Source organism: Leucoraja erinacea, chromosome 5, assembly GCF_028641065.1.
Source record: "Leucoraja erinacea ecotype New England chromosome 5, Leri_hhj_1, whole genome shotgun sequence".
NCBI classification, from domain to species: domain Eukaryota; kingdom Metazoa; phylum Chordata; class Chondrichthyes; order Rajiformes; family Rajidae; genus Leucoraja; species Leucoraja erinaceus.
The window spans coordinates 30006993-30249762 of NC_073381.1; the positions used below are offsets into that span (position 1 = coordinate 30006993).

Here is a 242770-nt window from a genome sequence, read left to right on the forward strand (position 1 = left end):
CTCAATTAAGTAAGAAACCTGATTAAATTAGCACTTCCATCTTGTACATGCTGTAGAATGAAAGCAATGGGAAGCAAAGATTTTGTTTTATCTGGAATATTTCATGTTCCTTTCAAAGCCTCTCAAAGCCCTTTAAACCTAATGAAGTTCTTTTGAAGCGTATTCATTATTGTAATAGAAAATACACAACAGCCAATTTGACACCCCAAATAATACAATGTCAATCATTTGTTTTTGTGATGTTATTTAAGGCATTAATATAAACCAGGACACTGGGGAAACTGTGTAGCTGCATTGAATTTTTTATGCATACTTGAAAGTGAAACAATTCATTTTAATGTCTCAGGAATACAAAACTCCCTCACCACTCTGCTGGAATGGAACAAAGGCTTCAAAAGTAATTAAAGAAGATGTTCGGGCAAGTACCTGTACATTCATTGCTTTGTCATATGTATAGTCTTATTTATTCAATACATAAAATTTTGGGGAGTTTTTTTGTTTTATTTCGCAAATATTTTAAAGATTATGTTAGTAGGGGCTTTACATCAGGGACAAAGCTAGAGCATCTGATTTTAACACAGCAACAATAAAACGCATTTTAAATGGAGGTTTTATAAAGTTTTTAAAAATTTTAATCCAGAGTTCTCTGTGTGTTTCAGGTCTTGAGGACCTGGCTAATAAAATAAAGTGAGAATGGCCAGAATGTGCAGATGGGGTTAGTGCCTCAGGAGCAAAGCTGGAACCACTGGAAGTGTGAACCTGTAACTCTTCTCTCCAGCATGTCCCATGATATACTATCTGTCCAGTGCAAGATCTCTGATCCTCTGGACCATAATCATGCCAACCCAACACCGGACACACGTTAAATAAGCTCGTCCCTGTTACCAAACTGTTGGAAAGCAGTCTCTTCTCTCCACCTCCCACTATCATTTCCTCCTAACTGGCTGGCAGCAAGACAGCAAGCAGTTGGTCAGCTAGTGCTGGGGTGGCACTGTGGCACAGCTCGAACTACCCAGGTTCAATCTTGGCTTCAGATGCTTTTAGTGTGGAATTTCTATGTTTGAAAGGGGGGGGGGGGGGGGGGGGGGGGGGGGGGGGGGGGGGTGAAGGGGGGTAATGAGCATGTGAGAGAGAGAATAAATGACAGGGAAATAAGTGCGGGAGCTGGGTTAATGGGATTGCTATGAGAACGGGCATTAACTCGATGGGCCAAATGGCCTTATTCTATGACGTGTGGATATATTAACTATGAGAACCAATGGTCAATCGGGCAGAAAATCAGCAGAAAGAAACTTGAAGATATCATGTGACATTAAAATAATCGTTCTTCCAGTTCATAGCTCCTCCTTACATATTCTGAACTATGCAATCTGGTAAATATCAAATCCACTCCTCTTCCTCACTTGCAATCAACCCTTTCTGATGTTTACTTTACTTTGCTTCTCTTTCCTTGCTATATTTCTCTCAGCTTGCATGGTTATATATTGGCTGATGAAATGCCAATGGCAGCATTTACTGTGGATTAATCATTGTCCCTAAACCAAGGGTGTAGTGTGAGCCAATCTGATTGATGATCTGGAGTCACACAGTCAAACAAGAGGTACGCTTATTAAACTTCCTTTTCTGATAGATGTTACCAATGCGGGTTTTTGTGGTTACTGTAACCAGAACAAGCTTTTCTTAAAAAATAATCCAAGGTTTTATTTAGTTACTTGAAATTAAATTGTTCAAGTGGCACATTCAATCTCATGTCTCCGGATCACTGGTCCAGAAATCCGGCTGTAAATCCAGAAAAGGAATTGCCAAGAAATGGGATTTCAGGCATTGTTGGTTTGTAATTGGATATTGCCTACATCATGAATGCCCCTTTGCAAAAGAAGGCACTGGCGGGGAGGAATATGAATGAGGGGAGAAGATGAAAAGAAGAGTAAGTGTCTGCACATTCTGTCATTAAACGTGACACTAGACGGCATCAGAAGAAGACACAAAGTGCTGGAGTAACTCAGCGGGTCAGGATACCTATCTATGTTCTCCAAAGATGCTGCCTGACCCATTGAGTTACTCCAGCACTTTATATCTATTTTGTAAACCAGCATATGCAGTCCGTTGTTTCTACTTCATAGCAGCAGCTCAGGTCAGCACCATCAGGCGATAAATTAGTGGTCACTGCTTGAAAATAAGGGACCTCCATTTAATTCAGAATCAAGGTGACTTTTTTTTCTGCTTAAGCATCAGGACTCGTGGGAATTCTCTTCTGATAGGGCAGTGGAAGTAGATTCTTTGAATATTTTTAAGACGGAGTTAGATAGAGTCTTGAATGATTATTCCTTTTGAACTACAGGTGCACAACCTTTTATCCGAAAGCCTTGGGACCAGACACTTTTCGTAATTCAGAATTTGTCGGTCTTCGGAATGGAAATTATTTAGCGTAGATTTTAATGGCTGGCTCAGTGGTAGAGTGTTCGGCTCATATCCGCAAGGTCGCGAGTTTGCGCCTTGATCCCGGCAGTTACTCGGTCGCGAGTTTGAGTCTTCAATGTCGTTTTTTTTCTTGCAGAATAAATGTTTGTATGAAATGCAGTGTAGGAGAGGTGTACTGACTGTGTGGGCAGAACTTTGGAAGTGATTGCCCACCAGTCTAAAAAGCCGCTGTGTCTCCCTGTCCCTGGGATAGCAGGGGGCGATCAAACAGCACAATACCCCCCTCCCCCTCCAACTCCAGAGGAATCCGCTCCCCGATGGGCCGCTACGGCGCCAAGTGGCAGTTTGCCCACAGCCCGAGCTGCGCCACCCCAAGAACACCTTGCACACCATCAGCTTCTGCCCCTACGTGTTCCTCTGGAGTTGGAGCGGGGCTGGGCTGGAGTTGCTGCTGGCTGTGGGTCTCTGGGATCTCCGTGCTTGCAGTGGGCCTGGGGGTCGCTGTCCCATTGGTCCTGACGTCTCCGGCCACCCCCCTGGACTGGAGCTGAGACTGGGAACTGTACCGCCCTTGCCCCCTCCCTCTGCAACTGCAAACAACCCCACTCTCCTGCAAGGGCGGTACAGTTCCCGGAGGATAGCAGGTGGCCGGAGACATCAGGACCAACAGGAACCTGCTCCTCGATGGGCCCCTACGATGCCCCGAGCTGCGCCCCGTCATCCGCAACCCAGGTTCCTCTGTAGTTGGAGCGGGGCTGGGCTGCTGCTGGCTGTGGGTCTCTGGGTACTCCGTGCTTGCGGTGGGCCTGGTGGTCGACGTCCAATTGGTCCTGACGTCTCCGGTGACTGCACTGACCTGCTGGCTGCCATCGCCGACATGAAGACAGTACAAAGCCACCGCGCCGGTGCAATGGGCGGGGAGCTGGAGAGGGGAGGGATGGGGTCACACACATGGCCGGGGAGCAGAGGGGTGTAGGTGGGGTGAAACTGAAGGGAGCGACAATCTGCTGCTGCCTGCACGCTGAGTTAAAAAGTTCCCACGCAAGACTCACGATACACTGTGTATCGTGTCTACCGTGGGAACTTTTTAACTCAGCGGGCAGGTAGCAGCATATTGTCAATTATTAACCCTCCCGTGCAATATACCCTCACCTCTTTTATGGATGGGGATTTAGTTCCCCTTTCTTCGAGGACCGACCGGAGGTTCCGCTGTCACCTCTGCGGGCCGCCCTCGGTGAACGTCCTGCCTCCCTGTCCCTGGAATAGTAGGGGGCGATCAAACAGCACAATACCCCCCTCCCCCTCCAACTCCAGAGGAATCCGCTCCCCGATGGGCCGCTATGGCGACAAGTGGCAGTTCGTCCACAGCCTGAGCTGCGCGACCCCAAGAACAAGACGTACCCCTTGCACACCATCAGCTTCTGCCCATACGGGGAGCGTGTTCCTCTGGAGTTGGAACGGGGCTGGGCTGCTGCTGGCTGTGGGTCTCTGGGATCTCCGTGCTTGCAGTGGGCCTGGGGGTCGGTGTTCCGTTGGTCCTGACGTCTCCGGTGACTGGCACTGTGCTGCTAGCATCGCGACGTGAAGACAGTACAAAGCCCCCGCGCCGGTGCAATGAGCGGGGAGCTGGAGAGGGGAGGGAAGCAGAGGGGTGTAGGTGGGGTGAAACTGAAGGGAGCGACAATCTACTGCTGCCTGCACGCTGAGTTAAAAAGTTCCCACGCAAGACTCACGACACACTGTGTATCGTGAGTCTACCGTGGGAACTTTTTAACTCAGCTGGCAGGTAGCAGCATATTGTCAATTATTAACCCTCCCGCGCAATATACCCTCACCTTCTCTTTTATGAATGGGGATTTAGTTCCCCATTCTTCGAGGACCGACCGGAGGTTCCGCTGTCACCTCTGCGGGCCGCCCTCGGTGAACGTCTTCAAGGACCGAAAAAATGTCGCTATTCGGAGGTTTTCGTTATTTGGATCTTCGGATAAAAGGTTGTGCACCTGTACAACGCCATGCACTTGTTGAATAGCATAGCAGTTTTGAAAGGCTAAGGGCCTAGGATCATATCAATACTGAAGGATAGATCTCCCTATGTCACAGGCTTTGGCATGTGGTATAAAACATGTGGAATTTTCTTCTTGCGTATGGCGTGCACAGCCTAAAGTTGTAGAACAACTCGTTTTATTTGATCTTATTTGATTGCGCACACCAGGTTGATTGCATTTGTCGAAACAGGGCAGACCACATGAAGGTTGCAATCTCCCACCCCGGCATGTGGAATTAAATGTGTAGATTCATTGTTGGGGAGTTCAAGTGTCTGTACTGCCCTAGAGAAAGCGGGTGAATGCTGTGACTGTGGTGCATGATGATGCCCATGAGTTGGTTAGTGCATCATAGGCACATGACACACAAGAGGGTCCATCTGCATGCTCTCTCAGTGATTTCTTCAGAGTGAGGAAGCAACAAGTGTCTCCCTGGAGATAGTGATAGTTTCTTTGCAGGTGCTCTCAGCCAAACCCTCACCCAGCACCACGGAATCAGGTGTCAGCATTTGTGGATGCACAGGTCGAGCCCATTTGAACACTGCATTGTGTCTTTATAATTTTATACTTTATCCAACTGGATATTTGATCTCTCCTGCATGGTTTCAGTTTAATGATCTAATGGAACAGTAACCTGCCACCAGATAACAGCTTTATTGAGCTGAGAGAAGCTTTGGGTTAGTAAAACACTGTCCACATGGAGCAATGCGATTCCATTCATGGACAGATTGCTCTTTTCCCAGGACTCAGGGATAATCCCCCTGAACAGCTCTGTGTTCTCCTCTGATGTTTCCTTCTCTCTTCACAGTTCTATGGGCATTCCTTCCTCCAGAATGTGTTGCTACCCGCACATGACTTGAGAGTGCAGCACACAGCACACAATGATGAAATCAGAGAAACTGCTTCGGTATTGGAAGGTGTTCACAAACTGACTCAGACATCAAAATCACACATTGAGAATGCAACGATTTTGAGATTTCTTCAGCTGTCTGTAGCTCTGTGAGTGCTACATACAGGAGTGAAGAACCAGTGTAGGTAGGTCATTGTCTCTCAAATTCCTACCCTTGCCTTCCAAAAAGGGGAGATGCAACGAGACCTGGGTGTCATAGTACACCAGTCATTGAAAGTAGGAATGCAGGTGCAGCAGGCAGTGAAGAAAGCAAATGGTATGCTAGCATTCATAGCAAAAGGATTTGAGTATAAAAGCAGGGAGGTTCTACTGTAGTTGTACAGGGTCTTGGTGAGACCACACCTGAAGTATTGCGTACAGTTTTGCTCCTAAACTCAAATCCTCTCGCAATGAAGGCCAACATGCCATTAGCTTTCTTCACTGCCTGCTGTACCTGCATGCTTATTTTCAGTGACTGATGTACGAGCACATCCAGGTCTCGTTGCACCTCCCCTTTTCCTAATCTGACACCATTCAGATAATAATCTGCCTTGCTGTTCTTGCCACCAAAGTGGATAATCTCACATTTATCCACAATTCAGAGATCACATTGTGTTTCCAAAGACTCTTTAGGAATGTCTTCTTTGAGCAAGAATGTACTTCCTGGAACCCCAATCCAGCCCCCATACCCAATATTAGTCATATCGAATCTCCCAGTAATAAACAGCTTCCATTAATATGACTGCTGATTGCATGATTGATTGAAATATTAAATGCAGGGGAAAAACATTAATCGTGGGGTTCAGCAAAGTCAATGGCTTTGGATGGTGTTGAACTGTGTTTTTTTTTTAAGGTGGTCATTCAGATATCTCAATGTCAACATTGTGGCTTGAAATTGCAAAGCAACAAAGGCATGCAATGCATTCATAGTTAAACTGTGAGTGAATCTTGATAGTAAATGCACCCAAAAATACCAAAGCTGGAAAAGGGAGATGTACATGGTGATGGAGTCATTAACACCATGAATCATTTTCTGCTACAAGGTGAAAAGTGCATGGAATTGTGCACTACTAATGCATGAAAAACGGGCACAAACTGCCCAACTTTTAGATGATAATATGGCAATTCCAAAAATGTACATTTGTCAGGTTTTAGAAGAGCATACATGCACATCCTTAATGATTCCTTGCACATGTTTGTAATCTAAAAGTTGGATATATTAAGCAAGTCAGGAGGGACACATGGTGAGGGAAACAGAGTTTATGCTTCAGGAAATTCACCTTTTGTTGGAGCCAAGGAGGCAACAGTTTAAAACGAAATCTCTGATGAAAGGCTATCAACCTCAAACAATAACTATTTTTCTGTCTTCACAGTTGTTGCCCAATTTGCTAACTATTTCCAGCATTTTGTGTTTTTATTTCAATTTACAGTAGCTGCATTTTAATGTTTGCAATATTGGAATCTGTGATGTTCAATGACAGGTGAGATTAAATGACAAAAGAGAATGATAATGAAAGGTAATAGGCAGTGGGAGCGATGTAGCCTGGATGTTGAGGGGTGACTGTCAATATCTTCCCACATGGTCCTGTGCATGCAGCAGCACTATCTGAAATTGCATTGTGTGCATTCAAATGTGCAAGCCTATCATAGATGTCAGCAGTTCACAACAGGCGAGCAGTCTGCAGTACAAAACTGAACTTTTTACAGCATTCAGCAAAGGGAGCAGGAAACTGTAGTGATTCTCCAATTCCTGGGGAATATTTCCAACAATGCTCTGAAAGTTCTTGATTTGAATGCAAAAGTCCATCTGGGGGAGACTGAAGTAAGTATTTTAAATTTTTTAAGTGTTTCAAAGAATCGTTAGTTGTTTGCAACAACTTTTTACATTATTTAATTGCCTTAGTTTTCTGATCTTGGTAAACATCTATTCAATGGTAATTCTGGTGCAGTCAAGGTGCAGTTTACCTGCCTGTCAAATATTTTGCCAATTTTGATGCACATGGTTACTTACTCCTTTCATGTCGTTAGAACACACAACCTTCCAGTCAACAGAATCATTCAATCAATGATTTTTGTCAGGCACAGAGGCCGTGCAGTTGCATGGCCATGAATCATAACTACTACACCAAGGCTGTGTCTGGAGAGAATATAAATGACTAGCTTTGAGCCATTACCAGCACCTGTTGTCTAAGAAAAATTTGAGCAGTTGTTATCTTATGATACAGTTAAATGCAAATGTTGAGTCCAGTAGGCTGTATCGTTCCTAACTGGTTATGGTCCTTGAGCAGATACTGAGCAACGTCTAACAGTGTAGATGGCCATGGACAGAAAGGCGAGTTGAAATGAAGCAGGGAATTAAAATGTCATGTAACAGAATATACAGATCTTGAGAGGAAGTTGAGAGGATAGTCCAAAACGAGCAGTGAGTAATGAATCTGTCAACCGCAACCTGAATTTGGAAATCATGAAATAGTTACTAGCAGATTTATCACATCTAACATGAAGTATTGCAGTAGAATTCTTTCCTTACCCGTGACAAATTAAGATAGGCTTATGACCTTGAATGCTTGTAAAGAGAGTCTGGAGAAATGAGATAAACATTAGGCTTGACTGATGCAACAGTTGGATAAAAGGGACAGTGCAGGGTATTTTAGAAAAGGCATAATATTTACAGTACCACTCCAAGTGCACTGATTGATTTAATGCACATAAATCAAACAAATATGGAAATGGCTTAGCAAAATGATGAAATTGAAATGTATTAATTTAATTGTTTGCCAAATATGGTAAGAAAAAATAGTTGGAATACTGACAATCCTGCTGAAGGGGAATGCTTCTACATAATGGCACTTTGGCAAACTTTCAAATATTGACATTGGCTTCTAAAATGTGTGCAGAGGTGGAGAAACGGTGAGGAGGAGAATATTAAGCTTCACTTGCAGGCCAAGATCTCCAGAGCAGGGATTTTAAATCTCAAGCCTCATTCCGTATATTATTTCTCAGCTTCCTATCGAACGAAAGATTGCACTAGCTGATGGGTGTGTGTGGAATGGATGATAAAACAGCTTTGGAATGGTCTCCTAGAAGCGGTGGGCATGTTTTTCGAAAGTCAGTGGCTTACCCTATGCACCATTCATTCCCCTTCACTCCACAGCAGACCCCAAACTGGCTGTGCCGAAGGTAGCCATTATGATCGGCTCCTCAGAGGAGAGAAAATCAGAAATACTCCTCCCCCGAGCCCTCATAAAGCAATCATAACCTGCAGTATCCTCAAACACAGTTGCACACTCAATACAGAAAAAAAGCTTCATACACTCACTTGGGGCTTTCTTGACACTGTGTTCCCTTTTGGAAAACCTGTTTTCTGCTCTCTGACCACGGTGAATTTAAAATCCAAGAGTGAGTCACTGGTCATCATGAGTGTTTAATTGTCATGTATTTCTGACAAATGAACAATGAAATATTTACTTCCAACAGCAACAGGCATGTAAACACAATAGACATAGATAATATATAATAAACAAAAAATGAATAAATTGATAACCACAATACTAATGCAAAATCCCAAAGTCCTTAACGCAACCAAAGATAGTCTATTGAGGTTCATAATAGATGTTAGGGCTGTGGTTGGCATATAGAGCCTGGTGGTTGTTGGAAAGAAGCTATTCTTGAATCTGGTGGCCACGGTTTTCAGACTGCTATAGCTTCTTACCAGTGGTAGGAGTGGATTGTGAGAATGGCAAGGATGATGTGGGTCTTTGTTGGCATTAGCTATCTTTTTGAAGTAGTGCCTCTATAAGATCCCTTCAAAGGTGGGAAGGTCAGTACCTGTGCCTACCGCTCCTTGTAATCTCTTTTGTTCCTATGCATTCAAGTTACCGAACTTACGTTAAAGTGACCCCAATGTACAAACATGTATGATGCTTCTGTTTTCTGCCAGTGGCCATTCTGTACACATGCATCACTCCATCTACCATATCAGCCCCTCTCACCTGATGAACTTTTGGAAAAATGGCAAGCAATGGCATATTTATCTGACTTCTTACATTCACCACACAATGCAGACAAAGCAAGCTGAAAAAATGATGGCCAATGTGATTCTGGTGGGACCAAGCCATAAGGTCACTGCCGAATTTTAAAAAGCTCCAATCTGGTTCCAGCCCACTTGGGGAAGGGATTCAAATACTCAGAAAATGTTGGTTCAATACACTCCTCCGACTCTCGAGGTTTAATACATTTTGGTTTTAGAATACAAGATTGCCAGTTGCAAAGTTTCAGGTGCGATCCATACAATTGTGATAGGTTAGATTATTTCACCAGAAATGTTCTTGCAGAAAGCACTTTATTATTTTCATGCATACACCAGAGACAGACTTCCCCAGAATCATTAGGTCTTGAAGGAATGATATCAACTCAGATTGCTGTTGATGATCGCTACCTAGTGGTGTTCTATGGTATGACATGTGCATAATGCAAACTACTCAGTTATTGTGCCTGCAGAGTGAAATTACCATCAGTATTGATATTGACACTAATAGTGACACTAAGCCTGGAAGCCCTAATATTTGTATAAATTAGCAAGCTTATGAGGGAAATAAAATACTTTAAAAACATTTGCAGATGCTGGAATCTGAAATAGAAATAGGAAATTCTGGAAACAGAATTCTGAAAATTCTGTCAACATCTGTGGAAGAAGGAACAGTTAACAGTTCAGGTCTGTGGCTCTTCATGTAGGACATAACACAAGTTTGGAAAGAAAAATTGCAGTATCGCTTGATAGACTGTACAAATGAGTTAATAGGAATGGATAGAAGGATAGACTAGAATAGAATGCCTTTTATTGTCATTCAAACAGCTTGATTTGAACAAAATTGCATTTTCTACAGTCTTAACATTACAAAAGAAAAACCAAGACCCACACTTAACACAATTTACACAAACATCTATCACAGTGGATCTCCAACACCTCCTCACTGTGATGGAAGGCAAAAGCCTTTGTTCTTCTCCCGCGGTCCAGCAGTCCAACTGCAGCGTCGAGGTGACCGGGGCTCCTGATGTTAAAGCCTCTGCTGGGCGATGGCAAGTCCCGCGGCCATTAAGCCGCGCGGGGTTATGTTAGGCCACGCTCCAAGTCATTTAACCCTGCGATTCCAGCGGGAGACGTTGCCGTTGCAGGAGCTCCGAAAAGTGGTCTCCCACCAGGGACCTGCGAGCTCCCGATGTTACCATCCACCGGGCCTGCGGCTGGAAAGCATCCAAAGCTCCGAAGTCGGGTCGCAGCCGCGCACCACCACAGCTCTCCACGCTGCAAAGACGGCCAGCTCCACGATGTCAGATCCGCAGGCTCCACGTCTGGAGCCCTCAGGTTGGTCCCGGATGGAGGCCGCTGCCGGCTCCACGATGTTGGGCCCAACAACATCAGAGGCCCGACAGGGAAAAAGTCGGGTCCCCGTACATGGAAGAGATTAACGGTTTACCCCCCCCACCTCCCACATATACACAGCTAAGAAAATAATAAAAGCTAAAACAGCTAAGAAAATAATAAAAGCTAGAATCAAAACATACATTTAACGGGACAAAATGAGTATTTCCAGCCTTTTCTGTTTCTTGGTGAGATTTGCAAGGTTTTGTGAAATGTCCCTATTTCAGTTTTTACTTCCTGCTACCTTTCATAAACATGAATTCTATATTCTACAATATTCATTTTGGTGAGGACACTGTAGTTTATGACACAAGCAGTCTTTCCAATATTAAACTGGATGATTCTGCAGACTATCTGGGCCAGAATGTCGCTGTGATAAAAAGGAGACAGGGGTTGAACAAATGGCTGAGATGTAGGATTATCCGAGTACATGTGTAGCCATCTTCACTGTCTACTTTAGTGTCATCTGCCAATTTACTAATTGTACATACCCATCCAAATTGTTGATATAAATCACAGACAGCATTGGGCTAAACACTGTACCCGGAGGCACATCGCTAGTCACAGGACTCCAGTCTGAAAAACACCCTTCCACCACCACCCTCTGCTTCTTCTTTCCATGAAGGCAATTCTCTATCCAGTTGGCTAGCTATCTTTGGATCCCTTGCGATCAAACTTTCCAGAGCAGCCTATCATGCAAAACTTTCTCAACAGCTTTGCTGAAGTCCATACAGATATCTATGGCCTTGCCCTCATCAACTATTTGTTACTTCTTCATCATTTGATAAATGCCCCAGAATTTCTCTGGGAAGTGTGTTATTGTATTGATGGGTCTACACCACTGAAAACATCAGGAAGCATCGCTTGACATAAAGGCAATTGTGGTTTTGGTAGCTTGTGTGTTATTCTGCCATCTTCTTCTTATCGAGTCCACACACAGGATTAGAAGTTGTTCAGCCAGAGCTGAACACACCTCTCGGCATCTGTATACAATGGTGTCTGTCTTGTCGCTTCTTGTGCGTGGTGGTGGAAAGATTGGTGGAAACAGGGCCGCGACGTGAACTCTCTTTCCTTGACCCCTATTCTGCCATAAGGCTTCTGGTAACACTGAGATTCATTATTATACTTCCCCAAGGCAATTAAGATTGGTGATGATCTCTAATGTCCTGCATCGACAAAACTTTTATCACCATGGCTAATGAACTTTAAAATAATGGCACCTAATGTTACCTTGCATCTGTGTGATTTAAGAAAAGATAGATTTTGTCATTAAACCTATATATTTTTTTTCGAAATCAATTACTTTGACTCCCTGCAGATCTGAGACTGATTTTAAGGGATTATATTACCTTGATAAATCAGTCCGTTTTATCATTATATTTAACCAAAGCATTCAAAATATAACTTATCACTATGATGTTTAAGTAGTGGCCACCCACGAGAAGACCACTTGATTCACAGGGAGGATTATCTTCCAATGAAATGGTGGCAATTATAAGAGTAAGTGTTAACACTTTGGATTTTCTCCGTAGAAGATAGACACACAGGCTGAGTCGCCTTTTACACCATCTTCAACAAATTCAGTGGTGCAATGGTACATATCGTCTCATGTGAGATGCACAGTGAAATTATTTTCTTGCAGTCCAGGAATTACCATACTTAAAAGTATTCCCGATTAGCAACTTGATCAGAATGATGCCGCATGCAAGAGACACCATGTTTTGGTGTCATTTTCAAAGTCCAGTCCTTGCTCTAATTGTCAGTGGTGTCCATTCCAGGCAAGCCCCAGGCTGTTGCGGTCCTCCAACCATCGCCTTCCCTTGGACGTGCGGATCGACCAGTGAACCGATGTCCTCTCCTCGCCCATCCACCTTTGTTCCCCAGGGGCACCTCCTGCTGCTGACCTGGAGCGCAGGGTTAGGTCAGACCCAGCTCCCTCTCCTGTTGGTTTCCTTCCTTGCTCCTCACCCATCACACCTGTCCTTGTCGTAGGCTCTATCCTGACGATCTCTGGTCTTCAGGGGACAAGCAGGGGCCAGTTCCCCCTTCCAGGCCACGGTCCGCTGGGAATTGAAATGATCTCCCATTGTGGCCTCCACTGAACTCTCCACAATGTCAGCAACATTGCACAATTTTCTGCTTCTGCTTTGCATCATTTTTTCCAATTGGGGATTTGCACCCAATGCAACAGGAACCTCTGAACTTCCCTCTTGTCCTCCAGCTGAACACTGAATCTCTCAAACATTTTCCACCTCTGTTTTTCCAGGCACTGTCCTGGTACAGTAAAACATGTGAGAGTGAGTTGGAATTGGGGAATAAAGATAGCTGCTTTCACAAGTTCTATAAAGATTGCAATATTCCCTGATGATGTTTTAAAAACAGAACTATCATGCTCCCTCAATTACTACCTCAATTCCATTGCATGCCATTTTAATAATGTGCTGAATATCGTATTTACTGTCAACACCAATAACGTCTGTAGTAACAGCAGTAACTGCAGCCACCCCTCAAAGGTTAATGTATGCAACATGACCAGCATACGCCAAGCTAATAGTGAGTGATACTTTATATTAAATGGCCTGGTTTTCCATGAGGAACTGAGTGACATTGGTTGAAAACATAAATCACTGGAGGAACGTTATATGTGAGGAGATTGTGCAGATTCTCTGTCGCCAGAGTCAGGCATTTGCAAGGTAGGTCCCTAAGAGTAATAATATCTCTCAGGTTGCAGTCTCTCCTGATCCCTGGGACATGTCACAGTGAATGTTCAGCATTTGATCTTTTCATTAATATCTAGTCATACCATGCTAACAAATATAGACTCTCTTTCACAAGAGACAATAGGTGCAGGAGTAGGCCATTCGGCCCTTCGAGCCAGCACTGCCATTCAATGTGATCATGGCTGATCATCCCCAATCAGAACCCCGTTCCTGCCTTCTCACCATATCCCTTGACACTGCTATCTTTAACATAGAAACATAGAAATTAGGTGCAGGAGTAGGCCATTCGGCCCTTCGAGCCTGCACTGCCATTCAATATGATCATGGCTAATCATCCAACTCAGTATCCCGCACCTGCCTTTTCTCCATACCCCCTGATCCCCTTAGCCAGAAGGGCCACATCTAACTCCCTCTTAAATATAGCCAATGAACTGGCCTCAACTACCCTCTGTGGCAGAGAGTTCCAGAGATTCACCACTCTCTGTGTGAAAAAAGTTCTTCTCATCTCGGTTTTAAAGGATTTCCCCCTTATCCTTAAGCTGTGACCCCTTAAGAGCCCTATCTAGCTCTCTCTTGAAAGTACACAGAAAACCACCGCCCTCTGAGGCACAGAATTCCACACTCACCACTCTCTGTGAGAAAAAGTGTTTCCTCGTCTCCATTCTAAATGGTTAACCCCTTATTCTTAAACTGTTGCCCCTGGTTCTGGACTCCCCCACATCGGGAACATGTTTCCTGCCTCTAGCGTGTCCAAACTCTTAATAATCTTATACGTTTCAATAAGATACCCTCTCATCCTTCTAAACTCCAGAGTGTACAAGCTCAGTCACTCCATTCTCTCAGCATATGACAGTCCCACCATCCTGAGAATTAACCTTGTAAACTTATGCTGCACTCCCTCAATAGCAAGAATGTCCTTCAATATGATTCACTCTCATCCTTCTAAACTCCAGAGTATACAAGCCCAGCTGCTCCATTCTCTCAGCATTCTCTCACACATGCAAGATACATCTAGCACTGTTGTAGCACCTCTCCTTGTTCATTGGTTTCCTTCCCTGACTTTCTCTAACTCTGCCCCCTGCATATGCCTCTCATTGTTTCCTCCACACACAGTAATCATTCCTAAAAGAAGGTGGAAACCTCAAGAGGAATAACGTGCACTGGTTATAGGAAGTCTGCAGCTAGGTTATGGGCTAAGTTATGAAGGGCCGAGGTGTGGGGAGAATTGTGATTTGAGCAGTAGAGATCTGGAGGCAGTGGAGGGTTTCCTGGGGTGTGGGGGAATAGATGTTGGTTTGGGAAGTGATGATAATGGGTTGCACAACATGAAGTCAGGGCAGGGAGTGGGGGGTTGCATTTGATGGTGCTGGTGGGTGAGCAGTGGTGTGTTGTACAAAACAAAGCTGCAAGGTCTGGGGAGCAGTTGTGAGATGCTCAACACAGACAGAGCTTGTGGTTGGGGATGGTGATGTGAAGTTTATATTGCTGGGACTCAGCTGGGGTCTATCAGACAGGGTTATGTTTGTAAGGTCAGGAATTCTCAAAACAGGAAGAAGAAAGGTTCAAAATTTGGAACTCACACACCATTTTATTTCTCCATCTCTCAGTGAGAATCCATCAATCTCATTTGGACCCCTGAGAAATCCGTTTCACTCTCTTACAAACAAATAGACCCAAGACACAACATAATTTACATAAACATCCATCACATTGCTGTGATGGAAGGCCAAATAAACTTATCTCTCCACTGCACTCCCCCCCCCATGTCACAGTCAAAGTCAAAGCCCCCACTTTCCCGCGGCATTAAAGCCATGAATGATGCAATGTCGCACACTAACCCGGCGTCTCAGAGTCCCTCGGCAATTCCAAGCAGCTCAAATGCTGTACCCCGCTCCAGATAATAAATCTCGGGATGCAGAGGTCTTTGCGGGAGCCCTGAAACGCTGACCTTCACTTGGTGCCGCCGTCCGCAGATGCTCCTATTCCAAATCTGAATTCCGCACCAGCAGCAGCAGCAGCGCTCCTTGTGCTCCGGACTCGGCCAGCTTCCTGCACGGTGTGTCGGCACCAGAGCCTTTGGAGGCTCTATATAACGACAATGGAGATTCGACAAAGAAAGGTCGGGCCACCTTTCACTCTCTTCCTCCTTTAACAACCCCAACTGTGTGCTTATCTGACATTCTCTCTCACTCTCACACACACTTTCATGCAAGCTGAATCTCCCACTCTCATCCCTCCAATATGCAGCTCATCCCATCCCTAAAACTTGGCCTCCGCAGATGCTCCTTATCCCTCTGAATGATGAAGGTGGTGCCTTTTGTCTCTATTTTAACCACTTCATCCCATCAAAAACTGATGAAGGGATTTTAATTCAATTGACATAGCATATTATTAATCAATTTTATTCTTCAATTACTTACTCTTATTTAAATAAGAGACTGCATTGGAATAATTTTGCAGGTGTGACTGCAGAACACAAGATCAATGCATCATCTGCACATGAATGTTATTTGCACCTTTATGATCATGTGCTTCCTGAATGGAAGATTATATTCCAGTGCCGTCCTTGAACATTTCTCTTGTATGATTAACGTGCATCGTTAACATTGCTAATTATTTTTATTCTTTGGCTCCTTCGTCTTGTTTCACTAAGTGACTGCATTGGAATAATTATGCAGGTGCGATTGCAGAACACAGGATGAATGCATTTACATATGAATGCAGTTTGCATCTTGATGGTATACGACTGTAGAGTCTGATCCAAAGATCATAGTGGAGCTCTGCTCTATGATCTTTGGTCTGATCCTTGCGTGATCGTTGAGCATTTAATGGGATTTTTCAATTGAGAATAGGATAGCAATTGGTGCTCTATGCAATCATTCAACGCCAAGAACCCACTTTGAGTAACCATTTGGAAACAGGCAGCAGAATACAATCAAGGTCATCAGAACCAGCTTGCTTTTTTAAACTCTCCTGGGTCACTATTATTTAACAATGACAATAACAGTGAATTGATGCAGATGCTTGAAGATTTATGAAGGGAATTTACTATAGGAGGTCATGTGTCCTTAACAATCTTACAGTTGTATAGAGTGGCACATCCATGAAACTGACCTCGTAAACAAGAGACACTAGTCATTGAGTTAACGTGCCTTTGGAAATGAGGGATTGATTTTCATTAAACCAACATTTTGCAAGATGCCATATATCAGAATATTTTTGCCAGTGGATTAAAGTTGATCAGATTCACAGAAGCAGAGAGATAGATATCTCTGTACACAGTATATTTTCTTTTTCTTTCATAGCAGCCTCATGAGAGCACCAGGGACTGAGAATGGCTTTCAGCGCATGACTCTTGGACCTAAATGTCAACAGGACTAAAGAGCTGGTTATTGACCTTAGGAAGCAAGGTGGACTAGACACACCCTTCAGCATCAATGGTGCCGAAATGGAGATGGTCACGAACTTCATGTTCCTAGGTGTAAATATCACCAATAATTTGGCCAGGGCCAACAAGCCATGGCCAAGAAAGCACACCTATGCCTCAGGAGACAAAGGAAGTTCAGCATTGATCACCAGGTGGCACTGATGATGGCTGCCTTGCCAATCCAATTGTCTGTCATCTTTTTCCTTCTTTGTTGCTTTTATTTTTTTGTAAAATGTATGTTTTAGTGTACTTTTAGTTTTGTATTATGTGGGGGGTGGTGGGAGAAACTTTTTAAAACTCTTTCTTCGAAGGAGATGCAACTTTTTCCATGTGGTTTCTCCGTCCGCACTGCGATCTAACATCGTGGAGCTGGCGGCCTTTTGCAGGGGAGAGACTTTGAGATCTCCAACCACGGGAGCCTGCGGACTTACCATCCCGGAGCTTGCGATCTCTTTACCAGGGATTGACTTCAGGAGCTCCAACCACCAGGAGCCTGTGGACTTTAACATCATGGATCTCGCAGTTCCTTGGTTAGGGACCAACTGCGGGAGCTCCAAGCCGCAGGAGCTTTAACCACCCCAATCACAGGAGTTTTCGATCACCCCAACTGCGGATGGTTTGACTCCCCCGACTGCGGGAGAAAAAGGAGGAAAGAAGATAAGACTTTACTGCCTTCCATCACAGTGAGGAATGTGGAGGAGCCGCTGTGGTGGATGTCAAATTTTATGTAGGTGTGTGTCTTGTTGCTTTTTTTGGTATGACTATGGCAAATAAAATTCCTCATATGTTGCAAAACATACTTGGGTAATAAATTACAATTATGATTATGATTTCTCCAATTTAAACATCCACTACAGAAAGCACAACACTGCTTCCATTTCCTCAGGATACCAAGAACGTTCAGCATGTCTCCAATGACTTTTACAGATGCACTACAGAAAGCATCCCATTAGGATGCATCGCTGCTTGGTTTGGTAACGGCTCTGCCTGAGACCCCTAAAAATTGTAGAGTTGTGAATGTAGTGCAATCCATCACATAAACCAGAATCCTCAGGAAAGCAACCAACATAATATAGGACCATTTTCATACCAAACATTCCTTCTTCTCCCCTCTCCCATCTGGCAGAAGATACAACGGCTTGAAAGAACATACCATTAAATTCAGGAACAGCTCCTTTCCTGCTGTTGTTAGACGACTGCATGGTCGTTCCAGAATTTAGGGTCCTGATCTTCCAACCTACCTCATTGCAGACCTTGCACTGAACTTTTTTCTAAACTGCACTTTTTTTGTAACGATAACACTATAATGGTGAAACATCAAATTCTGAATGCTGTACTTTAGTATTTGCACTGCCTGTTGTTCTTGTATATGGCTCGATTGTACTCACCTGCCGTACGATGTGATTTGACTGGATAGCACACAAAGAAAGCTTTTCATGGTAACTCAGGACATGTGACAATAATAAACAATATACTTAGATAGTTTTATCAGCTAAGTGGGTTGCAATGCAATGTTAAATTGCAATTTATACAATGACCAATATTGTAGATATATGATAATGTAGACCAATAATCTAAATATATCATACAACGCGAAACCAGACAGTCCTGTTCATCTAAGCCGACCAAGATGCTTGTCCCAGTTGCCGCATTATAAATATGAATATCGCCATTGTTTTAAAGACACGTTTGACCAAACAAGTTAAGAAAATGCTGCCGAATTTTATAGAGTTGCTACGCATGTTTTCAGTGGGCTTGTTGTGAACTAAATCCAAATGTGCATAATGCCATCACCAATGCACAAGGCATTGGGGGTTCAGTATTAATGTGGATAGAGAACTGGCTGGCAAACAGGAAGCAAAGAGTAGGAGTAAACGGGTCCTTTTCACAATGGCAGGCAGTGACTAGTGGGGTACCGCAAGGCTCAGTGCTGGGACCCCAGCTATTTACAATATATATTAATGATCTGGATGAGGGAATTGAAGGCAATATCTCCAAGTTTGCGGATGACACTAAGCTGGGGGGCAGTGTTACTGTGAGGAGGATGCTAGGAGACTGCAAGGTGACTTGGATAGGCTGGGTGAGTGGGCAATGTTTGGCAGATGCAGTATAATTTGGATAAATGTGAGGTTATCCATTTTGGTGGCAAAAACGGGAAAACAGACTATTATCTAAATGTGGCCGATTGGGAAAGGGGGAGATGCAGCCACTAGGTGTCATGGTACACCAGTCATTGAAGGTAGGCATGCAGGTGCAGCAGGCAGTAAAGAAAGCGAATGGTATGTTAGCTTTCATTGCAAAAGGATTTGAGTATAGGAGCAGGAGGTACTACTGCAGTTGTACAGGGTCTTGGTGAGACCACACCTGGAGTATTGCGTACAGTTTTGGTCTCCAAATCTGAGGAAGGACATTATTGCCATAGAGGGAGTGCAGAGACGGTTCACCAGACTGATTCCTGGGATGGCAGGACTGTCTTATGAAGAAAGACTGGATAGACTTGGTTTATACTCTCTAGAATTTAGAAGATTGAGAGGGGATCTTATAGAAACTTACAAAATTCTTAAGGGGTTGGACAGGCTAGATGCAGGAAGATTGTTCCCGATGTTAGGGAAGTCCAGGACAAGGGGTCACAGCTTAAGGATAAGGGTGAAATCCTTTAAAACCGAGATGAGAAGAACTTTTTTCACACAGAGAGTGGTGAATCTCTGGAACTCTCTGCCACAGAGGGTAGTTGAGGCCAGTTCCTTGGCCATATTTAAGAGGGAGTTAGATGTGGCCCTTGTGGCTACGGGGGATCAGAGGGTATGGAGAGAAGGCAGGTACGGGATACCGAGTTGGATGATCAGCCATGATCATATTGAATGGCGGTGCAGGCTCGAAGGGCCGAATGGCCTACTCCTGCTCCTAATTTCTATGTTTCTATCCAGCTGTAACCTTGAGTAAAACCGTTACTTTATTTTCCGCTGGCCATATTTTTCAATTGTTGTAAATTCCTCTCGCTTTCTCTAGCTTCCAGCTGCTTACCAGGCTGGTGGAGATCCCGCGGTGGACTTCCCCGTGTGTGGGGCCAGTCTGCCTTCCCGGAGCTGGGCGCCAGGTGGCCGTGGCCGTGGCCGTGCCCGGCTTGGGAGGCAGGTAGGTCTCCAATAGCGACGGTAAACAAGCTACAGCTGCTCCCGCCACCTTGCCTGCATCTATCTATCTCCATGCAGTGGCTCGTTGCAGATGGGGAGTTCTCGCTGACAGTCGGGAGAGTTTGCTGTTCTCGGTGAAATCACGGCCACCCACACCCACTGCCAAGCCGCCTCTGACTCTGAGGTTGCAGCTGAGCAGGATGGCTGACTTGAACAGGACCACTTCGGCCGGCTACCGCTTGGCGGAGGCACCGACGGTCGCTGCCCTTGTGCCCCCGAGCAAAGCGGCGGGTGGAGTCCGCGCAGCCCCGGGGAAGAGCGGGCAGCTGGGAGGGCAGGATGTGGTGAGAAACGACCAAGTGTGGAGGGAGTTCGTGCGGGCGGAGCGGCAAGGGGCAAGGCAGTGGTGAGTCTCTTTCATCAACTTTCTTGGTGTGAAAGCAAACTTTGTAGAGAGAGAGAAAAGGGAACAAATGTTGGAAGAACTTAGCGGGGCTAGCAGCGTCTGTGGAGGGACAGGAATGGTCGCGACTGAGCCTATTAAGGCAGGAGCAAACGCTCTATGGTCTTTGGGCAGTAGAGTCCCGATTATGTGTCATTTCAACTCCTTTCTCATTGCCGTTCCCACAGCGGTTCGGCCGTCCTTGCCTTTCTCCTCTGCCAGGGTGAGAGCAAACGCAAACTAGTGTAACACCTCACATTCCCCATGGGTCAACGAGTTGCTGCCTCGCAACGCCAGAGACGCGGGTTCGACCCTGACTACGGATACACTGTGTGGAGTTTACAAGTTTTCCCTGTGACTACATTGCAAAGACGTGCAGGATTGTAGCTTAATTGGCGCCTCCAGTGTGTCGGACGCGAAAGTGGTCCAACATAGAACCTGTATGAACGGGTGATTGATGGTCGGCGTGCACACGGGGGACACGTTTCAACGCTGTATCTCTGAACTAAAATCTAATGGTATAAACACTGAGCGCTCTAACGTCAGATAATCTTTATTCACCCCCTTCCCCCCTCTCACTTCTGAATGGTATGAAATTTCCAAATTATTTCTCTTCACCCCTTCACTTCCACACGGTGTTCTGATTTCCCCCCTATTAGCCACACCAATCATTTCGCCAAGACCATCATATATACCAACACCCTGCTAACACCTACTTGCCTCGTCCGTTTCCTCTTTATACAGACCATCTCCCCTTGTATCTCAATCTTGTTGCAGGGTTTCGATCAAAAACACGACAGTTCCTTTCGTCAGCAATTTGTTTCTTCTTTGCTCCAGATTCCAGCATCTGCATTATTTTGTATCTCCCAGTTGTGTACGTTATATTGGGCTGGATTTTGCCTTCCAGCAATTCAAGAAGGTAGCGACTCACCAGGATCTCTTAATCAATTAGGGAATGAGCAGTAAAAGCTGGGCTTGCCAGCGGTGCTGTTATCCCAGAGTGAATTTTTAAATATATAAATTTTGAATGGGAACTACAGGGCTGTAAGGATTAATGGTAAGAATAGCATATGTTATATTTTATAATATGATTTAACAGATTTATTAAATTATTTAATGTACTTCAATGTACTTTGTCTTTAATGTACTTGTATAACTTAAGCTAAAGTGCTGGTAAATGTTTGGATTTCCAAAGGTTCAGCAACTCTGCAGAAACCCGACCTTGCTTGTCGAGCATTCTGATTATGGAAAATATTTGTGCCATGGAAAATACTAATAGAAACATAGAAAATAGGTGCAGGAGGAGGCCATTCGGCCCTTCGAGCCAGCATCGTGGAACATTTATGGGAGCCCATTACACCATGTGGTCCCATGTTCCGCACACATTAATATTATGATGTATTATAATGTATTAATATATTATTGATTACCATTAATATTGGGAAATCATCACTGACTGGAAAGCCAACCACACTGTAGTTGCCACAACAGATTGGGTAACCTGTTGAGAGTGGCTCACCTCTGACACCCCTAAGTCTTCCCTCCTTTGTCCACTTGCTGGGATGAATGCTGCAACAACTCTCAAGGAGATGGACAATATCCTGGTTCATGCAGCCTGTTTCGTTGGTACCTCTGCCACCGCTTTGAACGTTACTGTCACCAGTGCGGAGTGACGGCAGTGGGTACCAGTTACAAAATGCACTGCAATTACTCACTCAAGGTACTCAATAGCCTCTCCCAAACCTGCAACAAATTTGAAAACTGGCATGGACAGGAAGTGCATGGAATCACCATCACTAAATACATTCCCCTTGAAGGTGCAGATATCATCCTCCTTGGAAATATACAGTATGACTGGCCCGTCGTTGCTGCTGTGTGTGTCCTGTTGCTTCCTTCCCGATACCTCTGTGGGAGTCCCTTTACCTTCTTCTTCTTCTTCTTCTTCTATGTAGTGTTTTTTGGCGGTTGGCAAACAACTTTTTTAGTGCATTACCACCACCAACTGGCATGGAGTGCGGATCAAACAACACCATTACATATACTAATAACCTATATCCTTCCGAACAAATTGGTTACCCTAAGAAAAAGCAACAGGATTTGATAGCACTTATATGAACTCCCTTGCAAAATATCTACCAAATCAAATTGTACTCTTTCTTTTCTGAACTGCTCACTCATCCGTCCTCTCTCCTCCTCATACCTCTCACAATGTATAATGACATGCTCTATTGTCTCTTCTTGCCCACAGTATTCACATAGAAACATAGAAATTAGGTGCAGGAGTAGGCCATTCGGCCCTTCGAGCCTGCACCAACATTCAATATGATCATGGCTGATCATCCAACTCAGTATCCCGTACCTGCCTTCTCTCCATACCCTCTGATCCCCTTAGACACAAGAGCCACATCTAACTCCCTCTTAAATATAGCCAATGAACTGGCCTCAACTACCCTCTGTGGCAGAGAGTTCCAGAGATTCACCATCTGCCATCTGCCTGTATTATGCTTGCCTATTATAAAAAGTGTACTGTTCAGACCAGTGTGTCCAAATCTAATTCTTGAAATTACTGTCTCCTCTTTTCTGTTTTTTCCTGCACATCTCATTTCTCCCACTTTCCTCTGGACTCTGTAGAACCACCGTCCTTTCCACTCTTCCTCCCATTGCTTTTGCCATCTTTCCTTCAGTCTTTGCTTAATAACGTCTTTGATTTCAGTTTTACCTATGTTAATACTTAAATCAATCTTACTTCTTTTTGTTACCTCTTTTGCTACCTTATCTGCCATTTCGTTTCCTCTAATGCCAATGTGTGCTGGTACCCATAAAAATATGACTGTAAGCCCCATCATTTGAATTCTGAATAGTGTTTGTTGTATTTCAATCAAAATGTCTGGTCTACTGTCTGAATGGCTGTGCTGTAAACTCTTTATTACTAAACTTGAATCTGAACAAATAACTGTCCTTAAAGGCCTGGTGTCCTCGACCCACTGTATCGCTAACAATATTGCAATCATTTCACCTTTGTATACTGAGACCTCATTATTGATCCTCTTCCCTACTTTGATGTGAAATTCTGGTACAATAAATGCTACTCCTACTTTATCTACTGAATCTTTTGATGCATCTGTATAAATTTGGACAAAACGTCCCTTTACCTGAAGGGCTGCAGCAATTCAAGAAGGTAGTGACTCACCACTATCTCTCAAGCAATTGCAGATGAGCAATAAAAGCTGGGATTGCCAGTGGTGCTATTGTCCCAAAGTGAATCTTTAGCAATTATTTTGAATGGGGATTGCAGGGCTGTAAGGATAAGGAATACCGTATGTTGTATTTTATGTTTTTGAAATTCTTCGAGGATTGGACAGGGTAGATGCAGGAAAAATGTTCCTGATGTTGGGGAAGTCCAGAACCAGGGGTCACAGTTTTAGAATATGGGGTAGGCCATTTAGGACTGAGATGAGGAAAAACCTTTTCACCCAGAGAGTTGTGAATCTGTGGAATTCTCTGCCACAGCAGGCAGTGGAGGCCAATTCACTGGATGTTTTCAAGAGAGAGTTACTCTTAACGCTAAGGGAATCGAGGGATATGGGGGAAAAGCTGGAACAGGGTACTGATTTTGGATGATCAAGCATGATCATATTGAATGGCGGTGCTAGCTCGAAGGGCCGAATGGCCTAATAATTCACCTATTTTCTATGTTTCTATGAATGCTTTTAATTATTTATCTCTAATATACTTCTAAAGCTGATTTAATTGCTTTGCTGTATTAATTTTTAAATGTTTCTATTCCCAAAGACATTCAGAAACATTGAAGGACTGGTTGGTTTAGTAGACAGGAAAACTGAGGCACAAATTTGCCTTTTGTCAATGGTTTTCAGAAAGGGGTTTGTGGGAGGTTTATTCTGTTGTGTTCAATTCCCCCTTTACATCTTTTGAGGTCCAATTATGGCTGAGGGCTCATGACTCGGCTTAAAGACTTATCTGAGTCAGTGAGGTCAGCCTTCTGCATCCTGAGTTCAGGAGAATGGGGAAACGGAGCCATGATTTGAGTAGCAGACCCCACTCAGGAAAACCGAGCCTTTAAAAATTATAATTAAAATAATATTTGCAAGGGGAGGACTATTACATTTGATCTCTTTATTTCCTTTTTCAGAAGAGAAATTCAGCACAATTATTTGGGGCATTGTACTGGCTGTTTGATAGAGCTATATACATTGTTATTGGTTTATTATTGTCATATGTACTGAGATGCAGGGAGAAGCTTTTGTTTGCCTGCTATCCAGTCACATCAAATCATGCTATACTTGAGTAGAATTAAACTATACACAAGGACAACAGGTAGTGGAAAGAGAAAAATACCAGGTGCAGAATACATTTACAGCATTGCAGTTACAGAGAGAAAGTTCAACGTTCGCAATGAGGTAGGTTGGAAGATCGGGACTACACTCTAGCTTATGGGAAAACCATTCAATATTCTGATAACAGCGAGGAAGAAGCTGTGACTGAATCTGGTGGTATGTGCTTTCAACTTTTGTACATTCTGGCTGCTGGGAGAGACGAGAAGAGGGAATGATTGGGGTGAAAAAGGTCCTTGGTTATGTTGGCTGACTTCCCAAGGCAGTGTGAAATGTACATGGAGTCGATGGTGGTGAGACTGGCCCGTGTGAAGGACTGGACTACATCCACAGTTGTCTGCAATTTCTTGTGGTCTTGGGCAAACCGAGCAATCCAACAGTTCTACAGTGCATCGTGTATGTTAAGAGTTTAGTTTAGAAATACTGCATGGAAACGGGCCCTCTGGCTTCCTCCAAGTGCTTGTTTCCTCTCGCATCCAAAAAACGTGCGGGTTTGTAAGTTAAAGGACCTCTGTAAATTGACCCGAGTGTGTAGACAGTAGATGAGAAAGTGGGATAATGTAGAACTGGTGAGAAAAGATGTTCGATGGTTGGTATTGACCCAGTGGGACAAAGTGGCTGTTTCCATGCTGTACGGAAATGAGTTTGATTGGAATTATGGTGTTAAATGCTGAGCTATAGTCCATAAATAAGAGTCTGTGGGTGTTATCTAGATGTTACAAAGGAGCAAGAAGATCCAGGGTAATGCTGTCTGCTGTAGAGACAGACTGCAGTGGATCAAGGCTGTCTGGGAGGCTGGATTTGGTGTGCATCATGATGAGCCTCTTGAAGAACAATGAAGAACATAGGATGAAACATAGAAACATAGAAATTAGGTGCAGGAGTAGGCCATTGGGCCCTTCGAGCCTGCACCGCCATTCAATATGATCATGGCTGATGAGAAATGGATCTTTTAACCCCTCCACAATGTTACTCTGTGCTGTGATACTGTGACTGATCTGTGAATTATTCCATTTACCTAACTTTCCACAAATAACATTTTTGGAGCCAAAATTATTAGTTCAACAAATACTAGTCTTTAGCGATAGAAAGTTCAGACTTTTATAGTTGGATTGGATTGTTTCCAAATTTCACTCCTGAAAGGCCAGTCTTGACTCACTAACCAAAATAAATAATTTCTGTACTTCCACCCAATGTCTTGAAAGTTTCCATTAAATCACTTATTCACCTTCTAAATTCAATGGAAAACAATCCAAGCTCAAATCATCTTTCTGAATAATTTACCTCTGCTCTTTTGCACCAAATCTTCAGATTTTTCCTGTTCAATGTTATTACTTTTTGTCATACAGATTCTCCATCTGTGCAACACAAGCCCAAAGTACATAACTTGAAATGTTTGAAAGATATAAAAAATAAAACCAACTGGTTCATCAAGCCCATTTTTGGCTATCGTTTTGCCAGTGATTCCTCTTTGCCTTTATGTAACTATCCATGAATCACCTGGCAAATAGTAAGGGGGAAAAAAGGAAATTCTTATTTGATAACAAGATTAATTAAGACCACTCAAAGACACGAGAGTGAGTAGAAGACATACCTACTAATATTCCAGCTGCCCTCTAATCACGCTTCTCACAATCCAGAACTCATTCAGCTGTTTTTTTTTATGTTTGCAGTCTTTGTAATGCTTTCGCATTGCCCCTTAATAGTTCTAAAATATAATATTTCTAACCCCAATATGTCTGGTTTTCATATTGATGTGGCTACCTATTTGTATAAATTAGTGGCAGTTTTATTTGTACTCTCAATGTAAAGGCATGTTCTGCAGGGCTGATTAGTGGAGAATATAGATTTTAAATTATGGTGTTTGTCTGGAGCCTCATACAGGCACCTGGGTGGGTGGTAATTTACATTGGGTATATGAGTTAATTAAAAAAAATTGAGGGGTGTGACCAAATTCCTGATAAAGTCTTGTGGCAGAGTGGATATCACCTCCTGAATGCAAACTTGTAAAATTTCGTATCACAAAATATATTACTAAGTAGGTGTCAAATAGATTTATGGGCCATAAATCTGCATGATCTAATGTCAACACAGCTTTTGTTGGTTTACCCTGCCATACAGGTGTTTCTTTTGTTTTTTTACACCATGCTATGATGATTATCAACTTAATACATAACTTATTTTCATTATGCAATGCATAGTGTTTTCATAATGGTCTAATTCACTCTGGTAACAACACCTGAATGTACTGTTTGTATTGTTATATGATATCATTAAACTTCATAATTCATTGTGAATTTGCATGGTGTGTGCCTCCAATTACAAAACAATTTCTTCCTCAAGTTGTGATATGGGTTCCTATGATTGATAATTGTCTGAGAGAATGTGATCTTTAGGTTTTATTGCAAACTATTGTATTTTATGCAAATAGATTCTAATATTAACCTACTCTTCTGTTGCTTGGATATCATTGATACAGACTTTTCTCATTATTTCTCTCTTTATGAAGAAAACTAATGTCTGAATGAAGTAACGTGTGTTTTACTAATTGCATATCCAATAAATCACATTGAAGTCTTTTCCAACTGCAATAATGTTTTACCCTTTGTCTTGCCAGGGAAAGCAAGTGGGATTTTCTTAAAGATTACGATGCCAAGGTAAGGACTGCAACTAATCAGTGATAATTTGTAGTACGAAAGCTATAAATTATTTTCCATAAATTTGCTTCTGTTGCAATTTCAATTGCACTATATTTGTGTTGATAAGGTATTCCCATTCTTGGGGATCTTAATTAAGTGAGATAACATATAGCAACATATAGAAGATTCAAACAAGAGGACATGACTTCAGAATTAAGGGACAGATGTTTAGGGGTAATATGAGGGGGAACTTCTTTACGCAGAGAGTGGTGGCGGTGTGGAATGAGCTCCCAGTGGAAGTGGTGGAGGCAGGTTCATTGGTATCATTTAAAAATTGGATAGGCATATGGATGAGAAGGGAATGGAGGGTTATGGTACGAGTGCAGGCAGGTGGGACTAAGGGGAAAAAAAATTGTTCGGCATGGACTTGTAGGGCCGAGATGGCCTGTTTCCGTGCTGTAATTGTTTTATGGTTATATATGGTAAGTGTGACCAGGTGATTAGTGGTCAGTGTGGGTTCAGTGGGCTGAATTGCCTTTTTCCATGCTGTATCTCTCTATCTCTGTGATGAGCCTTTGATGACCTGCATGGTTGGGGACTGTTCCATGTTGAATGACTATGAAAATTGAGGAGCCTGTAATTGGTGAAATTATCTCATTTTAATTCTTCCTAAACTCCGTTTTCACACCTCTTCTCATCCTACAGTAACTCCAATGAACCTTCCTTGTGATGTCTCAGCATAATAGTTGGACTAGTATTCTACCCATTCTAGGCTCACCAGACTCTCCCTTTACTCAACAATCCATGGAAGAACTTTAAACCGTTCCAATGCAGCGATACTTTGGCAAAATTACTTTACATAATCAACTCTGATGGATATGGTCCAACAAATGGACCACAAAACAACCAGTTGAAACATATTATTATTATTCTACCCCTGTGTAAGAAATGTAATGGATTTTATTTAAACCTTTTGTTTTCCAGGGTGCATTAAAAATACATGAACCTCTTCCAGAGTACGTTCCTGTGTTCTCTGACAATATTCCAAACACTGCAAACCGGACATTTGGCAGCAGGATGGACACTTGTCTTGGTCAAGCATTAATAAGGATGGATTATCAGCTTCAGAGAGACAACCGGAAGAAAAAACTGGACAATGAGCTTGTTCCGTATTAAATGAAAGCAAAGTTAAATTTCATAAGTCAGGAAAATACTTGAATCAAACCTAGTAGACAGCTGAGTCTTAATATTGACTTGGAGATGGAATGGGGAAAGGAAGCCTGTTGAGAATTCAGGAAACTTAAAATGGTTTCCCTCAAACTCTCCCAAATGTAACCATGGGGCTTGATGAACCCTTTCTCTCCATTTTTTTGTTGCAGTCTGATGGATTGATGAGTCATCTGGCTGGTCACCAGGTAGGAAGGTCTGCTATGTTCAGGGAGCAGAAAAAATTGGGAGTTGTGGTTGAATCAGTGAGTTTGCGACACATTGGAAATGAGAGCTAGCGGGAGACGGCGGTCAGGACAACGAGAGGTTGTACCCTGGGTGTAGTTCCATCATGGGTTTGAATGAGGAATGCAAGTAAGATATATCCTGCAGAAAAGCAATTAAAAGATATTTGCTGGGTCCACATCTCCCTTTAGCTGGTGTCTGTAAAACTCTGCCATCCACAGTGAAATTTAAGAATGAGATTAAATCTGGAGCATGTGCCATAATAATATTGAAATCTCACCGTGAAACCTGTTGATTCCAGTCCAGTCCAGCTGCCCACTCTTACCTCATTGTGTTAAGAATTCCCCTCCACAGCCACAAATAAACTTGAATTTCAAGCAGGCAAACTTTATTCTCCTCAATGCTAATTTGGTTTTCTAATTCTCAGGTTTTAATTGATTTCTTAAAGTAGAATTTTAAAAATGGAGTGAAATCAACCACTCCAAATTTTCAGATTAAAATTAAAATTATCAGATCTAACCAGCAATATTTTGTTTAAGGAATAAAGCAAAGTAAACAAGTTTCCACAAAGCATTAATCTCCAATGGGCTTTAGACTTTAGAAATACAGCACAGAAATAGGCCCTTCGGCCCAACGAGTCCGCACCAACCTACACAAATACTATCCAACACTTGGGCCAATTTACAATTTTTATCTAAGCTAATTAGCCTACAAACCTGTATGTCTTTGGAGTGTGGGTCACAGGGAGACTGTACGGGCAGTCAGGATCAAACCCAAGTCTCTGGTGCTGTAAGGTAGCAACTGTGCCACTGAGGTTGATTAACCTCAATACCTGCATTATGAGTGACACTTTTGTGCCACAAAGAGCTTTGTTCATCCCCCTTTACAGGACTCGTGACTGAAGGTGTACTCTATGCCAACCTCGCGCGTGAATGAGAAAGATGAAGTGGTCCCTACAAAAGATAGAAAATGCAGCTGTGCACATCAACCTAGAACTTCTCTTCGCCAAGCAGTTGATATTTTAGGCTTTATTACATTCAGCCCTAATTTTAGAAGAATGAATTGCACTAAATATAGCTGTGATAAAATGTGAATAAATGCAGAATTGCTACATTTTCTGTTTAATTGTCTCTTTATTCAGTTTCTGGCAAGGTAATTTATTTCCAATAACAATGTTTCATAATTAATTGGTAACAGCATTATCTCTGCAGATTGCACTGATTGGAATCTTCTTTCTTCCATATGTGTGTCTTCCATTAACTAATTCTGGTTTTCTCCAGACATGCTGCCTTTTGTCAAACTATTCTGAATGCCATGGCAGAATAGAGGGATATTATATATTTAGCTGATTGTGTGTTGAAGTTTAAAGCAGTATCATAGATATAAAAATTGTATTCACAAGAGCAAAACACAGCTGTTGTCAGTACCATGCAGGTTGTCCCTGGGTTACCAAAAAAACACACTGCTGATGGAAATGGACAGATGACATTTCAGACAGAGATACTACTTCAGATTGATGCCCAAATTATGGACACCTGTAGATACGATTGAGGTCCCATAATATTATTACATTCAAAAGTCCAGTAAAGTCCTAATTTCTTACAAACATAAAACTAATTTCCCCCTCTCAGCTTTCAGCAATTGCTTTTTCTTATCAGTCTTGTGTTCTTTATGCAATTAATTATAATTTTGACTGGACCAAGTGGGACCTGTTGGGTTCCGTCCCCCAACACAGAGGGTAGGGTGGGGTGGGGGCGCTGTGTCACACAGGAGGGCTGGTCCCCGAACGCAATATATCACCACTCGCCACTGCGCAGGCACGGCTGACTTGTTCCCGTTGTGACATATAAGATGGAGGTATTACTGCGCAGGCACGGCAGACGGGCACAGCAAGTGCAAAAGCGATTTATTAAAGCTTAAAATGTGAATAACTCTTAAAATATGACAACAATTTAAACATTCAAAATGAGACTTATTCAGTTATGTTCTTTCGTGTTGTGTCTCTGGCTTCCTCTGTTTAAATCTGGAAACTGCCATTGGAGTGCCCCTCCCGCCCCGAGTGGTCAGTTGTGCTTTGCAAACTGACATTGTAGCGCTGGAGTGCCCCTCCCTGTCGAAGTGGGCCATTGTGATGTCATTCGTTTTTTAAAATCTGGAAACTGACGTTGGAGCGCTGGAGTGCTCCTTCCGCCCGGAGTGGTCCATCGTGCTTTGCGAACTGCCGTTGGAGTGCTGGAGTGCCCCTTCCTGCCGGAGTAGGGCATTGTGATACCATTTTTTTCCCTAAATGGGTAAGTTTTCAGGCGCATTTGAATTTTTTTGTTTTTTTAATCTGGAAACTGCCTTTGGAACGCTGGAGTGCCCCTCCCACCTGGAGTGGGCCGTCGTGCTTTGAAAACTGCCGTTGAGACGCTGGAGTGCCCCTCGCTGCCGGAGTGGGGCATTGCGACGTCATTTTTCCCCCTCCAAAATGGGTGAGTTTTCTTGCTGTTTTTTAAAACTTTAAACGATTCATTACTTCGGAAATATTGGTGGGAATACGACGGGAAGATGCTTATCGCCTCAATGGGAAAAATGTGAGTAGATGTGGGAAAATGGGAAGGCTGCGGCCTAGCGTTTGGAAGAAGATAGGAAAAGCAGATTGACACATGGTCGACACAACGTGGGCACAAACAAGACGAAGACTTTTAGTTATATAGAGATGAGGCATGGTTACCATAATGAATGATTTTTGTGTATTTTCGAAGTAATAGACAAAGTCACCATGGACACTAGTCTCGGACACTGTTCTTTACCTTGGGGAGGTCTGAATTGGGGTAATAATATGTCCCACTCCGTATCTGACAAATAGCACGCTCCTCTATTTCCTCAACATCAAGTAAATAAAAATTGATCCTTGTAATACTCAATATCAGGCCAAATCTGGGATGACAATAATTGAAGGTTGATACCCTGCACCCCAACATATCAGAAAAACAACCAAATCAGAGGAAAGTGAGAAATAAATGGGCTTGCTCCCGAGGAAGGAAATCATTTTTTCTCATTTTAAAAATGTTATTAAAAGAATAAGAACTTTAAAAATGTGTACTCGCATGTGCACTGCCAGTCAATAATATCACAGATGAACAACCTCAATCGCTCTCCATCCCAATATCCATGTCCTTTACTAGTATTCAAAAGTATCGCATCTGAGCATTCATGCTCAAAGATGCAGAATCCAAAGAATCACAATTCTGTGACCCATCTCGTGTTTTATCCCCCACCCCCGTCCCCAATGGTCTGTGCCTGTAACTGTGTCCCACACCTCCAGTTGTGTCCACACCCTGCAGTCTGTGTGCAACACTCCTCCCTGTCCCCAACCCCATCCATGTGCTATTCTTAGCAATCCCTTTTGTAATCTTATCATCGCATAACTTTGTTCTTTTAAACAGTCAAATAGGTTTTTAAAAAGAATAAACTAGGTGAGATGCAGAAAATGAATTGCAGACACTAGCATCTTGCATAGAACAAAATGCTGGAGTAATTCAGCAGGTCAGGCAGCACCTCTGGATCTCGCCTCCAGCTCTTCACCCTTCCACCCCCGACTTTTAGTCTGAAGAAGGGTCCCAGCCTAAAATATCGCCTGTCCTTTTCCTCCCAACACGCTGTCTGACCTGCTGAGTTACTCCAGCACTTTGTGTTCTTCATAAGGTGAGATGCATAATGTTTGAATATTGTTTAGTTACAGTAACAGCAGATGGCACTCATTGTTGAGAAAAGGTGCAGAATTATTATTTTGCCATTGATACGTGATTATAGAGAGACAAGTGACGGCAAATGCTAGAGTCTGCGGCAAAAAATAAACTGCTGGCAGAAGGCAGATGGTCGAGCAGCATCTGTAGAGGCAAAGGGGTAGTCAACGCTTTAGATTGCGAGCCCCATATCAGGCCTGAACGTGTAACCATATAACAATTACAGCACAGAAACAGGCCATCTCGACCCTTCTAGTCCATGCCTAACACATAATCTCCCCTAGTCCCATATACCTGCGTTCAGACCATAACCCTCCATTCCCTTCCCATCCATATAACAATCCAATTTATTTTTAAATGATAAAAACGAACCTGCCTCCACCACCTTCACTGGAAGCTCATTCCACAGCTACCCCTCTCTGAGTAAAGAAGTTCCCCTCATGTTACCCCTAAACTTCAGTCCCTTAATTCTCAAGTCATGTCCCCTTGTTTGAATCTTCCCTACTCTCAGTGGGAAAAGCTTTTCCACGTCAACTCTGTCTATCCCTCTCATCATTTTAAAAACCTCTATCAAGTCCCCCCTTAACCTTCTGCGCTCCAAAGAATAAAGCCCTAACTTGTTCAACCTTTCTCTGTAACTGTAGAGGGAAGAAGTGCAATATATCAAAGTAAGAGGCGAGGGGTGAGATTATTTTCATCTTCAGTTGAAAATATTTGAATAAAATATTTTTATCAACTCTCTGGATTCCAAACAAAACAATGGAATGGTTTTTACAATATTTGCGCAGAAAGAATTTGGTCAGATACTAAAGCAGTGGTATTAATTAGAAATAACAAAATAATAGTGCACTAACAAGGACAAAGTGATGAGTAACGAAGGGTCAGACAGCATTCTCCAGGAATACTCCCTGACTTGCTGAGTTACTCCAGCAATATCTGTCCTTTCCAATGGTATTATTTATTTTGCAATAATGCTCTCAAAAGTCACATTATGTCACTACCTGGGATAACTTGTATAAACATGTGCAGTAAAACCCACAAAATTATACTCCTATTTTTGTTTACCTCTGGAGAGGTGTACAACTAGTAACTTTCTGAAAGAAGGGTCTCAACCCAAAAAACATCGGCCATTCCTTCTTTCCAGAGATGCTGCCTGTCCTGCTGAGTTACTCCAGCATTTTATGTCTATCTTCGGTTTACACCAGCATCTGCAGTTCCTTCCCACACATGGTGACTTTCTCTATTTATATATCACCTTGTTAAAGCAGGTTTTCTCCTTGACAAATGAAATAATTGACCAGAACAGTAGATCCACATTGTGAGTGTACAGAATCAAATGAAAGTAACACAATTGCACTTTGTTCAGGTTCCAGTCTGTCTCACTATACACAAAGTAGGAGAACCTTTATATCCCTGCGAACATTTATTTTACTTAATAAGTCACCATTGCAGTTAGTTTTAATTAATAATTATTTTCCATCACTTGCGGATGGTACAGATACTTGCTATCAAAGATGCTGGCTGAAGAAGCAATGAAATGTAGCTGTTGTAGATTAAATTGAATGTTGAACGGGTCAGATCCTGCCATTAACTTAACACATGGATGTACATTGAGAGCCAGAGAAAATACTAGTGTGATTCGAATGAGATGGGCCATGATGAAGGATATAACGTTTTCTGGGTCACTAGAATTTCAGGCAAATAATAGACAGTGACAGGAAGAGTTCATGTATATTGGTTTGGTTATTAACCGATTAATTATACCACATAAAAGAAACAATGTAGGTCTCAAGATGGGTCTCAACCCGAAACGTCACTTATTCCTTTTCTCCAGAGATACTGCCTGACCCGCTGAGTTACTCCAACATTGTGTATCTATCTTCAATGTACTGTATTCCATTGGTCACAAGGGGTGAAAATTGCATCATACAAGCCTTCCCCAGATACCCGACCTACAGATATCCTGTACATATGAGCATGTATTTTTGGAGACTGATGGGATGGACTTGGTGGCTGCTGTGAGGGAATTTCCACATGCCTTCGCTTTCTCCACCTCCAACCAGAGCTGCAACGTTCGGGGAGCTGGGTCGAGCTAAACAGAGTTGAGAAGGTTCACTCGGTCATTCACTGAGCCAGTGAGGCTGGCTGGTCACTGTTGTTCCCAGGCCTGTTTGCTCTCCTATCACAGCTGTTTCTGTGCTCCTTTCCCACACACTGTTCTTATTAATTTTGAACTCATGAGCAGTTCAGGTTACAAACAGTTCTCAGAAATCTAACGTTTATAACCTGCATTCGGCTAGTACCATAAAGTCTGCAAATGAGATTGGTGAACATTCATTTGATAGATTGGATGGATATTGCAACTCATAGCTGACATTGGTTCTTTACATGGAGTAAGGAGCTGGAAGAATCTTTTGATACTCTAAGAGTTGGTTTGCAAATAAGTGCATTTTCACAGATTTAATGATGTTCATCTGAGATTTGTTATTTATGGAAACAATGTCCAGCATAAGGAAATGGTAACTACATGAGAGAGTTAATTCTTTGCAAGCGTTTGTAAACATTTAAAATAGCATCAGGTCAGCACATTATGGGCCGAAGGACTCTTCCAGTGCTGCTGGTCTATATTCAACATTGAAAGATGCTGTTACCAGCTTCCCCCTCAACTTGGCCAATAACCAGTGACATGTCTGCATTCTCATCATGGAAATGACATACAGCACCAGGACCACCTTGAATCATAACAGCAAATGCCTGTTAAAGCAAAGCGCTGAAAATACTGGAGCAAGTGAGGAAACCCAAGGGTAAAGAAATGCAGAGTTAATGCGACACAGGTTCACCTGCACCTCATCTATTGCATCCGCTGCTCCAGATGTCAGCTGATCTACATCGGTGAGACCAAGCGTAGGCTTGGTGATCGTTTCGCCGAACACATCCGCTCGATCCGCAATAATCTACCTGATCTCCCAGTGGCTCAGCACTTCAACTCCCCCTCCCATTCCGTATCCGACCTCTCTGTCCTGGGTCTCCTCCATGGCCAGAGTGAGCAACACCGGAAAGGAGGAAATTGGAGGAACAGCACCTTATATTCCGCTAACTTTTGTCTACCTGCAGAGTTAACATCTCAGGTCATAGACATCTTCATCACAACTGGAACAGAGAGCTTGCTTTAAATTGCAGCAAAACAGGCGGAAGAGGGGTGGATAGATAGGACAAAGAAAATATCTGTGACAAATTGTGGTCAGAGTTGCCATGAGAACGAGTCGTTCCCAATAACAGGTCAGGTGTGTTAATGAAGATGGAAGAATGTGCCAATATCACAGCCAGATGAGAAAGCAAGTTGTCAGACGCAAGGGAATGCACTGAGCTTTGTTATAACATTATAGATACCATAAACTGGTTAGAGTGGGTGTGGAGTGGAGCATTAAAGTAGGAAGCTGAAGATCACACTGAGACCCCCCTCCCCGCCGCACTTCAATGTCTTGTTTGTAGACACAGCTGTGTCGGTAGCCTCCAGTTCCTTTGATTTCGTGGTAATTTAGGAGACTTTCAGCGCTGGAACTAAAGATTATCATAAAAGGCTATTTTAAGAGGAACTTCGTGCAAAATGTCACCACTCTCCTGTGCCTATTTTTTAGGTTTAAAGATAGCGGGAATAGATATATGGCAGGCACCTGGTCAAATAATCTTGTCCGAGTTGGGTAAAATTGCAAATAAAATGACCCATTGATTGATGTGGAGTATGGCGGAGAAGGAAGGTGAAGACCGGGCATGCTCTGCTTTGGCTCTGTTCACGAAAAGGCTTGAGAGCAGAGGTGTGGGAACTAGAGAAGATTGAGCCTGCCTACTATGGTAATACAAGCTTCTGTAAAGAAAAGGGGAAAACGTTTCAGAGGCACCTGTGCGGAATGAAATACGATGAAGGCCGAAGACTCCTTCCAGGAGGCAGGGCGGGTGTTATAGAAAGTAACCCCCGCTAAAAGCTGGCTACAACTACAAAAGACGCTCCAGGGAGTCCACCTTGCCTTTGGATCGAGCGCTCAGCTGCAGAGACCGACGCAGCCGCCGCTCGGAGCCACTGAGCCGGATTCAGGTTCAGATCTTACCCCCTCCGTCCTCAACGCCAGAAAAGTTCGCGTTTTTCCTCCTCCTCCTCCTCCCCGGCTGAGTACGGATCGCGTTAGAGGCCGTAATTCGTTTCAAGGCGTATCCGGAACACCTTCTTTATTTCCATATTTTTTTTTTTAGGGGCGAATAAAAAAGGGAAGGAGCTCGTCACCGGGCGGTTTTCGGCTTTTTCAGGTTCCGGGATGGAGCTGGAGGCCGTGCTGATGCTGGCCAACTCCTCCACTTTATTAGTGTGCATGGTGCTGAAGTTCCCGCAAATTGTCACCGTGATCGCTGCAAAGAATGCGTGGGGACTGAGCGTCCGCAGCCTGGTGCTCGAGCTGGTCGGGTGAGTGACAAGTGGCGGCGGGCAGATCGAATCCTGGCCCGGGAACCCGCACAGACACACAGACACACAGCTGCTGGTCCCGGGAACCCGCCCGCCGGCAGACAGACAGACACACAGCTGCTGGTCCCGGGAACCGACCGTGCCAAACGATACTAACGATAAAGCTCCATTTATCTCAGGAGGGAAATAGGTCTGCCAACAGCCATAAAACACAGCAAGATACATGAAACATGAAATTAAAGTGACGAGTGGAAAGTTCAGGATTTGGGGGGTGTGCAAAGATTGGGGAGGGGAGGGGACGTCAGTCTCAGTCTACCCCACGACAGATGGGGGAGGAGTTGTACAGTTTGATGGCCACGGGGGAAAATGATCTCTTGTGGCATTCTGTGCTGCATCAGTTACTTGTCATTGTCTGTAACTCGTTTTCACCCAACCCACAACCAACAGTGGCCTGTTTACTTTATCGTCGTCTCTTTTTTTGCATATCTTTCATTCATTCGTTCTGCATCTCTCCATATCGCCGTCTATATCTCGTTTTCCCCTTTCCCTGACTCAGTCTGAAGAAGGGACTCGACCCGAAACGCCACCTATTCCTTTTCTCCAGAGATGCTCATGCTGCCTGACCCGCTGAGTTACTCCAGCTTTTTGTGTCTACCCCGGGACTGATGGGCTGATTGAGAGCTGCTCCTTGCCCATGCCCCTTAGCTCTGAGGCAGAGTGGTCCTGGCAAACCTGCAAAGAGTGGCTACCTTAACTTAAATAGAACAGATAAGGTCATATTGATATATACTTAAAAAATGATTGATTTTACACATCCACTTTCCCCCTTTTTATATTTCTGAGATCTGCTTTGCTAGCTCATATCTGCAGGCTGTTACATTAATGTCTGCACATGAACCCAAGTGAAGCTTTTATAAAGTTACACATCAAAAACATGGCAATAAGTTTGTTGGAACATCCTTTGGTAAGGATAGAGGTTTGAATATGGTTTGAATATGTCTTCATTCTATTCTGCAACGCAAGACTTCGCATTTTATTTTTGTCCCTTTGGAACAAATAGGTTTTAATAATAAATAAGTTGCCTGTTTAATCTGACCAATGCTACCTTAGTTAAACAGGAATGATACACTTCGCAGAGAAGTTGCCACATAGTGTTTTGGTAATGAGTCAAGCTGAAGCAGGCTGAAGAATAAAATTGTTTCGCAATTAGAAATATTTCAGAAGATCACATGCAATAAAAGCAAAAGTGGCTCTGTTTTGTGTATGATATCCATATCACACTACTGCACCAAAAACAGATTAATTTGGCAAGTTCAGGCTTTGGTAATAACAGACGGCAGATTTTCTGGAATATTGGATGCTATTACAATGAATATACCGACACAATTTAAATTAACTTTACTGAGATATTACACAATAGCATAAGTTCCAGTGAAATTGGTAGGTTAAGGCATTAGGAGTTGCAGATGGTGGTTTACAAAAGGTCAACGGAAATTTCAAGGCCCCAGAATATTGTAAGGATTGAGGGAAAGAACCACGTAACATTCAAAGAAGAGCTAGAACCTTGGTGAGTTGAAATTGTAGAAATGTACAGCACAATAAAAGATTGAAGGTAGTACTGGAATAATTGTCGATTTACCCACAATAGGCAGGTAAAGGTGATAGAAACAGCCAATAAAGAAAAAGAGTGCTAAAAAAAACAGCCCTTCATTGGTTTTGAAGTGTATCCAATTTTTGTTCCCAATTAATAATTTGTTGTACTATTCTGTTGGGACAGGTTAATTGATTACTACTAATAATGCACACCTGTGGATAGTGTTCTCACGTTTAGATCAGGCTGTTTATGCAGAACATTCCTTCAAGATTATGTGTGTTGGAGGAGTCCAGGGAGTTATTGATGACAAAGGAAGGGCAGGATTTCCTATACTCAATGATTTGGTACAATCCCTGCTTCCATATTTACCACAGATCACTTTTGTTTGCAGTTTCAATGATATTAATTTTTTTTTAAATATTTTTATATCTGGAGGTTTGTTTATGGAAGATTGAAAAGGCTGTTGACATGTCACAAGTGGAAAGGTTTCAGCTAAATTTAGAAGAGTGCAGTTTATGTAAAGCAACAAAATGTCAGTGCTCTTGTGCATTACCCTGTTAGACAATTTTAATAATTCACTTTGGATTTTTCTCATAACAAGCTCTTTAGCCTACATGAAGTTGGTGATGGGGGCGGTTGGCAAGCTGAAAGAGTGAGAGGGGAGGGAGATTTGAGGAAGAAAGTAGTGGCTGGCGGGGGTAAAGGTGCAGAGAGCGAAGAGCGAGAGAGAGAGAGAGAGAGAGAGAGGTAGGATTGAGGGTTGTGGAAGAGAAGAACAGTTTAACATATTTGATGATTTGATAGACAGAAGCAATAACATGGAAAAAGGAAAAACAGCAGCTAATGGATACAGATTGTACCCCTTAATTCATCATATCAAAGATTATCTTCTCCTATTTCTCGTATTTTAGAATGCAGAATAAGGCAACGTAATTCATAATATTAATTCTGTAGAACATTGGACAGTGCAGGAATGGGCCCTTCGGCCAACCATGTCTGCGCTGATCATTATGCCAGTCTAAATAATCTCATCCCCTGGTGCATATCTCTTCATTCCTTCCCTGTTCATGTGCCTGCCTAAATGGCTCTTGAATGTTACCAACATACCAGCCACCACCATGCCTGACAGTGCCTCAGAAATCCCCTTTCTGTGTGTAAAAAAAATTGCCTCAGAAATCCCCTTTAAACTTTCCTCCTCTCACCAAATCTATGCCCGCTGGTATTTGATAATGCCATCAGATATATAGACGGCGATATACCTAGCCTATCTATGCCCTTGGCATGCCATCCATTGCCCTCTGACTTTCTGGAGAAAACATCCAAGATTATCCAACTTCTCTATAACTGATGCTCTCCAATCCAGGTAACATCCTGGTGAACCTCATTTGAATCCTCTCCACAGCACCCACATCTTTGCTGCAATGTGGCGACCAAAATTCCAAATGTGGCCTAACTAAAGTTTTATACAGCTGCAACATCCCAACTTTTATATTCAAAGCCCTGAGTCATGCCAGATTCCTTCTTTTCCATTTATGTTTCTACTTTCACGGAGCGACAGAGTTGCACCTCAAGATCCCTCTGCACATCCATGATTCTAAGTGATCCTAAGATCATAAGACCACATTTACTCCAGATCACTTTTGTTTGCAGTTTCAATTATATTTTATGATCATGTTCTGCCATTTAAGGTATACTTTACTTTCGCATTTGAAATCCCAAAATGCAACACCCCCCACACATGTGTGGATTAAACTCCATCTGCCATTTGTCCACTCAAATTTCCAGCTGACCTATATCCTGCTGTATCCTTTGACAACCTTCTTCAATATGCACACCTCCACTAATTTTAATGCAGCTATTCTGATGCAAAAATGTATATTTATTTTAGTCACATCTTCTCCCATAAGGATGAATTAGAGAACATGTTACAACTTTCATTTACATAGTGCTTTTAACAGAAAATGTCTGATACTCAAAGCATTTCATATGAATGCTGTCAAACAAAATGGACATTTTGTTCCAGGCAGAAATCTTAACGTGGATAACCAAAGTTGTTTGAAGAATGATTTTTAAGGAGCATTATGAAAGAGGAAGGGTGTGTAAACAAGGGGGAGGGAGAGAGGGGTCCTTTCTCAACCGCGGACTGAATGAAACTGGCGAGACATCCAGTCATTTATACATCTCAAGAATTTCAGGCTGGAGGGACCTTTTTGAGTTATTTTAAAACAGGTGTGATCATTTTAAAACAGGTGTGATCATTTTAAAGAAGTCCCTTGATCAGGGAGACACACACGACAGAGCTTTGTGGAAATGTCTTCTGGAAATCTCCAGCTGTCAGAGTTCTCTCAGGCTGCACCTTGGGATTATTCTGATCGTGCCCAGCTCCCGCTTTCATTCCTTGAAGTGGTCCGTCAGGAGCTGCACCAGAACGCACCTCCTTCGCCAGGGACACTGAGAAGTTTCCCAGATCTCCCACATCTTGCGGGATAAACATATCTGAATGGTAGCCGATTAGGAAAAGGGGAGATGCAACGAGACCTGGGTGTCATAGTACACCAGTCATTGAAAGTAGGTATGCAGGTGCAGCAGGCAGTGAAGAATGGTATGTTAGCATTCATAGCAAAAGGATTTGAGTATAGGAGCTGGGAGGTTCTACTGCAGTTGTACAGGGTCTTGGTGAGACCACACCTGGAGTATTGCGTACCGTTTTGGTCTCCTAATCTGAGGAAAGACATTCTTGCCATAGAGGGAGTACAGAGAAGGTTCACCAGACTGATTCCTGGGATGGCAGGACTTTCATATGAAGAAAGATTGGATAGACTCGGCTTGTACACGCTAGAATTTAGAAGATTGCGGGGGGGTCTTATAGAAACTTACAAAATTCATAAGGGGTTGGACAGGCTAGATGCAGGAGCATTATTCCCGATGTTGGGGAAGTCTAGAACAAGGGGTCACAGTTTAAGGATAAGAGGGAAGTCTTTTAGGACTGAGATGAGAAAATCATTTTTTACACAGAGAGTGGTGAATCTGTGGAATTCTCTGCCACAGAAGGTAGTTGAGGCCAGTTCATTGGCTATATTTAAGAGGGAGTTAGATGTGGCCCTTATGGCTAAAGGGATCAGGGGATATGGAGAGAAGGCAGGTATGGGATACTGAGTTGGATGATCAGCCATGATCATATTGAATGGCGGTGCAGGTTCGAAGGGCTGAATGGCCTACTTCTGCCCCTATTTTCTATGTTTCTGTACCTCAGCGCTAACTACCTCCCCAGACACACTAGGTCTGAAGAGTATAGTTAGACCTTACCCAGTTTCTACCTACACCTCTGCTCAGCCTCCTCACCAAAGCCTATCAAGCCAAAGTCTTAACACTTGCTACTGAATGGAACTGAAACACAGTCACTCTCACAATGGCTGCTCCAAAATGGCCACTCTGCTAAAGCCTGACTCCCTTCTATTTTGAAACTACCAGCCCTTACCTTAACAGATACTCCCACATTTCTCCTCTTCCCAGCACTGCAATTTCTTGGGAAATGACCAAGCCCTAATGACTGATTTTTAAATCTCCATGCCGTCCACTGCAATATTGCATGCATTGACCTGCACCATAAGGATCGCATTGTCAGGGGCTCTTTTGGATGTCTCTTAAATTCCTGGAATTTGAAGTAACAATAGAGGTCAATAGATTATTAAACATCAGGGGAATTGAGGGCTGGAGACAGTGCAGAGAAATAAAATGGAGGGGTTATCGCTGCTTGTACTTCTTATATTTAGTAGTTGCATTAACGAATCACATGGCTGTTCACCCAAATTAACCTCTAATTAACATTAGGGTGTTTTATGCTGTAAATAAAATAATTGCAATGCCTCTCCACATTCAGTGCTTTCCCAATGAAGAGGCATGTAATTGTTTTATTTAATGGTACCTTGTCCACAGGCCTGATGGTGAAACGTATACAGCTCTTGAAATTAAAGTGCTGCATTGCTGTTCCTGAAACATGAGAGATTTAATTCAATTATTGACATGATATAGTTACCAGAAACACAGCTCTGCATAGTTTACTGTCCATTTTCCCAACACCACATTGATTGAAGCAGGCCTCTAAATTTAACAAAGAAACTAGACAGATGGTCTTAAGTAGCCAAAGTCACCTTTTGTATCAATAGCTATTGATGGCCTTGAAGGAGATGATAGTTCAATGGGTCAATGATTCCTGTATTATCACCTATCCCAAGGTACAGATCAGTAGATTATCACCATACATAAGCACAGTCCCCGGTTAGTACAAATGGTACAGAACAGCTCACTGAGTCCAAATACAAGACGCAGGGCTCTCACTTAACTTTTTTTCCCTGTTGCCAGCCGGGCAATCTTGGCAGCTTTTTAGGTTGCTAAATGACATTTTAGGTGGTCATTTAAAACGGCTTGCATGACGCGTGCGATAATGTACTCGGACGAAGTGCGTAGTTACCAGTCGGAATTATGCTCAATGAAGCATTCACATATTATTTCTGCTTCAAATAAAGTCACAAACTAAACATATTCACCAATCAAGACATGATATATACCACAATGACATCCAGCAAAATTATAATACAGTATCTCAACTCTTTTTACACATTGCAATTAATGCAATTTCTATTAGTTCTTTCCACTTCCAAACAAAAATGTGGTTGGATTATTCAGCGTATGATCAACCTGTGTCAATAAATCCTGGACCATGAACATATTTGCTTAACCATGCACACTACTGATTGATGCAAGCATGTTTACTGTGAAGGAGCGAAAATGACCATGACATGGCCATAGCATGGGTCGTTATTGCTATTGGTACAGAAACACTCTCACTTCCCACATAATTTATCCATAACAAAATATCCAGGTTCCAAGGAAATTTCTAAAGGCATTTTATGATAATAGCTGTTAAAATTGACAATACGCATCTGACTGGTTAAACATTACACCAACTGACAAGAGATGGCCAAAAAGGACATAACTGCAGCAAATTATCCCCATCTGAAGAAGGGTTTCGGCCCAAAACGTTGCCTATTTCCTTCGCTCCATAGATGCTGCTGCTCCCGCTGAGTTTCTCCAGCATTTTGTGTAACTGCAGCAAATGTTCTTTTGGTAATATGTTTAAAGGTGTCAAAACGCCACATTACCGGACATTCAGATTAGATGTACGTGTTGTGAACAGCAATGAAGATACCCAGTTTGAATGCCCCAGATTAAACAAAAAAAAATTAATAAATGCTGTTTCCATCATTCCCACTTCAGAATTAACGTTAAAATTTCAACTGAAATATCTCCTGACCAAATTTGTGATGTATATGACCGACTGTAGAAGTAAAACCTGGATAAATCCAACATATAGTTGTGAATGTTGCTTATTAAATAACTACAGTACTGATACTCCATATTAAGAGCATTGATTTGCCGTTAAAATGAATTCTGTAATAACGTGTCAACGGTAGCAGTGACAATCGAACACTGCGGTTTGAATGAGGGGATCAGTGCAGGATGAATTAAGGGATCAATACAGGATGAAGAGGGGGATCAGTACAGGATGAATTGGGGGACCAGTGTAGGATGGATGTGTGGGTGGCAGGAGAATCAATGCGAAGTGGATAGGGTGATCAACGCAGGATGAATAGATTGGGGGGTAGATGGGGAGGGGAGCACAGGGGATGTCGGTGAGGATTGAATAGAGGGCGGGATGGAGGAGGGATCCCAGGATAAGAGGTGGAGGGGGGCGTACAAAAGAGAGATTGGGAGAGGAAGGGGCTGAGGAAGGTGGGGAGGAAGGAAGGTCAGCGCTCCTCGTACAACATCACCCCGCTGCGTTGGCTGGCCCGGTCCAACGCCAAGTGCCGCCGCCAAAGGGGGAGGCGGTTGGGATCTCCTCGTCACTGCCTCCCCTCCTCCGCCAGCCAACAGCAAGGTGCGAGACCGAGCGGTGCAGCTCAAAGATCCTATAGCTATAAGATCTTTGGTGCAGCTGCTTCAGATGGCGGAAGGAGGCCTCCCCCTCCCTCCCTCCCTCCTCCCGGCCTCGGCATGCGAGAGGGTTTGTTTTGAAAGCGCCGTTAGCGGATTTGCAAGCAGCGGCCGCTATCAGGGCGGGCGGGGTGTGGGGGGAGGAGGAGATGGAGCCGCTGCTGCCGCTGTTCGGGGCCCGTCATTCGCTCCGACCCTTCGTCACCCCGCACCTAATATCTTTGCCCCATCAATACAGCCGCCGCCGACACGAAACATCACGTTCCTTTTCTCCAGAGATGCTGCCTGACTCGCTGAGTTACTCCAGTTTTTTGTGTCTATCTTCAGTATGAACCAGTATCTGCAGTGCCAAGCCGGGCAAAATGACTTGGTGTTTAGGTTGCCCGGCGGCACTTTGGGTGGTCAATGGCACCCGGGCAACCGTTAATTTCGAGTCACAATTTTGGCACCATTTCACAGTCCCAGCTGCAACTTGCCTCAATTGCCCATTGCAGCCGTCATCTCCATTCCTGTCGTCCCCTGAACTGACGTCCCTCTCCTTGCACGGCCCTCTTCAGCCCTTGTTCCCTGGGGTCACCACCCCATGGCTGACCTTGAGGGCACAGAAGGCAAGATTCCCCCTTCATACCAGTCCTTTAGTCCAGCATCTGCCACCGTCTCCCTCCATCCTCCTCTCTGTGGCTTCCCTCTCTGGGCAGGTTCTCGGTTCCGCAGCGGGCGAGCCTGGGCTGCTGTTGGGATATGGTCGCTGCTCACCGGGAATAGTTCTCGTCGTGTGCGGTTTGCCGGGAGTGCTAATCCTCGATGGAGGTATAATCAGAGTTGCATATCTCGGAAGAAATGTTTTGGAAACCTAAATGGATCAGGTACACATCTCAGCTCCAGAGCCCAAGATAAACATGTCCCTGACAGCCTTAGAGAATGGCCATCAGGAGATGATAACAGAAGGGGTGAACCAGATTAATTTCCTCAAAAACTATTGCATGGTATGGGAGCACCAAGCCAATCAAGGACCCATTCATCTAAAGGAATGAGCCTTCCATGTAATCAAAAACACTGCAGTAAAACAGTAAAAATCTGAAGTAGAAACAGAAAAAGCTAGATGATCTCACAAGGTCAGGCAGCTTGTATGGAGAGAGAAACAGTTAACATTCCCGATCAAAGACCCTTAAAACTGGAAAGGTTTCGACATAGATGCTGGCTGTTAATCCAGCATTATCTATTTTTATTTGTGCCCTCCACATAGATCACCCAGCAGCACATTATACTTTGAGTATTTCCCAGGAATAAAAACCTCCATTACCAAACGCACCAGCTTCTATTCAAGTGTAATGGTATTACATAGCATCCACCGGGGGAAACTGGAGAATATAAACATGGTCTAGCTGTGTTAATGTTTGCGTTAGCTTTTTGAAGATTTTCTTTTAAATACCTTGAAACTGCAATTGATTTGAATGAATCTAGTGTAACTGTTCATGTTTATGGAAGCCACCACTTCGGCCCAGCAGTCTTTCCTCCTACATCTCTGGCATGCTTAGCCATTCTTCTAAAAGCCTTACACATTTTGCTTTGATTGGCTACAAGGTTATTATTGCACTGATTTTTTCAGCCTGTTGTACTCTGAAATATGCTTGGTTTTAAATAGTTGACAAAGTAGTTCAGGAAATTTTACACACCCTCATCCATTTTTGAGTTCCCAGCGGTGGCATACATTCATTTTGCTCAGATGATGTGCCATGACCTGGAAGATAGGTTGCCATGTATAATTTGGGTCATTGTTTCAATTATCCTGCTCTATCTTTGCACACCTTGGAAAACCAGCTTGTACCCTTCTTAGAATAAGGTCTAGTCACAAATATTTATTTCATACCACCAAGCTACTATTCTTGTTACTGTGTCAGAATAATCCTTGGTCTGAATGACTTTATCTCAATTGTCTGCTGTGTATTGTGTTTGGTTTGTCCAATTATTATTATTAAACTAGAAAGTCTTCTCAAGGATAATAAAATCTACATGGAAGTGGCACCTTCCTGTCTGGATTATATTCTGTTCTAGAAGCCAAAAGATTTGCATGGATTGTCTTGGGCATTACAATGTACAACCAGAATAGTTTTTCGCGTTAAAATATAACTTTTGTTGACTGGCTTAAATTGCAGGTGTTGGAGACAGATTTAGTGATCAGTATGGAGAGTTGTTTAGAGTGAGGATATACACAATTTGTTTTGCTACCACTGTTGGTCAACATAATTCATGCAACATTTATGACCCAATGTTTATGGCTAGAAGTCACCCAGGTCGAAGGACTCGATATTGCAAAGGATTTAACAGTAAGACTCATGGAAGGGAGGGAAATAGAATGACAGAATATGGATAAACAAAATGAAAAACATGTTATTGGGACCAACTTTGCTACTAACTTCCCCCATCACACCCTCAAATCCACTTGGGCCATTTCTAACACCTTTCACCGCTTTCTTGACCTCCTCTCAGAAGACAACCAATCCACCTACATTTACTATACACCCACTAATTCCCACCAAAACCGAGACTAGATCTCTCCCATCCTGTCTCTTATAAGGATGCTGTTCCTTTCTTTCAGTTTCTTTGTCTCCACCCATTGCTCTTAGGTTGAGGTCATCTATTGGAAAAGTCCTCCTCTTTCAGGAAGTGTGGCTTCCCCTCAACTATGCTTGATGGAGTCGCCTACAACTCCTCCATTTCCCACACTTCTCTCAGACTGCTTCTACCCAGACAAAACAGAGATGGAGTTCCCTAGGTCCTGACCTCAACTTATCAGCCTCCGTATCTGACACGCCATTCTTCATCATTTTCACCAGCTGCTACGCGGTTCTACCACCATTCATCTTTTCTCCAAGCTACCTTTAACTGCCTTCCCCAGGAAACTCTCTCTCTCCGTGACTCCCTGGTTAGCTCATCACTCTCTATCCACCCATCCCTGACTCTCGGCAATTTCCCTGTAACTGTAGAAGGTGCAACACCACTCCCTACACTTCCTCTCTCATCACCATTCTGTGACCTAAACAGCCCTTCGAGGTGAGGCGGAGATTCCCACGCACTTCTTCCAATTTTATCCATTGCGTTCACTGCTTTCAATGTGGCCTCCTCTACATTGGTGAGACCAAGCGTAGGCTAAGCAACTGCTAGAACACCTGCACTCTGTCTGCAGTGACTATTCTGAGCTCTAGAGTTGGATATCACGTCAGTTATCCTGTCCATTTCCACAGGGCTGTCCCAGGTCTTCCCCCACTGCCAGGGTGAAGCCAAACACAGAATAGAAGATTAGTACCTCATGTTCTGCCTGCAAAGACTACAACCCATTGGGATTAACATTGAATTTTCAATTTCAGTTAACCTGCAGTCCCTGTGTCCTTTCTCTTATCTTTCTGAACCACCCAGATTCTCTCAACCTCCCATTCTTTCCACCCCACCTAGCCACCCCCCGTTATTTAGTTTCTTTCCCCTCCCTCAGCTATTTCCATCTGCCCGTCACCCACACACGTATCCCATTGAGTCTCCTAACCCCTCCCCACTAGTTCCATCCTCCTTTATGTGATTCTATTTATCACCCTCCACATCAGATCACAGAAACTGCAGCCCATTGTTATCTCCACAACACCTTCCAGCCTCTGTCTCGATCTCCACCCTCCCTCCCCATGCCTGACATCATCATCTGCTTCCATCTTTTGCCTAAAAGGCTGGAATAACTCAGTGGGTCAGACAGCATCTCCGGTGCCTGTGTCTGATTCATATCTCCACTCTTTACACTGGCTATTTCAGTAACTTGAAATGGAATATGGTCAATTAAAGCACTCAAATTTCCCCTCAATCTTTAATATTTTAGATCCGCCCATTGATGTTCATTGATGATATTATTTTAACAGTGGCTTCATTTGTATTCCATTGATTAGTAGATTTACAGGCTTTCATAGAAACATAGGAAATAGGTGCAGTAGTAGGCCATTTGGCCCTTCGAGCCTGCACCGCCATTCAATATGATCATGGCTGATCATCCAACTCAGTTACCTGTACCTGCTTTTTCTCCATACCCCCTGATCCCTTTAGAAACAAGGGCCACATCTAACTCCCTCTTAAATATAGCCAATGAACTGGCCTCAACTACCTTCTGCAGGTATACAAATGCTCAATTTATGGACGTGTACATACGAACAATCCACACCAATCAGGGGCCTGGGTGAGTTGGGAGCGCTGAACAGACTCGCTCACACACTCACTTAGTCATTTGTTCTTGCTGCCCCTGCTCACTTTCCCCATCACAGCTGTTCCTGTGCTCCTCTCCCACACTCAGATTTTGCTTATTTCTGCTTTGTGGAAAAATTGATGTCACAAACAATTCTTAGGAAGTAGCCCTGGGGCTGCTGTACTGGTCAGAAGTCAACCATCCCATTGTCAGTTAGTTAAGTAAAACTAATTGATAACTATGTGTATGGCATTGAACAGTACTGAGGCTTTGAATGCCAAATGTTTCTGGGCCATTTAAATTTGGAAGCTCATGTTAATAGAAGTATCTATGTAAAGAGAAATGACGAAACAGTTGTTAAAGTGGTATTCAAATCGGGCAGGAGATAACTCAGGCAGAAAACATTAAGGACAATCCAAAGAGAATATATAAGTATATTAAGGGGAAAAGGGTAACTGGAGAAAGGATAAGGCTCAGAAACCAAAGTGCTTATCCATGTGTGGAGCCATAGGAAATGGTCATTGTCCTGTTGAATATTTCTGCTCTGTTTTGACCAAGGAAACAAGGAGATGAAAACACTTGGGAAAGTTCATGGAGATGTCTTCAGGACATTTCATATTACATTGAGGGGGTGTTGGAGTTTTGAAATTTATGATGGTAGATAAATCTCCCGGGTCTGATCAGATATATTCAAGGACATGATGGGAAGCTAGAGAAGAAATTGCAGGAGCCCTGGCCTTCATCAATCATAGGATTGAGTATAGAAGATGGGACATTATGTTACAGTTGTTCAAGTTGTTGGTGAGGCCGCACTTGGAATATTGTGTTCAGTTTCGATCGCCCTGTTATAGGAAAGATGTCATTAAGATGGGAAAGAGTGCAGAGAAAATTTGCAAGGATGCTGAGGGGACTCAAGTGCCTGAGTTATAGCGAGAGTTTGGGCAGGCGTTATTCCCTAGAGTACAGAATGCTGAAAGATGATCTTATAGAGGTGTATAAAATCATGAGGGGAATAGAGAGGGATCTAGCGAATACACAGAGTCTTTTTACAGGGTAGGAGAATCATGAACTAAGAGGTAGAAGTTTAAATGGAAAGGGGAAAGATGTAATAGGAATCCGAGGATGATTTTTTTTTTCTCCACATAAGGTTGTGGATGAGCAGCCAAATGAAGTAATTGAGGTAGGTACAATAAACCATTCAAAAGACATTTGGACAAGTAACATAGATAGGAAAGGTTTAGAGGGACATGGGCAAAATGCAGGCAATTGGGACTAACTAAGTTGGTCAGCATAGTAGGTTTGCCATTCCTCACCCGTCTTGCCCAGCTGATCAATCTCACTGATTACACTTTCTATGATGCCACCAATTTTAGTGTCTTACCATGCCTTGCACATTCTCATCCAAATTGTCGATTTATATATGGGACCAGCACCGATCCCCGAAGCACACCACTCATCATAGACCTTCAGTCCGAATAACAACCGTCCACCACTACCCTCTGTTTCCTACCATGAAGCTAATCCTGTATCCAGTTAGCTAGCTCCCCCAGTATCCCATGCAATCTAATCTTCCAGAGCAGCCTCGGATGCAGAACCTTATCAAAGGTCTTGCTGAAGTTCATATGGACTGTGATTTTGGCCCTGTCCTCATCCACCTATTTGGTTACTTCTTCCATAGAAAGTGTAATCAAGAATTACAGTGGGATTGATCAGCTGAGTAAGATGGGTGAGGAATGGTAAACTTACTATGCTGACCAAGATGCTCCATCTTAGTTAGTCAATTTTAAGTCACGACTTCCTATGCACAACACCATGCTAACTATCCCTAATTAACCCGTCTTTCCAAATGCTTGTCTATCTTATCCATCAGAAACCTCCCCAGTAACATTCCGATGACAAATGTTAGGATTACTGGTCTACAGCTCCCAGATTTTTCTTTGCAGCTCTTCTTAAAAAGAGACACAACATTAGCTACCCTCCAGTTTTCGGACACCTCACCAGTGTCTAATCATGATTCATATATCTCGACCAGAGCTCCTGCAATTTCTTATCTAACTTCCCACTGTGCCCTTAGCTATATCTGATTAGGCCCAGAAGATTTATCTACCTTACAGATGGCTTAGGACAGTCAGCACGTCCTCAGCTGTAATATCAACTGTCGTCAAGACATCAAAGACTATGACAAGGCCCTTAATTATTTATGTCTATCTCCGTGGCAAAAAGAGGAGAAATATTAATTCAGGACGTTGTAAATCTTCTGTGGTTCCACACATTGATGACCACTTTAGTTTCTGCTGGACCCCTTTCCCCTTTACATATTCATAAAATCTCCCCAGTGCCATTGTTTTGTTTTGTTTAACAGCAAAAGGCATATCCTGTGATCATTCAATTAAACTTTCAACACCAAAGGCCTTCTACAGTTTGAAGCTTCTGTGTACTGCTTACTGCAGCTTGATCTCTGGAAGAAAGCAGATGGTGGGGGCTTGGGGTGACCTGGCCACAGTGCATTTTCAGACAGATTTGTACTCGGGGGATCACACCTGTTAATCTGGATGGTATTTTAATTCCACCCGTGATATAATAAATGTCAGTAATTTGTTGTGCCATCTCATCGTGGCAATCTTGGAGATTTAATGAGAGGATCAAATAAAGAGAAAGCAGTGAAGGTTGGTAATCTATTAAATCTTTTTACCATTATTACCAATCAAAACAGAAGGGTGAGAAAATATATGAAGAATGTAGATATTGACCAGAAATAATGTGTTTATATTTAAATCATGTTTGAACTTCAGGCTATCTTTGTGACACGGAGGTGGACAATTTTTAGCTAGTTATTGCTAATCATTTAAGGAAGTGAAGTGTTTCTGTACTTGGTATGGAAAATATTTTGGGCTTTCAAACGGGCAAATACAAATTAACTGACCAGAAAAAAATGATTTGATTTATTTTAGGTTTCTGGTGTTCCTGACTTACCAAACTTACTATGAGTACCCACTGGCAACATACTTGGAGTATCCAATCCTAATTGCTCAAGGTAATCTATAATTTGGCAAACTACAAGAATGAAAAACAATGTGCTGATCGGGGTCAGAGTGATGAAGGAACTATCATATTGTTGATTATGTGAAAATAAAAAAGAATACCTGCAGTGTATGTGGGGTTAAATGGATCCATTTGAGAATGTAGCAGAGCTGCTGCTGCTTCTACTGCTGAGACTATTGAGGTTAAACAAGTTTAGCAGGTAGTGTAATGCTGAACCCTACAGGTTCTAAGTCTGATCCTTGGCAACTAAGGAGGTAGCATATGAGGTACTGTGAATAGATTTTGTGTTTGCAATAGATAAAGCACCACCCCTCATTTCATGTTTAAGAAGGAACTGCAGATGCTGGAAAATCGAAGGCAGACAAAATGCTGGAGAAACTCAGCGGGTGAGGCAGCATCTATGGAGCAAAGGAAATAGGCGAAGGAAGAAGGGTTTTGACCCGAAACGTCGCCTATTTCCTTTGCTCCATAGATGCTGCCTCACCCGCTGAGTTTCTCCAGCATTTTTGTCTACCCCTCATTTCATGTTACTTCTAGTAACCCATGTTAAATGATTCTTACTGGATAGGATATTGGTTGGATTTACATGAGTTAGGCTCCTGGGCGTGCATATTTCCGAAGATCTCTCCTGGTCCCAGAACACTGATCAAGATCAAGATTCAATTTATTTGTCATGATGCAATTATAAAGAAAGTACATCAGCTCATCTACTTCCTGCGAAGATTACGGAGAGTCGGTATGTCAAGGAGGACTCTCTGGAACTTCTACTGGTTTACAGTAGAGCAGTGGCAGACTGGCCAGGGTGTCAGCTTGCCCAATGGCAAGTCGGCCCCCTATATCTAGTTGGCCCCTGATGAAGTGGGCCCCCTTTGTCTCCTGGCAACCAATATTTTTAGACCCAGTCCGCCACTGCAGTAGAGAGCATGCTGACCGGTTGCATCGTGGCTTGGTTCGGCAACTTGAGCGCCCTGGAGCAGAAAAGGCTGCAAAAAGTTGTAAACACTGCCCAGTCCATCATCGGCTCTGACCTCCCTACCAAAAAGGGGATCTATCGCAGTCGCTGCCTCAAAAAGGCTGCCAACATCATCAAGGACCCACACCATCCTGGCCACTCATTCATCTCTCCGCTGCCATCAGGTAGAACGTACAGGAGCCTGAAATCTGCAACATCCAGGTTCAGGAACAGCTTCTTCCCCACAGCCATCAGACTATCAGACTGTGTCTCCCTTTCAAGGGAGATGCTAAAAATGCATTTCGTTGTCTCTGTACTGTACACTGACAATGACAATAAATTGAATCATTTCATTTTTTTTCATTTCATTTCATTAAACACAACTTCAAACAAACTCTGAACTATAACAGCCTATTGCACTTTATCTGTTTATTTATGTGTGTATATATATATATATATATATATATATATATATATTCTATGGTATATGGACACACTGATCTGTTCTGTATTTATGCCTACAATATTCTGTTGTGCTGCAGCAAGCAAGAATTTCATTGTCCTATCTGGGACACATGACAATAAACTCTCTTGACTTGACTAGGTTGGCTTTGCCATGCTCCCATGGTGGATTACCAGATGCCTGACAATGACTAGGCAACCTTTTATTGGAAGAGGTGCCAGCATGTAGGAGAAAAGGAAAAAGGACGTTGAATATAGCATGTGATGCGTAAGATCTGATCAAAAACCTCATAAGCTGAATAAATATTTTGGCCTGCTTTCAGTGTCCAGATGGTTGAAACAGAATAAAATATGGTGGAGATACAATATATTAAAAAAAATAAAAAATTGGCTGTCATTGCATGAAATCTGGAAAAGAAAATGTTAATGATCAGTCAGCATCTGAAAGAGCAAAGATTGGTTACAGTTTTACTTGATGTTCATCAATGAAGATTATTGCTGCTTGTTGGTTGGATGACTTCAATCCAAATTTTAATAAGTAGCTGAACTTTGATCAAGAGAGCCAATAATGAATTTGTGACAATTTTGACTATTACGTGCATTACTAATGCTGATATCTTTTGCTTTTGCAGATGCTATTTTATTGATGTGCATTCTCTTTTACAATGGAAACATAGGGACAGCCTTACCCTATGCAATACTGTATCCTTTCAATTTTATTCACATCAAGAAATCCTAATGTAACTCATCCTTTTCTTTTAGCCAATCCTTGTGGTTCAAGTTAATACATGATGACCATTTTAACTACTGGTAGATCCAGAAATTCTGTTATAAAAACAGGCTCGTCTCTGCGACATTCACAACCTCAGGACCTCCCAAAATATTTTAGCACTTCTGTACAGTTTTGTAATGCAGTTAACCAGATGTTCTGGGGTAGTAGGGGCAAGGAGGGGGGGCGGGGTTTGCAGTTACCTAAAGTTAGAGTATTGAATGTTCATACCATTGGGTTGTAAACTTCACAAATTAACAATTCGCAACTCAATTCCTTTTGTCCCGCACTTTGTCTTTTCGATCACCCCTTGCCAATCAAAACCTCCCTCACCTGTATCAGCCTATTACCTGCCAGGCTTTGTCCTGCTTCTGCTCCAGCTTTCTTCCTCCCGTCCTTCACACAATCAATCTGAAAAAGGGTCTCACCCGAAACATCACCTATCCATTTTTTCATGTTCTCCAGAGATGCCTCCCGACACCCTGAGTTATTACAGCAGATTGTATCTTATTTTGTAAACCAGTGTTGCTTGTCCCAGGAGATTCATCTATGTTCATATGCACGTTAACTGCACCAAGTTCTCTAGCCTTCATTTCTTTCTCCATGGTAAAAATATAGAAGATAAATACTTATTGAGGACTTTGTATTTCTCTTGCGGTTCACAGAGATGACAGCTTTGGTTTGAGAGGGGCTCTATTCTCTCCCTAGTTACCCGTTTTCCTAAATGTACTTATAACATCTCTTTGGATTCTCCTTCACTCAGGACTTTGGGCTTTGCTTTGTTTTGCATTAATTTGGGATTTTAATTTATTCAACTTTTTGATTTGTTTGTTTGTTATTTATTGAGAACTGTGATTACAAACATGTTGTGCTGTAAGAATTTCATAGTTCCATTTTGGTACATATGATAATTAAACACACTTGACTCTCTCTCTCTTGAGTCTTCATTCTATCTGCCAGAGCTATCCTCAGCCCTCTTATCGCTCTCTTGATTTCCTTCTTAAGTATGCTCCCCAATCCCCAAAACTCCTTTGGGGATACAATTGATTCCAGCTGTTTATCTCTGGCCCATGCCTTCTTTTCCCTGACCAGAACTTCAATTCTTCTTGTTGTCCAGGGTTCCTTACTCCCAGCCCATCACTCTAACAGGAACATGCATGCCTGGAAGCATTAAATGCTTTGAAGAATTCAGGCATCTAAAAAAAATCTTTCAATTCTCCAATACATTCTTCCATATAAATTTGTAGTGAAATTTGATGGAGCCCTGGGTTCCATTTTAAGAAGAGTTCTTTGCACTAGCTAACAGATCATGGCAGTCCTTGGCTAAACATATTAACATAATTTACCTTGGGTTTTATTTATGGACCATTGCTGAATAAAAAAGTGCTTATTGGGTTTGGCGCTGATATAAGAGTAACTTTCACGAAATTACTATCTCTGCTGTGAAATGGCTGAGGTAATAATACTTGATCAATGCAAATATGTTCTTTTTAATCATGTGGAATTATTATCATCAATGCATAATGTAAAAATATTGATATCAATTGGGACATTTAATTATCGGATACACTTTAAATTACAAATTGTTACTAGTTGAAATGTTAATACATGGTGGATAATGGAGGTCCTTCACTTACCATGCAAAGTACCTTTTTGGGCCTTCTGCCAAGATATAGAACATTTACATTGTGTACAGAATAGCATGGTAAGGGTGACTTCAGCAAATGTAGGAGGGATTAACGAACATGTGCAACGTATTTGCAGGAGAACAATTGAAAAAATTAATAGAATACTAATTACAAAGGAAAGGGCATGTAAACAGACAGTGGAGGATGGATTGGTGGAACAACAAGCGTTGTATGCAGCAAATGGAAAAAAAGGACGTGATTCCTGATAAATGAGGCAGCGGTCAATTTGGGTTAGAATTTGTGCTTTATCAGCTTGTGGTTATTGCAATAAAGACTGCAAATGTCTTTTTTACAAAGCAATACCAAACTTGGAGATTGAGGATAGACACAAGATGCTGGAGTAACTCAGCAGGTCAGGCAACATTTCTGGAGACAAGGAATTGGTTTCATTTCGAGTCGAGACCCTTCGTCACACCGAGAGTCAGGGGAGAGGAAATCTAGAGGTATGAAAAGGTGCAGACTGCAGGTTTGATTCATGGGTGTTTTGATAATAAATTAGAAACCCTATACGAACAATCCAGAAAATGCGAGTTCAAATTATTCCTACTGATGGTTGTACAATTTGAATTTGGTTTTGAAATATAAAGCTTGTAGCAGCATATGTAACCACGTCGCTGCTAATTTATTATAAATATGGAAATAGTTTATATATATCTGACAGGAAATTCAGACGGCCTAACTCCATATCCATTCCAATTCCACACTGCATGGTCTTAGGAATGGCCAATATATGGCAGAAATGGATAAAGGAAATCAAACCATGCTAAACTTTGTGATGATAACTTGTTCAGAAGTACATGTGCCAGATTCTCTCAGTGATATTGCCCAGGCAAAGCCAGAGTTCATTTAAATATTAATATTGTTCAAAATGTGTAGAGTTCAACAGAGGAATATTTACAATTATGAATTCAGACCCTCAGGCTGATAGTTGGAAAGTTAAAGATATCTATTGTAACTTTAAAGATAAAGTGATACTTAGAATGGAATGTTCCTGGAATTGAAGCAAATGCAAAGAACAAAACTGGTGTTATTCAAAACTTTAATATGTATAGTGTCTTCACAACTTCACATTGGGGGAAAAAACTGTCTTTGTTGGGTATTTGATAATAACATATCTCAGCCTAATATTCTACATGCAAAATATGATCGACTTGAATTCCATTTTTAGTTTCTACCTAAACAACGTTCAGATTTATCATTGGTTGGCGACTTTTAACAATCCATAGGTTAATTATAGACTTGGCTATGGTAAGTAATTTTATAAGTGTTTGTATTTGTTTGGGCTAGCATTTGGGAAGAAGCTCTTTGATTGCAAAATATACTTGTTTGAGAATATAATCTGTTTATTTCTAGTATATTGTTTATTTAAGAGTACATCCAATCACCTGTCATCATAAATCATTGCCTGGCAAATGTAGTTCATAGCCCCTTTACAACTGGAACACCATTCCTTCTTGCAGAATTAATTTGGGTAACATTTAATACTGACACAAGGCAATGCTATTCTTTATCACTTTTGCACCAAGTTGTGAGGTGACCATGTATGTGTGCAATACTGTATACAGACACAGAGATGTTTGTGGCTTTGTGTTTTTGGTTTGCAAAACAGTAGCCCCTCATAAATGGCACGAGCACCATTTGTGGTAAACTATAAATTAATATAAATTCTTATATTATATTTTTATACCCAAGTATACTGTTACCCCTGGTTTAACCAACTTGTTGCCTTGACCTTATAGTGCTGGCAATGCAGCCAAAATAAACTAAGCTGTCACACCAAGCTGTGAATATTATTATTCTTGTATGAAATTTATGAAGGTACTTGTAGTGTAAGTACTACATTTAGTATGGTAATGTTGCTGTCTCTAAAGAGCCACTGTATTTGTGTCTTGCTTTAAGATTATTGATAAAGAGGAAAGAGCAGGATGCTTGCATGAAGTGAGTCAAGAACTTGGCATGCGAGGGTAAAAAATATAGGTGATGGAAGAACGATGTCAATGATATCCTGAAGGATGTCAAAGTAGTTTATGGAAAAGTAGCAATATGTAATTGAAACAGAACCGTGTTAAATCTTGCGATGTTTTTTAAAATTTAAATTTTTTTTGGCAATGTCCAATATTTATACCTCCAACAATAGTTAACGAAAAACTTGATATCAGCATTATCACATTGGGGTTTGTGAGAGTATGATGTAAAAAAAAAATCTACACCTACAAGAGTGGCTGCATTATAAAAGCACTACATTGCCATTTGAAAGCTTTAGGTCATTGTGCATTTGTGAAAGATGCTATATAAAAATTGTTTTTTTCCAGTGGAAGTTTCTGATAAATTAATAATTGTTAATAATAATCCAAACTGTCTTACCTGGATATTTCAATGGAATGGAAGACTTTATTGTCACGTGACAAGGCACAGTCAAATTCTATGCTTGCATACCCAAGTATGCAAATAGCTGACAAAGTTATAAAGTACCCCTGCCGGCTCCTCCTTTGTTCTCCCCCTCTCCCATAGTGCCCCCCCCCCCACCCAAGGTGGGTCCTTCATTGTTCTCACCCCCCCACGCCCTCATTGACCACCGACCACGGGTCGACCCGCGAGGCTTCACCGCCGCCACGAGGTTTCACCGCCGCCATGAGGTTTCACCACCACCAAGCAATACTGCATTGGATAGGGTAAACGGTACCTCAATTGATTCTTCAACAGAAACTGTTGCTCGAAAGAATGAGAGTACCTTAATGATTGATCTGTGGAAGTGTAACGTTTCCACCTGACTACCATTTGATTCTTCACCTTAATGAATGAGTAAATACACCACAAATCGCAATCTTTGTGTGCTCCCAATGTTTGAGCAGATTGGGAAGGACAATGCTGTTCAGATGTAAGCAGCAGTTTGTCTGAGATAGCAAAATAAGTTTGTAGACACATTGCAGGAAAAAAAAACAGGTCCCAAATCAAATTTACGATACGTCAGAGGATATAAATGGAATGAACTATTTTCAAGAAGAGCTTTTGATACATTTGAAATGGAATTTAAGTGGGAGTTCCAATGGAACTGCAGCTTTGTAGATTTTTTTCATTTGGTTAAAGTAATTGTAGTATTGTTCTGAATACGATGGTGCAGGAATCCCTCTCTGAAACAAGTATTTTTGAATAATTATTATTCTGTGTGTTTTGGAACATTCTTCTTCCTTTCCCTGCAAAACATAGCCAAATATGGGAAATTCCTCTGGAAAGTAGTGGCAAAATGAAATATTGGTTGACGTGCATAAAGATTAGGAATAAAATAGCAGGTCAAATTACTAACAGGGAGGATGTAATATAATATTGAGCTGTTCTGTCCAAGTACATTACTTATAACCAGTAAATGTGCCAATCTCCACCTTACTTAAACAATTTCTGTCTCTTTAAATCAGTAACCAAACAATATTGGGCCATTGCAATGTATTTCTGCAGGTACTAATATTTTAATATTTTCTAAACATATTTGTTACTGTTGTCTGTCCACTCTTTTTGTTACCATGCTCCTTGGCTGCTTGTCCCAGAGATTTGGGCAGCTAGTCCAAGCAGATGTTCCTGTCCTGTACAATGGGGGGTACCATCATTCAGAGGGACTGTTAACCCAAGACCCTGCTGTCCCTACAGGCCAGTAGATGTTATTTAGTAAGGCATTTGACAAGCTGGCAAATTGTGTCCAAAGCTGGCTTGGTAATAGGAGACAGAGGGCAGTGGTGGAAGGATGTTTTTATGATTTAGAGACTGCGACAAGTGGTGTACCATATATTAATATGAAATACATTAATAACTTTGATGTGAATGTGGAAGATATGATTAAATCTGCAGATTACATGAAAATTATTGGTGTTCTGGGTGGTGATGGAGGTTGTCTGAGGTTACAGCCAGAAAAAGATCAGTTGGACAATTGGGCAGAAGATAGGCAGATGTAGTTTAAACCTGACAGACGCAACATGATGCATTTTCAGAAGTAGGACGCGTAGTAAATGGCAAGGCAATAAAGACCGTCATTGAACAGAAACCTAGGGGTCCAACTCCATAGTCCTCTTTTGAGGGTAAGAAAGGCGGCATGAAAAGAGTCCTTGGGGTTCAACTTCAGTGTTTCTGGAAAGTGGCACCTTTCCTCATCTATAGTGGATAGGGTGAGGAAGAAGGCATAAAGCATTACTGCCTTCAGACGTTGGGCCATAGTCAAGTCAAGTCAAGAGAGTTTATTGTCATGTGTCCCAGATAGGACAATGACATTCTTGCTTGCTGCAGCACAACAGAATATTGTAGGCATAAATAGGAGTTGTAGGCATAAATAGGAATTGTAGCATATAGGAATTGTGAAGTATTGCAATTATCCTGGAGAAAGTGCACAGAGGAGTCACCAGAATGTTTTTGGGGCTGAAGACTTAAGTTATGGGGAGAGATTGCATAGACTGAGCTTGTTTTCTCTGGAGTGTAGGATGACCTGAAAGAAGCATACAAGATTATGTTCTTGCTTGATAGGGGTATCACAAACTAGAGGGCATGGGGTTAAACTGAGAAGGAAGATTTTTAAAGGGCATCTGAGAGACAACTTTTTTTCCCCACACATGGCAGCTGATATCTGGAACACCCTGCCAGAGGAGATGAAATCAGATACAAAAAGTACATTTTAGAGGAATTTATACAGACACTTAAATAGATAGGGCATGGAAGGATATGGTCCCTTAATAGGCAAATGGGATTAATGTAGTTGGCAAAAGGGTCTAATTCATAAGTCATAGGAGCCGAAGTAGGCCATTCGTCCCATCGAGTGTACTCCGCCATTCAATCATGGCTGATCTATCTTTCCCTCCCAATCCCATTCTCCTCAACATAGACATGATCAGATGAGGGGCCCCTTGCTGTGCTTAACAAATCTCTGACATACAACAGTCACATATAACCTCCTTAATCTTCCTGAAAGCATTTTGGAACAGGTGGGTCTCATAACTGAAGTATGTCCATCCTACATAGACTTTTTCTTTTACTGTTGGCCTTCTCCACAGGGAGGCTTGTTGCTAATCTGCTATATTGCTATTCGTAAATATCTAATGTCACAACCCAGCTCTGAATTGGTCTATGCAAGATTTTCCTCATCAGTCCAACTTTCTTTCAAATACATGTTTGTATATTCAAAAATAAAGAGCTAGATTTTAGAAGTCTGATGAAACAGATAGTGCTGGAAATACTCAGCAGGTAAGGCATCATACGTGGAGTGAGAAACAAATTTAACATTTTGTCTCGTCATCAGAAATAGAGATTGAAAGCAAATTTTGGATTGCAGAGATGGAGTGGCACAGAGAACAGAAGGGAAGGTTCATGTTAGAGTGGAGAGCAAAAATGTTTGCTTTTTCATACTTATCGTGCTGAATTAAAATCTGCATGTTAGAAGTGCAAACTTCTATTTTTGTTAACATGTGATTGTCAGAGGCAGCTTTATAAAAGAGTGTTTTGAATCAATATTACTACACTCTGCCAAATAATTAATTAGCAATCAAATCCATCCAAGGTTAGCAATCAAATCATCATCCATCCATATAGTTTAACTATAGCTAGTACTGGGATAATTTGGTTCCATTCATTAGAGAACCAGTCTAACCAGTCTGGTTATATGTTATAATTTTCTTTTGTTTCTACCAGTGTTCATTTCACATAACATTGCTTCAATGTAAATTATAAATGGTGCAGAACGAGTGGTACAAAAAACCCCAAAATGATGATGTAGCAGAAAGTGGACGCTTTCCTTTTGTTGTTATCCCAGGATCCTAATGCATTATCTTTGATTAATGATTCTGTCCTTGAGAGGCTGGATAAAGTGGCATTGAAAATTACTCAGGACACTACCTCTGTCATGAAAGTCATCATGGTTAATTCCATTTTCTATCTGACATGCTGCAGAAAATAATAAGACCTTTTAGCTTTAAAAATAATTTCTCCTTGTATCATCAATGACAGAATGCAAAATTACCAGAGTAATTTGCATTATAGGTTGTCGTTCTAGAGTACTTTTATACAAGATGAACTCTAAATGTAATACCAGAACATTAATTAATTAATTATTTCAATAGGATTCAAGGCTGTGTAAAACATTGCTGTTCCATACCAATCTTATTTTAATGAATCCAAGAATATCATTAATTGGTATGATTGGTAATCAAACATCAATACAATTGTTTGTTTCAGTTAAAACTGGAAACTAGAAAAAAAAAACAGGTTAACAAATGTTTAGAAATTGACAGTTTCACCACACTTTTATTTTACAATCTGTCCTCACCGTTTTTTTCTATTATTCTTGTCTTAACCTTTTCTTGTTTTTTTTTTGTTCACTATTCTCTGCACACGAAGCCTAAAAAGCTGATGTGGACTTTGGAAGATGGGGGAAGCTCTGAAATGGAATGCAAGTGACGATGTCAGGTTTCAAATGTAGCAAGTTGGATATCAAACAATGGGGTTGCCTGGGGTTTCATCACATCACATTTGGCTCAGTGTTAGCAACCTTGCCCAGGAATCCCAAGGTTATCGGCTCATGTCCTTAAGTCCCAGTCCAGCAATGTGAGCATGCGAGCCAAACTCCTGTTCTGAATGAGCACCTGTCCCCTCATGTTACATGAAAGATCCCATGGTTTTCTTTTTTCACAAAAGAGTAGTTTAAAAAAAATGTATAGTCCTTAATTGACAGCACATAAAATTAACTGTTGGTCTGGCTACTTGTGGGATTTTATGGAAAAAATAACTCATTTTCAAAGTGGGTCTTGAAATCCAAGTGGTTATCATTTTTCACCTTAGGGTTTAAAAATAACTTTTTAAGAATTGTTTCATTTCAATTGTCAAAGTAGACTATAAGATAAATAAACTGCTGAGTATGTCTCATTGGAATTTTCCAAATTGTCAATTTGAGTCCAGTGGATTATCATGATCAGTACCAAAGTCATATTTTTACAAATATCCAATATAGCCTATGGTAAAGGCACTTTACTGATTGAACATATTGTATCAATTAGTAAACAGTTGGAATGAACTAATTTACATCTCATTATTTAGAGTAAGAATAACATTCCTGGAGGTATTCTTAATTCTCCCTTGACTTAGAATTCATTTGCAGGCAGAGTTGGCCTTTAAAGAATGAATTAGAAAAACATACTGCATTTAGTATTGAAATCTGTAAATGCCATGGGTTCTAATTTGATTTGAGCATAGTCGGTACTTGGGAATTAGCTAGTTACTTTCTTTTTGATTAACTCTTTTGTTATAGAATCTATCTACATATATCAGTGCATTAAGTAAATATGCTCAACTTCAGTCCTTGTGGAAGGCCCAGAACTCTGATCAAGTTAATGCCTTGACATGGAGCTTCGCAATCTACACTACTTGCAGTAAGTATGACGTTGAACTAAATCTCATTTCTCAGCAGATAAATTCAATAATGCTGTTATTTGTTGCATAGTGAGCAAGAAATTACACATTGTCAATGACAATTATTAAACTTGTCAGAAGTACAAGTCAACAATTAGACTTAGCGGGCCACAGGATAACTAATGAGGATGGGAACTTGCTGGATTGCTTCCACAAAATCAGTTGGGCTAAATAGTCTCCTGTGTTGTAATAATTCTTTGGTTTAGTTATTACAATGAGTACATGTATTAGCAGAGCAACATGGGTCAATGAAGGTTAATAAATGCAGGGATTGAACATTTGTAAAACTATGGCTGACCATGGATGGCAAAGATGAAAATGAGAAAAGCAGCCAGCACATTAGAATTAACAACTCTCGGGGCAAGAAATTACTGTAGCAGAATGTTAAAACACTTAATCCTATGGTGCATGATTGTTCTAAATATTCAGATGTTGATTGTCTTTTAAATGTAATTAAATCTGAATTGTAATTTTATTATTACTCTTACACAGTGCGAGTCTTTACTACACTGATGACCACCCAAGACACTGCAGGTGAATAGGCTTTTTGATATATATGTAGTCTTCTAACTGTAGTGCAAATTCTAAGAATGACTAAATTTTAATAGATAACGTAGTGAAAACGTTACTTTTATCCAAAAAGCAATCACTTTGTAGAATGGTTCTTTGAATGGAAGCATTTTTCATGCTTTGTTAAGGGCAAAGTTCCCAGATGAGAAAAGTTGTTTCTGAATATCATAACTAGCCACAGCGATTAATGTGAAAATTGTCATAACTATTTTCATCTGGTCTACTAAAAGTATGCTTTCTCATTCAGTATACAACTAAGTAGTGTGCTATTTGACGACAAGTATGTAATGCTGCATTGAAATGACTCCTTGGAGGATAATTCACAGGAGATGCTACCAAGATCAGCATGTATTGTGAATCCCTACTTGCTCAAAAGAGTTTCTTACTGAGCGATTTTGGAAGTCAGTTAAGAGTCACTTTGTAGGGTTTTGGTCATGTTTGGCTAGATCAGGAGTAAGGCAGCAGATTTCATGTCCAAATGGTATTAGTAAAACAATCGAGCTTTGACAGTAATCTGGTAGTCTTTGACATTTCCACTCTTGTGGGAAAAAGGTTCACTGTCTTTTCTATCTATGCCTCTTATAATTTTATATAGTTTACCAGGTGTCTTCTCAACTTCCAATGCTCCAGAAAAAAATCTCTTCTACACTCTCTACAAAGCTTCACATTTGTAATGGGGCAATCAGAACTGCACATAATACTCCAAATGCAACCTAACCAGCCCTTTAAAGATATATCATGACTGCCAGACTCTTACACATAATGTCTCCAAACACGCTGTACTTTATTTCGCTTGGACAGCTTACACCCCAGTGGTATGAACATTGATGTCTCTAACTTTCAAGTAACCATGGTATCCTCTCTCTCCACCCCTCCCCCACCCAATTCATTGTACCAGGTTCAGTCGTCTTGTTGAGTTTCATTGTCTAACTCATTTTCACCCAGTCCACAGGCAACAATGGCCTGTTTACTTTATCGTTGTCACTTTTTTTGCATATCTTTCATTCATTTGTTCTATATCTCTCTATATCACCGTCTATATCTCTTGTTTCACCTTCCCCGAGTGAAAAAGGGCCTTGACCTGAAACGTCACCTATTCCTGACCTGCTGAGTTACTTCAGATTTTTGTGTCTACCTTCTTTACCGCGCTCTCTACTTGTGTTATCACTTTCATGGAGTTATGGACTTAGACCCCACGATCTCTCTATATTAAGGACCTTGCCAATAACTGAAAACATTTTCCTTACATTTGACCATGCAAAGTGCAACACCTCACACTTACTCGGATTAAACACCATCAACCACGTAGCACAAGGAGGAACAATTTTGAATAGCACTTCTCGCAGATTGGGAGAAGTAAAATGATCCTTGAAGGAGCCATTTATGTTTAGGCTAGCTACTGTTGGCATATTATATTATTTTGTCTAGATATATCTTGCAGTATTATTTTGGACACTTGGGGGCGGTCATTAGATGCACAGCGTGGCGTATATATATGGGCATAGGGGACAGAGAGTGGCAGACCAGGCACATGGGTGGAGGGCATACAGTTCTCACCATACCAGGGAAAACAGCCAGCTACAACTTGTATGGAGTATAAGGAAAACCTTGTACGTTCATCTCTTTGTTTGTACAACTACTTCAATAAACAACCAAACTGGAAATAACAACTGGAAGATCTATTTGGTCTGCGTAAGATCACTCCTACTTACCCGTGTACTAATGGCAACGGAAAGGAGGACACTGGAAGGGTCGAAAATTTGTCATTACAAACCTTTTTAAATAAGGCACCTCTATTTCAGAAAGCTTAACACTCAATGCTAATAGGAAGGATCAATCTCACTGAACCGGAGCAGGTACTGGGGGAGATACTCTGAACTTCAAATGAATGCAAATAAAAAGTGCTTTAGATAATTCCAAACATCTGTAATGAAATCACAATGTGATTGGTATGCATTTGGTCAGAAGGTAGTTACCTAAAAATGCACATCTTATATAATACTTCCGATTTCCTTTCCAGTGATTATACGCTATGTGGTTATGTGTTTGTTGAACATATGGGTTTTGATGACAATCATCTACTACAGGAAGACTGGAAAGAAAGAAGAATGAACATGGTGAGGAGCCGTGTCTCAGCTAGAATTGCACAGCTGGTTTTCTGGAAGGAATCAAAATCCTCCAGAAAACTTCTGATTGTTTGATTCTATTATGATGCAAAGACAATCAACCTAAATATCCTCAAAAATGCTTCTTCTTCTTCTTCAAAAAAAAGGCTGTGGTGTTGGCAAGACATTTTGAAGCCCAATGTAATTGTGTAGTCTCTGTTCTGGAACAAGATTAGTTATTGATTAAAATAGTTGGCAGGGAATCTTTTTATTCAGTTCAGCACTTGATCTTCAGTCAATGCCACAGCTGCATTGTAGCCAGCAAGTGGATGAGAATAAATCCTGATAAGTGGTTTTTTAAAGTATTTTTGATTCATACAGATAATTACACCCCTAATAACAAGCCCAAACAAAATTAAGATATGTTCTTACTCCCATTGATCCAGCAAAATTGTTAATATAATTGTCAAACCTCAAAAGACAGGACTAACTCTAACCTGTGACTTATTGTAATTTATCACAGAATCTCCCAGAATTACCCCAAAGCAATTACAATGCAAAACTAACTTTAGATTGTTTATATCTTATTATCTCTGCACTAATGATACTAACATTAAATAAGTTGGGTTTTGTATTCCTGTAAGAGCACTTGGTGTGAGGTCAACTGCAGTATAATTAATGTGAAACACAGAATAGGCCATTCGGCCCCACGAGCCAGCACCGCCATTCAATATGATCACGACTGGTCATCCAAAATCAGTATCCCGTTCCTGCTTTCTCCCCATACCTCTGATTCCGTTAGCCCTAAGAGCCATATCTAACTCTTAAACATCCAGTGAATTGACTTCCACTGCTTTCTGTGGCATAGAATTCCACAGATTCACAACCTTCTGGGTGAAAATGTTTTTCTTTATCTCAGTCCTGAATGACCTACCCCTCATTCTTACACTGTGACCCCTGGTTCTGGACTCCCCCAACATCGGGAACATTCTTCCTGCATCAAGCCTGTCCAATTCGTTAAGAATTTTACATGTTTCTATAAGATCTCCTCTCATCCTTCTAAATTCTAGTGAATATTAGCCCAGTCGATCCATTCTTTCAACGCAGCAAGGTAACCCGTTCCAACCATGATCTTTCATCAAGCTGAGCCAATGCAACCATCTTCCTCCATTTGTAATCTTGCTTTTAATTCTTTCCTTTTCTCTGTACATATGACCTGGTTCCAAAGGCTGCCCAGGCTGTCAGTCACCCTCTCACTTTAGCAGCCAGTGATCAGAGAACTGAGGCAAAAACACACTCTTCCAGATTTATGAAATATGGAACTCTGCCTCTTGCTCCTTCAGCTCAATTGAAAGCAGATCCAGGACTCTGAACATTACCAGTCTGGCCTGTGGCAGCTCCATTTTAAGTAACAAGAGTAATAACTACCAGGGTTTCTTTGGAAGAGATGCTGGAGCCATATCTGCAATGTGTAACTTGTTAGGGAAGGGTGATTAACAAACAGAAAACATTTCAGGAACAAGTAAGTGAATTCCATTCTTAATTGCAGATGGAAAAACAGAAGTGTTAGAAGACAAATTGGGACCAAAGCATAACAGAAAGACATTTAAAGTTATTTTACTCCGAGCCTATTTGCACTTAAAACAAAATAAATGCACAGATGATATAAGGAATAGTGCAATGATGGGAGAAGATGTACATGGTTTTACTTTTCACAAATGTTATTTTACAATGTTACATTAAAGTATAACAAAACAGGTTATAACATTTATTAATTTAGTAAAGTGGAGATTTGGTGGATAAAGGCTAAAAGATTTCTTAAGGCAGTCTCTTTATTATTTCAAATAGTTTATTTAACTACAACTCTATCTAATCTTAAAACTATATAATTTGAACTTTAATTTAAGAGAATAGGTTTTGACACTTAATTCATATTTAAAATTCTATGCTTTGCCTCTTCAAAACATTGTTTTGCTTACACTATTTTCATTTCAGTGAGGCTCTCAGAGAGTAAAGGGCCTGTCCCACGAGCATGCGACTCCGTGCGGCAAGCACGACCTAAAGGGCTTGTCAAACAAGCATGCAACTCCATGCGGCAAGCGCGACCTAACGTGGTCGCTTGAGCCGTACGGCGTCGCGGGGCCGGTCCCACTTCGATCGCCGGAGCCGTATGGAGTTGTGCGGAGCTAGTCCCGACATCGCGCGGGGCTCTGAAAAACTGACCGTGTTCAAAAATTCCGCGCGGCAACGGCCTGCCGGCCCGCAGTCGCCTCAACGCCATACATCACGCACGGACTTCGCTCGAACTTCATGTCACTCACTCGTCCTCCGTGTGGCCCCCGCTTCTGGTTTGGTCGCGCTTGCCGCATGCAGTCGTATGCTCGTTGGACAGGCCCTTTAGGTCGCGCTTGCCGCATGGATTCGCATGCTCGTGGGACAGGTCCTTTAATGGAAAGTTTATTTATGTGACATCAGTTGGGGAAAAAATCCCCAGAGAAGCAAATAAGTTATAGTTTAACATTTAATTTTACAATGTCATTTTTTGTTTCATTGACACCATTCTCATCTAACTATTTGAAGTCTGTGTTCAAGTGCTTCATTAGCACGGAAATCCAGACTGATATTCCAAGTCAACTACACTGTTGAACATGCGGTTTTTTGGAACATTCATCACCGCTTCCACTTTCTCAAGTGTATGCAAAAGATACCACAGCTAATATGTATGGTCTCATCTTGACCAATGTCTATTATTGTTATTTGTTGAAGCTTACTAAGCCCATATTGGCTGCTGCATTTCATACATAATACCATTTAAAAATAATGAAGTCACAAATACTAGGCTTGTATTGTTTTCAATATAGCCATTTAAAAAATATTTTATAGCTTTCACTTTTAATTAATTGGAGCAGTTTTTAATTTTACTGTGTATTCAAATAGTGGAAGTGAAGACAATTTTGTATAACACCTCAATAACATTTTAATTAACAGATTTAGAGATGGGGCAAATAACAACTTTTCACAGCTTTGTGCAATGATTAATATTTTTTTATTTTTTTCTATTGCTTCGCATTTGTAGTTGGCCAAATTGGATGAAAATATATATACAGTAGACTCACTTTGGGGAAAGACTTTGGATGAGTAAATAATTCAGATATCTAGGGTTTTCATTCATTTATGCCGTATGTATGCATATCCTGTATTTGCTATTTGGTTTAGGATGAGAATTGTCTATATGCTGGGTCACCAGCTTGTGATTACACAAGCAATACTTCATTTCATTTCCACAGGTGCAGCTATAGCTATATATAATATATATAGGTCAGTAATCTTGTGTAAACTACACTTACTATTTTCCCCTAATGGCATGTTAAACTGGGATTTGGGCAAACTACCCAAAGGACAACTTTTAATGTAGTTTATGTTTGGATTCCTGTAAATATTTTTACACTTTAACAGGGAGTGCAGATTTAGAAATAGTATTTGATTTGTAACAGTTTCTGACATCTGGAAAACAAATGCAATGAATGATAAATGTGGAGTTTAAATATCTGTGTTGGATCATATTGTATGGAAACTCACCCGTCCAATGTAATTTTTCATCTGACAATGCAATTTTTTACATAAATGTATAATTTTGACTAAAGCAAAACATTGTATGCATTTTTTGTTCACCAATACCATCTGCATCAATGGCTCACGCTTGCTGAACTGGTTATAGTGATAGATTTTCTCTTCCTAGATTATGCCAGCAATCGGTTTAGCTGCATATCACAATTCATTCTGCCATAATGGAAAATAAATCAGCACTGTTTGCTTGACATGGGACAAATGCAGGCAAATAGGACTTGGTCGGCATGGGAAAAGTAGGTCAAAGAGGCATCTTTTTTCACTCTGAGAGCGGCGGGTATATGGAACAACCTGCCAGAGAAACTAGTTACAACAGATACAATAACAACATTTTAAATACATTTGGACAGGTACTTGAATAAGACAGAGTTAGGGGATATGGACCAAACACTTTCAAATGATTCTCGTTTAGGCGGGGCAATCTGGGAGACATGGACAAGTTGGGCCAAAGAACCTGTTTCCGTGCTCAAGGACTCCAGTCCTCAGAATGCAATGTACCTCAGGAATGGCTGGCATGCTTTCTTCTTTCTCTACCATATAGGGTAAATATTTATTCAACGTGTCCACCATTAGCTTATTTTCATTTACATGGGCCAGGATCTGCCAGCCGTTACTAGCATCAATGTTATTACTTACTCTATGTTCATATAAGAGGGTGGCTGCATTAACAGAGTTGTCTGCTGCACTCTTGTGACCATCCACCTGCTCACTGGCCTCTCATGCACTTGTTTGTCCCTTGATGTGCCATTGGTAGAATTTCAAGGTTTTTGCAGTAATATTCCAGGGGCAGTAATCCATCCTCACACCTGGACTACTAAATGGTGGATGAGCGAGATTCTGGGAGGGAACGAGGTCCCAGGCTCCAACTGGGTCCCAGGTGGGGCGAGGCATTTAATAGTTTATGATTTTGTGACAGAGATTGGCAGAATCCAATTATCATCTAATGAACTGTGCACACCAGAGACAAACAGGGCTGAAAAGGTGAATTAAAAATGAGCATTGCTCTTTGTTCCCTTTTGAACATTGTCCACCTGTAGAATACGTAGAATATCCAGTCATAGAATATTCAAATTGGGAGCAACTCCCTGGAAGAAAAGGTGGTGATATATTAACAAGGTTCAGGAACATTTTTCCTCCTCGGATGTTACATTGCTGAACACTCACAACAGATTTTGCAACACCCTCCCCCTGTCCCGTACCCCGACCCGGCAAAGTCCTGTATTGGACAGAAGGTCCTGCCATTGTGTACTGAGGCTTTGTCATCATCTGTTACTGGGAGGCTGAGTGGTGGAGGAAATGCTAAAGTTTAAGACCTGGTAAATTAATTTACTTGATGGAAAACCCAAGAAGTTACATATTGAAAACTAAAAATATAAACTTGGTGCTCCCTGCTGTTTCCATCCGACTTTCATAATCCTATCACTTTCAGAAGTAAAGAGATTGATACTCTGAATAGACTGGAAATTAAATTTCTCTAAACTAAAGCAGTTTGCCTCCTTGGACCTCGGTATAAAGTATTACACTTGATGGAGAAGTCATCAGATGGACGTAGGACTCAGCCACGATATAATTTATGAACTGGCCATCAAGCACAGCTTCATTCTGGTTGTAGGCTACTTAATGGTTTCACCAAATGAAGAAACGTTGCCTTTCCATGCTTCTCAGAGATGTTGCCTGAACTGCTGAGTTACTTCAGCAATTTGTGTCCTTTTTTCGGTAAAGCAGCATCTGCAGTTCCTTGTGTCTCCAGGACTAAACAAGACCATCTCGTCTGGCACACCAATGAGCAGATGTGTTCCTATTGTAAATATGTATTTCCATGGAACCACACATATACACAGACTGCTAAAGTAAACAGTAATTATTACTATTAAACAAGTATTTACAAAAGGTACACAAAAATGCTGGAGAAACTCAGCGGGTTCAGCAGCATCTATGGGGCGAAGGAAATAGGCAATGTTTCGGGCCGAAACCCTTCTTCAGATTCTTAAGTATTTACCCACGTGCTGTTAATCTTTTTGCCTAAAGAGTATTAAACCTCTATGCTGAGAGTTCGGGGAGATGTACTTTGTTTCGCCCCAGAGTTGGTCGTCTACCAGGTCTACTGCAAAATGCCTGCTTGTGGAGTGTATCAAGACTTTTACATCTACCAGCTTCTTCAGTCAAAATACCCACCATCAAGACAGATCTTAGCAATCTTCACTCTCACAAGGTAGAGGCACAGTGAACCAAAGTCTATTGATGAAGCTATAATATTGTAAATAGTTTTACCAATTGTTTGTCTAGCATCAGCACCAAGCTAGTTTGTTTGTTCATTTGAAGTAAGTATTAATTGGGCAATCGCATCCTTAAGGGATTGTATATGCAGAGAATCAGTAGCAGTATTCACCAGAAGATGTATTTGGTATGTCTACACAAGAAACCCAGCACATCAACTACAATTGTATTACAAATATTTCCTTCAGAATGTTACATTTGGGTTAAATTTCCTTCTGATTTATTTTTGGAGGTTTGATGAATATAACATATAACAAAGCCTCTGGTTTAACTGGAATTGAGTATTTTCACCAATAAGTTGAAGACTTAAGATAAACACAAATAAATGTTCTCAACAGCAGGTTTAGTTTAGAGATACAGCATGAAAACAGGCCCTTCTGCCCACTGAGTCCGCACCAACCAGCGATCTCCGTACACTAACACTATCCTACACACACTAGGGACAATTTACACTTATAAAAAGCCAATTAACCTACAAACCTGTACATCTTTGGAGGGTGGGAGAAAACAGGAAATCTCGAGAAAAAAAAAACAAGCAGTCACGGGGAGAACGTACAAACTCCGTGCAGACAGCACCCGTGGTCGGGATTGAACCCGGGTCTCCGGTACTGCAAGGGCTGTAAGGCAGCAACTCTACGGCTGCGCCACTGTGCCGTGCAAACTATACACAAAAGCTAATGAACATTAAAGATGGCAAGAATAAAGATCACAAATCTGAATTAAATACATGCAAAAGGACAGGGCAATAGAAAAAGACTATAACAGGTGAGACGAAATCCTGTTAAAACAGAAAAAAAAATGCTAAAGGCATTCATGACAATATGTACATGGGGGTGGGCAAAAGCAAATAATCATGAAAAACACAAAAATTGGAAGGCTACATAATGGTTTTATTGTCAAATATGTTTTACATTATCTTTAGCATACTGTAGTTGTATAAAACATGCATTTCAAGTTGATAGCCTTTATAAATACAATGGCCAAGCCAATATAAATTATGTATTTTTGTAAGATGACATGTAAAATATCTGTGCGAGTGCCCCATTTGCAAGGCCTCAGCTTCCCAGCTATTCAGAGTCCTCATAACAAACTACTGCAACCGTACTAGAGTCTATACTACAGCTACAGTGTTAGAGAACTCCATTCAAACTTTAAAATACATCTACAGTATGACTTTAGTTAAATCATTTTAGAGTGTGAAAATCTTTATATGTACTGTGAGAATGTAGTAAAAATAACACAGATGCTCTTTTTTTTAGAAATAATGAAAATAAAACATCTAGACTGCTACACAAACCAAGGCAAATAAGGTTTCATAGCACTTAGTGACTCTAAAGGATTACGTTCCGTAAATTTTCTATTACAGTATTATCAAATGGGCCAAGAACATATCATTCCTTTTATAATTTTCAGTCTGCAATGGGTAGTAACAGTTTTACAATAACTAGTTGTTTTTTTTAAAGATTCCATACTTGAAATATTTTCTTCAATAATTTTATAGAAACATTCAAAATTGGCCAATGCAAATGCAAATGGTTACGTGTAAAAATAGTGCACTATTTTTCTTAACAATAAACTTTCATTTAATTCCCATTATAACAGTCATCAGTAAACTTCAATTTAACAAGATGGGCAAACATTTAGGAAAATGTTAAATTAAGGCGTTATTTCTGAAATGAAAATCATGGATTGCCCATCATAAAGTGTTTATTTATGACTGATAACATTCTCCAAAATTTCCTCAATCCAAAGGGCTGCAGTTTCCCCACAATCCTTTTAGATGCAGCTTCCTATAAAATGCTCATAAGCAAGTCTGTTAAACTCTATGGCTTTATACAAGTGCATAGATGCAACTGTGATAACAAAAGCTTCTTCTTTATACATACCATATGATGTATTGTGTGCCAAGACAACTGAAGGTTTCCTCTGACTAATTACTATTCTGCATAAAACTGTAAAGGTATGACTGACTTGGAAACTTCCAAAGCTCTCTTGGGCTGGTCGAACACAATTACTTCCACATGACCATTTGGTTTATTTGGTTTCGTATGTTGGTTGAACTGGTCACCACCTCTCAAATTCACCATTCTTTACAACACCCAAACTCTTGGACAGTGGTCTATTTACCCCCAACCTATGTTCCAACCAATCTAGTGTTTATTTCACTTGGTTGCCAAGTAATATCACATCCAAGAAAGCTCTGCACAGTTCAGACATAAAAAGCAGCCTGGAGGTGTCTTTTACTCAACTTCTATTGCTGTCTGGGTCTGCAGCAGACCAATACTGTACCCAGGTTAAAATTCTACTTTGCTGCAAAGTGCTGTAAACCACTGTGATACTTTTGATACATAATCATTTTAGCTCACTCTTAAAAATAAATTGCAGCATTTTGTGCACCCTTGTTTGAATGTCAGAAAGTATATTACAGTCTCTTTTTGTTTAACAATGAAACCCATTATCTTGAACCGTATGACTGCATTTCCCGAGAAGACAGGTTAGCTGAAAAAGAGAAAAGATAAATAGAATTAAAACATGCCTAAATTAGAATACCAAAAGCAATTGCTTCTGTTAACAGCTATTTGAGTTAATGTATTTTTACGTTAACTTTTGTCAAGAGGACAAAAACAGTCGATCTACTTTTGGAAGATGCATCATGCTGGTAAGATACTGCAACTCCATCAAAATGTTCCTCACTAATGTCTTGTTAAAAAGCAAATGATGCAACGTTAACTAATTTGAGGAAGGACATTCTTGCTATTGAAGGAGTGCAGCGTAGGTTCACGAGGCTAATTCCCGGGGGGCAGGACTGACATATGATGAAAGAATGGAGCGACTGGGCTTGTATTCTCTAGAATTTAGAAGGATGAGAGGGTATCTTATAGTAACATATAACATTATTAAGGGATTGGACACGCTAAATGCAGGAAACATGTTCCTGATGTTGGGGGAATCCAGAACCAGGGGCCACTGTTTAAGAATAAGGAGTAGGCCATTTAGAACTGAGAGGAGAAAAACCTTTTTCACCCAGAGAGTTGCGAATTTGTGGAATTCTCTGCCTCAGACGGCAGTGGAGGCCAATTCACTGGATGCATTCAAAAGAGTTAGATAGAGCTCTAAGGGCTAGTGGAATAAAGGGATATGGGGAGAAGGCAGGAACAGGGTACTGATTGTGAATGATCAGCCATGATCACATAGAAACACAGAAACATAGAAATTAGGTTCAGGAGTAGGCCATTCGGCCCTTCGAGCCTGCACCGCCATTCAATATGATCATGGCTGATCATCTAACTCGGTATCCCGTACCTGCCTTCTCTCCATACCCTCTGATCCCCTTAGCGACAAGGGCCACATCTAACTCCCTCTTAAATATAGCCAATGAACTGGCCTCAACTACCCTCTGTGGCAGAGAGTTCCAGAGATTCACCACTGTGTGAAAAAGGTTTTTCTCATCTCGGATTTAAAGGATTTCCCCCTTATCCTTAAGCTGTGACCCCTTGTCCTGGACTTCCCTAACATCGGGAACAATCTTCCTGCATCTAGCCTGTCCAACCCCTTAAGAATTTTGTAAGTTTCTATAAGATCCCCTCTCAATCTCCTAAATTCTAGAGAGTATAAACCAAGTCTATCCAGTCATTCTTCATAAGACAGTCCTGACATCCCAGGAATCAGTCAGAACCTTCTCTGCACTCCCTCTATGGCAATAATGTCCTTCCTCAGATTTGGAGACCAAAACTGTACGCAATACTCCAGGTGTGGTCTCACCAAGACCCTGTACAACTGCAGTAGAACCTCCCTGCTCCTATACTCAAATCCTTTTGCTATGAAAGCTAACATACCATTCGCTTTCTTCACTGCCTGCTGCACCTGCATGCCTACTTTCAAAGACTGGTGTACCATGACACCCAGGTCTCGTTGCATCTCCCCTTTTCCTAATCGGCCACCATTTAGATAATAGTCTGCTTTCCTGTTTTTGCCACCAAAATGGATAACCTCACATTTATCCCCATTATACTGCATCTGCCAAACATTTGCCCACTCACCCAGCCTATCCAAGTCACCTTGCAGTCTCCTAGCATCCTCCTCACAGCTAACACTGCCCCACAGCTTAGTGTCATCCGCAAACTTGGAGATGTTGCCTTCAATTCCCTCATCCAGATCATTAATATATATTGTAAATAGCTGGGGTCCCAGCACTGAGCCTTGCGGTCCCCACTAGTCACTGCGCGCCATTGTGAAAAGGACCCGTTTACTCCTACTCTTTGCTACTCTACCACATTGAATGGCAGTGCAGGTTCGAAAGGCCTAATGGCCTACTCGTGCACCTATTGTCTATGTATCTATGTAACATAATACGGTTGCCAGCAGACACATTTTAATACCTGCATCAGTGAAACTAAATTTACCCAATTTTCATCTTGGGGAACACAAAAACCATGATATAGCCTAAATTGTGATATAATAAGGAGCAATATAATGAGATTGTACTGTCAGCTAACATCAGCATTGATTTTGAAGCTTTATCAAAGGATAAAGCACAGTCCCCCAAATTAGCAGCATGATGCTTCTGAAAAGCTCAATGAAAAAAAATCACCTTTATTGCCTTAAACTCTGCAAATCAAGAAAATACTGAGCGTGTGCAGGGAAGACAAAAAAAGCTTGTCATTCGCATGCTTATAATAAAACACACACCTATGTGATAATGGACTATGCGGCCATAATTGAGAGCAATATTAGCTGCATTTCCAGGCAAATTACTTTTACTTGGATAGGATTTATGACCGCTTAGAAAAGCAGGGTTTATGAATTGGAGGTTTTTGCCAAACTGATTGTGAACTTTTTTTGAGGTGCTTAAGAAAAAATATGTTTGACATGCTGTATTTGAACTTTAAAGGTTTTTGCCAAGGTCCTGCATGGTAGGCTGGTCCAGAAAGTCAGGGAATACAAGGTCTAGAGTGTTTTGGCAAAATGGCTATCATTACCAAACCAAAATTGGCTTGGCGATAGGAACGAGGAGGAAGTGGTGGAGGTTTTTTTCCCCCCCCAACTAGAAGACTGTAACCAGTTGGGCACAGAAGGCATTGGTACAGGGCTGCTTATCATAAATATAAATAACTTGGAGAACAACGTCTGCGGCTGATAAGAAAGATTGCTGATGACGCATTCTGGTGGAGTTGTAGCTAGTGAGGATGGCTGCCCGAGGGCATAGGCTCAGATTATTGTCATATATACCCATGGGTGCAAAGAGATTCCTTGTTCACTTGAAACAGAGTGAACAGTATATGGTTAAGAAAGAACTGCAGATGCTGGAAAAATTGAAGGTGGACAAAAATGCTGGAGAAACCCAGCTGGTGAGGCAGCATCTATGGAACGAAGGAATAGGTGACGTTTCGGGTCGAGACCCTTCTTCAGGCTGATGTGGAGGGGCGGGAAGAAGAAAGGAAGAGGCGGAGACAGTACGCTGTGGGAGAGCTGGGAAGGGGAGGGGAAGGAGGGAGAAAGCAAGGACTACCTGAAATTGGAGAAATCAATGTTCATACCGCTGGGGTGTAAACTGCCCAAGCGAAATATGAGGTGCTGCTCCTCCAATTTGCGGTGGGACTCACTTTGGCCATGGAGGAGGGCCAGGAGAGAAAGGTCTGATTCGGAATGGGAGGGGGAGTTGAAGTGCTGGGCCACCGGGAGATCAGGTAAGTTAGTGCAAACCGAGCGGAGGTGTTGGGCGAAGCGATCGCCAAGCCTAACAGTATATGGTAATGACAGATATATAACAATAAATACGATAACAAATGCAAAACAACAGATTGGTGCAAAGATGTGTAATCTTTGCATGTAGTGCAAAAAGAAATACTAAAGTGCAAAAATTGAATCAGCAAATGAGGTGGAGCTACGAGTACATTGCAGTACCTCTGGGAAAGGGGCGTGAAAAGGGTGATCTGTTCAGGAGTCTGATATCAAGCTGTTCATCAAGGTTTGAGGAACCTATTCATCTAAGGCTTTGGTTCGCATAGATCCTAATTGTCATTGTCACACGGCAGTCATCAACGTGTTTCCCGATGACATTGGTGACAAATGAGATATACTCATTCAGACACGAAGGAGCTTCAGATGCTGGTTTACAACAAAGACAAATTGTTAGAATAACTCAGCAGCAGATTCTCCAGAGATGTTGCCTAACCCTCTGATTTACTCCAACAGTGTCTACTCATTCAGACTGCATGGAGGCTTTGAACATGTTCCAGTCCACCGAGTCAACCCTCAACCTCCTCGAACTGTGCTGTATTAAACTTTGTTGATGCCTCACACTTCAATCTTTGCCTGTAGGCCAGCAGGAACAGCACTGACAAATGATCAAACCGGCTGAAATAAGGGTGCGGAATGAAGCAACAGGCTTGCTCAATGGTCGAGTAAACATCCTGCATGGGGAAAGGAAACATGCTGACAGTGTTGGGAGCATGTTCCTGTACCTCGTTTGATTGAAGTCAATGACAATGATGAATAAGAACATCATTGTTATTGTCCCAAGGGAGTTGATCAGTCGGTATAATTCATCCAGTATATGGTAATTGGCTTGGGGTGGAATGTAGATCACTGATAAAATGATAAAGGAGAATTCCCTTGATAGATAGAAGGGACAGCATTTTATAATCGGATATTCCAGGTTAGTGAGCTGAGACCGTCAAATAAGTGTTCCACGATATATTGATCATATTGACTTTTCCCTTTGTGCAAGGTTTCAGTACTGTCCATGCGATAAATACGATAGAAATAAAACAGGCAGTAGATTCGGTGGAACAGATGGAAATTAATCCAGGCAAGTATAAAATGATGCATCATGGGGCAGCTTATATTGGCCAGACATGTACAGTAAACAGCAGGCATATTGGGGTGCAAGTTCAGAGGTCCCTGTAAATGATAACACAAATTCACTACAAAAGGTGCTAAAGCTTGCTTGCCTCTATAGGCAGGGATATTAAGCTTTAAAGGTAAGAGAGTAAAATTTAAAAGAGATGTAAGGGTCCATTTTTTTTACACAAAGGGTGGTGAGTGCCTGGAACGCACTGCCAGGGATGGTTGTTGAGGCAGATACGATGAGACTTTTGGAAAAGCACATTGATATTGAGGGAATAGGGATATGAATTACGTGCAGACAAATAAGAGTTGGTCTTGGCATTGAATTCAGCAAAGACAATGTGGGCCTATGGGCCTATTCGTGCGCAGGACTGTTTCATGTTTTCCGTTCTATAATTTACAAAATCTATTGGCTTAAAGTATTGAACTCACCAGCCTACTTGTAAATAAAAAAAGCAACAAATTCAGACTGCATTGATGGAGAAAGAACAAAGCTCACTTTCTTTCAATTAATAGAGCACACGCCAAACCATGCTTCACTGAAAATACACTGCAAGACCTCAAACCCAATGCTTTTCAGATAGTTTACCCCATTCAGGTTAAAATAACTTCTTCAAAAATCAAAAACATCATCATCATCATCATCATCATCAAATGGCCAGTCCCAGTCTTTCAAGGCCATGTCAAGCAATCTGCAACAGTTCAGGGAAATGCACATCAATTCAGTGTCCACACTTTGCAGAAAATAATACTTTTCCTTCCTGTTGCACACTCCACTGTCTAGAGTTTCAAACAGAAAACTGTATTTGGCAGGATACTGGAAGGCTGCTCAGCCTTGTAACCGAGTCTCGGCCGTACAGTGGCAGAAATAAAAAGCAATAGATCAAATGCAGAGGATAGCACGTGGTCAGTTACTTCCACCACTACAATTATTCAATCACATAGAAAAGTTGATTAAAATGCATAATTTTATTAACTGTATGAAAACAAGGCTGATGTTGTTTCTTTAGTTACAATTGTATAGTCTAATTTCAGTTTACTTGCAGATAAAGAAATTCATGCAAACATGCAGGACAAATGGTTAAGAGAAAATTGGTAAATTAATATTGATTCCATGCTAAGCAAAATGAAAGTGAGTCTCTAAAACTTACTGATGCTATTAAAATATGTCAATGTAGGATGATTCGAAGAACAGGGCCAGAGTCAGAGCTATAAGAATAGCAACAAAGATGGAAATCGAGGCAAATATTTGCATGTTACAAATGTAACAAAATAAGCGAAAGTGAATATTAAACTTGTTAAGGTTATGGAGAAATTATCACATGATCAAGAAGCATAATAAGGTACTAGTTTCAATCGTTGGGCGGTAAGAATTTTGCTGATCTCAATCGATCCTTATTAGAAGCAGTATGGATGATTTCACACCGAGCTGGATTAACTCAGTTAAAGCTATTATTCCTTATTGCTACACAACAAACGGAGCATTATCAAATGGGACTGTGGTGCATTTTGATACCAATTTTTTGATTTATACTTAATCCCCAGCAAAATAATGCTCAGACTGTCAGTTCTTAATGAGTAATCAATAGAGTATAAGAATAAAAAGACTGCTTGGTGTTTAAATTGAGAAAAAAATAAAGAAAACCCAGGTATTTGGGCAACAAATAGAGATTAATGCAACAGTAGTTATTATATAAAATAAAAATGTAAAAGAGTACATTTTAAAAACAGTTATCTTCCCCACTCTTTAAGAGCCACCGCAAGTATTGAACTATTTTCCAACCAAGGAAATACAAATGGTCCTCTTCAATTGAGAAATTAAGAAGTGTGGAGCCACGTACAGTTCTTGTAAACACATTACTGGGAAATACAGACAATGGAACCACAGTTTAAAGGAGGCCGTGATTTGCAGAGTGCCTTTTGATCAGAAATATTAAGAGTTTGAACTTTCTCGTCACATAAACCTCCCATGCTCCTTTCCCACCCTTACTAGGTGCAGCTATGTTCTCTCTTCTTTTTTCACCTTTTCCATTCGCTCGCTTGCACTCTCCTCTCACAACTGTTATTTAGATTAATCACATTCCTCCACATGTCCATCATTCACACACCGACCCACCTGGGTTTCCTATCCCTTGACCTAACTTGTACATCCTCGCCCCCACCTGATTCCATCCGCCAGTTATCCCTCCCTCTCTGGTTCCACTTCCAACCTTCCAACGTCTATCTCAACCTTCCCCCTCCTCTCCCTAGCTTCATCTGCCTATTTAGTTTCTCAACTGTTTCCACCTATCAACTACTAGCTTCTGCCTCTCCCTCCCCTACCTACATCCTTCAGCACATCCTCTCCCACCTCACCTGGTTCCATCTGTCATCTACCAGCCACCTTTTTCACCTCTCCTTCTCATCCCTTCATGTTGGCCACTTTCCCTCTGCACTCAGTACTGCTGTAGGATCTCCAACCAAAATATCAGCCGTCTCTGTTGATGCTGCTTGATCTAGTGTGCTCCACCAGCAACTTGTTTATTCCCTTATAATTTGTGCTGTTCACGATTTATATCAGTAATATGGATGAGAGAATCAAATGTAATATATTCAATGAAGCAGCAGTGTCATTTGAGAGAAAATATACGTAGGCTTCAGGGATGCAAAGTGAATCGGTACAAACATGGTAAATGTGGAAATCCACTTTGGTGCAATAAAATAGAATAACAATTTTATTGTTAAATGATGAGAGATTAAACGTGTCAGGCTGTTCAAAGGAGCCTGGATATCTTAATACAAAACATTTTTTAAGGTAGTGTGCAGGTGTAGTAGGCGATCAGCAAGGCAGATGGTGCATTCTCCTCTATAGCAAGAGGATAGGGTGTAAGAGTAATGAAAATATAGAGGACCCTGGTGGAATTGTATCTAGGATATTAATGAAGTTATTGAATTCAGCTACGCAAGTTGCCATGTTGAGATGTGAACTCTGAAGTTTGGGTATCTACAGCATTTATCTAAAACTAAAACTAAAATTTAAATTGTAAAGAGAATCTGCAGAGTGAGACACATTTGGGGAACACGGATTGTCTTCTGAGCATAAATGTCAGGGATGAATTAACTTTATGGAACTATGTCAAAAATCGCAAAATTAACACATCCTTAACTTACCTGGGTTTGGCTGCAGGAAGCTGTCGGCTTGGCCTTCTCATGGACTGGTTAGGTGGAACACGCATTGAGGACCGAGGTGAGGATCTATGGAAGTTGGGATCATGTGCAGGAGGTTTCTTTGGAATCTTTTTCACCAGTCGACTCACCCATTTCTGTTGATCCTCTGTTGAATTAGCTAATAACAGCAGGTCTTTTGCAGATGAAACATCAAAATTTACTGCAAAAGATAAATATAGCTTAATGATTTTCGACTAAAGACAAATATAATTGTTGAATTTGCCACAGTAAACCGTTAAACCGTTCAAAGACGAAAGCATACGGAAGAAGAAATCAAAGGCCACAATCCCGTGACCAAAAGTAAAAAGAGTTTCAAGTTATCCTTTCACTTTCTCCGTCTTTTTTAAAACGACTATGAAATTCCAGGTAATTCCTGTTTCCAAAACATCTTTGCAGGGCGACCTTTGAATTTCAAATTGTAAGCGAACTTGTAGTATATGTTTATGCTGCAATTGATACAATACAAAATGAAGATATATTTTGAATCTTACCTTTACAGGGCGCTATAAGATCCTCTTTTTTATCCATGTGATCTTTGTGGCATTTAATATGGCATCGGCGACACTCCAGAGCTGGTGGGGGTTTAAACATTTGCCACAATGGCTTTGGACAAGCCTCACAGTTAGTTGGGAAATGATAGAGGGTCGGTATAAATTCATGTCCTTTGTGAGGAATGTAGCTTGACTTTTCTCCCAAGGCAGGAGGCTCCACAAGAAACTCTTGTTCCTTCCTACTTTCCCCCTCATTAGCATAAAGGATCTAAGGATTATGCAACAGATATTTTAGTGCTAGTCAGTTATTACATTTAAAGTATTGTAATCATGATCATTTTCAAGATTAATATCCTTTCATTGTGCTTTAAATGGAGATATAATAGAGACGGAGATGCACTTACTTGAAATATTCTGGGAATCTCTTTGGCATCTGCTCTATATACATCACCCTGTGTAACCTGCCGAACATGGAAAAGTTTGCTGTGGAGAAAATAGCAAAATTAAAAATAATACACAACATTTCAGGTTTCTCTGGAACCAGCTTCTTACAATTTAAAAACCTACCTATTTAAAGACAAAAGAAAGTGAAAGTCACTTAAATCTGTATCAGACAAATGCCCCTTTAAAAAAATCTCCTTCAACCTTTGTCCTATCCCGAATTGATTTGGAGGAACTTGACCCAAAACGTCACCAATTCCTTCGCTCCATAGATGCTGCCTCATCCGCTGAGTTTCTCCAGCATTTTTGTCCACCTTGGATTCTTTTCTCCGTAGTTTTGGATGGTGAAGGGAGTTTATAAAATGATATGCGGGATAAACAGGGAAGAGAGGGTGGAAATGTCCAATACTTGAGCATGGTTTTAAGGTGAGGAGTAAATTTAAACAAGATTTGAGGGACGGTTTTTGATGCAGAATGATCAATGTCTGCAATGACTGAACTGACTAAATAACCCAAGTGTACTCTGAATTTATCATTTTCACAATTAGGATAAGGAAAAGTAATGACAGATTTTAAGCGACCACTAAACAACAACATTTTATAGCAAAGAAGATTGTATCCATTCCCTCTGTACTTGAGTAAATGGTGTACAAAGTAAACCACCATAAATTCAAGAAAACACTACAATTTCCAATACTAAATTGGCAGCAAGAGCCATTTTAGGTATGAAATGGCTGAGAAGCCCAATAGAAAGCTTATACAGCGCGTTCAGAAAGCATTCAGACCTTCACTTTTTCCACATTTTGTTTACGTTACAGCCTTATTCTAAAATGGATTAAATTCTTTATTTTTTTAAAATAAAAAAGCGAAAACAGGTGTTTAGAAATTTTTGCACATTGATTAAAACGAAATAACTGAAATATCACATTTACATAAGTATTCAGACCCTTTACTCAGTAGTTTGTTGAGGCAACTTTGGCAGTGATTACAGCCTCAAGTCTTCTTGGGTATGACGCTACAAGCTTGGCACACCTGTATTTGGGTAATTTCTTCCATTCTTCTCTGCAGATCCTCTCAAGCTATGTCAGTTTGGATGGGGAGCGTCGATGCACAGCTTTTTACAGGCCCTCCAGAGATGTTCGATCGGGTTCAAGTCTGGACTCTGGCTGGGCCACTCAAGGACATTCACAGACTTGTCACGAAGCCACTCCTGCATTGTCTTGGCTGTGTGCTTAGGGTCGTTGTCCTGTTGGAAGATGAACCTCCGCCCCAGTCTGAGGTCCAGAATGCTCTGGAGCAGATTTTCATCGAGGATCTTTCTGAACTCTTTCATCTTTCCCTCAATCCTGACTAGTTTCCCAGTTCCTGCTGCTGAAAAACATCCCCACAGCATGATGCTGCCACCACCATGCTTCACCGTAGGTATGGTATTGGCCAGATGATGAGCGGTGCCTGGTTTCCTCCAGACGTGACGCTTGGCATTCAGGCTAAAGAGTTCAATCTTAGTTTCATCAGGCCAGAGAATCTTGTTTCTCAAGGTCTGAGAGTCTTTTAGGTGCCTTTTGGCAAACTCCAAGCGGGCTGTTGTGTGCCTTTTACTGAGGAGTGGCTTCCTTCTGGCCACTCTACCATTAAAGACCTGATTGGTGGAGTGCTGCAGATGTTGCTGTCCTTCTGGAAGGTTCTCCCATCTCCATAAAGGAACGCTGGAGCTCTGTCAGTGACCATCGGGTTCTTGGTCACCTCCCTGACCAAGGCCCTTCTCAGCCGATTACTCAGTTTGGCCGGGCGGCCAGCTCTATGAAGAGTCCTGATGGTTCCAAAGTTCTTCCATTGAGCTCTTCGGGACCTGCAATGCTCAGAAATTGTTTGATACCCTTCCCCAGATCTGTGTCTCGACACAATCCTGTCTCGGAGGTCTACGGCCAATTCCTTTATCTTCATTGATTGATTGATTCTTTTAATGACCACACAGCCAGGCTGGTGGAATTTGTTATGCCAATGCAGCACATAAAAAAAAGAATACAAACATGACAATACTAAAGAACTTTAACATGAAAACATCCCCCCACAATGGTTCCCATTATGAGGGAAGGCACAAAGTCCAGTCCCCGACCCCAGTTCCCCCATAGTCGGGCCAATTGAGGCCTCCACAGTTGCCTCTACGGAGGCCCGATGTTCCAGGCCGTTCTTGCCGGGTGATGTTGTTCCGGCGTCGGGAGAGTCCTCTCAGCGGCATGGGAACTCTGGAAACGGCCGCCTCCTTACTCGAGACCGTGGCTTCCGGAGCCGACAAGGCCGCGCCAAATGGAGCTCAACTGGCAATCTCATCAAGAGATTCCAGGCTCCCGATGGAAAGTTCAGCGCCGCCGCCCGCAGCCGCTCCACAGACCCGCAGCTCCGCAACGGACCCAGCTCACCGCAGTTCCAGCTCAGCGACCCAGGCAAGGCACCGCCCGCCCCGCAATGGCGCTCCAGCGCTGCACCGCCGTCCTCAGACCCGCAGCTCCGCCGTGCCGATGCCGGAGCCAATGCCGCCGCCGCCGAGGTTCTGGGCGGTCCCCTCAGGAAACGCCGCTCCAGGCCCGCTGTTAGGCCGCGAGGACGGGTCGAGAGTGCAGCCCGGAGAAAAGCTGCATCTCCGACCAGGTAGGGACCCGGAAAATTAGTTTCCCCCTCCCCCCCCCCCCCCACACATAAAAAAAGCAAGAACTCCTAAAACAAAACACTAAACTAACTAAAAATAAGGAAAAAATATGAAAGGACAGGACAGCTGCTGGCTGGGCAACCGTACACAAGGCAGCGCCCCCTTAAGGCTTGGTTTTTACTCTGACATGCACTGTCAACTGTGGGGCCATTATATAGACAGGTGTGTGTCTTTCCAAGTCATGTAAAATCAATTTAATTTACAACTGGTGGACTCCAATCAAGTTGTAGAAACATCTCAAGGATAATCTATGGAAAGGGTCTGAATACTTGCATAAATATGATATTTCAGTTATCCCTTTTTAATTACTTTAATTACGTGGGGCGGTGGTGTTCGGTGCAACAGTGAATTGAGGAGGTTGTGAAGTCTGTTCCCAGCTAGTTCTCCATGCTCCTAGTGTGTTGAAACCGGAGCTTAGAGGGTCGCTGCGTGACGGGAGAAGGGGCAGCAAGATGACAGGCGTTGAGGTCCCAGTTGCTGTGTTATATAGTTGGTGTTCGTGTAGCTGTTTGCACAAACTCTACCCAGGTAATCATAGAACATTGAACAGAACAGCACAGGAACAGGCCCTTTGGCCCATGTTGTCTATGTTGAACATGATGCCAAATTAAACAACTCCTGTCTGCCCACACAGGATCCATGTCCAGCCATCTATGCACATTCATGCACCTATCCAAAAGCCTCTTTAATGCCACTATTGCATTTGCTTCCACCGCCTCCCCTGGCAGCATATTGCAGACAGTTATCATTCTGCGTCAAAAATCTTCCCGCAAATCTCCTTTAAATTTACCTCCTCACCTTAAAACCATGCTCTCAAGTAATCGAAATTTCCAACCTGTCTTCCCTATTTATGCCACTATCATTTTATAAACTGCCTTTACCATCCAAAGCTCCAGAGAAAACAATCCAAGTTTATCTAACCTCTCCTTGTATTCCAGTAAATCCTTTTTGCACCATCTCCAAACCCACCATATCCTTCCCTTAATGGGTGACCAGAACGTCAAACAATACTCCCTTTGTGATCACCGACTACCAAGCATAATGTGGATTCACCTCACATGTCGAAGCCTTCTTTAATGCATCATTTACTCCCTTCATATTAAAACTTTGAATGAATAAAATTAGCTACTTACTCAATATCCAACACCATAGAAGGATTAGAAAACTCTTTGTCCTGCTCACTGTCATAAAATAGGATCTTCTTACTGCTCACAATTACATACTGTAAATAAAATAATAGTCATGTAGATAAATCCTGAATGGAACACTGAAAGTTTGTAATATTAAAAATGTAAACCTATAAATTATCTAAGCCATATTTTTATTGAAGCACAACAACTTGTATTTATAAAATAGCTTTTTCGTAGCAAAGACTGTCAATGGATATGATTCTTAAACAGACAGATGGCAACATTTATAACCAGTGAAGAAAGCGAATGGTATGTTAGCATTCATAGCAAAAGGATTTGAGTATATGAGCAGGGAGGTTCTACTGCAGTTGTACAGGGTATTGGTGAGACCACACCTGGAGTATTGTGTACAGTTTTGGTCTCCAAATCTGAGGAAAGCCATTCTTGCCATAGAGGGAGTACAGAGAAAGTTCACCAGACTGATTCCTGGGATGTGAGGACTTTCATATGAAGAAAGACCGAATAGACTTGGCTTGTACTCGCTAGAATTTAGAAGATTGAGGGGGGATCTTATAGAAACGTACAAAATTCTTAAGGGGTTGGACAGGCTAGATGCAGGAAGATTGTTCCCGATGTTGGGGAAGTCCAGGACAAGGGGTCACAGTTTAAGGGATAAAGGGACCGAGATGAGAAAAACATTTTTCACACAGAGATTGGTGAATCTCTGGAACTCTCTGCCACAGAAGGTAGTTGAGGCCAGTTCATTGGTTATATTTAAGAGGGAGTTAGATGTGGCCCTTGTGGCTAAAGGGATCAGGGGGTATGGGGAGAAGGCAAGTACAGGATACTGAGTTGGATGATCAGCCATGATCATATTGAATGGCGGTGCAGGCTCGAAGGGCCAAATGGCCTACTCCTGCACCTATTTTCTATGTTTCTATAAGGAGGGCGGCTGGTCAAAAATAATAATAAATTGCCAAAGAGGATATTGTCATTTTAAAGCCAATTCAGGTGGATAAATTCCCAGAGTCTGATCAAATGGATCTTCAGTTGTGGAGGCCTTTGCAGAGGTAACTGCATAATCCTCAGCCACAGGTAGAGTCTGGAAGACTGGAGGGTGGTTAATGTTGTACCCTTATTCAAGAAGGTCAGGAAGGACAAGCCAGGGAACTAAAGGCAAGTGAACCTGATGCCAGTGGTGGGTAAGTTGTTGGAGGGGATTCTTACGAATAACAGCAGCAGGCAGTAAAGAAAGCGAATGGTATGTTGGCTTTCATAGTATAGGAGCAGGGAGGTTCTACTGCAGTTGTACAGGGTCTTGGTGAGACCACACCTGGAGTATTGTGTACAGTTTTGGTCTCCAAATCTGAGGAAGGACATTATTGCCATAGAGGGAGTGCAGAGACGGTTCACCAGGCTGATTCCTGGGATGTCAGGGCTGACTTATGAAGAAAGACTGGATAGACTTGGTTATACTCTCTAGAATTTAGGAGATTGAGAGGGGATCTTATAGAAACTTACAAAATTCTTAAGGGGTTGAACAGGCTAGATGCAGGAAGATTGTTCCCGATGTTGGGGAAGTCCAGGACAAGGGGTCACAGCTTAAGGATACGGGGGAAATCCTTTAAAACCGAGATGAGAAAAACTTTTTTCACACAGAGAGTGGCAAATCTCTGGAACTCTCTGCCACAGAGGGTAGTTGAGGCCAGTTCATTGGCTATATTTAAGAGGGAGTTAGATGTGGCCCTTGTGGCTAAAGGGATCAGGGGGTATGGAGAGAAGGCAGGTACGGGATACTGAGTTGGATGATCAGCCATGATCATATTGAATGGCGGTGCAGGCTCGAAGGGCCGAATGGCCTACTCCTACACCTAATTTCTATGTTTCTAACATCTACGAGCATGTGGATAGGGAGGGATTAGGGATGGTCAGCAAGTCTCACAAATCTGATAAGAGGTTTTTGGAGAGGTCACCAAGAGGATTGATGGACGCAGGGCAGTGGCAATTGTCTGTAGTAATTTAGCGAGGACTTTTGGCAACCGTATTTGTACACTTTGTCTTTCACAACAAATGCGATTAACCAAATTGGCTGGTTATTCTTTACAAAGTAAACTTACTGCAAAAATATTTCCATAGAGATTAAAAATAAGTTTTACTATTCCTGTTCAAGTCAAAACTTCCAAATAATATTTAGCAATCAGGTACCAAGATTATTTATCAAAGCTATAAGCAGGTATAGTATCCTCCCGTGTTGCAAACCACAAAAGATTCTGTTACATGTACACTGCCACAATTTAAGAGATCTCTTTGTACGTAACACCCAATTAACATTCGAATAATATTTTAAATCAAGCTAAGGGCCAGCGTGCTGGGTAATTATTAATAGGGAACTTCTTTGCTCACCTGTTTCCTCCACAAAAACTTTTTTGTGTTATTTCTCATAGGCAAGGAAAGCCAGCCTTCGAGTCTAGATTCTAAAAAAAAAGAAAAGCAATTAAAACATTAACAGTTGACCAGAAATTCTGGGGATCAAAATGGGTGCCATCAGTAACTCTTACTCATATTTCTTTGGAGACAGGAGGCCAGTCAACTCAGTGAGTAAATGCCAGGTCTCAGAACACAAGCAACACTCCCCTCGTCACACAATTACCTCTCTACAAACATGCCCTCTCTCGCAGATTCTCCTTCCTGTATCTCATGTTGAAGTTATTTACTGCATGTCCTTGGAATGTGGGAGAAAGTTAAGACTTTCAAGGAAACCCCCACTCAGGGTAAATATGCAAGTTGCACACAATCAGCATTGAAAGTATTCAACCTGGCTGCCTGGAGCATTTTCAACAATAGATTTGTATATTCTGAAAATGTCAGATTTTACTTTGAATTTGGAAGACAGCAGTGGAAAATATCTGCCAGAGTGAATGTCAGTCTCAAACTAAAGTTTGATACCTACAACCGATGGTATTAGAAGAGACTGGGAACAAGAACTAGCTATAAAAATTTCAAAAGAGAGCTGGGATAAACACTTACTATATGTGCATAAATGCTCGATCGACGTACGACATACTCTAATTCAATTCAAAACATTAGACTATATTATTCAAAAACGAAAATAAATAAACTTTTCCCCAATGTCTCACCCACTTGTGATAAATGTCAGTCACAAGAAAATCCAAAAATTCTGGAACAAACTATTTGAAATCTTCACAAAATTAATTAAAATAAAACTTGTACCAAAAGCAGAATGGATCATTTTTGGAATATCGGAAGGTAACCCCGAACTAAACGTGTTTCAAAAGAACTTACTTAATTACGGGCTAATAATAGGAAAAAAGCTTACACTCAAATTCTGGAAAAACGCTCCAATATCAACAATAAAAATGTGGATTTCAAACATGTACGAAACATTACACCTGGAAGAGATGAGACTCCTCCTAGCAGGCAAAGCAGACCACTTCTAAAAGTCATGGTCTGCATTTATGGAACTGCATTTATTACAAGCATACGGTGCAATAGTAATTTAAAAAATAAATGGTACCAGGATTTGGAACGGCGGTAAAAAAAACACCAAAAAAAACACGGTTGGTATATCCCCTTTTGCGGAGTTTTGTGTTATAATAGAGCGATTGTTTCTCCTTTTTTTTCCTTTTCTTTCTAGGGTCTATTTCCTTTCTTTACTTCCTTCTCTAACTTCTTCTCTAAGGGGCTTTCTTTTCCCAACACTTTCCTGCACCTTCACGACTCTTGCTCACTTTCCTTACTTCTTTTATTTCTACCTTTTTTAAAGCTCGAAAAACGAAGTGGTACAACAAATGTAATAAGATATATGTGATGTGTATTACTGTAATTTACTGTACTTCTAATAAAAATATATTAAAAAAAAACAAAAAAAAACTAAAGTTTGGAGGAAAACCACATAACTAAAACCTGCTAATGGATAAAAATTTGTCATTCAAAAATAATTATTGGAAATTGTGTATGTAACTGCACCACTAATTTTAACCCTTCGAACAGAAAATAGCTTTACCAACCTGGAATTTGCATTTTAAGCCAAAACATAAAGCCATATAATTAACATTCAAGGTTAGGTTGATCAGCTAAGCCAATAATTTAAATAAAAGTTAATAAGGTTATATTTCAGCCCTTTCACCATCTCCTTTGGATGAAGATACAAATGTAATTCCTACAGGTAGATCAATACCAGTAAGCACAATAGATATTTAAATTAGTTTTTGCAGCACATTAACTAAATTTTCTTCTGCATTTTCATTCATGCATTTTCCTCACACAACATTCAGTTTCAATCATTGTTACAAAGAACGTTAGACAAACTCTAATATCTGCGTTTTAATTAAAATAAAAACAAAGGGTGTTTGTCACATGCAGTACATCACCTGCGGAATCAGGTTCAGATTCAAGCTCAGGTTCAGAGTCAGACTGTGCGTGTACAATGGGCTCTGTGCCGTCGTCTGAGTCAGACTCAGAATCAAAACCATGGAGGTGAGAATAAGAGGGCTTAGTATCAATGGTGACGGAAGTGGAAGAACGCTTGTAGCTAAAAGACATGGACTCCGTGGTGTGAGATTGAGTGATACGAACTGAGAAAACCAAGGTGACAAGACAAGTAGAAAAGTGAAGATGATTATTTTTCACTATTTTAGTTAGTGCAGAAAAGAAAAAAACATCAACTAAAGTGAACAGAAATAGTCAGGTAGTAGAGGAAGAACAAAAATAAGTTATTGCATACAACATTTCAGTTTGCAGAATGCACTTTGTAGTTGGATGAAACTACCATTTTTCAAACTAAAATAATTATTTTGCATCTCTGAAAAAAATCTCAGTTCCACACTTACTGATGCAAGAGTGCCATACGTTTTTTTCCATAGATGAAAAATTTGTACCTGTATATTGCTGTAAACAATGGATTTCTACTATCATTCGGTCAGCGTAAAGATATTTTGCTGTCTAACACTTAATTGAGAGCGCAATTTATTCTGCATTATCATGCCTGCAGGAAACTAGACCAAGACTTGCTATATGAAATCAATAAAGTAATAATTTCAGTTTATTAATTTAATTTAAAACTAACATTAATTATTTCACGATAAACACGATTAATGAAGTAAACCAAATTTCAGAAAGGGTGGCATTGAATAAACAGGATGTTGAGAACGTTGCTAAAAATTAATTAGCAGTCAGGAAGAGGCAGACCACCTCAGTCCCATTGAGCACTCATCCAGTACGATACAAACTGCATTATGATTCTCATTCCAGCATTAAAAGTGCAGAATGTGTTGTTGGAGAGGGTTGGAGAGGAGATAGCAATTTGAAAGGATAAAGCAACCAAGTATTATTTTATGAAGACTGAGCTACTGTCATCAGTTTTAAGGAGTGCAATAATTGATTCCATTCCATATCACAAAGTATTATCACAAAATATCTTCACATAAGTCCAGGACAAGGGGTCACAGCTAAAGGATATAGGGGAAATCATTTAGGACCGAGATCAGAAAAACATTTTTCACACAGAGAGTGATGAATCTTTGGAACTCTCTGCCACAGAAGGTAGTTGAGGCCAGTTCATTGGCTATATTTACGAGGGAGTTAGATGTGGCCCTTGTGGCTAAAGGGATCAGGGGGTATGGAGAAAAGGCAGGTACAGGATACTGAGTTGGATGATCAGCCATGATCATATTGAATGGCGGTGCAGGCTCGAAGGGCCGAATGGCCTACTCCTGCACCTATTTTCTATGTCTCTATGTATAAGATTAGTTGATATTATTAAAGATTATGTAGTGGTTTGACAGACAAAACCAGGAGGGGAGCTAAGGTAAGTGTGTATCAACAGCTTAAGATGTATATGGGGGCATTTCTTCAGAATTATAAAAGTATGGAATTCGCCACACAGAGCTATGGATGAGCTAGCAGGTCTATTCAAGACTACGATTATTGAACAATAAAGAAATCAAGCATTAGGTGGATCAGACAGGAAATACTGAAGATCAGAGTATGGATGGCAAAACAATCTATGCCTGTTCCATTCTTTATATTCTGAAGAGATTAAAGAACAATAAATAACAATGACTTCAAGAGGACTGAGAGAATGCTGAATAAAGATGAAGGTTGAAAACAGGGAGGAAAAGTGCCATTTAGTTGAGTATAAAACAGCCAAGTTATCTTGTCAGGAAAATATTCATGGCACTTGGACAGGTGGTGTAGAAACAAGGATTTTAACTGAAAGAGAATTTCACCAAACACAAATTTAAAAGACGAGCAAGCTCTCGGAATATAAAGGGCCAGATCACGGTATGATGTGACAGTAAAAGCCTATCTGCAACCACAATAGAAATAAAAGGGGAAATACTTAATTTACAAGTTTGATCAATTTCCACCATAACACAACGTTGAAGCAATTATTTATATTAAGTCCCACGGGATTTGTTAGGTACATTGTAACATTGGCTATCATGCTAAATCAATATTCAATAATTCTGCTGGAATATTACCACATTTTCAAAATTAATTACAAGGACATGTTTTTTATTTATTTCAGGGAGTAAGACATACGTACCAGGAAATCCATCATCTACTTCTGCATCGCCAGGACCACTGCCAATACTAGTAGTATCTAGACCAACATGAATTAATTGCAGTTGGGAACGTAGCTGTTCAATATCACTGTCTTTGCTGTCTAGTGCCATCTGCAGTTCAATTCGCACCTGGCTTTCATCTGCAATTTGCTGTGATAAGATTAAGTCTATCAATGAATTGTGCATATTTACACCAACTAATCCAAAAAAAAAAACACCATAAAACACCAGTTCAAATAGTTAAACATATGGCTCACCACTAACTTAAATCACATCTATGTTTCTGCTTCACTAAGAGATTTACTTTAGATTTATTTCAATATTTTTCTTGATTAAAGCTCTTCAGTTTGCTTTTATTTCTAGTCTTTCTACACAATGGATATTTTCTACATTTTAGTTGACGATAAACTGCTTCCTAATCTCTTCTTGTGACATCATTATCATTACTTCCATAAGAAATAAAGATGAACAATTTTATCATGATTGCTTCCCCATCACCAACTTTTTCACTACCCTAGCACAACTGATAGAATTGATCAAATAGTTCCAACACAAAACCCGTCTTTCATTATTTGGAGTATAAAAAATAATTCCACCCATTAAACCTATTACTGCATCCTTGTCTGAATCACTGATTTATTTTTTTTTTACCATTTCATATTCTTATTTCCACCACCCCATGCCACCTTGCACAAGCCATTATTATTTTTATTTTTTTAAATCCATTTGATAGACCCGGTCGAGACTCTTCATCACATTCTATTCAGAGATAAGGACAACTCTTTTTGAAGATTCTTTTTCTGATCCATTTAATAATCCTTAGTTCTTCCTCTAATAGGAATATAGTAAAAAGTTTCTACATCTCAGCAAGTTACGCACCCCAAAACATACTCTCCCATTAATACCTACTTGTCACCAAATGCTGCTTGATCAAAGATCGAATTTTCAAGTAATCTTACCACACATATTTTAAGCACGTTAACAACTCAAAACCTCCACACTCTGTGGAAACTGTACTTCATTGCTCCATCACCAGATATTACTAAGGAAATTAACTGAAATAACTACTGTCCATATACTGAATATAAAATGTTATAACCCACTTCTCTGCATTTGTGGTTATCTATAGAATTATTCTACCAAAAATGATAGGCACATGCACTGTAACATCATTATACAGTGCCATCCATAATGTTTTGGGACAAAGACCCATCATTTATTTATTAACCTCTGTACTCCACAATGATATTTGTATTAGAAAAAAAAAAATCACATGTGGTTAAAGTGCACATTGTCAGTTTTTAGTAACGGATATTTTTATACATTTTGGTTTCACCATGTAGAAATTGCAGCTGTGTTTATACATAGTCCCCCCCCCATTTCAGGGCACCATAATGTTTAGGACACATGGCTTCATGGGTGTTTGTAATTGCTCAGGTGGGTTTAATTGCCTCCTTCATGCAGGTATAAGAGAGCTCTCAGCACCTAGTCTCCTCCAGTCTTTCCATCACCTTTGGAAACTTTTATTGCTGTTCATCAACATGAGGACCAAAGACGTGCCAATGAAAGTCAAAGAAGTCATTATGAGACTGAGAAATAAGAATAAAACTGTTAATGACATCAGCCAAACCATAGGCTTACCAAAATCAACTGTTTGGAACAACTGTTAAGAAGAAAGAGAGCACTGGTGAGCTTACTAATCACAAAGGGACTGGCAGGCCAAGGAAGATCTCCGCAGCTGATGACAGAAGAATTCTCTCTATAATAAAGACAAATCCCCAAACACCTGTCCGACAGATCAGAAACACTCCTCAGGAGTCAGTTGTGGGTTTGACAATGACCACTGTCAGCAGAAGACTTCATGAACAGAAATACAGAAGCTACACTGCAAGATGCAAACCACTGGTTAGCCGCAAAAATAGGATGGCCAGGTTAGTTTGCCAAGAAGTACTTAAAAGAGCATACACAGTTCTGGAAAAAAGTATTGTGGGCAGATGAGATGAAGATTAACTTATATCAGTGTGATGTCAAGAGCAAAGTTTGGAGGAGAGAAGGAACTGCCCAAGAGCCAAAGCATACCACCTCATCTGTGAAACACAGTGGTGGGGGTGTTATGGCCTGGGCATGTATAGCTGTTGAAGGTACTGGTTCACTTATCTTCATTGATGATACAAATGCTGATGGTAGTAGCATAATTAATTCTGAAGTGTATAGACATATCCTATCTACTGCAGTTGTACAGGGTCTTGGTGAGACCACACCTGGAGTATTGCGTACAGTTTTGGTCTCCAAATCTGAGGAAGGACATTATTGCCATAGAGGGAGTGCAGAGACGGTTCACCAGACTGATTCCTGGGATGTCAGGACTGTCTTATGAAGAAAGACTGGATAGACTTGGTTTATACTCTCTAGAATTTAGGAGATTGAGAGGGGATCTTATAGAAACTTACAAAATTCTTAAGGGTTGGACAGGCTAGATGCAGGAAGATTGTTCCCGATGTTAGGGAAGTCCAGGACAAGGGGTCACAGCTTAAGGATAAGGGGGAAATCCTTTAAAACCGAGATGAGAAGAACTTTTTTCACACAGAGAGTGGTGAATCTCTGGAACTCTCTGCCACAGAGGGTAGTTGAGGCCAGTTCATTGGCTATATTTAAGTGGGAGTTAGATGTGGCCCTTGTGGCTAAGGGGATCAGGGGGTATGGAGAGAAGGCAGGTACGGGATACTGAGTTGGATGATCAGCCATGATCATATTGAATGGCGGTGCAGGCTCGAAGGGCCGAATGGACTACTCCTGCACCTAATTTCTATGTTTCTATGTTTCTATCTGCTCGAGATCAAACTAATGCCTCATAACTCATTGCCTGGCGGTTCATTCTACAGCAAGACAATGATCCCAAACATACTGCTAAAGCAACAAAGGAGTTTTTCAAAGCTAAAAAATGGGCAATTCTTGAGTGGCCAAGTCAATCACCTGAACTGAACCCAATTGAGCATGCCTTTTATATGTTGAAGAGAAAACTGAAGGGGACTAGCCCCACGAACAAGCATAAGCTAAAGATGGCTGCAATACAGGCTTGGCAGAGCATCACCAAAGAAGACACCCAGCAACTGGTGATGTCCATGAATCGCAGACTTCAAGCAGTCATTGCATGCAAAGGATATGCAACAAAATACTAAACATGACTACTTTCAATTTTGCTATAATTTCTACATGATGAAAGGAAAATGGATAAAAATTGCCTTTATTAAAATCTGTGCACTTTAACCACATGTGATTTTTTTTCTATTCCAAATCTCAAATTGTGGAGTACAGAGGCAAATAAATAAATAAATTATAGGTCTTTGGCGCAAACATTATGGAGGGCATTGTAGGTCGTTATAACAAAACAAAGCATCAGAAATAAAAATTACTGTGACATAATAACATGGACAGAATCTGTACATTTCACAACTGGGTCTTAATTTTTTTTAAATTCTGTCTATGCCTGCATAGCGAACTTCATGCATCATCTTACCGCTTGCATTTCATTGAGCTCTCTCTGGTATTTGATCATCATTTGTGTTAATTTTTCCCGCTCTGACCTTAGCTCCAATTGCAGTTTTCGATTTTCTTTTTCTTTTTTACGAACATCAGTGTCATTTCCTCGCCTCCCATGGTCCCTCTTCATATCCTTACGATTCATAATTTCAGCTAATTTATTGACAGCCTAAAAAACAAAACATAATTTCATGACAATCTCCATTTGAGAATGTAATCTCTTCAGTAAATAATTTGTCCACTGAGAAATCCTGGTGCATACCTAAAAAGATCTTTCACTTAGAGATGCAGTTATGAAATACATTTCTGAATAATTTAATGAACTTTGTCATCTCCAACCTTCAGCATTATCTAACGTGGCAGATTTGACTCGAGTATTCTTATATTATTTGCATCTCAAATAAAAATTTCTGTTACAAAGGTCTTTTTAAAGATAAACATGTGTATATATGTGCTAACATAATCGATACATTCAAATTATTCACTCAGCTTTTTATAAAATAGCTAGTTTATTATGCAAACAATGACAATGTCTGTGCGCTTATATTCCAATTCGTTTGCAGTAGTTATAGGAGATGACACTGTTCTCTGTCACAAAGACAGAATATCTCAAGACGGTATTGCTTGCATGGTGCTATGGTTAGGGAGACCTCTTCTGGGCTGGATATAAACCTGGAGTGAGAGGGCAGTATCCAGTTGTCATGGTCCACAGAAGTACTGACAACAAAAGTAGGATGAGAAAAAGTGTTCTACTGAGAGTTATATTAAGCACTGTATCATCCCCTATGCTCTATATATTGCCCTTAAGTTTGACGATTGTATTTATGTATAGTGTTATATGATCAAATTGGATAACATGCAAAGCAAAGTTTTTCATTGTACCTCAGTACGTGACGATAATAAACCTAAACCTGATAATTGGCAACAAGCAAAGAAGGATTAGAGAGGCACCCAAATGGCTCAAAGCATGGTATGGTAGAAATGGGGTTAGATTCACTGGTAACAGCACAGGGAAAGGTGAGAGCCGTTCCACTGGAATAAACTTTCCTTGAATTGCGCTGGGACCAGTGTCCCGGTAAATAAATCACATGAATAAGGTTGCGGACAGGAAGGGCTCAAAAAACAGGATGTTTAATAAATCAAGAGGAAGTGAGAGGGCAGTGGCACAGGATTCGGAGGGGGGTGTTTGACAAGCAAAGTGCCGGGACAGAAAATGTACACAAAAGTATGCAACACAGTGCAAATCGAGAGATAGTAAAAACAGAAAAAAAACAATGCATAACAGTCTATATGAATCCAAAACGGGACAGACAGCAACCTGCAAGTACCATCTGATAACCGAGATGCAGTTGCATGGTGCTGAATATTTTAGGTTACATCTTCCAGAAGAAAGGAAAAGGAGGCAGGATAGGATTATTAACCACAGAAGGTACAAGAGCAGCATTACGTCATGACAGAGAAAGTGCATGATAGCGTAGAATTGGTTTGGGTTGAAATCACGAATAACAGAAGATATACGGGAGGATAACGGGAACCCCCATTCGTCACGGAGCTGGATCTGCCGTCTGTGAATATCTCCAGAGGAACAACTCCAGGACTGTTTGGAGTCTGTAGACTGGGCAATGTTCAAGGACTCGGCAACGGACTTGAACGAATATGCCACAGTCGTTACAGACTTCATTAAGAAATGTGTGGAGGACTGCATCCCCACCAAAACCTTCCGAGTGTTTCCCAATCAGAAACCTTGGGTGAACTTTGAGATCTGCACTTCTGAAGACCGGGCATTCATGTCTGATGTTACAGTGGTCTACAAGAAGTCCAGATATCTCTGAAGATCTTTCCTGGTCCGAGAACACTGATGCAATTATTAAGAAAGCACATCAGCGCCTCTACTTCCTGAGAAGATTACAGAGAGTCGGTTTGTCAAGGAGGACTCTCTCTAACTTCTACAGGTGCACAGTAGAGAGCATGCTGACCGGTTGCATCGTGGCTTGGGTCAGCAACTTGAGCGCCCTGGAGAAAAGACTACAAAAAGTAGTAAACACTGCCCAGTCCATCATCGGCTCTGACCTCCCTTCCATCGAGGGGATCTACCACAGTCGCTGCCTCAAAAAGGCTGGCAGTATCATCAATGACCCACACCATCCTGGCCACACTCATCTCCCTGCTGCCTTCAGGTAGAAGGTACAGGAGCCTGAAGACTGCAACACCAGGTTCAGGAATAGCTACTTCCCCACAGCTATCAGGCTATTAAACTTGGCTCGGACAAAACTCTGAACATTAATAGCCCATTATCTGTTATTTGCACTTTATCAGTTTATTTATTCATATGTGTATTTACGTATATAATGGTATATGGACACACTGATCTGTTTTGTAGTCAATGTCTACTATGTTCTGTTGTGCTGAAGCAAAGCAAGAATTTCATTGTCCTATCAGGGATACATGTCATTGGCTCAACACTGACGTTCCTGACAGCGCCATCCAGCTATCGGGGCGTCATTTACTCCGAGCGGACAGGACATCAGACTCTGTTAAGACCAGAGGGGGGGGGGGGGGTCTGTGCATTTATGTAAACAAAGCATGGTGCACGGACTCCACCATCATCGAGAGTCACTGCTCAGCTAACCTTGAATTCCTCTTGGTTAGATGCAGACCTTTCTATCTGCCCAGAGAGTTCACCTCCACTGTTGTGACTGCAGCCTACATCCCTCCTGATGCTAATGCCAAGCTTGCAATGAAAGAGCTGCATACTGCCATTAGCAAACAACAGACTCACAACCCCGAGGCAGCCTTCATTGTTGCGGGTGACTTCAATCACTCCAACCTGAAGACTGTACTCCCCAAATTCCACCAACATGTATCCTTCCCCACTAGAGTAGACAAGACACTGGACAAAGTCTACACCAACATGGCTGAAGCTTACAAAGCCATCCCCCTCCCCCACCTTGGTCAGTCTGATCACGTCTCATTGTTCCTGCTCCCTAAGTACTCCCCACTCATCAGACGGGTTAAACCAACTGTAAGGGCAGTTAAAGTCTGGTCAGAGGAAGCGGACTTCACACTTCAGCAGTGTTTTGGAAACACTGACTGGAAGGCGTTTGCAGCCCAGGCCACCCTTGACTCTCACACGGACATTGATTCCTATACATCCTCTGTTCTGGACTTTATAAACTCCACCATCAATAGTGTCACCTCCCTCAAACAGGTGACCATATACCCGAATCAGAAGCCATGGATGAACAGCGAGGTCAGGCTACTGCTGAAAGCACGGGACACCGCTTTCAGGTCAGGCGATGCTCGAGCCTACAGTTCATCCAGGGCTAACCTGAAGAGGGGCATCAGGAAGGCCAAGCACTGCCATAAGCTCAGGATTGAGGAGCACTTCAACAACAACTCCGACCCCCGACGCATGTGGCAAGGCATCCAGGCCATCACGGACTACAGACCCTCCAACATCACCCCCACATCCAGCGACGCCTCCTTCCTTGAGGAGCTTAAGCACTTCTATGGCCGCTTCGACAGGGACAATCTAGAGACAGCCATCAAGGCTGTGCTACCTGCCGATCACCAACCCCTCACACTCACCCCCTACGACGTGTACGTGGCACTGAGTAGGACTAATGCACGTAAGGCTGCTGGCCCTGACGGCATCCCCGGGCGCGTGCTCAGTGCCTGTGCTGCGCAGCTGACAGACGTCTGGACTGACATCTTCAACCTGTCACTTGCCCAAGCAGTTGTCCCCACTTGCCTTAAAGCCACCTCCATCGTGCCAGTGCCAAAACACTCCACTGCGGCAAGCCTCAACGACTTCCGCCCAGTTGCACTTACCCCCATCATCACCAAGTGCTTCGAGAGGCTGGTCCTGGCACACCTCAAAAGCTGCCTACCCCCCACACTGGATCCCTATCAGTTTGCCTACCGCAAGAACAGGAGTACGGAGGATGCCATCTCAACGGCACTTCACTCCGCCCTCTCCCACCTTGACAACAGAGACACTTATGTAAGAATGCTGTTCATCGATTACAGCTCAGCATTCAACACCATTATTCCATCAAAACTGATCACCAAACTCGGTAACCTGGGCATCGACCCCTCCCTCTGCAACTGGATACTGGACTTTCTAACCAACAGACCCCAGTCTGTGAGGTTAGACAAGCACACCTCTTCAACCCTCACCCTGAACACCGGCGTTCCTCAGGGCTGTGTGCTGAGCCCCCTCCTCTACTCCCTCTTCACCTATGACTGCACACCTGTACATGGTACTAACACCATCATCAAGTATGCAGATGATACAACGGTGATTGGCCTCATCAGCAACAACGATGAGCTGGCCTACAGGGAGGAGGTCCAGCACTTAGCAGCATGGTGCGCTGACAACAACCTGGCCCTTAACTCCAAGAAGACCAAGGAGCTCATTGTAGACTTCAGGAAGTCCAGAGGTGGCACGCACACCCCCATCCACATTAACGGGACGGAGGTGGAACGTGTTTCTAGCTTCAGGTTCCTGGGAGTCAACATCTCCGATGACCTCTCTTGGACCCACAATACCTCTACTCTGATCAAGAAGGCTCATCAGCGTCTCTTCTTCCTGAGGAGACTGAAGAAGGTCCATCTGTCTCCTCAGATCCTGGTGAACTTCTACCGCTGCACCATCGAGAGTATCCTTACCAACTGCATCACAGTATGGTATGGCAACTGCTCTGTCTCCGACCGGAAGGCACTGCAGAGGGTGGTGAAAATTGCCCAACGCATCACCGGTTCCACGCTCCCCTCCATTGAGTCTGTCCAAAGCAAGCGCTGTCTGCGGAGGGCGCTCAGCATCGCCAAGGACTGCTCTCACCCCAACCATGGACTGTTTACCCTCCTACCATCCGGGAGGCGCTACAGGTCTCTCCGTTGCCGAACCAGCAGGTCGAGGAACAGCTTCTTTCCGGCGGCTGTCACTCTACTAAACAACGTACCTCGGTGACTGCCAATCCCCCCCCCCCCCCCCCCCCCCCCCCCCCCCCCCCCCCCGGACACTTATTATTTATTTTTTATTCAAATCGTTTGCTATGTCGCTCTTCAAGGGAGATGCTAAATGCATTTTGTTGTCTCTGTACTGTACACTGACAATGACAATTAAAATTGAATCTGAATCTGAATCTTGAATCTGAATGACAATAAACTCTCTTGACGACTTGATATAGGTGAATATAGACATGCCAAATGTCTGCTCTTGGTGGAGTATAATTGGGGAAATATCTAGGCCACGTTTGAGAGAAATGCAATTGTCATGGGAGATTTTAATCTACATACGTATTGGATGAATCAAACTGGTAAAGATAAAAACCAGCTAAAGACTACACCATTACAGCAGTACACAACTAGCCACCGTGTTCCAACCACTACTTCCTGCCTCATATCCTAAGCCAGTTTTGGATCTAGTTTTACCAGTTCGTCATGGACCCAATATGCCTTTTTATCTAGATCAACATACCGTGCAAGACCTCGTCAAATGGTATACAGATATCCACAGATATCTAGCACCCCATCTTAAATCAATCTTCTTGGTTACCTCAAAAAAAACTCAAATTAGTGAGGCTGCATCAAAGTAATTGATTCCAATTACTTAAGCAGATGAGAAGATTCCTTGTAGATATCATGGAAAGTTCAAGAGTACAATGCAAATTGGATCAAAGGGTATATATGGATCCTGGGACTGGCACCATTGACTGAAGATTCATAGTAAGAATTAAAACTTGCAGAAATATAACTGGGAATGTTTTTTGGGTCTGTTCATCACATTAAGGCCAAATTAACTTGGATAGGTGAGAACTATCCAGTGCCTTTTAAATATGAAGCACAAACAAATTTAAACAATGTTCAATAGATATGCCAGCCACCACAATTGCACTGTCACCAATTAAGATTTGATTCCTCTAGGCTTACTTGTGTTTTGAGCGTCCTCTCATTCAGCAACTGTTTGTCATATTGGATTTTAATAGTGATTAGATTTGCATCTTCTTCTTTCAGTCTGTTAACCTCTGAAACAAAAATGCAAAACGAGTTTAGATTAGCATCGGAGAACAATTTAGTTGTTGTCATTGACCTGAAGCATAGATTATCTCTCATCTTAGCCTGACCTGCCGAACATATTCAGCATTTTCTGTTTTTACTGCAGCTCCTAGTATGCCAAGATTGTTTCTCAGGCATTGATAAGTTTAATTTATACAAAATGCCAAACTAAAACACAATTGGTGACAATGCAGATCCACAAGCAATAACTGCTATGTGGCTGAATAAGGCTAATTTATTGAGAATGTTAGATCATATACTCATTTGAATTTGAGATATTAAACACTTTACCTCTCATGAAGATTTGATGCAGTTTAAAAGGAATAGTCAGCTATTTAGGTTTAAATAAGTTTTGACCTTTAATGTTACTTTTCCCCCTTCCAGATCACAATTTATACCAATAGTATATAAAAGAGGATTCAGCATCCATCGAGATAGTGGCCATTCTTCCACCTCAGAGACCACCCTTCTAGCCTAGCCCCAAAACACTTGATTTCTCTAAAATAATGCTTATTGATGTGTTCGAATTGTAATTCATGATTGAGCCTCCAATCCTACAGGAGTTATAGAATTCCATTAAAAAATCACAACTTATAAGTGAAATAACATCTTATTCCAGTCCTAAACAGCCTCTCTCTATTTTGTCTGTGACTCTGGGTATTGCCAATGGATCAATGTCCTGTTGGCAGGGCAAATGTTATCTTGGTTTCTTGCCAATGCTGAACTCCCTCAAAAAAGTATAAAAATGTCTGTCATATAGTCATACTAATTTACATTAATTTTATAGCCTCACTGCACTGAAACACATCACAAGCAGCAAATATTTTAGAAAGTGGCAATTATGTAAGCAAAGGGCAATATTTCACCACAACTTTACGTGCTTTTAATTCTTATTCAATTGCCAAATTAACAGCTCATGGAAAGCTCATTGGATTGTAAATAAATATGTACTAAATAGGTCTTATTTGGTCTAATTGTGTTTGCACTCACGGTCCAGAAGCCCTTTTACTTTGTTGTTCAGTTCCTCCTTCTCACTTGCAAGATTTGCTACATCAGCAGTCAGTGTTCTATTGGTCTCCTCCAGCTAAAAAACAAGTTAGAATATACAATTCAAACAATTTCTAAAGTACACAAATGTTACTCTGTTAAATCTGGTATTTCTATTGTGCAATATTTTCAGTATGCACATAATCGTTGTTTCCTAATTGTAAATTTTAATTAAAGATTCTGCTGAAGTGTCAACCCAAATTTGCTTTGTCAACAGATAAAACACCTTAAATGCTTAAGATCTTGCCAAATAAAACTGTACGTTTAAGAAGGAACTGCAGATGCTGGAAAAACGATGGTGCACAAAAATGCTGGAGAAACTCAGTGGGTGAGGCAGCATCTATGGAGCGAAGGAAATAGGCAACATTTTGGGTCGAAACCCTTCTTCAGACTGATGTGAGGTTGGGAAGAAGAAAGGAAGAGGTGGAGCCAGTTGGCTTAGGGAGAGCTGAGAAGGGGAGGAGAAAGTAGGGACTTCCTGAAATTAGAGGTCAATGTTCATACCGTTGGGATGAAAACTGCCCAAGCGAAATATGAGGTGCTGCTCCTCCAATTTATGGTAGCCCTAACTCTAGCCATGGAGGAGGCCCAGGACAGAACAGTCAGATTGGGGAATTGAAGTGCTGAGCCACTGGGAGATCAGGTTATTGTGAAGCGAGCTGAGGTGTTTGGCGAAGCGAGCTGAGGTGTTTGGCGAAGCGATCGCCAAGCCTACGCTTGATCTCACCGATGTAGAACAGCTGACATCTAGAGCAGCGGATGCAACAGATGAGGTTGGAGGAGGTGCAGGTGAACCTCTGCCACACCTGGAATGACTGCTTGGGTCCTTGAATGAAGTCAAGGGGGGGAGGTAAAGCGACAAGTGTAGCATTTCCTGCAGTTGCAAGGGAAAGTGCCTGTAGAGGGGGTGGTTCGGTTGGGAAGGGATGAATTGACCAGGGAGTTACGGAGGGAGCGGTCTCTGCGGAAAAGCAGGGGGGGAGATGGGAAGATGTGGCAAGTGGTGGGATCACGTTGGGGGTGGCGAAAATGTCGGAGGATTATTTGTTGCATGTGACGGCTGGTAGGGTGGAAGGTGAGGACAAGGGGGACTCTGCCCTTGTTACGAGTGGGGGGGGATGGGGGGGGGGGGGGGGAGTGCAAAGTTACGGGGTATAGAAGAGACCCAGGTGAGAGCCTCATCTATAGTAGAAGAGGGGAACCCTTGTTCCCTGAAGAATGAGGACATCTCCGATGCCCTGGAGTGGAACACCTCCTCCTGGGTGCAGATGCGGCGTAGACGGAGGAATTGAGAGTCCTTACAGGAAACAGGGTGGGACGAAGTGTAGTCCAGATAGCCATGGGAGTAAGTGGGTTTATTTCAGGTGTTTTTGAGTGGCGGATGGAAGTGGTGAATTTGTAATTTGTATCATCCTTGCTTTAAATGGCATGGTGCTTACATAGCAGGCAATGACAATTGTATCCCAAACTAACAAGGTGTTCTAATGAAACAGAATATCACAATGCAAAAACTCATAAGGCCCGTGAATTAGGTACCACCATTGAAGACCAAGCGTTTTTATCTCATACACCCACTCTTTTCCAACCTTCTTACATTTTTAAAATATAAGTTTTCTTTTAAATTCACATTTGAAGGTTGCTTTTGAATCTGTATGAATCATCATTTTAGGTTGCCCAGTCCAAATCATTGCATGAAAGTGTTTCTGGTTCTTTTGCCAATCAACTTAAATGCTTCAGCAAAAGTAATTAGCTGATATACTTTTATCAAATTGCCTCTAAACCTTTCCAATTGGAAGGATAACCATGCTATTCTTTCCAGTCTATACATTTAACTATATAATTTCAAGAAAGTCAGAGATGTAAACTATCCCATAATATGGATATTATATATGCACCATGTATACTGGCCCCATATTATGAATCTCTTATTCCTTATAATATTCAAGCTTTCAGTGAATAGTATAACATTTGCAAATCAAGATTTAACTTTTATCCATGTAACTTTAAAATCTGTATTTTGAATCCTATACCAACACATCAATTCTGAACCTTTGAACCACTTAAACTATCTTACATTTCGGTGGAAATTACAGAAGATTGGTGTGTGCAACAGGTAGATGTTTTTACAGGACTGCTGTAACCTACTCCCCTTCCCTTCATGCTACTTGGTTATCTTGTCAATTATCAAACGACCCATCAGTCTACTCAATACTCCCACGGTGCCCTTCGGAATTTGTAGTCTTATACCAGATCACGATATTCCTTTCAAGCCTACCATTGATCATGTTACCCATCCTACCCTGAAATGTCCTCCCAATCTCCGTGTCGACCATCTTCCTCTTTCCCAAGCTCTTTGTATCCCACCCCAACGCAACTTCTCAACTCTCCTCCAAACCCAAGTAGTAACAAATCCCTCCGCTAGAATGTTTGAGCATTCCACTCAAGTCTTTCCAGATTTCTGAACATCTATGCTGCTCAAACTCAACTTCACTCTCCACCTGGACGCACTCCCTCTCCACACTAACCAATCATTGATGTTTCTTGCCACTAATCACACTTCCTTTTCCATAACTTGCCTCAAAGAACTACCACCCAGTGATCAACTGGCTATTTAAATTTAAAAAAATGATTATTTGGTTCTGCTATTACATTTCTGACGACATGAGCAAACTGAGTTATTATGAATTTTCTGACAATGTCTTCCAACTATTTCCTTGTAAAAACCCAAGCAACGAAAGTTCCACCTCAGATGTTAGCATTAGTACTGACAATGCATAGTATGTACTCAATCTTTGGGTACAAAGGAGGAAGGATTGAAATACTTTGCACAAAATAGAACATTTCAGTCCTGCCACATATACTACATATAGATTTCACTTATTAATCACGACTCACAGATGCAATAGTAGCATCCTTTTCCGCCAATTCTTGCTTGTGCCTTGCCATCATCTCTTTAATTTCAAGCTCCTTCATGATTTTTTCTTTTTCTAGGTCAGAATATTGTTCTTCTGCAATTGAGCGTGCAAGCTGCTCAGAATCAGCTTTCGTTAGTGTGATCTCAAGCTGTGCGGCCAAAGAATCTCTGCACAGAAACAAATAGGTTCAATCAAATGAAGATCTATACTCACAAAAAGCAATTAAAAAAAAAAAAGCATAATTGGACTTCAAAATATGACTTGGTTCATAAAAACCTATTCTGAAGCTTTTGAATTTCTTATTCCTCACCAAATACTTGGATAAGCAATCATTTCTCAAAGTTTCAGATGCACTTCATATTGACATTATATTTCCTGCAGTTGTTCATCCAAGCTTTATTTTGGACAAATACAAATATTTCCTGGAAACTCAGAGCTTTGTTTTAAACCATTTCTAATTAGAATTGTTAAATGCTCTCCCAGATCTCATGGCAAATGTAGCCGTTTAATCAGCTCCAAGACTGGGACTTCAAGATGCATAATTAAGTACGAAAGTCTTAAGCTTGTTGAATGACAACTGCACTGCCAACTGTCAATGTAATTTATGGCTGAACTCCAGACTGGCGAATGAAACATAACCTTACTGAGATTCCCCAGCATTTCTGATGGGATCTCCTTAAATTAAATGGCTATTGTACGTTTATGAATATCAAGGAAAGCAGGATTTGGATCATTTATGTCTTAAATTATTTCTGTTTAGTTTGCTTTCAAGTAGTCACGATTTTAATTTGTAACTGCTTACTTCTTGGAAAAAAAAGTCATTCGAGTTAAAGAAAACGATTACAAATATCTATATCCAGCAAAGCCCAGGGGTGATGGTGATGGGGGTGGGCAGCAAGGCTTGTTGACGATGTCTTCAGGACAGTTCAGATGATGTGTGTCTGAGAAGCCTTTACCAGGACTTGCCCTGGAGTCTGGGATGCTTTTTGGTCAAAAGGATAAGCCCTGACCATCTTTACATATAGAATGGTGATAATAATTTAGATTGGCTTTAAAGTATTTTGAAGTATGGTTTTGAGATGATTTAACAATTAATTTCCCACCTCTCATCCTGCAATTCCTGCATTTTCTGTTGCAAATCTTTACAAAGTTTGTTTTTCTCTTCACATTCTTCCTTCAGTTCTCTTACTTGAGTCTTGTACAAAGTCTGCAAAATTAAAAAGCAGCAAAATAATTAAATAACCATCTAAAATAATCTGTTTATTTTACATTGTTAAAACTGGATCACTAATATATAGTAGGAATGCGAGTAAACGTTTAATTCAAACTACATTTGCCTAATGGCTGTGTGCATTATCTCTTTCTGCTTCAGCATCAATAAATGTAGCCATTATTTGGTGTGGACAATTATGAACAGTTGTTGTCTCACTTGCACCTTTCCACATGTAGTAACTAATTTTAACATCAGTGCACACAAATTATTTAACATCCATTGTAAAAAATTAGCCTTATTTAATCATGCCACGATTTCTTATCCATGAAGTAGAAAATAGCAGACATACTGAAAAATACTGTTCTGCCTCCAACTGGTCCTGAAGCTCTTTCATTTGACCATCAGCATCCTGGCGCTCTCTGTAACAGTGGATATTATTATAGAAGAAAAAAAAATCACTTAACAAATTCAAGAATAGTAAAAAGAAACATGGGCTAGAAATTCACTTCTCTTCCAGCTTTTAAACTTCGCTTGGTACTTTAAAGAAACATATCACCCAAACCACAAATGGATGTTTTCAGTGTTCTCAGAAGCAAAAACATGAACCAGTCTTTAACCACAGGTTCATTAGAAAGAACATTAGTTCAAAATGTAACTAAATTGAGGTCTTCTCCTACTTTAAAAAAAAAACCTTTCCCCGCCAGAAAACCCTGGTTTGATCACTTTACAAAATATTATGGTATATTGGAAGATAATAAACATGAAAGATGGCATTTCAATTATAATCTGGAAACCAAACCAGAGTCAGTTATGAAACTAATCAGAACATTCAAATATATTGCCATAATTTGTAAGAATTGTGGTCAAATATGTGGTTACTGAAGGTGGGAAGGTGAGGGAGAATATTTTTTTCTTTGATATACAATGGAAACTTGCAAAATTCCTTGGAAGCATTTTTGAGATAAAAATCACCAATCAAACTCAAACATAGCCATTTCATTTTGCAAGTATTTCTAAAATAAAGCAGTTGTCTACCTTGCAGGAAATCTTACTTTCTTCAATTTTACCAAAAGTATTTAGCTAGGGGTAGCATCTCTTTTTCCTATTTGTCTCATTACTGAGATAAGCTAAAAAAACAAAACAGTATAACTTAATTAGAATATCATATTTTGCCAGCAGTTGACAGTTTTAATCGCAGATCTGATGGTGAAAGGACGGATTGGCAAGCAGATCGCACAGATAATTTGTTTATCTGCATCTGGTGGTTGTCGTTTTCAAAGGTACACCTTTCCCACCACAAAATATCAAAGCTGTGGCCTCTAAAGCAGTTTCATTGTTAGATTCCTAAACTGCTATTTATATGGAACTAGGAGGAAAACAATGCAGTGAAGGTAAAACGTACTTTCGCAACTCTCCTATCTGCTTTTCCAGACTCAGTTTAGTCTCCACCAAATGATTTATCTCCTGTTTCAGCTGTTTCTCTGACATTTTCAGTGAATTTACTTGTTGTGTCTGCATCTTCAAGTCATTCTGAGTTAAACTACGTTTCTGTGTCTCCTGTTCAATCTTTAATGACAAATTTTTGACCTGAAAATGAAAATAGGGATGTTACTCCAAAAATGTCAAACTAGTATTTTAAGTACAAAAATAACATATACTTTTCACTCCTTGCAAACTATGTCATGACCGATTTAACCAGCATTCAGCAAACCTTATTAGTTATCCACATGTCAAAATAAAGTGTTCAATTCACACCAAGTAATAAAAAGAAAGAGTTTGGTATTATTCCTGCATGCATGCACATATTGAATAATTTGAATAATCTTCAAGCAACATTCTGTGGTGACACTTACCTCCTCAGTTAAATTTTCCTTTCGATTAAATAATTCTTCTATTTGTTGTTGTGCTTGTTTAATATCACAGTCTAACATTGAACATTGCTTTTCAGCTTCCAGAAGACGATTTTCAACTTTTTGTTTTGTACATCTTTCTTCCTGCAGCTTCTTTTCCATTTCTGATTTTTAAACAAAGAAAATTATTATCGTCACTAAATACACTGATATATCCCAAACAGCACCGGATTTGCAACAACAGAAATTCCCCTACGCAGAGTTGCAAGGTTTCAAGATAGTCTTAGGAGGTGCTGGGTGAGTGGAGGTCAAGGGCAGGAGAGTGTCGATAGTGCAGAATCACCTCTTCAAAGGTAACAAAGAAAGTGAAGAATAAGTCAATTTGAGAATAAAACTGTGGTCAACCTGGAAACAGAATTTTAGTTATTTTGGATGGAAATTTGCATACAACACAAAGAAGGGGAGGACAATGTCTTACAAGTCCAAAGTGCAGACAATGTTTTTATTCAGAATAATTTTAACTATTGAGGATAATTATAATATAAAGCCAAAATTACATACAGAAATAAATACATTTCAGCAGACTTGAAGTTTTAAAGCAAACAAGTAATGTGATACTCAGTGTTGTGGAGTAATAGACATAGAAACATAGAAATTAGGTGCAGGAGTAGGCCATTCGGCCCTTCGAGCCTGCACCGCCATTCAATATGATCATGGCTGGCATGGCATTGGGGGTTCAGTATTGATGTGGATAGAGAACTGGCTGGCAAACAGGAAGCAAAGAGTAGGAGTAAACGGGTCCTTTTCACAATGGCAGGCAGTGACTAGTGGGGTACCGCAAGGCTCAGTACTGGGACCCCAGCTATTTACAATATATATTAATGATCTGGATGAGGGAATTGAAGGCAATATCTCCAAGTTTGCGGATGACACTAAGCTGGGGGGCAGTGTTAGGTGTGAGGAGGATGCTAGGAGACTGCAAGGTGACTTGGATAGGCTGGGTGAGTGGGCAAATGTTTGGCAGATGCAGTTTAATGTGGATAAATGTGAGGTTATCCATTTTGGTGGCAAAAACGGGAAAGCAGATTATTATCTAAACGGTGGCCGATTGGGAAAGGGGGAGATGCAGCGAGACCTGGGTGTCATGGTACACCAGTCATTGAAGGTAGGCATGCAGGTGCAGCAGGCAGTAAAGAAAGCGAATGGCATGTTGGCTTTCATAGCAAGAGGATTTGAGTATAGGAGCAGGGAGGTTCTACTTCAGTTGTATAGGGTCTTGGTGAGACCACACCTGGAGTATTGCGTGCAGTTTTGGTCTCCAAATCTGAGGAAGGACATTATTGCCATAGAGGGAGTGCAGAGAAGGTTCACCAGACTGATTCCTGGGATGTCAGGACTGTCTTATGAAGAAAGACTGGATAGACTTGGTTTATACTCTCTAGAGTTTAGGAGATTGAGAGGGGATCTTATAGAAACTTACAAAATTCTTAAGGGGTTGGACAGGCTAGATGCAGGAAGATTGTTTCCGATGTTGGGGAAGTCCAGGACAAGGGGTCACAGCTTAAGGATAAGGGGGAAATCCTTTAAAACCGAGATGAGGAGAACTTTTTTCACACAGAGAGTGGTGAATCTCTGGAACTCTCTGCCACAGAGGGTAGTTGAGGCCAGTTCATTGGCTATATTTAAGAGGGAGTTAGATGTGGCCCTTGTGGCCAAGGGGATCAGAGGGTATGGAGAAAAGGCAGGTACGGGATACTGAGTTGGATGATCAGCCATGATCATATTAAATGGCGGTGCAGGCTCGAAGGGCCGAATGGCCTACTCCTGCACCTAATTTCTATGTTTCTATGTTTCTATGATCATCCAACTCAGTATCCCAGACATGGGCCATCTTTCAAGAGTTATCGTATAGGGGTTGCAGCCAATTACTACAAAAGGTAACCAGTTTTCAATATGAGACAAGGATAGCTGCCTGAATTTCGACCATCATTTACAGAGAACCATCTTTCAATGCAATGGCAAAATAAGGATGTTCTTCAAAAATCATACCTTCGCAAATATCATTCTTGTTTGTGCAAGAGATTAGGTACTACATCAGGAACTTATTAATTTTCCTGTTATAAGATTTCAAAACATTCATCAGAAGTAAACAATTTCAGGGTAGAAAGTGAGGTAAATAGGGGGTATCCCTCAAACTTGGAAAGAGCTCAAAAGGTTTAACGGAAGAACTGCAAAATTAAAAAGTGTATATTGACTTTTTAACATCATATTATGCTTAATATGAAAGGATTCAATTTCAAAAAACTTGAATTTCTCGTCTTGTAACATGCTGGTTTGATTTAATTTGTTGAAGAAAGAACTGCAGATGCTGGAAAAATCGAAGGTAACAAAAATGCTGGAAAAACTCAGCGGGTGAGGCAGCATCTATGGAGCGAAGGGATAAAGGAGTTAAATAAATCAATATTCATACCACTGGGCTGTAAGCTGCAAAAGCAAAATATGAGATGCTGTTCCTCCAATTTGCATTTAGCCTCACTCTGCAATGGAGGAGACCTAGGACAGAAAGGTCAGTGTGGGAATGGGAAGGAGAATTAAAGTGTTTAGCAACCAGGAGATCAGATTGGTTCAGGCCGACTGAGCGAAGGTGTTCAGGAAAACGATTGCCCAGTCTTCGTTTGGTCTCACCAATGTATAAGAGTCCACATCTTGAACAACTACAGTAGATACAGTAGAAGAGGTTGGAGGAGGTGCATGTGAACCTCTGCCTAACCTGAAAGGGCTGCCTGGACACAGCCGAGGGAGGAGGTACAGGGACAGGTGTTGCATCTTCTGCAGTTGCAGGTGAAGGTACCTGGTTGGTTTGAGTGGGAAGGGAGTTGCAGAGGGAACGGTCTCTACGGAAGGCGGAAAGGGGTGGATGTAACTAGTGTTGGGATCCCGTTGGGAGATGGCAGAAATTTCGGAGGATTATGTGTCGTATGTGAGGGCTGATGGGGTGAAAGGCAAGGACTAGGGGGACTGTCTCTTTTGTGACTCACGAGTGGGGGAGCAAGGGTGGAGCTGCGGGGTACCGAGGAGGCACAAGTGAGGGCCTCATCCATGATGGGAGATGGGAAACCCTGTTCCCTAAAGGATTAGGCCATCTCGGATGTCCTGGTATGGACCACCTCATCCTGGGCACAGATGCGGCGTAGACAGAGGAATTGGGATAGATAAGAGTCTTTGCAGGAAGCAGGGTGGGAAGAAGTGTCGTTGTTTGAGTCAGTCGGTTTGTGATAGACGTCAGTCGATGGTCTATTTCCTGTGATGAAGATTTTGAGATCAAGAAAGGGGAGAGAGGTGTCGGAGATGGTCTAAGTAAATTTGAGTGCAGGATGGAAATTGGTGGTAAAGTTGGTGAAGTCCATGAGTTCTGCATGGGTGCAGGAGGTAGCACCGATGCAGTCATCAATGTAACGGAGATAGAGTTCGGGCATAGGTTCAGTGTACGCCTGTAACCGGGAATGTTCAACGTACCCTGCAAAGAGGCAGACGTAGCTGGGACCCATGTGGGTGCCCATTGCTACGCCTTGGACGGAGGAAGTGGGAGGAGTCAAAGGAGAAGTTGGTGAGGGTGAGGAACAGCTCCGCTATGCGGAGTAGTGTTAGTAGAGGGAAATTGGATGGTTCTGCGGTAATGGAAGCGGAGGGCTTTAAGGCCTTCCGGGTGGGGGAATGGTGTAGAGTGATCAAGAGCGGAACTCACTATCAAAACATGGAGGGACATGGAGGGGACGGGGGACACATTTATTTGGCGGCCACGCGCGCATGCGCACACTCACGCGAGAGGCTTCGGAGGCTCAATCCAGCGCTAAATGCAACTCAACTCTGCCTGTCTCACCGGGTTAACTACAGCCCTGTCTGGACTGACGGGATACCAGCGCTGCTTCTCCGCGCTGGCTGTGGGCACAGCTCGCGTCTGACTCCTCACCTCTCTGGCCACCCGTGGGGGGGCACTCGGGTGGGGACAGGTCTGTGCCACGTCTCCCTCCTCCAATCACCGCACTCTATCCTCAGTCCCACACCCCCTCCCCCCACTCCTCCAATCATAGCACCCTCGATCATCAGTCCCACTCCCACTGTCTCGCGGAAAGCGGTGATTTTATAATACGGATCACAAAAACTGGGGGGGGGGGGGGGGGGGGGGGGGAAGCCCCCCGCCTCTCAAAACATGGGGGGGACGTGTACTCTCTGCCCCCCCCCCCCCCCCCCCCCCCCCCCCCCCCCGGGTTTTCTGCCCCTGAGAGTGATTGAACGTCCATAGTAAAGATGAGGGAGTGGGGGCTCGGAAAGAAGAAGTAATTAAAGAGACGAAGGTCATGTGAGGTATCTTGGAGGTCGGGAGAGATTGGACCGGGGGGGGGGGGGGGGGGGGGGGGGGGGGGGGGGGGATAGGATGGAGTCGAGATACATGGAAATCATTCCAATGGGACAGGAGCAGGCAGAAACAATGGGTCTGCCACAGCAGTTGTGTTTACAGATTATTTGGGGAGTAGCCAATACTGTGCAGGGCTGGGAAACGATAAGGTTGGAGGCTGTGGAAGGCAGACAGCCAGAAGTGATGAAATCCAAAATGAGATTATAGCCTTGTGCTCATCTGCGGGATGATGGTCCAAGGGTGAGTAGGAGATGTCCAAGAGATGGCGCCTGGCCTCAATGCAGTAGAGGTCAGCTCGCCAGACTGCCACACCATCTCCCTTGTCGGCGGGTTTGATGATAATGTCGGGGTTGCTGCGCATCAGTGGGATCATGGACCAAGAACAAAATACTCAGTTATTGAAATAGGAATGCTAAAGTTAAAAATATGGCTAAAGGTGGAAGTCGCTGGGGGCAGGAAACTCCCTGGAGGCAGGAACGGTCCCAGTGGATTGGAAAATGGCCAATGTAACACCTATATTTAAAAAAGGAAGTAAACAGAAGGCGGGTAACTATAGACCGGTTAGTCTAACATCGGTGGTGGGTAAAATGTTAGAGACAATTATTAAAGAAACACTAACGGGGCACTTGGATAAACATGACTTCATCGGACAGAACCAGCATGGTTTTGTGAAGGGGAAGTCCTGTTTAACGAATCTGCTCGAATTCTTTGAGGAAGTAACAACCCGGGGTGGATAAAGGGGAACCGGTGGATGTGGTATACTTGGACTTCCAAAAGGCTTTTGACAAGGTGCCACATAAGAGACTATTGCTAAAAATAAAAAATTATGGGATTGGGGGTAATATATTAGCATGGGTAGAGGATTGGCTAACAAATAGGAAGCAGAGAGTGGGGATAAATGGTTCATACTCGGGATGGCAACCGGTAACTAGCGGGGTTCCGCAAGGGTCGGTGCTGGGACCCCAGTTGTTCACAATTTATATAAATGATTTGGAGGAGGGAACCAAGTGTAATATATCAAAATTTGCGGACGATACAAAAATGGGAGGAAAAGTAGGGGATGAGGAGGATAGGAAGAGTCTGCAAAAGGATATAGATAAGCTAGGTGAGTGGGCAACAACTTGGCAGATGAAATTTAATACTAATAAATGTGAAGTCATTCACTTTGGGAAAAAAAATGATAGGGCAAGTTATTTTCTAAATGAGGAGGAGCTGCGTTGTAATGCAACGCAAAGGGATCTAGGGGTACTAGTACATGAATCACTGAAAGTTAGTATGCAGGTGCAGCAAGCAATCAGGAAGGCCAATGGAGTTTTGGCCTCTTTAGGTAAATCGTCTCTAAAGGAATAAATTATTGCTAGGTTTACATTGAGTATAAAAAAACACGGAGGTCTTGCTGCAGCTGTACACAGTATTAGTGAGACCACATTTGGAATACTGTGTACAGTTCTGGGGTCCATACTTAAGAAAGGATGTACTAGCCCTGGAGGCAGTGCAGCGAAGGTTTACAAGATTAATTCCTGCAATGAGGGGATTGACATATGAGGAAAGGTTAAGTAGGCTGGAACTCTACTCTTTGGAGTTTAGAAGAATGAGAGGCGATCTCATTGAAACATATAAGATCGTGAGGGGCCTTGATCGGGGTGGATGCACCGAGGATGTTCCCAATGATCGGGGAAACTAGAACTAGGGGACATAGTTGCAGAATAAGGGGGGGGCTCTTTTAAAACTGAGATGAGGAAGAACTTCTTCACCCAGAGGGTGGTTAATTTATGGAATTCACTGCCCCAGGGAGCAGTGGAAGCAGAAACTTTAAATATATTTAAGACTAAAATAGATGTTTTTTTAGCTGCCAAGGGGATAAGGGGCTACGGGGAGAGGGCAGGGATATGGACCTAGGTATGGTTAGTATAGTAAGACCTGAGTGATCTCCTGGACAAGTGTCGATCGCCTAGATTGGGGTCGGAGAGGAATTTCCCGGATTTTTTTCCCGAATTGGACCTGGGTTTTTATCCGGTTTTTTGCCTCCCCCAGGAGATCACGAGGTTCTTGGGGTGGAGAGGGGTGATAGCGGTATAAAGGGGAGGGTAGTGTCTTGTGTTCTGTGTCTTGTGTCTACTGTTTGTGGGTAAGTGTGTCTGTTTAGTGTTCAGCCATGAGCGAATGGCGGTGCGGGCTCGATGGACCTGGTGGTCTGCTCTCGCACCTACTTTCTATGTTTCTATGTTTCTATGTTGACTGAATGATGCAAGGATCTAAAGAGAATTTCAGCAACCTGGAAGGATGCGGGTACAAAGGTAAAAACACTATTCAAGCAGAAAATACTGCACACTGCTGAAGATTAATGCTGACAGCAAGACCAGATAGATACACTGAATCAGCTGCAGCTGGCGATGAATACTTACAGAAACGGTAAAGTATCTATTTCTTTGTTAGTCATACCTTGCTGAAACAAGCCCTTCGGCCCAACTTGACCATGCCGACCAAGATGCCTCTTCTATACTAGTTTAATTTCTGCAGGTTTGGCCCATATGTTTCAAAACTTTTCCAATCCATGTACCTGTCCAAATGACTTTTAAATATTGTTATTATACCTGCCTTAACTACTTCCTCTGGCAGCTTGTTCAATATACATACCACTCTCTATGTGAAAAAGTTGCCCCTCACATTCCTATTAAATCATTCCTCTCACAAAGGTCTGCCCTCTAGTTCTTGATTCCTCTCACTATGCAAAAATATTATGTGCATTCATCCTATCTATTCCCTTCATGATTTCATACACCTCCAAGATCACCACTCAGTCTCCTGTGCTCCCAGGATTAATGCCCTAGCCTGTCCAATCACGTCCTACAGCTCACGGTCTTGAGTCCTGGCAACATCCTTGTAAATCGTCTCTACACTCTTTCCAGTTTAATGGCTCAATTAAATGATTATGTTCATGAGAAAGGTATGTTTACATTTGTTGCATAATAAAATCACTATGAACTTTATTGATTCTAGCCTTCCAAAGTATTTGCGTATATCAATCCAAGTAAATTTCAGTGCTTAGTCGAAAGAGTGTGCAGCAGTACGACAAGTAGGTGCACACTTGAATAAATAAATAACGAAAGCAAACAAAAATGAGTGCTACTAGATTCCAAATAAATTAGGTTAAATTCAAAAGCTCCCATGCAGTCAAATATCTTGTTATTAATTATCTCAGAAAGAATTTCATCTCCCCCTCAAAAAAGTTAGGTTAACATTTTGTCAAGTCCAAGCAATTTCCTATAGCAATAACTCACCCTTCATTGCTTCCGATTTTGCTTCTTCTATAGACTCGTAGATCTTATTCTTATCTGCAAGCCGCGCCTTGGTAGCTTTGTGTTCAGCTTCCTCCTGCTCTAGATGCTGCTGTAATACTTTTTGCTTGTATGTCATGTCTATTTCCATGTTAATTTTTTCCTGCAAATAAATCAGCACAAGAAATGAGAAAACAAGCTACAAGCAGCATTTATGGATCGCATAAAATTCCTTTCACAATGTAAATTTGATGCATTTTGATTTTTAAATGTCTCAAATGAGGAATGGAATTGTTTACTTTAAAAAGCGGAGATATAATAGATTCAGATAAAATTACAGAATATATCAGCATATAGCCAACACAACTTATGTGCCATATATCTCGGTCAATAATCTACATTAAGGACGCTTTCTTATTTATAAGATGTTTCAGGTCAAGAACCAAATCATGTGCATTGGAGTCTGATACCTGTTCAAGTACTCCTGCGCCTTAGGCCATAAATTGGTCAGTTAATTTAACTGAAGAAAAATAATGCATCTGATTAAACCTCAATGGGTGGCATTAAGTTCCTGATTTCAAAGCAAAATCTGCCCCACCTTTTCCAAGTCAGTTAGTTTATCTTGCAGCTGTCTTTTCTCCATTTCAGTTTTGGACAATGTGCTCTTAGTGTTTTTCAGTTCGTCTCCAATTGAGGAAATCCGCCCTGCAAATAACTTTCATTAGTAAAATTTAAACAAAATATTGGTGCACCAGCAAAGTGAACAACTACTCCTGGGAATAATGTTTTTCCAACTGAAATTCTTATTTCAACTACATTCAATGTTTTACCCTTAACCGCTGCCTCATCTTCACTAAAGATGATGTGAATTTAATTTATATGCAGCAACATTGTCAGTATTTTTATTAATGGGGAAAAATAGTTACAAAAATGTTATAAAATTAAAATAAACTATCAGAAGTTACTGTGAGAGGGTGGGCGAGAACCACATTCTTGTGAAATGCAAGATTTTATAAATTGCATATACAGTGCCCTACGTTATGTTTGGGACAAAGACCCATCATTTATTCATTTGCCTCTGTACTCCACAATTTGAGATCTGTAATAGAAAAAAAATCACATGTGGTTAAAGTGCACATTGCCAGATTTTATTAAAGGCCATTTTTTTACATTTTAGTCTCATCATGTAGAAATTACAGCTGTGTTTATCCCAAAGGATATGCAACAAAATTTTAAACACAACGACTTCATTTACATGACATTGCTGTGTCCCAAACATTATGGTGCCCTGAAATATGGGGACTATGTATAAACACTGTGTAATTTCTACATGGTGAAACCAAAATGTATAAAAATGGCCATTATTAAAATCTGACAATGTGCACTTTAACTACATGTGATTTTTTTTCTATTACAAATCTCAAATTGTGGAGTACAGAGGCACATAAATAAATGATGGGTCTTTGTCTCAAACATTATGGAGGGCACTGTATTTCCTATGTTTCCCCAGATAAATTCTGTAATTTGATTTTTTTAACTTGCTCTTCGATTGCAAATAAGTTAGCTAATTTTTAAAGTTGTAAGCCCTCAAACACAAATTGTAATTAATTTGTAATGACTCCGATTAACTTTTGGTGAACTTTTGATGAGTTACGGAAACAGTTTTAATTAGATGTCATCGACTTGAAACATGTTCTCGGTCTCCCCCTGTACATACCTGCATTTGAACACTTGTCACATTTTCAGTTTTCATTCTGTTTAAGGAACGTAATTAACTTCCAAATTAAGTGGAAATTGATACGGAACATCCTCTCAGTGCATTCACAGGAAGAATGGATAAATGGAAAAAGTCTGATAGCACAGTAGAACTGTTTCTTTGCGATAGGCAGATTAAAAGGAAGGAGCACATTTTTAGGAGATAAAAGTTAATTCTGCACTGAATACCTTACTAGAATTTATATTTATTGCATGTATATAACAAAAATGTTGGTAGCCAAGGTCTCATGCTTTCAATTAGTGATGCAATTTTAAGCTGTAGGCGAGATGTCAATTCTGCACCAAACTAAAGCTTGCCTGTTTACACCTTACCTTGCAAGTCACTGATAATCTCTGAACCATGAGAGCGATCTCTTCTTTCACCTTCCAGTGCTGACTGTAAACCTATATAGTCCTTTTCAAGCTTGAGCTTGGTGTTATCCAATGCAGCGTTTTTGTCTTGCAACTCCCTATTGTTGATCTCCAGTTGTCCTAATTGCTTTGATAATTCTGTTTGGTTCTTTCGTAGTCTCACTGTTGTCTCAGATTCTGTCCTTAATAAGGCGTTAGCTTCATCCAACTAATTTATATGCAGGTAAAAGGGAGGCATAATAAACATCAATAATTAGAACTTTAAATGTAACATTTAGTCATTGCACATAGAAAAGCATACAAAATCTGCACACAAAATGTCATTTATGATTTTATACACAGTAACTAAGGAAACAAAAGTAATAAAAAAAATAATAATCTGGAAAAATGTCCTGTTTGTGCAGTTTATAAAAAATAGATGAAAATAGTCAGTGTTCTGTGATGGTTTTTATACCCACCTGCATGCATGTGCAAGGTTTTGTACAGTTAATTAGTAAATTAATTGGAATCAGTTTCAACTTTGGTAGCTACTGCATATCAAAAAGGGCAAATGAATAGCAAATCTATAAAGTTGCAATATAGCCGTAAACCTGTCACCAAAATTCAAATAACCAAACAACATTTAATTGTGGCTTAACAGTGAACAATCTTTCAAACAAGCTTTCAGAGGGAAATTGTAATCAGATAGTACACATTAGCAAGTTGGAGAACAAAATTTACAACCATAATTGTTGCACATCTGCAAAGATGAATTGGGTGACCAACCGTACAAGAATCTAACATTCAATACATTTAAACCAAAGAACAGGATTCATACTTGATGAATCCACATAAATGCATCAATGCCAATGGTCCGGTTGAAAGCTGCTAGAAAAATGATCTGCAAATAATTTTGTCTAACTTCCGTTCCTGCACTCTAGAGCGAGAGAGGCAGAGACAAGCCAGAATTTAGTTGCCAGTGCGTGATCTTCCACTCCTTTGTTGACTTGGCACAGGGCAGGGCGAGTGTTTAGTCCTTCTGAACTGGAGAGTTCACATATGGTCATTTAGCTTGATGTACAATTTAATTTTTTAACATGATCTTTTGTTTTAATTATTTACTTCGTACAAGTGTTTTAAGTTAAATATAATTATTTTTAATATATTTTAAATAACTGGATTTTAATTTTTTTTAATGTCTGTGATACTTAAAAGCAATTTAATGACCTTCAAAAGATTGTTAGGGAAATACAGGGCAAGGCATTAGGATCAACCATCTGAGGCACAGATGTCACGAATGGACTGTTTCACTGCCAGGAATAGGTATGGCAGTTTGGAACAATGGAGCACAGAGGCCAGAGAATAAGATCAAAGAGAAATCCCATCAAGCATTACCTATACCACGGAATTTTATTTCCTATATTTTTAGGAACATGGTATTTGACCTATTAACTTCATGTACCAGGTTGTAATGATATTATCTCATTAAAAATAAACCAAATAGAAATAATGTTTTGAAGGATCATCCAAATTCATGACAATTAATGCTACAGAATATTGTGCAGTTAGACATGGAACTGTTTGAGTATCAGAGATCTAGGAACAAACAAAAGGAATACATCACGATTAGTAAAAAGCTAACATTTGATAGCAAGCAGACAAAATAAAAATAGTTGTGCCCAGGGAGTGACCATTTCTGATGGAAAACAAAGACAATGGTTAACAGCTTATTTATAAATAATTATTGCCTGAAAACAATGGCAGATCTGCTTTGCTGCAGATTAAGAAAAGACTGTTCAACAATCAGCATCATTGGATCAGCCATGTTTTTCTGTAGATAGTCCATTAGAATATATTTTTCTACATTAAGAAGATGTCAGTGTTGCATTGCTACACTAGAACAATCTAGATAGGACCTGACCAATTTTAGTTTAGTTAAGATACACAATTTGGAAAGAGGCTCTTCAGCCACTGGGTCTGCACCGACCAGCAATTCCCTGTACAGTAGTTCTATCCTACACTTTAGGGACAATTTATAGAAGTCAATTAACCTACAAACCTGCACCTTTGGAAAGTAGGAGGAAACTTGAGCACCTAAAGGAAACCCACACGGCCACAGGGAGAATGTACAAACTCCATACATACAGCACCCACAGTCAGGATCAAATCCAGGTCTTTGGCTCTACAAGGCAACAACTTTACAACTGCACCACGGTGCCGCCCCAAATCTAGAGACCTTCATTGCCAAGGTGAATTGAAACATAGAAAATAGGTGCAGGAGTAGGCCATTCAAGCATATACAGTGGCTTGCAAAAGTATCATACCCCTTGAACTTTTCCACATTTTGTCACGTTACAACCACAAACGTAAATGTATTTTATTGGGATTTTATGTGATAGACCAACCCAAAGTGGCTCATAATTGTGAAGTGGAAGGAAAATGATACATGTTATTCACATTTGTTTACAAAATAAAAAACTGAAAAGTGTGGCGTGCAAAAGTATCAGCCCCCTTTACTCTGATACCCCTAAATAAAATCCAGTGCAACCAATTGCCTTCAGAAGTCACCTAAAGCATCCACTTGTGTGTAATCTAATCTCAGTATAAATACAGCTGTTCTGTGAAGGCCTCAGAGGTTTGTTAGGGAACATTAGTGAACAAACAGCATCATGAAGCCCAAGGAACACACCAGACAGGTCAGGGATAAACTTGTGGAGAAGTTTAAAGCGGGGTTAGGTTATAAAAAAATATCCCGAGCTTTGAACATCTCACGGAGCACTGTTCAATCCATCATCCGAAAATGGAAAGAGTATGGCACAACTGCAAACCTACCAAGACATGGCCGTCCACCTAAACTGACAGGCCGGGCAAGGAGAGCATTGATCAGAGAAGCAGCCAAGGTAATGGTAACTCTGGAGGAGCTGCAGAGGTCCACAGCTCAGGTGGGAGAATCTGTCCACACGACAACTATTAGTCGTGCACTCCACAAATTGGGCCTTTATGGAAGAGTGGCAAGAAGAAAGCCATTGTTGAAAAAAAGCCATAAGAAGTCTCGTTTGCAGTTTGCCACAAGCCATGTGGGGGACACAGCAAACATGTGGAGGAAGGTGCTCTGGTCAGATGAGACCAAAATTGAAGTTTTTGGCCTAAATGCAAAACGCTATGTGTGGCGGAAAACTAACACTGCACATCACCCTGAACACACCATGCCCACTGTGAAACATGGTGGTGGCAGCATCATGCTGTGGGGATGCTTTTCTTCAGCAGGGACAGGGAAGCTGGTCAGAGTTGATGGGAAGATGGATGGAGCCAAATACAGGGCAATCTTGGAAGAAAACCTGTTAGAGTCTGCAAAAGACTTGAGACTGGGGCGGAGGTTCACCTTCCAGCAGGACAACGACCCTAAACATACAGCCAGAGCTACAATGGAATGGTTTAGATCAAAGCATATTCATGTGTTAGAATGGCCCAGTCAAAGTCCAGACCTAAATCCAAATTGAGAATCTCCGGCAAGACTTGAAAATTGCTGTTCACAGACGCTCTCCATCCAATCTGACTGAGCTTGAGCTATTTTGCAAAGAAGAATGGGCAAAAATTTCAGTCTCTAGATGTGCAAAGCTGGTAGAGACATACCCCCAAAAGACTTGCAGCTGTAATTGCAGCGAAAGGTGGTTCTACAAAGTATTGACTCAGAGGGGCTGAATACTTTTGCATGCCACGTATCATTTTCCTTCCACTTCACAATTATGCACCACTTTGTGTTGGTCTATCACATAAAATCCCAATAAAATACATTTACGTTTGTGGTTGTAACGTGAAAAAAATGTGGAAAAGTTCAAGGGGCATGAATACTTTTGCAAGCCACTGTATGTTCAATATGATTATGGCTGATCATCCAAAATCAGTACCCTGTTCCTGCTTTCTCTCCATATCCCTTGATTCCGTTAGCCCTAAGAGCTATATCTAACTCTCTCTTGAAAACATTCAGTGAATTGAACTACACTTCCTTCTGTGGCAGAGAATTCCAGATTCCCAATTCTCTGGGTGAAAAGTTTTTTCCTCATCTCATTCCTAAATGGCCAACCCCTTATTCTTAAACCGCGACCCCTGTGCAATCCTTTAATTATTTTAAATGTTTCTATAAGAACCCCTCTTATCCTAAATTCCAGTGAATACAGCCCACTCGACCCATTCTTTCATCATACGTCAGTCCCGCAATCCCAGGAATTAACCTGGTGAACCTACGCTGCACTCCCTCAATAGCAAGAATGTCCTTCCTCAAATTAAGAGACCAAAATTACACACAAAACTCCAGTTGTGGTCTCACCAGGGTCCTGTACAACTTCAGTAGGACCACCTTGCTCCTACACTCAAATCATTTTGTATTGAAGGCCAACATGTCATTAGCTTTCTTCACTGCCTGCTGTACCTGCATGCTTACTTTCAGTGACTGATGTATAAGGCGATCCAGGTCTCATTGCACCTCCCCTTTTCCTAATTTGACACCATTCAGATAATAATCTGCCTGCTTGTTCTTGCCACCAAAGTGGATAACCTCACATTTATCCACATTATACTGCATCTATCATGCATCTGCCCACTCACTCAACCTCTCCTAGTCACCCTGCTGCTTCATAGCATCCTCCTCGTAGCTCACACTGCCACCCAGCTTGGTGTCATTCGCAAACTTGAAGATGTTACATTTAATTCCCTCGTCTAAATCGTTATATATATTGTAAAAAACTGGGGTCCCAGCACTGAGTCTTGCGGCACCCCACTAGACACTGCCTGCCATTCTGAAAAGGACCCGTTAAAAGGATCCTATTCTTTGCTTCCTGTCTGCCAACCAGTTCTCTAACCATGTCAATACCCTACCCCCAATACCATGTGCTCTAATTTTGCACACTAATCTCTTGTGTGGGACCTTGTTAAAGGTTTTTTGAAAATCCAGATACACCACATCCACTGGTTCTCCCTTATCCATTCTACTTGTTACATCTTCAAAAAACTCCAGAAGATTAGTCAAGCATGATTTCCCCTTTATAAATCCATGCTGACTTTGACCGATCCTGCCACTGCTTTCCAAATGAGTTGCTTTAAACATCTCTGATAATCGACTCAAGCATCTTCCCCACTACTGATGTCAGCTTAACTGGTCCATAATATCTTGTTTTCTCTCTCCCTCCTTTCTTAAAAAGTGGGGTTACATTAGCTACCCTCCAGTCCACAGAAACTGCTCCAGAGTATATAGAACATTGGAAAATGATCACCAATGCATCCACGATTTCTAGGGCCACCTTCCTGAGTACTCTTAAGATGCAGACCATCTGGCCCTTGTGATTTATCTGCCTTTATAGTCCCAACAGTATACCTAATGCCATTTCCTGATTAATGTGGATTCCCTTCAGTTCCTCCCTCCCACTAGATCCTCAGTCCCCTAGTATTTCTGGGAGATTGTTTGTCTTCCTTAGTGATGACAGAACCAAAGTACTTGTTTAACTGGTCAGTCATTACCTTGTTTCCCCATTATAAATTCACCTGTTTCTGTTAGTAAGGGACCTATATTTGTCTTCACTAATCCTTTCCTCTTCACATATCATAGAAGCCTTTACAGTCAGTTTTTATAGTCCCCGCAAGCTTTCTTTCATGTTCTATTTTCCACCTCTTAATTAACCCCTCTGTTGAATTCTAAATTTTTCCCAGTCCTCCAGTTTGCTGCTTCCTCTGGCCAATTTATATGCATCTTCCTTGGATTTAACATTATCCCTAATTTTCCTCGTTAGCCACGGTCAAGCCGCCCTTCCCCATTTTAATTTTTATGCCAGACGGGGAGGAACAATTGTTGTAATTCATCCATGCGATCTTTAAATCTTTGCCATTGTATTTCCATCTTCAACCCTTTAAGTATCATTTGCCAGCCTATCCTGGCCAATTCCCGCCTCATACCATCAAAGTTACCTTTCTTTACGTTCAGGACTCCAGTCTCTGAATTAACCATGTCACTCTCCATCTAAATGCAGAATTCTACCATATTATGGTCAGTGTTGCCCATGGGGCTTTGCACAACTAGATTGATAACTAATCCTTCCTCATTGCGCAATACCCAGTGTAGGATGGCTTGCCCTCTAGTTGGTTCCTCTACATTTTGGCTTGGACAATCATCCCGTAATTGAAGTCTTATAGTCTTTGCTTTGACAAGTTCACTCAAAAATTTCTACATATCAGATGAAGCAAGTACAAATGCTGCTGGTGATGAGCACCTGCATTGGCGGAATCTTCAGGGGGCAGCCAAGGAGGATAATCATTTGGCTGAAATAGATCATTAACAAGTTATACCTGTCTTTTGAACTCTGTCATTGGAGAATGTTCAGAGGGTCTCTTTGTTCTGCTCTTTAACAACACCGTGTATACTCAGTCAGGACTGTTGATTACACATCACAAGCTAAACTAAAAGACAAGCATTTAAATTCTAGTTCAGGGAATGCTATAAACAGTGAACAAAAGATTAAAGGACTTAAGGTGCCAAGCAAATTTTAAAGAAAATTCAAATAATTCCTCTTCAGTAGGGTTTATGAACGCAGTCTATGTGACAGTGTTTCCATTCCATTATGCTAAACGGAGACAAAATGAAACTTTGCAGATGCTGCAATCTTGAACATAAATCAAAATGCCAGAGAAACACAGCAGGCCAGGCAGCAGCTGTGAAGGGAAATGAACATACCAAGTTTCAGGTTGGGATCCTTCTTCAAACTGATGACATTGTCTGTCTATTTCCAAGCACAGATGTTGCATGGCCTGCTGAGTTCATCCAGTACACTTGTTTTGCTCATTATGCTAAACCAACTTTAAAGAACAATATTTGCATAAAAATGTCTACAAATTACCTGTCTCTGTATTTGAGCCATTTTCTCATTTGAGATTTGGGAGTTCTGATTCCTTTTCTTCATATCGTCAAGTTGATCCTTCAGACTATTAACTGTGTAGAAAAAGAACTGTTCTGAATATCCTGCCTTGTACTCCTGCCTTGCTAATTATTTGAAAAGTAAAAACAACACAAACATTCTACTCATACACATCTGTTGATAACTTTAGTGTATGCCTTTTGGTAAAAGTATTAAGCGTGTTTTGCATTCTCCAGAAATCTCAGCAATTCAAACTATTCCTAATACTCTTCGAAACAATCTTGCACCATTTTTGAAATGGTTGGTCGTTATTAAAGACCTTGAATGAATAAAAACCTTGAATCTCTGTCCTCATTTCCAAGAAAGTGACCCAAGAAACCATGTTCAAAGTCCACACCACTTTGCCACAAATATTTTATATAACCAAAAACAGACAGATTGCCCAGCACTGATCACTTAACACATTCTGAAAAGACAAAGGTACTCCAGTCTAACAACTTAAAATTGTTTTTCTCCTAACATCTGGGTACTTGCACCAAAACGTTAAGAACTGTCCCACAGCTGATTTAAAAAGCTCCATGAAAATGTTTATAAAAATAAAAAAAATGCCTTTGCAGGAGATCATTAACACCCCCACCCCACTTCAAATTTCATAAATACTCAAGAGGTCATTCAGCATGTGGAGAGAGAGAAACAGAGTTAATTTGTCACAGTGACGACTATTTATCTTGACAGAACTTGTTCTGAGGAAAAGAACATTGACCTGAAACGTTAACCATATAACTCCTCCTCCATACTCCAAAACTCTGTTTTGATCTCCAGAGATGCTGCCTGATCTGCTGAAAAGCTCAATCATGGACAATAAAATCTTCTGATGGTTACTAACACAACCTTCCATCATCTTATAAATCAGTACCTCTCTACATTGAAAACAACTTCAATGAATTATTAAAAAAATAAAGGGCACAATACATGCTCTGTCTGGATAGCATCACTATTGATTGAGTGGGACAAACTCTGAAAACCATAAATGCAATCTAGGCCTGCACCAAATTGTTGCAGTAACATTTGAGGTCGAAACCTATTTGACGTTCCCCTCATCAACCTATTTGTCACAGAGGCACATGAGAGACCACAAATACTATCCTTCTTTCTATGCCAGCTTGACCTTTACCAAAATGCCATCTTTACTTCCAATCAGAAGTAATAGCTTTGCAATCTCATCGTACAAAATGTTGCTTAAGCATTGTTGTGCTTCATTATAATAGAACATGTTGGCATACTAGCGAGGCAAAAAATTAAAACAGATTTATGACTGAACCATGTGGATTGAACAGATGTGACAAAATTGTATGAGGGCTTTGCATTTTTTAGGACACACCGAGCGAGCTTAATAGTGAATGAAATTGCAGAAAACGTATACTAAATTGAAACGGGTACATAAATAAACAAACATTTTGGAAATACTCAGATTAGATGGCATCTGTGGGGAGAGAAACATCATCTAGGGTCAATGACCTTTGATTAGAACTGGAAATATTCCAAAAGAGCAAGTTGCAAAATGCAAAGAATGAGGTGGGTAAGAAAGGGGGTGCAATTAGATGGATTGCTGCAGACATTCATGTCAAAAGGAAAAGAAAATGGTGATGGGTTGATTGAAATATCTAGACAATATTTTTTAAAAGGCAGCAGTTAAATGTCATCTTTATTCTTTATTGATCCACACATTCCCTTTTGTTTGGTACCATCATCCCTTTGTTAATTCTTATCTCTTGCGTCATCCAATCTATTACAGACCTTCCCTCTGTACATTCCTCCCCTCCAACCAGCAATGTTCACTCCTCTCATACCATGACCAATTTCTCTTCCGCAGGTACACTTGTTAAAGTAGATAATTATTTCAGTTGCCATAAAGGTCATCAGCCTGAAAGATTTACTGTTTTTGTTTCCACAGATGCTGACTGGCCTTCAAAGTATTTTCAACAATTTCAGTTCCAGCATAAATTGTATTTTCTTTTGTACACACAATTTATTTTTGCATGTTGTGTCTACCTTCGATTTAAACCAGCATCTGCAGTTCTCTCCTACACATACTGTATTTTCTTTTGTTGTACACAGGGTGTGTACTTGCCCAATGTTTTGGGGTGAGTTATGTAATTTTCTTTGTTTAAACTGAAGTACAAGGTATATTGACCCTACCCTCATGTTCCAAGCCACGTTTTTTATCTGCTTCCATTTCAGCTTTCCGATGATATTCTGCATTCTTGTGCTGGAGTAGTGCTTTTTCACGTTCCAAATGCCTTAAAGCCGATTCCACATCCTTCCTGCATGTTATCTAGAAAGCAGCTTTAATTAGTAATCAAAATCTTTTGTGTATGTTGGCAACACAATATAAAACAACTTTACATCTCAATTACTTCTTATCTAGTATATTTTGATTTTTTTCTGTGCGCTTGCTATTTTTCAGCAAAATTTAAATTTCTACACTGCATTGATAGGATTTAAACATTGCTTCAATTGAATTATCAGTCCTGTAACATAAGTATAATCTTATGGCATCCTCAAAATGTCATATGAAGAAAGACTGGATAGACTCGGCTTGTACTCGCTAGAATTTAGAAGATTGAGGGGGGATCTTATAGAAACTTACAAAATTCTTAAGGGGTTGGACAGGCTAGATGCAGGAAGATTGTTCCCAATGTTGGGGAAGTCCAGAACAAGGGGTCACAGTTTAAGAATAAGGGGGAAATCTTTTAGGACCGAGATGAGAAAAATATTTTTCACACAGAGAGTGGTGAATCTCTGGAATTCTCTGCCACAGAAGGTAGTTGAGGCCAGTTCATTGGCTATATTTAAGAGGGAGTTAGATGTGGCCCATGTGGCTAAAGGGATCCGGGGGTATGGAGAGAAGGCAGGTACAGGATACTGAGTTGGATCATATTTGAGTCATATCGAATGGCGGTGCAGGCTCGAAGGGCCGAATGGCCTACTCCTGCACCTATTTTCTATGTTTCTATGTCCCAAGTTTATGTATGTGGTGCCAATTGTTTCCTTCACAAAATTCAGTATTTTCTCTATTTCTAATTCTGTAGGATAGCTAAAAGGAAAGTCCTCTGTTTAGAGCAAAAAGAGAGCTGAAATGGGAAATTGATTATAAAGATTTTTTTTGTGAAATGTCAGCAATTCCAATGTCTGGAGCTCACATCAGAATATCTTTCAAACATTCCCTTTAGAATTCCTATTTTATTATTTTGACACAACCTTCAAAAGCAACGATATTCATAGTTCTTCAAGGAACTGAAATAACAAAGAATCATAGAATCATACAGCGTGGAACCAGGCCCTTCGGCCCAACCTGCCCACATCGACCAAAATGTCCCTTCTACACTAGTCCCACCTGCCTGCTTGGCCCGTATGTCTCTAAACCAGCTCGATGTATGCATCGGGCGAATTGTTTCTTGAACGTTGTGATAGTCCCTGCCTCAACTACCTTCTCTAGCAGCTCGTTCCATACACCCATACTTTGTGTGATAAACGTATCCGTCAGAATCTTATAATCTTTCCTCCTTTACCTTAAACCTATGCCCATGAAAATAAATAATTGAGATATTTAAATCCCAAATTGTTCAGACCTTTCAATTTAATACATCACCTCAGCTTGAAGCAGCAGTGAGAGGATTCAAATGCATTTTCCATGTATTTCCATTCTACCCTTAGTTACAAACCTAAGCTCCTTTTTTAGCTACATTAACTTTTTGTTCCATATTCGAGGACATTCCTAGAAGGACATCAAGGTGTCCCTTCTCAGAAATCAGTAAATCCCCCTCATTGGCATGCTATCCATTAGCAAAATCAACATAAATCCTGCATTATTTCTACCAAAGTATATGACTTCACAGTTTGACACTGAATTCAAAATTTGTATTGCGTTGTATTGCTTCACACCATTTCAAACTTTTTGGCACTAAAAACCTACAACTTTCTTCAGCACAGTAAGAACCTTTTTACTAGGATGTTGCCACAACTTGAGGGCCTGAGCTATAGTGAGAAGTTGGGCAAGATACTTAGTACTATCATTGGGCAAGCTACTTAGTACTCCCCAGCGGCATGAACATTGACTTCTCCAATTTCCGGTAGCCCTTATTGCCTCCTCCCCTTCTCAGCTCTCCCTCAGCCCTCTGGCTCATCCTCTTCCTTTCTCCTCCCCCCCCCCCCCCCCCCACCCTACATCAGTCTGAAGAAGGGATTTTGGCCCGAAACGTTGCCTATTTCCTTCGCTCCATAGATGCTGCTGCACCCGCTGAGTTTCTCCAGTACTTTTGTCTACCTTAGTACTTTCATAAAGCTCTTTCTTTTTAAAACTCATGCTCTTATACCATATAACCATATAACAATTACAGCACGGAAACAGGCCATCTCGGCCCTACAAGTCCGTGCCGAACAAATTTTTTTTCCCCTTAGTCCCACCTGCCTGCACTCATACCATAACCCTCCATTCCCTTCTCATCCATATGCCTATCCAATTTATTTTTAAATGATACCAATGAACCTGCCTCCACCACTTCCACTGGAAGCTCATTCCACACCGCTACCACTCTCTCAGTAAAGAAGTTCCCCCTCATATTACCCCTAAACTTCTGTCCCTTAATTCTGAAGTCATGTCCTCTTGTTTGAATGATACCTTTATATACTTCTTTTCTTAACCTCTGACATTTCACAGAAAAAAAACCCAAGTTTCTCCAGCCTCCCCTTAAGGATATATACTCTCTAATCCAATCAACATTCTGAAAAACAACTTCTGTACCTGTCTCAAAGCCTCTACGGCCTTCCTGTAATAGAGCGACTAGAACTGCACAAAATACTCCAAACATGGTCTAGCCAAAGACCTAAAAAGCAGCCTGACTTCCTGATTCTTACACTCAATGCACTGACCAATGAAGGCAACTTTCCCAGTGTAGATAAAACTAACCTTTCTATATCATCTGTTTCAGTTACTATCCTATCTATAATTCCATCTTCTCTCCCAGCGTAATCTTTTATTTAATTTGCTTATTCATACATCGGGGAGACATAGATGTGTATTCTTCTGGCCAAACAAATCATCAGAAATACAGGACACAATATTTAAGAATAAACCAAGATGTTTTTTTAATCTAATAAATTCAATATTTAAATTATAGACAAAAATTAAAGAGCACGTGACCCAGTATATATTTAAAACATAAAGCTGTACCTCATCTTCCAAATCTTTGGATATCTTCTCCAGACGACTGCTTGTGGTTCTAAAAATGAAATTGTAAATGTCAAGTAAAGATCAAGTCCTGAAACAGAATGTTTTGAAACAAAATAGGTAAAGATAGATCTAAATTCTATTTTTTCCAGTTACTGTATTTCTCGGAAATGAAAACACACCCCCATTTTGAGTTGCCAAATTTTGAAAAAAAGGCTGGCGGGACATTGAATTTCTCACGCTCAAAAAAATAAAAATAAAGAAAGTAACAATTCAATTTGTCCAAGGCTTCCAGGGGGGAATGGGGGGGGGGGGGGGGGGGGGGGGGGGGGGGGGGGGGGGGAGGGAGAGTGACAGCAGGTGGAGAGATGGTGGGGAAAAACGGGAGCACACCGGGACAAGTTGAATCAGTAGTGATCTTATTGAATGGCAATACTAGTTCATGGGACCAATTGGGGGAGAGTTCCTTTCACAGCCTGTGGGGAGTCTGGCCCAGGTCAGCACGGGCAGGAGCGTTGAGAAGGACGGGGTCGGGAATCATGCCAGCAACTCACTCACTAACTGCTGCCGCGGCGCTCCGGGCGCGGAGCCAACGCATTGTGGTCGGGGAGAGAAATAGCTTGGGTGGCTGCGAGTGGCCGCCGGGACCGGAGCGCCGTAGCAGCGGTGAGTTAGTGAGTTGCTGTCATGATCCCCCACCCCCTCCTTCTCAACGCTCCTGCCCGTGCTGACACGGGTCAGACTCCCCACACGCTGTGAAAGGAACTCTTCCCCCTCCCAGCAGCGCTGTCCTTTTACAGCCTCCCAATTTACAGCTGCTTCCCATCAGCTGCCAGCAATGAGGGAAAGACTTGGTTATCCCTCAGTACAGCATCATCATTCTTGATGTTGCTGTACTGAGGGATAGCCAAGTCTATCTTTCTTGGTTAACAACCTAACCTTCGGCCTCCAAGACGCGGGTAAATTTTCGTGCCTTATTTTTGAGTAAAAAAATGCGTCTTCATTGCCAGGAAATACAGTACCCGAACTAAAAACCTGCTCAACGGAGTATATGCCCTTACATTAACAGGGTGGTTTAGAAACATAGAAAATAGGTGCAGGAGGAGGCCATTCGGCCCTTCGAGCCAACACCGCCATTCATTGTGATCATGGCTGATCGTTCCCTATCAATAACCCGTGCCTGCCTTCTCCCCATGTCCCTTGACTCCACTAGCCCCTAGAGCTCTATCTAACTCTCTCTTAAATCCATCCAGTGACTTGGCCTCCACTGCCCTCTGTGGCAGGGAATTCCATAAATCCACAAGTCTCTGGGTGAAAAAGTTTCTTCTCACCTCAGTCTTAAATGACCTCCCCTTTATTCTAAGGCTGTGGCCCCTGGTTCTGGACTCGCCCAACATTGGGAACATTTTTCCTGTATCTAGTTTGTCCAGTCCTTTTATAATTTTATATGTTTCTATAAGATCCCCCCTTATCCTTCTAAACTCTAGTGAATACAAGCCTAGTCTTTTCAATCTTTCCTCATATAACAGTCACCACCTCATATAATTTTAGTCACCAGTCTCCTGTGCGGGACCTTATCAACGGCTTTCTGAAAGTCTAGATACACTACATCCACTGGCACCCCTTCATCCATTTTACTTGTCACATCCTCAAAAATTTCCAGAAGATTAGTCAAGCATGATTTCCCTTTCATAAATCCATGTTGACTTGGACTAATCCTTTCATTGCTATCCAAATGCCCCATTATTACCTCTTTAATAATTGACTCCAGCATCTTTCCCACCACCAAAGTCAGGCTAACTGGTCTGTAATTTGCCGTTTTCTCCCTGGCTCCTTTCTTGAAAGTGGGATAACATTAGCTATCCTCCAATCCACAGGAACTGATCCTGAATCTATTGAACATTGGAAAATGATCACCAATGCTTCCACTATGTCTAGAGCCACCTCCCTGAGGATCCTGGGATGCAGACCATCCGGCCCAGGGGATTTATCATCCTTCAGTACCATTAACCTACCCAATACTATTTCTCGCCTAATGAAAATTTATTTCAGTTCCTCGACCCCCTTAGATCCTCTGTCCTCCAGTACATCTGGGAGATTGTTTGTGTCTCCTTAGTGAAGACAGATCCGAAGTACCTATTCAACTCTTCTGCCATTTCCTTGTTGCCCATAATAATTTCACCCGTGTCTGCCTTCAAAGGACCCACATTTGACTTTACTCCTCTTTTTCCCTTAACATATCTAAAGAAGCTTTTACTGTCCTTCTTTATATTCCTGGCCAGCTTCCCTTCATACTTCATCTTTTCAGCCCGTACTGCCCGTTTTGTTTCCTTCTGTTGTCCTATGAACGTTTCCCAATCCTCTGGCTTCCAGCTACTCTTTGCTGTGTTATACATCTTTTCTTTTAGTTTTATTCTATCCCTAACTTCTCTTGTCAGCCACGGTTGCCTCCTACTCCCCTTAGAATCTTTCTTCCTTTTTGGAATGAAATGATCCTGCGTCTTCCGGATTATGCCCAGATATTCCTGCCATTGCTGTTCCACCATCATTCCTGCTAGGATCCCTTTCCAGTCTACTTTGGCCAGCTCCCCTCTCATGCCTTCATAGTCCCCTTTGTTCAACTGTATCACTGACACTTCTGATTTAACCTTCTCCTTCTCAAATTGCAGATTAAACTAATTATATTATGTTTCATTACATATGCTTCATTACATAACCGATCCATACACTGCAGTACAGTGCAACCTGGCTTCTACCCTGATCTAAACTGTCATCCATGCAGAATACATGGGTTCCCCAGTGTGCTTTGCCTTTTTCCTGCCTCCCACAATCCCAAAACATGCAGGGTGATGGGCCGCTGCAAATTGCTTCTACTGTATAGGTGAGTGGCAAAATGTGGGTGGCGGTGATGGGGGGGGGAGCTGGTTAAAGAATGAGATGGAGAGAATAAGATGGGATTGTTTTTGTATACTCATGGGTGCTGGATGGTCATCATGGATTCAATAAATGATCAACATTGAGATGGCTAGGGATTTAAAGCCCACCCAAGGCCTACAAGATCTCCTGGTTGCTAACCATTCCCTTTCACATTCCAGCACTGACCCACTGTACTGGGCCCCCTGCATTTCCAGATTGAGGCCACACACAAACTGGAGGAATAGCACATCATATCCGCTTGGGTGTCTTAAAACCAGACGCAATAAACACTGAATTCTCTAACAGCTGTCACTTCGACCCCAACTACAGAATCATAGAAAATAGGTGCTGGGATAGGCCATTGGGCCCCTTCGAGCCAGCACCGCCATTCAATATGATTATGGTTTATCATCTTAATCAGTACCCAGTTCCTGCTTTCTCCCCGTATCCCTTGATTCCGTTAACCCTTAGAGCTATATCTACCTCTCTTGAAAACATCCAGTGAATTGGCCCCCATTGCCTTCGGTGGCAGAGAATTCCACAGATTCAAAACTCTCTGGGTGAAAAAGCTTTTCCTCATCTCAGTCCTAAATGGCCGACCCCTTATTCTTAAACTGTGACCCCCTGGTTCTGGACTCCCCCAACATCGGAAACATTTTTCCTGCATCTAGTGTGTCTAATCCATTCAAAATTTTATATGTTTCTACAAGATCCCCTCTCATGCTTCTAAATTCCAGTGAATACAAGCCCAGTCAATCCATTTAAAAAAAAATGTCAGTTCTGCAAATTTCTCCCCTCTACTCACAACCGCCCCCCACTCCCGTCACTTTCCTCCTTCTGGCTTAATCCACAACTCCAAACCTGTCTCACACCTTCCTTCCTTATCTCTGGCCTTTGCTCCACACATCGGCCTCTCAAAAAATCTCACCTATTACCTGTTGTGCTCTGTCCCGCCCCTCTCCTTATCCAGCTTTCTTCTCCCCCCCTACAATCAGTCTGAAGAAGGGTCGCGACCTGAAACTTCACCTATCCATGTTCTCCAGGGATGCGATCTGAAGATTCTGAATAAAATCTTTTAGAAATTATGTCCTTTAATAAAAATGATCACAATAAATTTTACAAAGAAAAAGTACAAACAGTGCATTACAAGAAGTTGTCCTTAGTGTGGCATACCTAAATTTTTGATCCATTTCATCTTTGGCTTGCATTTCATTACTCAATTGTTCTTCAAGCTGGTGCATTTTTTTCTGTAGTTTTGCAGACTATAATAAAATATGATAATATTCCAAGTAACTTAAATAATAATTTTCTAAGGTTTTAAAAAAAACAAATGGAAAGCACTTGATAATTTTTTATTTCAGCTCAATGTAAAACATCTGTGTTTAATAAGCTAGGTCATGCTGGCTAGTTCCTGTGTTAAGTTGGTAATGTATTGACACTTGTGTAATCACTAACAGCATAACAAGGCAGGACATTTCTCTGCCCATCCTCTCCAAAACAAAACTGTCAACACACATTTTCTTTTAGCCTCCTTTGCTTCAGGAAGAAACACCCAGCATCCATAATCTACTAGATGAAAATCATTCACCCCTGGAATTATTCTGATAAATCTCCTTGACCCTCTCAAGACCATTGCATGAAACTTAAAATTACATTTGTCTTGTTGACTAATCTATCAATCACACACACACACACACACACACATAAACTAACCACAACAGTGCTAGACTGCGTGTCTTTGACCATCCCTCATGCCAGAATGCAAACCTCAACACTTACATCTCTACATAAACACCAGCTCAAGTCCCTCCATAATGTTTGGGACAAAGATCCATTATTTATTTATTTGCCTTTGTACTCCACAATTTGAGATTTGTAATAGAGAAAAAAAAATCACGTGGTTAAAGTGGACATTGCTGCCTCAAAAAGGCTGCCAGCATCATCAAGGACCCACACCATTCTGGCCACACACTCATCTATCCGCTGCCATCAGGAAGAAGATACAGGAGCCTGAAATCTGGTACATGAACAGCTACTTCCCCACAGCCATCAGGCTATTAAACTCGCCATCATACAAACTCTGAACTATAACAGCCTATTGCACTTTATCTGCTTATTTTATGTGTATATATATGGTCTATGCTATATAGACACACTGAACTTGTTGACAATATTCTGTTGTGCTGCAGCAAGCAAAAATGTCATTGTCCTATCTGGGACACATGACAATAAACTTTCTTGACAACTTGACTTGAGACTGAGAAACAGGAATAAAACTGTTAGATACATCAGCTAAACCTTAGGCTTACCAAAATCAACTGTTTGGAACAACTGTTAAGAAGAAAGAGAGCACTGGTGAGCTTACTAATCGCAAAGGGACTGGCAGGCCAAGGAAGATCTCCGCAGCTGATGACAGAAGAATTTTCTCTACAATAAAGACAAATCCCCAAACACCTGTCCGACAGATCAGAAACACTCTTCAGGTGTGGATTTGTCAATGACTACTGTTCGCAGAAGACTTCATGAACAGAAATACAGAAGCTACACTGCAAGATGCAAACCACTGGTTAGCCGCAAAAATAGGATGGCCAGGTTACAGTTTGCCAAGAAGTACTTAAACAGCAACCACAGTTCTGGAAAAAAAGGTCTTGTGGACAGATGAGGCGAAGATTAATATATCAGAGTGATGGCAAGAGCAAAGTATGCCCAAGATCCAAAGCATACCACCTCACCTGTGAAACACAGTGGTGGGGGTGCTATGGCCTGGGCATATACAGGTGCACAACCTTTCATCCGAAAGCCTTGGGACCAGACACTTTTCGTAATTCGGAATTTTTCGGCTTTCGGAATGGAAGATTTTTAGCGTAGATTTTAACGGCTGGCTCAGTGGTAAAGTACTCGGCTCATATCCGCAAGGTCGCGAGTTTGCGCCTCGATCATGTCAGTTACTCGATCGCTAGTTTGAGTCTTCAATGTAGTTTTTTCTTGCAGAATAGGAGAGAATAGGGAGGGTTAGGCTGGGATCATTCTCTGCGAGATGATCTTAGTGCGGGAGACAAGTGTAGGAGAGGTGTACTGACTGTGTGGGCAAAACTTTGGAAGTGATTGCCCACCATTCTCAAAAGCCACTGTGTCTCCCTGTCCCTCCAACTCCAGAGGAATCCGCTCCCCGATGGGAAGCTACGGCGACAAGTGGCAGTTCGCCCACAGCCCGAGCTGCACCACCCCAAGAACAAGATGTACCTTGCACACCATCAGCTTTGCCTCTACGGGGAGCGTGTTCCTCTGAAGTTGGAACGGAGCTGGGCTGGAGTTGCTGATCTGGGATATCCTTGCTTGCAGTGGGCCTGGGGGTCGGTGTCCCGATGAGGGGGCACAGCTCGGGCTGTGGGCGAACTGCCACTTGTCGCCGTAGCGGCCCATCGGGGAGCGGCTTCTGGTGGTCCTGATGTCTCCCGTTAGTTTGCAGTTTTCCTCTGGAGTTGGAACGGGGCTGGGCTGCTGCTGGCTGTGGGTCTCTGGGATCTCCGTGCTTGCAGTGGGCCTGGGGGTCGGTGTCCCGTTGCTCCTGACGTCTCCGGTGACTTGCACTGACCTGCTGGCATCGCCAACGTGAAGACAATGCAAAGCCCCCGCGCCGGTGCAATGGGCGGGGAGCTGGAGAGGGGAAGGAAGGTGTCAAACGCACATGGCCGGGAAGCAGAGGGGTGTAGGTGGGGTGAAACTGAAGGGAGCGACAATCGGCTGCTGCCTGCCTGCTGAGTTAAAAAGTTCCCACGCAATTGACGGCCACTCTACCGTGGGAACTTTTTAACTCAGCGGCAGGCAGCAGCAGATTGTCAATTATTAACCCTCCCGCGCAATATACCCTCACCTTCTCTTTTATGAATGGGGATTTAGTTCCCCTTTCTTCGAGGACCGACCGGAGGTTCTGCTGTCACCTCTGCGGGCCGCCCTCAGTGAACGTCTTCAAGGACCTTTCTTCAAGGACCGAAAAAATGTCCGCTATTCGGAGCTTTTCGTTATTTGGAATTTTGGATAAAAGGCTGTGCACCTGCATGCTGAAAGTGCTGGCTCATTTATCGTCATTGATGATACACCTGCTGATGGTAGTAGCACAATTAATTCTGAAGTGTATAGACACATCCTATCTGCTCAAGTTCAAACAAATTGCTCAAAATATTGGCTGGTGGTTCATTCTACAGCAAGACAATGATCCCAAACATACTGTTAAAGCAACAAAGGAGTTTTTCAAAGCTAAAAAATGGTAAATTCTTGAGTGGCCAAGTCAATTACCCGATCTGAACCCAATTGAGCATGCCTTTTATATGCTGAAGAGAAAACTGAAGGGGACTAGCCCCCAAAACAAGCATAAGCTAAAGATGGCTGCAATACAGGGCTGGAAGAGCATCATCAGAGAAGCCATCCAACAACTGGTGATGTCCATGAATCGCAGTCTTCAAGCTGTCATTGCATGCAAAGGGTATGCAACAAAATACTAAACATGACTACTTTTATTTATATGACATTGCTGTGTACCAAACATTATGGTGCCCTGAAATGGGGGGGGGGGACTATGTATAAACACTGTTGAAATTTCTACACGGTGAAACCAAAATGTATGAAAAGGGCCACTATTAAAATCTGACAATGTGCACTTTAACCACATGTGATTTTTCTATTATAAATCTCAAATTGTGGAATATAGAGGCAAATAAATAAATGATGGGTCTTTGTTCCAAACATTATGTAGTGCCTGCCTGTTCTGCTAGTTTATGAGCTGTTATTTGGTGTCTTCATTTTTTCCATTTCTGCAAATTCATTATTATTGAAAAAAAGTTTTACTCGGCATTCCAATATCAAAGTGATTCAAAGGTTAGAAAAAATTAAAGAATTTAAACATTTTTCCACAAAACACTAATTGCCAAGTACATGTCTGAAATACAAAGGTTTAAATAAGATCAATAATTAAAGCAAAAAAAACAAATATTTGTTTTATGTGATCATTATAAATCATGCCAGCACTCACCTCAATTTTATTGGGTAAATTAGGCTCATTTTCTTTATAGGATGCCGGCAAGTCACTGAGCAACCTGAGGGAGAATACAACTTAAATATTGGATAACTTTTGAGGACATGACAACACATTCATCTTCAATGTATTTGGATAATTTCAGATTCTTTCTTCAATTATCAGCTTACTCTCAGAGAACATTAATGTTCCAGCTATGATATGCGTTGAGTGAGAAAACTGTGGTTTAAGCCCCAGATATTCTTGGTTATTGAAGACAAAAAATTATTCAATCCAAATTGTTGGCCAATGGCACCCAATGGAGGTGAACAATTACTACAGACAAATTTGATTGTAGTTATTCAGTAGTAACATTCAGTTCAGTTTAGTTTATTGTCACTTTTAAAATTTAAACAATCGACAGATCAGCTAATCACATGAAGTTAACAAAAATATCGACACAACTCAACAGTGAATTGATGGGTTGTATTACCTACACGTACCACTGAAAAGACAATAGCTCACAAGTTAATATTACCATCATGACATTAAATTCAACAACTTAAAAATTGAAACATCACAAACCCCAACACCTTTCATATACTGTTTTGAACAGTCACACACTGATTTACAGCAAGTTCATTAAATTTCTTTATCCCCATTGACCATGAGAAAACAAAATCAATCCTTCATATCCAAATATCAAATGTTGTGCATCACCGTATTTCTGTAAACTCTTCCAATCCCATGTTTTTCTATGTTCCCAACATCTGTCTGCTTCTCACTTGCTCACCACTGCTACTGCAGTTATCTGGAATTTCCAAATATTCTTCCACTTACCCTCCCATACAGCTCTGTGGAGAGGTTTCCTTGAAATTCGTCCTTTTCATTATATCTCACTTGGAAATATATTTTATAATGAAATGTATTTTTGTTTCTATAGACAAAGCACTATAGAGATGCTCACAGTTATAATGCATTAACAATTTTAAATAGCTGTTGGTTAAAGGGGACAAGTAGAACAGTGTGCACTGAACACTAAACCACAATGTGAAGAAACAATGACAAAATGTATGCAAAGTTAACGTTTTAATTATGGTATTAAACCTTTGTTACATAGTGACAGAATGTGTTCAACTGTCATAGAAATGTGACATTTATTATCCATCATTTGGTGTTGTTCGCATAAATACAATGCATTATGGCACCCACATTTTTCCAACTTTCAGCCGCAAAGTTATGAGTGTGAATTTATAAGGAATTTTTCTATAGCGATTCTATATGCTAATTTACTCCACTGAGAAAAGTAATGTATAAAACAAAGTTGATGTGTTGCACACTAGCAAATATGATTTCTACTGTATTTAAGGTACAAGTATTAAAAACTTACTGGCTATCTCGAAAATATGTAAATCCTACGAAAGGTAACTGGTTCCCGGCGAAGGCTTTTGGGGTAGGAAATGTTTCCACTTCTCCTTTATCGTCTTCAATATCGTCAAAGTTACTTGTGTCTATGTCACTGCTCAATTCTGGCACGACAGGGGCTGCAGCTATGTGTTACACACCAGAGAAAAGAGATTAGTTTTTGCTTTCTTTCCACCATCCAGGCTCTAGGCCTTGTATATATCTGAAAAGCTGACATCTTAGTGCAGTGCTCAATGTTTGTTAATTGTAAAACATGGGATAGAATACTATACAGCTAAATTTAGCCAGTGACACCACTTTATGTTAGTTAAAAATGCAGCTTTGGCATACCAAATATTATTCATGGAATTAATTTCAACAAAATAATTTATTGATGTGACGCCACAAAAATACATCTTCATTCATTCAACTATAAATTCACAGTCTATGAATGTTTTTTGGAGACAGTCAACAACCAAAAGAAACTGTCAATCTTTCAAGGTTTTCTTATTACAGTAGGACTTTGATAATCTACTCTTTGATTGTCTGGAAATCAGATGGCTCAAGATTCAAGATTCAATTTAATTGTCATTTGGACCCCTTGAGGTCCAAACGAAATGCCGTTTCTGCAGCCATACATTACAAACAAATAGACCCAAGACACAACATAATTTACATAAACATCCATCGCATCGCTATGATGGAAGGCCAAAAAAACATATCTCTCCACTGCACTCTTCCCCCCCCCCTCCCGATGTCGGAGTCAAAGTCAAAGCCCCCGGCTGGCGATGGCGATTGTCCCGCGGCCATTAAAGCCACGCCGGGTGGTGCGAGGTCGCACACCGGGTCTTGGTGTTAGAGCACCCGGCGTGCGCTCGCAGAGTCCCGCTGCCATTCCGAGCCGCGCGGGGCGGTGATGTCAGGCCCCGCTCCAGGACCTAATCGACCCCGCAACTCGGCCGGGAGAAGTCGCCGTTGCGAGAGCCCTGAAAAGCGGTCTCCCTCCAGGGACCCGCGGGCCCCCGGTGCCGCCGTCCGCCAGACCCGCAGTTGCAGCCTTCGAATCTCCGGAGATCGGGCCGCAGCAGCAGCAGCGCTCCACCCGCTCTGGACTCGGCCAGCTCCGCGACGGTGAGGTGAGTCGTCGGCACCAGAGTCCCCGGTCTTCTCCTGTTGGAGGCCGCTCCTCGTTGCAGCCCCAACGACAATGGAGACCCGACAAAGAAAAGGTCGGGTCTCCCGTGCAGGGAGAGATTTAAAAGTTACCCCCTCCCTCCCACACACCCCAACAAAAAATAACAAAAACTACATAGAAACATAGACAAAAAATAATAAAAACGCGGACGGGCTGCAGAGGCCGCTGCTGACGAGAGTCGCGCCGCCTACCAGTGTCTGTCTCATCTGGGGGTATTTCCCTCACTCCTTTTTAAACTCAGAGGTTCCATTCCCAAGTTCCTTAAACTTAACTGGCCCCATTTCCAGCCCTCCTTAATAATTCACCACATTTCCCAAACTCTTTTTTACGGCTCTGGTTCCAACACCACTTTGAATCGCACCAGGGCCTGTTTCCCATGTTAAACTAACAGACACTACATTTCCTGCTTTACTTTTCACTGGGTTCATTTATTTTCAACGAAATATAACAGTGTAATTAAAATATTGCAAAATTAAAACTGTTATGCTCCCAGTATTCGTCCTCGACATCACACGATTAAATGCCTACTGATTTCTTTTCAACTTTCCGCTCATACATTCCCTGAAATGTCACCACTTTGGGTCTTTGGATAAATAGATTCTGCAGGTCAGTTAGTGCATGGGGTGGTCACAGGATTACTTCAGTAATTTATTGAATGGCCAGATTAAAAACATTTTATTAACCTCAATTACTGAGAATGCTAACCAACACCATTTTATTGAACCTTCACTTATGGTACCCTTTAAGTTCCAACTCACATTGGTGCACCATGTGTGAAAACTTTAAAAATAATATATGAACAATTTCTTAACAACTCAGAATGTAGCAAGTGAAGAATAGTTAGTTTTCTCCCTTCACTGTTGTGGTACTGAAGACCTACAGACTTTCTTGTTTAAAGGCATGAAACATCTGGTGTGGAGCAGCTTCTACTGAATGCATTCAATACAGGGGAATGTGGCTGAGCCAAACCGTACACATTTGAAGCAGTGTTTAAAGGGAATAACATTTTAATAGATCATTGAAAATAGGTGCAGGAGTAGGCCATGCGGCCCTTTGAGCCGAATGGCCTATGCTGGTGGTCTTCATAGGAATCAATGCAAACTACACTTTTTGAACCAGCAGTGTATGTGCAATCATTGAAATCACGCTACTGGACAGTATTATTCTATGTTCAAAAAGTTGTTGCCTTAAATTATACATTAAAAAAGTCAATTTTTCCTCCTATCTCATTGGACACGTGTTGCCATTTTATTTTGCTATCAAAACCAAGAACACGGATTGATTTTGTGCTATTTTACCCAAATGATTTTTAATAGCCAATATTTCCACCTTGTCTATCATAAACATCTGTCTTGAATTGGTGTTGTAATCAAAACCCGTATTTGCATTAACATTTCAATCTTTATAGGCTTTTTAGTCTGATAGCAATCAATAAACACTTTTCACGGAAGAAAAAAATTAATTTAGTTTAGATTAGAGATAACGTGGAAACAGGCTCTTCAGACCACCGAGTCCGCACCGACCAGCGATCCCCGCACATTAACACTATCTACACACACTACGGACAATTTACATTTATATCAAGCCAATTTCAATTAACCTACAAACCTGTATGCCTTTAGAGTGTGGAAGGGAACCAAAGATCTCGGAGAAAACCCAGGTAGGTCACAGGGAGAACGTACAAACTCCATACAGACAGCACCCATAGTCAGGATCAAACCAGTGACCGGGCTCTGGCACTGTAAGGCAGCAACTCTACAGCTACAACATCAAGCTGCCCTTATTCAAGTAATATATTCAAAGTAGTCTGAACTGGCAAAATGTGAAGACGAACAGCATTTTATCATATACCATTCTCTGAAGACATGGCGGCTTCTTGCACAGTTCACTAAATTTTGTAAGTTGCAACTGAAAGTTTAGTTCAAATTTATGATACGCAAATTAGTTATGTGTTTTTTTTTTTAAACTCAAAATTGCCTGAAGCTATTTCAAAACAGATTGAAGGTTGGACCTACAAAAATAGAATCAATAAATGTCAGGGACCTTTGAAGGATTCCCTGACGATCCCAAATCATAAGAATATCATCTCAGATTTCTATATATTTTGCTTTACCAGATATTGTCAATTGATATAAAAATAATAAAATTACTGTATTCTGCTGTTTTTCATGGATGTTACTGCCATTGAATAGTTAGTACACATATGCCTTGGTCTTCAACACATATTTGAAATTTAATGGACCAAAGTGAGAATTTTTATTACTGAATACAAGTTATCTTAGTTCATAATTGATGGCTTAAAAATGCTTTCAATTTCAATTAAACATTTTTAAAAGACAAGTTGTTCAAGCCAATTTCAAATATGTCGCAGTTATTTGAAATTACACGTATTCTGTAATTCGTGTTAAATATACTCTTATCATATTCATTACTCACCCTCACGAATATTATCCCACGTCCACTGATCATTTTCGAAGAAAGAGTGTCGCTTGATTTCTGCAACTCCATTTTTCCCTAATCGAACCTCCCTGAACATTACAATAAATTGGAATCATAAGGTAAATAAAGATAAATCACACACTCATCAGTGATCGTGCTTAACTGCTTTTTAATATGCTTGATAAGTTCTACATCTTAGCCAAGTACCAACCTGGCTAAAATGCTGCATTCTGCCACGTGTGGAGCAGCCCCACTTAAACACTGAAACACTGTGAGCCCTTTGGGGAGGGACTCTGTGCATTGCGAAAAAAAAAGCTACCAGAGCTCAAATGGTGCCAAACTGTTGCAAGAACTTAGACTACAAACAACTACTAGCATGATATTTAAATTAAATTCACTGCAAATTAATACCATATGGGAAAATATTTATTTTAATTCTGAACTACTAATTATTTACTTTCTACATTTTAATTCTGATGTCAAAATTAAATTACATCCAAAGAAAGATTGTTGCAGCACATTATCTAACCATTCCAGTCTGAGCTAATTATATAGAAAGAACACTTCATAAAATATACATTAAACATATATTTTTAAAAATGTTAGATAAACTTCCTAGAATAAATTCAGGCCCAAGAGATTAAAATTTGAATTACCATCTTGTTGAAGTAATGTAGTTCAACTATTTCCAGTCCTAAATTTAGTATAAACAGGAAATTATCTGCACGTGCTAAAAGCATTTTTTTAAAAATAAGAACGATAGCATTCAAATGAAAGTATTCAAGTAAGGGAAAAACACGCGGATACTTAAAACTATTTAGTAAAATCTTTGTTCATACACATTTTAGAAAATGACACCTGCAGAATTAATACCTTTTATAATTAATAGTAATTTCAGTTCTTTGGTTTTCAGTTGCATGCAATAAACAGTAATTCCTTCATATACTGCAAAACGTTTTACAAAAAAATGTTTATTTTTCCTCAGTGTATTAGAATCCCAAGCTGTTAGAAAATTTTGCTCCAAGCAGCTGTAAACAGACACAGAAAGTAAGTTATGCAACTAGAAGGGAAATGTTAAAGGAAGATACATTAGTTTAGATTGCTTAGGAGCTGGACATAGGCATCTCAGAAGTGTCTTCGGACATTAAACAATGACAGAACTACCAATGCTGCAGCCAATTACTGTGACCTTGTCTCCAGCCAGCCTGAGATTTACTGATTGAGCATAGGCCATGGATCAAATCTAGGAAATCATTCTTGCTGGATAGTACTTGCATGCACTTGGAGATGTTATTTAGTTGGGGGTGGGGGTGAGCAGAACCAGTGGTAAGTGAGCATAGATAGGAGGGAAGGAGGAGGCAAAGTGAGTGGAATTTTGCTTTAATAAAAGAGTGAAGGTGCTGATATCACTTAATCAAATTAAGATAATTTGCAATACTTTGCAAATTTCCCAGGTTAGCTCCTTGGGAACAAGACCACATTCCCAAGCATGCCAACAGTGGACATATCCAAGATAAGTCCAAGTTTACCTGAATGCCCCGCAAGGAGCTTTGCAAGAGGAAATGTGTTTGCACACAAGGTTGACTTACAATAGGAAGTGCCTAATAATTTTCTGAGTAACATGAAACAATTGTTTTAAGAGGGGAAAAAATCCAATTGCATAATAGAAAATAAGACCAAGCAATTACATTTCCAGGCAATACCTCAGTAATACACCACACAGTAAATACAGTCATACCAGGAGCCATGGCATAATGAATTCAGTGATATATGGCATTTCAAAGTTTCCCTGCATACATCAAATTAAATTATTGCCAGAGTTATTGCAGTGCAAGCTAATAGCAATCTAGAAATATGAACGGACAAGTTAATCTCCCTGATCATGGCGATTTGAACACAAAAATAATGAGTGAGAGAAAAATTTGCGTTTGAGGAATTCAGTGTTTTTGATCCTATATCCAATTTTACAATAAAAGAAAGGAACAAAAGTGAACTGCTGGGAATATGCACCATTTGTGGAAGTAAAGGAAAATTAAAGTTTAAGGATCATTTCCTTTCATTAGAAAATTAAAAAAATATTTTAAGCACAAGTCTTAAGCAGGTACAGAGGCTGGATCACCTCAGCGCAGAGGGAGAACAAGGAGGGAAGAGACAAAGACTTTAAGACTTTTGCCTTCCATCACAGTGAGGAGGTGCCTGGTGAACTCACTCTGGTGGATGTTAAATTTGTGTTTATTGTGTGTTTTTGTTATTTTTATTATATGTATTCAATTTAATTAAATTCAATTCAATTCAACTTTAATGTCATTGCACAGATACAAGTATGGGTACAACGAAATGTAGTTTAACGTCAGACTGTAATAATAGTGCAATATAGAAATAAAAATACATAATAAGCAAACAATGTGGATGGAGAGCCTGGAGAAATCTATCGGCGGGACTCCGAGTTCAGCAATGTGATAGTGTTGTTGTAGAAGCTGTTCCTCATCCTACTAGTGCGAGACCTGAGGCTCCTGTACCGCCTCCCTGATGGGAGGAGGGCAAACAGTCCATGGTTGGGGTGGGAGGGGTCTTGCAGTATGACAGCAGGCACGAACTTTCGTTCAGGCCGAAAGGTCTGACTGACAATAAAGGCTACTTTGACTTTGATAAATCAGCCGTCAACAATGGAAGTAAGGAAGATTAAAATAATGCTTCGTCATTGGACGAGGTTGTTTCAAAAGCACAATTTTTAATTTGCACATTTTGGGAGGGCAGAAAGACAACAGTGAGATTGAGGCCTTCAAATTAAGAAGAAATAAAAGCCCTGTGGTCAAGCCTGCAAACTAAACAGAGGTATTCTTCAATGCATTAATGCAATTTATAATTGGTCTCCTAAAGCTGAAAATAAAACATCGAGCAGTGAATACTAAATTGAAATGCATTAGATTAAGGGAAAACAAGAGAAAATTTGTTTTCAATATTAGAATTTGTTAAAAATATTCCTGCAAAATGCACGCAATTGCACTACAAAAGTTTTATTATGTTACCTCAAAGTTGCTCAATGTTAAAAAAAAGAGCTCTCTTTGCACGATTTGAAGCATACAATGAGGCATACCTGAAGCATTTGGCTTATTATAAACTTGGAGAATAAATAACAGTTGATGTCAAACTCTTCAGGTTTAGGTTGAGCGACAAGAGAAATGCTGTGAGCACTTGATCGATTGGCCAGGTGGGCTGAGGAGTGGTTGATGGAATTTAATAGAGAAATGCAAGCAATAACATTTTGTGAGCATTAACATGGGCAGGACCGACACAGTGAATAGTAGGTCTCTGGGAAATGTTGTAGAGCAAATGGATCTAGGCGTGCAGGTACATAGTTATTTGAAGGTTCATTCGCAGGTACAGTGCCCTGCATAATGTTTGGGACAAAGACCCATCATTTATTTATTTGCCTCTGTACTCCACAATTTAAGATTTATAATAGAAAAAAATCATGTGGTTAAAGTGCACATTGTCATATCTTAATAAAGGTCCTTTTTATACATTTTGGTTTCACCATGTAGAAATTACAGCAGCGTTTATACATAGTCCCCCCATTTCAGGACACCATAATGTTTTGGACACAGCAATGTCATGTAAATGAAAGTAGTCATGTTTAGTATTTAATTGCATATCCTTTGCATGACATGACTACTTGAAGTCTGCGATTCATGGACATCACCAGTTGCTGGGTTGACTTCTCTGGTGATGCTCTGCCAGGCCTGCCTTGCAGCCATCTTTAGCTTATGCTTGTTTTGGGGGCTAGTCCCCTTCAGTTTTTTCCTTCAGCATATAAAAGGTATGCTCAATTGGGTTCAGATTGGGTGATTGACTTGGCCACTGAAGAATTGTTCATTTTTTAGCTTTGAAAAACTCCTTTGTTGCTTTAGCAGTATGTTTGGGATCGTTGTCTTGCTGTAGAATGAACCGCCGGCCAAATGTGTTTTGAGGCATTTGTTTGAACTTGAGCAGATTGTTTGTGTCTATGCACTTCAGAATTCATTATGCTACTACCATCAGCAGTTGTATCATCAATAAGTGAGCCAGTACCTTCAGCAGTCAAACATGCCCCGACCGTGTTTCACAGATGAGGTGGTATGCTTTGGATTTTGGGCAGTTCCTTCTCTCCTCCATACTTTGCTCTTGCCATAACTCTGATATGTTAATCTTCGTCTCTTCTGTCCAGAACTGTGGTTGCTCTTTTAAGTACTTCCGGGCAAACTGTAACCTAGACATCCTATTTTTGTGGCTAACCAGTGGTTTGCATCTTGCAGTGTAACCTCTGTATTTCTGTTCATGAAGTCTTCTGTGGGCAGTGGTTATTGACAAATCCACACCTGACTCCTGAGGAGTGTTTTTGATCTGTCAGACAAGTTTGGGAATTTTTCTTCATTATGGAGAGAATTCTTCTGTCATCACCTGTGGAGGTGTTCCTTGGCCTGCCAGTCCCTTAGCTCATCAGTGCTCTCTTTCTTCTTAATGATGTTCCAAACAGTTCATTTTGATAACCCTAATGTTTGGCTGAAGTCTCTAACAGTTTTATTCTGGTTTCTCAGTCTCATAATAACTTCTTTTGACTTTCATTGGCACAACTGTGGTCCTCATGTTGATAAACAGCAATAAAAGTTTCATAAGGTGATGGAGGAAAGACTAGGTGCTGAGAGCTCTCTTATACCTACATTAAGGAGGCAATTAAACACACCTGAGCAATTACAAACACCTGTGAAGCCATGTGCCCCAAACATCATAGTGCCCTGAAATGGGAGGGGACTATGTATAAACACAGCTGTAATTTCCACATGGTGAAACCAAAATGTATAAAAATGGCCTTTAATAAAATCCGACAAAGTGCACCTTAAGCACGTGTGATTTTTTTTTTCTAATACAAATCTCAAATTGTGGAGTACAGAGGCAAATAAATAAATGATGGGTCTTTGTCCCAAACATTATGTAGAATATTGTATTTCCAACAATTATCAGGCTCTTAAACACTACTAACACCAATAACACTAATCTACAAACAACCAAGTTGCCTTGGTTACATTAAGTTCAGGTTTCTTTTAAATAATGTTAAATATTAGTACTGTGTTTACTGACCTGTTATGCTGCTGCACACAATAATTTTATTGTTCAGTTTTTGGTACATATGACAATTAAACACTTGACTCCCTTGAGCTTCTGTTGCAAACTTAGTAAATATTTTGATTTATCTTATCTTTGTTAATTCAAACTTTATTTATTACATTTATTAAATAATTCCTTGTCATTTTTTAAAAGGCCACTGTTGTTAAACCAGATGGCATCTACTGCCAGGAAAATCTTTGCATATATATTGCCAAGAATATACTACATATTTTTAAACAAGGATATCATATGTGCTATTTTCCATTCGCTTGACTCTATATCCGTATTCATTGTGGATTGGAAGATTACGCCAAGCACTTGTGCAAATACGATCCTCACTTCCCTTTACAAAATTGGATATATCCAATCACATTTATTTTAGGCATGGTCAATTCTCATACATTCTCCTACCACCCACCATCATATTTCACCACATCAACATTCCCCTTCTGCTGAGATAAAGGCAGTAAATTTTGCATGGTCAAGACCAATATTGTTTTCAATTATACCCCATGGCTCCATTCTTGATCGATAATTGCTCGTATCTCCCTTCTTAATGCTTGCTGACGATTTACATTCTTAAAGATCCTTTTTTAGTTCTTTCATGTTAACTACTATGCTACTTTCACGTTAGTGCCCCACTGGTGTAATTTATTCTGCACTCTTACAAGGTGTTCTCCAATCAATAAATTGCATTCATATGATGTTCAACATATATCGACTTTAAAGAAAATTATTAATTAGCAGGAATAAAAATTCAAGACCTAAGATTGATACATCTTGTAAGACATTGAAGCAGGTTGAGTAGTTACAGCTATAGATATTTGTGCTTTGAATTGATTTTCAGCTGAACAAATTGGCGATTATAAAAGGCTTTAGATTTAAATTCAACTTCTGATGTAAATGATGCCTTAACAGATGATTCAACATACTTTTGCTGATATTTAATAAACTTAGTTAAAATTTGTGGAAAAATACCTGTCAGTCAAGAAGGCACAGATGAGGTCTTTGGCATGCTTTGAGATTTCAACATCATCAGGAAAGTTGAGCGAATTTTTGTGATCCATAATTTTACTGTATGTACCAACAAGGGAGTCTGCATAAAACGGCGTGTCACCTGATAAGTACAAGAGGAATTCATGTAAGATGAACAAACTTCACTTCTGTGATCTTCTACAAAAAAGTTAAACATCTCAGCTATGTCGAATCCTTCAACATAAAAAATACATTTCAGTTTACATATTTTCCAGCTACTCTGGACATGGCAGTTATAAATGTGGACTCATGAACTATGAGAGAGAAACTGATTAATTAAATTGCTGACTTGAGGCATAAGTCAAGATAAAAAAATATATAATCTGAGCTATTCCGACATTCTGTCTCAAGTTTGCAAAGATGTGTGCCAAAATAGACTTCCCATCAATGAAATCAATACCTGTATAAATTATATTTTGTAAAGCCCAATTTGTTGAAGGGAAATAAATGACAAAGAAAATTTCTAGAAATCCAACTTGTTAAAATGTAATAGCTGCCCATCCCTTCAAATCAGGTCATAGACCTACATAGGTGAAGGGAATAACATTGCATGGTTCTCTTATTATCTGAAGAAGCATTTTCTGAACACAGCATGTTCCGTCTCAGTTATGCAATCCATTTCAGATCATTCCAATTTTAAAACAGACAGATGGGATTATCTACTTGTCAAACTAAGGGAGAGAAAGATAAAACAAAAACCCTGAATTATATACAATGTGTTATCAGAAAATTACTTATAATAGAGAAATGAACACATAAATACATTTAAAATGTTCAGTTGATGAGAAGAGCCAGTGTGGATCATGTACTGTGATATCAATTATTTTTTTGTTTTGAAGAAGTAACTAAGTCGTGGCCAGAAGAATCGTTGAATTTTACTTGGATAATTTCCTGAGGTATGTACAAAATTCCTTCATAAGTAACAGTAAAGTAAAATGACAGTTAATGAAACTGAAGCAAAATTAATTACATGGATGCAAAATGGTAGAATATAAAGAATGAGGACAATGGAAGCTACTAAGATTTTGATGTGAAGGATAATCACATGTCTACATGCGGTTGTAAAAACTCAAGACAAGGATTGTGGCAAACTATGGTAGGCTGATTTCATAGAAGCCTTTGCTCCATCCTTTAATGCACTGTACAAATTTTTAGATTAAAAATATGAATCATTAGACTTGAAGGTAAAATGGCATTCTTTGTTCAGAAAATAGACAAAACATGTTGATGCTAGTTAGAGGTTAGAAATGCAGAGGGTAGAAGTTATGCCACAATTGCAGTTGAACTGCATGTGGAAACGGAGCTGAGCACATCACAAAGTAGCTATTAACCCTGTAGGGAATTAATATTTTTCAGGATGCTAAGTGGAGACAAGGGAAATTATAAATTCCTGTAACAATGTACACAATTTCAGAAGCTAACACATAATTAAATTATGAGAACGAAGCACTGTCTAAACAACAAAGTCAGACCCTTCAGATGTGAAGTTTTGAAATTCTTCCACAAGCAAAGAACAGTAGAAGCTCTTTTGTAATTGATAACTGATGCCAATTTCCAACTGATGAAAATTTCATTTTCTGCAACCCTAGATATCAGGGAAGTTAAAAAAAGAAAGGTACACTGAATGATTGAATTAGGTCAAAGATCAGCAATGATCTAAAAGGGGAACAGATTTGTGTAGTGTAATCACCCATTACTGCAACTTTGTGTCATCTGTATATTTAGGCCTTGAATTAAAATTCCTGATTCATTACTTGTATTTCATAAAAGAGAAAATGACAGAATGAAGGAAAGTCATGAATTATTTTCAAAAGTGACTGTGGATGGAATGATGTGACATTATTGACTATATAAGTAATGAGTGGGGAAACAAGAATTATTAACTACCCCTTAACCTAAAACATAAATAACTTCTAATCTTATGCAGTTCTGACAAAAGGTCAACAACATAATACATTAGTTGTTCCCTGTTTACAGATGGGCCCCGAACTGCCGACTATTTCCAGCTTTTATTTTGCTTTTATTAACTAGAATTCTGATGGGGTAATTTGACAGGAAGCTGGAAAGCTATCGAATTGGATATATAGAGTGATACAGTGTGGAAACAGGCCCTTCGGTCCAACTTGCCCACACCGGCCAACATGTCCCAGCTACATTAGTCTCACTTGCCAGCATTTGGTCCATATCCTTCCAAACCTGTCCTATTCATGTACCGGTCAAACTGCTTCTTAAATGTTGGGGTCGTCCCTGCCTCAATTACCTCCTTTGGCAGCTTGTTCCATACATCCATCATCCTTTGTGTGAAACGCTACCCCTCAGATTCCTCTTAAATCTTTTCTCCTTCACCTGTCCTCTGGTCCTCGATTCACCTACTCTGGGCAAGAGACTCTGTGCATCTACCAGATCTATTCCTCTCATGATCTTATACAACTCTATAAGATCGCCCCTAATCCTCCTGCACTCCGAGGAATAGTGTCCCAGCCTACATAACCTCTGCCTATACATCAGATCCTCTAGTCCTGGCAACATCCTCATAAGCCTTCTCTGTACCCTTTCCAACTTGACAACATATTTTCTATAACACGGTGCCCAGAACTGAATACAATACTCTAAATACTCGTGTTTGGCGCCGTCCTGTAGAGGGTATGGCTGCCTAGCCTGCAGCTGTCTGTTTTTTTTTCTCTCTTTTACTATTTTGAGTTAGTTTAGTGTTTTGTTTTGAGGAGTTCTAGCTTTTTTGTGTGTGTGGGGGGGGGGGGGGGGGGGGGGGGGGGGGGGAGGGGGGAAACTAATTTTCAGGATCCATACCTGGTCGGAGATGCAGCTTTTCTCCAGGCTGCAGCTTCGACCCGTCCCCGCGGCCTACCAGCGGGCCTGGAGCGGCGTCTCCTGAGGGGACCGCCTGGAGCTTCGGCATCGGCGGCACCGGCTCAGCTCAGCGGCACCGGTACCAGATCGGCATCGGCGGCGGCGGAGCTGCGTGTCGGAGGACGGCGGTGCAGCGCTGGCGCGCCATTGCGGGGCTGGCGGTGACTTCGCTGAAACTCCGGTAACTGGAACTGGGTCCGTTGCGGAGCTGCGGGTCTGTGGAGCGGCTGAAGGTGGCGGCGCTGAACTTTCCATCAGGAGCCTGGGATCTCCTGATGAGATCGCCAGTTGAGCTCCATTCGGCGCGGCCCTGTCGGCTCCGGAAGCCACGGTCTCGAGTAAGGAGGCCCGACTATGTGTGGACATGAGGATGGGATTGGACTTTGTGCCTTTCCCCACAATGGGAACCATTGTGGGGGGATGTTTTGATGTTGAAACTATCTATTACTGTCATGTTGTATTCTTTTTTTAATGTGCTGCATGGCAAAAATAATTTCACTACACCTAGGTGTATGTGACAAAATAAATTTGAAATTTAAATGTGGCCTCACCAACATCTTATACAACTGCAACATGACCTCCCAACTTCTATAGTCAATACTCTGGCTGATGAAGATCAATGTACCAAACACTTTAACCAGATGGATTAGAATTAATTCAACACCTCAATACTGGTTACTATGATCAAAAACAACAGCACTGTATCATACCACTCATCGTTAATTTCAACCTACCATATCTCTCACTCTTGAATGAGTAGGTTAATCTCTGATAAGCCTTTTACGGCACTGGGCCTGTACTCACTGGAGTTCAGAAGAATGAGGGGAACATTAAAATGCGCAGAATAGTGAAAGGCTTGGATAGAGTGGATGTGGAAAGGATGTTTCCAGTCGTAGAAGAGTCTAGGACTAGAGGTCATAGCGTCAGAATTAAAGGACTTATTTTAGGAAGGAGAAGAGGCGATATTTCTTTAGCAGAGGGTAATGAATCTGTGGAACTCTTTGCCACAGAAGGCAAAGTCTTCCGTGGAGACCAAGACAGTGGATATTTTGAAGGTAGAGATAGATAGATTCTTGATCAGTACAGATGTCACAGGTTATGGGGCGAAGGTAGGAGAATGAGGTTAGGAGGGAGAAATAGATCAGCCATGATTGAATGGCAGAGTAGACTTGATGAGCCGAATGGCCTACTACCACTTATGACCTCATGACCGGATACCATGATGTTAGGGGCTTCATTTTGGTTCAATGATATGTGCAGTCCCCACAAACAAGGTGCCAGAGTGGTAAATCTGCAGTATAAAGGGGCTGTCCGACTTGGGCGACCTAATCCACGAGTTCTGGCGAGTTTGCCCTCGACTCATACTCGCAGCATGGTCGACACGAGGTTGTAGGTCTTTGTAACTCTCCTTCATGCTCGAGAGTAGTCCCCGTGTATTCGAGGCCTCAGGTAGGTCGCGGCATATTTTTCAACATGTTTAAAAATGCCCGCAAGTAAAAAAGGTCGCCATGGAAAAAAATCGATACTTTTTTTACTTGTAGGTTTAGTCATAGTAGGTCGAAGGAGGTCGTGGTAGGTCGGCATGTTAGTCGTAGGTAATCGAGAGTAGTCGAAGGTAGTCGTAGATAGTCTCCATCATGGTCGGAGGCAGGTCGAAGGCGATCGAAGGAGGTCGTCTTCACTCTCCATTATACGGTGTCCAATTTCCCGAAGTTAGTCGCAGCTAGTCGAAGCTAGTCTTCAACATAGTCGAAGGAGGTCTTCTGCATAGTCGAAGGATGTCTTCAACATGACATTTTTTTCAAACCCTCCTAAACTCTTCTAAGCTCGCCCAAGTGGGACAGCCCCTTAACACTATAGTCATGGTGAATGATAAAAGCCGCAGGGAACAGACAAAAATACACCAATTCACAAATCAGATCCAAAGCTCAGTTATGAATGGTGGATAATTCACAATTTGTATTGGTTCAACCAAATGGATTGCTTATTATTCAAATGATACCATTTACCATCTTCTCAAGGGCATTTAGAGATGGAGAGTAAGCATTACCCTCGTCAAAGATACCTACATATTGTGAATGGACAATTAACAAAATGATATGCAATGTATCATTTTTGTAACTGTTACCTTGTCAATTAGCTTATGAGAATATAAGAAACAAGAGCAGTCTAGGCAATATGGTCGAGCTTGCTTTGCATTCAATAAGAACAAAGCTAAATCTTAACGTCAGCACCCTTTTCCTGCCTGTTCTCCCATAAACCATCAACCCTATGTCCAAAATATGTCTATCAACAGAAAAGGCAGATTTAACTATTGCAAAATAATATAAACCAACCATGAAAAATTAAAACCCACAAAAAAACAATTTTAATCTATTTACTTTATAGATTAAACATTTTTTTAGCATGTTTCTAAACTTACCAACCAACATTTCATATAAGAAAACTCCTACAGACCACCAATCACACTCTCGTCCATAATATCCATCTCCACCCTGCGATTTTAGTACTTCAGGAGAAATGTAATCAGGAGTTCCAACTGCTGTATCACATCGAACCATTCCAGTCTGTGAAATAAGATGGGATCATGGACAAGAACATTGTTTATGAAATAAAACAAAACTGCAAATAAAGGAGTTGTAATCTAGTTTATGTTTTATACTGAATTGGAAAATAGTACATGACCCAAACAGTTAGCATTTTCCAAATTATCTGCAGTTTGATGTGCTCAGATCTGCCCTGTTCTTACTGCCAAGTGTTGTCTGAAACGTGGAAGCTAATAAACAGCAATTTTGAGATAACAGGGACATCTGTACACTAAATTCAGACAAGTATTGCCAATTGATCAGTCAATCAAATATGAAAAAACAAATCACCTGATTTATCTACATTTATTGGTCTTTATTGTTTATGAAGCAAGAATGACCGCAATAACCATATTACAATTACAGCACGGAAAACAGGCCATCTCGGCCCTTCAAGTCCGTGCCGAACACTTATTTACCCCTAGTCCCATCTACCTGCATTCAGACCATAACCATCCATTCCTTTCCCATCCATATACCTATCCAATTTATTTTTAAATGATAAAATCAAACCTGCCTCCACGGATGACTTGAAATGGGAAATGATCTGTATGCCATTGCTAGAAATGCAAAAAATTCACAAATGATTGCAGATAGGGTGGGCAATTCTGGTTACGCTATTCCCGGAAGGATGTGGTGGCTGTGGAGAGGGTACAGCTGAAGTTTACCAGAAAGCAGCCTGGATTAGAAGGTATTAATTATGAGGAAAGGTTTATAAAAGTTAGATTGTATTCTCTGGAGAATCAAAAGCTGAGTGGGGACCTTATGGAAGTATATAAAATGATGTGGCTAGGGTGGAAAAAACATTCCACCTCTCCACCAATTCCAATATTGGTGGCCAGGATGGGGGGGGGGGGGCTTTCTGGTGCGCTAGTATGGGTGTTGTGGGCTGAAGGGACTTGTTTTCAGAGGGCTAGTATGGACATTATGGTCAGAATGGATTCTTGGGCTGGCGGCTCAGTCGCTCAAGCTGTTGTGCTGGCAGCTCACTCACTCACGGCTGGTGGGCTGGCAGTTGACTCACGGCTCATCCTTGAAATTCCATTTCAAGCAGGGTGCAAGGTCACCAAATTCGTCCAGTTTCATACCATTTCAAGCAGGGTGCAAGGCCACTAAAGACAGCGAGTCGTGACCTCTCCCTCCTCCATCTTGCAGAGACTGAGTCACACCCACACTTCTGGGTTTTATAGTCCCTCCCTCCCTCCCACCAGCATGGCCTTCATGGCGTGGCCTTCAGAAAAGAGAATCTCAACATTTTTTAAACACTAATAACTCTTTTATTTTTCATCGATGGGAAAAATCCTCTTGTCCTGCGCAGCGTAGGGGGACTCTGAGTGAGATGGCCAGAAATCACAGCTGTAAGTGGCAGCGTTTTTTCTAAAATCAATATACAGAACAACAGGAAGTGGTCAAGATCAGACTTTTAGTAATATAGATAGATGCAAGGATGGGTAAATATGGATCATGTGCAGGGAGTAGGAACTAGTTTGATGTTGGCATCATTCGGCACTGGCATCGTGGGCCAAAGATCCTGTTCTTGTGTTGTACTTCTCTCAGTTAAATGAATTTGCTTCCATGTGCAAAGATTGAAATGAAAGCATGCTTCATTGAAATCCAAATTTAAACCCAGTTAGCAATACTAGATTTCTCGATTTGCACAAAAGTTTCCAAGCAGAATTAAACATCTGACACAACAATTGCTTTAATATTGAAATTCTATAATATGGCACGCCAAAAAAATTTAGCCAAAATTATAAAATCAAAACAAAAGCCAAATGTTTCTTCACAATGGCTGTTGCAAAATGGAAATTTTGGTTACAAAGAGCACTTTTAAAGGGCACGACAGATAGATAAAATGAAACATAAATGCCAACATACAATGCCCTCCATAATGTTTGGGACAAAGACCCATCATTTATTTATTTGCCTCTGTACTCCACAATTTGAGATTTGTAATAGAAAAAAAACCACATGTGGTTAAAGTGCACATTGTCAGATTTTATTAAATGGTATTTTTAAACATTTTGGTTTCACCATGTCGAAATTACAGTAGTGTTTATACATAGTCCCCCATTTCAGTCCACCACAATGTTTGGGGCACAGCAATGTCATGTAAATGAAAGTAGGCATGTTTAGTATTTTGTTGCATATCCTATGCATGCAATGACTGCTTGAAGTCTGCGATTCATGGACATCACCAGTTGCTGGCTGTCTTCTCCAGGCCTGTATTGCAGCCATCTTTAGCTTTTGCTTGTTTTGGGGGGTTGTCCCCTTCAGTTTTCTCTTCAGCAAAAAAAAGGCATGCTCAATTGGGTTCAGATCAGGTGATTGACGGCCACTCACGAATTGACCATTTTTTAGATTTGAAAAACTCCTTTGTTGCTTTAGCAGTATGTTTGGGATCATTGTTTTGCTGTTGAATGAACCGCGGCCAATGAGTTTTGAGACATTTGTTTGAACTTGAGCAGATAGGATACAGTGGCTTGCAAAAGTTTTCATACCTCTTGAACTTTTCCACATTTTGTACGTTACAACCACAAACGTAAATGTGTTTTATTGGGATTTTATGTGATAGACCAACACAAAGTGGTGCATAATTGTGAAGTGGAAAGAAAATGATACATGGTTTTCAATTTTTTTTACAAATAAAAAACTGAAAAGTGTGGCATGCAAAAGTATTCAGCCCCCCCGAGTCAATACTTTGTAGAACCACCTTTCGCTGCAATTACAGTTGCAAGTCTTTTGGGGGTATGTCTCTACCAGCTTTGCACATCTGGAGACTGAAATTTTTGCCCATTCTTCTTTGCAAAATAGCTCAAGCTCAGTCAGATTGGATGTAGAGCGTCTGTGTACAGCAATTTTCAAGTCTTGCCAGAGATTCTCAATTGCATTTAGGTCTGGAGTTTGACTGGGCCATTCTAACACATGAATATGCTTTGATCTAAACCATTCCATTGTAGCTCTGGCTGTATGTTTAGATTCGATGTCCTGCTGGAAGGTGAACCTCCGCCCCAGTCTCAAGTCTTTTGCAGACTCTAACAGGTTTTCTTCCAAGATTGCCCTGTATTTGGCTCCATCCATCTTCCCATCAACTCTGACCAGCTTCCCTGTCCCTGCTGAAGAAAAGCATCCCCACAGCATGATGCTGCCACCAACATGTTTCACAGTGGGGATGGTGTGTTCAGGGTGATGTGCAGTGTTAGTTTTCCGCCACACATAGCGTTTTGCATTTAGGCCAAAAACATCAATTTTGGTCTCATCTGACCAGAGCACCTTCCTCCACATGTTTGCTGTGTCCCCCACATGGCTTGTGGCAAACTGAAAACGGGACTTCTTATGGCCTTTTTTCAACAATGGCTTTCTTCTTGCCACTCTTCCATAAAGGCCCGATTTGTGGAGTGCACGGCTAATAGTTGTCCTGTGGACAGATTCTCCCACCTGAGCTGTGGATCTTTGCAGCTCCTCCAGAGTTACAATGGGCCTCTTGGCTGCTTCTCTGATAAATGCTCTCCTTGCCCGGCCTGTCAGTTTAGGTGGACGGCCATGTCTTGGTAGGTTTGCAGTTGTGCCATACACTTTCCATTTTTGGATGATGGATTGAACAGTGCTCCGTGAGATGTTCAAAGCTTGGGATATTTTTTTATAACCTAACCCTCCACAACTTTATCCCTGACCTGTCTGGTGTGTTCCTTGGGCTTCATGATGCTGTTTGTTCACTAATGTCCTCTAACAAACCTCTGAGGCCTTCACAGAACAGCTGTATTTATACTGAGATTAGATTACACATAAGTGGACTCTATTTACTAATTAGGTGACTTCTGAAGGCAATTGGTTGCACTGGATTTTATTTAGGGGTATCAGAGTAAAGGGGGCTGAATACTTTTGCATGCCACACTTTTCAGTCTTTTATTTGTAAAAAAAATTGAAAACCATGTATCATTTTCCTTCCACTTCACAATTATGCGCCACTTTGTGTTGGTCTATCACATAAAATCCCAATAAAATACATTTACGTTTGTGGTTGTAACGTGACAAAATGTGGAAAAGTTCAAGGGGTATGAATACTTTTGCAAGCCGCTGCATGTCTATACACTTCAGAATTTATTAAGCTACTACCATCAGGGGTTGTATCATCAATGAAGATAAGTGAGCCAGTATCTTCAACAGCCATACATGCCCAGGCCATAACACCCCCACCACCGTGTTTCACAGATAAGGTGGTATGCTTTGGATTTTGGGCAGTTCCTTGTCTCCTCCATACTGTGCTCTTGCCATCACTCTGATATAAGTTAATCTTAGTCTCATCTGTCCACAAGACCTTTTCCAGAATTGTGGTTGCTCTTTTAAATACTTCTTGGGAAACTGTAACCTGACCATTCTATTTTTGCGGCTAGCCAGTGGTTTGCATCTTGCAGTGTAGCTTCCGTATTTCTGTTCATGAAGTCTTTTGTGGACAGTGGTCATTTGCAAATGCATACCTGACTCTTGAAGAGTGTTTCTGATCTGTCAGACAGATGTTTGGGGATTTTTCTTTATTATAGAGAGAATTCTTCTATCATCAGCTGTGGGGGTCTTCCTTGGCCTACCAGTCCCTTTGCGATTAGTAAGCTCACCAATGCTCTCTTTCTTCTTAATGATTTTCCAAACAGTTGAGTTTGGTAAGCCAAATGTTTGGCTGATGTCTCTAACAGTTTTATTCTTATTTCCCAGTCTCATAATGGCTTCTTTGACTTTCATTGGCACAACTTTGGTCCTCATGTTGATAAACAGCAATAACATATTCCAAAAGTGATGGAAAGACTGGAGGAAAGACTAGGTGCTGAGAGCCCTCTTGTACCTGCATTAAGGAGGCATTTGAACACACCTGAGCAATTGCAAACACCTGTGAAGCTATGTGTCCCAAACATTATGGTGCCTTGAAATGGGGGGGGGGGGGGGGGAGACTATGTATAAACACAGCTGTAATTTCTACATGGTGAAACCAAAATGTAAAAAAATATCCTTCAAAAAATCTGACAAGGTGCACTTTAACCACATGTGATTTTTCTATTACAAATCTCAAATTGTGGAGTACAGAGGCAAATAAATAAATGATGGTTGTTGGGCTCAAACATTATGTAGGACACTGTACATAACAAAAACCTAAAGTCATGGAACAACTACCATTTCAAAAAAAATGCAAATTCACACATAGATTGTCCAGTTACATTCTTGAGTCAAAGAAATAAACTATTTTAATCATTACAAAGAAAAAAAACATGAATGCTGCTTTTCTATAACCATTAAAATATGGGCAGTTTATGCAACCAAATTATTTGCATATCATAAAGCAACCAAATTAAGATTTCAATAGAATAAATCAAAATCTTCAATGCACAATGGCAACAATCTTGAGAGCACATTCAGAAGTTGCCAAAATCTTAACAAGCAGACAAAAGATATCAATTGTGTTTTAACTTACCAAATCCATTTTCATGCAAGTTCCAAAATCTGCCAACTTTAAATGTCCAAATTTGTCTAAAAGCATATTATCAGGCTTAACGTCTCTGTGAATAAAACCCATTGAGTGAATGCCGTCCAAGGCAAGCACTACTTCAGCAGTGTAAAACTTGGCCCATCTTTCTGGCACATCATAGTTGCTCATGAGATTTACAAGGTCACCACCAGGCATATATTCCATCACCATGTAGAGGTACCTGTCATCTTGAAAGGCATAAAATAGCTGCAAACAACAAGCAACAACAATTAGAATTCTTATTTTTTTCATAATAGTAAATGTGTGCATTGTTGAATAAAAATGCCACTAAACAAACAAAGTTATTTTTTAGCACATGGTCTGAGATATGTTATCTGAAAAACATAGATTAATTATTACCCATCAGTAAACTGGTTACTAAGTTGTGCTCGTGCCCATCATCCCCAAAAACCTTATTTGCAAACCATATAATTAACTTTATAGTGCCAGTGGTACTTTGTAGGGAATGGCTTATTATTAGAACATGATCTTATTCAATTCAAAAGGTGCATCAAGCTGTTATCAACCAGGGATGCTGCAAGATGAAATGCTGGACTTCACTGCAGAGCACAAATTTGGCTCAATTGCTAAACCTACCCATGATTGAACTGTCAATTGAAACCTAATAGAGTGTAGTGTTGGAAAATTAGTTAGAATCTACAAGCCATGACAGAGGGGAAAATACTTTCTCTGGCTGAGCATTCAATGAAGACGGGAACTAGAGGTTAAATAATTTTGTGTATTGAGAAAGGAACTAGATGTCATTATTTGAGTTTGAGTGCTTTCCTCCAGGGAATGATTGAGGCATGAAGAAAGGACCTTCAGTATATTACATGCTACAACTCCCCCTCCCATGGAAATCTAGAAATAAATTAAAATCATACATAGAAACAGGATTGGTCCACCATATGACTTTTAAACATTGTAATTGTATCAGCTCATTCTTGTATGTTAAAGAAGGAATTGCAGATGCTGGAAAATCAAAGGTAGACAAAAATGCTGGAGAAACTCAGTGGGTGAGGCAGCATTGCCTATTTCCTTCACTCCATAGATGCTGCCTCACCCGCTGAGTTTCTCCAGAATTTTTGTCTGCCAGCTCATTCTAGTAGCTCATTCCAGGAAAGCATCTCACCATGTGGAAAAAGGCAGATCTCCTTTCAATTTCTCACCTCACCTTAAACGTCTGCCCTCTGGTTCTGCAGTATTGTGACTCCATTGTACGCCTGCATTTATATAGTGCAATTTAAATTTACAAATCGGTATATTATGATGCTAACTGAGCCCAGTTTTATCCAAATAACAAGGAGAAAAATGTTGTGCGTTGATGCACTATTTTGCCGTTTGTTGCATATAACATCAGCAATATCCAACAATGATGAACTATGTTTCACATTAACATTTAGCCTCTTGGTCTATGGTTAACTGAAACTTCACTTTAAAAATACTGACAATCAAATTAGCAATTTATTCTTTAAAAAAAACATCCTCACCTGGACAACCCAGGCACTGTTTGCAAAGGCCATGATATCTCGTTCCTCCCAGAAAAATGCTGAATCAGATCTCTTGATCATTTCAAATTTACTTAAAAGCTTCATTGCATATACTTTTTGAGACGCTTTATGTCGAACCTATAAAGAAACAAATTCAAAGTATTCTGAATTCAAATTTCAACATCTCAGCCCCTTATAGCATCGTTGTGACTTTGAGCATTTTAACTTCCAGCAATCACGTTCAGGCTGCATTCACATGGTTTCATTTAAATTCATCTAGTTATAAAGAGGATTTGTCCATGACAACTTATTATTCCTGCACCATTGATTACCTCAATAATTTATCCTCATCTCCAACATTTTCCCATCCATCTGTCATCTTGTGCCATGTCATTTGCAATAGTGTCAATTTACATATGAACACAGATGTCAACCAGCTCAATTCTACCATTTTCTCTTGAATTCTCAACATTCTTTTCTGACTTGCCTGAAATTCAATTGTAGATTCCAACAAAACAAATCCTCAACTAATTATCAAAGCCATCCCCTTTAATCCCTGCTTTAGACACCCGTCTCTGCCACATTCACTGTCCTTTGAGCACCAACATTATCCTGGCATGTGTCTGAAGTCACATTAGAATCCAAATTTGCCTTCTAATTTGCCTCAGAAATGAAGTTTGCAGAGCTTATCCATTTCATTAGCTAGATCAGTTTTACTATTAAAGTCTTTGATCCAACACTATTTCTAATACACTCGCAGTCAACCTTTTTTCTACCCCAGTTCCAACTTCCACTCTGTCCTGCTGTCCTACTCTGACCTATATTGGCTTCAAGATACGCAATGCCTCAATTTTAAAACTATCATCCTTGTCATTTTCTTCCCATTACTGCTAAACTCATTAATCATTTACATTTAAGTTGTTAGCACTGGTCTCAAAGTGATCATGACTATGTTATCAGCTAGCAGTTTTTATAAGCATTTAAGTTATAATGGACCAGAGATGCATGATCAGTGTGCCTGCCAAAAGTATAGATATCCTCAATGTTTGAAAATATGAATTCTTTAACGAGTCATAATGGAATATGCTGAAAAGAAATTTGCTGTATTTTCCATACGAGGATGTGGAAATGACATAAAATTATACCACAGGCATTAAAGATAAAAATTGAAGGGAGTCCAACCACAACTTATTAAATACCACAGCCAATCAAGTAACAAGAAATATCATGGAATCAGAGGGGCTTCTAAATTATTTTATGAAAATAAATACCAACTGAAATGCAATGAAAAGATGTTTTCCTCAGTTTTGAAAGGATTATAAATCTAGTATATTCTCATAAATCAACAGGACTGCATAAAACACTGTAGAAATTAAAATTGTTGCCTCAATGAGATACTAAAAAACGTTTGCTCTTGTCCTAAACAATTGCAGACTTCTTACCAGCTGAACTTCACCAAATGCACCACGTCCTATTACTTTTACGACCTCGTAGTCTTCCGCTTTCATTTGCATTTCTCGAACCTTACCCATAACTTTATCATCTGGTTGGTTGGTTGGTTGGCAGGGAGGAAGGGTTCGGGCAAGAAAACACAGTTAATATTTGCTTTTCATTTGGAGATAATCTTGCTAAATACAAAATATTAACAATTATCGATTTAAGAATGTGTTAAATCATTTAGTGCAGCATGATGACATAAACATTTAATAGTTCAAATGAAGTTAAACAGAGTGTCACAAGAACAAATTCATTAAGAATATTCTACATGTTTGAGAATAAACTGGGAAGCAATATTTTGGGATTACTTCCAAATTTTCAAAAGTCATTTATCTACATCACTATTTTCAATATTAAATTGAGGCTTTTAACTCATCTCTTTTCTTTTTTTAATTTAATTGTTTACCATGTATCCTGCAATATTGTTTTAACTTAGTATCAAGAGGACAGTATTTTATATGGTATATCTGATTGCATTAAACACAAGAACATACATATGTATAATTTAAGAATAATCCTCTGTTACCAGAATCCCATTTTTATAGAATTCATGTTTCTCACAGAGAAGTCCCCTGCTTCCCGGTGTTGCAAAATCACCCCTCCCTTTCAATCATTTTCAGTGTTCACTTTATACTTAAAGATAGAATGCATCTATTGAACAGTTAATAACTTATTTTCATTAAAACTGCGGCTTGTTCTTTGGTATTTCTAAAAAACAATTTTTTTTTTCTCTCAAAGACAACCACAATTTAAGCTTCATATAAAAATAATGATAGTCACTGGATTTCTTGCATTAACAAAACGATACACTTAATCTCCAAGATACAGGCCAAAGAAAGAAAATCAACGTACACCTATTTAAGAAGTTTTCAATGTTTTTGTTCTTCCTGAGGGCAGGGAAGTCCAAATCTTGAACCAGTGCATTGAGTCCATCCTGAAAACAAAATTAGATTTATGGTCAATATAATAGGGGTAAATGGGACACATCCAAAACTATACAACCACTTTCTATCGATCCATCCATCTATCTATATCCATCAATATCTATCCATATCCATCTATCCATCTATATCTATCCATATCCATCTCCATCTATCCATCTCCATCTATCCATCCATCCATATCTATCTATATCTATCTATTATTAAAAGTCTCGACTTGTTTGTCTGTCTGTGATCTCAGGAGCTGTGCCAAAACGGTACACAATAGCGCAAACATTTTTTGCAGAATCTTACTCAGCTTTTTCCCATGGTATCAGGTTTCTTCACATTTTATGTTATATTTCACATTATTGATATTTAAAGTTAAAAAAAAGCCAACTTTGAGAATAATAACTGACTGTGAGAGTGAGACCTTTCTAGCAGCTTCCAGTGATGATGTCACACTCCTCCAATCATAACGGGATCTCATTTACACAAGCTGCCGTGAACAATCCGACAACCGAAAATGACATTTCTGGTTGAGACCCTGCTTCAGTCTTCAGTCTGAAGAAGAGTCTCGACCCGAAACGTCACCCATTCCTTCTCTCCAGAGATGCTGCCTGTCCCATTGAGTTACTCCAGCATTTTGTGTATACTTTAGAAAATGCTTTAATTGTTTTAGGGAATTTCAGCATGACAAATATTCATTTTCCATCCCAAGATGTCTCCCAGTCTGATTGCAATTTTGCTGCCGCTTTTCCTTGAATAATATGCACAAAAATAAATTATTTCATATTGAAATTCATATACCATAACCAAGAATGGGTCGCCTTACAAACACAAATATTGTTTTTTTTTGGAATCCATTGGGGATTATAGTATTTTACAACTGGGCAACCTAATCAGCAACAATGCAAATTCCAACATTGCTGCTCAGAGTGGCAAGTAAAAGGGTCAATACTGAAAGTTGAAAAAAAAAAGATAGCCAAACATATAATAGTCTGTGTAGGAAGGAACTGCAGATGCTGGTTTAAACTGAAGATAGACGCAAAAAGCTGGAGTAACTCAGCGGGTCAGGCAGCATCTCCGGAGAAAAGGAATACAGCCTGATCGTTTGCCCAGTTTCAAGTGTCATTGTAATTAGTTTAATATGTTGTACATAACCACAATGTTAAACAAACAAAATATTTCCCTTGAAGGCTCAATCAGACCATGGAATGCTTTGAGTGGTAGTGAGTCAGTTTACCCCAAGTTAAATATCTGGATTGTCCAATGTTAATTGATCTGTGCCATGCAGGTAATAAATAAGTGAACGTTATCCACAGATGGGGAGAAACAGGGTGAAAACAAGTCAAAGTGTCAGAGGAACTCAAGGGGTCAGACCAAATCTGTGAAGGGAATGGACAGGCAATGTTTCAGGTCGAGACCCTACTTCCAACTCAACTTTCCAGCATTTGGCAAGTATGGTTTTTATGATGCATCTATAAAAATTGTTAGGAGTCATTGGAGACATGCCAAATTTCCTCATTCTTCTGAGCAACAGGACAAATTGTTGGTGATATTCACATGCACCATTGATTTAGACTAACATGTACTCCACTCTGCTTTCAGAAATTGATTGAAGAAGACAAAAAGTGCTGGAGTAAATCAGCAGGTCCGGCAACATAGAAATTAGGTGCAGGAGTAGGCCATTCAGCCCTTCGAGCCTGCACCAACTCAGTATCCCGTACCTGCCTTCTCTCCCCATACCCTCTGATCCCCTTAGCCACAAGGGCCACATCTAACTCCCTCTTAAATATAGCCAATGAACTGGCCTCGACTACCCTCTTTGGCAGAGTGTTCCAGAGATTCACCACTCTCTTGTGTGAAAAAAGTTCTTCTCATCATGGTTTTAAAGGATTTCCCCCTTATCCTTAAGCTGTGACCCCTTGCCCTGGACTTCCCCAACATCGGGAGCAACCTTCCTGCATCTAGCCTGTCCAACCCCTTAAGAATTTTGTAAGTTTCTATAAGATCCCCTCTCAATCTCCTAAATTCTAGAGAGTATAAACCAAGTCAATCCAGTCTTTCTTCATAAGACAGTCCTGACATCCCAGGAATCAGCCTGGTGAACCGTCTCTGCACTCCCTCTATGGCAATAATGTCCTTCCTCAGATTTGGAGACCAAAACTGTACGCAATACTCCAGGTGTAGTCTCACCAAGACCATGTACAACTGCAGTAGAACCTCCCTGCTCCTATACTCAAATCCTTTTGCTATGAACATCTCTGGAGAACATGATTAGGTGATGTTTCGGGTGTGACACTTCTTCAGAATGGTTGTGATGGAAGGTGGAGAGCGGGGGAAGAAAGGAGGGCAAGTGACAGGTGAATACACATGACATATTTTGGATACGCAGGCAGTCATAATCAGAATCGTACAGCACGGAAACTAGCCAGGCTCTGGAGACTATTGTAGAGCAGAGCGATCTATGAGTGCAGGTACATAGTTCCTTGAAAGTAGTATCAAAGGTAGATAAGGTGGTCAAAGGGGCTTTCAGCACACCAGCCATCATCAGACAGAGTAATGAGTATGTCAGTTGGGAGGTCATGTAAGAGTTGTACAAGACATTGGTGAGGCCACATATAGAGTATTGTGTTCAGTTCTGGTCACTGGGTTTTACGAAAATTGTTGTCAAGCTGGAAAGAGTGCATAGAAAATTTACGAGGATATTGCCAGGATTCGATTGCCTGACCTATAAGGAGAAGTTGAGCAAGTTAGACCTTGATTCCATGGAGTGCAGGAGGATGAGGAGGGTTCTCAGAGGTATGTAAGATAATGAGAGGAATAGATAGGGTAAATATACAAGAGTGTATATTTACCAGGGGGGGGGAATTGGGGGGGGGGGGGGGATAAGATTTAATGGGAACTAGATTAACAACTTTTTTTCTGCACAAAGGCCGGTGGGTATGTGAAACGAGCTGCCAGAGGAGGTATCTGAGGAAGGTACTTATCAAAACGGTGAGACTAATGCACCTGGGGCATGTTGGTCAGTGAGGGCAAGTTGGACTGAAGGACTCGTTTCCACGCTATATGACTCTATGACTTGACTTTCACCAGTGAGTGGATCTCACGGCTCATCCACAAGTTCCAGTCAGGGGTCGCTTGGATTGACTTCTTTGGCACTTACTGATGAAGTTTGTGACAGCAGTGGCATATTCATTTAGTTTGGGTGCAGTTCTTAAAAATGGACCAGTCAAAGCAGTCACAAAGGATCTCAGCTGTTTCCTCATCCTGTGTCAGTAAGGGAATGGCAGTTAGGGGCTAGAGTTTGTTTCAGAATAACCAGTTTCCAAAAATAATGTTTTTTTCAATAGCAATAACTTCACTTTTGTTACTACAAGTTAAAAATACTAAAAGTTGAGTGTTACATTGTTTAATAAAGTATCGTTGCACAAGAGTCAATAAATACGTTGCTTGTCAAGTACAATGTGTTCTTAAGAGACAATGATGACTGATTTCTGTGGTGAGGTTACATAGAAACATTCCCCACTCCCTCCCTCGCAATGTTTGAATCCAAGTCAGCCTTTTTTCTGCTTGCCAATTTCCAAAGTTACTTAAAGTGCTCCCCTCGTTCCTGATCAATAGACATTAGAACCAATTTGACCCGCTTATTGCAAATAGTGTTCCCTAATTCATCACTCGCATTATATCCAATTCAGGTTTTGGAAACATGCATGATAGCTGTCTGCATTTAACATAAATGCAATTGAATCATATGGAGTTTGTCGAGCCCACTGAGTCAACACCAACCAGCGATCACTCCGTACTCCAGCAGTATCCTACACGCTAGGTACAATTTACAGAAACCAATTAATTTACAAACTTGCACATCTTTGGAGTGTGTGAGGAAATCAGAGAACCTGGTGGAAACCCACGTGGTCACAGAGAACATACAAACTAAGACAGAGAGTGGTCAGGATTGAACCCAGGTGTCTGGAGATGCAAGGCGCTATGAGGCAGCCACATTACTGCTACACCATTGTGCCATCCTAGTTCTTTCCCATCCACTTCCTACAAACTAGGGTCGATATACAGAGCGAAACCCACACGATTTGAGGATTTGGGAGGAAACCCGAGCACCCAAAGAAACCCACGCAGTCACTGAGAAAAAGGTGCAAACTCTGCACCCAAGACAGCATACGTGGATCTGACAGGTGACCTGATTGGGATGAACGAGGTCATGAGGTGCATATGTAAAGTGACCATGATTTTTGGTGATCAGCCATGATCATATTGAATGGCGGTGCTGGCTTAAAGGGCCGAATGTGAGGGACATCTTAGGCAACTTTTGCACTCAAAAGGTAGTACGTATCTGGAAAGTTAAAAATAGGAAAATACAGGAGCGGATACAATTGTGCCTTTTACAAAGACACCAGACCAAGTGGGACCCGTTGTATCTCGGGGGATGGGGTTGGTCCCCGAACGAATATTCCACCACTCACCCATAGCTCCCAACTGAGCAAGCGCGGTTGACGGATTCCCATTGCGACATAGAAGATGGAGGCATTATTGTGCAGTCTAAGTGTAGACACGTTGGCTCAGCTCCCGAAAGCAATATTCCACCAATTACCCATTCCCCCCACCCCCCCCCCAATGCAAACCTTTCCCCCAACGAAATATTGCACCACTCACGCATAGCCCCCAACTGCGCAAGCGTGGCTCATTTCTCCTCATCCCCCAGCACCCTCTTCTCCTCTTCACTCCCCCTCTTCAATCCCTAGAGAGGGAAGGGAGTGGGGGGGGGGGGGGGGGGGGCAGATCAGGATGGGGGGGGGGGGTCAGAGAGGGATGGGGGGCAGAGGGGGGGGGGCAGAGAGGGAGGGCGGGGGGACAGAGAGGGAGGGGGGGGCAGGGAGGGAGGGATGGGGGGGGCAGAGAAGGATGGGGAGGCAGAGGGGGGGGGCAGCAGAGAGGGCAGGGTCGGCAGAGAGGGAGGGAGGGGGGCAGAGAGAGGGAGGGGGGGGGCAGAGAGGGGGGGAGGGGGGGGGACCAGAAAGGGGAGGGCGGGGGGGACAGAGAGGGAGGGCGGGGGGGGCAGAGAGGGAGGGAGGGGGGGACAGAAAGGGGATTTAATTAAATTTCAACCTCTTATAATGTGAGATATGAGATCTTGAGGCTGAAGTTGAGGACTTGACCTTTGTCTTTCCTGAACAAATTAAAAGTTGTCACTAATGTCAGCTTGTTGAAGTCAAAGAAGAATCTTCTTTACCATCTAATCGCGTAGCTGCCTGCGATCATTTGCTGAGAAGAAGTGCTTATGCATGGGTGGAAATCCTGACGGGGGGGGGCCACGACCATTCCCCTTCCCCCCCCCCCCCCCCCACCCATGTTTTGAGAGGTGGGGGACAATCTCCCCCCCATGTTTTGTGAAACATGTTGCAGCAAAACCGCCTGGGAATGGCTGTCGCACCCAGGTCAGCTCGCCTGCCCCGCACTCCAAAAACGTGCAGGTTTGTGGGTTAAGTGCTTCAGTAAATTGTAACTTGTCCCTAGTGTGTCGGATGATGCTAGTGTAGGGGGGCGATTGCTGGTCGGCGCGGACACGGTGGGCCAAAGGGCCTGCAGTTCCCAGGTCGCCTGTGCGCCCAGGTCCGCTCGGCTGCCCCAGGATTGGCTGTAGCACCCAGGTCAGCTGGCAGGTCTGGCTGTAGCGCCCAGGTCGCCTGCGTGCCCCCGGGATTGGCTGCAGTTCCAAGGCTCCCAGAATTGAAAAATAATAATAAATTGTCCCTGGTGTGTCCGGAAGTGGCGGCGCTGGTGAACGGCTGCGGCTCACCCGCAGTCCGTTTGTCTTTACTTTTTTGTGTTGTTTTTTTTTCGTTTTGTCTAGTTAAGTTTTTGGTTTTTAGGTTGTGTTTATGGGGGGAGGGGGTTGAAACGGGGCTTACTGTCTCTCCCTTCGGGGGAATGCGACTTTTTTGTTGTATCCCCCTTCTCTGCCTTCGTCTGCGCTGAGGCCTAATGGCGGAGCTGGCGACCTCGAGATTCCGGAGGCAGCCAGTCAGGACTCACCCTGGCAGCTCCCGATTTCCTCCGGTGGGGCGGGGGAGCTGCGGAAGGAGTGACAGCTCCAGCCCGAGGCCCCATAAGATCGCCCCCTGCGGCCGTGACGGGTACTGCACCTGCAGTCCAGCGCCAGCAAGCTGCAGGCACCACCAACAGGAGCCGGCAAGCTCCAAGTACCACCAACATGAGGCGCTGGTGCTATTTCCATCAGCGCTGGGGTGCTGCAGCACGACAATGCCGCCAGCCGTGCACGTTCCCGGGAAATGCCTGGGCCGGCTACCAATAGTCCCCTCGGCGGCAGACCAAATTCACCGCCTCTTCGCCTGGGATCGGCGCTCCGGGACCCGCTTCCTCGTTGATACTGGAGCGGAGCTCAGCGTCCTGCCCCCTTCGCTGGCCGACATTCGTTCCGGTAAGCGGGGGCACGTCCTCACCGCGGCGAATGGCAGCCCCTTCCGCACGTATGGAGTGCGCATGGTTCCAATCGTGTTCGGCTTCTGCCATTTCTCGTGGCGGTTCACCATTGCTGATGTCTCCCAGCCATTGCTCGGGGCCAACTTCCTCCGGGCGCATTCCCTCATGGTGGACGTCAGGCGTCAGCGCTTGACCAACGCCGCTATGATGGAGCCGATCACGTTGCGTTTGGATCAGCCGGTAGGACGGCCCCTGTCGTCCGTGGACTCCCGATTAGCACGGATCTTGGCCGCATTCCCAGACATTCTGACCCCACAGTTTCGATCATCGACCCCCAGTCACGGAGTGTTACATTTTATCCAGACTACCGGCCCACCTCTCCACGCACGAGCACGTCGACTGCCGCCGGATAAACTGCATCTGGCACGGCAGGAATTCCGCACGATGGAGGCCTTGGGGATCGTCCGCCCTTCAAGCAGCCCATGGGCGTCCCCACTCCACATGGTCCCCAAGGCAAGCGGGGGCTGGCGACCTTGTGGGGATTACCGACGGCTGAACGCCGCAACAACAGCGGATCGATACCCCGTACCCCACATCCAGGACTTCACTGCCCATTTGGCTGGGGCCACAATATTTTCAAAAGTGGATCTGGTACGGGGTTATAACCAGATCCCGGTCCACCCGGATGATGTACCCAAGACGGCGATCATCATGCCATTTGGACTTTATGAGTTCACGCGGATGCCGTTCGGCCTCAAGAACGCTGCACAGGCTTTTCAACGCCTAATGGACGGGGTTTGTCGCGACCTCAATTTCGTATTTGTTTACCTGGACGACATCCTGGTGGCCAGCCGCTCGCAGCAGGAGCACTGTGCCCACCTTCGGCAGCTCTGTCAGCGGCTCAGCGAACATGGTTTGGCCATTAACCTCGACAAGTGCCGTTTTGGGGTAACCGGGATTGACATCCTCGGCCACCGCGTGACTGCGCAAGGCGCGGTTCCCTTGCCTGACAGGGTCGACACCATCCGTCGGTTTCCCCGCCCACGCACGGTGCGCGGCCTGCAGGAGTTTGTCGGTATGATGGCGTTTTACCAAGGTTTCCGACCCCTGGTCCGTACGACAGCAGCGGCATTTGGCCTACATTTCGGAGTATACTACTTCTATCCGCTACGTCGAGGGGAGGGAGAACCGGGTGGCCGACACATTGTCCCACCCCGCTATCAACGCCGTTTTCGAGGTGGCGCCCGGAATTGACTATTCTGCTCTGGCAGAGGCACAGCTCACGGACGATGAGATGCCCGCCTACCGGACTGTCATCTCCGGCCTCCGCCTTGAGGATGTCCCTCTCGGTCCTTGAGGAGCGACGATCCTGTGCGATGTTTCATCCGGTCAGCCGCGTCCCATCGTCCCTGCCGCCTGGCGCCGGAGGGTGCTCGAAGTCATTCACAGACTGTCTCACCCATCAATCTGGGCGACAACGGCACTAGTGACCGCTCGTTTCATGTGGCACGGTCTGCGCAAGCAGGTTGGCAATTGGGCTCGCACCTGCATTCCGTGCCAGACGGCAAAAATCCAGCGCCATGTCCGTGCGCCTCTCCAGGAGTTTGGTCTACCTCACCGGCGATTCGACCATCTCCACGTGGACATTGTGGGGCCTCTCCCGCCGTCCTAGGGCATCGCCCACCTTCTCACAATGGTGGACCGCTTCACACGATGGCCGGAGGCCATTCCGCTGGCCGATACTTCAACGGCTACGTGCGCTCATGCGTTGTCCACGCACTGGATTGCTCGCTTTGGGGTGCCGGCGCACATCTCCTCAGATCGGGGGCCACAGTTCACCTCCGAGCTGTGGTCAGCCATGGCTCGCTTGCTGGGGGCGTGGCTACACCACACCACACCACGGCTTACCACCCGCAAGCTAACGGTCTGGTGGAGGGGTTCCACCGGCAGCTAAAGGCCGCGCTGAAGGCGCGACTATCCGGCCCGGACTAGATGGACGAGTTGCCGTGGGCATTCGGACTGCTCCTAAACAGGACTTGGCCTCATCATCGGCGGAGCTCGTGTACGGGTCGCCACTCATGGTGCCCGGGGAGTTCGTGCCGTCGGCGCCGGGGCAGCAGGGAACGCCCTCATCCACCCTAAGGCGCCTTCGCGAGCGAGTTGGCAGGCTCGCGCCCGTCCCGACGTCCCGCCGTGGGACATTTCGCCCGCATGTGCCATCAGCCCTCAGGAACTGCCCATACGTTTTCCTGCGCCGTGATGCCCACCGGACGCCACTCCAGAGGCCGTACGAGGGCCCGTTCCGGGTGCTGGAACCTGGGCAGATGACTATTGTGCTGGACTTGGGGGCCGGCCGGTGGCCGTGTCGATTGATCGGTTGAAGCCGGCACACCTGGACATTGACCAGCCGGTGCTGGTTGCCCAGCCTCGGCCTCGAGGGCGCCCCCCTTCACTGCTCCCTCTGCCTGTCACTCCACCTGTCCTCCCGCCGGTCCCTCGACCATTCCCTCGACCTGTCCCTCCACCTATGCCTCCGCCAGCCCCACGACCTGCTGACTTCCGCATGCAGGCCGGCCGGGTCGTGCGCCCGCCGGTGCATTTCGTGCCTCGGGTTCTGGGGGGGTGTCCTATGGCGGCTCCCAAGGGTCGCGCCATCATAGCTGTCGAACCTCTCGGCACAGGAGTGGTTCAGTCCGGAGGCGGCCCTTAACCAGAGGGTTTAAAGGCAGGGGTTCGAGTGCCATCTTTCTCTCGTTTGGACTTCCCTACAACCGGGAGGAACATAATTAAAGGTGCCTCTCAAAATACTGGACTCCTCTCTTCCTTTTTGAGACCCACGCACCACAACCTTGTATAACTTGGGGACTAACTTTACACCAAACTCTGTTAATTTGGAACTTTCAGGACTTAAGTGGTACCAGGCGAGCACATTTTCCTAACTATTGGATACCATTTCTATTGAGAAGGTCCTACAGAGTTGAAAGCTGGTCCAGAAGGTTAGATCACATGAATTCAGGGTGAGCCCACTAATTGGATATAAAATTGGCTCGGTGGAATGAGTCAGAGACTGGTCGCGGAGAGTTGTTCATTAGATTGAAGGCCTGTGTGCTGCAGGGATCAGTGCTGAATCTGCTCTCATTTGTCATGTATATTAAAATTTTGGATGCAAACATAGGTGGAACGATTAACAAATTTACCAATGACACCGAAATGTATACTGTAGACAGAAAAACAGGTTTGAACAGTTGCCAATTTGCATGCAACAAGCTCTCATATAGAACTCTCAAATTCTGTTTTTAAAGATGCTCTGCTCTTCAAAATAGTGTCATGGAATCTTGCACATTCTGTTGAAAAAGTACAATCACTGGTTTAGTTTCTCACCCTAATTTTGTCATCTGAAACAGTGCAGAACTCCCTGAAAATTGCACTGGCCATCCTAGATTGTTGTGCCCAAATTCCTGGAGAGGAAGTTGTGCACAACCTACCTACTGAAGAACTAATCAAAGAACTATGGCTATGGCAGACAATCAACACACGCAAATTTTAATTTGGTTTGTCGGTAGCATGCACCACAAAACCAGGACCAATGTAACAAAACAGGAATGTTGATGTAAACTAGCATCTGCAGTTCCTTGCTACACAACATACAAATCTTCTGAATTTGTAGTTGGCACGGCAGTACTCTGCATATTGCCAACTTGGATGTGCTGTGCACACTAACGTGCTGTTAGTGCCCCTTTAAAACTGTCTAGTGGTAAACAGAGTGGTGAATCTCTGGAATTCTCTGCCACAGATGATAGTTGAGGCCAGTTCATTGGCTATACTTAAGAGGGAGTTAGATGTGGCCCTTGTGGCTATGGGGATCAGGGGGTATGGAGAGAAGGCAGGTACGGGATACTGAGTTGGATGATCAGCCATGATCATATTGAATGGCGGTGCAGGCTCCAAGGGCCGAATAGCCTACTCCTGCACCTATTTTCTATGTTTCTAGTGAAGGTGATTTGACTATATTGTTGTCTAGTTTATTCCATTCCCTTAAGGTTCTTACAAAGAATGAGTTCTTATAAATATCTGTCCTGGCGAATGGGATTGCTGTTGGTAATAGAAATAATACATAATTAATGACCAATGCTGTTGGTATAGAAGTAATACATAATTAATGACCAATTTTATAAAAGTTGCCTTAAGTAATTTCAAATTAAAACAGGATAGAATGGTTGTCCTACAAAATAAAGCTGAACTCTTTCATAAAATTCCTGCAGCAAACAAAGAGATCCAAGGCTGTATGAACATGCATCTTTGGATACTTATAGAGTGATACAGCGTGGAAACAGGCCCTCCGGCCCAACTTGCCACTCCGGCCAAAATGTCCCAACTGCACTCGTCCCACTTGCCTGCATTTGGCCCATCTTGTAACGGTTCTAACAGGATAAGCTAAAAAAAGGCTGTAAAAATAGCATTCAGAATTCTTGTCTTTATTAATGGAAGCACAGAGCAAAAAGCAAATAAATTATGCTCACACATCATAAACTTTTGGCTACCGCTCCACTGCAATATTATGTCTTATTATAAACATTACACTTTAAGGAGGATGTCAGCAGCTCAAAATCTAATTCGAAACTTTACGAAAATGCACACCAAGATTGAAGACAGACGCCCAAGATTTATTTATTTTGAGATCTGGAAGAGATTTTTAAAAGTTGTCTAAAATCCTGAAGGATTTAACAAAATGATGTGAAACCGTTTTTAGTGGCAAATATGCCAGCACCAGACTATGTCCAGGGAGCATTTTTCCTACCTGTGTCCCATTTGTGTAATACCGTAGTTCAAGTATAATTAAAATTAAGCAGGTAAATGTTATTAGTACTAGATACTACTCAATGTTTTTAAAATTATATTTTATTTCTAAAGCCACAGTACAGATGGAATCTGCAATAAAACCCATGTGCCTGAGCAAATAACATTCGATCAATTATAGTCTCTTTGGTGAAACATTCCAATGACATAATTATTGTACATAACAATGCAATTGTTTCCCATTGAAATAATTATCCAATTTCCTTTTGAAAGTTATACCTTAATTAACATACTCCAACCTGTACACCAGTTTACATCTGTTTATTGTCACGTGCACAGTGAATTTTTTTTGTTGCGTGCTATGCAACAAAAAAGCAGCGGAACTACTATACGTTGTTACAATCAAGCCGCCCGCAGTGTACAGATGCAGGATAAAGGGAATAACGCAGTGCAGGATAAGTCCATTACAGTCCAATGAAAGATAGTCCGAAGGTCTCTAATGAGGTATATGATAGGTCAGGACCACTTTCTAGTTGGTGGTAGGATGATTCAGTTCCCTGATAACAGCTGGGAGAAAAAATGTCCTTGAACCTGCAGGTTCATACTATATACCTCTTGGCTGATGGGAGAGGGGAGAAAAGGGAGTGGACCAGGCAGACTCATTGATTATGGTGGTGACCTCGCCAAGACAGTGTGTGTAGATGGAGTCAATGCAAGAGAGGTTAGTTTGAGTGACTGTCTGGGATGTGCCCACTATTCTCTGCAATTTTTCTGGTCTTCAATGATGTTGTTGCCAAACTACGCTGTGATGCATCCTGATAAAATGTTTTCTACGGCCTATCTGGAGATGTTGGTGAGAGCAGTTGTGTACATGCAGAACTTTCTAAGCCTTCTAAGCAAGTAGGAGGCGTTGGTGCGCTGTCTTGGCTGTTGCTTTAATATGACTAGACCAGGACAAGTTGTTAGCGATATTTCGTGATATTTACTCCTAGAAACTTGAAGTTTTCAACCATCTCGACTTCAACACCATCAATGTATATATGCACCACTTCTCTTCCTGAAGTTGATCACAATCTCCTTTGCCTTGCTGGAAATGAGGGAAAGGTTGTGTCAGAAGGAACTGCAGATAGGAGAACTTGAAATGGCAGCATAATTTGTTGGAGGGAGTGGCGGGGTGGAGGGGAGGAGAGCAGAGTAATTCACCGACTTCTCAGATCTACATTTCTTCTACATAAGCTATAGTAAGGAAGAGTGCATGAGATATCTGCACTTCAGAGAGGATATTCAATGGAAGAAAGGAATTTGGTTAATTTCATATTATTCATGTTTTTTTGGAGATTTTCAATTTATCCTTCTTTCTCTGCTCAACGCAGGCACAATCATTTAAAGGTAAAAGGTGAGAAATGGACATGGTGATATGTAAATGACCACTCACCTTCAGAAGCACACCCTAACCAATGCTACCTCACAAAAGGTAGACACAAAATGCTGGAGTAACAGCAGGACAGATAGTATCTCTGCAGAGAAGGAATAGGTGTCGTTTTGGGTTGACACCCTTCTTCAAACTAAAGCTTCCTCACAAAATATACTCAATTGTCCCCACGGAGTTTATATATCCCATCATTTGAAACTTTCAACATTGAAGTTATCCAAATAGTTAGAAGTCTCTCTTGGACTGCAAGCTTGATGTGGAGGAGAGGCTTGTGTACTCCAGTGATCCTGAAAACTATCCCCGACAGGCTCAACCAAACCGGACAGGTCTCAGGTGAGGAGGCAGACGAAGCAGTCCCTGATCGTCCAGGTTGGGGGTTGGGCGTGGAGTTAACCACCCCACCCTGGAAAAAAGTGTGAGTTACAGAAACTTTGACGAATGAAAACCAAATTACACACTTGGTTGAAGAAGGTGCCCCAGCGATGGGGAACATGACGCTTCCCAGTCAAACCCGCAAGGGCGCTGGGAAGCTGACACATCTTCTGACGCCAAAGAAATCCATCCTTGTGGGGACATGGAACATCCGAACCATGTGCCAGGCTGGCAGCTGCCACAATTGCCAACAAAATCTCTTAGTCCTGGGCTTGGCTGAAACAAGATGGACACAGTCAGGGGAGATCAAATTGGTCAGCAGACAGTCCATCATCTACTCCGGACAGGAAGAGGAGGGAGCAAAGCACACAGAGGGAGTGGCCATCATGATGACGAAGGACGCGAGAACGGCTCTAACCAAAGATCTTATAACGGAGCAAGATGGCCTACTCCTACGCTAAACACGTAGTACGGTATGGGCAGGTTCATGGGTGATTTATAGGACCCATTTTAGCAACCAGCCTCCGCCATCTTGTTCCGCCATCTTGCTTCCGGCCAAGGATCGGATCTTTGCTTCCGCCTCCGCTCTCATATCTTCACTTTGGTCTTTGACTTTAACCATGCCGTCCACATCTACCAGTGTTGCCTTCTGCTCTGCAGTAAATTGTTCCAATCGCCAATGTAGGCGACCCGACTTGTCTTTCTTCAGGTTCCCCGTTAAGGAGGAAAGGTAAGAAAGACAAATAAATCACAATAAAAGCGAAAAGATGCCTATGTTCCTTCCACAGCATGCGGGAGCCTGGCCCGGATCAGCACGGCCAAGACACCAGAGTGAAGTTGCGGGAAGGTTTACAATGTTTATTATTTAATGTCCCTTGTCTAGTCTGAAATAAAGTTCATCATTGGATATAAAAATCAGAAGAAATATAATTGTGTGTGTTATATGATTATATACATCTATATCACATTCATGTATGTGTGTTCTTTCCAGCACAATCTAGTCAGTTGTATGCTCGCTGAATAAAACCATCCTTAAGTTATACATCTTTTGTAAATCTTGCTCAAAACAAATTTAATTTTGTGAATTCTTCAATTAGATAACCCCACCATTACAGGCAGATCTCATTCCACTCTCTGGCTATTGGGAAGACCAGACCCTTTTTATTTGTGGAGAAACAACTCCATAGAAAATAGAAAATAAGCACAAAAACATTAAGTAACATTCCAGGGCTAGAGCAACTGGAATCTTCATATTGTTATTATTTTCCCAAATACTGCAATTGTGAACAGTGTGATTACATTAGTGTGATTAGATGAATGAATTCCAGAGTGCAAGTGTAATACAAAATCAACTCAAACACAGCATATGAGCCATTTAAAAAGAAATGATTTAAAAAACATTAAAAAATAAATTACCAGAGTCAAAATTTATAAACATTTTATTCTTTAACAAGAATTAACAGAATTATGAACTAACAGAATTATGAATCTAACCCTATATCATGCACAAAAACTGTTTCCCCGCAACGTTGATTACACTGCGAGTCGGGTCGGCTAGGATCCGGTTACTAAAATGGGTGGAAAAAATGCCCAGGCTCCGCTCCGTAGCGTACTGCACGTCAGCCCATTGCATTTCACAGGAGTGGCCTATCTTGCTCCGCTATAAGATCTTTGGCTCTAACAGCATGGGAACCCATCAGCTCTCACCTCATTAACACCTGCCTTAGGAGAATACTTAACATCTGGTGGAGAGACAAAGTAAGCAATGTGGACCAGTGGAAAAGAAGCCAGGAGCCCATTGACTTACAAATTCGAAGGAGAAAATGGAGTTGGATTGGACATCCTCAGGAAACCTGTCGCAAACAACACCCTACAAGCCCTGAAATGGAACCACCAAGGAAAAAGGAAAAGAGGTCGCCCTGGGAACAACTGGAGAAGAGGTGCCCAACCAGAAATATCTCAACTGGGGAGATCTCAAAAGAACTGCCAACGACCGAATGAGGTGGAGGACATTTGTCAATGGCCTATGCTCCCTAGAGGAGCAATGGGCTTAAGAAGAAGAAGAAGCAGTTAGAAGATTTCAATTAATTATTTAAAATTAAGTTTCAACCGCTGTCACTCACAGATGGGTCTGGCTTTACCATTTAAGTTTATAGATCAGCATTTTGAAGATTGATCGTCAAAATTAACACATCTTTCAACAGTAAAAAGGCAGCAGAAGGAAGATGTATGCCTGGATAAATCATTCAACTTTAACTTTACAATGGATTAGGTCACAGCTACAGATAAAATCTAATCAACAAGCGTAGAGGGGAAGAATACTATAAGGCAAACAGCCAGAGGGAAAAAAATAAGACCAAGCAAAGGGAGACTGGACATTTGGGGAGGGGGGGTGCAATATATGCTTTATTGTCTGAAATAATGTGTTTCACACACATACTGCAATGATTAACACAGCAATAACCCACTAAAAGGCACATAAAATGTAATTGTAAACCTTACCACATCCTGCATAATTTACTCAATGTAAATCCTGGGGCCTATTTATCAATACCAAGAGGCACAACCTGTCCCACAAAGGTAAAATTGGCACCAGCATACAGACAACACCACACTGTAGGATGGGTTGCTTTTGTAGAAAATAATCCATGACACAGTTTTTCCCAGAGAAAAAAACAAAGTAATCTGCACATGCATCAAGAAATGAGAATTGTAAAGAAATGTTGGCACAAATAATTTCTAAAGAGTAATTCCATATTCTAATTCTAAGATAATCCATATCCCAATTTTTAAGTTCATGATTTATAAATTGCATAAGGGTGAATTTCCATTACCTTGAGTTGGGGCGGGTGATCAATGATAATCGATTCATAATTTCAACAAGAGTCACTAAAACAGTGGGATCACAATCCACCTGTCACATTCATCCCATTATGCCTCATCAGACTTTAGACCTGCCACTGCCTGGAAAATGACGTACAATCCCAAATTGCTCTCGGCACCCACTTGCCATGAGGCAATTGCTGCCAGGCCTTTGGTGATAGGCTCCTAATTGGTTCTGCTGGACAAAGACCCCTCAAGATGCAGTGTATAACAAGTTAATAGTAGGGTATGAAAGGACAACTAAGTGGAAAACAACCTTACAGAATTTACTCCTGTATATGCTTGAATTCCTCACCCCAAATAGGACAAAAAAGTGGGGTAAGCACGAGTGTTTCAAAATCAGCACGAGGGTTTCGAAAATCAGTTACCATTTCATGGATAGTGAAAGTGGATCAAAACAGCAGCCTTTAAAATTCTCTGCCCAGTGAAAATTATTAACCATATGTTCAACAAAAAAATAACTGCTGGAACTTATTAGCAAGTCAGACAGCATATGAAGAAGGAAATTGACAGATGACATTCCAGGTTGGGACCAGTCCTATGATAATCTGAAGCTTTGGGTTTTTTTGTGTTCACCAAAATGAACTGGAAGGTTTTCCAAATACTAAAATCTCTCCAGGAGCAAGGAACTAAGCAGCTCAGATTTATAAATCATTAAAAATTAACAGAACCAGCAAATGGAGTGCTGGCATATTCTTCCAAGAGTTGAAATACACAGGATTAACAAGTGGTAAAAAAGGCGTGTTGGTGGTGACAAAAGACGTGGTTCCGTTGTACTTGGCAGCAGTTTAAGCCAGACATAATACACACCAGATTCCACAGAAATGGACTGTCATTAGATACATCGATACATAGAAAATAGGTGCAGGAGTAGGCCATTCGGCTCTTCGAGCGAACACACCACCATTCAATGTGATCATTGCTGATCATCCACAATCTGTACCCCATTCCTGCCTTCTCCCCATATCCTTTAATTCTCTTAGCCCTTAGAGCTCTAACTTTCTCTTGAATGCATCCAGTGAATTGGTCTCCACTGCCTTCTGAGGCAGATAATTTCACAAATTCACAACTTCCAGGGTGAATTTTTTTTTCCTCACCTCAGTTCTAAATGGCCTACCCCTTATTATTAAACTGTGGCCCCTGCTTCTGGACTCCCCCAACATCGGGCACATGTTTCCTGCATCTAGCGTGTCCAATCCCTTAATAATTTTATATATTTCTATATGATCCCCTCTCATCCTAAATTCCAGTGAATACAAGGCCAGACGTTCCATTCTTTCTTCATATGACAGCCCCGCCATCCCGGGAATTAACCTGATGGACCTAAGCTGCACTCCCTCAATAGAAAGAATGTCCTTCCTCAAATTAGGAGACCAAAATTGCACACAATACTCCAGGTGTGGTCTCACCAGGGCCCTGTACAACTACAGAAGGACCACCTTGCTCCAATACTCAAATCCTCTTGTTATGAAGGCCAACATGCCATTAGCTTTCCTCACTGCCTGCTGTACCCGCAAAGGGTAATTTAGCCCATCAAGTCCATGATGGCGTTTAAGAAGGAACTGCGGATGCTGGAAAATTGAAGGAAGACCAAAGTGCTGGAGAAACTCAGCGGGTGCAGCAGCATCTATGGTGAAGGAAATGGGCAAAGTTTCGGGCCGAAACCCTTCTTCAGACTGATGGAAGGGGGGGGGAGGGGGGGGGGAAAGAAAGGAAAAAGAAAGAGGAGGAGCCCGAGGGCTGAGAAGGGGAGGAGACAGCAAGGGCTACCGGAAATTGGATAATTCAATATTTATGCCGCTAGGGTGCAGACTGCCCCATTGTCTCTGCCTGTTCGTGCCCTACCAAACTCATTTCCACATACCTTGACTCCATCCTATCCCCCCCTGGTTAAATCCCTCCCTACCTATTTTCAAGACACCTCAGACACTCTCCGTCGTCTCCGGTCATTCCATTCTCTAGGCCCCCATCCCCTCATCTTCATCATGGACGTCCAGTCACTCTACACCTCCATCCCTGTAGATGACATGTGCATGTACCTTTAACATAGTGACCTCACCACTACTAACCACTCCCCACATCACAAGTATAATTACAACCTTCCCACCCATTCACCCCTCTCTCTAGTTCCGGTGACAGACCACGAACAGCTAGGGCTGCAACGTATGTGTATCATGAATAAACAGTAGTAAAGACACAGTGTGTTATGACACCTCTTTACATGGTGTCACAATCATACCTTTGTGCCTCCCGTTTGTCGGGTTTTCTTTACTTTTGACCCAGTTCCCCATTGTGTTTTTTTTGTATCTCCCGTGCCATGGCTACTTCTTGCCGCAAACCCGATATGCTTGTCTTCGACTCGGACATTGCCCATCGGTGGGGTGTCTTTAGACGCGACTTCCAACACTACGTCATGATCGCCCATCCTGCTGCCACCCCTGCAACATAGGCTTCTCTGCTTCTCAACCTGGCTGGTCTCAATGCCCTGGAACGGTCCGAGTCGTTTGTCTATGGTGCAGGTGAAGATGCTCGGGACCCAGTGTGTCTTATGGCTAAATTTACCGCAATGTGCGACATCCCCACTAACTGCATTCTAGAGCGTTTTAAAATGTTCACCCAGCGTCAGATTCCTGGAGAGTCAATCGATAACTATATCTCCGCGTTGCGGCACCTGGCCAGGCGTTGCTGCCTGGACATGCTGACCCCCGATCAACTGACCCGGGACATTCTAGTGTATGGCCTTCAGGATGAAAAACTAAGGGCTGAACTTCTGCGGAAGCACGACCTGTCTTTGGACGAGGCTGTTGCCTCGGCGGTGTCGTCTGCTGATCATGACATTAACTTTACCAGTGTTGTTGGCCGCCGGCGGTACGCTGGCCCGCAACGGGAACGGGGTTCCCCTGCACCCGGGGGTAGCAGCCCACAGCGTTGCCCCAACTGCAACTTTGCCTCCCATCAGTTTAATGTGTGCCCTGCACTGGGCAAAACGTGTAACTTTTGCAGGAAATTAAACCATTTCTCTGCCGCTTGCTGCTCCCGTGGGAAGCCAATTCCTGCTCCACGGCGAATGTTAAACAACCTTGCTCAAGCTGATAGCGCGCTTGGTTCACAGTACCAGCCTGACGAACTCCCTTTGTCTGATACAAGTTCCTCCCAGGGGGAGACCAGCATATTTTCACTGTTGGATGCACCTGCACTGATAACGGACCCTTCGGTTCGCGTTACTGTCAACGGCTCGACCTTCACCGCCAAACTCGACACGGGGGGGCCGTGGCAAATGTAATGTCAACAAGCCTCTTCAGGAATATAAGGACTGATGAGAAAGTTACTCCCGATAACTCCCTGTTGCATGCCTACGGGGGAGGCGTGCTCGTTCCGGTGGGGAGGGCTACCCTGCACTGCAAGGTACTGCAGGCCTCTCGGCACCGCACTTTTTATCTACTGGATACGAGCAGCATCACCCTGTTGGGCGCCCGGGCGTGCCAGGACCTCGGCTTGGTCTCTTTCCACCGTGATATCCACCAGGTGCGGACCCTTATGGACCCCCTGCACGAATACCCTGACTGCTTTGACGACAAGCTGGGCAAGCTGCCCTGCAGCTACAAGATCGTTGTCGACCTCGGTGTTGAACCTGTGATCCGTCTACCACACCGCGTCTCCTTCGCCATGAAGGACAAGGTGGAGTCAACGCTGCTCAACATGGTTACCATGGACATCCTGAAGGAGGTGAGCGAACCCACCCGGTGGGTCTCCACCATGGTTGTTGCTGCGAAAAAGGACAAAAATGAAATTTGCATTTGCATCAACCCCAAAGACCTGAACCTTGCCATCAGACGCCCACACTACCCCATGCGAACAGTGGAGGACGTCGCTGCACAGGTTGGCCCGGCCACTGTCTTCTCGATTCCAAGAGCTCCTTCTGGCAGATACCGCTGGACGAGCGGTCCTCCTACCCGACTACCTTCAGCACGCCCTTCGGCAGGTTCTGATTCCTCCGCCTGCCATTCGGGATCAACTCTGCCAGCGAGGTCTTCCAGCGGACGATGGAGCAGCTGTTCGCCAGTCTGCTGTGTGCCATCATCGTTGACGACATACTGGTCTACGGTAAGGACATTGCTGAGCACGACCTCCACCTCCGCCTGCTCTATCAGCAATAGCCTCGCTCCCCATCAGCAACGGCAGCTGCTTCTGCAACAGCCTGCCCCCGAGTTGCCCTGTATGGCCGTCGCCACTGACATTTTCGAGTGGCGTGGCAAGCACTTCCTGGTCCTTGTTGACTCGTACTCCAGCTGGTTCGAGGTTGACCAGCTGCACTCCCTCACCTCTTCGGCCGTTATCAGGAAGCTGCGCCGCCACTTCGCAACCTTTGGCTCTCTAGCAAGTCTTCAATCGGACAACGGCAGCCAGTTCTCAAGTGCCGAATTTCGGAGTTTCGCTGCCAGCTGGAACTTCCGACACTATACCAGCAGCCCAGAGTACCCGCAAAGCAACGGCTTGGCAGAGCGCGCTGTCCGCAGTGCTAAGGACTTGCTGGAACATTGTAGACTGTCCCATTCTGACTTTTACCTGGCGTTCCTCAGCCTTCGAAACATTTCCCGTGACCGTGCCTTGGGCTCGCCAGCACAGCGGCTGATTAGTTACTCAATTGGTCTGCAATATCCTTGTTCCATCTACCAAATCGTCTACCCATGTTCTCCAGAAATGCTGTCTGACCTGCTGAGTCAGTGTCTTATTAAATAAACCAGCATCTACATTTCCTTATGCCTATGTTCCATAATACATTTCTCGCGTTAAATTCAGTTTAAATTTTACAGCAGAATTATCTGTAAATGCATGCTTCTGGAGTTCAAAGGTAACTATCTGCAAATGCATGCTTCTGGAGTTCAAAGTCAGCAACAGGGCGAGTAATATGTAGCAGGTGGCAGCAGTAATAGTAGTAGGTATAGTGATCGGCAGGAGTATGCAGAGAGATGTGAGGGGATACTGACAAGCTAACTGAATAGGCAAGGATATACCAGATGGAACAATGGGGAAAAAAGCAAGGTTATCTGAGTTTTTTTCGTACTGAGATTAAAAGATAGTATTTCGAGGGATCGGCGTATCTTTGTACATGAATCACAGAATGTCAACATATATCCAGCAGACAATTAGAAAGGCAAATACTGCACTTCGCATTATTGCGAGAGGGTTTGAGGAAGAGTAAAAAGGTCTCACTGCAATTATATAGAAACTTAGTTGAAACCACACCAGGAATACACTGAGCAGGTTGCGTTTCTCGACCCAGGAAGCATAAGCAGAGCAAATTAAGCAAAGTGTACCAGAGTGCTTCTTAACAAACAGATTTTTAGAAAACTGCTGTAGTTCGAAGACGGGTCCCAACTTGAAATATTACCTATCCATGTCCTGCAAAGATGCTGCCTGACCCACTGAGCATCCAGTCCCTTGGACCCCTTCAAAATAATTGGTAATATTTTCCTCCCGTGACTCAGCCATCCCTCCAGCTAAGAGTATTTCAGTCAATGAAGAAACACAGGAATCCGTAAATGTAGATATATTTCTTCCTCTTGTAACACAAAACAGAAACATTGTTCTTGTATCCAGACAGAGACTACCCCCCTACCATCAAGCCTTCTTAAGATCCATTATGTTTTAACAAGCTGCCCCTCAATTTTCAAAACTCCAGCCTAGCTTGACAAACCAATATTCTTGTAAATATCAATTATTCTTCCCATATCAGAAATCAATCCAATGAATCGAGTCGGAACTGTTTTTACAACTTTTCTCAAATAATCTCAAATAAATTGCATATACATAGTGCTCCAGATAATCCCTTATCGGTGTGTTTTGTGTGGGGGGTGGTGTGGGGGGGGTAAGGGGGAAACCGCTTCGGTCGCCTCCTCCATCGAGAGGCGACTTTTTCAAGGTCGCCTCCCCCGTGGCCTAACAGCAAGGATCGGTGCGTCTTTTCTACGGAGACACGCCCGGAGCTTCAGCGGCGGGCGTAGCGTGGACTCTCGGCGTGGAGCGGGTGACCCCTCGCTGGAGCTCGCCGGATGGGGAGCGCTCCGTTTCGCAAGCCCGCGGCAGCCTGAAGCCGCGGTCTGCAGAGTTCCAGCTGGTGCGGCGTCTACAGCCTGGGATCCCTCGTGGGGTACCCGGGGGAAGAAGGAGCTTCCACCGCCGGCCCGCGGCCAACTTCTACCGCGGGCCTTGAGTGGACTTAACATCACCCCTGGAGGGGAGCTTCGACCGCCGGCCCTGCAGTCTACGGTGCTTCTGGCTGAGGTGGAGACTTTAAACCTCGACCGCCGGCCTACACCAACTTAAAGCCGCGGTCTCCGGTGAGGAAGAGCTGATCCTGGACTGACTCTGGTCCTGTCCACGGGGGGCGGGGAAATGAAGGAGGACTGGCCAAATTTTGTGCCTTCCACCACAGTGATGAATGCTGTGGTGGGTGTTTGTGTTACATTTTTATTGTGGTTGTGTGTTCTTTATTATTGTATCGCTGCTGACAACCCAAATTCCACCGACCCTGGTTGTGTGGCAAATAAATTCTATCTATCTATCTATCTTATATAACTGAAGCGTAACTTCACTAATTGGATCCTCCTGCTCTTCATTTCACAATTTCCACATTCTTTTGTCTATGTTCCCATCCTCTAATTGCTCCATCCATTAACTGTCCAGATAATTTTGTTTACAACTTACCCTATGGCCACCACAATTCTACCCAATTAGAGACATCCCCCCCATAAGCTCATTTGGTCTCCTTTTTAGTTCTGACGAAAGTTCTAACGGTAGTGAATCTGTGGAATTCTTTGCCACATTAGGCTGTGGGAGGCAAGTCAATTGATATTTTTAAGGCGGAGATAGATTCTTGATTAGTACAGGTGCCAGGGGATGTGGGGAGAAGGCGAGAGAATGGGGTTCGGAGGGAGAGATAGATTAGCCATGATTGAATGGCAGAGTAGACTAGATGGGCCGAATGCCCTAATTCTGCTCCTAACACTTGTGTCCGAAAGGTCTCCAACCCAAAACATTAACTTTTTAAAATTAAAAGTACCTCTGCACTTGCAACTAAATCATTTATCTACATTGTAAAAGTTGAAGATTCAGCACCTATTCCTAAAACATAACACTTCTTACACCATTCCAACCATAAAACATTATTTATTTACACCTGTTCGCCAACTAATCTTTTCTATTGATCTCCTCGTTCCACAAATAGGTGCAGGAGAAGGCCATTCATCCCTTCGGGCCAGCACCGTCATTCATTGTGATCATGGCTGATCGTCCCCTATCAACAACCCGTGCCTGTTTTCTCCCCATATCCCTTGACTCCACTAGCCCCTAGAGCTCTATCTAACTCTCTCTTAAATCCATCCAGTGAATTGGCCTCCACTTCCCTCTGTGTCAGGGAATTCCATAAATTCACAAGTCTCTGGGTGAAATTTTTTTTTCTCACCTCAGTCTTAAATTACCTCCCTTTTATTCTATGTCGCATCTGCGCCCAAGATGAGGTGTTCCATACTAGAACATCCAAGATGTCCTCATTCTTTAGGGAACGGGGGTTCCCCTCTCCCATCATATGCGAGGCCCTCACTCGTGTCTCTTCGGCACCTTGCAGCGCTGCCCTTGCTCCCCATCCCCCTAGTTGCACAGAGACAGAGTCCCGCTAGTCCTTACCTTCCACGCCATCAGCCGTCGCATACAACACATAATCCTCCAATATTTCCGCCACTCCAACGGCATCCCACCACTACCCACATTTTCCAATCACCATCTCTTTCCACCTTCCGCAAAGAACGTTCCCTCCACAACTCCCTGGTTAACTCATCCCTTCCCACCCAAACCACCCCCTCCACAGGTACGTTCTCCAGCAATCGCAGAAGATGCAACACCTGTCGATATACCTCCTCCCTCGACTGTGTCTAGGGACCCCCCCGACAGTCCTTTCAGGTTATGTAAAGGTTCACTTGGACTTCCTCCAGCCTCATCTATTGTATCCGTTGTTCAAGATGTGGACTCTTATATATCGGCGGGATCAAACGCAGACTGGGCAATCGGTTCGGAACAAACCTGATCTCCCAGATGCTGAAATTTTCCTTCCCATTCCAACACAGACCTTTCTGTCTTCGGTCTCTTCCATTGTCAGAGTGAGGCTAAACGCAAATTGGAGGAACAGCATTTTCAGATTTAGCTTGGGCAGCTTAAAGCCCAGTGGTATGAATATTGATTTCTCTAACTTCAAGTATCCCCTGCATTCCCTCTCTCTCCATCTCTCCCCCACCTAAGTCGCACCAGCTTCTCGTTCTCACCTAGCAAAGAGCCAACAATGGCCGGTTTCCTTTATCATCGTTACTTTTTTGCATATCTTTCATTCATTGGTGTTTATCTCTCCACATCATCGGCTGCATCTCTCATTTCCCTTATCCCGAACCAGTCTGAAGAAGGGTCTCGACCCGAAACATCACCCATTCCTCCTCTCCAGAGATGCTGCCAATATTTAATCAAAAACTTTGCTTGTGCTAAGTTTAGTGAAGTGTTATTAAAGATATTTTGATCCAAGTGCTCCAATAAATACTGTTTTTCCTGCAGCAACGGAGAAGGAATGCTGCGTGTATGAAGTACGGCCTGAAGAAAGCTAAGAGGCAGAAAGTTGATTCAAATTGTTTCTTTCACAACCACTCATAATGATTGCATTTTAAATGTGCAAATTCACACACACTATGTATTTCAATAAAAAGTACAGTACCTCCATTATCTTTGCACGAGAGATGAAAATGTGATTCCAATTTAAATTTAACACAAGAGATTTCAAATTGTAAATGTAATATCCCTTCTCATTATCTATTGGGCATTTTTCTCCAAGACTAGCGAGTCTTAATTTAGAATGTTATGTTGAAAATGTATTTGTGATCTATAAGTGACTTTACTAAGAATCTTCTCATACACAAGCTTTCAACACAACTTTTCTCCCCTATCAAGTTGAAGTTAAGCAGCTGGGCCGCCTTCTGATTTTAGGTTGATAAATTAGAACATACTGGAACAGACATTTTTGAAATATTTTCAATTGTGCCACTCTTCACGCATTTCTCAATGTGTGGAAATTTAATTGACAACTGTGCAAATTCTTTCAATTGTAACTCAACATGTTCTGAGCAGGAACCAACCTAACATAGGTTTTCCAGAAGCTGAAACAAGTAATGATTTGAAGACAACATTTCCTTTCTTCTTTTTTTTTTTTAATGTTTGTAGTTGTTCTAGCTAAAACACTCCAAATACAGATAAATAAAAAATCATGCTAAATCTTCTCTTGACGAAATTAAATTATATAATCATTACTGTGCATTTGCACAGAGCAGGAAAGTGATAGTGTTTTACCTAAGCAGTTTGCTTAATAGAATGCCAACTTATTACAACTTTATTACAAAAATATTACAATGACCTTTTTGGGAATACAAGATTCATGTTCTATCTCTGACATTCTATTTCAATGCCTTGAATCCATGTGTTGATCTGCTATGTGTCTTTAGGATACAAATATTTTTGGTCAACAAATATAACAAATATAACAAAAGCACTCTTAAAAGCAAATACATTAATGAACAGTTTACCTCAGAGAGCACTTTTCTCATGGAATTGAAGTTGGGGTCTCATGTACAATCTGAATTGGGGTTTGACCAATTTGTGTATACTGTTGCTACACAAAGTCACTCCCTCAATGGAGTGAGGCACGGAACCAAAGACGATCTCGGGTAAATATTTAATATCTTATGGTATCAAAAAGATCATAGAAAATGTCTTTGAATGCTGATCAATATTTAATCTTCAAAAAACATTCTGAAAACAGATTATCTGGCTATTATCGAGCCAGATGATATCTATTATCATAAACATTGCCTTCAATTCTTTGCATTACATGTGTACTTTTAAAAAAAGTGCTTAATTGTTTTGGAAGACTCATCAGTCATTAAAAGTTTTGTATAAACCCAAATTTCTTTAACAAGTCCAATTTTTTAAAATAGCATGCTTGAAAATACTGCAAATCACGCTTCGGTCGTTGCAACAACACTAAAAAACTCCTATCCAAAATTACAAGTAATCATCTTTGATTATGAATGTCATGTTTTCTCCAGTCTCTTCTGCGGTTTATAAATTACACTATCTTCCTGACCATGCCTTTCCTCCTTTAGATTAGTACTAAGAAAATTTGCTGAACTTTCAAATGGCAAAAGTTCAAATAATCCTTTTTTTTCCATGGTTATATATTAAACACTGGAAAGACCATCAAATATTCTAACTTATTTCATATTAAATGAATTTACAATGCTCTAATATTCACTTTGAGCTTGCATTTCTAATATTTTTAGTATTGCAAAAATACTAATAATGATAATGACAAACAATGCCAAATTCTCATTCAATACAAAATGCTGTAGCGGCACCAAACGTGGTGATTAAAGGTGAGACGTCAGGCCGGTTCAAACAGTCGTCTATTCAGGTTCGACACGTTAGGTTGGTGCTCTAACTATATTAACATTGTTGCTGTAGCTGAGCGAGGTTGTTCTCTCGGGCCTTACAAACTTACAAAATTCTTAAGGGGTTGGACAGGCTAGATGCAGGAAGATGTTCCCGAGTTAGGGAAGTCCAGGACAAGGGGTCACAGCTTAAGGATAAGGGGGAAATCCTTTAAAACCGAGATGAGAAGAACTTTTTTCACACAGAGAGTGGTGAATCTCTGGAACTCTCTGCCACAGAGGGTAGTTGAGGCCAGTTCATTGGCTATATTTAAGAGGGAGTTAGATGTGGCCCTTGTGGCTAAGGGGATCATAGGGTATGGAGAGAAGGCAGGTACGGGATACTGAGTTGGATGATCAGCCATGATCATATTGAATGGCGGTGCAGGCTCAAAGGCCTACTCATGCACCTAATTTCTATGTTTCTATGTTAAGGTCTCGAGGGTGAGATAACCTTAAGCATCAGGACACTCATTCTAGCCCATGACGACGCGTGCCCGCCCTCGTACCTCTGACGAGGGTTCGAACAAGAGTGGCCCGTGTATAGGCTGACGCCACAATGTTATGACAAATCAGTCTGAAGGAGGGTCCTGACCCAAAACAGCACCTATCCATTTTCCCCAGAGTTGCTGCCTGACCCACTGAGTTATTCCAGTATTGTGCGTCTATCTTTGGTATGAACCAGCATCTACAGTTCCTTTTTATTGCAAGATTTCATGAAACTGACGCAAACCACCAACCTCAAACTGACTGCATTGGGCTCAATTCAAATGTCCACCTTCCAACACGTTTGAAATATCGTATAGTTAGGCTTAACCATGACTCGACTACGTAATACATTAACAATTCAGCAAAACTCCTACGTTAACATTTTTTATGCTGCAAAGAAATGCTCCTTGAGGACGAAGGCTTTCCTGCAATACTGTCAGAATGATTCCTGAAAAGCTGAATCATAAAATAATTAATCCGAAGTAGAAACAGAAAATGCCAGGTACACTAAGTTCCGCCTGTATCTGCTGAGACAGAAATAAAATTAATTTTTAAGGTCAATGGCTCATCATCAGAAGCAACAAGTTATAATTTAGTATTGAATCAAAGGCAAGCCTATTCCCCAAATTAAATAAGACTAGTTAGTTTCTGACTGGTGTGGCTCTTATTTAACCACCATCAGGGACAATGAGTAACATACATGTCCATTACTCACACAACTGTTAATCAAATAACAATTGACTAAAATAAAAATAAAAGTTGTAAATACCCAGCTGGTCAGGCAGCTTCCATGATAAGAGAAACACAGTTAATCATAATAATTGGAAAAAAATAAGAATGAAATAAGTTTAAAGTTGCAGAGAAAATGGAGAAGGCAAAGAAATAATGGGAAGGTTTGTGATATGGTGGAGACGTGGAGAGAATAACTGACATTAGTTGGGGTAGAAGGTAGTGAATAACGCAAGTTTTGTCTGAAGAAAATAAATCTGAAATATCATGAGAAGAAGCTGGACATATGAGAACGAGATAGTTACAACTTATCTAAAGTAACTGCACGGACTGAAGGCTGTAACATGTCAAGTGTTCAAGGAGACCACATCATGAGGCCCACATCATGAGGCCCAAAGAAAAGCTCCTTAAGGACGAAGGCTTTCCTGCAATACTGTCAGAATGATTCCTGAAAAACGAGATAGTTACAACTTATCTAAAGTAACTGCATGGACTGAAGGCTGCAACATGTCAAGTGTTCAAGGAGACCACATCATGAAGCCCAAATGCAGCATTTCGAACTGGAAGAAATAGAAGTAAACCACTACTTCCTGCTCAAGTGTGTTTGTGTCCATGCATGACAAGGGATGAAAAGGGCAATATCTTCTGCAGTTTGTAAAATAATTTAAGTGGATGTTGGTTGAGATGGAAGAATGGACTTGTATGGTGGAATAAACGTCACTTTTAAAATTAGAAAAAGGGAGACATGCTGATGATAGAATCTCATGTTGGATGTGGAAGAAACAATCCCTTTGTATGCAAAAGGTTAGGAGAGTGAAATATGTGTCTCCTAACCTTCATTTTAAATATTAAATGAATTTAATACAAAATTGGATAAATCAGACAAATGTAGAGAGTCACTTTAAATTACTATTACTATATACTATAGTTATCCAATAAAGATAACTAAACAAACAGACTGCGGCTATTAATGAGGACGTTGGTGCAATTGATTGATTGAGTGTGGAAACAGGCCAACCGAGTCCACACCGACCATCAATCATCCATTTACACCAATACTCAGTTATCCAACTTTCCCCATCCACTTCATACACTTACCAATTAACCTGCAACCTTTGGGATGTGGGATAAAAAACCCAAGTTCCCGGAGGAAACCCAAGCAGTCACAGTGAGAATGTGCAAAACTCCACAGTCAGCACCCAAGATCAGGATCGAGCCTGGGTCGCTGATGCTGTGAAGCAGCAGCTTTACCAACTTCATTGCCTAAAGCAAGAAATTTCTGTAAAACATGCAAAAAAATGTCTTCCCTCCATAAATTGTGTTTTGCATTAAAATTGATGTTTATATCTGATGCAGGTGCACAATCTTTTATTCCGAAAGCCTTGGGACCAGACACTTTTCGTAATTCGGAATTTGTCGGCCTTCGGAATGGAAATTTTTTAGCGTAGATTTTAATGGCTGGCTCAGTGGTAGAGTGCTCGGCTCATATCTGCAAGGCCGCGAGTTTGCGCCTTGATCCCGGCAGTTCCTCGGTCGCGAGTTTGAGTCTTCAATGTAATTTTTTCTTGCAGAATAAATGTCTGTATGAAATGCAGTGTGTTGAATGAATTCCTGAATTTGCAAATGTGACCGCAGCATTGAATCACCTCTCGCACTCATGTCACCCTAGCGGGGCTACATGCCCTTAGGCGGCCTAAGGCGACATTTTCACACTCTTATATCCGTGTGCAGCAGAGGCGACGTGTGTTTGGCGCCAAACGTGAGCTTTGGCGTGCCATGTTTAACGCCAAACGTGAGCTTTGGTGTGCAGACGACATCCTGGAAAAAATGTCCGGTTTCTTCCAGGTAGGGGATCTACTCTCCCGCGCAATGTACCCTCACCTTCTCTTTTATGAAGGGGATTTAGTTCCCCTTTCTTCGAGGACCGACCGGAGGTCCGCTGTCACCTCTGCGGGCCGCCCTCGGTGAACGTCCTGTCTCCCTGTCCCTTCGATAGCAGGGGGCGATCAAACAGCACCCCCTCCCCCTCCAACTCCAGAGGAATCCGCTCCCCGATGGGCCGCTACGGCGACAAGTGGCAGCCCGAGCTCCGCGACCCCAAGAACAAGACGCACCTTGCACACCATCAGCTTCTGCCCATACGGGGAGCGTGTTCCTCTGGAGTTGGAGCGGGGCTGGGCTGGAGTTGCTGATCTGGGATCTCCGTGCTTGCAGTGGGCCTGGGGGTCGGTGTCCCGATGAGGGGGCACAGCTCGGGCTGTGGGCGAACTGCCACTTGTCGCCGTAGCGGCCCATCGGGGAGCGGCTTCTGGTGGTCCTGATGTCTCCGGCCAGTTTGCAGTTTTCCTCTGGAGTTGGAACGGGGCTGGGCTGCTGCTGGCTGTGGGTCTCTGGGATCTCCGTGCTTGCAGTGGGCCTGGGGGTCGGTGTCCCATTGGTCCTGACGTCTCCGGTGACTGGCACTGACCTGCTGGCATCGCCGACGTGAAGACAGTGCAAAGCCCCCGCGCCGTTGCAATGGGCGGGGAGCTTGAGAGGGGAGGGAAGGGGTCACACACATGGCCGGGAAGCAGAGGGGTGTAGGTGGGGTGAAACTGAAGGGAGCGGCAATCTGCTGCTCCCTGCCCGCTGAGTTAAAAAGGTTCCCACGCAAGACTCACGATACACTGTGTATCGTGAGTCTACCGTGGGAACTTTTTAACTCAGCGGGCAGGCAGCAGCATATTGTCAATTATTAACCCTCCTGCGCAATATACCCTCACCTTCTCTTTTATGAATGGGGATTTAGTTCCTTTTTCTTCGAGGACCGACCGGAGGTTCCGCTGTCACCTTTGCGGGCCGCCCTCGGTGAACGTTTTCAAGGACCTTTCTTCAAGGACCGAAAAAATGGCTGCTATTCGGAGGTTTTCGTTATTTGGATCTTCGGATAAAAGGTTGTGTATCTGTAGTAGTAAACCCATTCCCCCACTGCACTATCAGGTTTAAATACAATGATACATTTTTTTTGGATAACATTTAAATTGCATTTGAAAACAGGCTAGCCAAAACCAGAAAAGTTTAGTGCCACAAAGCATTGGCTGTGCCTAAAGAATCCCCCATAATCAGCAACCTTCTAACTATCAGTTCCAACGGGACAACTTCTCTCGCTGCAGAGTGGAAAATAAATTTGGCACAAATCCAACTTGCTAACTATTCAGGTTTCTAACAGTTCTCTGTAACGAAACCTGCATAATCCAGGGAAAAATTGAACCGGAAACACTGACCAGGTTAGGTAACTGCAAGCACTAGTTAATTGTCGTGGATTCATTCCAAAAACCTTAACACAGTCTGAAGAAGGGTCTCGACCCGAAACGTCACCCATTCCTTCTCTCCAGAGATGCTGCCTGGCCCGTTGAGTTACTCCACATTTTTGTGTCTATCTTCAGACTCTTCAAATCAGTTACAATTCCATCAACGTTTGTGCACCAAACTTAGGAGACTTATTTATCACCATCACAATATCTGTTTGCTATCTTCCCATAACCATGTTTATCACTAACACTTTCACCACCACTTGATCTGGCTGCTCCAAAAGTCTCCCTGCAGTTTATCTTGTGCAATACTTGCTCTCTCTGATCTTCTCACCACATACACCCTGAGAAACATGAAGCTCACCCAGCTTTCATAGTAAACTTAAGTTTTCTTCATCACCAAACCTAGTTGTGGCCTTGTCCCACATGATCCTTAACAATCAAATCCCCTTTACTTCCGTCCCAAAAGTGACATCATAGTCCCTTATATTATACCCCTCCACTTCCACTTAAACCATAAGGCACAAATCCTAATCAGTACTTGCTTGCTTTGTACCGATGATGCAAGGAAAACCTATGTTTTCAGTGAACATCTACAATATACTACAACTTTAAAAATGGATCTTAAGTAAATTCTTCAGGGCAAACATTTGAAGGGATATTGGGAAAGAGCAGAAACCAGGACTAATAGGATGCCTTTTCCTGTGTTTTATTTTCTGAATAATATTTCAAGTGCTATTAGATGTACTTTGCTTTAAAGTTATCACTGACCACTTTTGGCAGATTGCCCACCCCAGCTCAGAGTTTCCAGATCAAGCATAGGCCCTTTGCTGAGTCAGTGGACACTAAATTCATTCCACTAAATTCAACCTACTATAGATTTCACTGCTTTTTTTGGCATTAAAATGAAATCAGGTGGAATGAAGCATATTTTATTATTTTCAATTATTCTTAGTTTCTCAATTAAAAAGTATATATTTTACGTTTTTAGTAACTTTTATTTTAAGATTTTATTTAAACTTGTCGCAACTATTACTGAACATTTATAAATGTTAAAGACAAATATTGAATGGTCCTGGGTGCAATTACAGCTTCGTCATAACCATGAGCATGGAAGCTGAGAATTGCCAGTCCTCAATATACTGCCATTTAATGAGGAAATGCAGCATCAGCTCTCTTATCCAGGAAAAAGCAAACACATCACACTGTCAAGCTAACACTGACAAGCTTAAAATAGAAATGAAGATGACTGGGGAACAAACAACTGCCACTCTGGAGACCCCGAGCTAGTAAATAGGTCTTTTAACTGGATGGATCTCAGTTGCGCAAGAAAAATGTTAGTAATAATAACAAGCATCTACTAATTTTTTTGCCCACCAAGTTAAATCCCAACTCAAAAACATAATGCTTATGATACCTTGAAGGAAATCAGAATGTATGTAAAAAACTGCTGGTTGACAAGCAATAGAGAATTTAAAAAACATTGCTGAGTGACAACATTACTGAGTGACATCTCAATTTCTACTTGCACGTGACATCATTTACAATATTCAATTGAATAATTTTCAATGTTCTACTTCTTTATTCATCTGGAGTCAACCAGAAAGGCATTTAAAGCTAACCATTCCACAGAACTGCTTTAAATTATTCCGATTCAACAACCAAACGTTCCCCCAACTTCACCAAAGTAGATTTGCAATAGTGTTTTATTATAAACTAGACCAACTGAGACCCGTTGGGTCCCCGTTAGACGGGAGGCCTGGTCCTCCAAGGCAATATTGGACCACTCACCCATAGCACCCACTGGAGGACTGGTCCCCCAACACAACCTCTTCCCCAAGGCAATATTGCACACTACTCACCCGTTTCCCCAACGCAACCTGTTCTCCCAATGCAAGATTCCAGCACTCACCCATAGCCCCCAACTACGCTGGGGCTGCTCAGTTCGCCTTATTCAAAATGCAGTGCACTGTGACTTTAAAACCGTCCTTCCATGCTGCCAGGATTTTAACAAAAAAAGATTGCAACATTTCTAGTGCTGTCAGCCTGGCTGGACTGAGTGTGCCAGGATTGCAACAATGTAACAATTGTGACATCATAGCTGCATAGTGAAATTAGTTATAGTTATAGTGTTCTACTTTCTAGTATAACCCAGTATCCCCAGCACTGGACTTTATAAAAAATTCCAATTGCACTTCCCCCGCCTGCCAATTGCTATTGCATTTCACCCTCCACCTCCTGTTGAAGCACCTGTTGTCCAGAGCTGGAGTATGTGTCGTATGATGGCAACATTGTTGCAAAAGTCAGGTGGAGGACCGTGATATACCATTCAGGTGAAAACTTGGTGAGAAGCAGTGTTCCTGTATTGCAACTTTGTATCAAAGTCTGTTGGAAGCTGGTGCAGCAATGTTTTTAACAGTACAAAGGAAAGCTCATAGAGCGGAGCAAGATACTCCACTCCTTTGTAATCCAACGCACTGAGGTGTAGTATGTAACGGAGTGTCACGGCCACCATTTTTCAATGCAAAACGCGGCTTTGGTTATGCTTCTCGCAGTGCAATCCGTTCTATCATTTTTGGTGTAATCCGTGTTGTTGGAGGGGGAGAGGGGGAGAGGGGGGGGAAGGAGAGGGAAGGAGAGAGAGAAGGGAGAGAGGAATGATGGCACGTTATAACATGCAACCGAGGGATCTAACCGGTAACAACACTAAGTGCAGCCCCGGGCCGCCGCATTCCCCGACTCAAATCTGAGCTTGAAAAATCTCGTGATGGGCCCGATGTGTACCGCGGGTCATATTTTGGAGACTCCTGCCTTACAAGAATAAAAACAAAAATGTACAGAAGAACCAAAAGTGATGACTTTATTATCGTAAGTATACATCTTTTTTTTTTTTAATCTAATAACTTTCTAATATACCGACAAACCTAGTTTCCCCAATGACCGTTGATGGGGGAACAGAAAATAACATTTTCAGGCTAGAATAACATCGACAGAAAATAATAATTTTCCTCACCTTTCTTTGTTATCGGGGAACCTGAAGAAAGGCAGGTAGGGTCGTCAACATTGGCGATCAGAGCAATTTTTAGCAGAACAGTGAGCTGTAGGTGTGGACGCCATGACAGTATTGAGGCAGCCCAGTAAAATGGCGCGAACAATCACCCATGATGTACTACTCTTTTTCACCATTTCACCATTGCCATTCTATCAGCCAGCAAAGCTTAAAGTTTATAAGCAAAAACCTGGACACAACAGTGCATTCACTCATGAATTTGCAACAACAACAAAGAAACAAATCAAAAAGCTGGCAGGTTCATTATTTTCCAAGCAATCCTATTTTGGGACATATACCTGCAAAAATAACAACGCTTGCACATTTGCAACATCACTATAACCACACTATAAATCAGGACTATTCCATTCAATCTGATTTAAATGTGTACCAATATTAACAATTCACTATATATTCATTATGGTTGTCAAGTCAAGTCACATTTATTTAGATAGCACATTTAAAAAACAACTCTCGTTGGCCAAAGTGCTTTAAATTTGTTATAAGAATAGCACAACAAAACAAACTACAGACTTATATACATGTAGCACTCACTCAGAGGATGTCAGGAAAGGCTTGGGAGTATAGATAAGTCTTTAGTCTTGACTTAAAAGAGTCGATGGAGTGGGCAGTTCTGATGGGAATGGGGATGCTGTTCCACAGTCTAGGGGCTGCAACCGCAAAGGCGTGGTCGCCCCTGAGCTTATGCCTAGACCGTGGGATATTCAGCAACCCCAAGTCGACCAATCTGAGAGGCCTGGAGGTGGAGTGGTGGGTGAGAACACTTTTTATGTAGGTGGGGGCAAGCCCATTGAGGGCTTTGTAGACATGGAGGAGGATCTTGAAGTTTACACGGAACCACATAGGGAGCCAGTGGAGAGAGGCCAGGATCGGGGTGATGTGCTCCCTTTGTCGGGTGCCCGTCAGGAGTCTCGCTGCGGCGTTTTGGACCAGTTGCAGGCGGGACTGGGAAGATTGGCTGATGCCAGTGTAAAGGGAGTTGCAGTAATCTAGGCGGGAGGAGATGAATGTGTGGATGATCTTTTGCAGGTCATCAAACTGGAGGAATTGTTTTATTTTAGCTATCGTCCGAAGCTGAAAGAAGTTGTGAAATCGTTTTTGTTGAATGGGATTTGTAAATTTGACTTTTATAATTTGGATTATTGTTTGCATATCTCCCTCTCTCAGAGGGGAGAGCCCCACCTCAAAAAGGATTCTGCAAAACTTTAAAAAATATATTAATTTAAAAGCAATTAATTAATCATGTTAAACACATCTCATAAGATTAGGTGGTTTACCCCAAAATACTCCAAGTCCAGAAAGAAATGTCAAATGAAATTCCATTTCCCCACTAATTATTAGTCAAAAAAGGCTTTCTTACATAATAGCTCCATTGAGAAAAGATCGAGGGCATCAGTCCCTACACCACATCCCCCTTCTTACACTCAGACGCATCTATGCATCCCACCAAATTTCTTCAGAGGAATTGCACTTAGAACTTGAAACACACTCAGATCACATCTACTCGGATTTTTCTGAAATTTGTAATAAGATAAGCATCAACAACCATCCTACCATATTATCCAAAAAACAATACATTCAGCATGCAGAATTCCCTCAGTGCTTCAGTGTTTGCCCAATATCTCGTGTGAATCGCCGTCAGGGCACTTATTGACTCAGTCAAGAGAACACATGAATAAACAGAACTCCCAGCACAACAAAATATTGATTTCTCTGCATTGGCGATAATTTCAACAAACTGCACAAATCAGATGTATTCTACATACTATAGCGACAGAATTGATAAGAATACGTAGCAGTCGGAATTTTAGGAGCAAATATCTCGGAGATCTTAGAGGCAGGGATTATATTGGTTATCATGGTCATTTTAAAACACAGGGCTTCCACCACCAATCTACAACCTGCAAAATAACAGAAATTCAAAACTAAATAATTGGTAAGGAAAATTAAATAAATGCACAGATAGATTAATTTAGAGTTTCTGAATCATCTTGCATATATCAGGGTTATAAAGAATGAATTATGAAGATCACCTTGAGTAAAGATCATAACATGATCATATTTTATAGGAAGTAGAAACAAACTGACCCAATATCGTAATCTACCAAATTCATTGATTTTAATAGTAGGGTTGTGGGGTGGGGGGGGATGTCAAAGTTCAGCAAATATCTATGCCAGGATAACCTACTCAGCATTTTTCTCTAAGGAACTTGAGCATCATGTACATTATCCAATACTTTCTGGTACAACACAGGTCTCATCTCAGGATTACTACCTGTGCCACAAGTTAGTGAGAAAAGGAGCAGGTATATAATATTTAAAAAAAAAATAAAAAAAATGCATGGCTCAAAGAGTTCGTGCAGGGAAGGGTGGGAGAGCTGCACCTAAACTGGAGTGGCACAAATATCCTAATAGCGAGATTTTCTGATGCTACTCAGGAGGGTTTAAACAAGTCTGGCAGGGGCTGTGACCCAAAACGAATAAATGTGAGAGATGGGAACAGAGAGTCTCATATACATGTTATTGTGACTAACTTCAATAGATGTGACAGTCAATGACAAGTTTGGGAGCAAGGGGGGTCTGATCAACTAAAATGTGATTATGCTAATGGAAGAAGCCCAAAGGGAAAGCAGAGGTGAAGATTGGTACTAGGACATTATAAAAACATGGCCAGGAGAGAGGCAGGATAACTCAATGTTCCAGAGTACAGATGCTACAAGCATGATGGAGGTACAGAAGAGAGGAGAGGGAATTGCATGTTTAAGAAGGAGTGACATCACAGCAATACTCACCAGAGTATATTCTTGGGGATAGTCCAGTAAAGCAATTAATGGCAATCCTTAGAAACAAGATGATGATCACTCTTATAAGCACCCTAACAGTCAGCAAGAATTAGAGGAATAAATATATAGGCAGATGGCAGAGCTGCAAAAATAGGGCCGCAATAGTAAGTTATTTTAACTTTCCTTATGTTGACTCGGAACCTCATATCGCAAAGGGATTTGGACAGGGTGGAATTTCTTAAGGGTGTCCAGCGAAGTTTTCACAAAGTTAAAATAGAGGACTCTACCCGTGAGCATGCAACACTGTACACCCTAGTGGGGGACAAAGCAAGGCATGTGACTGAAGTGCCAGTAAGTGAACAATTTGGGACCAGTGACCATAACTCTATTAGTTTTAAGATCGTTGTGGAAAAATGTATGATTGGTCTCCGTTAATGTCCTGTAGGGCGAAGCCCATTTTCAAGGTTTTAAACAGAAACCCATGGCAGTTTCTTGGGATATATTGTTAACAACAAAGGAATTGAGGGAACCAAATAGTGATAATCTGGACCATATCCAAATTACAATGAGGCACGAGAACTCTGAAAGAATATCATGTGAATTAATCCTCAGGGCACCAGAAAACAGGAATCCCTCTGAACTATACTCATTTGCAGTATCTCTCCATTTAGAAAGTATAATCCACTCTTGCCAAAGTGCATGACCTCACACACATCCACTCTCCCCACCAATCCCCCCCCCCCCCCCCCCCCCAAATCAAACTCCAGTCAACAAGACTGTCAGTTTGCCTTAAGATATGTTAGTTTAAATATTGCAGGTTCAAAGGGTACTTGAAATACTAACCTTTATTTTGACAGCCTTTTATCTTTGGTATTGGAAAAGCAAGTGGTGAAACATTATATGTATGTACAGGTGCACAACCTTTTATCCGAAAGCCTTGGGACCAGACACTTTTCGTAATTCAGAATTTGGCGGTCTTCGGAATGGACATTTTTTAGCGTAGATTTTAATGGCTGGCTCAGTGGTAGAGTGCTCGGCTCATATCCGCAAGGTCGCGAGTTTGCGCCTTGATCCCGGCAGTTACTCGGTCGCGAGTTTGAGTCTTCAATGTCGTTTTTTCTTGCAGAATAAATGTCTGTATGAAATGCAGTGTGTTGAATGAATTCCTGAATTTGTAAATGTGACCGCAGCATTGAATCACCTCTCGCACTCATGTCACCCTAGCGGGGCTACATGCCCTTAGGCGGCCTAGCTCAGGGATTCTTGAATCCCCGAGCTAGGTCGCGAGTTTGCGCCTCGATCCTGGCAGTTACTCGGTCGCGAGTTTGAGTCTTCAATGTAGTTTTTTCTTGCAGAATAAATGTTTGTATGAAATGCAGTGTAGGAGAGGTGTACTGACTGTGTGGGCAGAACTTTGGAAGTGATTGCCCACCAGTCTAAAAAGCCGCTGTGTCTCCCTGTCCCTGGGATAGCAGGGGGCGATCAAACAGCACAATACCCCCCTCCCCCTCCAACTCCAGAGGAATCCTCTCCCCGATGGGCCGCTACGGCGACAAGTGGCAGTTTGCCCACAGCCCGAGCTGCGCCCCCTCATCCGCCACCCCAAGAACACCATCAACTTCTGCCCCTACGTGTTCCCCTGGAGTTGGAGCGGGGCTGGGCTGGAGTTGCTGCTGGCTGTGGGTCTCTGGGATCTCCGTGCTTGCAGTGGGCCTGGGGGTCGCTGTCCCGTTGGTCCTGACGTCTCCGGCCACCCCCCTGGACTGGAGCTGAGACTGGGAACTGTACCGCCCTTGCCCCCTCCCTCTGCAACTGCAAACAACCCCACTCTCCTGCAAGGGCGGTACAGTTCCCGGAGGATAGCAGGTAGCCGGAGGCGTCAGGACCAACAGGAACCCGCTCCCCGATGGGCCCCTACGACGCCCCGAGCTGCGCCCCATCATCCGCAACCCAGGTTCCTCTGTAGTTGGAGCGGGGCTGGGCTGCTGTTGGCTGTGGGTCTCTGGGTTCTCCGTGCTTGCGGCGGGCCTGGTGGTTGACGTCCAATTGGTCCTGACGTCTCCGGTGACTGCACTGACCTGCTGCCATCGCCGACGTGAAGACAGTACAAAGCCCCCGCGCCGGTGCAATGAGCGGGCAGCTGGAGAGGGGAGGGAAGGGGTCACACACATGGCCGGGAAGCAGAGGGGTGTAGGTGGGGTGAAACTGAAGGAAGCGACAATCTGCTACTGCCTGCACGCTGAGTTAAAAAGTTCCCACGCAAGACTCACGATACACTGTGTATCGTGAGTCTACCGTGGGAACTTTTTAACTCAGCGGGCAGGTAGCAGCATATTGTCAATTATTAACCTTCCCGCACAATATACCCTCACCTTCTCTTTTATGAATGGGGATTTAGTTCCCCTTTCTTCGAGGACCGACCAGAGGTTCCGCTGTCACCTCTGCGGGCCGCCCTCAGTGAACGTTTTCAAGGACCTTTCTTCAAGGACTGAAAAAAATGCCCGCTATTCGGAGGTTTTCGTTATTTGGATCTTCGGATAAAAGGTTGTGCACCTGTATATGTAGATTAGTAATCTATTTAAAAGGTTTGAAGAAGCATGAGGTTTGAAGATGCTTAACATCATTACTTATTGCAAAGGCATATAATGGACACAGTTGGTTAGTTACATAAAATGCAGCTTATTCGCAAACAGACAATTCTTCCATTTGTGAAGGAGGCTGCGCTGGTTTGTTACTTGATTTAAATTACCGCTTTCCTGGCACTGAAGACGCGATTTTTTACCCAAATACAAGACACGAAAATTTACCTGCGTCTTGGAAGCTGAAGGTTAGGTTGTTAGCCAAGAAAGATAGACTTGGCTATCCCTCATTGCTGGCAGCTGACGGGAAGCGGCTGTAAAAGGACAGCGCCGCTGGGAGGGGGGGGGGGGGGGGGAGTTCCTTTCACAGCTTGTGGGGAATCTGGCCCAAGTCAGCACGAGCAGGAGCGTTGAGAAGGAGGAGGTCAGGAATCATGGCAGCAACTCACTCACCGCTGCCACGGCGTTCCGGGCGCGGAGCCACCTCATTGTGGCCGGGGAGGAAAGTAGCTCTGGTGGCTGCGAGCGGCCACTGGGATCAGACTGTGGAACCGGCCGCCACCTCAGCGTCTTCTGCAGGGCTCAAAATTAGCGGTTGTCCGGGTGCCATTGATCACAAAGTGCAGCCGGGCAACCTAAATGGCGACTCATTTTGCCCGAATTGGCAGTCAAATACTGGTTTATGCCGATAGACACAAAAAACTGGAGTAACTCCGCGGGTCAGGCAGCATCTCTGGAGAATAGGAATGTGACGTTTCGTGTCGGTGGCAGCGGCTGTATTCGTCTAGTATCTTTGATGGTGGGGTAAAGATATTAGGTGCGTGGTGACGAAGGGTCAGAGCGAATGACGGGCCCCGAACAACGGCAGCAGCGGCAGCGACAGCGGCTCCGTCGCCTCCTCCTCCCTTCCGGCGGAAGGAACCTTCCTCTCCCTCCTCCCGGCCTTGGCATGCGAGAGGGGCTGTGACAGCGCCGTTGGCGGATTTGCAAGCAGCAGCCGCTATCGCCCTGATAACACGCCGAGGCCGGGAGGAGGAAGCGGAGGCCTCCTTCCGCCGTCTGAAGCAGCTGCACAACAGATCCTATAGCTATAGGATATTTGAGCTGCACCGCTCAGCCCCGCACCTTCCTGTCGGCTGGCGGAGGAGGGGATGGGGGGGGGAGGCGGCGGCACTTTGGAGCTGGACAGGGACGTCCAAGGCAGCAGGGCGATGTTGGCCGAGGAGCGCTGACCTTCCTTCCTCCCTACCTCCTCTGCACCTTCCACCCCACCCTCTCCCTCTCTCTCTTGCAACCTGTATATTTTGTTACGGATAAATTATGTGGAAAGCCAGAGTGTTTCTGTGCGAATGGCAATAACAACCCATGCTATGGCCATGTTATGGTAATTTTCGGTCCTTCACAGAAAACATGCTTGCATCAATTGCAATATGTAAAAAGAGTTGAAATATCATATTATAATTTTGCTGCATGTCATTGTGGTATATATAATGTCTTGATTGGTGAATATGTTTAGTTTGTGACTTTATTTGAAGCAGAAATAATATGTGAATGTAGACAAAAGTGCTGGAGAAACTCAGCGGATGCGGCAGCATCTATGGAGCAAAGGAAATGGGCAACGTTTCGGGCCGAAACCCTTCTTCAGACCGATGGGTTTCAGCCTGAAACGTTGCCCGTTTCCTTCGCTCCATAGATGCTGCTGCACCTGCTGAGTTTCTCCAGCACTTTTGTCTACCTTCCATTTTCCAACATCTGCAGTTCCTTCTTGAACATAATATGTGAATGCTTCATTGTGCATAATTCCAACTGGTAACTACGCACTTCGTCCAAGCACATTATCACACGCTTCATGCAAATCGTCTTAAATGACCGCCTAAACTGTCATTTGGCAACCTAAAAAACTGTCACGGTTGCCCGGCTGGCAACAGGGAAAAAAGTTAAGCGAGAGCCCTGCTTCTGCCGGCCCGCTCACCTCTGGCAGTGCTCTCCATCTGAACACCTCTATCCTGCCGCTCACCGGCCTCGCTCATGTCAGCCGCTTCCCACAAATTCTTAAATTCCCACTGCAGCCGGGAACAGGACATGGCCTCACTTTCTGCGCTGGGTGACATTGCATGGCATTCACTGCAGCTTTAAATGCAGACCGAATAGTGAGGAGACCAGCACAAGAGCAAAAATCAGAGAGCGGGGCCGGTCAGCGGGCGAGGGATAACAGGACAGCAGGCGGCGGAGCTTACTCCTGTGTCAGTGCGAGTAACCTCAATTGCTATTGTCATTCAATAAGATCACAACTGATTCAACTCGTCCTGATATGCTCCCGTTTTTCCCCCACCATCTCTCCACCTGCCGTCACCCTCCACCCATCCCCACCCATTCAGTCATTCAGAATGGAGATCTGGAAGCCTTGGGCAAATTGAATTGTTACTTTCTTTATTACTTTTTGAGTTCATTTTTGAGCATGAGAAATTCTATGTCCCGCCAGCCTTTTTTCAAAATTTAGCAATACAAAATGGGAGTGCGTCTTCGACCCAGGTGCGTCTTCATTGTCGGGAAACACGGTATGTGCAAAGTGAAACCAATTCCTATGTCGGGCTTAAAATTACTTGCTAACATGAGGTTGCAGATATCTAGTTTGGTCTATACCGCATAGGAATAATAGAAGTATTCCAGTACAGGTCAGTAAGTTTAGAGAACATAATAAGGTCTCGACCCGAAACGTCACCCATCCCTTCTCTGCAGTAACTTCTGTCTGAGTTACTCCAATATTTTGTGTCTACCTTATAATTTACATCCTTATGTATTGACGTTCGCCATTATCTGATAGTACACTTAGAACAGAGGCACATCATGGCTATCGCCCAAGTGTGGAATCCTGGAGGCAAATGCAAGCATGGCTGCAGTGTGGTGTAAAGTGTGTCACTGATTATTTTTAATACACGTTGATTTTATGCAAACCATATCAGATTAATGAGGGGTTCTACTGCTGATAGATCCAATGCTTAGATCAACATCAAGAATTCAACCACCATTTTCCCCATGCTGTTCCGACAAAGTTGGATAAAGTTCATGTGGAACATGATATTCTTGCCAAAAAGTTACAATGCTGGTGATAGCAGAAATTCACATCCATTCAACTTCCCAAAATTCTTTAGCTTTTGAAACACATGAGAAGAATGAGACAGAATCCTGCATTGAGAGATCCTGTGAGTTCATGTAGAACGTGCAGACTAAAATATTTTCTTCATTGACTTCTAATAGAGATTGAACTTGACATAGGCTATCTTTAAGTACCTGTTCTTGTGTTCTGTATCATTGCATTTCCACAATCTGCTCACAGGGACATCATTGGTTTCAAGATTAAAAAAGGCTCGATGCCAGAGCAGGGCATCTGCTGGCAGTTTTAGTCCAAGTGTCATTTTAGCTTTTATATCAATTATAATCCTTGTAGAAATCATCAATTAGATTTTAAATCACGACACATCATTGTAAGCTAATATAGACTTACCAGAACTGTAACAAGACAGGAATAGGATATTCAAATGAAAAAGTCCATGTCAGCAAGTACCCTCCTTACAAGCCAGACAGTTTTAATTGTATCCACTGTTCTCCAAATACCTACATACAATTGCCTTAATAAACCTTGCATGTTGACAGAATTTCCTTCCCAACCACAACCTCATTATCCAAGTTAAACAGCATCTGCAAGTTTTTATTTAAATGTATTACATTTGTTAATCTAGGAGTTAGACAGATCCCCGATTTCTTACAACCCAAAGTAACCATTTCTCACCACCCAGCTCCGGCCTTCCATAATTTCAAACAGATAGTTTAAAAAGTTCCATTGTTTGCACTTTCACAAAATGAACCGTCTAATTTTTCAAATCATCGCCATTTCATTTCCCCAATACCAGCTGACAGCGAATGTCACATAAAACTTAAATTTCTTTGTTAGTGTAAACAATGAGAGAATATTCTGATTTCAAATGATGATCAAAAGCATGATAAACAGAATTAACTTCAAATCCTTTGTATATTGATACTAAATGAACCCTTGCCACTTACAGTGCCCTCCATAATGTTTGGAACAGAGACCCATCATTTATTTATTTGCCTCCATAATTTGTGATTTGTAATTTTTTTTTAAATCACGTGGTTAAATTGCACATTGTCAGATTTTAATAAAGGCTGTTTTTATACATTTTGGTTTCACCATGTAGAAATTACAGTTATGTTTATACATAGTCCCCCCATTTCAGGGCACCATAATGTTTGGGACACATGGTTTCACATTGCTCAGGTATGTTTAATTGCCTCCTTAATGCAGGTATAAGAGAGCTCTTCAGCGCCTGGTCTTTCCATCACATTTGGAAACCTTTATTGCCGTTTATCAACACGAGGACCAAAGTTGTGCCAATGAAAGTCAAAGAAGCCATTATGAGACTGAGAAACAAGAATAAAACTGTTAGAGACATCAGCCAAACCTTGGGCTTATCAAAATCAACTGTTTGGAACATCATTACAAAGAGAGCACTGGTGAACTTATTAATCGCAAAGGGACTGGCAGGCCAAGGAATACCTTATCAGCTGATGACAGAAGAATTCCTTCTATAATAAAAAAAATAAAGGGTTAATAATTGGAAAAAAATTGATACTTAAATTTTGGAAAAATACAACCATACCAACTGCTAAAATGGGGATTAGGAATATGATGGACAGCACGCCTTGAAGAAATGAGACTCCGACTAATACATAAATATGACCAATTCTTAAGGAGTTGGTCTCCTTTCATCGACTTTTTGGAATCATGTGATGCAGCGGTACCAGTTTTCAGTGCTGATTTCAGTTCATGCCGTGGATAGATCTACATCTCCGAATAAAGATTTGAAAATTTCTCTTTTAAGGGGCCTCCTCTCCTATTTCTACTTTCCACTTTTTCTTTTTTTTTTTTTTTTATATACACACTTCACGTTTTTCTATTCTCTACCATCTATTTTTCCTCTTTTTCCCCTTTCTATTGTTTTCTTTTTCTTGTCTTGCTTACTTCCTTCTCAAAACATAAAATTAGAGGTTGTACATAGAATGGATTACGGTATGACATAGTTGGCACCTAAAATTAAGTTCCACTGTACTGTTTTGTACTGTATTAACTTCTAATAAAATAAACAAAAACAAAAAAAAGGGGAAATAAATAAATAAATAAATAACGAGAGATCCCCGAACACCTGTCCGACAGAACTCTTCAGGAGTCAGGTGCAGATTTGTCAATGACCACTGTCCACAGACGATTTCATGAACAGAAATACAGATGCAAACCACTGGTTAGCTGCAAACATAGGATGGCTGGATTACAGTTTCCCAAGAAGTCCTCCGTCTGCGCTGAGGCCTAATGGCGGAGCTGGCGACCTCGAGACTTCGGAGGCAGAGCCAGTCAGGACTTGCCCTGGACTCGCTCCCGTGAGGGCGGTCCGGCTCGGGGCTGGAACGGCGCTCCCGTGAGGGGCTGTGACGCTCCCGTGAGGGCGGCCTGGCGCGGGGCTGAGACTCTCCCGTGAGGGGCTGTGGCGCTCCCGTCGGGGCGGCCCAGCTCGGGAGGGAGGAACGGCACTCACATGAGGGCGATCCGGCTCGGGGCTGGAACGGTGCTCCGGTGGCTGGGACGGCGTTCTGGCGGCGGTGACCTGAGTCCGGGGTTCAGCCGCGGGCCAGCGGCTGCTGGACTGGAAGGCGGCAACTTCGACCACCCAGGGCCGCGGTGTTTGAGCCGGCCCGTTTGCGGGGTTCGGTGAGCCGCGGGACTGTTTGTACCATCGCCCGGTGGGGTATCGCCTTAGCGCAAAGGGAGAAGAGGAGGGAAGAGTCTGCAGCCCTAAGATTTTTGCCTCCACCACAGTGAGGAGGTGCTTGGAGGACTCACTGTGGTGGATGTTAATTTCTGTTTATTGTTGTTTATTATTGTATGTATGACTGCAGGCACGAAATTTCGTTCAGACCGTAAGGTCTGAATGACAATAAAGGAAATTCTAATTCTAAAGGAGCAACCACAGTTCTGGAAAAAGGTCTTGTGGACAGATGAGATGAAGATTAACATATATCAGAGTGAGGGCAAGAGCAAAGTATGGAGGAGAGAAGGAACTGCCCAAGATCCAAAGCATACCACCTCATCTGTGAAACACGGTGGTGGGGGTGTTATGGCCTGGGCGTGCATGGCTGCGGAAGATGCTGGCTCACTTATCTTCATTGATGATACAACTGTTGATGGTTATAGTATAATAAATTCTGAAATGTATAGACACATCCTATCTGCTCAAGTTTTAAACAAATATCTCAAAACTCATTGGCCAGCGATTCATTCTACAGCAAGACATTCAGGGCTCTCACTTAATTTTTTTTTCCCTGTTGCCAGCCGGGCAACCTAGGCAGCTTTTTTGGTTGCCAAATGACAGTTTTGGTGGCCATTTAAGATGGCTTGCATGACGCGTGCGATAATGTGCTCGGACGAAGTGCGTAGTTACCAGTCGGAATTATGCTCAATTAAGCATTCACATATTATTTCTGCTTCAAATAAAGTCACAAACTAAACATATTCACCAAGACATGATATACAGGTGCACAACCTTTTATCCGGTGTTCCGGAAACCGAAAAACTCCGAAAACCGGCCATTTTTTCCAGATGTCGTCTGCACACCAAAGCTCGCGTTTGGCGCCAAACTTGACCCGAAACGACCCACGGTCAACCCAGGTCTGTACTACTGTAGCGGCTGCCTCCTCCCCGGAGACCGGGAGACGATTAAACATTTGTAAATCATTGCTTAAATGTTAGTCAGTTAGTTTGGAGGGCTTTTATGTGAAGGGGGGGTGAAGGGGTAAACTTTAATTCTTAGTCCCCTACCTGGTCGGAGAGGCGGGGAGCGGTCAATGCCTTACCGGGTCGCCGTGCAATAAGCTCCGCAGCACTGTGGCCGGTGGGGCAGCGGGTGGCGCCGGTTGTAGCTCCGACCCCGGCAACTCTACCCCTGGCTGCGAGGCCCGCGGCCGGACGCCCCAGCTCCGCGAATGTCGGGAGTCGGCGGCGTCGCAGCGCTGGGATACCAGCGGGGAGCGGGCAATGCCTTACCGGGTCGCCGTGCGGCAAGCTCCAGAGCGCTGTGGCCGCCGACCCAACGTTCGCAGAGCGTCGCTGGATTTGGAGCCGCGCAGCCAGGGGTAGAGTTGCCGGGGTCGGAGCTCCAACCGGCGCCGCCCGCGGCCGGACGGAGCCCCCAGCTCCGCGAGGTTGGGAGTCGCCGACCAGGTAGGGGACTAAGAATTAAAGTTTCCCCCTTCACCCCTACTCCACCACCACCACCACATAAAATCCCTCCAAACTAACTGACTAACATTTATGCAATGATTCTCCCGGTCTCCGGGGAGGAGGCAGCTGCTCCAGACTTTTCAAGCCGCCCGCGCTACCTACCTAATCTACGCTAAAAATCTTCCATTCGGAAATCCGAAAATGTCCGAAATCCGACAAGTGTCTGGTCCCAAGGCTTTCGGATAAAAGGTTGTGCACCTGTATACCAAAATGACATGCAGCAAAATTATAATACAGTATCTCAAAACTTTTTAGCATGCTGTAATGAATGCAATTTCTATTATTTCTTTCCACTTCCAAACAAAAATGTGGCTGGATTATTCAGCGTATGATCAACCCGTGTCAATAAATCCTGGACCATGGTAACATGCATGCTTAACCATGCACACTACAGATTGATGCAAGCATGTTTTCTGTGAAGGATCGAAAATTATCATTACATAAATTATCATGAGAATAAGAGGTGGTGGGTTTCTTAAAAGTGTATATTTTAATGCTAGGAGCGTTGTAAAAAAGGTGGATGAGCTTAGAGCCTGGATTGACACTTGGAAGTATGATGTTGTGGCGATTAGTGAAACATGGTTGCAGGATGGCTGTGATTGGAAATTAAATATTCCAGGATTTCGTTGCTTCAGGTGTAATAGAATTGGTGGGGCACGAGGTGGAGGTGTTGCATTGCTCGTCAGGGAACATATTACAGCAGTGCTTTGGCAGGATAGAATAGAGGGCTCATCTCGGGAGGCTATTTGGGTGGAACTGACAAATGGGAAAGGTGAGGCAACTCTTAAAGGGGTGAATTATAGACTGCCAAATGGGGAGCGAAAATTGGAAGAGCAAATATGTAAGGAGATAGCAGATATTCGTAGTAAGCACAAGGTAGTGATTGTGGGAGATTTCGATTTTCCACACATAGACTGGGAAACACATTCTGTAAAAGGGCTGCATGGTTTGGAGTTTATAAAATGTGTGCAGGATAGTTTTTTGCAGCAATACATAGAGGTACCTACTAGAGAAGGGGCAGTGCTGGACCTCCTGTTAGGAAATGAGACAGGTCAGGTACGGAGGTATGCGTTGGGGAGCACTTCGGGTCCAGTGATCACAATACCATTAGTTTCAATATAATTATGGAGAAGGTCAGAACTGGATCAAGGGTTGAGATTTTTGATTGGAGAAAGAGGATATGTGAAAATTGAGGATATGCAAAATGATTTAAAAGGAGTGAATTGGGTCCTGAAGGTGGAACGTCATGTACAGTGCTCTCGTTTAACTTTTTTTTTCCCTGTTGTCAGCCGGGCAACCTCGGCAGCTTTTTAAGTTTCCAAATGACAGTTTAGGCGGTCATTTAAGACGGTTTGCATGTCGCGTGCGATAATGTGCTCGGACGAAGTGCGTAGTTACCAGTCGGAATTATGCTCAATGAAGCATTCACATATTATTTCTGCTTCAAATAAAGTCACAAACTAAACATATTCACCAATCAAGACATGATATATACCACAATGACATGCAGCAAAATTACAATACAGTATCTCATCTATTTTTACACGTTGCAATTAATGCAATTTCTATTATCTATTTCCACTTCCAAACAAAAATATGGGGGGGGGGGGGGGGGGGGGGAGATCAGTACAGGATGAATGGGGTAAACAAAAATGCTGGAGAAACTCAGCAGGTGAGGCAGCATCTATGGAGTGAAAGAAATAGGCAACGTTTCGGGTCGAGACCCTTCTTCAGACTGATGTCGGGAGGGGTGGGGGGTGGGAAAAAGAAAGGAAGAGGCGGAGACAGTAGGCTGTGGGAGAGCTGGGAATGGGAGGGGAAGGAGGGAGAAAGTAAGGACTACCTGAAATTGGAGAAGCCAATGTTCATACCGCTGGGGTGTAAACTACCCAAGCAAAATATGAGGTGCTGTTCCTCCAATTTGCGGTGGGCCTCACTCTGGCCATGGAGGAGGCCCAGGACAGAAAGGTCAGATTCGGAATGGGAGGGGGAGCTGAAGTGCTGAGCCACCGGGAGATCAGGTTGGTTATTGCGAACTGAGTGGAGGTGTTGTGCGAAGCGATCGCCAAGCCTGCGCTTGGTCTCACTGAGGTTGATCATACGCTGAATAACCATATTTTTGTTTGGAAGTGGAAATAGATAATTTTGGGCCTGACCCACTGGAGTTTAGAAGGATGAGAGGGGATCTTATTGAAACATATAACATTATTAAGGGTTTGGACACGCTAGAGGCAGGAAACATGTTCCCGATGTTGGGGGAATCCAGAACCAGGGGCCACAGTTTAAGAATAAGGGGTAAGCCATTTAGAACGGAGATGAGCAAACACTTTTTCTCACAGAGTGGAGAGTCTGTGGAATTCTCTGCCGCAGAGGGCGGTGGAGGCCGGTTCTCTGGATACTTCCAAGAGGAAGCTAGATACGGTTCTTAAAGATAGTGGAGTCAGGGGATATGGGGAGAAGGCAGGAACAGGGTACTGATTGGGGGTGATCAGCCATGATCACATTGAATGGCGGTGCTGGCTCGACGGGCCGAATGGCCTACTCCTGCACCTATTGTCTTTTGAGACTACTTCAGACTGATCTCCCCCCCCCCCCAATCTTCTTGAATACAGGATGGATCGGGAGATCAGTGCAGGATGAATGAGGGGAACAGTACAGGATGAATGGGTGGTTCAGTGCAGGATGGATGGGAAGGGAGGTAAGTACAGGATGAATTGGGAGACCAGTTTAGGATGGATGGGGGGTGGCAGGAGAATCAATGTGGGGTGGATAGCGTGATCAGTGCAAGGTGCATGGGGGGGGGGGATAAGGTCGGGAGGGGATGTCTGCGACGACTGAATAGATGCGGGAATGGGGATCAGTGTGGGATGGAGAGGAGGGGTCGCAGGATAAGGGGGGTGGAGTGGGACACACAAGAGATAGATAGAGAGAGAGAGAGGGGGGAGGTGGGGAGGAAGGAAGGTCAGTGCCCCTCGGACAACACCGGTATCATCTTGCAGGTGCAGGTGCTTCAGACGGCGGAATGGGGCCTCCGGCGGAAGAGTATCTTTGCCCCGCACTACAGCCGTCGCCGCCGCCGACACAAAATGTCACGTTCCTTTTCTTCAGAGATGCTGCCTGACCCGCAGAGTTACTCCAGTTTTTTGTATCTATCTTCGGTATAAACCAGTATCTGCAGTACCAAACCAGGCAAAATGACTCGGCATTTAGGTTGCCCGGCGGCACTTTAGGTGGACATTGGCACCCGGGAAACCGCTTATTTCGAGCCCTGACAATGATCCCAAACATAATGCTAAAGCAATGAAGGAGTTTTTCCAAAGCTAAAAAATGGTCAATTCTTCAGTGGCCAAGTCAATCACCCGATTTGAACCCAATTGAGCATGCCTTTTATATGCTGAAGAGAAAACTTAAGGGGACTAGCCCCACAAACAAGCATAAGCTAAAGATGGCTGCAGTACAGGCCTGGAAGAGCATCACCAGATACTCCACCAAGCAACTGGTGATGTCCATGAATCGCAGACTGCAAGCAATTGTATGCAAAGGGTGTGCAACAAAATACTACACTTGACTACTTTCATTTACATGTCATTGCCGTGTCCCAAAAATTATGGTGCCCTGAAATGAGGGGACTATGTATAAACACTGCCGTAGGTTTTGGTTAAACCAAAATGTATAAAAATTGCCTTTATTAAAATCTAACAATGTGCACTTTAACCACATGTGATTTTTTCTATTACAAATCTCAAATAGTGAAGGTCAGAGGCAAATAAATAAATGATGGGTCTGATCCAAACATTCTGGAGGGCACTGTATACTTCAATGTAATCAAAGCAATGAATACAAGTAAAACACAAAAAATAGACACAAGGAAGCAATCTCCAAAACACAGTAATAATATGGATAATGCAATATCAGCTAAATATTAAGCAGGCACAACACAATTCCTCCCAGCAAATTTGAAGTTTTCTTATAGTTTCTTTCCCATCTCTGAGAGTAAAGGAAAAAGATCATTTCCTTAATCATAAGCGGTCCATGAAGTGGAAGTAAAGTTATCAATGGTTAATTTAAATAAAAATGCACAGCTTCCCACATTTTACCAAACTGGCCTAAATTTAATAAATTTTAAATTTGTTTTGAGTGAAATAATAATATATTAACGTCTGCAATGGCAAATTAATGGGGTTTTTCAAAATAGCAGAATCCGAGCAAACCTGCTGCTCACAGAACACAGAGGAAAGTCAAGTAGGACAACTCATCATTGCAAAATGCCATTGCAAGTGAAAAACAAAGTTATCATGTCTGAGGAGGTATGGTGTTAAATAAAATTTCCATCACCAGGAACATTTCCATTCCCCACTGTTAACTTCAATCTTCCTGATGACACATGCATGTGCTAATAGATATTTATATCTGACACATAAATAGATCAAGATATAGATATCACCTCACATTTGGCTCAGACTCAATTATGATTGAACTCTTATAATCATTCTCTCAAATAGAACTGTAACTGACCTACGATCAATATAATTACATGTCGTATTAGGAATTAAGTATTAAAAAGGCATATCAACTTGCACTTTTCCCAATAACATTCTGAACTTCACAATTACAATCTGGGATGCCCAAAACAATTTATTGCAAAAAAATGCTCAAAATCAGCTACTGATCAAAATAAGGGTTTCACTTTGAAATATAATAAATTTCAATCCAAAGAAATAGATTGCAATCCAACAAAGATATCTTTGTTAAATATTTAACAACTGTTAATACTTAGATTGGAGTTTTTCTAAATACCATGCCATCACATCAAGCTATTTCAAAGCAGCACATATGGGAATCCCATTCGTTCACGGCAGGTATGAAAATAAAGAGTCCACCACAATTTACCAGAAAACATTTACTATCCTGTTGATGCACAACTTCAAAATTGCTATTACTTCCAAAGGAAAAGTGATCGGACTACATGCTGACATTCGCAAAATAACTTTTTCCTAGCTTTCAGGAGTTAATATTACAACACAGTGGCACAGCTGTTAGAGCTCCTGCCTCACGCGATAGAACCTCGGGTGCTATCTGCATGAAGTTTGCATGTTTTCCATGACAGAACATCACGCTGTCCGCTGAGTGCTCTGGTTTCCTCACACATCGCAAAAACATGCGGGTTTGTAGGTTAATTGACCGTTGAGAATTGCCCTTCATATGTAGGGGAGAGTGGATGCAAAAGTGGGATAATATAGAACTCATGTGAATGGGTGATCGATGGTCAGCATAGGACTCAGTGAGCTAAAGGATCATACGTGATAGGAGCAGAATTAGGCCATTCGGCCCATCAAGTCTACTCTGCCATTCAATCACTGCTGATCTATCTCTCCCACCTGAACCCATTCTCCCCATAACCTCTGACAAAGGTCCGTTTCCTTGCTGTATCTCCAAAAGAAACTGCGAGTCCCCATACTTGCAAGTACATTCATGCCAGGTTCTTAAATAATTTACATTAAATTTTTACAATCCAGTTTTTAAGACTTCTTCAAACAAGCTATATTAGGTTTTAATACATGGGTTTGTCTGGAGCAGGTCATGTCTTACAAATCTGATTTTTTGAAGGGGTGACAAAGGTAATTGATGACATTTGTGCAGTGGATGGTGTGTAAATGGACTTCAGTGAAGCATTTGACATGATCCTTCATGGTAGGCTGCTCCAGAAGATTAAGGAGTCCTGGGGTGGTGATGGAAACAGATATGAGATAGTAGCATATGGATATGTAGGGAATGGGAGGATATTGATCACATGCAGCAGAAGAGATTTACAATATACATCAATGATTTGGATGAAGGGAATCAAAGTAACATTAGCAAATTTGCAGATCACACAAAGCTAGGTGGCAATGTGAACTGCGAGGAGGATGCTATGAGAATGCAGGATGACTTGGACAGGTTGGGGGAGTGGGCAGATGAAGTTTAATCGGGATAAATGTGAGGTTAACCACTTTGGTAGCAAAAACAAGAAGGCAGATTACTATTTAAATGGCGTCAAGTTGGGAAAAGAGGAAGTACAACGGGATCTGGGGGTCCTTGTATATCAATCTATGAAAGTAAGCATACAGGTACAGCAGGCAGTAAAGAAAGCAAATGGCATGTTGGCCTTTATAACAAGAGGAATCGAATATAGGAGCAAAATTGCTGCTGTTACACCAATCTTAAAGAAACCTGGTCTTGATCCCTCCTCTCTCATTAACTACCACCCAATCTCAAAGCTCCCCTTTCTTTCAAAAACCCTGGAGCGTATCGTTGCGTCGCAACTTCATTCCCACCTCCTTGCGTATAACCTACTTGAACCCCTCCAATCTGGCTTTCGCCCCCTACATAGCACAGAAACTGCTCTCCTCAAAGTCCTCAACGACCTCCTCACCTCTCCTGACACTGGTTCCCTCAACATCCTCATCCTCCTCAACCCGAGCGCAGCCTTCGATACAGTGAACCATAACATCCTGCTCACCAGACTCAAAGACCTCGGCAGTGAAGGCTCTGCACTCAGCTGGCTCCGTTCCTACCTTTCCAACAGATCCCATTTCATCTCTCTCCACAACCACACCTCTGCTACAGCCACAGTCACTCAAGGCGTTCCCCAAGGCTCCGTACTCGGCCCCCTCCTCTTCATCATCTACATCCACCCCCTTGGTCAGATACTCCGCCACTTCAACCTGGACTTCCACTGTTACGCTGATGACACCCAGATCTACCTCGGCACCAAATCCCCCCACACCCCCCCCTCCCATATCAACTCCTGTTTGTCAGCTATAAAAACCTGGATGCAACATAATTTCCTCAAACTCAACAGCGATAAGACAGAATTCCTCCTCATAGGCTCCAAAGCCACACTCAGCAAAATCAATAACCCCACTCTCACCATCGACGGCACCACTGTCTCCCCATCTTCCCAGGCCCGCAACCTTGGCGTGATCTTTGATTCCACCCTCTCCCTTGAGTCTCACATCCGCCATGTCATTAAAACCTCCTTCTTTCATCTCCGCAACATCGCCAAACTCAGACCCTCTCTCACACCTCCCGCTGCTGAAAGACTCATCCATGCCTTCATCTCCTCCCGACTGGACTATTGCAACTCACTTCTCCTTGGCATCAGCTCCACCTACATCAACCGATTCCAACCGGTCCAGAACGCAGCCGCCCGACTCATCACCCACACCAAATCCTGGCATCACATCACTCCGATCCTCAAACAACTTCACTGGCTTCCCATCTCCCACCGGATCAACTACAAAATCCTGATCCTCACCTACAAAGCCCTCCACCATCTGGCCCCACCATATCTCACTGACCTCCTCTCCCCCTACTAACCCTCACGGTCCCTCAGATCCACATCAGCCGGTGTCCTCTCCATCCACAAGTCCAACCTCCGCGGTTTTGGGGACAGAACCTTCTCCAGGGCAGCTCCCAGGCTCTGGAACTCCCTCCCCCAACTGATCCGCAATTCCGTGTCCCTCACCATCTTCCAGCCCTGCCTCAAGACCCATCTCTTCACCTCTGCCTATCCTTAGCCCCACGTCCCCCTCCCTTTTCATCTGTGCATTAATTAATCTTTACTTTGTGTACTAGTCATGTCTCTACTATTTATTTCATTCCCCTTACATGTTTTTCCTCTATCTGCTAAATTTTTGTAAGGTGTCCTTGAGACTCTTGAAAGGCGCCCATAAATAAAATTTATTATTTTTATTATTAAAGAGGTCCTTCTGCAGTTGTACAGAGCCCTCGTGAGACCACACCTGGAGTATTGTGCGCAGTTTTGGTCCCCTAATTTGAGGAAGGACATTCTTGCTATTGGGGGTGTCCAGCTTAGGTTTACAAGGTTAATTCCCGGGATGGCGGGACTGTCATATGCTGAGAGAATGGAGCAGCTGGGCGTGTACACTCTGGAGTTTAGAAGGACGAGAGGGTATCTCATTGAAACATATAAGATTGTTAAGGGTATGGACACACTAAGGGCAGGAAACATGTTCCCGATGTTGGGGGAGTCCAGAATCAGGGGCCACAGTTTAAGAATAAGGAGTAAGCCATTTAGAACGGAGACGAGGAAACACTTTATCTCACAGAGAGTGGTGAGTCTGTGGAATTCTCTGCCTCAGAGGGCGGTGGAGGCAGGTTCTCTGGATGCTTTCAAGAGAGAGCTAAATAGGGCTCTTAAAAATAGCGGAGTCAGGGGATATGGGAAGAAGGCAGGAACGGGGTACTGATTGGGGATGATCAGCCATGATCACATTGAATGGCGGTGCTGGCTCGAAGGGCCGAATGGCCTACTCCTGCACCTATTGTTTATTGTCTATTTGTTTAATTTAACATGTCCGGCACAAACGTGGTGGACCAAAGGGCCTGTTCCTGTGCTGCTCTATACCAGAGGTTCCCAGTACAGACAAAGATGTCCAGAGGTGAATGAATGAAATCGTAGACAATAGGTGCAGGAGTAGGCCATTTGGCCCTTCGAGCCAGCACCGCCATTCAATGTGATCATGGCTGATCATCCCAAATCAGTACCCCGTTCCTGCCTTCTCCCCATATCCCCTGATTCTGCTATTTTTAAGAGCCCTATCTAGCTCCCTCTTGAAAGCATCCAGAGAACCTACCTCCACCACCATCTGAGGCAGAGAATTCCACACTCTCTGGGAGAAAAAGTGTTTCCTCGTCTCCGTTCTAAATGGCTTGCTCCTTATTCTTAAAAAAGATTCATCTGATTATACAAGACTGATTCGGTCCAAAGTAATGAAATAATTCAGAAGTATTATGATGCTGTAAATATAAAAGACATATCAGATAGGATAAATGTTATGAATTTAAATAAATAAAGTTGTGTATAACCAGAGGACATAAGTTTGAAACAAATATGCAAATTGAGGAAATTTGAGGAAGAATTAGTTTTACACCCCAATAGTTGAAATCTGAAACGCATACACTCTCGGAAACAGGTACACTCACAGCTTTTAAGTATGCAGAAGGGCACTTGAAATGCAATGGCATAAAGAGCTCCAAATCAGGTGACAGGCACAGTGGGCAGAAAGCAATGTTATTAAATTGTATGTAGTGTCAAAACAGTGGCTATATGCAAATGGTCATAATTGAAATATCTCAGACACAAAGAACAGCATTACGAAAAAGTGTAGGAAGATGCCGGTTTACACTGAAGATTGACACTAAATTTTATTGTGTGTCTTCCATCAGCATTACAAAAAAAAGTAATTAAAATGAAAATAATAAAAATTTTAAAATGCATCCACTACATCGTCATTCCTATGTAAGTAAATAATCCATCTGGACCTCAAGCAACTATTATATTCTATTTCGTGGTAGGCTGATTTCTACACAAACGTGAAATGTATTGTTCCGATTTTGCAGTTCTGATTTTTCCGATTCAATTGAATAAAATGAAACCAGCCATCCATGGCAGATTTTATCAAAACTTAATGCTGCCCACCAAAACTTGTGGCCAGTGGCCAAAAGAGCCCATGACTTACATTGAAAAAAGGAACATTGCGATACAACAAAAGCTCACTGAGCTCCTTCAAAGTACAAAATAACAAACCACAATATTTTGCGATGTTTTCACAAATTCAATTTTAAGACACAGCATTCAACTCCCCCATAAATTCAAATCACCGGCTTTGTCTTCGTTGTAACATATCCTCTTCCTCCCTCCTCCACTCTCAAACCAGGACAGTCTGTCCGTACTGGACATCAAAAAGTTGCGCGAATCCACGCAAACATCTTGGTATTCACCCATGCAACACAAAAGGGGCAATTTTGCAGCCTTCCGTTGCAGAAACAGCCTGCACAGTGAAGGCCACACCGAGATAATTTGAAGGGTGTGGGTGGGGATTAAAGTTGCAGGGAGAAGCACCGAAACATTCCCCGTCTAAAGACTCACCAACAAACTCTCTGCGTTAATCGGAGACTTCGGGTCTCTGACCATTGCCTCCAGCTTTTTCAGCCGCGACTTCAGGCTGTCTACCGACGACATGGTGAAGGAGGCCGTTGTCCTGTGCCCCAGATCCGGCGTCTCTCTCGCTCTCTTTCTCTGTGCGATGGGTCTCACGACGGGCTCACACTGCTCACTCTCCCTTGTCCCACTACCGCCGTCTCCTCGCAGGCCACGGCAGCCTGGGCCTACAACAGCTGCCTTGGGGAAGAGACAGGCACACGGGAGACTTTGCTGTAGACATAAGATAAGCGGGTGGCCCACTCCTCACCACCACCACCGCCGCCGCCGCCCCTCCTCCCTCTCCTCCTCTATGCCAGGCCGCGCCTATTTCCACCGCCTGGAGGTAACGGCCGCCGTGTCGATTTGAATCGGAAACCGCGAGGCGATTACTCGGAGCCGATGACAAAAACAACCGCACAGACGTTCCAAAACGTCATCGGAATTCAGCACGCGAGGCCTGTTGGGAGGGGGGGAGGGAGTCCACTCGGCCGCCCTCCTGCTGCCTGCCCGCCCGCCTGCTCACTCGCTCCACTGGGGGTGGGGGGGTCCTCGCCTCGCTGTGCGCCTGCGTACTCCCCTCCCCTCACTCCCCTCCGGTGGCTGGCGGTAAATGCGCGCACTGAGAGAAGGGACAGTCGCGCCTGTCTGCCTGGCAACTGCCTGGCAACTGGCCGTCTCCAGTCAAGGTTGGGAGCTACCATCTTTGATGCAGGCGCCTTCCGTCAGCGGGAAGGGAAGGGAAGGGAAGGGAAGGGGCTATGGACCAGAAAGTAAAGACACACGAAACTGTATAGCTAGACACAAAATGCTGGAGTAACTCAGCGGGACAGGCAGTATATCTGGAGAGAAGGAATGGGTGATGTTTCAGAGTCGAGGCCCTTCTTCAGACTGAGAGTCAGGGGAGAGGGAGACTAGAGATGTGTGGAAGGGTAAAGTGTGAACACAACAGAACGCTGCTCAATGAAATGTGGACTGGATCATTTTAACCGAGGGGAAGGTGACATTGAACGAGGCATACAAACAGCAACATGAATCAGTGAACCTAGTCAGAAAACTAGAGTGAGGGAGGGAAACTGTAGAAACTGGATTATAACAAACCCCACCAAGTGCTGCAGTAACTCAGCAGGTGAGGCAGTATCTCTTTAAATTAAACGTAATGCTGTGTCCTCGCTCGCCGAGTCTTCAGCACTTGAGTGAGGTTTTTTTTGGACCAGAGAGTATTGAGAGATTTTTCACAAATCTCATGCTGGGGGCACCAAGGAGCGGGGTTGATCAGCCACCATCAGGACACATAGAAAAAAGTCAGCTGTTTGAACAACCAGGCCCTTCCGGTTGCTGAGCGCATAGACAGCTGCATGCAGTGAAATTCCTGGCCGTCCTTTCATTCCTGTGACAAATCCAGGCACAATTAAACTATGAAGTCATGAAAGTTTGTTGAAGACAGGGCTTGAAAAGGAAATGCATTATTAATAATTCATTTATCGTTTTATTGTTCTTATATTAATTCTCTAAAACTTTGCGTTTACCCAATTTTATTTGTATGAATGCGAGGTTATATATGAAGTGACAGTGCCACACCAAGGAGAAATGAGTAATTTGACATTTTTGAACGATTTTTTAAAAATCTGTTTATTTCTCTTATCAAGATGGCTTTACGCCAATATCTATTAAGGATAATTATCGAAACATATTTTTAAAAGTACCTACAAGGAGATGGTGGAATACTATATGTTTGAACCATTAAAGCTGTTATTTAATGATTCTCCTGATTTGTTTTGATAGTTTGAAATCTAAATATAAATGTTGTGAAAAAAATATTAAATTTTGGAGAATAAATAAAAATGACGTTGATAGTATAATCATCTTCGTAATTTAAAAGGTTATTTAAGTGGCCAATAGTTTTGTCGACAAAAGTTGTTATTAATAGTATTTTCTTCGGGGTTTTACTTTGCGGGATTATTAACCATTCCGAGATTGGACTCGATTAACAATTAATAACAGCGCAAAGTAAAGCGATCTTTAAGTAAAATTTACAATGGTAAACGTCCTGCAGCAACAATCCACGTTTTTTGTTTGATTACGTTAACTGAATTATATGTTTTTTTTTTTAATTTCTATTAATGTATCTCTATTACTCAGAGGAAATAGCTGCGCACTCCAGGAGGTCGATTTCGAAACAAAATCGGAGCCGTGTTCACAACCTAACCCATGAGTAAGTCCCGAAAGATACATTCTGGTGACTTGTTGCGTCCTTAGTCAGATAGCAAATAAATGTTGTGTTTAAAATAGCTGAATCATAACAGTATTTTCCACACATGGTTGCTTGCCATGAGATTGCTCAAGCACTAAATATAACGGTTCTAGGTAAAATGAAAGCTAATTATAGTTTGATTACATCAAAAAATCATTCTGTTTCGCTGTATGCATTATTAGAATATGGCCAATTGTCAATTTGAGTTTATATTTTGCCATGAGATCTTTATGTTATTAAGACTCCTGATTTGCTGTCTATTTATATCGTTAACAATGCTGCTTCCGCACCATTTTCATATTGAAACTGAATCTTTTTAATGATAGAGTTTGAAGCCAAACATCACTATGTATTTTTAATTCCTGTTTTCACAATATTTTTAATATCTCTTTTTAATATTTGGAACAAACATATTTGCAATAATTTATAATTGCAATGGAACAGTCTGCAATTTAAAAAAAAAACTTTACATTACTTTAAGTGTAATTTTAGTACATTATTGCCATCAATGCAGAATTTTCTTATTAGCTGTTTTATCCACCTGTTAAGGCTAATTATGTAGGTTTTGATTAATTTACAGAAATAGTAAACGCCATACAAAATTTATACTGATCATTTGGATTCAATGTTATAATTTGTTGATCTGAATCATATTATGATGTCCACATTTGGAAGTCTGGAGCCTCTGCAGTTCGCATAACTTTGCATAGTTTGCCAATAGATCTGTGGATTGGCGCATTCAACCTGGGCCTGCACTTCATCCTCCAGTACCTAGAACACCATTGTGCCAGAGTTACTGCACTCCAAACTTTCCGAGTTGATTGTGCCTGAACCCCTCTGTCGGTGGATCACCAGCTTCCTGACAGACAGGAAGCAGCACCTCGGACCCGCAAACCCTCAGCATAGGTGCACCACAAGGCTGCATACTCTCCCCTCTCCTCTACTCTCTCTACACCAATGACTGCACCTCCACTGACTCCTCTGTCAAGCTTCTCAAGTTTGCGGACAACACAACCCTGATTGGACTGATCTAGGATGGGGAAGAATCTGCCTACAGACAAGAAATGACACAGCTGGTGGCCTGGTGCCATCGCAACAACCTGGAGCTCAATGCTCTTAAGACAGAATTGATAGTAGACTTTAGGAAAGCTCCCCCTCCCCTCACCCCACTCGCCATCAACAACACCACAGTCACATCTGTGGAGTCTTTTAAGTTCCTGGGAACCATCATCTCCAAGGACCTTAAATGGGGGGCTACCATCGACTCCACAGTCAAAAAGGCACAACAGAGGATGTACTTCCTGCGGCAGCTGAGGAAGCACAATCTGCACACGCAATGATGGTCAAATTCTATAGGGCCATCGTAGAGCCTCACCTTCTCCATCATGGTCTGGTTTGGCTCAGCCACCAAGCACGACATCCGGAGGCTGCAGCGAATCATCCGATCAGCTGAAAAGGTTATTGGCTGCAACCTTCCCTCCATTGATGAACTGTACACTGCAAGGGCCAGTACTCAATAACCAAAAATCTGTAGCCTCCTTTCGCTCTGGTATTTTATTTAATTCACATGTTTAATCAATAATGTTTTATTATTAATATTTAATGTTTTATGTCTCATTCCTAAATGTCACTGTATGTCGTTGTCACGTGGGTGGAGCACCAAGGCAAATTCCTTGTATGTGAATACTTGGCCAATAAATGTATTAATTAATTCATTCATTCATTTATCACAAAACATAAATAACATGGTGCAAAAAAGAGAAAGAACTTTCTCATTTTGCTATCAGGAACATATCCTTACAAGTTATAGAATTAAATTATGTATGATTCTTATATCGTTTAAGTTCATTTGAGTTAGCAAAAAAATGTAATTATTTTGTCAAGAAGGAACATGCATAAATTTAATGAGAGTAATATCAAAATAAATATTTTAACACATTTAGAAAATATAACAATTAAGAAAAAATTGGTACAAGTGCAACTCCCTTTTGCCAGGTAGGTTTCATTGCTCCCAGGCCAAAGCCATTGTTGGACATGGCCCACTATGTCCCGGTGTTGGAAGGCAAATTTTGCGTCCAGTACCACTGCTGCTGGAGTCCATTTCTTCCCTGTTGCTAGGGTTGGAGCGACACCTCTTATTATTGGGTCCCGGGATTCTGTTAGTGTCATGTCCAGCCTCACTTTGGCACATTTGTACTCCTCCACCAGGCTTGAGACTGGCAGTGAGAGGGCTCCATTCCCATAGAGCCCTATGCTGCTGAGGCATCTCAGTATCCCAAACCACTTCCTCACTTGTGAGTTCACCAGTTTCTCCAGCTGGTTGACATGGGTTAAAGTGACCTCGTAGATGGTAATTGGCCACATGAGTCGGGGCAGTCGACCGAATTGAAGGCACCAAAGCTTCAGCTTCCCTGGGAGAGCAGTGTTGTTGATTTGCTTGAGGCCACTGATTGTATCCTGCCTGAGTTGTTCCACCTTCTCTGCATCCTTGAGGTATGCGGTGTACCATTGCCCAAGGCTTTTGACAGGCTTCTCCAGGACAGTTGGTATTGTCTCGTTATTGATGCGGAACCTTTCGTCAGTGAGCCAGCCTTTGACGATGGAAATACTGCAGGATTTGCTGGGTTTAATCTCCATTCGTGCCCATTTGATGTTTTCCTGGAGTTTATCCAGCAGGCGTTTGGTGCATGCTTTTGTTGTTGTTATTGTGGTCATGTCATCCATCTACGCCCAGATTGGAGGAAGACGCAGCCCACTCTTCAAGCGTTCCCCTCTGAACACCCATCGTGATGCTCGAATGATGAGCTCCATTGCCATGGTGGAAACCAGAGGAGAAATGGTACAGCCTGCCATTATGCCTACCTCAAGGTGCTGCCAGGCAGTGGTGTTGGCCTGTGTTGTGACGCAGAACTGGAGGTCCTGGAAGTAAGCTTTTACCAGCTTTGTGATGACCTCTGGGACCTGGAAGAAATTAAAAGCTGCCCAAAGAGTCTCATGGGGCACCGAACCAAAGGCATTGGCAAGATCTAAGAAAACCACATGCAGATCTCTCTTTTCCTTCTTGGCAGTTTGTATCAGGTGCCAGATGACGTTTGCATGTTTCAGACATCCTGAGAAACCACGTACCCCTGCTTTTTTCACTGACGTGTCAATGAAGTTGTTGCTCTGCAAAAATGCTGAGCCACAACACCAAAGAAGATCTTTCCTTCCACGTTCAGAAGGCTGATCTGGCGGAATTGGCTAATGGTTGAGGAGTTCTTTTCTTTGGGAATTAAGATCCCTCCTGCCATTCGCCATGCCTTAGGTATGATTCCTTTCCCCCATGCCACTTTCATTAACTTCCAAAGGTATTTCAGGGCACTAGGGGTGTTCTTATAGAGCCTGGATGGAATGCCATTGGGCCCTGGGGCTGATGCTGTTCTTTCCTGTTTGACTGTGTTCTCCACCTCCTTCCATGTAGGATGCCTTATGTCCATCTGGTACTCAGGTGGGTCGATAGGTGGCATGTCATCTGGAATGGTGACTGGCTCATGCCTCCGGTTGTCAGGGTACGTTTTCCTCAGGTGCTCCTCCAGTTCCCTTACAGGTACTCTCAGGATCCCACTCTTCTCCTTGACAAAGAGGCTTTTGACAAACTTATACGGATCTCTGTAGAAACTTGGCCTTGCCCATTCTTTCTTCTTGTGTTGCTTTCTCAGGCATTCTGCTCTTTATTTCTCTCAGTTTTATTTCTTCCTGCAGTGCCTCGAGTCCTTTCCTTTCTGCCTCTGTGGTCTTCCTCCACTGTTTTCTCAGCTTTCTTTCACCAGTCTTTTGATCTCCTGCTGCCTCCTGGACTTGTACTGGAGTGCTGGTTCCTTCTGTGTCCTCTGTTTCATGACCTTCACCCCAAATCTCTCCGCCCCATTGTTGTATATGGTGTCTCCCATCTTTTCCAGTTTTCTTTCCACACATCCCTTCAATCTTTCCAGAAGATGGATGAGGTCAGTGTTAATGGTCTCCCACTCTTTCCTCTGGCAGGATTTAGGCCACAAGATTTCAGGCTTTTTCCCTTCAATTTTCTTCTCTACCACTGACTGTGGCTGGTTGGGCTCTGGACTCGTGTCCGTTGGTGGTACTGTACCTGGTTGAGCTTCGCCTGGGGTGCTGATACCATGTGGACTGTAGTGGTTATCCTGCCACTGGGCTTCACACGACTGATTTGACCTACCTCTTAGAGGGTAATGGTCAATGCGAGGCCCCACACCAAGCTCTGTCAAGGCACGTTTTCCTGCCCTGGTGGATCTTGAGACCCTTCTCTGATGTTATATTTTCCCAGCCACAGATATAGCTTCGTAGCTTATGTCCTGCCAGTGCTGCTGCTCTGTCAATTGCTGTGCTAGTTGTAATACTCATAGTCGATTCCGTTCCTAGGTCTGTTGCCGTGTGGTCTGTCAATGAGTCATCTTGCGCCCCCGCAGACTCGAGGGGTATTCTTCGTCTTGTCTTTTTCATAGCAATATATGGCTGAATCCAAAACGCTCATTAGCGATGGATCCTGCTGGCATGAAGAACTAGCCCATGCCAGCCCCGGTGGGGTCTATTCCCTCCGGTCAGCAGTCTCTCCAGGCCATCACTAGGTCTTTCCCTGGTTGTCAGCTGCCCTTTCGCAGCGGTCACTGGTTTGATCCAGATGTTCAGATTGATTAGTAGGACTAGGTGTTACAATCCCTAAGATTTCATTACAATTGTCATTCTTGGGTATGACCACTAGGTGAATTTGCTAACAATCAGACACATCTTCAGTTGTGTACCTCAACGTCACTGGGTGTTTCTTTGCTGGATTATTAACCATTCCGAAATTAGACTTAATTAACAATTAATAACAGCGCAAAGTAAAGCGGTCTCGCCTGGAAATTTACAATGGTAAACATCCTGCAGAAACAATCCACGTTTTTTGTTTGATTACATTAACTGAATTATTATTATTTTTTAATTTCTATTAATATACAATCGATCCCTTGGTCCTATCACACCAATGACGAACCATATAGGTAATAATGATTGTAAGTGTCATTAAGCAAAGTGGAGTGAAAGTACAGGGAATATAGAAAGCAGATTCTGCCTGGAATTATAACACAATGGAGATCAGAAGCGATTTAGGGATTGGAGAGTAGACTATGGTTAGGACAAGGTGGGAAGAAGTACAGTACAATGTACAGTGAAATATAAATTTATGAGGGAATGTTTGGGATTGAATTCATCAAGCATACCATTTCTGATTTTATTCCGGCTCTTTGACTCCTAAAGCCTCCAACCTTATCGTTCCCCATCCCCGCACGGCCCGGTCTTATCTTCTCCCCAAAATCCACAAATAAAACTGTCCTGGCAGACCCATTGTTTCTGCTTGTTCATATCCTATCAAATTAATCTCCACATTCCTCAACTACATCCTATCTCCCCTGATCCAATCCCTCCCTACCTTTATCCAAGACACCTCACACGCTCTTCGTCGCTTCAATGACTTCCGTTTTCCAGGCCTCCACTTCCTCACCTTTACCATGGATGCCCAGTCCCTCTACACGTCCATCCCCCTCCCTCCCCCCACCAACAGGAAAGTCTTAAAGCCCTCTGTTTCTTCCTCAACCGCAGAACCAGCCAATTTCCATCCACTAATATTCCTCCGCCTAACAGAGCTGGTCCTTACCCTCAACGACTTCTGCTTTGACTCCTCCCAATTCTTCCAAATCCAAGGGGTAGCTACGGGCACTCGCATGGGCCCCAGCTATGCCTGCCTCTTTGTAGGGTACGTCGAACAATCACTGTTCTAGGCGTACACTGGCCTTATCCCTGAACACTACCTCCGCTACATTGACATCCCATGCAAAACTCATTGACTTCATCAACTTTTTTTTAATGTTTATTTTATTAGAAGCAATTGTACAAGAATAAAGTAATCGGCATAACAATGATACAACTTTCGTACAGCTTCATTTTTAACATTTTATAAATTGATACATGAATCGGGAAAGGTAGTAAAAAGGAAAGAATGAAGAAAAAGAATAAAGAAACAAAAAAGAGAGAATGAAAAGTCCCTGAACTGCCGAAGAAGTGTGAGAAGAAAAAAAAAGAGAAAAGGGAAAAAAAACAGAGATATGTCCCACTATCCTTCCCTTCACCCAGAGGAGGAGCCCGAGGGCTGAGGGATGGGAGGAGACAGCCCGAGGGCTGAGGAAAGGGAGGAAACAGCAAGGGCTAACAACATTGGGAGAATTCAATGTTCATGCCCGCAGGATGCAGACTCACCAAGCGGAATATGAGGTGCTGTTCCTCCAATTTCCGGTGTTGCTCACTCTGGTCATGGAGGAGACCCAGGACAGAGAGGTCGGATGGGGAATGGGAGGGGGGGTTGAAATGCTGAGCCATCGGGAGGTCAGGTAGGTTATTGCGGACTGAGCGGAGGTGTTCGGCGAAACGATCGCCCAACCTCCTCTTAGTCTCACTGATGTAGATCAGCTGACATCTAGCAACCGATGCAGTAGATGAGGTTGGGGGAAATACAGGTGAACCTCTGTCGCACCTGGAATGACTGCTTGGGTCCTTGAATTGAGTCGAAGGGGGAGGTAAAGGGACAGGTGTTGCATTTCTTGCGGTTGCAACGGAAAGTGCCCGGGGAGGGGTTGGTACGGGAGGGAAGGGAAGAATTGACAAGGGAGTTACGGAGGGAGCGGTCTTTGCGGAAGGCAGACATGGGGGGTGATGGGAAGATCGGTTTTAAATTTGTGTTCAACCATTCTATTGTTGAAGAAATTCAGGGAAAGGAGACCATGTTTTGGAGAATTGGTGGGATTTATCAGCCAAAACAAGCCTAATTTTTTCTAAATGTAGTGTCTCGGTCATTTCAGTGATCCACATCTTCACTGTGGGAAATGTTATCTTTTTCCAGAATTTGAGTATGTTTTTTCGCAGTTATTAAGCCGCAGTCAAGGAAACATCTTTGGAATGTCGTTAAATTAGAACAGCCCTCTGACATTCCTAAAATTATTAGTTTTGCTTCTGACTTCAGTTGAATTTTAAGTGTTTTAGATATGATATCGAATATTCCCATCCAGAAATGTTGTATTTTTATACAGGATGCGAAGGAATGGGATAAGGTAGCTTCTTGGAGGTGACATTGATCACAGATAGGGAAGACAGTTGGGAAGATCTTATTCAATTTGGTCTTTGAATAGTATAACCTATGCAATATTTTGAATTGTATCAGGCAAGACTTCATCAACTTCACGACTAATTTCCAACCTGCATTCAAATTCACTTGGACAACCTCTGACATCACCCTACCATTTCTGGATCTCACCGTCTCCATCACAGGAGATAGACTATTGGCAGACATCTATTACAAACCTACCGACTCCCATAGCTACCCAGACTACACTTCTTCCCACCATGCTTCCTGTAAAGACTCTATCCTCTACTCCCAATTCCTCCGTCTACGCCGCGTCTGCGCCCAGTGTGAAGTTTTGCATAGACCATCGGAGATTTCCTCATTCTTTAGGAAACATGGGTTCCCCTCTTCCATTATAGATGAGACTCTCACTAGGGTCCCCTCGATAGCCCACAGCTCCGCTCTCGCTTCCCTCTCCCCCTAAGAAGGACAGAGTCCCCCTTGTCCTCGCCTTCCACCCCATCAGCCGTAGCATACCGCATATAATTCATACATTTTCACTACCTCCAACGGGATCCCACTACTGGCCACATCTTCCCCTGTCCATCCCTTTCTGCTTTCCGCAGAGACTGTTCCCTCCGCAACTCCCTGGTCAACTCATCCCTTCCCACGCAAACCGCCCCCTCTCCAGGTACCTTCCCCTGCAACCACAGGAGATGCAACACCTGTCCCTTTACCTGCCCCCTCAACTCCATCCAAGGATCCCAACAGTCTTTCCAGGTGAGGCAGAGGTTCACTTGCATCTCCTCCAACCTCATCTACTGTATCCGCTGTTCCAGGTGTCAACTTCTGTACATCGGCGAGACCAAGCGCAGGCTCGGCGATCGTTTCGCTGAATACCTCCGCTCAGTCCGCATTAACCTACCTGATCTCCCGGTTGCTCAGCACTTCAACTTCCCATCCCATTCCCAATCTTACTTTTCTATCCTGGGCCTCCTCTTTTGTCAAAGTGAGGCCCAGTGCAAATTGGAGGAACAGCACCTCATATTTTGCTTGGGTAGCTTACACCCCGGCAGTATGAACATTGACTTCTCTAACTTCAAATAGCCCTTGCTTTCCCTCTCTCTCCATCCCCTCTCCCTTCCCAGCTCTCCCACCAGTCTTACTGTCTCTGACTATATTCTATCTTTGTCTAGACTGAGCGGAGGTATTCAGCGAAACGATCGTCGAGCCCACTCCCCTAAAGGTCTCGCATTCCTTCTCCCCAGAAATGTTGCCTCAACCGCTGAGTTACTCCAGCATTTTGTGTCTACTTTCAATTTAAACAAGCATCTGCAGTTCTTTCCTACTCATCAAATTTTAGTGCTATACAGGCAGGCCCCAACATACCTTTATTGTCTTATCAGCTATCTATCACTTTATTCTCCCCTCATAATTTTCAGACATTAATGCAACATTTCTCTCAGGTATTTGAATTAGGATAATGACTTGCTGCTGTAAACTCCTGCTAAAAGCCCGCAACATGAGTTTCCGGTCCCACAATACAGAGCTGTATAGAGTGGCCAGGTCCGACCTGAAGGGGGACATCCGAGACACCAAAGCAGCCTACAAGCGAAGGATTGAGAGCCACTTCGACAACTCAGACCCCTGTTGTGTATGGCAAGGTATACGGCACATCACCAATTACAATAACATCACCAACCCGTCCACCAGCAGCAGTGCCTTACTGGTAGAGCAGCTCAACCACTTATTTTGCCCCAATGAGGTGGAAAGAACAGAGAATGTCATGCTCACTACACCACTTCCAGCTTCCAACAGCCAGACACTCATCATACAGACACACGCACACTCCATAATGTCAACATACGGAACGCAGCTGGTCCGGACGGAGTTCCAGGACGGATGCTCAGAGACTGCGCTGCGGAATTAGTTGACGTGCTCACATTTTTAATTTATCCCTGGCACAGTGCATTGTCCACACATGCCTAAAAACATCTGAAATAGTGCCAGTTCCGTAGCAGCCAGCCATAACCTGCCTCACCGCCTATAGACCCGTCGCACTAACATCAATAATCATGTAGAGCCTAGAGAGACTGGTCTTTAAGCACATCTAAGCTGCTCTCCCACCCACCCTGGACGCACACCAATACGCATACAGAGCCAAAAAAAATCAACAGATGACGCCATTGCCACTGCCCTCAATACTGTATTGCTCCATCTAGAACAACGGGGAGCATATGCCCGGCTGCTGTTTGTTGATTACAGCTCTGCATTTAATACAATCATACCCAGCAGACTGGTGTCCAAGCTGTCCGACCTAGGTTTCGAACTCAACATCTGCCTTTGGATAAAGGACTTCCTAACAGATCGGCTGCAGTCAGTCAGGATGGACCCCCCCCCCCCCCCACTCTGTCACTCAGCACAGGGGCTCCACAAGGCTGTGTGCTTAGCCCCCTCCTCTACTCTCTTTATACCAATGATTGTATACCAGCCCACAACATGAACACAATCATTAAATTTGCAGATGAAACGACAGTGGCGGGGCTGATCACTGAGGGCGATGAGTCAGCTGAGGTATAGAGGCTAATAGGTTGTTGTTCAGAAAACAACGGCACTCAACACCAAAAAAAAAGAGCTCATCATCGACTTCAGGAAGAAGCAGGGTGACCATCCCCCACTGCACATAAACGGAGAAAGCGTGGATAGAGTCTCCAGTTTCAGGTTCCTGGGCACCCACATCTCAGAAGGATTCACGTGGTCAACCAAAATAAACTCTCTGGTTAAGAAAGCACAGTGGTTTCACTTCCTAAGGACCCTCATGAAAGTAAACTTGCCACAACAGCTGCTAGTGTCCTTCTACTGCTGCTCCTACTACTGTAGCTCACGTTGCCTGCAGAAGGCATCCTGCATCCTAAAGGACCCATCTCACTCCGCCCGTCACTTGTGGGGTGAGATGGGTCTGCCCTTATGGAAATGCTGCAGGTCCATCAAAGAGCACACCACAAGACTAACAAACAGTTTCTACCCCAAGGCCATCACCACACTGAACTCTGCATTGAAAGCACACCCCAATAGTCAATATTTATACTGTACAATACCAACCATTGTGCAGTACTGATATATTCATTTATAATATTTATTTTTATATTACTATTCTCTGCAATATATTATATTCTGACAATGACCTTCTGAGTGTAATATCTTATATTCTGGTATGGGTGCTTACGTAGTGACAATGTGCAGGCGTGTGTGAATCTGTGTGTGTGTGTTACAGTATGTGCAAGTGAGTGTATGAACAATTTTTATGTTACTTTTTACTGGTATTTTATTATTTTTATCTTGTACATTTGAGCTCCGTTCAGGCAGTGCACCTGAATTTCGATGTATGCACCACAACAATGACAATAAAGTATTAATGTAGAGTAATTTCCAGTTTCATAAGTTCATGTTCTAGGTTTCAACCCCATTACCCTGCCTTCTTCCCATAACCCCTGACACCCGTACCAATCAAGAAACTATCAATTTCCGCCCTAAAAATATCAATTGACTGCCTCCACAGCATTCTGTGGCAATGTAGAAACCAAGAACTGCAAACACTGGTTTACAAAAAAGGATACATGTTGGAGTAACTTGGTGGGTCAGCTCTGGGGAACATGGATAGGTGATGTTTTGGAAAGACATGACAAAACGTTACATATCCATGTTCTCCAGAAATGCTGCCTAAACTGCTCAGTTACTCCAGCACTCTGTTTTTATTTCCAGATTTACTTTGGAATAGCTGGATTCTGCCGACACTTTCAGGAGAGACTAGCTGCTTTGTTCTGAGTTCAGAGCGTCATTCTCATTACATATATGATGTGCTTCTGTACCACAATCTTGAAAGCATTGATAGCCAAAACATGTATAAAGAAGTGTCTGAAGAAGGGTCTCGACCCGAAACGTCACCCATTCCTTGTCTCCAGAGATGCTGCCGGTCATGCTGAGTTACTCCAGTATTTTGTGTTTATATGTATATAATAACTGGTACAGTTGAGCTTTGTGATTAGGGAGCCCTGACAGTAGATGGTGGTAGACTCAGTAACTGAAACAGCGTTGCTCGTGAAATGGCAGTCATTTGGCTCCAGTGGAGATTATTTTTTTCCAAGTCATTCAGTTGACCATCATTTTTGTTTACAGATGTAACTGTATCATTGTCTGTGGAATTGTAAATTAATTTACACTTGCATTCATTGGCAAACAGCCCAGTTTCCAACTTTATGATAGAAGGAATGACATTGTGAAAGGAACTGGCTAATTATGTGCCTTAAAAATACCTACATCAATATCTTCAGAATATGCAGTTATTAGTTACTAACAAGCACATCCATTCTGCTTTCTGCCAATTATGTTAAATTTGCCCATAATTTTCATTAGATTTTAGTTTTACAGGGAGCACTTTTGGTTACACATGACATTTGATTATTTCCTGCTCGCCAAATCTAGAATTTAAATCTTGTTTCGAAAATTGTAATTGGGTCTTAAGTCAAATGCTCCCACTGGAGCACTGTTGCTCTCTTCTTGAAGACGTTCCAGATTAGTCGAGCAAAGTAATATATCTGCTAGAAACCTGACATAATATCAGAAAATGGTGAAAACACTCAACAGTTCAGGCACCAAAGAGGAGATGCAAACAGAGAGAAAGCTTTATGTTGAAAGCTTTCAATCAGAACTTGGGAAGATCTAGAATAAATGTTATGATGGGAATAAAGTAGGAAGGAGGAAAGAACAAAATAAAATATATCTTGGAGTAAAAAGCAGGAGAGATGAAAGGGCAAAATGGGTGCAAGGTTGTAATGTGCCTTAGTCAAATAATGTGCCCCTGCAGCTTGAATTTACACTGAGTTTAATTTAAATACATAGGGGGTAATGGTCATAGTAAAGTGGAATGATCTGTTCAAAGTGACGGGTGACTACAAACATGGGGTCATACTTGCATCCTGAATGGTCTCAGTGGGAATGGGAAATCAATGGGGATTTATGTTGCTCTCAATGAATTACCAAGTATTGAGTCAATGAGGAATTTAGAGCAGCTTAACAATTTTACTGTGGTTGTAAAAAGCTCAGTAACTTCTTTGTTGTCAATTCAATTCTTTGGCATCACTGAAACAGTTCAGCAAAATAGTTAACTGGAAACAGATTCCATATTTCATTACCTAAGTCATAGGTGTGGCATGCTGAATTGCTACATGTCACTCTGATTTAAAGAACAACCAGACCAAGTGCAGACCCGTTGGGTCTGTTCCTCCAACGTGCAGTTGCGGGGACGGGGGCAGCATGCGGCGTCATACACACTAACTCCCCCCCCCCCCCACACAGACATGCTAACTACCTCCTTGATAGTATATTAATGTTATTAATTTGCTCCTTTTACCCCATAACGGCTCTATCTACTGGCGCATAGCCCCCAAATGGCCCCAAAGTGCCTAATATATATTTTCATAATACATTTTATGTACAGCTTCTTATTTTTTTTATTATAATAAAGAAAAATAAGAAATATATTGAATTGAATTTCCTTTATTGTCATTCAGACCTTACGGTCTGAACGAAATTTCGTGCCTGCAGTCATACATGCAATGATCCAATAATAAACAACAATAAACACAAATTAACATCCACCACAGGGAGTCCTCCAAACACCTCCTCACTGTGGTGGAGGCAAAAATCAGATAGTATAGAAAAACTTGAGATATATAGTGTGTGAAAAAGAAGAAAAAAAAGAATGAAAGAAGAAAGTTGAAGAAAAGAAAATAGGAAAAAGAGAGTAAGAAATTAAAAAAACGGAGATCATTACTTATAATCTTGACCATCCCTCGTCCAGTCCTGAAACGGTTAGCTTTTACAATTGTGTTGCACCATACGATTCCAAAAAGACGACAAATGGAGACCAACTCGTTATGAATTGGTCTGATTTATCTATTAGGAAGAATCGCATTTCCTCAAGATTAGCGTTGTCCAACATGCTTGCGATCCACATTTTAAGTGTTGGTATTGATGTATTTTTCCAAAACTTAAGTATTCATTTTTTTGCTATTATTAAACCATAATTGAAAAATAAATTTTGAGATGAGTTCAATTTATTCCCATCTTCCATTACTCCAAATATAATCATTTCAGTATTAGGTTCCATTCTTATAGAATCTTATAGAATTTTTTGAGGATGTAACGAGTAGCGTGGATAGGGGAGAACCAGTGGATGTGGTGTATCTGGACTTCCAGAAGGCTTTCGACAAGGTCCCACATAAGAGATTAGTATACAAACTTAAAGCACACGGCATTGGGGGTTCAGTATTGATGTGGATAGAGAACTGGCTGGCAAACAGGAAGCAAAGAGTAGGAATAAACTGGTCCTTTTCACAATGGCAGACAGTGACTAGTGGGGTACCGCAAGGCTCAGTGCTGGGACCCCAGCTATTTACAATATATATTAATGATCTGGATGAGGAAATTGAAGGCAATATCTCTAAGTTTGCGGATGACACTAAGCTGGGGGGCAGTGTTTTATAGCTGTTTTTATGCTAGGAGACTGCAAGGTGACTTGGATAGGCTGGGTGAGTGGGCAAATGTTTGGCAGATGCAGTATAATGTGGATAAATGTGAGGTTATCCATTTTGGTGGCAAAAAATAAAGAAAGCAGACTATTATCTAAATGGTGGCCGATTGGGAAAAATGCAGCGAGACCTGGGTGTCATGGTACACCAGTCATTGAAAGTAGGCATGCAGGTGCAGCAGGCAGTAACGAAAGCGAATGGTATGTTGGCTTTCATAGCAAAAGGATTTGAGTATAGGAGCAGGGAGGTTCTACTGCAGTTGTACAGGGTCTTGGTGAGACCACACCTGGAGTATTGCGTACAGTTTTGGTCTCCAAATCTGAGGAAGGACATTATTGCCATAGAGGGAGTGCAGAGAAGGTTCACCAGACTGATTCCTGGGATGTCAGGACTGTCTTATGAAGAAAGACTGGATAGACTTGGTTTATACTCTCTAGAATTTAGGAGATTGAGAGGGGATCTTATAGAAACTTACAAAATTCTTAAGGGGTTGGACAGGCTAGATGCAGGAAGATTGTTCCCGATGTTGGGGAAGTCCAGGACAGGGGGTCACAGCTTAAGGATAAGGGGGAAATCCTTTAAAACCGAGATGAGAAGAACTTTTTTCACACAGAGAGTGGTGAATCTCTGGAACTCTCTGCCACAGAGGATAGTTGAGGCCAGTTCATTGGCTATATTTGAGAGGGAGTTAGATGTGGCCCTTGTGGCTAAGGGGATCAGAGGGTATGGAGAGAAGGCAGGTACGGGATACTGAGTTGGATGATCAGCCATGATCATATTGAATGGCGGTGCAGGCTCGAAGGGCCGAATGGCCTACTCCTGTACCTAATTTCTATGTTTCTATGTTTCTTAAATAATTTTGTAAATATTTCAAAAATATCACTCCAAAATCTATAAAGTTTTATGCAGGAAACAAAAGAGTGTGTTATAGTTGCGTTTTGGGATAAACATTTGTCACAAATGGGGGATATATTTGGATAGAATTTATTCAATGTTGTTTTTGAATAATATAATCTATGTAAAATTTTTAATTGAATTAGATTATGTCTTGCATTAATCGATCATTTGTGAATATATATCAAGTACTTTTCCCCATGTAACCTTTGTAATTTTTATAATTAATTCCGTTCCCACTCTTCTCTAAGTACCTCTGTCGATGGTAGGTCTATATTTAAAATACTATTATATAAATATAATATTAATTTTTGATAGTCAGCTTTAATATTCATTGCTTCTTCCCCCATCCCATACATCTGTTATATTAGTATTTTTTATATATGTATTTAGAAGTTCACTAGTCTTAGATTTTAAATTACTCCTCCTTTGTTTTGCTGATTTGTCTAGATATGCAGGCGCTTCTAGAGAGGAAGGGGGGGATAGAGAGTGAGGGCAGAGAGAGAAGGGGCAGAGACAGAGAGAGGGGCAAGAGACAGAGGGAGAAGGGGGAGGAGGGGAGGAGGAGAGGGAGAGCGGGAAAGGAGGGGGAGAGGTGGAGGGAAGGGGGGGGGAGAGTTGGGGGAGGGGGTGAGAGGGGGGGGGGGGGGGGAGAGGGGAGAGAGGGAGGAGTGAGAGGGGGGGATATGGATGAGAGGAGCAAAGGGGGGGTAGAGGAGAGGGGGGGGGGGGGAGGGGGGAGAGGGCGAGGGGGGGGGGAGAAAAAAGGAAGGGGGGGAGGGGGGGGGGGAGGGGGGAGAGAGGGAAGGATGATGGGGAGAGGATGGGGGAGAGAGAGGGAGAGGGCGGACCTGAACTCGGTGAGCGGGCGGCTCGGACGGGGCCTACTGCGAATGGGCAGTGAGCCTCGGCAGCTCTCGTGTGACAATTCCCTGTGTCCCTACGATCAACGGAGGAATTGAGCCATTCAGAATTCAGAAGCAAGCCGGTGGCCTCCGGTGACCGGCTGTAACCTGCTGTGACCTCCGGTGACCTCCCGATCTGCAGAGCATTTTGAGAATGGGGGCTGTGGGGTGGAGTTGTGGGGGGGGGGGGGGGGGTGGAGTTGGAGTAAGTGGGCAGGCGGGCGTGGGAGTCCAGCTGCGGGAGTCGTGGCGAGAGAGAACTTGGGCTGGGCGCAGGGCTTTAGTCCACAGCAGCGGCGGGGCGGGGCCTGGAGGCAGGCGGGCCTCAATTGGTGGGAATGTGGGCATTGTGACGTCAGCAGCTCACGCGGCGATTATATATTTTTTAAAGTGAGTTTTGTGATCAATTTTATTCAAAATCTGGGGAAATAATTGACCAAGGAGTGGATTTCTGAACTCATAAGATAAATCCCTACTGACATTGTAAAAACTCCACGTTTTTGGGTCTGGTTTTCAAGGAGAAACATTGCAAACGCAAAATGCCGTACACCCACACACACAGAGAGTTTTAAAAGTATGCTAGACTAAGTGGGACCCGTTGGGTCCCAGCATCACACGGGAGGGCTGGTCTCCAACGCAATATTCCACCTCTCCACCAATTCCAATATTGCTCGCCAGTGGGGGAGGGCTTTCTGTTGCGCTAGTATGGGTGTTGCGGGCCGAAGGTACTGGTTTCCAGAGGGCTAGTATAGACATTGTGTCCGAATGGATTCTTGGGCTGGCAGCCAACTGTTGCAACAATTTTATAAGCCAAGCCAAGGCAAACAATTTGGCTGCAGCCACCTGACAACCAAAATTCATTTTGTGAACACAAACTTTTTTTAAAAGCGAGGCAAACAATTGGGCAGCAGCCACCTGACAACCAAAATTCATTTTGTGAACACAAACTTTTTTTAAAAGGCGTGGCAAACAATTGGGCAGCAGCCACCTGACAACACCTGACAACCAAAATACATTTTGTGAACACAAACTTTAAATAAAAAGGCAAACAATTTGGCAACAGCCACATCGAGGGGACTCACCGTGGAGTAGACGTGTGTTCAGTGTTATTCACAGCTCAGAGAGCCGTGACCCTCTCGCTTCCTGCGTCTGGCAGAGACTGAGTGAGGCACGACACTTCCGGGTTTTATAGTCCCCCCCCTCCCCCCTGCCGCTAGCAGGGGCAGCAGAGAGAATGGTGAATTTTTTTTAAAACATTAATATCTCTCTGATTTTTCATCGATGGGAAACATCCTCCGGTCCTGGAAGGCGGAGGGGGGCTCTGAGCGAGGTGGCCAAAAATGACGGTCGTAGGTGGCGACGTTTTCTCGGAAATCGCACCACAGTGGGCCAAAAGCGGTCAAGATCAGACTTTTAGTAATATAGAAGATATGTGAAATACGTTACCTGGACTATGGAAGGGAAGGACATGTAATTAAGGGGTTTACACACATTACTTTGGTGACATACATAGGGATGGTAACAGGCACACGCTTATTGCCCACGCTCCATGCAGTTTCTAAGGGGTTTCGCAATCAGAGGGGAGGCTCAGCTCTCCGCTGCCTCATCTCCCATCTCTTCATGTATTTGCATCGGAACTGTGCAAATTATGCGATTTTTACTATTAAAAATGATTAGATTCACACAGAAATGACATTTATAACACAGATCAATGGAAAAATCGTTATATTTATTTTATTTTATTATTATTTTTCTTTACTTTTCTTAACAGCTATTTTAATTGGGAGTATGACAGGGGAGGCTCTGCCTCCCCTGACCGCACGTCCCTGTTCTAAAGGCAAGAATACCTATTGTTCTGGAGAACAACTATAGTTTCAATTCACAATAGTGGTTGTGATAAAATGAAATACCACTGGAAATATCTATGACTTTTCAGATGATCTTTTGGCTGTTGCAGCATCTGTCATAGAAACATGGAACAATTGGAGGCACATAAATCCATACTTTTACTCCAGAAAAAGGACAGGGATAAGTCAAGTCAAGAATATTGTTCTACAGTGGTACAAGTACAGTTATGTTGTTGCATTCAGCAGCATCACAGCCACATGAATTCAGGAAACATACAAAAATATATTAGACATAAAAGTAAATTGAAAAGAATCAACAATCAAATCAATCAATGGAGTTCTCTAATATGCTTTTTTTGTTGAACTAAGTTCCAAAAATAAATAGCAACAATTTTAAATACTTAACTACTTGCCTGATGGCACTGGGACATGGCAACTCTTCAAAGATGACCCACTATCATCCGATACAATTAATCCCCTCTATTAAATCTCTCTTCTCTTTGCTGTGCCTATTGTACTTGTATTTGGCTTGATTGTG

The 242770-nt window shown here is 42.4% G+C and overlaps 3 protein-coding genes and 1 long non-coding RNA gene across 11 annotated transcripts; 3 read left to right on the plus strand and 1 right to left on the minus strand.

Annotated features, from left to right (window-relative positions):
* The first annotated feature begins 19785 nt into the window (after positions 1–19785).
* c5h2orf50 (chromosome 5 C2orf50 homolog) lies at positions 19786–30034 on the plus strand. Its single transcript, XM_055635312.1, has 3 exons — positions 19786–20461; positions 27467–27506; positions 28473–30034. The coding sequence occupies exons 1-3, from the start codon at positions 20256–20258 to the stop codon at positions 28662–28664; spliced, it is 438 nt and encodes a 145-aa protein (XP_055491287.1). The 5' UTR covers positions 19786–20255; the 3' UTR covers positions 28665–30034.
* A 6714-nt stretch (positions 30035–36748) lies between these two features.
* Positions 36749–67721, plus strand: slc66a3 (solute carrier family 66 member 3). Of its 3 annotated transcripts, none has more exons than XM_055635317.1 (8): positions 36749–36764; positions 36920–37127; positions 51889–51971; positions 54026–54095; positions 57041–57098; positions 63127–63247; positions 63780–63821; positions 65878–66114. In XM_055635317.1, the coding sequence occupies exons 2-8, from the start codon at positions 36982–36984 to the stop codon at positions 65967–65969; spliced, it is 612 nt and encodes a 203-aa protein (XP_055491292.1). In that variant the 5' UTR covers positions 36749–36764; positions 36920–36981; the 3' UTR covers positions 65970–66114. The 3 variants fall into 3 exon arrangements, with proteins under 3 accessions (XP_055491292.1, XP_055491293.1, XP_055491294.1); XM_055635318.1 differs by lacking the exon at positions 36749–36764 and adding an exon at positions 67306–67721 and having other exon boundaries at positions 36888–37127; positions 65878–65974; XM_055635319.1 differs by lacking the exon at positions 36749–36764 and adding an exon at positions 67512–67721 and having other exon boundaries at positions 36888–37127; positions 65878–65974.
* A 5014-nt stretch (positions 67722–72735) lies between these two features.
* rock2a (rho-associated, coiled-coil containing protein kinase 2a) lies at positions 72736–223096 on the minus strand. Of its 3 annotated transcripts, XM_055635313.1 has the most exons (34): positions 222548–223096; positions 165789–165870; positions 164882–164982; positions 163440–163577; positions 161896–162156; positions 156272–156416; positions 150925–151063; positions 144799–144890; positions 141154–141313; positions 139782–139845; positions 135926–136014; positions 131840–131888; positions 128806–128941; positions 126589–126680; positions 119687–119933; positions 118197–118303; positions 117602–117761; positions 109907–110067; positions 109456–109640; positions 108403–108472; positions 107944–108047; positions 106821–107007; positions 103869–103962; positions 102753–102847; positions 96796–96987; positions 93260–93428; positions 91083–91286; positions 89095–89165; positions 86695–86783; positions 82818–82896; positions 82414–82681; positions 81866–82082; positions 79305–79407; positions 72736–74365 (listed from the first exon to the last, which is right to left on the minus strand). In XM_055635313.1, the coding sequence occupies exons 1-33, from the start codon at positions 222638–222640 to the stop codon at positions 79329–79331; spliced, it is 4419 nt and encodes a 1472-aa protein (XP_055491288.1). In that variant the 5' UTR covers positions 222641–223096; the 3' UTR covers positions 72736–74365; positions 79305–79328. The 3 variants fall into 3 exon arrangements, with proteins under 3 accessions (XP_055491288.1, XP_055491289.1, XP_055491291.1); XM_055635314.1 differs by lacking the exon at positions 79305–79407; XM_055635316.1 differs by lacking the exon at positions 91083–91286 and having other exon boundaries at positions 222548–223095.
* On the plus strand, positions 222814–230868 carry LOC129697095 (uncharacterized). 4 transcript variants are annotated; one of them, XR_008723446.1, is made up of 3 exons: positions 222814–222944; positions 224741–224813; positions 225433–230868. It is a non-coding gene; the product is annotated as an uncharacterized LOC129697095 (long non-coding RNA). The 4 variants fall into 4 exon arrangements; XR_008723445.1 differs by lacking the exon at positions 222814–222944 and adding an exon at positions 223140–223287 and having other exon boundaries at positions 225433–230867; XR_008723444.1 differs by lacking the exon at positions 222814–222944 and adding an exon at positions 223296–223727 and having other exon boundaries at positions 225433–230867.
* The last annotated feature ends 11902 nt before the right edge of the window (positions 230869–242770 follow it).

Coding starts and splice junctions, on each gene's coding strand:
- c5h2orf50 (XM_055635312.1), top strand. CDS start 20,256: ATGGCTGACTTGAACAGGACCACTTCGGCCGGCTACCGCTTGGCGGAG. Junction 20,462..27,466: donor CGGCAAGGGGCAAGGCAGTG/GTGAGTCTCTTT, acceptor TTGTCTTGCCAG/GGAAAGCAAGTGGGATTTTC. Junction 27,507..28,472: donor TTAAAGATTACGATGCCAAG/GTAAGGACTGCA, acceptor TTTGTTTTCCAG/GGTGCATTAAAAATACATGA.
- slc66a3 (XM_055635317.1), top strand. CDS start 36,982: ATGGAGCTGGAGGCCGTGCTGATGCTGGCCAACTCCTCCACTTTATTA. Junction 37,128..51,888: donor CTGGTGCTCGAGCTGGTCGG/GTGAGTGACAAG, acceptor GATTTATTTTAG/GTTTCTGGTGTTCCTGACTT. Junction 63,248..63,779: donor CGCAATCTACACTACTTGCA/GTAAGTATGACG, acceptor ACTCTTACACAG/TGCGAGTCTTTACTACACTG.
- rock2a (XM_055635313.1), bottom strand. CDS start 222,640: ATGTCGTCGGTAGACAGCCTGAAGTCGCGGCTGAAAAAGCTGGAGGCA. Junction 108,473..109,455: donor CAGATAGGAGAGTTGCGAAA/GTACGTTTTACC, acceptor CCACTGTTACAG/AGAGCGCCAGGATGCTGATG. Junction 82,083..82,413: donor TCTTATAGCGCCCTGTAAAG/GTAAGATTCAAA, acceptor TATCTTTTGCAG/TAAATTTTGATGTTTCATCT.